The following is a 202,801-nucleotide window of genomic DNA, read 5'->3' on the forward strand; positions in this document are numbered from 1 at the left end:
ACCTGTAACTTGGACCAGTCTGATCCACAGCTGTAAGGAAGTTCTGGCAAAATCCCACCTTCACTTCTCTTCCTTGGATGATGAGAATGCCCATGTCCTTGAATCTAAGTTGAGCATCACGTCCTTCCACTATGCAGAAAGTGAATGAAAGCACAATCTCTTTTATACCGTCTTCACTACGTCCCCAGGAAAGGCAGTATGTGATGCTAGCAGACTGTTATGCAGTTCAGTTCTTGCTCTATTACCTAGAAGGGAACAAAAGAGGAACAAAGTAATTTACACAGCAGTTTATCAGACAAGTTTCAGCAGCTCCTAGGCACTCAGGCAAAATTTTGCTACTGAGCTGCGCTGATTAACTCTCCCATCCAGCTCCTAAAAGAAGGTTATGCAGTCCATCCCTGGAAGGAGTTCAAAGCACTCTGCAAACTGATGGGCCAAGTGGGCAGCAATAATTTCTTAATATGGAAACAGAAACCTCCCCCCTGCAACTTATCCGTCTGCTATAAACAAGATGCAGGATAGCAAGCATGAGTAGAAGGGAGAGGATCCTGCGCTCACTGCAAGGTGCATGGTGTTATGGCATTGCAGCTGTGCCCCTGTTGAGCGCGCTCAGGATTTGGAGAGACTTTGCTAGGCTATGGCAAATGCATGTAACAAGGAAGCAAAACACAAGGACTGCGTAATGCCCATTAAGATTACTATGACCAGCTTCCTGGTCCCCTCAGACTTGAGGAGAAGATATCTCTGCTTTTGGTGTCTGAATCCCATCCCCAGGGGACGGCAGGCAGATGTTGTGACCAAAGAGAAGGCAGATAATTGGAAAAGAAAGAAGCACCCCAGACACAACCCTAAACTCTTAGTGCCTCCCAGGCACAAGCACTGGCACACTACAGCTGCAGTGATAGTAGAACCGAGCAGAAATCACGGCAAATCTGCCCCTCCATGGCTTTTGTACAACCTATCCTTCCCAACTCTGTTTCAAGGCTGTCTACAGCTGATGTTAACCTACTTTTCACTGCAATGAGGCTGTAGAAGCCACCATACATTTGGACATTTATCTTTACAAGGTCTGGGGCAGCTTCAGTATGGAGCGTTAGCTTCGTCTCAGGTGGATTAGAGGAAACAGCTCCAGTGCATTTCCATCACACAGCTGTCACCGTACCATTGAATAAATATGAGCGGTTTGGAGTCTGTTGGTAAAGCAATTCAGAAAACGCTGCTCTAAATTTCTGCAGTAACACTAAAAAAATAGAGACATACATGGTTCTTTTTTCAGTGGCGCTCTTTGGGAGATTATTTGCCTTGGACAAACTTATGATGTTTTCAGGACCTTCTGAAGGAGTTCTATCCCTTTATCAGTTGCTTGGAAATGACAATTAGCATGCATCCCAAATATGCTGAAAGGGGAATAAAAGGTTTTCATCTGTTTTCTTGCCAGTAATATCAGCATAGACAGATATAAGCCCACAATGCTATCCAAAAGTTTCATATGGATGAAACACTGGTTTGCCAGCAGTTATAAAGTCATTATCTCCAATTCTAAGTTGTTGTTTAACCACAGAGAATGTTCCCATTCAGGTATTGTGACAGCCTGGAAGCTGAAAAGAAAAAAAAGGAAGAAGAATAAATATTTTGCAGATAGGAAATGACTGGTGACTTGTCACAGCACATTGATGATGCTTTGCTCCACACCAACTCCTGACATTCAAAGGGACAAGATGGGGCCTTGTGGGAAGCTCTGGGGAGGACCTGCATATTCTGGAAATTTTTCTCTCCTTTCTCTTCATCCTCTAAACATTATTTGGAGGAGTAACAGCAGAGCAAACATCCCTCAGCTAGACTAGATCCAGGGGTGTCCAGCAACTGTGATATACCCTATCAGCTGCATTGCACTCCCAGTGCAGGTGGCAGTGGAAACAGAGACAAGAGGTGTTTTGGACAAGTGAATCCTGCCACCTAGCATCTGAAAAGGGAAGATCTCTCTGAGTTTTAAACCTCTTCTGCCGATCTAGAGGTAGTAGATGAGACAGTGGGAAGAAACCAGAGGCAGTGGCTTGCTTCCTGGGTAAGAAGGGCCAAGCAGAGTTGATGGAAAGTAATTTCATGATTCATTTCTAAAATTTGACTTTCAGGCAGTCTTTCTACAGCTAAGCAGGAGCTGCAGGACCCCTCAGCTTTTTGGAAATAGGACTCCTTTCCTTTCAAATGAACATCTCAGAGGGTGACCTTCTCCCCAGGGAAACTGTCAATGGATTTCCCTCAGCAAGAGGCTGGGGCTGTGCTCCGCATGGGAGTCTCCAAGGCTCAGGGCATCCCCAGCTTCTCCCCTGCAGGAGCCCGCTCCCCTCATATTTGATCCTTGCACGCATAGGCTCTGCTCAGCTAGCAGAGTGCCAGTTCTTTTAACCAAGCAGGAGCTGAGGGTGGGCAAGCCCCACTCTGAGGCAAGTGTTAACCCTCAGTGCCAAGGGCCATCTGCCAGGCCATCTGCCGTCTTCTGTAGGAAATGATACTGGAGTTCTTTCATTCATCATCTTCATCTTAAGCAACACAGACTGAGAAATCCTGCAGAAGCTGAACAGACACAGATGACTGTAAAATAAAACAGTGGTTTTAGACTGAAAGTATGAATACTGTCCCCTGCATGTTATTTTCCTACATCTAATTTTGGGGAAGCCAATGACAGCGATCAGAGCATACAGGGAGAGTAATGGAGAGGATGAGAGTGCTCATGGAGGGGAAAGGAAGAGATCTGAGCATGCATAAAGGGGAACAGAGGAGTGCACGCAGTGGGGACTGGATAGCATCTGGTCATCTATGGAGTGAACAGAGGAGATAAGACCGTGTACAGAGAAGAATGGAGGGGAGTTGTATGTGCATGAAGGGGATCTGTGCTTGCCCCCAGCTTGGACAAGCATCTGAGTGTTCAGTCTTGCAAGTGAGTGCGAAGGGTTCAGTTTAATGACATGACGTGGTTATATTGAGGAAGATGGGTTTGAACTGGGATGGAAAAGAAGAGGAAAATTTAAACTAAGGAAAGCACCCAGAGCCCACGTGCAAACACCAGAGGCAACAACCAGGCAGGGGGTGATGTCTACGTCACGATATGTCCTGGATGCACACCCGAGATACCATTCAGAAAAACCAAGCCTGCCATCTGAGGCAGGTTCAGGACTGTCTGTTATCCCTCATACACACATATGCACATGCAAACACACACATACTCCTGGGGAACAGCTAGAGTAGGACTTTCTGAAAGTAGCCAGAATTCCAGCTGGCACCAGAACTCAGCAAGCACTGCATGCTCATCTATTGCAGAGCCCTTTCAGCGGCCCTGGCCGCTTGTTAAAGGTATTATTTTTGATTGACACTGGGACTCTCCATGCCAATTACTTGCAGGACAGTGTGACACCCAAAGGGTGGCGAAAAGGAGACCGGTAGTGCTCTCATGGCTGTGCAGTCAGCCCAGGGAACACAGGGACTTCTGACAGTGCTCCTTCCAGCTCTGCAATAGTTCAGGAGACTCCAGCAGACACACCACTTACCATCATCCTCTAGGACTAGGAGCAGGATGAGAAAACCAGCAATGACTTTACACAATCAACAGAAGAGTTTTCTAGCTGGTTTGCTTGAAGTCTTTTGTCTTCAGGACACCAAGGGCCGAATCCAAATCTCACAGAAATGAAATCAGAGTGAGCCCAGCCCAGGAAGCAGGACACTGAAAGGGGGACAGAAAGCCAGATTCACTGCCGCTTGTAAGGCTTACAGAGCCAGCCCTGTCGGAAGAGGATTCAGCCACTAAAAGAAAGCTGGTGTGCGGCCATCTGAGATGCTATCTATAGATGGAGGCTTTAAACTCCACTTGGAGCTTAACAAGCTCCTGGTCAGCTTGACTGCCCATCAGGAGTTTGTAGAACGGAAGGGGCACTCCAAAGTCTCTGCAAACTGCTTCTCTGACTTCAGTTGTCACAGGACATGTTCACAAGAACCACAGGATTAGAGTGGGAATTCTACCAGATTCATGGCAGCATTGGCAAACAGTAAGTCAGGTCATCCCTGGGGATTGCAGAAGAGGAGTACACAGGTATCTGTTTTCCTTGAAGAAGTCAATAAGCTGTCATCAGATCTGGCTGGCTGTTAGTGAAGCTTCCATGTTGGCACTACAACTCATGGCTATCCAAAGAGAGAGGATGAGAAAAAGAAGCAGCAATGTAATGGAATGTCAATGAACGAGGCTCTGATATTTGGCCACCTCGGGTAGTACCATCAGGATCATTACCTTTGTCTCCTTAAAGTTTGGGTTTCCTCAGCTTCTGCTCTCACTCACTCCCCAATTTAACCACTAGTCTGCCTAAAATAATGCTAACCTAAAACCAGTCCCTTGCTCCAACCTCTCCCACTTCTAGAGCTCGAGCTCAAGTTACCTGCTCTTCAAAATTGCATGCCTTGAAGTTCCCAAGTTCAGCTGGATCCCAAACTGCTAGCCAGCGATGGGTGTCGCCTTGCCCTGTCTCTTGGGAAGACGGTGATATCTTAGAACCTTTCAAAGCATGTAACTCTAGGGATGGACTGGAAACACACCTCGGGAGGAATCACTCTGCCTTACCTGCACTGGCAACAGGACATGGTTTTGGAGAGGATCAACACTCTCATGTTGTAAATAGGTATCTAAACTGTCTTCTGCCTATGGAGGGCAATGCAATTTCCTGGATGACTGGAATCACAGCAGCTCACTCAGGAGAAGGAGAGACAGGGCTGGCCATTCATTACAAATAATTTGGACAGGCTGCAAGGGGGAGGGAAGGATTCTGCATGGATGCAGCTGTTGGACAGAGCCATTTCTCTCTCCAGACACCACCATCTCCTTCCTGCTGCCTCTCTAGGACTGCCAGAGCACTGGTGCTCTGCAGCCCCACAGGGCAAAGAGAAGTGCGGCAGAGCAAAGAGATATGATGGAGGAAGAGAAGGAAGTCAAAGAAAATGAAGCTGTCACTGAGGTCCCTCTGCTTTGAGGAGCCCTGCCAAGGTGCCAGGCCTGTGGCTGTCAAGGAGTGGCTGAATCCAAGGAAACCTTTGAGGTTTCCATCAGGGCCTGCTCCCAGTCCATCTGCATCTTGCCTATCTCTGTGCATCCCTGTGCTCCCTCAGGGAAATATCCCCGCTACCCAAGCGTACATGTGGGCTGCACTCCCTGCACACAGCCCTGGAGAGTCAGGACCTCTCTGAGCACCGGCCACCCCTCTGCAGGAAGGCCTGAGGCTGCGCTCCCCATCCTTTGTGACACTGCTTGTTGCCCTATGCATGTGGACTCCTCTGTGCCAGATGCTGCAGAGAAACAAGTTATACTGTCACCTTGAACCCCAGGCCATCCCTTGAGCTCTTTGCACTTGGGCAGAGGCCCAGGGATGCATGCAGACTGTCTGTGCTCTGCAGCATCCTGTTGTGTTGCCCATGCTGGTAGCAGTCACCCAAGGAGTGGTGGTCCCATATCAAGCCCATCTGCTTCTTTCTGTACAGCAGAATGCCTCTTTTTTAAGAGCGAGGATGAAAAAGGCTGCTTTTGTTCCTGCCTATGTTACTTAGCCTGGCTCTTGTTTGTTTATTTGCTTGTTTGTTTTTTCCTTATGAGAAATATATCGGGCACAAAGGGATAGAGAGGCTATGTCAGGTGTTTGGGGAAAGAGTAGGGGAAACACAAGCATTTCTGCTTGGACAGAAGGAGGTGGTGGTGGCATTTTTTGAGTCCCAAACAGTGTGCTCCCGGAATGTCGATGAATGATTTGTATGTTTGAAAGAGTTTCTGCAGCAATAGCTGCTTCCTCAGCTCTCCTCACCAGGTATCAAGAGCAGTGGGGGGCTCTGGCTTTCACTCTGACCACTGTTGGCCCCTTTTTCAAGCTTACTTCTGCCCCTCCTTGGGTGAAGGCTTTCTACCATACATTGAACAACACTCTTTAGTACAGGTACGGGAACATAGAGTATAGGTCCCCAGTTAGGTGGAGTTGTGCTTGCAGGACCCCTGACTAAACTGAAAGAAAGAGCAAATGGGGAACAAGAGAGTATCTGTACGGGGGGCGGGGGGGGGGAACAGAAGGATAAAAGGCTTCTGCCACAAACTTTTACACCCTGAAAGGAAGTAAGAGCTGTACCATGGAGAGAGCAGCAGCAGCAGTGACACAGCTGCATCCAGCAGCTGCCTCTCTTAGCTGCAGCTGTGCAGCAAAGAGCTCTTCCTACTGCAGGAGCTGCCTGAAAAGCAGGGAATGAGAAGGGAGGGCAAGCCATTCTTCTGAGAGCTGTTATCAGATTAAATAAACCATGGGTTATATAAACCAAACGGTTCTGCTGTGGCTTCCTCCAGGGTTTACTTCCAAGAGCAAAACAAAGCCAGTGTGATGCTACCGTGTGTGATTCCCATTCTGCTCTTCCTGCAGCACAGCTCCCCAGGAAGGGATGGGAGGGCTGCAGGGTGCAGAGCAAAGTGGCAAATGTAGGCCCACTCCCTTCCATGGCAGCTCCTCAATGGGTAAATGAAGGCAAATTCTAGTTACTGTTCCTTCAGAAGGGCTCTCTGGAAACTGAGATCACTTACTCTTTGCAGCTCCAGCTGATGTCCCAAAAGGTGGCCCCAAACAGCTGGTAGAGCGAAAGAGGTGAAATACCAATTATTCCTCAGCAGCATGGACCTAGGAAAACAAAATGCATATTTTACTATACAAATAGTAACTGAAACAGGAACTCCAGATATTTTTCCTCTATCAACACAAGGGCTCAAATCTCTACTTTCTCCAAACAGAGGAAGGCATGCAGCTCTGCATACTAGATCTGTGTCCCTCAGCTCCAGCAGCCCCAAACCCAAGCCCCAGGAGAGTCTCCGCTTCCCCTCACTGACACCAGAGCTCAGGCTGCCTCCCCACAGCTAACCTGGTACTGTGCAGTTCACACACATACAGACAGGCCTGGCACTTCAGCCATGGCTAGGCTAGTTAAAAGCTCTCCCAGCCTCACTGAAAAGCGCTGAGCAGCAACAGCAAACCTTCAACCACCTCATTCTGGCTGTGGGGCAAGTATAAAGATCTGCTGCTCTTGCCAGCACCTTTAGCAAAGGGGTCTACCATCCTGCAGCCCTTGCACCCTGCCAAGGGAGGCAGCAGCACCCCTAGGTATTACTCTTAAGCAACAATTGGGAAACAAATACTTTAACTCAGTTTTAACTGTGTTCATGCACATTTCACCCTGTCAGTCTTTCCTGTCTGTACAGCATTACCTGGCTGTTTGTCTCCACAGCAGCGTGTCCTGCTCCTATTGCACAGCTCTGAAAATAGACTCCAAGAACCACCTCAATCGTGGGGTCCTTGCAGATGCTCCTGGAATTGCCATGTAGCTGAATGCCCAGGCTCCTGAATTCACCTCAAGGGCTTAGCTTTGGTCCCTTGCTGTTTTGGGGCACTTACCCAACATCTCTTCCTGTTCCCAGATCCTTCTGCATCAGCAAGGCTGTGTTTCTTGCCAGGTGCTTCTGACATGTCACTGCAATGATATGGCATTGCCTGTGCTGAAAAAAATCCCTCATGAGTAAATAAGAGCTGCTAGGCACTTCTCCAATGACAGCTGGGGCTGACTGCAGCCCAGGTTCCAGGGCAGGGCAGCGCGAGTCACCTCAGCTTTGAGGGCCTCCACCAGCCCTATCTTGGAGTGGGCCACAAGGGCTCTTTCCCCCCATTCATTTTTCGTGGCTCAATTCAGGACCTGGGCTGGATGATCCGCTAATGGCTGGCTCCCCTGCCAGAGCACCAAGGAGATAGCCTCAGTGGCTGATCGCAATCCCCAAAGCAGAGCTCCAGGGCCATGAGTGGTGGGAGCGTGGTCTTCATGTACTATATACAGAGAGCTGGGAGATTATTACCACTCAACAGCTAATACCTGGGGGTCAAACAGACCCCTGGGTAGGTGGAAGAGTGGGGGAAAGGCCCTGTATGTGTGAGGGGTTAAGCTCCCTGGTGCTCGCCTCAGAGCATGCAATGGTCTGAGTGGACCCTCAGGGAGCAGTGAGGGCTGGCTGATTTCTGAGGGATGGGAAGTGGGGAGACAAGGATGATAACAAGGCAGAGAAGGGCAGTGGCTTCTTCCAGCTCTTTCTCAGCTCTTTTTGCTGAGAATGGATGTAGTAATTTTTGCAGTAGTCAGATTGCAAGCTACCCAGCTGCGCCATATCAAAGCTGGTATTGAACAACAGCAGCCAAATGCCTAGGAAGAAAGTGGAGGAAGAGGTCACAGAGCTTGCAACGTCTTTTGACAAGGTCCTGACAACAGGCTCTGGAGTATTTATGAGAGGCAACTTGGGGGCAGTTTTCTTTCAGACACTGCTGAATGAAAGAGGCTGTTCTCAGTGGGGAAAACAGACATGAGTTTTTCAGCTGCCTTCTGGAGTGGCATCTAGCCTAATTTCAATGATATTGTTCTAGCTACCCTCTGAAGGGAAAGCGGCTCTCTCGATGTCTTCTTGCCAGTTTTTGCAGAGGACTCTCTGCTTTTGTGCTTTTGCGCCTGTGGAGCTGTATGATGGAGGGCTGGGATCACAGAATCACAGAATCACAGAATGGCCGAGGTTGGAAAGGACTTTTAGAGATCATCTAGACCAACCTGCCTGCTCAAGCAGTGCCTCCTAGAGCACGTTGCCCAAGATTGTGTCCAGGCGGCTTTTGAACATCTCCAAGCATGGAGACTCCACTACCTCTCTGGGCAACCTGTTCCTGTGCTCTGTCACCCTCACAGTAAAGAAGTTTTTCCTCATGTTCAGATGGAACTTCCTGTGTTTCAGCTTGTGCCCATTGCCTCTGTCCTTTCATCCAGGTCATTGATAATTAAGTTGAACAACACTGGACCCAGGACTGACCCCTGGGGGACACCGCTAGCTACAGGCCTCCAACTAGACTCTGTGCCACTGATCACAACCCTCTGAGCTCGGCCATTCAGCCAGTTCTCAATCCACCTCACTGTCCACTCATCCAACCCACACTTCCTGAGCTTCCCTAGGAGGATGTGATGGGAGACAGTGTCAGAAGCCTTGCTGAAGTCCAGGTAGACAGCATCCACTGCTCTGCCCTCATCTCCCCAGCCAGTCATTCCAGCAGAGAAGGCTATCAGACTGGTCAAGCATGATTTCCCTTTGTGAATCCATGCTGACTACTCCTGATCACCTTCTTGTCCTCCACATGCTTAGTGAGGACCTCCAGGAGGAGCTGTTCCATCAGCTTTCCCGGGATGGAGGGGAAGCTGACAGGCCTGGAGTTTCCTGGCTCCTCCTTCTTGCCCTTTTTGAAGACTGGGGTGACACTGGCTTTCTTCCAGTCCTCAGGCACCTCTCCTGTTCTCCAGGACCTGTCAAAGATGATGGAGAGTGGCCTAGCAATAACATCGGCCAACTCCCTCAGCACTCATGGGTGCATCCCATCGAGGCCCATGGATTTGTGGGTGTCAGGTTTGCCTAAATGATCTCTAACTCAATCCCCCTTGACTAAGGGAAAATCTTCTTTTCTCCAGACCTTTTCTCCCCCGGTCTCCAGGGTCAGGGACTCCTGAGGGCTGGCCTTAGCAGTGAAGACTGAAGCAAGGAAGGCATTCAGTATCTCTGCCTTCTCTGTATCCTTTGTCACCAGGGCCCCTGCCCCATTCAATCCCATTCAGTAGTGGGTCCATATTTTCCCTAGCACTTTGTTCTGCTTCATTCTAGGGGATTAGTAGGGAACCCTGGCTGAACACGAGCCAGGGTCCTTGAGCCATGGCATTAGGAACCATGAAGCTGGATTGTCTGTCCGGTGTGATGTATGGCATCTGAGCCTACCAATTTGCAACAGTATAAATGGGGATCTTGCTCCCTCATCAGCAGAACTGGACCTCTCTGGTGAGCCCTCAGGGGACTGCTAGTTTCTTACTTGAACCATTGGTCACCCTTCCCTGCTGCAAACTTGCTTTCAGTGGTGATCAGAGCCCCTGTATAGCCACTTCCTGCTTCCTGGGACTGGTGGGGACAGATACCTTTGGGCAGAGGGTCTGCCCCATGCCATGGCTCTCAGAAAGGAGTAGGAGCCCCTACAGAGTCCCCCAGAAAGTCTATAGAGTCTGGCCAAGCTATTTTTTCTCTCGGGGCTGCAGGCTCATGGGTCACTCTGTCCCTGCAGGGCCAGGCTGCTGGCCATCCCTCATCTCATCCCTGGTGGTCTAGTGGTCAGGATTCAGCACTTTCACTGCCATGGCCTGGGTTCAATTCCCAACCAGGGAAGGGACTTCTCAGCTTCACAGAAGATCCAAGCCTTTTTCTTCGTGGTGGGACTGCCTTGCCCCAGGGACAAGAGCTGCCCTATTGCAGCTCTTGGTCAGCTCAAGTGGCTGGCTCTAGGAGGGGGAAGTGACCCCAGGACTGGATGAGTTGTGTGGCAAAGAGCAACCCATGTGTATTTGTGTGTGTGTTTGCGTGGCAGAGCGGCAGCCCCCTGGGTGCCGTCAAGCTGGACCTCCCCTGGAGAAAACTGCTACAGGTGCAGGGCACAAGATGAGGACAAGCATGGATAAGGATGTCTTAGGACAAGTTTGTGCCAGGCTGCAAACATTTGAGCATCGTATCATACTGCCTGCCTGCCTCAGACCTCCTAAAGGGAAGAGCTCAGCTAGAGGTTGGGCCTAGGGGCAGGAGCAGACTGCTGAATTGCTTTGTGCACACCACCACTGAGTCATTCTTATGAACAGTAATGAGTGGGTGTTCGTCCTCCCAATGGGAGGGCAGGGGCTGCCAGTAAAAGCTCCCGCTGTGAGCAGGATTTGAACCTGCGCAGGGATACCCCACTGGATTTCAAGTCCAACGCCTTCACCGCTCGGCCATCACAGCAGCTTGCATTGGCAGCCTCTTCAGGAGACCATGACAGGGATGGCAAGGGAGGCTGTCTGCCCCTCACCAAGGCCACAATAGGACCTAATCCAACCCTGAACATGGCCTGCACCTGCCATGCTGACCCCATCACACACCCTGCACTGATACAGCTATTATTGCTGTTATCTCTACTGCACCGAGCAAAGGCTGGCACTTAGACTAGATATCGAAATCAGCTGTTCCAGAAAAGGAAACTGGGCACCATTTACAACACCAGTGATGGTGAAAGTCTAGAGGTGCTCTGCTGGACCGCATACTTACAAATAAGGAAGAACTGGTTGGAGATGTGAAGGTTCAGGATCATGCAAGGAGAGGAAAAAAGCGAAAAGCAGGATCACACCCCTGGACTTCAGGAGAGCGGACATTGGCCTGTTCAGGAACCTGCTTGGAAGAATCCTATGGGATATGGCCCTGGAGGAAAAAGAGGTGCTAGACAGCTGGCTGCTATTCAAGGACCACTTCCTCCAAGCGCAAGCATGGTCCATCCCAACAAGCAGGAAATGAAGCAAAGGCAGCAGGAGGCCCACATAGACAAACAAGGAGTTCTCTAAACTCAAACATAAAAAGGAAGTATACAAGACATGGAAGCAGGGACAGGTGACCCAGGAGGCTTATTGGGACACTGTCTGAACACACAAGGATGGGGTTAGGAGAGCTAAAGCTCACCTAGAGCTGAAATTGACAAGGGACATTAAAGGCAAGAAGAAAGACTTCTACAAATATATCAGCAGCAAAAGGAAGGCTATGTGGGCCTGATTCTAGATGAAGCAGGGGTCCTTGTGACAAAGAACACCGAAAAGGCAGGGGTACTGAATGTCTTATTTGCCTCAGTCTTTACTGGTAAGTCCGGCCCTTAGGAGTCCCAAGCTCCTGAAACTAGCAGGGAAGTCTGGAGCAATGAAGACTTACCCTTGGTACAGGAGGATCAGGATAGGGAACACTTAAACAAACTGGACGTACAGAAGTCCCTAGGCCCTGATGGGATGCATCTGCAAGTGCAGAGGGAGCTGGTGATGTCATTGTGAAGACACTCTCAATTATGTTTGAAAAGTCAGGGTGACTGGGAGAGGTTACTCAGGTCTGGAAAAAAGCAAATGTCACTTCTATCTTCAAAAAGGGAAAGAAGAAGGATCTGGAAAACTAGAGGCCAGTCAGCTGCACATTGATCCCCGGGAAGGTGATGGAGCAATTAATCCTGGCTACCATTTCCAGGAATGTGAAGGACAGGAAGGTTATTGGGAGTAGTCAGCATGTATTTATGAAGGAGAAATCATGCTTAACCAACCTGCTAGCCTTCTGCAATGAGATTAGTGGCTTGGTGGGTGAAGAGCAAGGGATTTCTCTGCCAGTGCCCTAGCCACACAAATGCCCTGTCCCTGAATGGGCTTGAAACACAGACTTTATGAACAGCTGACTTACTTCTCCCCTCCTTCAGCAGATCTTCCTGCTGATGAGTCCCAACATCTCTGGTGAAAGCCCCAGGAAAAACAAATTCCTGCTCTGAAACTTCTGCAGGGGACAGAGTGCATCTCTCACCCAAGAAGATGATGGCTAAAAGCCACCTGCTTCTCTTTTGCTGTTCGTGACTGTTCTTGCAGAACTTCAGGTTCCTAATCCTCCTGGAAGCCTTCCCTTCCACCCTCCTGTCTGGAGATAAGCACACAAAAGTCCCTGCATCTGCACATCAGATCCAGAAAAGGCTTCATCTTCTGCACATGGAGGCTTTTTCTTCCAGTAGCTGCATGCTTCTGCTGGGCTGCAGAAGATGGATGTTGCTGGGGTATCCCCAAGCCCCTGCACATGCTGTCCTGCAGAGAACATACTTTCCCCATATTTGCAGCTCTGCATGGACTGCCAGCTCCCGGGAGCCAGGATTCGCTCTGAGACTAAAGAGAGGCTTGGAAGGAGCTGACTGGTGCCTGTGATGCTGTCACTCAGGGCAGTCCGTCATGTGTGCCCAACTGCTCTTCCCCTCTGCGATGAAATCCTTCCTGCATGCTGCTAGCAGTGCCTCTAAGTGCAGGCAGAGGGCTCCTTTAGAGGCCGTTGTGAAAAAATCTCCTCTGCTCAGTCCATCCTGCACTACATCTCCTAATTCCCTGACCAGAGCAAGAGAGATGTGTCCATTCCACTTCACTCCAGCCATTCCCTCTCCTTTCCTCTCAGCCTAGTGACAAGTGTCAGGTACAGTCAGGTCTCAGGCGGCAGGGAGTGCCTGATGGCTCTCTCCTGGGCCTGGGAGGACAGTGGCTTCTCTGAGATGTGACCTCTGGGCGAGGACTGAGTTGCCATGGAAGGAGCTGTGGCAGGAGATGAGCAAACCCACAGCATCATGGAGGACAAACAGGAGATCGACAGGGTCTTCACAGAGACACTTTAGAGGGGAGAGCCTGAGCTGCACAGTGCAAGGAAGGAAGGACAGCTAAAACTGCACTCAGAGTGGTGCATGGATACTCCCAAAGTGGGGGAGGTGAGCAGGCAGTGACTTCTGGCAACTGGAGGGCAACAGATCCTCCTCCATCTGCAGATCTGCCACATCAGAACAGATATAGTGCCCTAGGCAATGGATGAATGCAGGTTCTTTAGGAAAGACAAGTGAGGAAGGCAAGGAGCTGTTTACGTAAAAGAGTGGCTTGAGTAAGCAGGCCATTGCTTTGGGAAAGGTGATGAGCTGGCTAAGAGCTTATGGGTACAGATCAGAAGGGACAGTAAAAACAGTGACATGATGGTAGGCATCTGCCACAGAGTGCTTGATCAAAAAGCAGAAGAGATGAAACTTTTTTCAGACAGCTGGGAGAAGCATCATGATCACAAGCCCTGCTACTCATGTGGGATTAAAACCACCTCAATATCTTCTAGAAGGAAAGCATGTGGAGAAAAAGTGATCCAAGAGATTTCTAGAAAGCATCGACAAAAAAATACAGGTGATCAGGACGCTGACTAACCGAGGCACTCTGCTGGACCTATTACTCGTGAACAAGGAAGAACCGGTCAAAGACAAAGGTCAAGGGCAACCTTGGCTGCAGCAAGCACAAGACTGTGGAGTTTGAAATTCTGAGAGAAATAAGGAAGACAAATAGCAGAATCACATCCCTGGACTTCAGGAGAGCAGATAGCTTGATCAACTTTCTCCTTGGCAGGATCCAATGGGAGGCTGCCCAGGAGGCCAAAGGGTCCCAGGAAACCTAGCTCTTGTTCAAGGACTACCTTCTCAGATCACAGGACCAGTCCGGTGTGATGTGCAAGAAGTGAAGTAGGCATGGTCAGGTAGGCCAGTATGGATGATCAGGGAACTCCTGAATGAGTTCAAGCACAAAAAAGAAGTACACAGAAGGTGGAAGTGGAGATGGGTTCCCAGGGTGAACATAGAGAAATTGAGTGTGCAGGGAGGGATTTAAGAATGCCAAAACTTGATTGGAGCTGTGTAAGTGGTGTTCAGGGCAACAAGGTGATCTTCTTTATGTTCTTTAGCAGCCAAAGGAAGGCTAAGGAAACTCTGGAACCACTGCTCAGTGTGGCAGGGGATTTGGTGACCAAGGACATGGAGAAAGCTAATGCCCTCAATGTCTTTTTTGCCTCAGTCTGTGTTGACAATGTCCGCTCTCAGACATCCCAGGTGCCTAAGCTTAGTGACAGAATCTGGGGGACTGAACCATTACCCATGGGAGAGGGAGATACAGTTAGGGACACTTAAACAAATTAGATATACAGAAGTCAAAAAGGACAGTCTCCTTCGCTGGAGATATCCAAAACCCGTCTGGACATGATCCTGGGAAATATGCTCTAGGTGACCCTGCTTGAGCAGGGGGGTTGGACTAGATGATCTCCAGAGGTCTCTTCCAACCTCAACCATTCTGTGATTCTGTGTGATTCTGTGACAATATGGGATGCATCTAAGGTTGCTGAAGGGGCTGGTTTGTGACATTGTGTGACTGCTATCATTTTTGAAAGGTTATGGCAACTGAGGGAGGTGCCTTTTTTCAGTCACCAGGAAAATGTCATACCCACCTTTGAGAAGGTTCCCAGGAACTACAGGCTGGTCAGCCCAGCCTTGACCCCCCAGAAGATTATGGAGCAAATCCATCAGGAGGATGGATGACCAGGAATATGAAGGACAAAAAGGTGTAGAAACAGCCAGGATGGATTTACCAAGGGCAGATCTTGTCTAACCAACCTGATCGCTGAATATGATGAAATGAAAGGCTCCATGGATGAGGGGAGAGTGGTGGATGCTTTTGACTAGACTGACAGATTCAAAAAGTAGTGGTGACCAGTTTGAAGTCCACACAATAAATGCAGTCAGACTCTGGGACAATTCTAGAGAAACTGTGAAATCTCCATCCTAGAGCATGTTCAATATTCAGCTGGAAAAGACCTCAAGGAACATGCCTCAACTTTGGAACAAGCACTGCTTTGAGCTGCGGGTTGAGCACGAGACCTCCATAGATCTTTTCCAACTTAATCTATTCTTTAAGAAGTCTAGGATTCTGATGACTGAGTCCAAACAAAGCTTTGATAGCATTAGGAGACTGGTCTCCAATTTCAGGGATCTAGGGTTAAATTACTCTCTTCTCTCTAAATAACCATGAGCTTCTGGGCTCTCATTTGGCTATATTACAGAGGACTAATCCTTCATGTCTCAGTAGTAGAGCAGTCTGCCTGTGAAAACACAGGGCTTCAGGTGGGCAGGATGAACAAGCCCATGCAGGGCTCCCTGCAACGGCAGCTCACCAGCTCCTGGCTGAGCTCACTAGGGTTTCTCCCCACTGCCCAGCACTGTGCTGTATAGGCAGAGACAAGGGAGTCAGGGGAGCAGAGGCAGCCCATGGCCATTAGCTCACATGTTTTTAATCTCAGAGAGATAGAAGCTTGCACCATAAGACCTATATGGTACGTTACATCATCGATTCCCCTTGTTTTTCCTGGAGGTCTCCACAGAAACCTATAAGTAGCAGCTTTCTTAGCTCTCGAACAGCTCTGTATTCTTGGCTCACAGTCTGAGGATCACACCATGTGGCCATGCAATCAGATGCATCTGCACCTTAGAAACCAGGTGCTCAAACCAGCTCTATTACTGGACACATGAGATAATGTCTGGCCAGCAAGTAGCTGATAGAACAAGGCTGGCACAAGTGATAGAGCTAAAGAGAGGGACAAGTCAGGAAAACACTCTCTTTGGACAATTATGGAGTTGGGAAAAAAGCTAAGCTTAAATTCTTCCCTTTCAGTTTTTCAAGTTTCCTTCTCCTCTTCTTGGCTCCATGTTCACGTTTAGAGCTGGGAGATGCATCCCCTGGATCTCCTGAAGTGCCAGCTTAGGGTTCAGGTTTGGGTATGGTTCACAGAGTGGAGAGCCTTCAGAGCTGGAAAGCTGCTAGAGTCCTGCTCAGCACACTTCTTAAGGATGAGTCCTATGGTCTGGAGCGAGCTGTTTCTCATTACTCATTTTACAGATGAAGTACTCCCAATTTGGTATCTGAAGATCTCCATTGATACAAGGTTTTGTTTCGTGGTAAGGATTCAAACACCCTTCGGAGCTAGAATCCCAGACGGCAAATAGAGGAGCATGGGGGCACTAGGGCACATGAATCTGCAGGTTACTGGAGCCCAAATGGAAAGGCCTGGTGGGGTTTACAGTGCATATGAAAAGAACCATTAGGCTCCAGACCCAAATAGAGGGACCTGGAGAAGACCAGAGAGGGAACAGAGGGGTCTGGAGAGCACCAGTATCCAAACAGAGGAGCCTGGAGGGGACAGGAGCTTGAGTGAGTGGTCTGGAGGGGAACAGAGGGCAAGAGGTTTGTCTGGAGGGCTCCAGAGCCTGACAAAAGGGTCTAGGAGCAACCAGATTCCCATCTGTTTTTTTCAAGACTGACTGGACTCAGGCTGTTGTTGCACTAGTCATAATTCCTGTAAATGTTCTTAAAGACCTTTTTTATTGACCTTTTTTCTTGTCTAATCTTGCATCACTGGCAATTAATCTTGTAATATTTACAGAAAAGGAATCTTGCCTAATAGAAAGAACAGGATGTGTTTATAGAACAAATGGAGTTCAATAGAACAAGTGACAGCTCTTCTTATGTAATGATAAATATCATTTCTCAATATCATGCAATATAGAAAACCGCATGAAAAGCTATACTCATGAGATAGACTTTTTCTTCAGAGAAGTAGTTCAAACTATGCTTCCACTTACAAGTTTTCACCCTCTTTTATTCCAAGCTTCAAAACAGTGACTACTTTTCTCATGTGCTGACTATGCTGGACTCAGCATGCTGTGGTCACTGTTGCATCACATTACCTGACACAATTTGAACACAACTTGTCCTGATGGTAATGTCCTGATGGACATGTTTAAGTATCTCACTGGTTTTAATATGGCTTATTGAGTTCCAGAGAAGACCTACTACTTGTGCACTGTGAATACTGATGAATCCCTACAAGTTTGGGTCTGGGGTTCACACAAGATATGCCTTCACATGGTTAAGCACTGAATCAAACTCAGAAATTTGTGCTAAATTTCTTCACCTACTTGTGCATTAAGCCTCTGTAGAAATCAAGCCAGGGCATCAAGTCCAGGGAAAAGAGTCCACTGCAGCAAATGACTCCCCAGTCCCCCAACTGGTGTGGCACATCTGAAAACAAGAGTGAGTATCTAAAGCTTCTTGTGCTCCTTTGTTTATATGACTAGCTGGAGCTTTTGAAGCCATGTATTCTCCTTGTGGCTTTCTAGGGGCCTGACAACTGCTCCTTTTTAGTTTACAGCTGTCCCAGATACTGGAACAAGACAGGAAATTGTCTGCAGAGTAAGAAGATAATGTAAACTGGAGAAATCCTTCTCCTATTTGGGTATAAGTGACAGCAGAGGTCTCTTGCTAGACTTGTCAACCTACTACTTTCCAGACTGAGCATAGGGTCACAGTACAAAAGAAAGGTAGAAGGGGATGGAAGGACCTTTTTACTAAAAAATGGAACAGAAAGAAGTTTCATTCATGAGGAGGAGATGAAGATTTTGTTGTCCCAGTGGGTGTGGTGTGCCCTACCATTGTACTAGAAAGGTACAGATGGCCTTCCACGGTTTTTATGTCCTGGGAATTGGGTCCCCTGCTCAGAGCAGAGGTAGGCCTGAATGCTGTACCCGACTCAGTCGCATCACGGCCCCTGCAACCTCTGGGACTGTGGAGAGGGCTGCAGGTGGCAATGGAAGGAAGAATGCTTAGGCTGCCCTGTGGACCTGCCCCTTGTACTCAGCCATCTGATATGGCCATGAGTAATAGCCCTACAGGTGAGTTCTGTAGAAATAGCCACAATGCAGTCTGTTAGTTACTGATGGTATTGCCTGTCTGCTGGTAGGAATGAGGGACTCACCTCTTTCTGCTATGTAGCAGGCATAGGCATTGGGCACTCACCCAGGGTACCTCACCATAGTTATGAAATAGGTTCTGTAGGTGACAGAGGCCATGCAATGAGAAGGCTTCATAGCCCTGGGCACTGTGAGTGGTAAGCCTTCTGAGATGGTCTTCACGAAGGGATAAGGATCTCCTCTGTGGGCCTCACATAGCTGGAGAAGTCCTTCAAAAAAGCACCTCAGTGGTGCTGGAAGGACCTGTGGTGCTGTCTCTTGAGCATCCTTTGCTGTTGCTATCAATCCCACATCAACACTTTGACAGCTCCTGCTGATGGAAGAGTCAGAAGTGGCCAGACCCCAAGGGAGTTGTGCCTTGGACATGAGGCCCTCAGGCACATATGTATACTACAAGATGGTCACCAGCTCCTGCCAGGGAGCACAGGAGGTGTTCTCTTGGCATTTCTCATCAGTTATCATCTCAGAGTGGAGGGTGAGATTCTCCGGGTGTGTGCATTTCCCTCCTCCAGAGCTGCTGGCTGACAGGTGTAGATCAGTCCAAACTATCGACAAAAGGGAAGCGTTCCGGGTGGGAGAACTACAACTCCCTACTGTGATGAAGAGAAGTAAAGGAAAAAATAATTGCTCAGCCCACTGCCTCTTGGCTTTTAATTCACCAGATTTCCACTCTCATTGTTGCTCTGGCGTTATTTCCTTGCATGTGCTCCATGCAAGTGTATCGAGTAGCAAGCCTGTATCCACACCCTGGACGTAGCCTTTTGTCCATAAGAGAGCTATGTCAGGAAACTGGACCATAGGCTGTGCAGAATTGCCAGCTTTCCCCTCTGCATTGTCTTCTAAAATTCCCCTGTTGTCCAGAGGCCATATTTCAGTATGACAATGATGCCCTGGCTTTGACTGGATGGCCTTTTCCATATAGTTAAAGCTTCTTTTTAATGCTGCAGGCTTGCATGTATAAAGCTGGACAAACTGTTTTTGATTAAATGGTACCTCTGAACTGCTGGGAACTTTTCCTCCTTTACTTGCCTCACAATTTCGGTACTGGTAGCCCATCACTTCTCACTTTTTTCTGTTTTATTTTGCTCACTCCATGACTTTACAAACTCTGCATAGTATGACCATCTGTTGGACCAGAATATGTGCTGGACACAGTTTTCCAAAGTGTTGGTCACTGTTCTGTGCCACCGTGCCCCGGGCAAGGTCACTAACAGGTAAATAAAATCATAGTTTAAAATATAGGAAGAATATGTCCTTGGCAGGTGAAGAAGGAGCTTTATGGGTTTGAAACTGTACCCACATAAGCCCTTATGCCTTTTTATCTTGAGAAGTGGTGGCTCAAGCTTCGGTCTTACTGGCGTAGATGTGTCCATGCCATGGAAATGGAGGCTGAAAGAGCTTGCAGGAAAATTAGAGGTGTGTCAAACAGAAAAGAGGAGGATGTTGCTTTTTTCCATTAGAATGGGACATAAGGAATGTAATAATGAGCTTTTTCTTTGTTGTACTGCTTAAGTTTAGTGATGTTTCTGCTACAGCTAATGCTTAGCATTCAGCAACCACATAGCTACAGGTTGCCAGATGCACAGTAGGATTTCCAAGTGAAGATCCACAACCTAAGATATTTCCATTCACCTGAACAGTAATACCAAGAAGCCTGAAAGAAAGGAAATTGGCAGCTCCCAACCACTTAGAACAGAGAAGAGATACAATAGAAGAACCTGCTGCTTGATAGACTGTCTGCATAATTGGCTGCTGAAATCTCTCACATGCTCTACTGAAACGAACAGCAGCCTTGATGGACAACTATCCTGGTTTCTCATGAAACGTGAAAGGTTGCACCAAAGCACCAGATCTCCTATCTGGGGGTGGCATAGTACAGCTTCTGTGTGGACAGCTGAATGCCCTGGGTAGCTCAGATGTGCCTAGGCTTGGAGTAATGGGAAGGGCACATCTAATGTCACACCTGCAATGCAAATGGGCAGTGACTCTGATCTTGGGAGCAGGCAATCAGGCTACCTGCAAATGACAGTGCGTGTCTTTGAACACAAACACTGTTTCTGTCTTTGCAGTTTAAGAGTATCAATAACAACCAGGGAGTCTCAGAGTGTCCCTGAGGCACCAGTGCAATTGCATTAATACATATCAAAAATACAAAAGACATCTAGCAAGGCTACCTTTCAGATACCTGGAATTGCAAGTATTATTCTCCTAATGAGTGAAATTCCAAACCTAACAGTGCTAACAGATATATTTAGGCATCTCATTCCTATTTAAAGACTCACCTCCCTTCATTTCAGCAAGAAGTTAGATATCTAACACCTTTGTGGACTTCTGCTTGTGTATGTTTTGTATGCAGAATGCTAGGTGGACAAGGCAGAGCTTCAGCCAGCGTGATTAGAGTCACTGTGATACTAGTGGCCAATTTTTGATTTTGATTTTGAATTTCCTTTTAAAGGGGAAAAATTTACATTGTATTTTCAGCTCCTGAAAACTTAACTTTCACTAACTTTTTTTTCAAATTTAACATGATAGATATAAATTTGCAGTTTTCTTCCTCATATTTTCTTTTTATTTATTTTGGATTAATTAAAAAAACTATGCAAATATTTAAACAGTAGGAAGGACTGACTACTTAATCTTTGGGGATTTGCATGGCTGACTATCAACAAGAATCTCCTTTTGAATGTCAGTCACTTCTGATCTGCTCACAACAACTTGTATTCAGTTGTGTGGAATGATCATAAAAACCAGTGCTGCAGTAGGGGAGGATTTCTTCTGAAAACAACTCATTTCTGGTCCAGTAAAACAGCATTATTTCTTGGTACATTAGTTTTATGGTAGTTCAGAATTAAAATTGCACTTTAAAAAAATCTGAGTGTCAATTAGTGATGCATTATGCAGTTGGAATCTTTTGCAATTCTGGCATTAAAGTATTGATGTGTCTTTGAATATTTTGAGATTGTTAAATGCACTGGATATCTGTGCAATCAGCACAGGGCAGGGCGTGGGGGACTGTGGTGGCCTTGGAGTGCTAGTGGATTAGGTACAACATTTAGCACACACAGCACCAAGGCACACTGGCCACTGTTCTGTTTTTTAACAGCAGCATCTGGGCACCACCTGTGGGTTTTTGACCGTTGCCACTTCTCACTTCCTTCTAGCACAACTTGCCATGACGTCCATCACACACAGCTCCCACCTCTGCATGAGGAAGTTCAGCGCCCCTACACCTGCCCCCATGCCTCTCCAGCCAGCCTGGTACAAATACCAGCTACTGCAGATACATGTAGCACAGACAGGCATGCACAAAGTGAGGAGCCAATGACCCCCGGTGACAGCCTCTCCCTTGGACCAACATGCATGTGACCTAGCCCTAGTACGGCTCCTTCAACCCTCACCCCCCACCCCAAATGATGTAACTGCAAATCCCAGGTATACAACTCCTGCACTGAACAGCTGAGGGTCTCCATATGTATGCACTGTGTGTTCCCCAGGCGAACGTGTTGTCCCCAGGGTGGGAGGACGTGCCACCACACAGCTGCTAGCCTCGAGTTCAAGGAACACTTACCTCCCCAGTTTCTATTCATAAACATGCAATTTACCCTTGGCCATGGACATTCTGTTTCTGTGCACACCTTACATACACCACACAGTGTAATTAGGAGCACCCTTATCACCTCCCCTCTTCTCATTTGTGTAACTCCAATGGGCAGACAAAGAAGCCGTATCCCCTGTGTAAGGGACCTTGCTGCCACCACCTGCCACAAAGCCTTGCTGCCCTCACACATCATTCAATAAATGCATCAAGGGAAATGAATAAAACACAGGTCCACAATGCGCTGGCTAGGGATAGCTATCAGCCTGTAACATCTGAAGGACAAAATACTGCCTTCCATCAGTCTTCACTTTAAAGGTCAATACAAGTTGGGTGTTTTTCATAATACTGACAAAAACAAGATTCCAGCTTTCAATTTACATAAGTTAGATGTTTTCAGAGATATTGGTCCTGATGTTAAAAGATTTGACAAAACTCTCCTGAAGCCTTTGAGGAAATCTTCATGCTTGTGACGTTTTTCTCTAAGAACGGGTAGAGGAAAGTGAAGGACAAAGAATAGGACAAGTCCAGTTCTGACCTTTAGAAAAAGGAACCAGGAAATTAATTCAATTCTTGGAAAAACTTCTACAAATGCTGACAAAGTGTTTGCTTATTTTTTAACGACTAAGGTAATGAGTCAGTGTCAACATGGGCTTCTCCAGTAATCAAGCCAAATCAATCAGGGCAGCAAATCCAGTGGAGAAAGAAGAAAAGGCATCACGGATCCAGTGAAGCTTTTGGCATAGCTTCAAATTATATTCTTGTAAGCAAACTATGAAAGCCTAGTCTAGAAGAAAACAATACAGAGTGGATGCCAAACTAACTAAATAACCTGTTAGACAAGAATTATCCATGGGTCACTCTTGAATGCTGAAGAGCCAGGAGTCACTGTTCAGGATCCACCATTATCTGGTGGTTTTATTAATAACTTGCTTGATGGAATAGAGAATAGCTATGGTCATAGATGGTACTAACTGGGAGCTGGTACAAGAGCACTCTACAAGTGCATAGGGATTTTAGGCAGGAAGAACCAGATCTACAGATATCAGGCAACTGGATCATTAGCCTTTCTGTGAAAGAAAATCTAGGGCTTACATGGATTACAAGATGGCATCAGTCAAACACTCCCATACTGTCGTGAGAAAGGCAAATGTCATCCTGGGACACATCTACAAAGGTAAAGTAAACCACACACCACAATTGGGTCTAGGGCTATTGTGGATTGGTAAAGCTTTTAATAAAAATGACTGCGCTGGATCAGATAAAATGTCTATCTAGCCTGTCTCTGCCAATAGCCACTAGCACACACCTGGTGAAGAGAATTCAGCTGAGCAAACATGCAGTGCTATTTCTCCTCCGCTTTCTGTCTTTGTGCAATTCATAGTCCTGGATTCCTGAACCATACTGGGAGCTTTGTGTTTAGCACATTTTCGAATGTTATTTCTTCCATGAATTTGTCTGCTTGGGCTCTGGACTCGTTCTGTGCCTAAGGTTTCACAGCTGTGTGCTATGTGAAGAAATCTCTCCTTTTGTCTATTTCTGACCTGCAAGTGACAGTTTCATTAATGTCTTTTTGTTGTAAGACATTTTGGGGCCCTTGAGCATGGCCTATGTCCTGCTGATGAGAAGTATTTACTGCGTCATAACATGCTCACACTCACCCTTCTCACCTTCCTGATCTTGAGCTGAAAATATCAAGACATGAAAGATGAATATTTATTATAGCAATCTCTTCTGAAGACTGTTGATCCTTGTCATTCAATATTTTTGTCTTATTTCTGATTAATATTCCTCTGGATTTAATTTACACCAGTTGCCACTCATTCCACCTTTCTAAGTAGGATCGAGAGTCAATCCACAGAGTGGCAGAAATACTGATTTCAAATTCCCCAATAGCTTTGATAGGATGGATGTGCCTGCTTCTGAGGACTGAAGAAGACAAGACCATGTGTAGGCATCTGGCTTAGAGCTGGAGGGAGGGGAAGGGTAGATATGTGCATTTCATTTTTGCACCAAGATTCATGCAAAGGGCTTCCTTGCTGTTAAGCGATATTAAGGAACATGCATACTGTAACTAAGTTAGTAATTAACCTCCCTTTTGATGAATTAAACAGATGGGCTTCTCTAAGTATGAGTCTGGGCTCAAAGGTTTGGCAACTTAAACGCAATCTAAAGCAGAAAACTCTCCTTTTGTGAATGCAGTTATATCAGGCACAAATGCTTATACCAATAGCCTTTTCAGGGTCAGGAAGTGACTAAAAAGGCACCTTTTGACTCAAAAATAAGAGCTATTACCCTTACAACCATGTCGACAAATATCACAACTGTAACTAATTTATTGCAGTGACTTGCTAGGTGAAGAGGACTCCTTCCCAAGAATCTGGTGGAAATGACTACTGGAGCAGATGCAATGCAAACAAAAGGCATGGCTTCTACTTTTGCTGTGTTGTAAGCTGGCCCTGACCAGACAGGTGTTATTAAATTGTCAGTTTACCTATCAATTTTGGCTACGGGTCATCTTCTGAAATTTACTGAATGCAATGAGGTTTACCAAAGATCAACGTGATCAGCCTCTGCATCTCTTCAGCCATCATCCATGGATTACTCCAGAACATGTTGTCTGGGATCAATTTGCTTCTTAAAGTGTTTATAGACATTATTTTTCAAGTTTTCTTAACAAAGGACAAGAAACTTCGCCCTCATAAGGTAAAAGTACCTTCCCCCTCAAACTGTAGGTCAAACACAGAACAAAAATGCTGAATACTTTTGTATTGTCTGTATCAGAACAGAGCAATAAAGTGAAAGATAAATATCAGTGTTAATAAACGTAAAAGACTGTATACAGGGAAATCCTGACTTTACATATCAGGCTCTGAAGCAACTACTGACACTTCAGAGCAAGATTTTGGACCGTTGGTATCTAGTTCTGTGAAAACACTAGCGCCTTGCTTAGCAGCAATCAAAAACAATTTGAATGTTATGAAAAGTCAGGAGAGATAACAGGGAACATCATCATGCCTTTATACACATTGATGTCTTGTGGTTCTGGTACCACATGCTAGAAAGGAAATAGAGGACACAGGAAGGGTTCAGAGAAAGATGACCCAAGATCTGGAAGGACCACTCAAGACTTTTCCAGTGCAAAGGAAGAGCAGGAGCTGGGGATAAAGTCAATAATATTAGGACTGGCATGGAGATTGATGTGACTCTGCTCATCCTCATGCAGTCTGGGCATGATCTGCAGGTGAGCGCCTGGCTTCAGCTCCTCACCTGGGGCAGATACTCCAACCAGAAAGAGCCTTGCCTCTTCTTTCTCCTCTCTTCCGTGGGAAATACAGCACCCAAGACTGCCCTGAGAGGATGCCCTGGGGGAAAGAGTGGTGGGTGCTTTGGGATTGCATGGAGGACTCATGAATTAAATGTAGCCCCAGTGACATACTCTTCCTAGCTGTCTACGGAGAAACAGGCTGGACCTTCTCCTCCTTTGTCCATAGTTTCTACTGTGTCATAGGTTCTCAGATGTCTAAGAAGGGCTGAAGCTCAGTATAGTTCAGATAAAAAGTTGACAAGGAGGTACTCAAAACCATCACAAGGCAGGATCCATTATCCCTGGCCTTAGACATATTTTGTTTTCTCAGAAATTGCTTCTATTTGCTTCTCTAATGCCACAAGGTTGTGTATGATGTTACTAGTTCATTTATTAATGTTTCTGTTTATCCTTCCAAGCCCTAATGGAATTTTCTTTGACCCCCAAGAAACTCTTGACCATGGGTAATAGTACATTTTATTTGGACTTCCACGTATCTAGTTTGTTAGAGCTTTGTTGCATGACTGATTTATTGCTTCCTTAAAATACAGATTTTATGTCCTCCACTTTTGGTGTTAGTCTTTCCTGACTCTGTCCCTCATATCAACAAGTGCTTCTTTCCTATAGTTTGGCATTGTTACTACATGATGCTCAGTTTCCATACTGAGCATCAGTGTTGGCTTTTAGATAGGAATTACCATGAAATCTGGGTTATTGCACAAGAAAAACTTCCTCATTGCTCAGTGTTTGCCTCCAGCTTCTCTTTGCACATGGGAGACTTTGCTGAAATTCATTCCTGAGGTGCAACACTGAAGAGCCACTAGGCGCCATATTTAGAACCTTTTCCCTCAGCATCGTCCTTTGAAGTCATTCTGACTGATGTTCAAAGAAATAAAGTCTTTACACTACCTTCCTGTTTATACACTGAAGTACAGCCTTTTTTCCCGCTGTTTAGATCTTGGAATTCATGTTGAACTACTTGGTCAAACTAATACCTTTTTGCTTTCCAGATATTTCAGGATGAAATACCTCCTTCAGTACTTCTGGCCTGTTCTTCTTGTTTGAACTGAGGTAACTTCTTGTCTGTCTGTATTAATACACATTTGATTGGACTGGAGACAGCTTTAGTTTGTTTCATACAACTGCCTTGTTCTTTGTCCAGTCTTTGGCATTCACAGTGAGTTAGCAGTGATTTAGCTAACCAATTTTAGTTCAGAGACAACTTTGGTTTTCCTGACAAATTTTGGCAGGTTGCCATGCTCGAATGGCATTTATCCAACTATGTCCTTTTAAAGTCAGGATGAAATTTTCAACTTTTATCCTCTACAAACATCACATCTGTCCAGTCGTGACAAATCTATGAATTTCAGTAGCAATTACCACTTACAGTTTTGTGTTGTGCTCTGACAAACAAATACGGCTTTCTTCTGCACACCTATGGCCTGCAGTTCAAGTCAGATATTCTGAACTTACAGGGCATACACACAGAAATTGGATGCAGTCCATAGATGCCCCATTCCGAACTACCATATTTGAACCTCGGTATGCCCCGCAGAAGACCTATGGGCACATGGCACATTTTCCAAACCAACAGACATGTCAAGTAAAAGGGAAAAAGAAGACAAATTCCACCATTATCTTTTGCCATAATAGCATTAAGATGACCTCTCTTACCTTGCAGAAAAGAAATGTGTACCTTTATTCCTAATGTTTTTTAATTTTTTTACATTTTTTTTTTACTTTATCTTTTTTACTCATTTGTCAGAAAGGAAGTCAACCCTTACCCAGAAGGAATGAAGCGGTGTGCACCTTTGTGCTTAATCTAGGAAAGTAAAACAACAGTTATTTCCTCTTGGCTCAGTCTTGTCCCAAGTTCTCTTTTGGTCACGCCCAGATCAGACCCCAGCTAAATTCTGTCCTGAGCTAAGTGCAGATGCTATAAAAGAGCACCTTATTTCAAATGCCCCACCTGATCTGCAGACATGGCAGGTGAGATCAGTGCTTTTTAATTTTATTTCTGTATGCTTTGATATTTCTGGTGTGGGTATTGGTGTGTTCTTTGGGTAAGCGCAAGAAGATGAGGAGATAAAATGCACCTCTAGGAGCTGGTGTTCCTTCATCCTTCCTTCTTCTCTGGGCATACATGAAATACATTAATTTTAAGAAGTGAGAAAAGAGAGTCTTTCTGTCTCATGTGGTGATACTCTCCGGTAAAAGGTTGCTAGGAATAAGCAGCCTTAAATTCCTGAAAATATGGCTCGAGAATTTCCACAGATTGCAAATAAAAGATAACCTGCCCCACTGTATGAAGTTCTTCCAAAATTTGTCAGTATTTCCTACTGTAACATGAGCCAATTAAAATATTGACTAAATAACTTTAAATATATCTAATTGTAACTTTCCAATTTAATGTCTTCTTTCAGGGAAGGCACTCTGCCTCTGCATATAGAACTATCGAGACCATATGACACACATTTCCAGTGTTAGGGTGAAAAAGATTAGTGACAAATATTAGGGAGTGTGAAGAAGGCTAATGAAGGGGATTAAAGGCTGGAGGACCCATGCTAGTCTTAGAAGCTTGTTTTGCTGACTGTATCAATAAGAAAATAAAGGGGACAAAGGGGACAGGATGACAGTGGACATACTGAGTCTAATCTCCTTTACGCTAGCCACCTGCAATGAATCCTCCTTACCATTCAGTATACCAGGATGCTGCCCTCTTCCATTGCACCTGCCTGACAGTCTTCATTACTGAAGGCTGAACTGTATTTGGCAGCCTCCTCCGTGGCAGTTATTTTATCCAATTTACTGAATGCCTCACGTCACTGGTATGGCCCATGTTCTGCCAACACTTACAGCTACGCCCTTCTTCAGCCAGGCTAAAAACATGATCAGAAGCAATCTCTATTTTCTTCCTAGATCCTGAAAGAAATATTCAAGCCAAATAGGAACAGTCACTCTTTTGATGCTTCAGTGAAATCCTGCCCATTCAGTTACAGCTAACTGAGAAGACTTATGTTGTGTTTCTCTCTAGGAATAAAACCAAGAATTACTCTCTTAGGATCTGTCATCACCTTGTGCTTACTCGGGGCATTGGACTCCTCATTAAATAGTAAGATTCTGTTTCTCCTGCTGTTGCTGCTGTGATTGAAAGGGTATAATATTGTGTGGAGGATTTGAGGCATAATGCAGTCTGAGTTCCTAATTAGATACAATTCAAATCCAAATATGCAATATCCTATAGACTTCCCCAACAAAAAAGAAGTCAATGCCTAAGAAATTTATCTATATTTGGTCTTAAAAGGACATGGTTATCATTTTATGATAATGAGACTGGGCCACAGCTGATGTATTTGGCTTCTTCTAGGCATGTCCCAAGGGAATGTCCCTTCTTTCGGAGAAGAATTGCTTCAAAAAGAAGGGCAAAAAATAATCCCTTGAAAACTTCCCATGCAACTCCCCCCAAAACTTAACCGTGCAAGTCAGATCTGTGAAATGGATAATAAACTACTACCGTATGATCATATTTGGCCCTGTAACTTTCAGTGGATTTCTGGTAGATGCATCAAACAATACAATATTAGGTCAGTGTGAAAATATATAGTGAGTCTCACCCAATGCGGGTGCACTGAACTTACCGTATCACAGGCAAAGTGGCTTCAGGGCATTGTGGACCTATGTGACTATCACCTGGAGCCATGCATTATGCAGATGTGAATGGGGAGACATAGCAATTTTGGTGTTTACCCATGCACTTGTGGGAAGGGGTCACAGTTTCAGTAAATAGATGTATCTAGGATCAGGATGTTCCCACAGGGCTGGCAAATTGATTTCACTGTCATATCACCTTATTATGTTTACTTGTCATCTCCTACATTGTAAATGATTGTCACACAATCCACTGCCCAATTAGAAACCAGAAGCTCTATATTCTGCAGATTTATAACATTGTATTTTCTTATGTATTTTAAAAATGAAGTTTCCACTATTTTTGCACCTGAGAAGCGTCGTGCTTCTCAGTGGGATTTACTTGTACAACAAGCTTCCCTTTTCCGCAAAAGTTTTCTACAGAAATTTCTTTGAAAGCTTCAGTAGAAGTGTGCAGCTCATTTCTGAGAACAAAGTTAATGGGGAGAAGGATGGTTCTTTTGCCACCTTCAAGTCTTTTTTTCCATGTCTCAATTACGTCTGACTCTTCAAAGAAAATGCTAGCATTGGCAAGATTATTTTTTTCTATGCTTTTCATAGGAAGAGGTGAATTGTTTTGTCTGACTGTTAATATTCAACTTGCATGCACATTTTGACCCAAGAACTTAAAATTTAGTAACTTCAAAATCAAATGAAAATGGATAATTCTAAGTGGAAATTTGACACAACTAACTTTACTAGCTTCAGAACGGAGACAATAAAAAAGACATTGTGCAGGTGGCACCTGACATAAAAAGAGACTAAGTTCAAGGAATATCCTTGGTTCCAAATGAACCTCCTCTACTCTGCAGCATGCTCCAGAATAAAGGTAACAACTACAAGTTTTCACTTGAAGTAGGTGGGGCAGGACAGTGCCTGGAAGGGAAGCTAGAGAAAATCAAATTAGAAAGAAAGCAGCAATTTTCACTTGAGATACCCTTTCAAACAGTTCAGGCAGAGAGGCATGCACATGCCATGGTTGTACACTGTGCTCATGTGCAAGGGTTAATTTTCTCAAAGATAGGCTTTCGTGTAATGTATAGCCTTAAAGTGGAAGCAATGGGGTGGGATGTGTATTTATGCTGAAGGCCTGGTCATCACACAGTGAACCAACAGGAGGATGACCAGCAGTTTTGTCTGCTTTGGGAGAACTATAGGGCAGGATGTAGTTCGAATCTAGAGCTTTATTCTGGCAGCAAAAGCTCAATGACCCTCAAAGTCATGCTTGTGGGTTCAGATCATCCCAGACTGGCAATCAAGCCAGGGGCCGTGGTGGGACAAGCTGAGGCAAGAACCTTCGATTCAGCTGCAGGCAGAAGACTGAGCAAGCGAGGGAAACAGCACCTTGTGGGGGAACCCAGTGACCTATGCCTAAGGGCCTCAGGAGGACCATGCAGGATATATTGCAATCCTGAAAGCCAATGAGTGGCTGAATAGAAAGCTAGATCGCACTAAGACACCTGAACATGTGCGAAAAGGGGATGTTACAAAAGCATTTGTCCTCTTCCCAGGCAGATCTGTGTTTTCTCTATAGTAAATTTTGTTGTAATAAGACCTAGCTCTAGAGTTCACAAACCCTGTTGTTATATTCACTTAAAAAACCTATTGCCAAAGTTGCCCAAAAACTCTGACAGACTTGTAGTCTCATTGTGAGCTCTTAGAACTCATTCCTGGGGAGAACAGCCTTTCCTCTAAGCTGTCAGAGCTCAATGTTAGGGCTATATCATGCATGATCAGGCCTTATTAGTTTAGTTTCACCCATGTGAAACAACTGCTCGTTATTTTAAAAATCACAGCTGTAGCAAAATTTGCCTGTCCTTTTGCACAAAGGCATCTATCAGGGAAACAATCACATGAACATTACGGGGACCTGCGAGATAATGCTTGTCTTCTTTTCTCACTCTTTTATCCATTTTCCTCTAGCTAGTTTTCAGCTGTTCTTTTAAGAGCCAGGGCTTATCCAATCACTCGCTGAGCGTATCCCTGTAGCATCTTGTACCCATTAAATTCCCATTAACTTTGTGATCCTGTTGGCCAATTTTTTTTGTGTGTTTTGCAGCTCTCAGGGGTAATTTCAGTTTCGCAAGTTCTCTTGTGTCATATGTTTGCTGAGTTCTTTGTTGTATCTCCTGCTACTGCTGCTGGAGCTCCTTCCCCCTGTCCCCTTCTCCCACTCTCCATTGCCATTCCTTGTGTTACACATTGCTGATTTAATGATAACTGAAGGATATATTTTGCTGCTCCTGCCATGCTAACCTGTCAGCTGCCATCCCAGTAACCTATTTCTGCCTCCCTGTGGTGCCTCTGTCAGTAGGTTGGTGCAGTGGGAGTAAGAGCCGGCTGAGAAGAACCTAGCATGGACAAAGCAGAGTCATTGACTATTGTGAGCTTCAGCACATCTAGCATGAGGTTCATCTTGCCTCCCTTGGGCATCTGCAATGTAGATGCCCTGCTCAACTTAGCCTCCCAGTGAAGAGGGGGAGATGCCTGGTGCTATGATTCCTCTGAGCTATACCTGAGCATAGCAAGGTGGTGCTTGGAGTGCCCAGAAAGCCCAAGGACTAGTAGAGCTACCTGCTTGTAAAGTTAAGTCAGGAAAGTTTCCTGTGGTCTCCAGCTACGGCTTCATACTATACATTTTTGCCTCATCAGGGATCATTTAATGGGATTGCCTCTAACCTGCTTTGCTCAGTGAAGCAGCCACATGCAAGCTTGAAATGGGGAGATAACAAGCTCCAGCAAAGGCACACATAAGCTCAGACATCCCTACATATTAATTTCTCTCCTAAAAGAGGTTTACAAGGATGGATACAAAGATCCTGGTACATGAGCATTATGCAGAAGAAGCAAGGGGAGAGGGACAACTAGGCAGAATTAGCCCTGTGGAAAAGGTGTAAGTCATCAAGATAATGAATCTGAATAGTACCCAGATACACAGCTAAGTTTAATCTTGGTTTTAAGTGCTCCAAAATTTGTCCAAGATATTCAAAGCATGATGTATCAAGAAACATGCTCCTTTAGCTTTCGATGTGCATCACAAAGTGTCCTGATGTTCTGCTCTTTTCTTTTTTGAGTAGGTTATTCAGAGGTGCTATCAGACTCCTCTCTTTTAAGCAGCATTAGTGAAGCCAGGCAGCTGGTAGATGCAGCATACTTACTTGCCCGAGAAAGGTGAGTCCATTTTGCATGAGGGGCTTAACATTACAAGGAAATAAGATAAAATATATTTCTTCTGGTTCTCAATGCGTTTTCATTACGGAGCCACCTTTGATCGGGGGCTCCCCTTGAGGTAGTTGGACAGATCCTTCTGCTCACCCTTCCTGACCTCTAATGTCCTGCCTTAGCCTCAAGACCACCCTTTATCACCCTGCAGCTATCACCCCTCACTTACATGCACCTCTTAGTAGTCCGTAGTCATATGAGTATGCCGAATACATGTTAAATCCTCTCCTGGCTGCTGAAGTTCTGCCTCTCTCCAGAAGGAGCACAGTCATGAGAGAGCTATGCAGATGAATACTCCGTCCAAACAAGCCTTGGTGGAACTCATAAACTAGGTATCCCTCTGTTTATTGCCCCAAAAGGTTGGAGCTAGGCAGCAGGCTGTTTTGGGGAGGAGTGTCTCTCCACCCACACTATGGAAGTTGTTTCATTGTGCAATAAAGATCCACGGGGCCAGAAAGCGAGGCAACACGACCAAGACTGTATCTCTGTTCATGGAATGTATCTTGTGACATACTAAATGTAACAATTTATCCAGTCACTGAATAAGTCAGTCCTTCACGTATTGTCCCAGCTTTGCACATAATTTACCAAGATTTACTGTGATGAGAACATAATGCAAACTTAAAATAAGGGATCACAATGATTTGTTTGCCAAAATTCAGCTAAAAATTGGAAATGTGTAAACTTGATGAGCAGCCAGCTTGTTGTAGGCGAGTAGAGCCTGCCTAGGCCTCTGACAGTGATATTGTGTCTGCGTACATGAACATGACCCAGCCTAGCACAGCAGAATACGTCTGATTTTGGAGATGGTAGGTAATCGGACTCTTTCGTGTTTAGCTCAAAGAGAAAATTAGAGGAAAAGGATGCCACACCAGCAGATTTCCTGAAGCACTTAAAAGAGCCAGTAGGAAGAACCAGATCTGCGGTCCGCGCTGCTGACTATTTGGAAACTACTTTGGAACTGCTGAAAAGGAAGCTCCAGCTGTGTGGGAAAGGAGGATTCAATGTTACAGGTAGTGTGCTTTAGACCAAAATATCTTGCATACAGCTAACAGCGGAAAAGCTATCACAGAAGGAAAGTCAGAGAGCAGCTCTGCTATGATTCAAATAAACGGTAATAAAATCCTTCACAACAAAGGCCCCAGATGATTCCACTTGACTTTAAGGCCCCAGGTGACTAAACTCTGCAAGTGGTGGAAAGATAAAGCATATACAGAGGCAGACCCAAGCTACCTCCTGTTTTAATCATCATCTTTGGCAGTGCCTTTCTGATACCTTTGACTATAAAAACAGTGAGAAGGCTAAAAACAGGGGCACTAACAATAAGTGAGCTAAATCTGGGGCACAATGCATTGAGTGCTGGGAGACTCTGGCCCCTGGGAATAGAAGCCCACCTTTGACTTCTGGCCCTCAGACCCAACTGTCCAGGCTGTATCACTCTGAATGGTCCTGTTTCCAGTGTAGTGTAAAATATTGCTGGTGATAGTGCTCCCCATTATTCTCCTGGAAGGTTGTTTCATGCCACACCAGCTTCACACCTAACATGACTCCAGATGCTCCAGTTCTGCTAGTGCTAATGAACAGAAGAGATTCACAGATTAGAGATTTCTCATCTATTTTGCCTGAATGTTCCTGAGATATCAACAAAATGGGCTCTCCAGGCCATTCCTGTGGTGCTGACAGCACACCTTGTCTTCTTCCTGATAGATCAGTTGTTAGAGTAGTTAAAACAATGGACTCATGACCTCCACGATTAGAACTAAATTCTATCACTTCTCAGGAGTGTGTATCAGCCACCAGAACACACTGGGCTCAACACTTGTCTACTGGAGCACAGCCTGGAATGCAGATTTTCCATATAATAGGCAACAGCAGCGTCCCCTTCTACCAAGCTAACATTGATAATTTGCCAGTGCAAAGCAGTTCCTCTGCAAGGCTTCATTAAAGCTGAGCCCTGTGGCATTGTCCCTCACTCCTAAAACTCAGTGTCTAACTACTCTTTGTTTCTCAAATCTCCACATCACCATCTTTTCTCGGGGACGATTTATCTCAGCTGAAGTTAGCTACATGAGGGCTAGGTTTTAGGTTGAACAGAATTTCAATGGAGAGAAAAAGACACTTGTTGGAGATCTCTCATCCCATATTCCTTAGGATCTGCCTGAGGAGGGGATGAACCACCCGTCGGACTCTCCATAGATTGTGATTGACAAGGGTAGACTTAGGTATTGCAACAGAGTAACTCTGGCTGAGCTAATGGTTTATGGCGTGTAGAAGGACACAGAGACACAAGCTATTCTGGGGAAACCAGTTACTGAATATCAACTGGTGCAGAACGACTTTCTGTGTATATGCTCTTAAATCAATACATGTGGGGTAACAAATATCTGTAACAAAAAGGGACAAGTGGAGACCTGGTTACCCTAAGGTAGATGCCTACATTTGGTCAGATGAATCATGACCTGAACTCTGCCAGTGTAAAAAGCCCTGGGTATTCTCACAGAAGCTGTCAGCTCTAGACACCCAGAGTTAATGCATGAACCATCTCCACTTATGCACCATTATCAGAGAAAAGGCACTGAGCTGTCATTATACATTTTAAATCTCTCCAAAACTAGTATTATCTTACAGGATTTTGTGACTGACTCATTCAGCATAAACCTGCTATGTTTTCCATGCCAAAGTTCTCATGTTACTGAGAGATGGAAAAGAGAAACACTGGTTTGTTTTTTTATTTTTTTGCAGACCTACTAGACATGCAACAGAAGGAAATGATTTCCAAAGAAACCGGCTGTGACTACCAGATTCGTTCCATCAAATGCAAAGAGGATAGCATTTATCGGACCTTTACTGGAGAGTGTAACAACAGGTAGGATTTGTCTGTGGACAAAGAGAGTCTCCAATCTGTGTATTGACTCAGGATAGATGCCTTTGGGTCATCTGCATAAGTTTCTTTCAATGCGGCAACAAGAGGGAATTGCTCACTTCAGTGATGCCCATACAGTTGCTTCATTTCTGCCTATGCCTGGCATGAAAAAGATGTCTTTTCTATGAAACTTTCAAATCTGAGCCCACTGGCCCACTGCTCTCTATGTGCTGCTTAGGCTGAAGTGTGATTCTGTGATCTGAAAAAAAGAGTTCTTCGGTGTTTTGGGCATACCGTCACTCTTGGTTTGAACCTGGGAATACATATTTATTTGCTTATTTGCATTTAGCTTTTTTTTTTTTTGACCATAAGATGGCAAAATTTCTAGCCTGATACCTGGAAATCAAGGCTTGCTCTCCTATTCTTCCACAGATTTGTTGCCTTGTGTGGCATTCTCGACCTCAAGTATGAGCAGGGTTGTATGTGAGGTATAATTGGTATGATGCACATGCGCAGCACAACTCTACATCACAGACATAGGAAGCTCTCATTCACTTTGCATGTGTTTTAGTTAGTCTGTACTTTTGCCCACAGTCCCCAGGACCTTCAGTACCCACAAGGGCAGCAATGTCCATGCTGATATTTAGGCTCAGGTTAGGGCTATTCTCAGCCTTCCTAATTCAGCTAGCTTCCAGAGACAACCTGGCACTCAGAAGGGAAGCAATTCCGTGAAACTTAAACATTTATACAAGGATTTCACTCAGCTTGAGAGGCACACCAAGAGTTAGTGCCTAAATATTTTGTAAAAATCTGGCCGTAAGGACAGTCATAGCAATTAAAACAAGAATCATGGTGTTACTCTGCTCTTAACGTTCAATTGAATTGCTTCAACTAGTGTGCTAATTGTTCTAGGGCATGCTTTTATTTCACAGCACACTGTTATAAATTCTGAGCATGGCCTCCCTTTCTTTTAATACAGGCAGGTATTATCTAGCATTTATTGATTTAAAAGCATACATGTATAAAATTGATATGCACCAGCTGATATTCAGTAACTGTTTTCCCCCCACATAAGTTATTTATCTGCATCCCTCTATATGCCATAGATCATTAGCTCCACCAGCATTACTGTTTTCTGAACAAGTGCTGCTGTGTTAACTGATGGCATCTTTTAGAGTAGTGTAGAAATATATAATAACCTATTGTCTTTCAAACTTGCTTAGTTTACTGAAGTTTACCTTGAGTTTGTTGATGGAGTGATTTCAGAGGATGTTTGGGGAAAATTTCTTACGTTTCATAGTCACCTACCGGGAATCTGCTCTTAGTGCTTTTGCCTCAAGTCTCCAAACCAAGACTAATACTCCTATTACCCAAAGTCGTCTGAAGAAACTTGCCTTCAAAATTGGTAGGCACACAGATGTGTTCATGGGTGCACTCACATTGCAAATGAGCAAATAATGTACTGGGCTACATTAGAATGAACATGACCAACAGTTTGAGGGTCCAATTTTGGATCCCCCACGTTCAAGAGGGATATGGAAAAAGTGGAAAGTGGTCTCAGAAGAGGACTTCCAAGATGCTCTGAGGCCTGGAGCATACGATGTTAAAGGAGGTGTGGAGGGAGCTGGGCTTGTTTAGTTTGACAATGAGGATGCTAAAGGGAGATCTAGTAGCTGCCTTATCTGTTTGAAGGGTATTTACAAAATGATGGAGTCAAAGTCTTTTCAGTAGCAAGAGACTATATACTAAGGGGAAGCAGCCAAAGATTGCAGCTTAAGAGGTTCATGTTGGACATGAGGGAAAATTTCCTAAAGGGGCAGCCTTGTGACAGGTCCCCATGGAGGTGGGTGATCTCTTTCCTTGGGTTTTCCAGACTGCAGCTGAAAAAAGCCATGGCCACCCTGATCACTGGTGATGATCTTGTGGCAAGGCTGGAAAACAGACCCCAGATGTCTCTTCCAACCAGCACTTTGTGAGTCTGTTTAGGGTAGCACTGGAAACAGATAAGATACAAAGATTTAAAATCTAAATAAAATTAGTATAGTCACATGAGGAATATTTTTTAGCCTCAGAAGAGTTGATTTTTATCTACAGTAATAATAATCTTGGTATTACTTTCTCAGTTTTTTCTGGACAAAATGCAGGCATCATCTCTGTTACATAGGAATCAGACATGGTTTAAAGGATTGCAAAACCTCTGCATTTACAAACTTGCTCATTTGTGAAATAATACAGGTGTTTGTCTTTCTTTTTTCAATGTTCCAGAAAGCATTCTCATTTTGGGGCCTCCAACCATGCATTTGCTCACTGGCTCCCTGCAGAATATGAAGATGGAGTGTCTGTTCCCAGAGGAGTAAGTGAAGGAAAGCTTTACAATGGATTTCCGCTCCCTCTGGTAAGAATAATATTTTTTACTCAAATAATAATAGTGAAAACTGCCCTCATTGCATCCATTAGAAATGAAGCAACGGTAGCATCTAGAGTGCAAATTGGCTGATCCTTTTCTCTGATCTCCATTGCTAACATGGAGCTTGTTTTCTGCACTTCGTCTCTGGCTTTGGATGATGTGTTTATTGGATACAGAGCTGCACAAAAATGTGGCAAGTACTTCACTAAGCAAAATAACAGCAATATCATAATGTCTTTTAAAGTGTAACTCCCCAGATTTTATTCAGACCACACCATAGTGTGCTCAGACCCAGCCGTCTTCTTGACTTTCTGGACGTGTACACACATGTGAGTTTCAGGCAAAAAAAAAAAAGGCCTCCCCTGGAACTTGGCTTAGCTGAGTAATTGCCAGGTGTGGAGTCAAGATGGAGCTGCCAAAGGGTTGGAGGCTATGTATCACATCAGTTTTGACAGAGCAGGGGCACAGCATAGGTCTGTTTAATGCCATAGGTGACTCTTATGAGCCTGTCTAGGTTTGTCTTATCCATGGTTTCACAGCTCTTCTATTGAGACATAAATTTATCCTAGCAGAGATAGTCAAGCACATTTTCATTTTGGTTTTCCACAGGTTCGAAAAGTGTCAAATGAGATTGCTCGAACAGCCAACAATAATACTACTCCTGATCAAGAGCTTTCACTTGTCTTCATGCACTGGGGCCAGTGGGTCATCCATGATACAAATTTAGCCCCTTTCAGTAGTGCAGGAATGAACCAGGAGCTTCTCTGTGAGACTGAGTGTGCCTTCAAGCCCCCTTGCTTCCCAATTAAGGTATCACAACTTTCATTCCACTCCACACTACATTAAAACATCTAATAATATCGTAAAACACTTTCAAACTCACTAGAAAATAACAGCTTATCACTTTCTGTCTGGCACTGCTTATGTTTGTTTGCTTTAGTTCCCCCCTGATGACCCACGGATGCAGGGAACAAATTCTTGTATGCCATTCATCCAGTCAGCTTCAGCGTGCAATCCCAAGACATTTATTCGAGAGCAGATCAATGCAGTGAGCTCATTCCTTGATGCCAGCATGGTGTATGGCAGTGAACAGTCTGTGGCAAAGAGCATTCGAAATCAGACAAACCAGCTGGGTTTGATGGCTGTGAACCAGAATTTTACTGATGCAGGGTTGGAGTTATTGCCCTTTGAGAATAAAACAAAAAGTGTTTGTGTGTTCACAAACAAGAGCATGAACATCCCCTGTTTTAAAGCAGGTAAGGCACATCTGTGGTGTGGTTTTCTGATGTGAACAACAAAAATCTTTCTATGGCCTATAAAATCAAAAAATATCATTATGATCAAGTGACTGATAACTCATTATATTTGTATGAGGCATTGGAGGACATTGTGTAAGGTGAGAGAGAGAGAAAATTAAAATAGAACAAGAATTGAACAATAATTGTTTGATTGAATATAAAAATAATTTTTAAAATAATAATAATAAAAATTTAATAATAATTTCCCAAGAAGGTTATAGGAACTCATCCACCCTTTAAAAGTTCTTTTCAAAGGTAGAAGAAATTTTCCATAGAAAAACCACCACTGTTTAAAGCTTCTAATTGATTTTCCCACCTATCTAGAATTCATCATTCATTTTTCAATTCAACTAATACTAACAGTTAATACCTCCTTATCAATGCAGTTAATGTTTGTCCCTAGTATCACATTCTAGATTTTTAGTAGTTGAAAATATTCAAACTACTTCAGAAAATAAGCCTAGAAATTTCAGTTCGAAATTTAAACAACAAATTTACAATTCAGAACAGAAGAGTTTTTTAAAAATGGGAAGTGCTCCAGCATAAGCAAAGCATTGCAAAAGTTATTAGAAATATGAAGCTTGCAAAGTAAATCATTAGAATATAGCATGTATATCCCATTGCACATTATTGTCTTACTCCATGCATGTGAGAAAAACTCCTTCCTGAATGAGTAGATACTCAATGTTTCTTCCATCCTCCTGTGTCAGAGAGACTTCACTGCATGCCATCCATCTTTCTCTCCAGCATCTGTACTAAAAGTATATTCACAGATCTCTCAAAGGCATTTATAACTTGGGTGAACTGAGACAAATTTTCAAAACCAAACCTTTACACTGCTGATACAAAGGAATATTGTTAAAAGCCTTGACATGCATAAGGCAGGCATTAGATTTTCACAAAATGAGAAACTTGCAGCTGACTCATGAAAATGTGCAAGACAGTTTAAATGGGCAAAAGCCTCTTCTCCAAAGCAGCTAAATGGTTTGGAGCGGGAGAACGGCCTGTCTGTGCTGGAAACAAATATCTGGAATTAATGGTTTTGTACAGAGTGTTAAACTAGACCTTGTGATGACCACTAGGCAGCTTAGCCACAAACCTTATTACCAGGCATGCTATCAGGTTGTTACTTGTCTGTTCTAACATAAATATCTGCTATTGAAATACAAAACAGTTTACAAAATTCCTAAGATATTTTCATTTGTAGGTGATATACGGGTAGCTGAAAACCTGGGACTTTCTGCTTTGAACACTGTCTTTCTAAGAGAACACAATCGCCTGGTTACAGAGCTGAAGAAATTAAATCCTCACTGGGATGGAGAAAAGCTTTACCAGGAGACTCGAAAGATCATAGGTGCCATGACCCAGGTAACGGTCCCTGATCATTGTTTGTCATCTGTATGCTTAGCACTATTTTTCCTCTCAGAAAAGGAGGAAAATTGTGCTTTGTAGAACTGTTAGAGTTCTTTTAAGGAGTCAACATCTTCTGAATAAGGACGGTCCAATAGAGATCGCACACTTGCCAAGGGCTTTTGTGAACTCTTTGTGTATTTTGTTCAGCACATATCAGGATGTTCCAGCTCAGCAGTTGTTCTTGTCACCTCCTGTAGTAACTTTCAGGAAACCTTCCTCCTCTTTCTCAGATGCAAATGTCTGCCTTTTAGCATTTTTTATTAACTATTTTACCCTCCACATTTGTGTTCTGCAATTTGACTTTTTATGCCATTTCTGCTATAACTACTGATGACTAGCTTTGCTTTTATGCTCTTTCAGATAATAACATACAGAGACTATCTTCCACTTCTGCTTGCAGAGGAGACTAGCAGGTGGATTCCCCTGTACAGTGGCTACAATGACACTGTGGATCCTACAGTGGCAAATGTTTTTTCCTTGGCTTTCCGGTTTGGTCATACTACAGTACAACCTTTTGTATCCCGTTTAGATGACAGTTTTCAGCCTTTAGGTTCACTCTCTCATGTTCCTCTTCATCTGACTTTTTGCGCTTCCTGGAGAATTATAATGGAAGGTAAGAACATTGCCTGCACACCAATGCACACAGCATGGGGAAAAAGCAGGAAGAATTAGAGATCTGTGTGCGGTCGCAGGACCATGATCTCATTGCAGAGACATGGTGGGATAGTTCACATGACTGGAATGCTGTCGTGGATGGCTATGTGCTTTTTAGGAAAGACAGGCCAGGAAGGCGAGGTGGTGGAGTGGCCCTTTATGTGAGGGAGTAACTAGACTGTATGGAGCTCTGCCTCGGGGTGGATGAAGAGCAAGTCGAGAGCCTGTGGGTAAGGATTAAAGGGTGGGCTAACATGGGTGACACTGTTGTGGGGGTTTACTACAGGCCACCTGATCAGGAAGAAGTAGTTGATGAGGCCTTCTACCGACAGCTGGAAGTAGCCTCACGATCACAGGCTCTGCTTCTCATGGGGGACTTCAACCCCCCGACGTCTGCTGGGAAGAGAGCACAGCTAGACACAAACAGTCCAGGAGGTTCCTGGAGAGCATTGGTGATAACTTTTGACCCAGGTGGTGGAGAAGCCAACGAGGAGAGGTGCGCTGCTAGACCTTGTACTAACAAACAAAGAAGGACTGGTTGGAGATGGGAAGGTTGGGGGCGGCCTTGGCTGCAGTGACCATGAGATGGTGGAGGTCAGGATCGTGCGAGGAGGAAGCAGGGCAATGAGTAGGAGCACAACCCTGGACTTCAGGAGAGCAAACTCTGGCCTCTTCAGGGAACTACCTGGAGGAATCTCACGGGGTAGGGCCCTAGAAGGAAGAGGGGTCCAAGAAAGCTGGTTAATATTCAAGCATCACTTCCTCCAGGCTCGAGACGGGTGCATCCCTCTGAGTAAGAAGTCCAGCAAAGCGGGCAGGAGACCTGCACGGATGAGCAGGGAACGCCTGACAAAAACTCCAACACAAGAAGGGAGTGCACAGAATGTGGAAAAGGGGACAGGCCACTTGGGAGGAATACAGGGACGTTGCCAGAGTGTGCAGGGATGCGACAAGGAAGGCTAAGGCCCAGTTGGAATGAAATCTGGCAAGGGATGCCAAGGACAACAAGAAGGGCTTCTTCAAATACATCACTAGCAAAAGGAAGACTAGGGAAAATGTGGGCCCGCTGCTGAATGGGGTGGGTGCCTGGTAACGAAGGATACAGAGAAGGCAGAGTTGCTGCATGTCTTCTTTGCTTCCGTCTTCACTGCTAAGGCCAGCCCTGGGGAATTCCAGGCCCTGGGGACAAGAGAGGAAGTCTGGAGAAAGGAAGGCTCTCCCTTGGTCGAGGAGGATCAGGTTAGAGATCATTTAGGAAAACTGCACATGCACAAATCCACGGGCCTCGATGGGATGCACCCACGAGTGCTGAGGGAGCTGGCGGATGTCATTACTAGGCCACTCTCCATCATCTTGGAAAGGTCCTGGAGGTCAGGAGAGGTGCCTGAGGACTGGAAGAAAGCCAGTGTCACGCCAGTCTTCCAAAAGGGCGAGAAGGAGGAGCCAGGGATCTGTCAGCCTCCCCTCTATCCCGGGAAAGCTGATGGAACAGCTCCTCCTGAAGGTCCTCACTAAGCATGTGGAGGACAAGAAGGTGATCAGGAGTAGGCAGCACGGATTCACCAAAGGGAAATCATGCTTGACCAATCTGATAGCTACTACTGTATCTGTTGCCCTTCCTGGAAATTTCACTTGAGATCTAATGGTCATTACAGTTATTCTATAGTCAGCCTTCCTGAAGGTCTGAGCTGAAGCTGACTCAGTCCTGTTTGGCTGAACTTGGTGAAATCCACAGTGCCTAAAATAGCAAGGACATATACTGCAGCAGTGCTTCACCTGCACAAAAGGGACCATCAAAGCTAGAATTTGGTACGAAAAGTCTGTGCCTTTTCTTGATTTGCAATAAACACAGGTGGCATTGACCCACTAATACGGGGAATGATGGTTGATCATGCAAAACTGATGAAACAGAATCAACTACTCGTTGAAGAACTCCAGAATCATCTTTTTGAACAGACAGAGATAATGGGTTTGGATCTAGCAGCCCTGAACTTGCAGCGGGGAAGAGACCATGGTCTTCCAGGTAAAGAGATACAAATTCATACTTCCTGTGGACAATCCTCCTTTTTCCTCAGCTATTTAAGGTAGCTCCAAGAATGTGCCAAGCCTTTTTTTAGATCGATGGGAAGAGACAGCACCTTGATTCAGGGGGAAGGATCAGTTAGGCTCTGGGAAGAAGAGCTCTATCTATCATAAAGGTCTTTTTCTGACAGATTTAAGAAGAGGACAAAGGACTTTAAAAGCAAAGATGATAGTCAGTCCAACGTATTAAAGAAGGGGGGAAGCAGTGGTGTATTGGAAAGCGAAAACAGCTGGGGTTTAAGTGATGCATTTGTAAAATGATCTTTGCTGAAGTATTTGAAATAGGTATATCAGACAAGATTGCATTTGTGAAGGGTAATAGCACATATATTAATGAAAATACGGTATTAGGAAGGCCTAGATATGAATTTGACATTCTGGGATGTATCAGAAAAGTTGTAACCTACAGTAAGTGCACAGGAAAACCTGGCAGAATTTAGATTTAACTTACACAAAAGATGCCAGAGCGCTCTGAATTGAAAGGTCAGGCCCAAGAAACCAAGTTCAGCTCTCACACAAGCTAGGCAGAGCAGCTTGACCCATCAAGGCTTGTTTTATGTCTTTACCAACAGGTATGATTGCCTCCAGGTCTTGGAGAGGAAATGGTGCTCTTGGGTTAAGCACAAGCAAATGCTGCTGTTTTGCAGGATTTTGATCCTAGAAATGTAATTCCCCCAAAACCACATGAGCTGGTGCTCTCAATCTCAGCATCAGATAGTTTTAACCTTTACAATGTGCTGAACCCTTAGTCATGTGTAAAATCAAACCAAATTGTTAGTTTAGTGTGTGCATACAAAAAGTACCTTTTGAAACAGCATGTGTTGTGACTGAGTCCACCTAGACAATAATGTCTCCTAGATCCTTTAATGACAAGGGAGTAAGCAGGCGTTGCTCATGGGCCAAGAGGTCTGCTAAGCTTCTGAGTCAAGTTAGACAGTGGGGAGACAAGGGTCCTAATCAGTGCGGTTCTGCTTTTGCAGGTTACAATGCCTGGAGGCGCTTTTGTGGGCTCTCCCAACCTCAAAATGTGGGCGAACTCTCTGAGGTGCTAGGAAATTCCAAGCTGGCCAAAAAGTTCATAGATCTGTATGGGACACCAGACAATATTGACCTCTGGATTGGGGCAATCACAGAGCCTTTTGTTCCACAGGGCAGAGTTGGGCCTCTCCTGGCCTGCATCATTGGCACACAATTCAGGAATCTACGTGATGGAGACAGGTAGGCAGCTCTAAGAGCAAACCTTCTCCATGGCATTTTCTGCGGGAAAAAATGGTCAGAGTTTACGTCACACACTGATCCAGTCCACCTCTAACATGTCAGCGAGTGTTCTCAGCAAGGCTCACAGTTTGGTTTTAGTCCCAGCTGCCAATGGGCTCTATTTGCAGCCCACACTTACAGACCTATACGGTTGGGAAGTGCCAGCTTCAGGCCATGGGTGATCTGCAGTTGTCCTGCCTGAGATGACATTTGCTTTCAGGGTACTAAAGGGGAAAGTGTGGAAAAATCTAGACCTGGTCCAGATCCTCTGGAGACACTTTTTTCAAAAGGGTGCACCTAGTGCTTGATGAATCAAGGCAGGGATTCACCTTGGCTAGACTTCCATCTTGGCAAATAATGAGCATCAAATGCCTTCAAAGTGATTATGAGATGCTTTTGAAACTATCTTTGCAGATTCTGGTGGGAGAAACCAGGAGTGTTCACTCCACAGCAGCTGCATGCCCTGAGAAAAATCTCACTGTCAAAGGTGATCTGTGACAATACTCATATTAAAAAGATACCCAGGGACATGTTCAAGGTCAGCAGTTATCCTGAGAACTTTGTAGACTGCCATGAGATCAGCACACTCAACCTCTCATCCTGGAAAGATGAGCCTGTGAGTGGCGTGAAAGGTATGCAATGGATTTTCCTTGCTTGAGGCCTGTTAAAAATAAGAAATGCCCTATATAGTCTGACTCTTCTGCACTTAGAGAAATAAAAGAATTAAGGCCATTGTAGTGACTCTGCCCACCAAAACACCTTGACTATCCATTCAACTCGATGCTTAGATGGAGGTTGTCCCCTGCTAGTCCCATCTCAGACACCATCAGAGGCAGTCACACACTGCTAGCCTAGTCTCTTTGCAATCTATCACTTTCATGATTCCTTAGTAGCCTGTCTCTTCCTCTAGATGAAAAATTCGAGGCAATCCAATCTGTTTTGGCCCCTGTGAATGTGTGTTCCTCTAAGTGCTTCATTCCAAGTCAATATAATCTGTTCCAAGACAATTAGATCTTTCTTCACAGGAAGAGTATCCATGAAGGAATCAAACCGAATTTGTCTATATCTGTTTCAAAATCATACTCTGCTGGTCCAAGACCGCACTATCCCCTTGCCTTCCCTCAACCTTTAATGCATTTTAAGGTATATTTGGAGTTTTTTTCACACCATATGGCCTGACACCACAATACTGTTACATGCAGTCATTGACTATGATCTGCCACATCCTGAAAGACAGTAAGATAGTGTTTATGTACAAGAGAAGAGGAATGACAACTAGCTTTGTTCTACTGACATATTTTTGGCATGGGCTTTCCCAAATGGAAATGAAGAGAAAACTGAGACAGCCTGAGCAGACTGGATTTGACTGAACTTTTCCATCTAGCAACCTGTATATAGATTATCACAGTGTATTAGGATCACCTATGTCCTTCTGCAGGGCACAGACCGGAAAGCATCTCCATGCAGTTCCTATATTGAGTTTGGTTAACTGCTTTTGAGATAGGGACTGACTTTTAAGCAAGACACGCTCCCACTTGCTGTAAAGACTCTAAAGTTTGGTGATTCCACCCCATTCTTCAAGAATCTCTTCCGGTTGGTGCTCCCCTTCCCTCTAAACAATAGAGACTTCCTGATTAGTTTTATTTACTTAACTTTATGATCACTGAAATTTTCTGAGCCACTGGTTGTGGCCTTTTTTACCATCAAGCTGGAAAGGATCTGAATTATGTTTGCATAACCTAACAACATTGCAGTTCCAGGGTGTTAGACAGTAACTGCTAAAAGTTAAACATTCTTAAGCACCAAGAAATTGCCCCCAAAAGCACAAGTTCAAAAGGCTCTCTGGAACTAAGTCATTGAAGATATCTTTCGACAGGACTAGAAGCACCGCAGTGTCTCAGAGCTAAAAGGATAAGCAGGTAAACCTGGGTATCTGCCTCTGGGTATTGGGTATTCAGGGTAACTGAATACCCATGACCAATGACTGTTTGAAGCTGTGGAGTCAAGTAGAAATGTGAGGAGAAATATTGTGTCCAGGAAAGATTTTCCGCCTTTCAGTAGCCTTTTCTGTTTTATTGACAGTTTCTAATCTTATTCATCGGCCCAACATTGGGAACGCCTAATGATGCTCAGCTGCTCTTGGAGAACTGCTGCCTACATCATGCCTAGTCTGACTGCTGTCAGCTGAACCTCTTGCACATGCTTTTCCTAGAAAGGAGTTCAAGACTGCATCTACTGTTGTATCTTCCATACTGTGATTTTTATTCATTCATTTGCAAAAACTTCCAGCTATGCAACTCTTCAGACAGAAGGGGTAGTGACATTTTGTTGTCTGTTGCCCTAAAAAATGTTCAGAGGTGGTAAGACTTAGTTACGTGCTGTACTGTTTATGAGTCTCCAAAGACACAAACAACCAAGACAGAAGTTTTCTACTTCCAATCCTGAAGGGGTGGCAAATCTGGAAGCTGCAGTGCTTTGATGAAACATGTTTTAAATGTCATCTTTGTTTACAAGCTCTTGATTACAGCCTATTAAACACTAATTTAGCATTCTAAATCAAACTCCTTATCCTTCGTACCTGCTCAGAAATTAACAAGTTCATGTAATCATTATCACAACTTTTCTTATCTCCTTGTTTTGCACAAGAACATAAATTGTTTGGACTGTTTGTAATTAGTACTGAGATTTCAGCATTTGAAGACACCGGAGAATGGCAGCTGCATCTTGAGATCTAGAGGCATCTATTACAGAATCACAGAATCACAGAATGGTTTAGGTCGGAAGGGACCCCTGGAGATCATCTAGTCCAACCTCCCTGCTCAAGCAGGGGCCTCTAGAGCATAGTGCCCAGGATCACATCCAGACGGGTTTTGAATATCTCCAGGGAAGGAGACTCCACTACCTCTCTGGGCAACCTGTTCCAATGCTCTGTCACCCTCCCAGTCAAGAAGTTTTTCCTCAGGTTTAGGTGGAACTTCCTGTGGTTCAGTTTGTGCCTGTTGCCTCATGGTGTCCTGTTGCTGGGCACCATGGAGAAGAGGCTGGCCTCATCCTCTTGACACTCCCCCTTCAGATACTTACACACGTTGATGAGATCGCCTCTCAGTCTTCTATTATTTAAATCCTAAAGTGAACTTCTGTATCTGCGTGTGTTTGGGTGTGCTGGGCATTAGTGAAATACATTGTACACACTCATTTACTTTTAGTATCAGTTCTGGTGTGAATTAAACATCTGCGCAAAAGTTCTTTGACTATGGTTCATAGCTAGACCTTTCAGCTTAAAAGAACAAGCCATAACCTGCCTGGTATGTAATTCACAAATGTTAAGACTAAAAATTAATCAGCTGGCTGGAGTGACAACTCCCAAGACACACACTATTAATTCAATAAATATCAAACATCCACAAGTTCCATTGTTTCCATCTCTCCTTAGCCCAGCTGGGAAGGAGGGCAGGAAATGGGAGCAAAAATAAGTGACAAGCAGTGGCAACCTAAGCTAGACTCATATCTGAAGCTTCTTGGTGGAGTAAGCGCCTCTCTGAGGAGGACTCATTATAGAGGTGCCTTATTCAGTCACATAACATCTTACAGCTACAGAGCCTGCATGCAGGCTTTGCTGTGGGTCTGTGCTGGTGAGCCAATCCCATTTCACCCCAGCGTGCCCTAAGAAGGCTGTGCTGCCCACACATGACACAGGATCGGCTGCACTGCTAAGTCCTGGGGCTCAGCGATGGGGAGTGGGGAATGTGCTGCTTAATGAGCCCGGGCCACAGGCCAAGGCTGCAGCGACCTTCCCCAGGCAGGGAAGGCAAGACTCCAGGAAAGCCAAACAAACAGTAGTTTTACAAGTGGTGGCTGTTTCCAGCTATGTCCCCCAGCACACACCTGGCCCTTCTGCAACTGGTGCCCTGTCGGCTGGGAGGTGCCTGCACTGATCACCACATACCTGCAACATGCTTTTGAAGAGTGGCACAAGATGCTGCGGCACGCTAGCTGTGCAGCCTGGTTTCCCAGACAGCACTAACTGGATCAAGATCTCTTATATTAACACAACCTCACTCACTTCTCAGATGTATCCTTGCAGGACTTCTTGGGTGTCATGGTGAGCTGCTGTCTCTTTCAGGCCATGGCCATGAGGCTGGCCGATATACAAGCACATACCATCATTTTTGGATTTTAATCATAATATAGCTCACAGCAAAAATGAAGCTAAGTGCCTGAATCTCAGGCTTTTTGTTTTGTTTTGTTTTGCAGCGCTGTGTTTTCCCTGGCCTGCCACAGATGTTGTGTTTAAGACATTAGAAAACAGGGCAAAACCAGGCAGTATTCAAAAATCAGTAATCCCAGAATGCATTTGGATTGAAGGTCTTTAGACTGTGTTAAAAATCATGAGATTAACAGGCCATGGCCAGGGTGTTAAGCAATACATTTCTGCTGTTTGCCTCTGGTATCTAAGTCCCTTGGGCACATTCGCCTCACATTTTCAAGCCTAACCACTGAAAATAAAATCTTGCTTTTTTTAAAAGGAAGCCTGAGAAAAACAAAGAAACCACCAATCCCCACAGACACATGTAAGGAACATATTGGTCTTTAATTCCCCTCTCCCAAAGCTGCCTTGCCTCCCCACCCTGTGGTAGAAGTTACACTCAAGTCCATCCCCACTGAGAAGCAGGAGAAAGTGCTTCCTCCTGAATGTGCTTTCAAGTGAACATGGTAGCCTGCTGCCCCAAGATGTACAGCCACTTCCCCAAAGGTGTTGGCTGGGGGCCCTGACATCTGGCGGAATGGCCATGGGCCCACGAATAAATGTCTCCACCTTGTTGGTTTTGAATTAAAAATGGTGATTATAAACATGAAGCAATGATCACACAAAGGGTCCAGCTCTGTCTAAGACTGGCTGGGGTCCAGTAGGATAGAAGTTCCTAGGGCTATGATTAAAAGACACGTCCTGCTCTCCTTGGTGTGTTTAGTGCACAGCTCACGTGTCACGGTTCTTTGGAAGCAACAGGGGAGCAATTTCACCAGCTCCACTTAAAAGTTTTCCTTTGTGGACATTTTGCCCATCACTGCTATATCAAAGCTGCAAATCAGGTTTATCTCTGCTTCCAGATCTTCCTGTGGCTGCCATGCCCTTTCTCTAAACTCCTACACCCTAAACTGGAGCTGAAAGGTAGGATCATTAGTGGGAAGCCCCATTCACCACTCCTGATATCTCCTGATAGGTGGCAAGCATGGAGACACGGACTTGCTCAGTGAACTTGGGAACATCATCTGGGCCCAGGCCAAGGGTCTCCACTTCTGGCAGGATCTGGATGGTGGTTTTTCCTAGAAAAATAAGACAGGAAGGTCAGAGAGGGGGAAGGAAGTAGTATGTGATGGGTATAAGAGAGCCGGAGAAGGTGTAGCATAAGGATCAGTACAAAGACAGAAACAAATGGAAATGCCCTCTTCCACACACCAACCTAGTTATGTCCCAAATATACACAGCAGAAACCCAGACCAGACTTTTCTTGTCTCCAGAGACCAAAAAGTCATAAATATAGAAACATGTGACCCTCTTCCATACACAAACCCCCAAGTACATCCAAAGCAATAATTTACAATGGAATAAGGGGCCATTGGGGGTTACCAGACAGGGAACAGGTAGTAGGACTAAATGGTCAGTTTTCACAGTGGAAAGGGGTAATCCACAACTAGGTAGACCTAGACTTCAGGGTCTTTCCAGATCAGGGCAAAGACGATGAGATGTTGGTAATACAATACATCCAGACTGGCCATACTCTGATCTATGTATACTCAATATAGCAGAGTCATCCCTTCCAGAAATGCACTTTGGGATGAGAGAAATCATGCCAGAACTCTCCATTTGGCTAAGAGACAACAAGTTTAAGCAACAGACTGCTGGAAACATGATGAATGTATTAAAGAGTTATCATTATACTCTTTTGTTCTTCCACTCATTGGCCGTTGTTCTTGCCGGTGGAGACAAGGACACTGCCTGTACATACACCCACCTGAAGACCTGGAGAGTGTCTATTTTACTTTTTAAATTTTTAGCATGTTTTCATGCCTCTACATGCGTGCTGTGAAAGGAGATGCAGAAGAGCTGCTAGCAGAACCATGCAAAGAAGGTGAAACAGAAGCAAAGAGAAGAGTCTTTCATAAAAGATGTTCTCCCTGCCTGCATGCAAGCACACAAAACTCATTCCATCCAAAGCTAAGCATGGTGTCTCAGGAGTCTCCTATACCTCTCCTGGCCTTGCAGAAAAAGCTGAATGATGACAGGGCTATGCTGTAATTGTAGCACTGTCAGGCTATAATAGACTTCTCATAAGCACCAGACTTGTCCCGTGCAGTGTGCACCAGACTTGTCCAGTGTGCACACAGCAGACACAAGACTGGGCTTTCCGGAAGTTCATCAGCATACCCTGAGCCCTTGCTTACACAGAAAGCTCTCACGACCTAAAGGATCAGCCACCCTGACATGCAGAAATCCTGGCACTGTGTAGCACATCTTCAGAATCAATGCTGGCAAAACTTCCAGATGGGAAAAGTGTCTGTGTGTGTTGGGGGCGGGGGGAGAGAGGAAGGGAAGGTTACAAGAAAAGCTCATTGTGTTTCTTTCTCCAGCAGTCAAGGGCCTACTGGTTTAGCAATCAGTAAATGACTGACCCTACAATTTATACTTGGTTGTGCAACCGATCAGGGATATTATGGGTGGAGAGGGGATGGAGCAGGCAAGCAGAGCAGGGCAGACAGCTGAAATCCTTGCTCATGCTAATATCTGACTCCCACGTGGCAGAATGCTTCCAATACCAAAAAGCTCTTGTGTATGGACAACAGTGACAGAACAGATCCAGTAGGGTAAAGGTGAGCAGAAATAGATACTGCAGCATTTAACATTTGCCCTGGCTTTCTTTTCCACGTGTGTGCTGCCAGGGAATGCCACAAAGGATAGAAAGAATGAGAATGTAATCTGCAAATATGCCTCTCAGGAAAGAGCAGGTTTGGCTTGGGAGAAGACAGTGGGAAATGGCAGGAGCCTATTTTGGAGTGGAGGAAGGGGCAGCAGGGAAGACAGTGGGGGAACAAGGCAAGTTATTTTTCTTTATTGATATTTGATTTTTCTTTATTGATTTTTGACAGATTTTTTCTGCATTTTCTGCATGGAGTCCAAGACTTGTATCTTTTTTTCTCCCTGAAATTTTATCAGTGACTAGCAGAGACCTTGTCATCATAAATGGATGAAACATGGAAAGAATGTGGTAACTGAGAGGAGACAGAATTCTGTGTGGCATTTTCTGAGAGCTCTGTGTCCCTTTTGCTCCATGCACCTGCAGATCCACGGACAGTGTCATGGGGCAAGGGGAAGTATCTGCCCCAGGTTTCTGCTGCTTCTCCCAGGTTCCCCGGTACAGGTCTCGAACAAGCTGTGAGAAATTCATGGGGGGAAGCAGAAGTGTTGTCTGAAATCTTGCGCTCCCTCTCCTCACAAGAAGAAAGAAGAAGCATTTGTCTGGCTGCTACCCCCATGTTGCACATAGTCCTCTGCCCACTCACCTCATATCTCCCTCTAAGGACTCGGCTAGTCCAACACCTGGACCATAATGAGAGAGAGATCAGGAGTTGCTCTCTGCCCCAAGTGACCCTTACCTGTTGTAAATCTCTTCTTCTTCTGGCTGTAGAAGTTGTCATATGAAGAGATCACTACAGGAATAATGGGGACCTGGAGGGGAGGCAGTCTACAGTGATTGAGTATACAAATCTCCCTATCCTCCCCCACCCCCCAAAAAAGGGAACTGGTGTTCTCAGGTGAGCTAAGCACATCGCTGATAATTATCCCAGCCAGCTTCTAGTAGAATTTCAGAGGGTTATTTAGATCATTTAAGAATATCTCCCAATATCCTCTCTGCTGCATTTCACCTTTACATCTCTGTAGTGAGGTCAACAATGCATGGATTGCCAAATGAGTATTTAGAGTGGCCTGTTCTGCAGGAGCTGTGGAAAAACTCCCCCATGAACCCAGGGCTCTGGTCAGGGTCACTCCATCATTTTCCCAAGCTGAGTCACAGAGGTTTTCCACCTGTCACAGCCTGTGCCACTCCTAGCTCCTGCTAGGCTCCTGAATATGTGCTCAATCCAAAGGGAAGCCATGGGCCAGAAACCTTGTAGCCCTGGCTTGATGGTGGACCATGGCAGACAAACTGCATCCCAAGGGGTGGGAGGAAGATGGCTCTCACCTGGGCTTGCACAGCCAACTGGAAGGCCCCGCGTTTGAAGGGCAACATGGATCCACCATGATTACAGGGTCCTTCAGGGAAGATCAAGACTCGAAACTGCAGGAGGGAGAAGACATGAAGGAACAACACTCCCAGCATTATCTTAGACCACTGCACACCACCTGGGAATGATCTATCTGCTCCCTATCACACAGATACATCCACTTCCTCCATTACAAACACTTTCAGAACATGCAACACATCTACCTTACCTAAGGTGCTCTTACCCTGCTCTGTTCTGTGCACAGCCCGGATACAAACATCCCCTTTCAGTCACATCAAGGTTCACATTTTCCAGTGGCTCAAACTGCCTCCTGCTCCCCTCCAAACTGTTCTCCCCACTCACATTCTCTTTGTGCATGGAGTGCGCCACCTCTGTCAAGGTATTGGTAGACTCTTCTCACGGTCAATGAAAATGATGCCTGAAAACTAGCATGCCAGGCCAAAAGTACCCATGTATAGGATTTCCTTCTTTGCAACGGGCACACAGTGACTTGGTAGTATCTCCATCATCACTGGAGGGGAAGAACAGAACAAGTTGGCATCTGCCCTGAGGTTCCCTCCAGCCTCTAGGCTATAGCACGCCCCTCCAGGAGATGTCTTGCCTGCAGCTCCTACTACACTACCCAGCATCACAGGATCATAGGCATTTTGGGAAAGGGACCCTGGAGGTCTCCAGAACAACCGCCACTTAGAGTGGGACCATTGCCAACCCTGAATCAGAGCAGCTATGACACAGTTGTAGTCACTCAGCTGGCGCTCTTAGCCTAGTTCTCTTGCAAAGAATGAAGTTGGTTAAGCTGAAAAATTCCTGTTGGGCTGTAATATCCTGGAGAACAGCTCTGGCTTGGGGCTGACTGGGAATGGATTATATCATGGCCAAATACTCCTGCCTTTCTGCCTGTGGTACTTCTGCTTGGGAGAAGCTGCAAGAGTCAAGGCAAGACTTTTGCTCCCTGCCTGCAAGCCCCTCTGGAGTAGTTGGATTTCCTCTCATACTACCCTCTCATACTGCCCAGAGCACTGGGGCCAGGAGCAGGGCAGGCAGGATCTCTACATACCCATAATGTCAAGGGAGGTCTGGTGATTCAACACAAGTAGGAAGGGTTTCTTAGTTCTGAGGTTCTCCTTGCCCTTCACCACTATCTTGATACCAAAGATGTATTTGAGTGGCAGTAACATCATGCAAAGAAACCTGGAAAACGGGGAGCACACATGAACCAGAGAGAAGCTGAAATTGTATAAGGGACCAAACCCCATCCACCTGAACTAGCCCATCTCATAGTCTGCTCCTGCGAAGTAGCCTGTCTCGCTGCTGTGCCAGATTTGATCCATGACTTGTTTATCTTGAAGCACAGCAACTAGTATGGCCCTTCAGCTCTTTATTTCATTATATCAGACAAATACAACTGGTAGGTTTTCTTCAAGCCAGATTAGACCAATGGCTTAGCAACTCCAGCTACAGCAATTCTATGGATCATATAATGCTCAAAGCCATAGTGCACTTATTTGTACTCTACTTCCCTACCCACCTTTCTGAATCATGAATAGAGCCTGCAATAAATGCGCCATGGACACACTGGTATTGCCCAGGCTGTAGGAAGAGATACGTTTTTGGCACTGGATGACCTTAGACTGCAATTTTGGTAGAGAGATGTTAAGATGTTAAAAGGAAGAAAACATAAGTAAGGCATAAAACAGTTCAAGAATTGAAGAAAATTTCTTAAAGCGAAAGGCTGAGGTTCAAGTAAGAGGTACATCTGGGAACTCCCACTGCAGCATACACTACCTTCTGGAGTAATAAATCCTACTTCTGTAGCGCTTCAAGAGGCTACAAGTCCTATCTGCCAGAAGCTACTGCTGTGTAGCAGAGTCAGTAGAAGTGACTGGCTTGGCGTCTAGTCCCCCACTCAACCCACACCTCAAGAGCTTGTCTATTAAAGTAACCTGCTACTAATCACAGCTCACATGAATACATCTAGCTATGCAGTTTCCAGTTAAGTCCTGCAACTTGTTGCAGACAAATAAGATCCGGAAAACCACATTTGTCCTCTGAATTACAGGGCCTGGCAACTCTCCACACCAATATAAAATTCATTCCTCCCCACTGCAGCAGAACTCGCAGGAGCCTCCAAAATAGAGTGCGAGTCAGTTCTATCAATGCTTAGAGCAGAAAGAAGTCACAGTCAACTTACTTCATGTTTTCCACGTTACGTCCACGAGGAACACTGATGATAATAATAAGACAGGATAAGATGAAGATCCACAACTTATAGAAGGACATCTTGCAGAAATATCTGAATGCAGGATTCACATGATAAAAGACTAGAAATGTGATGAGCAGAAAAGTAAAGGGATAGTGAATGGGCAATATCTCCATCCTTTCAGCCCAGGCTTCATCAGAGGAGTGTTACACAGAGCAGTAAAAGGATACTGTGGGGCAGAGCTTGGATTCCCTTGGATTCCCACATGTGGGTGGTGCAAAGCTGGATTCAGGAGAGGTGCTTCATAAAGGCTGTTTGCTGCTTGGAGCTAAGATAACATTCGAAAGCCGGTTTAGCAAGCAAGTTGCAGCAGAACTGCATGTAGGAGCAGGCTGGAGAGCAGACGAAAACATACAATAGCAAGATGGTTTATGTGAAGGGAGAGTGTGTAGTCTGGGTTCGTAGAAAAATGACTGTTTGGAGAGACAACCTCCCTTCACGGACAGGAGCATTGTATCGCAAGCACATCTTTATATCAAGCTCTGTGCAGGGGAACTACGAAAACTGTAAGAAAGTCTTTGATGGGAGGGAGCAGGATTGCATAAACACGTGGCTGTTGTACTGTCCCAGCTATCTCACTCTTCTTTGTGCAAGCATCAAGCTTAGTGTAGAAGTGAACTGACTTCAGGAGATACAGGAAATCAGAAATTAGTATTACGGAGGAGAGAAAGAAAAAGAAAATCAATGATCTTAGCAGCCAGTTCCTGCCCCACACATGTAAGCATTAGAGAGACCAGGCTTAGCAATTGGACATTCCTCAACTAGAGTGGGAAAAGTCACACAACTGCCACGTCTAGACAAAAAGAAAAACACAGCAAGAACAGCTATTCTTGACGTTTTCATAACCAGAGGCAGGCACATGTTTAGACAGCATCTGCATACGTAAGAAATCAATCAGGAAAAAGCAAGTAGAATCTGGGAGTGCCCCATCAGTATTTCAACTCCTAAAACCAAAGCATGAAAAGTATCTTTGCAATAATGCAATGACTAAGCTGAAAAACAATAGCTTAGTGTCTCATCAGCTGCATAACAGGCCTTGCTCAAGCAGCTGTCTCTTAGAAGAGGAGTAACAATATTAAATTCCAAACAGGACCAAAAGTTGCAGATTATCAAAAGGATTCAGAGGAACCATAAAACCACACCAATCATCACCTGCAGCCTGGAGAACAAGATTAAAATCCATGGAATAGTAAAATGAACAAGCCTGAACAATAACTCACAAAGAAGCTGGGGAAAGGCATGACAATAAAGAAAGGCACCAACTGTGCTCCCTGCTCCCATGGTTTAGACACTGGCTTGTCTCTTCCTCCTGCCTTTCATGGGAAAGCTGGAGATAACTGACTTCAGGCCTTGCTGCTCAGCTTTCCTGAGGTCTCCCAGCAACCCCAGGAGAGGCAGCCAAAGCAAAGAAGGTATATCTTCTTTGGTATACAATGGTATATCAAATGGGGGGATGGGCATCCCAGCAAAGTCCTCCCTGATGTGAATAGACACCTACATCTCCCTGCACCAGCACATACAAAAGCTAGGTATCTCATGCACATAGAGAGCTCAGGCACTCTTAACTCTCTGGCCAACAGCCAGTCCTCAGTGCTGGCATCGCAGTGACTAGCTTCCTTTTGGATCTGATTCATAGACACTCAATGACAGCTGCTTTGTGTATACCCAGAAAACAAGTTCCGATCAAGGAAAGAGTTACACTCCTAATGCCTCTTAACCTTTCCAATACCCCATCAGTATCAGTTATGCTCTTTCACATTTGAGTGGAGGTTGTTTTGACAACCAACTCGTTCATTCTGAGCTACCATGAGAGAGGTTCCTAAAAGCTGATCCCAGTGAAATAGACTTTGAATGGTCCTCCCACAAGAAGGCAAGCTGCAGCTTTCAAATCAAGGCTACCATTGTCAGGCACCTAATGAGAGAGGAAAATCTTACACAACTCCGCTCATGAACACTCATCTAGAATGTCTAGGGACAGGAAAGCATGCAGATAGAGAGTCACCACAAACCACTGAAGAGCTTTATTTCTAAGTGACAGACAGCAGTTTTCAAATAATTTCAGCAAAGGTTGTAATGAAATTATACTTCCATAGTATATAAGTGCACTACAAAAGAGGTACGGAGTTGTAGCAAGTTGGTGTCTTACCCAGAGGAACATGGCAACCCCAAGATACAGCTAAACTACAAGAACACAAGATCCTGAACTTGAAGTAAAGACAGAAAAAATGTCTCCAGCTCATGTGTCTGTATGGTCAAAACAAAACATAGAACAAGAGAAGGACCTACATAAACAGATTTACAAGTGTGAAAATTTGTTAGTCCTTCAGCACTCCCAGTCGGCAGCGGAGCAACTCTCCAAGGCATCACGAAGCTGGGGAATAACCAACATAATCTGGGCATCATCAAACTGTTCCATGCAGAACAGGGAACTCAGCACACTCAAAGCACTAAGGACAGATACAGTCTCAAGGACACACCAGATGTTCAAGAGCATGAAGCTAGGTTCAATGCATATGGAGTTTTCAAGAACTGGTAAGTATTTCTGATGAGCATGGGAGAAAGCAAGGACCAAAAGAGGTAATAAAAAAATATGCCTTTCCTAACTCACCACAGAGGGACAGTCAGCTCAGATCCATCAACATGTTTAGCCTCCAAACCCACAGATGCTACAATCCTCAGATATAATTTTCTTCTGTTGCAAGGAGCTGTAGCATCTAGACCCATCATGCTTCTATTGCAAAAGCAGTTAGGTCTTACCTAACCTGCAAGGCGTTTTCAGAAACTGCAGCTCTAATGAAGGTCCTGATTTTCAGCCTACATATACACATGTTCAGTTGACTCCCTTTTGCCCCTAGGTGTTTGTACTCTTTTCAGAGTGCCCAATTTAAATGAATCTTAAGTAGGGGAGGAGGAGCTTGCACATATCATGAGTTTTTATCATGCAACTGTAATGACACTCCTACTAACCACCTCTACTAGACCACACACTGGCCAGGGGAGAGAGGTGGAGGCAGATAAAATGATCTAATCTAATGAGAAAAGACTAACAAAGCTGGCTTGTTCACAGTAAGCAAATGAAGGCTGAAGAGAGAACTGGCTGCTGTCAGTACAGAAAAAATGGAGAAGGAGAAGGGCTGCTTAACTTAAAGATCACAGTTGACTTCTAAACTGGACAGAAATGATTTCAAGATGGAGATAAGAGAAGTGGTTTCTAAAATGGGAGCAATTCCCACTGCTGCTGGTTAAGTAAGTTCCACTGTAATAGACTGGAACAAGCTCCCAAAGGATATCTTTGGGACTGCCCCATGCCAAGAACCATATCATCCATGCTGTCCTTGAAAGGAGAGAAGTACTAAAGGGATCTCATGCACTCCATATAGTTACTAGCCAGGTAAATGGACGTAAAAAAAAACAACCTGCTTGGCAACACTCTGCCTAATGCATCCCAGGAGACCGTTGGCCTTCTTGGCCACAAGAGCGCTTTGCTGGCTCATGCTTAACTTGTTGTCCACCAGGACTCCCAGGCCCTTCTCTGCCGAGCTGCTTTCCAGCAGCTCAACCCCCAGCCTGTACTGGTGCAGGGGGTTGTTCCTCCCTACTCACAGGACCCCCACACTTGCCGTTGTTGAATTTCATGTGGTTCTTCTCCACCCAAGTCTGCAGCCTGTCCAGGTCCCTCTGAATGGCAGCACAGCCCTCCGGTGGGTCAGCCACTCCTCCCAGTTTTGGACCATCAGCAAACTTGCTGAGGGTGCACTCTGTCCTTTCATCCAGGTCATTGATAATTAAGTTGAACAACACTGGACCCAGGACTGACCCCTGGGGGACACCGCTAGCTACAGGCCTCCAACTAGACTCTGTGCCACTGATCACAACCCTCTGAGCTCGGCCATTCAGCCAGTTCTCAAGCCACCTCACTGTCCACTCATCCAACCCACACTTCCTGAGCTTCCCTAGGAGGATGTGATGGGAGACAGTGTCAGAAGCCTTGCTGAAGTCCAGGTAGACAGCATCCACTGCTCTGCCCTCATCTCCCCAGCCAGTCATTCCAGCAGAGAAGGCTATCAGACTGGTCAAGCATGATTTCCCCTTTGTGAATCCATGCTGACTACTCCTGATCACCTTCTTGTCCTCCACATGCTTAGTGAGGACCTTCAAGAGGAGCTGTTCCATCAGCTTTCCCGGGATGGAGGGGAGGCTGACAGATCCCTGGCTCCTCCTTCTTGCCCTTTTTGAAGAGTGGGGTGACACTGGCTTTCTTCCAGGACTCAGGCACCTCTCCTGACCTCCAGGACCTTTCCAAGATGATGGAGAGTGGCCTAGTAATGACATCCGCCAGCTCCCTCAGCACTCGTGGGTGCATCCCATCGAGGCCCGTGGATTTGTGCATGTGCAGTTTTCCTAAATGATCTCTCACCTGATCCTCCTCGACCAAGGGAGAGCCTTCCTTTCTCCAGACTTCCTCTCTTGTCCCCAGGGCCTGGAATTCCCCAGGGCTGGCCTTAGCAGTGAAGACGGAAGCAAAGAAGACATGCAGCAACTCTGCCTTCTCTGTATCCTTCGTTACCAGGCACCCACCCCATTCAGCAGCGGGCCCACATTTTCCCTAGTCTTCCTTTTGCTAGTGATGTATTTGAAGAAGCCCTTCTTGTTGTCCTTGGCATCCCTTGCCAGATTTCATTCCAACTGGGCCTTAGCCTTCCTTGTCGCATCCCTGCACACTCTGGCAACGTCCCTGTATTCCTCCCAAGTGGCCTGTCCCCTTTTCCACATTCTGTGCACTCCCTTCTTGTGTTGGAGTTTTTGTCAGGCGTTCCCTGCTCATCCGTGCAGGTCTCCTGCCCGCTTTGCTGGACTTCTTACTCAGAGGGATGCACCCGTCTCGAGCCTGGAGGAAGTGATGCTTGAATATTAACCAGCTTTCTTGGACCCCTCTTCCTTCTAGGGCCCTACCCCGTGAGATTCCTCCAGGTAGTTCCCTGAAGAGGCCAGAGTTTGCTCTCCTGAAGTCCAGGGTTGTGCTCCTACTCATTGCCCTGCTTCCTCCTCGCACGATCCTGACCTCCACCATCTCATGGTCACTGCAGCCAAGGCCGCCCCCAACCTTCCCATCTCCAACCAGTCCTTCTTTGTTTGTTAGTACAAGGTCTAGCAGCGCACCTCTCCTCGTTGGCTTCTCCACCACCTGGGTCAAAAGTTATCACCAATGCTCTCCAGGAACCTCCTGGACTGTTTGTGTCTAGCTGTGCTCTCTTCCCAGCAGACGTCGGGGGGTTGAAGTCCCCCATGAGAAGCAGGGCCTGTGATCGTGAGGCTACTTCCAGCTGTCGGTAGAAGGCCTCATCAACTACTTCTTCCTGATCAGGTGGCCTGTAGTAAACCCCCACAACAGTGTCACCCATGTTAGCCCACCCTTTAATCCTTACCCACAGGCTCTCGACTTGCTCTTCATCCACCCCGAGGCAGAGCTCCATACAGTCTAGTTACTCCCTCACATAAAGGGCCACTCCACCACCTCGCCCTCCTGGCCTGTCTTTCCTAAAAAGCACATAGCCATCCACGACAGCATTCCAGTCATGTGAACTATCCCACCATGTCTCTGCAATGAGATCATGGCCCTGCGACCGCACACAGATCTCTAACTCTTCCTGCTTTTTCCCCATGCTGCATGCATTGGTGTACAGGCATTTCAGAGAGGCAATCGAGCATATAAGCTTCCCAGGAGGGGTGCAAGAGGATCCTCCATAGCCATGTCCCATGCACACTTCCCCGACTGCACGCACCCACTGGAGGCATCCTGACTTGAGCGGTGTTTTACTGACTCCCCTGCCACTATACCACTCCCCTTCCCCCATCTTTCCTAGGTTAAAGCCCTCCTTACCAGGCTGGCCAATCTGTTGGCAAAGACATGCATGCCCCGCTTGGTGAGGTGGATTCCATCTCTCCACATCAGCTGTTGATCTTCAACCAGGCTCCCATGGTTGTAGAAACCAAAACCCTGTGGCCAACACCAGTGGCGCAGCCAGTTGTTTAACCTGGAAAATCTGTCTATTCCTCCTCCCATCCTTCCCCCTCACAGGCAGGACTGAGGAGAAAATGACCTGGGCTCCCAGACCCTTGACCACCATGCCCAGAGCTCTGAAATCCTGTTTGATGGTTTCCAATTTGCCCTTGGTATCATTAGCGCCCACAGGGAAGAGCAGCAGAGGGTAGTAGTCTGATGCATGGACAAGCCTTGGCAGTCTTCCCATGACATCTCATATTCGATCCTCTGGCAGGCAACAAACTTCTCTAGACAAGGTAGTTATAACGCTGTAGCTGTAACTTCATGATAAATCTATGAATGCCTCAGTTCTACAAGGCACAGATTAACTTTAGCTATCCCCATATGAGTGAAGAAATTGCTGGAAATTTCCGTAATCACAGAAGAAGGAGGGTTTCTGTGAGAATGTATGCATGGGCACATGAAGACTCTTGTGGCATTCAGAGAGCCCTCGAGCAATTCACTGTAGCTGTGATAGAAATGTAATGCAACAGGCTGGAATAGCTTATGCTTTCATCCACACAGGTGTTGTGCAGCACAGCCAGGTGAACTGAGGAATGGAGACTAAATCAGTTTACCATTGCAAATTATAGAATCAAGTAGAAAAATTAAGGTGCAGAAGGACAGTTTGAGGTCTCTATCGAAACATCTACTCAGAGCAGGGATAACTCAAAAAACAGATCAGGTTACTGAGGGCCTTGTTTAGCTAAGTTTGGAGTAACTCCAGGGATGGAGAATCCACCACTTCTCAGGTCCCTGTCTCAGGGTTGCACCACTCTCATGGGGAAGACTTTTTCTTTGGCTAATGGAAATTTCCCTTGTTGCTACTTGTGTCTGTTGACTCTCATCCTTTCACTGTGCAACTCTGAGAGGTATCATCTGCTTTATAGCTACTCATTAAATAGTTGAAGGCAGAAAATGAAATCACCCCCTCTCCACTTTTCTTCTCTAGACCGAACAAATCCAGTTTTCTCAGCCTTCCTTTGAGCATCATGTACTTCAGCCCCCTGAACATCTTGGTAGCTCTCCACTTGAGCAAAATGCATTCACCACTGTGATATGGTCCTGAGCAAGATGGAGCCATGGTGGACAGCCTTTCCTGCAGCTGATGCACCTAGAGTAGGCTGTGGGTGGGAAAGAAGGTGTATGAGAGGCCCCAGACAGAGCGTGGAGAGAGCACTGCATTTCTTAAGTCAGCAGTACAGGCTGAACAAGACAAACAATCCCATCCCTGCTTCAGGCAGGTATCTGTCTCTTGCGGGCTGCATTCCCCAGCTCCATGGCTCTACCAAGCAGGAGAGGCACACTCTGGAGCATCCTACTGCAATAGTCCTGATTCCACTACACACCAGGTCCATCCTGCTTTTCCATGAGCTTAAGCAGTTTGATCAAGCTGATAAACTTGATTAAATTTTCTAAATTTCAGCCTGGTGCTCGTTTGAAGTTGGAAGAATTTGTCCTCTGTGCTTAGCACAGAGAGACACCACGTGTGATTTTGAGTCAGTCATTTTCTCCCTCTTAAGTTAGTTGCTGAAGTCAAAGGTAATGAATGAGACCTCCTCTGTCACCAGTGGACTGAAAAGACATCGACTGTTTGGAAGTGCACCATATAATTAGCAATTAGGTTTTATCTGGAAATTAAGATCTGTACATTTTGAAATAAAACACTGGTGAGCAAAAATAAGCAAGAGAAGTGAAAAATTCATTCCAAAGCCTCAACTGGACCACCTCCTTCCGTGTGGGCTGGTAACTATTTGCCATGTCATGCGAAAGGAGGGTACCAAACATGTTTTTGATGGCAAAGCTTACTGAAATCCAGTACATATGAAATTGCTTAAGGAAGCAGTCTGTTTGATTGGTAGTCAGCCTTTTTGGATATGTCATTTTGTTCTGCTTTGTGATATTGAGTAATTTGCGTGAAACTGGAACTTCTTTTAATAAAGTTCTTTTATCACTGGATTCCATCTCACTGAAAAGGCCTCATGCAAACTAAATTGAGCAAATGACAGCAATCATGCCCAAACATTTCAGGCAGTAAAAGCATAAATGTAGTAAAAAAAAAAAAATATATATATATATACAGATATATATATATATATATATATCTCCATCTGAGTAGCTTCCAAGTCCAGACGTCTAGGGAATCCTCAGCGTTCAGTGTTAAAAGTCTCCAGATGCTTCTTCTACAGGATATAAAAAACAATGTGTTAACAAAAGAGAGAAGGACCTGCTGTTGCTCCCTGTCATCTTATGTGATTTATTTCCACAGGTTAAGCTGGGAGAGTGAGGCAACTAAGCCTGATATTAGCTCTGCTCTGAGGAAGAGGTTGCTCTAGAGATCTCCAGGGATTCCTTCTCTGACTACAGTTTTCTACGGTCCTACAGGTCTCTTACCAGAGCTACCTGTAGGTGATGGCTCGAGGAGGCAGTGTGCTCTCCAGACAGATGGAGCAGAACTACTGGCATATAAACAGTAGCGGGAAGCAGGACCAAAGACCTTCCTCCTCCTCCTCCCCAGGAAAAGCCCTAACATTAAGCCATTTTTTATCTGTCTACACTCTTTTTGGCACCGTGAAGAACACATTCTTGGCTGTACCCTGTCACAGATTTAAGCTGATGAGCCATAGCCCTGCATAGAACATCCCCCCAGGAAGTGGGAGCTGGCTGCAGCTGGAGTTATCTAAGGTCCTAAATGTTGCTTTTAGTTGCAAATACTTGTCCTTTCTCACAGCCTGGCTCTGGCATGATTGTCAGGAAGGGCCTGACTGTAGGAACAAGAGAAATACCATGGATTTTAGGAAAAGGCATGGTCCTAAGGCACCAAAGCAGCCCACCTTTTCTTGGTGAGAGACACTTTTGACTATATCCACATCCCAAGAATTTCACAGAGCGTTTTGGAAGAAAAGTGTTAAAACTCCAGAACTTTACAAATGCTGAAGCCAGATGGGGGAAATATCATAAATATAGGCAAAATTGCTGTGTTCAAAATCTTTCCTTGCAGGAATCACAGAATCACAGAATGGCTGAGGTTGGAAGGAACCTCTGGAGATCATCTAGTGGAGATCATCTAGTCCAACCCCCTGCCCCGGTCTAGAGCATATTGCACAGGATTGTTTCCAAGTGGGTTTTGAATTCATCTCCAAGGAAGGAGACTCCACAACCTCTCTGGGCAACCTCTTCCAGTGCTCTGTCACCCTCACAGTCAAGAAGTTTTTCCTCATGACCAGGATGTGCTGACAGCACTCTTAGAGCTGTGCAAGGTAAGACAGACCAACTGCCTAGATGGAAGGACCATGTAAGCATCACTTCCCATGCAGAAAAGCATTAACATCAATGAAGACCTAAACTGAACACTACCAGAAAAAAATCCCAGAGCAATGCACTTTTAGCTTTGTTTTGTAATGGAAAATCTATTCACAATGGACCTGATGAAACAGAGTATCTAAACACATGTATTCAGACCCATATTAGCTCTGATTTTGAGCCTCAGGGTCAGGTGTAGAGCTATTTGAGTGCCTAAACACGGCAACAGCCACTTCATGGCTTTTTCAACAGTATTTAGGAAAGCTACTTTCCTGTGTAACGCTGATGTGCTGCTTAGAAAATCCTTAACATCTGGACTTAATCTGGTTACCTCGCATGTTTGCAAACGGGAATCGTCTACTGTTTGAACCTTGTACCTCATTTTGTACCTTCTTCAGTCCTCCTTGACTTCCAAGCTCTGAGGTCCAGCTTTGGGATCTGACTACAGCTCACAAAGCCATGAGGATACCTGTTGACCCGGAAGATATTTCTTGATACTTTAGAAATGTGGGTGTTGTCACATATTATTTGTGCTAAGGAGATTTTGGTCAGTGAATAGCGCTGCTGAGGAGTGAAAATATCTTTATTCTCCCACCAAAACCTGCAGAAGACAGAAAAATGACACAATAGATTTTGTCCTCCAAGCTTCTCCACACTCAAGACTTTTGATACTTTATTTCCTGCTAAATGACCAACACAAATAACACGTTTCTTTTGCCAAGAATAAAATTAAATTTATATTATTCAAGTCAAGACCTGCCATAGTGGAACCAGACCTATAATTCCTCTCTTTAAAAAAATGGGTTCCTATATCTTTCAAAATCAATTCCATTTCTAGATGTGCAACGGAAACCACGTTTGCCTTTAAGTTCCCAGTGCCAGGTTGTGAGCCTCTAGTAAGTTTTTCTAGGTATGTAGCTGGCACAAAAGTTTCCCAGACACATAGGTCATGATCCCATTCTCAGGAAATATTGCTAAACCATACAAGGACCCTGCTTCAGAAAGGACTGGGAAATACTGCTTAAAATGGGGCACATAGCTCATCCTGCAACTGATGTCCTGGGCAACTCCGAGAAGGAGGACCTCAGGTCCTCCTGTGATGAAAGAACAACAGTGCTCAAATGATTTTGGCTAGTAAGCAATCCCTGACCCACCATCTCCTTGTGCAAGCTAAGCACAAACTCTGTTACACGTTAGACCACAGGAGTCCAGCTCATAGCTAGAGATGAAAGGAGAAATAGTGAAAAATCATCTCTAAGATCCTTAAGAGGTGTAGAAGACACTGCTAGGGTGCCCCAGCATTTCTCCTGTTATGTAATATTGAGTGACTGTTCTCTGTGAATTCACAGGGGCTACTTGGAGTGCTAATAGGGCTGGTTACACCTCTCTCATTGATTGTGCTCTGGATCCTACTTTTTCCCAGACAACTGCTGGAGATGAAGCGCACCAAAGCAGTGCAAAGTTATGTGTTGCAAACTCAGGAGATGGAAAATGGACCTATGTTTGCTTTTGGCAGGGCCTGGTGCAGCAGCCCAGAGGGAGCAATCTCTCTCTCCCAGCAGGGAGGGGCCAGAGATGAAGCCATTGCCTCCTGGAGGAAGCCTGGGCTGAGCTGAGACTTAGCCAAGACAGAACAATTAATCTCCTTTACACCCTACAAAGCCTCAAAGCGTGTTAGCACTTTGGCAAGATTCTTTGGCCTGCTGGCCCTGGACCTTTGCTTATATATAGTCTCAAAGTCTAGCCCTTAAGCAATTTCCAGTCTGTATAGTTTAGCTATTGGTTAACTACAGAGAATCTATCAGCCTCACTCTCAGCAAAAAAAAATCATCTAGCATGCATCCATACCTCTTAGTTTGTGTCTGATTGAACCAAATCTCCATATAGCGGAATCTACACAGTCTTTATGTTTTGTATAGGCAAATTTTCAAAACTACCCAAGTGGTTAGCCACCACTTCAGCAGATACTGAGCATCTAACAGGACGATCAGTGCAAGCTACTTAGGCTGATTACACCTTCTAGCTTACTTCTAGCTGATGGAGTCAAGTTAGCTAGTGTCTGATTTTCCCATCTTTAGAGCTGTACCTCTGGTACATCTGTTCCTCCTCTGTACCTCTGTTCTGCTTAAGTGTTACTTATGTGTGTCCATTTGCTCAAGTGAGCTGGTGCTTGAACGCACAGTAATGTGGTCCTCCCTGAAATAACTTATCTGAACAAAGGCAAAGAGCTCAAACATTCACACTGTACACCATCAGTGTGGAGGAAGGCGATGCAATTTGCACAGGTAACGACAGGCAGCTGAACAGGCTGAGCCTTGTCTGGGAAGGAGTCTCAGCCTAGGATCCCAACCATGATAGACCTAGCCTGGAAATAAGAACATTGCCAGAAAAGGAAAAGAACATCTGGAGGAGTAATAAAAAACTGGATCCAGTTTCAAACTGTGCATAAACAAATCTGCATAACCCCAGTCTCCTTCTGTTCTCTTGAGACTGCATCCCTAGCTCTTCTATTACCTGTCTCCATCACGTAGGTTCCTGAACTGGGTGCCAATGATACAAGCCATGAGAGGACCAACTCTTCCTCCCTTTACAAAGGGCTCTGCAAGTGACCCAATCCAAATGTCAATATTCTTTGGTGTCCCATACAGCTGTATGAATTTCCTTGCCAGATTATGGTTCTTCAACACCTGAGCAAGTGTCCTCAAATTATGAGGTTTTGAGAGCCTGCAGAATTGTCGCCAGGAGCTATAACCTGCAGAAAGTCAGAAATCAGGGCAGAGAGCAGTCAGTAACTCATTCCTCCTTCCTGGGAAGGACACTTTTCCTCTCTTTCCCAGATCCAGGGCACAAGTAGGTTCCCCAAACGTTTAGAAGCTTTTCCTAAATTCTTCTGTATTTCTGTTAATACCATTGCATTTCCACTCCTCCACTGCCAGTTTGTCTTGCCTGGCATTTCAGTGTTCTTTAGGGAAGGGCCATTTCTTTGCAAGTGGGACTTACTCTATCACTTCCCACTGCTGTTTTGCTTTTGTGCTTGGTGCCAATGCAGATACCTGCACAAAAGCTCTAGAGTCACGAGGGGAGTATTTGAAACAACCTCCTGGCAATGTGATACAGGAACTGCAGGAGAACCACACCCTGCTGAACCTGCAGCATAAAGAGAGACCCCAGGGCATTTCAAATAGCAAAGGAGATTTGTATTCAGGCACCTGATCCACACCTTGAATGTGCTGTGACTGCTCCTAACTCTGTTCTCCGAGCATCCAGATGAAGGCTCTGGGCTTGCCTAATTGCTGCCTAATCTTCACTGCAATCCAAGGAACCTTGGGGTCTGGGAGTTCAGTCAGAAGACAACAGGATAGAGGTCCTCACAAAACTCATGATGTTACCTTCTTTGAAAGCGTATCTAAACAAGATGTTGATATTACCACCTTCTGTACAATAGAATAGTGGGCAAGTATTTCTCCAGAGTTAGATTCATTTATGTTCCTGTTTAGCTACAGGGACAAGCCATCCCACCTCACAGAGAGCTGTGTATAACCTGAGCTACTACAGGTGAGAGAGGGGCACTGGACTTCGCCAGCTAGACTAATTTTTGTGCATAGCAAATACATGAACATTAACTGGAACAGAACTAGTGCGCAATTCTACATCTTGCTAGACAGGCCACTTATCCAGCAAAGGGCGTTCTAGGAATCAGTTCTCTCTCTGTATGTTATCAAACGACTGCTTAAGGAGAAGAAAAGTCTGTGGAACCCTACTGCACCCTCCTTCCTGCCAACTCAGTGAACTGTTAGGTACAGAGAAGAGATGATGCTAGAGCATACATCTCTGCTGTAAACAGGATGTTTAAAAATTGGGTGTAGTTCAGAGAAAAAGATGCAGCATATGATGCCTGGATGACAGCCCTAACAAACAATTCAATGAGACCAACTGTTTGCTTTATCAGAAAAAGAATTAGGATGCTTTTTTGATTGTGCTATTTTATCATCTTTCTAGATAGGTCTAACATAAGGAAACACAGCAGCAATCAGGGTTAGGCTGAAACTCAAAGGCTAGAAGCTGATTTACACTACATATACATATTAATTCCACTGCAGTAAATCAGCAGCTGAAGCTCGAAATTCAAGATTTTGGTTCAGATCACATTTTGTTCTCAGTTGTAGCATGGAAAATCAAATCCCTCTGTTGCAGGAAAGGCAGAGCAATCCTATGACTTGATCATGCATTTGGAGGTATTACAGAGACTCTGCCTGGGCTTAGAACCTCTGAATCTAGCACTACTTCCATCACAGTTTCAAAGTGAGCCCTGTTGCTGCTCCCAGCATGTTATTGACACAGCAACTCCAGGCGCTTTCATCATCCTGATAGCACTGTTATGTAACAGCACACCCAAAACCCAATTGTAAAGGCCTATCATTGCTCTATTTCTCAAGAGTATCTTCCAATGTCATTATACTGTTTTTGCATCTTATAGAGCCCTGTAAATGGTTCTGACATGTTCTGGGTCATGGTCTTTGTAGAGAAAATAGGATGACAGTCACACATCATGATCTGCTCTTCCAAACATATGTGGCTGGGCTAGACTTGGAGACATACACATGCCTGGAAAGAGGCCACAGGGCACTTCTGGCCCCTACTCCACTAATGATTTCTAATTTTGCTATTTAAATAACGTTGCATGTAAGTCAGTTACTGAACACTTGACTTCCGTATGTGCAATGCAAAAGTTTCTTCTGGTTGTGTGCCTCCAGGTGTCTTCTGCAGTTCCAACCAGGCTTCATTACATAACTTCCTATTTACTTCTCTATAGCAGTACAGAAAATACGGAAAAAATTGGGAAAGATCTCCAAGGAGCTTCAGCCAAGACAAGTTATTTCAAAGCATGGCCATGTGAATGGAGGCTGGAGAGCCTTCTTTGTGTTCAACTACAAGAGTGCCTGATTTTCATCTGTTTTTTTTTTTTTTTTTTGGATGCCTTGCTCCCGCAGCCGACTTACCTGGGAGGCCATGATCCCTGCTGCGCTGCATGTTAAGTGCAGGTAAATCCAAACCAATCCTTTCAACCTGCTCAAACATCCGATCCCGGAGCTCATCCACGACCATTTGTTGCTGTGTCATCAGCTTGGCCTGATTAGCCATCAGGCTCCGGAGAAGGGGGTCGATACCACCTGCAACAATTGCACAGTGACTCATGAGCACTGTAGGGTAGAAAGTGTGTGTGAAAGAGGCTCAGAAAAGCTGAACGCAACTTATATTTATATATACTTATTATATATATATCAACATACATAATAATTATGTATTTATATATATTATACTTATTATTATATACTTATAACCTTCTAGTACAGGAAATTTTACACCTTAACTGGGGACATCTTAGCTCCTGGGATTTGCAGCAAGTTTCACTGTACCTCATATCCCTAGTTCCCTTCCAAGAAAATGAGATAAGTGAGCTACATGAGATGTTGACTACAGTAAAGGAAGTGCATTGAAGTGCATTGAAGGAAACAATAGGATAACCTAGGAAAAAGGACAAGCACCATATATCAGAATCAGTTTTCCTGCACTGAAAGCATTAAAAAGAAAACACATTGAATGATGTTTTTAGAGACAACACCAATTAAGTTATCAAACTGTATACTTTGTAATAAGATGGGTCACATTTTGACTGCAGAGAATAGCTCTGTTGGGGAAAGCTTTGGTAGGCAGTAAAGCTCATTTATTGAAAATGGTTTTTAATTTGGCTGAAGCAAGAGCTCATCCAGGGAGGGCAGAAAGGGCTGAATGGAATAAACTTGCACCCAGTGGTGTAAGAAAGACTTTACCTTCTTTCACAATCCTCCATACAGCAAAGAAGGTTTTGCTGAGTTGGATTTTGGGGCCTGCAGGCTTGTAATATTTATTTAAGCGATACACAGAAGGGGGAACTGAAGCATGTGCAAAACGAAAAGCCAGAGTGAAGACATTGGATACTCGAGGATCCACAGAGTCATTGTAGCCCTGGTAGCATGGTATCATTCTCCGGAAACTAGTTCCCAGCAGAAGAGGCAGATAGTCCCTGTATGTTATAATCTAGGGGGAAACATGGAAAGGGTGAATCATTAATTGCTTAAACATCAGTTTCCTTGGGAGCACAGCAATGAGAGAGTTCTCACTCAAGTCTCAAACTAGAGGATTTGTCATACTGAACTGTTTCACAATGATTGCTATAGGAAATTTTGCTAGCACAAGATGAGGAATGGAGAGAGTACCCAGAGCCAACTTATTTTTTACCTCATCAGACCTTAACCCAGCTCCTCTCTCAGTCCAGTAAGGATCCCCTGTGACACTGTTGAGTGACATTTTTATTTCTTCAGCTTTGCAGCATTCGTTCAAAGCTGCTTCTTCACCTGGCCATTGTATCATGTCACCAGTGGTACAGTTCCAGCCACAGACATAGGCACTGCAAGCCACAGCCTGGACTCCTGGTTCCTCCAGCCATGTGTGGTGGAATCTCAGCACTCTCTGGCACTGATAAGGGTATGAAAATGTGTCTTCTGACACATCACACCTGAGCAACCTGATCTGGCTTTGAGGATAGCCCTGTTCCATACCGGAGGCTGGACTACAGATCTCCAGAGGTGCCTTCCTAGCACAGAAATCTTTCTATGACCTCAGAACCTCAAGATGGAAATCTGTGATACAGACATAGACACAGTCCTGAAGGGGGTCTTAGTCCAAAAGCAGTAAGGGCAGAGGACTGTCATAGCCTGTTGCACCTTCCAGCACATGGGGCTTCTTTAGAGGAAGAGACTCACAACCCAGAGGAATTTTAACCCGATCACCAACAATACTTTTATCATGTACAACACTGCTTAGAAAAGCCTTTTCCCTGAATTTTCTCTCTCTGTGTTCCTTGAACAAAAATCTGCAGTTTAAAACACATCAGCAATTTGGAAATTCAACATTAGGGGGACATCAAAGATTCAGGGGACCCCTCTGTGCTTCTTATTTCAGGTGTCTCTGGAGGAGTTTGCTTTTGACTGAAGGGGCATTAGATTGTAAAAGGCATTTGATCATTTGTACCTCAAAATACTGCAGTCTTCAGAAACCCTTCACCAACAAATCCCATCATACAAATTTTGTGAGACTGCAAGACAAGGAGGAAGAGTTGGGACAGACATAGCACATACGACATTGTGGCTGATACCTGGATCATGGCACCTAGGATCTTCCGTGCCTCCTGGAAGATCTTCTCTCCATTCCAGTGGGGATTTAATCTTTTCAGCCCTCTAGCCAGGCGATTGTGCTCCCGCACAAAAAGCGTATGCATGGATGCCAGCTCCAGCATCTCATTTGCTCGAGAATCACCTAGAAGTATCACAAGTGAGCATACTTGTACTGCCAGTGGCCTGTGTGTGCTTGGCTGCTTGACACTGGGAGTGGGCAAACGTCACACTTGGGAACCAATACACAGAGAAATTTTTAGATATATCGATGCCTTCATCTTGAAGCACATTAGTAGAAGGAAAACTGCATCTGGGCCCAGAGGTTTGGAGGGCTCTAGTGGAAAGCCTTATCCCCACTGATGCAGCAAAAGCAGAGACTCCACCACCATTGTGCTCAGCCTCAGGAAGAGACACGACCCAGAAATGTGGAAATGTGTTAAACAGGGGCTGGAAGAGGTGACTTAAGGCGTTCAAGACCAGTAGGCTTCCTCCAGGCTCCCTTACTAGAGACATAGTCTCACAGCTGAAGAGAGCAATGAGAACGGGCAAACTGGGATGACTAAAGGAGCTTTTTAAGGGAGAAGGCATCCTTAAAACCGTCTGAAACTATGACCAAAGCAAGCAGATAGGCTCAAGCGCTGCGGTAGGTAAATGATGAGTCATACACAGTGAGTCAGTCCAACCTTGGAGGAATAAATTACAAAACGTACCACAAAGAAACGTTAAATCTTTCGTCAAACATCTAGAGCAGGAAATCTGAAAGAAATCAGGTGATGAGAATAGAAAGAGGCACTCGGAGAAGATAATGCCATACTCAAAGCAAGGACTTGCTCCTGCATTCAGCCCAGCAGAACTTGTGAGTTTCCCACGCTAGAGTCTTTTCATGAACCTCCAAAGACTCTGTCTCAAAGTGTCTGAAAGAGACTACGGAGCGCATCCACCCAGGACTTCCAAAGGAGCTTGAGTATGAAATCCCTGAACTCTGCTAGGCAACTGCACACTTAAAATTTCGTCAATACTCAGGGACTGGAACAGTCACAAATATGGCACTGAATTTTGAAAACGGTTTGCAGGGAGATACAAAGTGCTGCAGAGTAAGCCTAAAATCTGCATTAGAAATTCACTGATAGCTGTGTAACCAGCAACATGACATAGAAACTGCTCAGGTAGCCCCTGAGCTGCAAAGTACTGGAGGCTGGGAGGCTGTCCTGGGAAGCATCCAGCATGCCTACTTGTTCTTCTGTTCCTCACTAGGCATCCACCTTTGGCAGTGATTCCTGCAGGGTCCTCATTGAAAAAATACCTGTACAAAACTAGGGAAGCAACTGAAGACATGGAGAAATGGATGGGAAAACAGGTATGTCTGAGAGGTAGAAGGATATATAAAACACTAAGAGCTTAAAATGAGGGAACTGGAGGATGGCACCAAGCAGAGCTATCCTGCTGGTCCCAATGCCAGTCCCTGATAGTATCCAGGGACCCAAGGAACGCTGTCCAGAGGAGCTTGGGCCAGACTTCTTGGGCCAGCACCAAGGGAACAGAAATCACCTCCGCAGCTGAGATTTGCCATGCCTTCAAGCTTTCTCCTCAGGTGCCATGAGCAGCCCAGTGTGGCCAGAGCAAGGAGGAGGCTAGCAAGACAGTCCTGGTGACTCAAAAAAAAGACCAAGGAGTGAGACAATAATTCACAAGGTGCATCAGAAACATCCCTCTCTGTGGCCCCAACGGCTTGTGGCAGCATGATGGTCCTTACTAGCAGGGGCCAGGGAGAAGGGAGCAATGTTCAGAGCTTTGGCAATCAGATGATTTTGGCCCCCATGCATTGGCGAGATAAGAAAACAGCAAACAGCAGCAGATGGGAAAGTGGCGGTGGCTGTGCATTATTTTGACTGGAGGGGGAGGCCTGGTTTTGGGAGGCCCTCTGCAGGATAGAAGGAATTAACTTGGAAAGAAAAGGTGGTCAGGAGGATGCCAGAAGTCTGACAGAGGCTAAAGGTGTCCTGGGAGGCTGTGCTGACATATGGAGCAGGAGGCCATCTCAATGTGTTAAAGGCCTGTGCTTGTATCCCAACTGGAGTGCAGAATCAGTGCAGTCCCAGCTCTCTTGGTGAGGGGGGCACATCTTAAAAGGCCACCTTAGTTTCCAGCTTGTTTCGTTCTTGGTCCTGCTAGGACCTGCGATCCTCTCACAGTACAGTAGAAAGAGTAAAGTACAGCAGCACAGGCAAATGCTTCATAGCAGTGACCCAGTCCAGCATGAACCCACCTGTATTGAAGGGAGAGAGAGAGCTGCCAAATGACAAGCACAGACAGGCCGCCACCTTTGGGCTAGTCTGCTATTGCTGCATTCACTCAGCTCCATCCACCAGCCTAATGTGATACTGGCTTCCAGTGCCCCTTTGGCAGCACCATGTGCTTACTGAGTCCTACTCAAGGGCTTCTGAGCACAGCTGGGATGGTTTCACCCCAGACACATGGTCACAAAAGAGAGTCAGAGGAGACGAACTTCCTCATACTAGAGCTTGCCTAGAACAGCCTGTTTAAGTCTTTCATGATGTTTTGCTATGCCCCTTTTTCTACTTAAATAAGAAAAACAAGCAATCAAAGAAATAAATTAAAGCTGGTGGAGTTGCATACTCTAGATTTCAGTGTTAGGGAGCTTCCCAGGATGCCATCACCCAACTTACCTGCAATAAAGCATGGGATTTTAGCTCTCCCACTGACCATAAGACAGGGGTCCTTCTGCATATGGTCAAAGGGCATAAAAGCCATCCCTCTATCAGTGAAATTCTTATTAACAGCCATCAAGCCCAGCTGGTTGGTCCAGTCCCGCAATCTGTTGGCCAAAGGCACTTCACTGCCATATACCATACTAGCATCAAGAAAGGATGTGAGCGCGTTGATCTGATCTCGAATTGCTTTGCCTCTGTCACAAGCAGGAGCTGAGCGGAAGAATGGAATGCAGTCTTTTGTGTTTTTAATTCGTGGGTCATTGGGTGGGATCTGCAAAACATAAGAATAATTCATCATCACTTCAACGATGCATAAATGCTATGCTGATACTATACCCATAAGAAAAGCCAGGTAGGAACCATTTCAGAGATATTTCCCATGGTACAGAGTGTGGAGATCAGTCATAAATCCCAGATATGAAGGGTGACATTCACAGCAGAGATGCTATTTTGGAAACCCAGGTCCCAAATACCTGTGAAAGCCTGGCGATGACTAGGCTTCCATGAAGAAAGTCCTATGGCTACTTTTTCCTCTAGATATGTACATACATGATTGAATTTTGAAAGCTCAAGTGCTCCTTTCCCACACTGGAGTTTAGTGTCCATGTTTACATTGTGGACAGTGGTCTGCAAATTGTGATCCTGGCTGTGTTCTTAAGTGCACATTGAGCACTCAGGTGATGCCCCATCCCTTCACAATTTTCTTTAGAAGGAAATACAGTTTCATGAGGGGACAAGAGCTGCAGTACACGTTCAAAAGTCCTTAGCAGGAGCGCAGAGTTGCAGGGTGGACCATGCATCTGTCCTGCAGTGTAGACAGGGCCCAGAGTTCATAGCATAGCGTTTCCCCCACTGTCTACCAGATGGCGATGGTTTATGAGCGTGTCTAAGCCCACCCAGACATGGGCAGAAGGGGATCTGGTGCCTACCTTCCCCCAGTACATTGGCTCACAAATGGATGATCAAGATTCAGAGCACGTTTGGAGCATAGCTCTCCCACTCCTGGAGAGTACTGGGAGAGTATCCAGTAACTGCTGGATACTTCACAATCTCTGGATTAAGCTCAGTCTTTCCTATTTGTGTAGGTCAACTCTGTGTACACTACTAGGCATTTATTAGGGCGGAGACTGCAATGTGACTGTAATGCTTTCCAGATGAATGCCTTAGCCATTCATGAGAGTGAGTCTACTTCTTCACCCCATGCGCTAGTGGGCATGTAACCACTAAATGAGCATGGATTTGCTGCTAATGGGGCACTGATGCTCATCAGCCCCTGCCTCTGACACACTCACTACAGCCATCACACCATCCACGTTGCCACTGCATATTATATCTTCAGAGAAAAATCATACCATTGAAGGAGATGGGGCTAACGGTTGGAAGTGGGGGAAATACAGGCTGCGACTGTGCCTCATATGCTGAGGCAAACCCTGGAACTCAGCACCGCCACCTCAGAGGCAGGAGTCTGACCCTCCCGGCCAGCTTTGGGAGGCTGTCCTTCTGTGGCCAGGGCTACAGCAGGCAGCTGGGTGCATAGGCTGGAGCCCTGGGGAGCATGCTGTTCTGTGGCATGTGAGGAGGACCTCAGCCAGCACCACCCACTGCCAGGTCATGCCCCTGCCACATTGCGGACAAAGCAGATCCAGCTGGAGAGCTGCTAAATTGGAGACACTGCTATTTAAGAGACTTGACTTGAAGAACAGTGTTCTTGCAAAGGAGCAGTTGAATCTAGTGGATAGAGACATGGCCTGTAGAAAACATATCAGACCAGCTGCTCACAGTAATTTCTTCTCTCTTTTAAATCTAACCCATCTTAGGTACAGGGAGAGTCACTAAAATCTCCTAGCCTGAGGATGGGTACTTCACCCGCTTCCCTGAAAGAAGATGGCTGGCTGTACCTTGATGGGAAAGCAGGGGGGCTGTTTGGCACAACTGGTCTCACAGTCCACCTTGCCACTGAAGGAAACTCTGGCTGGAGTGTGGGGAGCGAAAGACAGGTCGTGGTCAATAAATTGGCCCCACTGCATGAACATGAGTGATCTCTGCTGGTCCAGCTTGAGCTGCTCAGGGGGAAAACGAACAATCTCATTTGACACTTTTCGAACCTGCAAGAGATTAACGCAGAACACGTGTATTAGGAAATGACCATAAGAATGAGTGCATCAGTTCTTGGGGTCATCAACAAAAATCCATGCGATGTGAGTTCCTCTTACTTCACAGAAAAAGCCAAGCCTTCGTCCAAGTTGGAAGGCACTGCTGGGTGCTCCTTTTGATGAGTATTTTACTGTTCCTGGTGCCGGTCAGGTTTCTTAGCCTCTAGCATGGGCCAAGAGCATCCCTTCATGGATATATGGAAGCAGTTAAGCAAGAGCCACTACTGAATAGACCAGGGAATGGGGGCAAAAGAAGATTTTAAAATATTGTTTTGAAATAACAATGTAAAAAAAAAAAAAGTCAGTGGGAATTCCTGAAGATTTTCTCAGTAAATTCCTTCTACTTCCTTCTAGTTAGAATTCTTTCTAGTCTTCCTTCAAGTTATAATTCCTTCTAGTTATAATTCTTCACAGTGCAAATGCCTCTTGGTCAGCTACACTCGTCTCATAGGCAGGGCAGTCTCCCAAGTCCCTTCTCTTTCATCCATCCCCCATCCATTACAATTCTTCCACCAGTTCTTTCTTCAGTTATGACTGCAGAAGAAGCAGTCAAAACTCTGCTCAAGCCCTGGTATTGCACTGTAGAACATAGTTTAAAACTGCAATGAAAGCACGAGCAGAAGGCACCTGACACTGAAAATTTCAGTGCTCCTCATTACAGCTCTCGTTGCACTGAGCTCAAGTGATCAGAAGCCACCTCACCGTGTCTCTTCTGCCCTCCAAGCACTACAGAAGCTGTATGCCTACACCTGCAGACCATGCACAACTATGGATCCCCAAACAGAGTTTCTAGCTAGCTATTCTTTAATTTGTTACAAGTGAAGCCGCTTGTTCTGCTCATCCTGTAGCATGCTGCTTTTCAGGGGACAATTCCCCACCTTCCAAAAGCCAAATTAAAAAAGATGAGTTAAGACAAGATAAGTTGGCTTAAATGCACTTAATTTTAAAAAAAATGCATAATCTGTCTTTGTCCTCTGGTTCCACAGTAATTAGATTAATTTTCCTTTGCAAGCATGGGAAGTTAGAAAGTATTTCTATTAAAACACAGTGTTGATTATCATATGATTAAATGACACCTAAAGATGTAGATTTTTAGCTTCCTGCCTGCTGATTCCCACCATGCTAGTTGGTGGACTTATATTTGAGGCCTGTGGTATATCCAAGCACTGGAAATCTCTAAACATTGTTACTGTATTTTGGGATGAACATTAGAAATATTACCAATGGAAAAGGGAATCCAGAGAATCGCTTTCCTTCTGTCCACCCCTGGGGGAGTGACACACCATCCTCATATTCTGCTGGCAACCATCTGACAAGGGCTCTGTTTGAAGCTCCTAGTGATGGGTTTCTTCTGTACGAGTGAATGAAAGAACAGCAAACTATTAATTTAGGATCATGGCAGCGCCAAGAGCTCATGAGTTGGGACCCAGTAAGTTCCTCCATGTGATACCATTATACTGTACAGATGGAGACCATATAGGGCCTCCCCAGGGGGTGATGAAGCTCATCTTCACCTGATGCTTGGAGGGGGGGTACAGAAGTGCCTTCGAGGCCTAACTCGGCCTAACAAATACGTTTGCATTTCCTAATGCCTAGTCCCTCAAATAAACCAGTGAAACTACAGGGACTGCTAAACCCAAGAGGAAAAACCACAGTCCTGCTGTACCTAACTAGTAAGTGCCTGATCCCTAAATAAGGAAAAAGAAAGCTGAAAACCTTGAACAGGGACAACACAACTATGTATGATAGTAGAGGAGATGCAAGAGCCCTATGGTCCAACCAGTTTGGCGTTGCCAACTTCCAACAATAAGCCTCAGGCTTAATAATAATAATAATACTACACATCAGGCCTCAGTAGCTGCTAGGCCTTGCCTGGGCTTGCCTAGTCTTGAACACATCTGAAGTTGACTTTACCTATAGCTAAAAATTATTTGAGAACCTTTTGCTTTGCTTACAACTTGCTCTAGGATCAGATGACTAATGCCTTGGCTGTAGCAGCAAAATCAGCCAATGGTCAGTGTCTGTTACTTGCCCTCTGATCCGGAGTTTGTTTTAATTACATTATTACTTTACTCATTCTAGTTTTTTAAGTTTTGCCTAGTTATGTGCAAGTGGATGGTTCTCCTTTCAAAAGAAATAATACGTGGAGAAGGGCTAACCTCAGTAAACATGGTAACTAGCCCTGTAGACCAATAGCAGAGGTATACAAAAGACTGCAAGAGTATATCAAATTATATCAAAGAGGATAACATAAGCAGCACTGAAAGATAAAAATAATCCCAAGGGAAACTAAGACCAAGGAGGAAGAAACCCCTTCACCATTGTACTTCTCCTAGACAAGAACTGTGAATTCTGACAACTCACTGAATCGTCCCACCTGAGGAAGAAGGGCCTTCATAATATCAGAGATTTAGGGGGCAGAGACTTGTGCCTATTAATTTTACTGAATTAACAATGATCTTGATAGAAAGTGAGTTGAGGGATTTGCATTGTGAGTGTTACTATGTTGAAACTGGACTAAGATTAAGTAGTGGTTATATATTGATTAGACTTTTAAAGCCTTAGTTAGACTAATAATAAATTTTGATCTTGTGGTACATGTATATAATGTGTTCTCTGATTGCCCATAATGCCCATGGATGTAGCACTGCCCAGGGCCAAGCAGTGGAGGGACACAGCACACCAGGGCTTCACGGTTTGGCTCAGGTCTGACAGACCTATCCCTGTCCCAGAAACCAGATGCCCCCCTCCTAAAGGAAGCCACAGCTTTCTGAAAAGGGAAGGAGGCAGGTAGCTCTCTCTCCACTTCTTAAACAGAAACCTGCAAGCTAAAGCACCCTCTAGGCAGGCAAACCTGTCTGAACTCTTTCCTCTGCCTGAGGTGCTTTATGGTCACATGTCCCGGGAGATGCTCTGCCTCCGTAACTGTGGAGGGATGAGGAATGCTCCTATACCGTCCCTTTGAAACTGCTCCACTGTTTAGCGCAGCTGGGCTAGAGGGTTAGTCACCAACACAGATTTGTTTGCACTTGGTTAAAGAGCTAGTTCATGTACAACCCCAAAAGCTCTTGCAGTGAGACTGGAATTAAAATCTCCACATGCCTAGGAAACAATATAGTGCGTTGTAAAACCCTAAGGAAGGCATCCTATATGGATCATCCTGGTGGATATAGATCTTGCTCTACTGATAGAGGAACCAGTTATCCATCCTCTTGCTGGCACAGCCCCTCACCTGTTGTTGCACTCGCCAGTGATCGTTCGGTAGCGGGAAGCAGATTCACAGTTTATTTTCTTATTTTGCTGGTCACATCCAGTTGCCTTGGAAATCATCCCCAGCTGAGCTGGTGTGAGCATGTCTGTGAGATAACAATAAGTGCACATACTGGTTCTGCTGGGTAGGGGTGTCTCCCAGGCTCAGGAAAAAGAGTTCCCTTCTTGTACCCTTGAATTGGTTTCCTATCATAGTATCATCCTGTGCAGGAAGAATGCCAAGGACTGTCTTTAAGGTCATCCCACTTAGACATGTCTGTGTTGAGGATGTTCTCCAGAGCAGAAGAGCTCTTTCTGGTTTGGAATGGCATCAAAAAACACAACGCTGTGTTCAAATCTTCAGTGTAATTACATGTTAAGAATAGGCAGAAGGGGAATGATGTTCTAGCATTAACAATCCTTTTCTCTTCCTCTCCCCTCCCCTTTATCTCCACCATAAATTGCTAACAGCAACAGTTGTCCCAGTGATCTGTTAAAAGTTTCTTTCCCTATGGAAACAGCCACCAGTATGTACCACTGCTGCTGAGCACACAGTCAAAGAGAGGGCTGTTGTCTGGAGAAGAACCCATCAGAATGCTGGACACCACAAGAGGACAGTGACTTTGCATTTCCACATTGAAGCTTCCCCCAGAAATGGGAGGTAAGTGGCTGACATTAACCAGTGAAGCCTTCTTGACTGTTGCAGCTAACATACTACATCCTGAGTCCTCTGGAGGTTTCCTAGGTGCTACTGCCACCAACAGTTTCATCAACGTTGTTTAAGAAGCAACTACTGCCTCCTATGCAGATGCCCGCTGATTAGAGATCACAGAACTGTGGTTGGGTGAGCTTGTCCAGCATTCTGATGGGTTCTTCTCCAGACAACAGTCCTCTCTTTGAATGTGTGCTCAGCTCTTGCCTGCTCATGCCAGATGGATGTTAGCCCACAACAGGTGCTTGCAGAGCACATGTGGTACCCAAGGGAGGAAGGAGCTTGAGGAGGACAAATGAGTTGTCAGCCTCTCGCAGTAACTGTGAAGTGGCCATCTTTGACTCATGCTCTAGAGGAGGCACAGGAAGGCCTGTTTCCACTCTGGCAGCAGTGCTATCAGAGGAGCAGCGCTCCCCAGGGAAAACCCTGCTTCCCCAAGCCCTGCTTCCCTTTTCCCCTCACACCCTGGATGGAGTGATGCCATGGGCCTTGGGCCTTGGCCTGCCAATGCTTTGTCTTAATGCCAGGGGGATCCCCATGAATTCATTATTGTATGGCAAGAGCCCTCCCTGATCCTCCCTGGACTGTTTCTCTAACTGCCCCTAACTTGCCTTCTGCTCTTAGCAAACAGGTTTTCCTGGTAGGCCAGGACCTCCACCTCACGGAGGAAGTTGTTCCTCAGCACAGCACGAAGATGCTTCACTCTGCAGTTGGATGGGAGGAATTTGGGAAGTGACCCAGCATAACCCTCTTTCCTCCCAGGTCCCACAACGGCCTGTTGACCAAGCTCCACATCTTCATGAAACAGCACTGTTCTGCCTTCCTCCCAGCAAAGTGACATCCCTACCTGTGACATTGAAATCTCCCTTCACAGTCCATCGCAGCTTCTCCTTGAGGAGGGTCAGGGTGGTTTCCAGGTAATCTGCAGCCCGAACTGCAGCCCGCGTCCCTGCCACTGGCTGTTTGAAATAGCCCAGAAGCTCTATCGGGGTCAAAGCATTGTTCCACAAATTCTTCTTTATGCTACAAGGTGCGGGAGAGAGAAAAAAAAAAAGCATCTTCTGCAGGACTGGATCGGGGCAAACTCAAGAGTCCTGCAAGTTACCCACCTGAGCCTTAGGCTTCCCAGTTCACCACCTGGCACGTCGGTCTGAATTGCTAAAAAAGGCAGGGTCAGTCCAATACCCTGCACTTAAACTTGGAGACCAGGGCTGTTCCTGCCACTCTTGGCAGAGGAGCAGGCTGGGCAGCATGAAGGAAATCCTTCATCCTGGGTAGCATGAAGGAAATCACAGAGATCCACCTTCCAGAAGACAAATATCAGAGCTCTTATGTCTTTACATCCTTGAAGCAACCAAACCTCACTCAACTGTTCCCTAACTAATAAACACCAGTGGATGCCTGTCTCCATCCAGAGGTCCACAAGGTCCCAAACATCTCCAAGTCATCCTGTCTTAATGCTGCTGAAGCAGTCGGAGCCCTGAGCCCAGAAAAGCTCTCAAATCTGGGCTTTTCTAAGCCAGCAAGTGACTTCAGAAGACAGCTACTGATGTAGGCTGTGTATGAGCTGGCAGGAAGCTGTACACTCTCAAACCATTGTAGCAAAAGCAGGGTCCCATGTCAGACCTCACAAAATGCCCTCTCTATGACCTACAGCAGTTCACTCCCTCAACAGGTGGTGAAGAACTGGAATGCAGTAGGGGCTCCAGTCCTCCTCAGGACGTCCATGAGGGATGAAACAGAGATAAGTGATACTAAACTGGAAGGGACAGTAGGTATAGAGAAGGCAAGGGTTACAGCTCAAAATAACCCCACAGACTGGAGACATGATATAAAAATAGGGGGAAGCCCATAGGCACCAGGTGCCACTATCAGCTGCATGAATGTGAATAGCAAAGCCCTGCATGTTTACTCACTGGAGCTGTAGGAGGAGCTGTAGAAGAGAGCGGGCAGCAAAGGATGGGTTGGAAAACCAGAAGTCATTTATGAACGAGAGACTGGACACCCACCAGCAGTGAAAACTTGTGGCACCTCCAAAACATGACAGAAGAACTCAGGCCATCAACAGATCTCATAAGCATGAGAAGGCATTATGAAAGTTGCCTGGCCCAAGTGTGTGTCCCACAGGACTGTATCTAGAGTCACCGTGCTTAGCCCCACTCCAGGGGAGTGGCACTAAGTGCAGCTTGCTGTCTTTTTCTAGTTGCTGCCTGAAGTATAATAACACCTTTTGACTTTCCAGCTTGGCAAAATGCTGAATTGCAGCCCATCATGATTATGGAGGACCTTCCACCTTCACATTCTGCAGCTAAAGGACTGCAGTGCACAGTAGCACCCACTCACAGTGAGAACATGTAGCATATTCAAGCAGCTAAGACCAGATCTGACTCTCACCTGTCACGTGTGCGCTTGTAGGCTGAATCCACTAGCTGCTTGGCTTCATTAATACTGCTCAGGAGTGATGCATCTGACAGTTCCTCTAAGAGATCTCATCAAAGGAAAGGAAAGGGCAGAGATGAGAATGCTGCCTTCTACCCTGCTCACTTCAGAGGTCAGAGTTTCCCTGAGCTGAAGCTGCTTATTCTGACAGCCCTCTGTGCTTCCAGCATCCAGGGATAAAGGCACTGCAGTGCTAGAAGCAACTGCCACCACTCTCCTATCAGGCCCTGCTCAATTTCATGAAACCTGAAGGAGATATACGTGTGTGTGTGTGTGTGTGTGTGTGTGTGTGTATACACATGCACATACATATATATATATATATATTTCTCAGAGGATTCAGTGAGAGTCACTCTTTGGCATGAAAATGGTATCTCCATCAGCAGAGGCTTCACATAGCCACCATGAGAGATGCAGGCATGACCTTTCCTGCCTACTCCTGCCTTATACGGGAGTAGTCGATATTTCTTTAAAATGTTTTGTAGCCCCAATCAATGTAATTCTTACTTCTATGACTCCAGCAATAGCTGCCTGCAGAGGGCCTGTGCAAAAACCCAGTTACCTCTGGCTTCCAAGATGTGCAACATAGCAGTGAGCTCTCTTGTCTCCTGGTTTTTCTCATCATCATCTTTGTCCCTACCATTTTTCTCTTAAATCAGTTGTACCCACATGTGATGATACACATATACTGAGTTTGGCTGCTTCCCCTTAGCATCAGCTGGCCAAAGCAGGGGCTCATATATCTCCCTTACACCACAAAGCAGAAGGATTTCCCCACCACTTTCCCCAGTCTGTCTATCTATAAATTTCCTGCAACCTCCTGCCCTTCTGCCACTCTCACTGCTTATCTTCCTACATTGGGAAGCTCCTGAAAATGAATGAGAAGCACAAGGACTGTGTCTCTGTAATCTGATATCTGTGGGTTACAGAACAGGAGAGGACAGCCATCGTTGTGCTGTTCTAAGTGACGGCATTTTCCTGTAGCTTCTAGGGAAGGAGAAAGCTTCAGACATCAACACAAATGGGAAAAAAAATATCCAGATTCTTCCCAGAGTCTTTAAAATATTTTCCTGGATCAACTTTGTTCATGTCTTTGACAATCATGGTGGGAATACTAATTGTCTGAACCAACATTTGAGACAAATGAAAGGCCAGGCATGTGGTTTCCACACGGATTTTAAATGATAAATTAACAATCAGAGTGCTCTGTAGGTTTTAGAGGAGTAATGCAAGGCTGGAAGAGTGCCAGGCAGCTGCCCCATGCCTAAACACCAGAGCCCATGGTAGCTGTGCTTCATCAATTACTATGGCAGCTGAAATGAGTTCCCTTCAAAGAGAGACCATAATTTATTCCATGCTTCAAGAGTGAGAATCAGCTCACCCAAGAACTGAGCAGTTCAAATTCCAGACTCCATAAAAACATAACATGTATGTGATAATAGAACTACCTGCTACCAGCATTGTAGCCCAGGTAGAGTTGAGCCATGCTCTCCCAGGAGGGACTTGCACTGTTTTGCACGGCATGCAGTGTGGGAGGACTGCTGTGCTGCGGGGACAGAGCTGTTCTGAGAAGTAACCTCTCCTTTAATGTGATTTTAAGAAATTAGATAGGAAATCAACTGATAAAAGCCTGGAACAGTCAGGATTGCTGGTGCAACAGATATTAACTGTACCTGACGCTATGTTTCTGATATCTCTTTCGGTTTTAGCTCTTTACAAGAGAGTAATTCAGGTTCTGCTAGACTTAACTTTATTCTTTTTCCTACTCGGAACATAAAAGCCTCTGATTTGTTAAACCTGAGAATGATACAATACCATACGAAGATGATATAGATGCCTGGAAAAAGCTGAGGGTCACCAACAAGCCCAGAAAGAGGATTTCTGCCTTCATCCCTGAAAAGAAATGTAAGAAGTGGAGAAGACCAAAAACCCATGGAAGTCACCATACATTGAAAATGTCAGTCTCCACACTGCTGATGGCATGTCTCAAGGGAGACCACAGCTCCAACCAAGGTGTTCTCTTCGCAGGGCAACACTCCCTGAGAGCAAGCAAGCTGCCAGAGAAGTCCTTGCAGTGATTATGGTGGATAAAGATGAATTATCCACCCCACCGTGAGATATGTGTGGGAGTCTGGAATCTCCCCTCCTAATCCAGCAGCACCACATCCTGAGCCAGTCTGCGCCCAGTCAGAGCTTCAAACCTGGTATTATGGATGCAGGAGACAGAGGACTGGGCAAGAGCTTTTGAATTACATGCTCTCCACAAGATGCAAGCCATGGGTCCCCAGGAGCTCACCTTGTGTCTTAGCTGAACCACAGAGAGGGTTCCTTGCCCAAGGCAGCTGGATAATTCAATGATTGTATTTTTAGAACTCACTCGAATCTTCTGGAGCAGACGGCTGGCAATAAGAAAGGGAGCTGCCTCCTATCTCAGGGGGTTTCTTCACCCAGGGCCCTCAGACACTGTTGAGAATGCACTACTTTGGGGCAGCATCTTCTGTGGGGGTAGCACAAAAAAGGTGAGCTCACCTGTCTGAGAGTCAAGATGCAACAAATGTTGTAGTGCCTGAATCAGGGGCAAGCCAGAGCCATTCACGGGTGTTCACCCTCACTCTTGTGCTGCTTTGCCACGTCCTGCTTCCTGTCTCCAATACAAGCAGTAGCTGCAAGGAAGGAAGGAGAGGGCAGGTACTGGTACCAAGCAGGGACACAGCAAGGGTTTGTGAAATGCAGCAGTGAGTGCAGAGGTTCTCAGGCTTCTGGGAGCAACCGTCACGGCAGGCTCCTTGCTATCCTGGACAGCTTTCTCCCAGTTCTTGCACCTTGGAAATCCTGCCAGTCCCAGCTCTCCTCCCCGTGCCGATGGGCCTCATCTTAGAGACCATCGAGCTCCATGGCATCTTAGAGAAGTCCATTACCCAGACACTCAGTGAATGCTTTTGTTAGGAGGGATGTCCCTGCAGGCAGCCCTCCTGGTCAGCTGAGGGCAGGACATGCTGTCACCACAGCAGGCAGTTGGTTTGCCAGTGAGCCCAGGCAGTTACCCTGCCCATGCAGTGAGAGCTCATGCATGGGTTTAGGAGAGCTGCTACCAGTGATTTGGCTGGATGGGAAGAGTAGTCATCCAGAGCAGCCCTTGAGGTCCTCTACATGCAGATAATCAGGTTGTTTTTGCCTAAATTGGACCTTACTCAGGCCCTACTCATCCATGTCCAGTGTGGAATAAGGCCACTCCAAAGCAAACCTCTATCAGCAACAGCTCCTCTGGCTGTGGACCATGCCAGTAGAGCATCATTTAGCATGCACTGTGGAGCAGCAGGCAAAGGTAACTCAGGATTCTCCCTAAAATGCAGAGCTAAACCCATTCCCTGTGGAGGGGTCCTCAGCAACAACAGCAATGGAGTTCAGCCAGATCCTCACTACGCTCCAGCTGGCCCTTAGTACTAGGGCAGATAGCAGCTCTATTAGCCCTAGAGCAAGGTGGGGGAGGCCATCACACAAGCAATGGGAAGCACAGACCTCAGCCAGACACTCCAGACACAGCCCTGACTCCCTCCACTCACAGTACAGAAGCAAGTGCTCCATGAAAGCAAAAGCAAGCATGAAACAGGCCAGGTTCTCACCCGCAATCTTCTGCTGTCCTCACCACAGCCCCCTAGGTGCCTGCAACTTTATGTGTGGTGGGGCTGACCCACTTGCTTGCTGTGGGAACTCCCCTTTTTGCAAGTGGGTGAGGCCAAGGCAAGGCAGCGCCCACTTCCTGAGCAGAGGAGCTCCAGGATCAGCTGCACTCCTGATGTTCAAGTTATTCTTTCTTTACTTGGGAGGCAGGGCTTTTCAACAGTACCTGACTTAAATCCTTGCCATGTTACAACTGTGTTAATCAGTTAGAGAAATGTGATACTGTTGAATCAAGTAAATGAGATGCTTAAAAAGCTTGAGTCCAGAGGAGCAAGAGAATTCCTCAGCTCGCCTCTAACTGGGACTCCTGCTTATCACAATCGTGTTTTCCCTGTTATAATATAAATTTTTTGAGTTAGCAGCACAAGTAGGCTGAGAGCACTCAGTTCTCTACTGCTGTTCACCAGGGGTAGGTTAAATAAGTCTTTGTTAGTTGAACCCTTCCCTGCATGCTGAATTCTAGGAACTGTGTTGGTTGTACAGCATCTCTGGCAGCAGCTCTGAAAGTGTCTGTGTCCTCAAAGCTCACTTACACATGAAGCCATACCCCTTTAACACAGTGTATTAGTACTTTACTGTTTTAAAGAAACTTTGCATATTCTCACAGGGACAATACCTTCAATGAGTCATGGGTGAGGCTACCTCTGGAGTATGTGTCCTGTTTTCAGCCGCCCAGTCCAAGAGAGATGTCAACAAACTGGAGTGAACCCAGCTAGAGCACATGACATTTAAGAAGGGGCTGAGAAAGCTAGATTTATTCAGACTGGAGAAGAAAGGGTTTGGGGGATCTAATTATTGGCTTCAGCCATCTCATGGAAGGGTTATAGAGCAGACAGAGACAGAGCCTTTTTGGAGGTGCACAGTGAAAGGATGAAAGGCAATGAGCACAAGCTGCTGCAAGGGAAAATCCCATTAAACATAGGGAAAATGCCTGTGACAGTGGTGGAGCCCTGGGACAGGGCCTACGGAGGTGGTGGGATAGCTCTATCCTTGAAGATTTTCAGCACTCACTGAGCAGTTTCACCCAGCGTTGGAGTTAGCCCTGGTCTGGGCAGGGTCTGAACGAGAGGTTGCAGAGGTGCCCTCACCCTGCACCTTTCTGTGATCCTGTGAGCTCAGCTTATTCCTCTCTCTGAGCCATCACCACTACCACCTGCTTGCGCACAGCAAACATAGTACTGTTCTTGTGCAAAGGGGCAGAGCTGGCAGATTTTCAAAGCCATTATCTGTGTACTTCCTCTGCTGTATCATGCAGTTCACCGGTTAGAAAAGGATAAGGATTTTTAAAAAGCTAGTGAGACAGTTAGTGCATATCTGTGCTGATAACTGCATTTCACAATTAAGAACTTACTTAATTCCTCTCAAAACTGCTTCAGGAAACATGAAAGTGATAGGTTTTGAGAGTTGCTCTGTCTCTTGAAAGTTCATTTTCCATGAAGATTGAGGATGGCTCCTCAGACTCACTCCCAGATCTGGTGGAGTTCAAGATCCTGTGAGGAGGGAGCAGGGCAAAAAGCAGGATCGCAACCCTGGATTTCAGGAGAGCAGACTTTAGCCTCTTCAAGGACCTGCTTGGAAGAATCCCATAGGATAGGGTTCTAGAGGGAAGGGGGAGTCGAAGAAAAATGGTTGATATTCAAGTAACACCTCCAAGCTCAAGAATGGTGCATCAAAATGAGCAAGAAGTTACGCAAATGGAGCAGAAGATCTGCATAGATGAACAAGGAGCTCCTGGCAAAACTGAAAAATAAGGAGGAAATATACAGAAGGTGCAAGCAGGGAGAGGTAACCTGAGAGGAATATGAGGATGTTGTCCAAGTATGCAGCAATGGGGCTAGGAAGGCCAAGGCCCATCTGGAGCTTAATCTGGCGAGAAATGTCAAGAACAACAAAAAAAGGTTTCTCTAAGTACATTAGAAGCAAAAGAAAGACTAGGGAAAATGTGGGCCCTCTGCTGAATGGGGCAGGGGCCCTGATAACAAAGGATACAGAAAAGGCAGAGATACTGAATGCCTTCTTCATCTCAGTCTTTACTGGTAAGACTGACCCTCTGGAATCTCAGGCCCTGGAGACCAGAAAGAAAGTCTGGAGAAAAGAAGATTTTCCCTTGGTGGAGGAGGATCAGGTTAGAGACCATTTAGGAAAACTGCACATGCACACAAGTCCATGCATGGGCCCTGATGGGATACACCTATGAGTGCTGAGGGAGTTGGCGGATGTCATTACTAGGCCTCTCTCCATCATCTTGGAAAGGTCCTGGAGATCAGGAGAGGTGCCTGAGTCCTGGAAGAAAGCCAGTGTCACCCCACTCTTCAAAAAGGGCAAGAAGGAGGAGCCAGGAAACTACAGGCCTGTCAGCTTCCCCTCCATCCCGGGAAAGCTGATGGAACAGCTCCTCCTGGACAGCATCTCTAAGCACATGAAGGATAAGAAAATGATCAGGTATAGTCATCATTGCTTCAGAAAGGGAAATCATGCTTGACCAATCTGATAGCCTTCTCTGCTGGAATGACTGGCTGGGGAGATGAGGGCAGAGCAGTGGATGCTGTCTACCTGGACTTCAGCAAGGCTTCTGACACTGTCTCCCATCACATCCTCCTAGGGAAGCTCAGGAAGTGTGGGTTGGATGAGTGGACAGTGAGGTGGCTTGAGAACTGGCTGAATGGCCGAGCTCAGAGGGTTGTGATCAGTGGCACAGAGTCTAGTTGGAGGCCTGTAGCTAGCGGTGTCCCCCAGGGGTCAGTCCTGGGTCCAGTGTTGTTCAACTTAATTATCAATGACCTGGATGATGGGACAGAGTGCACCCTCAGCAAGTTTGCTGATGGTCCAAAACTGGGAGGAGTAGCTGACCCACCGGAGGGCTGTGCTGCCATTCAGAGGGACCTGGACAGGCTGCAGACTTGGGTGGAGAAGAACCACATGAAATTCAACAAAGGTAAGTGTGGGGGTCCTGTGAGTAGGGAGGAACAACCCCCTGCACCAGTACAGGCTGGGGGTTGAGCTGCTGGAAAGCAGCTCGGCAGAGAAGGGCCTGGGAGTCCTGGTGGACAACAAGTTAAGCATGAGCCAGCAAAGCGCTCTTGTGGCCAAGAAGGCCAACGGTCTCCTGGGGTGCTGGAGTTGAGTCTAGTGAAGGTCTATTAAGAAGATGAAGGGACTGGAGCATCTCTAATAGGAGGAAAGCCTGAGAGAGCTGGGCCTATTCAGCCTGGAGAAGAGAAGGGGGATCTTATCAGTATCTGAAAGGAGGGTGTCAAGAGGATGGGGCCAGACTATTTTCTGTGGTGCCTGGTGACAGGACGAGAGGCAACGGGCACAAACTGAAACATAGGAAGTTCCATCTGGATATAAGGAAAAACTTCTTGACTGTGAGAGTGACAGAGCATTGGAACAGGTTGCCCAGAGAGGTTGTGGAGTCTCCATCCTTGGAGATATTCAAACGCTATCTGCACAGGGTCTTGGACCAGCTACTCTAGGTGACCTTGCTTGAGCAGGGGGGTTGGACTAGATGATCTCCGGAGGTCCCTTCTAACCTTAGCTGTTCTGTGATTCTGTGATCTGACTGAACCTTCTGCTGAACATCAGTACATGTGCGAGCCCTTCCTGCCACCTCCTCCAGCAGCAAAGGAGAGACCACAGAGTGCTCCTCTAGAGTAAAGAAGCAAGAATGTGTCAGTTCAAGCAATGCAGCCTCAGAGCAGAGACATTTCCCTAGTGCTTAGCTGCAATGAATCTTACTGGCTTAGTCTGGGCAGAGCCAGCAGGATGCACCTAGGAGGGTCAGAGCTAAGCATCCGGTTGTCTCAGCAACGCTGAGAAACCCCGCTGGTAAGAAATACCATAGTGGTGGTTGTGTTTGGAGGTAATTTGCACTGCTCATGGGGCAGGCTCAGTGGCACTGAGCTTCTCATGCTGCTGGGAAAGAGAAGAACCCTCCTGACTGGGCCTGACTTGAATCATCACAGCTGGTCTTCAAACTGTGCTATGAGGGCAGTTCCATAGAATAATTTTGGTTGGGAGGTCCCTCTGGAGTCTGTAGTTCAACCCCTGACTTGACTGATCAGGATCAGATCCACAGCCAGATCAGGATGCTCTGCCTTTAGGTGTAGCTCAAGGGAACAAGGCCCTTCTCCAACTGCACTTAAGGGCAAATTACTGAGCTCAAATGGTGCAGCTCCATGTTGCGGTGAGCAGGAGAGGATTTGGCTGCCCTTATGGTGGTTCCCTCGAGCTGTGCACTACATGGTTCAGCCCCTCCTAACTGCCAGGCAAACCTTTTCTGTCAGGAAATGGCTTCTTGACAAAATAGGTGCCTTTTTACAAAGCAAATCATGTTTTTCATAAGAAAGCCACTGGAAAATAGCACCCCTCTTCCCAGCCATCAGGAAGAAAGTGTGGCAGATACAAAAACTCATTTTCAATTAAGACTTTCATGGAGAGAATTATTTCCTTAGTAGTGCAGCAGAGACAGTAGCACTGACACTTAACAAGACCACTCTTGATCTCTGGGAAAAGCTTCATACATCTAGTGCATTTTTTTAAGAGAGATGCTTGGACTAAGAGTAGCCATAAGAACAACTAGAAGCCCCAGAATAAGGAAGCACACATCCTGGCCAGCAGCTCTGTGCTCCCACTTTAAACTAGTGATTAGGATGAGACTAAAACCAGGAGCGACTTCGCCATCCCTCAGAAGCCCCGGATGAAAATCCCTCTATTGCTGGGTCTGGTTGTGCTCACGGATGCCAGGAAAAGGAGAGGGATCCCCAGCAGTCCCAGGCTCAGAGCTCTTCCAACTTTGTGGGTGAAGTCCAGTATTCAGACAACTCTCAGCCATACCACAGATCTCTAGGGACTGCAGCACACAGGGCAGTCATAAAAATTTGAAAGGGAGGGGAGAGCAATTGCCCATTAACAGGATCCAACCATGACTGAAAAATGTTGTGCAGAAACTGGGGAATGAACACAGAAGAGGGGTCCCTGCAGTCCATATTGTGCTTGCAAACCCCATTCATCCAAGAGAGAACAGCATCAATGGGCAACCACAACATAGGCAGGAGGGAAGGCTGTGCTGGAGGGTCAGACTGGGATGGTACAAAAGCGATTTGAACCACGTTCCCAGCACACTGTGCAAAAGCTCTACATACGGAGGGAGAGTAGCTGATCTCTTCAGACATGCTCTGAGCAAGTCCTCCAGAGTGGGAGCTGAGGGCTGTATTTGGCTTGTCTGCTATAGCACACACCCAGGAAGAGGTGATCTTCCAGCTCTGGACAACACGCAGCTTTGTACTTGGACTCCATAGGAAGTGGCTTATTGTGATACATGATCAAATTCCACCCTCTGCACCCCTCTATCCTACCCAAAGCCACATGCCACTTTCCTCACTCTCTGAGACCATGGTGGTGATCCCCTAGTTCAGGTCAAGCTCTCCTCAGCTGGTCTCTCCCAGGGCGAGCTCTGACTTACCTGCATCCATCAGGATTGACAGTGTTATCTATAGATCTGACTTTCTTCACTCTCTAATGCCTGCATCCTGCCCATGGCACCAGCCACATGAGGATCATCTGTCTCTATCATTACCCTACTCCAGGTCACTGGTGAATCCAGACTTTGTTGTGAAAGTCCTTCTGCATCCTGCCCATGGCACCAGCCACATGAGGATCATCTGTCTCTATCATTACCCTACTCCAGGTCACTGGTGAATCCAGACTTTGTTGTGAAAGTCCTTCTGGCTCTATCTTCTGGGCACCATTAGCTGCAGACCCACAGCTTCTCCCACTGCACACAGCACTAGAGTAACAGTAGTAAGCGGCTCTGAATATCACACTTGTCTTGCCTACTGACTGATGGGATCACTGGTCTATCTCGATGCTAGAGAAGCACCTGTCTAGGAAAGCAACTGGCTACATGCACTGTATATTTCTAGACTTTTTCAGTTCAGTTTTTAGAGCTCATAATTAAGAGCTATACAGAGGTATCAAAGATTAACTCATGCACTGCTTGTGCTCTGTAAAGAGCCTAAGTCTTGTTCTTCTGGAATAAGTGTTGTGAGCTCAGGAACTTGTCAGAGCTCAGGTACCCCAGTCCACCTTGGGAATTATGGCTAACCACACTGATGTTTTACCCCCAGTATAGGATTGAGAAGACACTGAGGAGACTTATTAGGGAACTTATTTATAAAAATGTAGACAATTCTATCTACTGGCTTTGTCCCCATTCCCACCTTCTTCAGCACTTTAATTTGTAGAGGATATCTGTGAACCAGGAGCTCCTAACCTGATAGATCCTGGAAACGGAAAGAAGAGTCCTGTGCCTGGTCTACCATGTCTGGTAATGAACATGCTCAGAGCTGCCATTGATGATGTATCTATCAGAAACGAGGAACATCTTGGAGCCATCAAGCTAAAGAGAGTGTACATTCAATAAATGCTTATTCAAGGCCTGAGAATGGAAATGCAGCCACCTACATTAGGTAGGGGGAGCAAACCCAAGTATGACAGCTATTCTCTGACTATATGTGAGTGCAAAAACAGGAGCAACTCCCAGGTCAGTAGAGGACATCTACTCCATAGCTGACCATCGGCTGCATTTGCATTTGTATCCAAAGCAAAACCCAAGGTAAGTAGGACCAAGAACATACAATTTGGCAGCGGGGGAAACCAAAAATATCTATCCAGAGCTTTAGAAGTCACCAGGGGTGTCATCAATAGTTTGGTCATAGCACAAGAATTCAAAGCAAAGAATGTAGAACATCTAGACCGTATTTGCATTTTACCTTATTTTGGGGAGGGAGAGGGTGGTTGTAGCCTATTGTTTTTAGCTACCAAAACCTGAAAGTCTTAAACATTTCTCAAGAAGACTTTTCTCAGCTTTGCTGTAAAGCTGGCCTGGTATCAGAGAACAAACTGAATTAGTGTGACTGTGCTAAATGACAGGAGTTTATGTCTATCACAGTAAAATCTGCCCATATCAAGACAGGAAGGCAGCCCAGCATGTTTTTGGGGAAGACAACAACAATGTGCACCTGCTAGTAGCCCAGGCACAGCTGAATGGAGGCAGGAAGGGAGCAGCAGGTGCAAGCAAGCCATCCTGCACCCACAAATTGTAGATAGACAGCCTCTGGCTCTGGGCAGACCCTAACATGTCACAGCCTTGGTTATTCTTCCTAAGGGTTTTGTTCTTCAGTCCATCCTCCTTCATAATATTTCACAGATGTTCAGACTGCCTCTCTGTGGCCATGACAGAATTTTTTGTTTATGTTAACCATGCTCTTTCCCATCTGCATCTCCTACCTACCCACCTGTTTCTCAGTAGCAGTACAGTGCTTCTGTCCCCTGTCTCAATATATATAACCTCTCTATACAAAACCTTCCCAGTCACTGAACGTACTGGATCATCTTTTCATGAAAATTTCTTTTTCTGTCCTACATCAGGAAAAAGCAAGTAGAAGGGAAATTTTCTGTAAGTGCTCTTGCAAAGAAAAGATTAATAAGTGCAACAATAGACAGTTTCTTTCAAAAGACCTTAAACAACTTGCTTAGGAAACTACAGCTGGTAAATTCAGTTAAAACTGCAACCAGCTTCCTCCAAGGCAGGGTAAGCGGAAGATAAATTACGGTGATTACAACGCATGGAAGGCATTTCTAGAGGTGTTTCAGACTAGTTATCAAAAATGTAGCTCTTATATAGCATGGGTCTCACACCCCACAATTAGGGGAAGAAAACCCCTGATGTAGAGGAGAGGGGTCTCACATGCATGCAGAGACTCGAGAGACATCCAGTCAGACTCAATACTGGCTTACTGATGACTTTCATCACTTAAGCCTGCTTCAGAAGTTTTGGAAAATACTTTCAGCATCTGAAGCTACAGCAACTTTATCACTCTGAAACTTTTTAAGCTGTCTTTATCCTGACTTATTGTCCATTATAGGAGACAGTGGTGCACTGTCATATCAAGATCCTTCTGAAACATTTACCTCTAACGAGCAGCAGCTTCCCAGGCAAGTCCCCCCATCAGCGAAATCCTTCTGCAAAATCTCCAGAAATCCCCACAGCCACTTTTGACCCCTAGGTTGGATTCCCAGAGGATTGATACACAGAACTGCCACCTTATGCAATGGATCCAACATTTTCACATTACTGGCCTTCAGAGAGCCCCACCTAACACTGCAATCTCCATTTCAAGTGTCCATATTTCTACAGATGGGAATATGAGGCATCATGATGCAGTGAGTCATTAAGAGCAAGGTACAGAGCCAAGACCTGTGGCCCAACCTCAGAGCTTTTCAGGTTTCCTTATTTTTCATTCTTTTACCCAAAGTATACTAAAGAAATTTATTTTAAAAAATGAACTGTGCCAGCTAGAGTGGAGAGCAAAGCTGCATACAACCTTGTGCTTTTTTGAGAGCAATTTCCAGGAGGAGAGAGTTGAAGTATAATAATCCTAGACAGGTACAGCTTTTCCAAAGAATATCCCATAAGACACTGCTTGGACAAGGGGTCAATAGCTGAGATTTTTTTTTTTTTTTCTACCTCAACCCTCTGTCCTTCAGCCAATCACAGAATGGCCGAGGTTGGAAGGAACCTCTGGAGATCAGAGTCCACCCCCCCTGCTCAAGCAAGGTCATCACAGGATTCCGTCCAGGCGGGTTTTGTATATCTTGAGAAGGGGACTCCACAACCTCTCTGGGCAACCTCTTCCAGTGCTCTGTCACCCTCACAGTCAAGAATTGTTTTTCCTCATGTTCAGACAGAACTTCCTGTGTTTCAGTTTCTGCCCGTTGCCTCTTGTCCTGTCGCTGGGCACCACCAAAAATAGTCTGGTTCCATCCTCTTGACACCCTCCTTTCAGATATTTGTATATACTGGTGAGATCGCCTCTGAATCTTGTCTTCTCCAGGCTGAACAGGCCCAGCAATCTCCGCCTTTCCTCACAGGAGAGATGCTCCAGTCCCCTCATCATCTTTGTAGCCCTCTGCTGCACTCTCTCCGGTAGTGCCATGTCTCTCTTGTCCTGGGGAGCCCAGAATTGGCCTCACCAGGGCTGAGGGGAGGGGGAGGATCACCTCCCTCGACCTGCTTGGCAACACTCTTCCTAATGCACCCCAGGACCTTGGTCCTTGCCTTGCACCTTGGCCTTCTTGGCCACAAGGGCACATTGCTGGCTCAGCCAACCTGACCTTGTGAGGACCTTCATCTCCTGGTGGCACAACAGCACAGTGCACTGGCATCCTCTCGTTTGGCCTCTAATAGTTATTTTTCTTCCTCCCCCTTTCTTGGGATCAAAAATCTTGATCCAAAATGGAAAACGTTAAAGCATCCAAAACTCAAAAAAGAAAAAGAGCTGTGTTTGAGAAAACCCACCATTGCACTTCTCTTCATTCTTGCTCTTAGAACGAAATCAACTAGAATGAAACACTCTTCTGGATTTACCCAGCTCACCTGATACTGCCTTCACTGTTCTGCTACTGCAACACGAGGAAACATGAGTGCATCTGTGTCGTTTGGGTGCTCCTGATAGTTCTCCAGCCTGGCAACCCTCCCTGCCCATATGCAAACCCAGGAGCCAGGATCCCCTGCAGAATGCACTGGTGTCTGGGCAGCCACGTCAGTCCCATGCCCTTCACAACATATCCTCAGGAGGGAAACCAGATGTGCTCCAACAGGAACACCCACATGTGAGAACAGAACTGTGGGGAGAAATCTGGCTGTGCAGATGCCCCCCAGGGCTCGCTGGTGCCACACTGAAGGAGCCCGGTGCCCAGAATCAGGGACTAATGTTGCATGAAGCTTTCCAGACGGTGCAACACACAACCACGCACATACAGCTGAGGTCCAGACACCATATAACTGCATGAAGGCACACTGTAACACTGTGTAACTGCACCTTGGCGCTTCCTCTTCCAGCATTAGGTCTCTGAGACTGGAGAGGTAAAGGGTTTTCACTCCCAGAGAGGGCTACTATCAGGACAATTGCAGGCAATGTGAGGTCCTACGTGAGGTGCTGGGGAGCATCCTCAAGGCACTGGTGATTGGTACCTCCCCATATACAAAAAAGGAAGCAGCAGTGAATCTCACTTTTTTTAAGGAAAAATGTATTTTTGTGAAAATAGACTTTATTATAATAAAATTCAATATTAAATAAAAACATACTGTATCACCAACACTGTGGACACTGTGCTGGCATCATTCACATACCTCACATAACTGTCCTTCTCAAAACAAATACCCTATTGAAACATGCAAAGAAAGAAACACTGAAAAGGATAAAAACCATGTAGTACAAAACTCTCCGTGGCTTAGAAAGGGATGTGTCTTAACTCAAGAAACACATCATATCATATGAAAATAGCTGCAAACTCTCTGTCCCCAGCTCTGCTCTCCAAGTGCTCCAACTCAGGAGCAGCCCACTAAAACAGCCAAATAAAACCATGAAAGAGGCAGACAAAAATAAATAAATAAATAGATAAATAAATACATAAATAAATAAATAAATAAGGCAGAGTCCCCAGCCAGCATGTGGTCAAGGTGAACCAGCCAACAGCAGCTTACAGCAGCCCATGCTATATGTGGAAGTACGGGTATCACTCCTTCCTCCATGAGAACCCTCGCGCTGAACCGTGACTGAGGCAGTGTGGGATGCTCCTAGGCACAGCTGCATATTTACAGGTTTACAGTACAAATAACTCACTCATCAGCCCAGAGACAGCAAAGGGGATTCATGGGAACACAAGAGTGCAAATGTTCTTTGAAGAAAATGAAGGAGTTGAGACAACCTCCTTCGGACCAGTGATACCAGGGTGTGTAGTACAAGGGAGCTCTTCCTAAGGGGCTGGGGCTTCGCTGGGAAAAGCCGTTTAGCTAAAGTTACAGTCAGAATATCATTTTTAAATTAAAATATTTACAGGGAACTGGTGCATTGAGGGCTGCATGGAGCAGGACACACTACTGTGGAGGTAGCTGTATCCTAGAGCTGAGGCCTCATACACCACAGTGCCATGATACTGTGTCCAGAGCCCCTGCCTGTGCTGGGTGGGCTTTCAGCAGAGACCACAGCTTGCAGACCCACTGAAGGATTTTCTCTATTCAATGTATACTTTTTCCCTATGAAAATACTCTAATAAGCTTATTGCTGAGGGCTCCTCCTGAATTTCCAGTGCCTATGTGGGCTACACAGACAATTTACACATAGCAACAAATCCCTTGTTAATTCTTCTTACTGGACCCGAGTTTTTTGAAGAGCTTTTTTCCTTTGAAGAAGAAGCCTCTCTTCTTTTTACTCTGACCAGGTAAATCACTGCATTTGAGAACTGCCAGTGACGCCTGCTCTGGACACTGCTCGCCCATGAGAAGGCAGGAGGGTGGTACAGCAGGAGGAACTGATGAGAAGTCTCTCTGGACAACAGACCCATCTGGATTTAACTAAGCAGGAAAAGAGACAACAAAAGAAAAAAGCATTCTTTAGAGCCAAATAAGGACATTATGCCTACAAAAACCTCAGCCAGAAAGGCTCTGTCTTCTCCCCGCCAGTCTGTGCCTTGCCCTGCCAGGCTCAGCTACCCTATGCAGTTGCAGATTCAGTTAGAAAGCTTGCAAAGGATTTAAAATATTTCCTACCCCCCCATCCAGACCCTGCCTGAGCTCAGACATTCCAAAATTCCCTCCACATTTTGGGCCAAGAACAGTATAGCAGGAAAGCCCCCACTGAGGACTTGTTAAAAGACACTGCTTCGCAGCTTAAGAAACTATAATTTAAGCACCTTCTGAGAACCAGGAGGGGAAGATACCGACAGGATCATCACAAGGGCCCAGCAGACTGTACTCTGGAAACATCCATATATGCCTGCTGACTGCCAGGGAGAGACCAGTGGGGTTCTCAGGACATACTAGGACAGAAGGCAAGCCATTAGGAGGAAACTGAGGCAATAAGAGCAAGGGCTATGTAAGACCTTCACAAGTTCAAAGGAGGAAACTTACTCATAAGCCTAAGTGATCCAAGTATTGCAGAATACTACTTAGGATCCACAGCTCCAAATGGCCCACTGTATCCTGCTCCTTTTGGAGGGGGCTTTTGGAAGTCAGAAAATGCTCTGGTCCTTGCCTCAGCTTCCTCTTCACAACATGCTAGCCACAGGTCAGTTCCCAGCAGCAGCCTTCTGCTTCCTGGGAGCTGCTCTCACTGGACTTAGGTGCAAGGCCAGTGACCATTTCTGGTCTGAGAGTATGTGCTTTCCCAAGAAGTTGCAAAGTTTGCCAGCGGAGATGTTCTGGGCTGCTGAAGCCTAGAAGAACCCTTCTCCCACTGCGTTCTCTTCCACACAGCTTTTACAAGCCAGCCTCAACGTGCCTGACAGAGGAATAATCTTTTCAGCTCCCTGCTGTATATCTTAACTTGTCATCCTCCAAAACACAACATGACAGAGGCTGAAGCTGTGCCAAGGAAGAGCGCTCTGCCTTTGCAGGTGGAAACATTATAGCCCTCCCTGGCTCTGTGCTTGGGTGCCACTAAGGCAGGAAAAAACAAGCTCATGCGACTTAAGGGTCTTAAGCAGCCAACAGCTCTGTCAGGGAAGATGAGTCAGTGATATAGGCAACAGGATGCGCTGTCCAGGGAGGAAGCATTACTGAAGAGCAAAGATATTAACCCTGCCGAGGAACTGTGCCTAGAGTCACAGCAGTAGCTGCTTGTGTAGTTCACTGGCAAGAATGGACATGCTTTGGTCCTGGCTGCATGCACCCTCTGGGAATCAAGTAGATGCAGAGACATGACACTACTGCCATTGCTATAACACAGCCACACTATATTCTCGGTGTGTTCATTTATTTAAAATTTCCTGGAGTTAAAAGCAAATACAGCACTGCTCTATTACCCCATTACCGTTTTAGCACATCCCTTCCTTGTGTGAAGAAGAGCACAAAAAGTAGCTGTGATATCTCTTCACCTCCAAGGCCAAAGTTATGCCTACTGTATTCCAGTTACTTTATTCTTTTGTAGGAAGAAAGTATTTCTGGTACGTGATGAGCAGAAACCTCTTCTCTAGAGAGTCAGAGCTCAAAGCCACAATATGTGCAATAGGTATGAAATCAGTCTTGAGCAGATCAGAGTACAGGACTCTGAAAGAACTCTGGCTGTGTGTGGATGTCTGTCTCCTCTCAACTCCAGATAGTTAAGAGTCACCAAATGTCTTGTAGCAATCACTTTAAACTGTCCAAAGTGACAGTATCACCAGGCTGTTTCTTGCATGAACTAAGGCGTTGGATTACCCAGACACCTTTCTTCTTTACAGTGATCGGTATGGTGGCTGATTTTTCCTGACCATGTCCTCTGTTTCCACCTGGCAGTCCTGTCCCCATGCATTCAGAGGATTTCTATGTCTCTCCAGGTATGCAGTACTCCTATCTTTGTTGAAAAGTCCCATCTGCTAGGGACATGTTGACAGCACAACTTGGCCCTTGTGAGTGCAGCACTCTGTATGCAAGGTCCAATCCTCCAGATGAAGCTGCAGAAGCAGCAATCCTGACATCTCCTTGTCGCATGCATATGCGAGGCACAATACTTGGTGCTGATGGAGGAAGTGCTAGACAAGTCTGGGAATTCCAGAAGTAAATCTGTTAATGCGCCATTTTCAGCTAGTAATGCACGATTTATGGAGGCAGAGAGAAAAAGTAAACCAGATAAGGGCTAACTTGGTAGCTAACTGAGTAGCTGCTTTGCAAAAGGTAAGAAACCCTGGGTGCTGGTCCAGGTGCTATTTATGCATTATGCAACAAAAAGTCCTTGCATAAAATGCACAGAAGCATTAAGCTAACATCAGAAGGGCTTTCACCAACCAGCAGCGAGTGATCTCCCCAGTGAACTCCCTCTGCAGCAACTACGGGCATACGGTCTTTCGCTCAGCAGCCCCAAAGGACGCGTGCGAGGTGTGAAGCCCCCTGCACAGCCAGAGTGGCTGAGGCTCTGTGCCCACACACCACTGGAAACCATTGCTCTGGCAAAGGTAGGACAGTTTTAGGGCAGGTCTGAAGTGGCCCAGCAAAATTTCTACAACTTCTCCTTTAGAGAGGCATGAAAATTGCATGCAAAATGAGAAGCAGGTATCCAGGCCAACTCATAAATGTTACAATTATTTACTGTAATAAGGTTACCACAGTATTAACATCATTATCAAATGTTAAACAGTCAAAAGGAAATGACTAGCAGTTTTCTGTCTTTGCGGTTGCAAGTCCTTCAGATACCAAGCTGTGGTACGTGATGCCCAGGCAGATTTCCACATGCGCAGGCACTCTCACATATAAACATGTACAGATAATCTCAGAGGCCTCTATATGACAGAAAAGCAACAGAACCAGTTCACAGATTCATCTGGTAAGAGACAAATGATATTAAAATTAGAGTTTCTTCCCTAAGGGGAAAAAAAAAAAAAAAAACAGAGGAAAAAATGCTCTGGCAAGATCTTGATAAAAGCTATTAGGGTTTACAAACAGAGGAGTCATGTTAGCTTTTGAGGGGGTTTCAATGCTCTCAGGTATTATTGGTTAGCACAGTTTCAGAAAAACAGAATGCTTGAAGCTAAGAAAAACACAGATCTCCCACCCCTTCCCCCAAAAAGCACGGGTCTCACCCCCCACCCCTTAAAATGTTCTTTTAGGTGCTGGCAGACAGAACAATTATCCACACAGGGTCAGTTTTAGGGACTAAATGTTACTATTTTCTTCCATTGTTGGTGGGCAGGGGTTGTTCGGGACTATACTTCAGAAGGAGTAAAATCAAGACGAGAAAAATATAGGCTGAATATGGGGTGTGGGCAGCCTGAGCAGGATCCTGCAAAGGCTTAAGGAAGCTTTGGCTGCTCATGTGCTTGGATAGTGGTAGAAGGGACAGGCTGAATTATAATGCAGGTCTTTTCTAAACCTAAATATCCAGAATCCCTATACTCCCATCACAGTCCCCAAAACCACCAGATAATTGTTCCAAACAGTTGCACTTCATGTGCTGAACAGATCATGGCTTCTCTTTAATACAGACCCAATTTGGTAGGTGAAGGTCTGCCACCAGATGATTTGAGGCTGGACTTGATAGCAGAGCCCCAAACCAGCCAATTATGCTACAAGCGAGAAAAGGAGTGAATTGCAGGTGCAGGATCCTTTAATATGCTAGGCTAGGCGGGAGTTTGAAGAGATCTTCTCAAACAAACTTACATGGTTGCTCTCTCTCTCTATGTATCATTCATATCTATCACTGGACTCTTCTCTTCCTCATTCTCTGAAGAAAATAACCGCCATGGGTGCATAATATAGGCAGAAATAAATATATGAAATCAATTAGAATCGAAAACTTTCTAAAGGTGCTTTACAATCAGTCTTTGAGAGAAACTGTATATTACCAACGCAAAAATATTCATTCCATAGCCACAGCATTAAAACAACTGCTTTAAGTTCGTGAACATGACTGTCTTAGTGCCCTAGCTTGTGATCATAACTTCTTGGATAGTCCTCTTTGGGCTGCATTATTCATTGTTCAGCCTAATCCCAAAGTGTTGCCAGTTCAAAAGTTAAATCTCTTCACCTTTTTCAGTTTCCAGCATGAATGGAATGACCCACCCTTCCCCTGTTCAATTTGGAAAGCAAACTGTCCTTATTCACAGGTCTTTGACATAGTAGCAGTGGGAAGGAAAACAGTGGGTGGAAAACAGACTGGGTGGAAATTTTAAATCCAAGAAGTTATAAGCGATTTAAAAATCACTAATGATCATGCTGGAGAAGCTTCTGTTAAGACTGGAGCTAGTCTTAATATAGCCCAAAGCTGTCATGATATCATAGTGCATATGCATGCTCCCCTATTTGTTAGGTCTCAGGCTGGGGTAGGTAAATTTGTTGGAAGGCTACTTATCATGCTGTCTTTCAAAAGATTCAAGTAATATTTCTCTAGAGGCTGCCATGCATCTTTTGTTTTTGCTAATGTTTTGCATACCCCACCTGGTTGATGAGTGCCTCCCTCCCCTTCCCATACAGCAGTAGCGAAGGTGAGAACATGAATAATTTGGGAAGAGTAAATCATGTTGAGAGGGAAACTGGAGAAGATGAGTTCCCAGCAAGCCATCCACCCATCTGTCTGTGTTGTGCCTAGATATATATGCCAACAACACCCTTTAATTAGCAGGTTCCTAAACTCTACAGAAGTGAATATGTCCCTGGAGTTTGGAAAGCCCCAGGTGAAGCTGTACTGCTGTCAGAGTTTATCTCAGCTCAGGGCTGGCCCTTAGAATATGCATTTTTTTAACAGAAGGACATATTCCTCCTGCCTTACCCATCAGATGTTCTATTCATATCTTGGGAAGCTGTAACAGAGCCCAGAATATAGAGGGGTCAGGTTCTGTCTCCCCTTGGTAATCACTAAACACTAGTTAAATCTAGTTAACTAATACAGGCTTGGTTACAAGCAGGGTAAGTGCACTGCTGTTAAAAGTGGGGCAAATATGCCCTTCATATTTGGAAGCTGTTTAGATAGACCTGGACTGCAAAGAACAAGCAGGAGGTAGGATTGCACTTTATGTTAAAGAGTGCTAAGCTAGACTCACTCAGGAAAAGTATCCAGGTGTAGCAAGGAGGTAGCAGGACAGGTGAATGTGGGAGCCCTATCACTACACAGAATGGGGCACCAGGACAGGGTGGGGAAAAAAAGAACGTCATGCCTAGACAGTTAACATGGATTCCCACCGAAATAAAATTGGCTTAATCATCAACAATTGAATTTTCCAAGTCCCCAGACTTCACAGACTACAAAGAGTAGCAGCACATGGATCAGCCAAGTCCCAGAGCCACCAAATCTATCCGACCTAAGGCAGCAGCTTCCCACTCTGCAGACCCAAAGTTACGGCCAAGGTGAGGCGAGGCTCTGTGGATCTCCAGCAGTGAGAACAGGAGACAAATGAAAAGGACTGAAGGGCAGGCAAGCCTGAAACACGTTGACTTTATGTAGGTCATTTTATCACATTTGAGAGGAGTTTCTATTAAAAAAATAGAAGGTGTCATGAACCAGAGACAATTTTTATAGCTGTGAACATGCAGGGATATGTGGGTCAAACTGCTGTATCCTGTGAAAGGCAAGTGGAGCAGCAGCAAGCTGTAGAATAAGGAGTAGGAGCAGTTCATGCTCCCTACTCAGCAGCAGATTGGACAGGGCCCTCTTACCCAGAAGGGCCCACGACAGCTCTGGGACATGGCATGGCCAAACTGGTGTCACAGTTTTCTCACCAAGAAACCAGAAGAGAGGGATTTGTTGTGTATGTTACCCTGTTTATCACACTTTTGGGTCTCTCTTTTCTCCCTTTAATAAAATACCACTTGCTAAACCACACGCTTCACATTTGCAAGTGGCAGGACTACCTTGTTGAGCCCTGCAGCTTAGCTGAATTTTCCAAGATTTCCAGGAGGCCTCAGGCTGGTGCTGGAATAGTGACCTCTAACATCTGAAGTGGCCCTTTTTGCTGCCAGTCAGTACTGGAGAGGAGGGTTAGATCTGTAATAAACTACACTATGTATTCAACCTCTTATGACTGTACTGTCACAGGTCTCCTTGGGCACCCTCTATTCTGATAAATAAATAATTTGGGAAGAGTAAATCATGTTGAGAGGGAAACTGGAGAAGAAAACCCACTCTGAAAGCCTATTTCCACCAGGAAGTTAGACTTCTGTAACCTCAGGGCCTTAGATAAACCCTGGTACTAACAGCTCGTTAACTGCTGTGATGCCCCAGCATGAGAGAAAAGGGACTGAGAGCAAAGGTCCTAGATAGGCAAGCACAAGGGACTCAAGACAGCTGTTGAGTTTGGAAGATGATCCAGAAAACTATCCAGAAACTTTTCTTCCAAGTCAGGCCTGTCACCTTCTCTTCATAGGAAGGCACAGAGGCTGTAGCATAGATACTGCACCCACAAAGCTCAAAATGCCTGGAAGGAAGAGATGGGGTTGCCTGAAGGAGATTCCTGAAGGAGATCAGGAAGCACTTAAATACAGAGAGATGGGAGGCAGGTACAGAGAAAAGGAGGGGCTGAGCATGAAAAAGCAGGATGAAGGAAGGGTGCAGAGAGCAGAAAAGCTAGGGTGACAACAGAGGGAAGTTTGACAAAGGAGGATACTTGATTAAAAGACCAGCTCAGAGCTGATCTGGGCCTGCTGTTCAACACTTCTTTGGGTCTGGCACCATTTGACTGTGGCAATAACCTCCCAAGAAAAACTGAAGGTTGGAGGATGAATACCTATGAGCTGGGACCAAGCTGTGCCCTCCCTGCCACCCCTTCTCCAGAAGGACATAGCATGGAGGTCCAGGAGTGACCCTGGAACCACCACACTCTTGACCTCACCCACTGAGAACTGACTGAATCTGGCAGATGACCCAAACCTTAGCCATTTGTTTAAACAGGGAGAGTAGTGTAATGTATTCCTTGGATTTGTGGGTTGCGGTTGCTCTCAAAGCCTTAAGAACCATTTCATAGATCTATTTGGGAAATTCCTCAGCATGCTTTGAGTGTGTCTGAAAATATCTCGGACTGGATTAAGATATATCTAACTTGGAATGGATAGGCGGCTATTGGTGTTTGAGTGTAAACAGCTTCAGAACTCCCTTGCATGGACATGAACGCATCTGAGGAATTGCCCATGTCTGGGGAGCTAGCTGGTCTGCTTTGCATGTAGCAGGATTTCACCAGTGACCCTTGCTTGTATCTAAAGAATTTGTTGGTGGGACCTGGGAAGCTCTTTGATCACCTCCCCATAATGAGACTTGAGGCCCCAGTGCTTTAAGTCTCTTCTTGCACTATAGGCAAGTCTTTAAGAAGAGCTCCTAGCTTTCCTCCCTAAACCTTTGAGCTTTTCCCATGGGAAGCACCCAGCTGCATGCAGTAACTTAAATGATTCTATCAGATGCAGCATGCTGTATAACCCCCTGGTCTCCAGTCTCCAGCCATGTCATGGTTTGGGTGTCTGTACTACGCGGAGTTATGCAATCTTACCTGGTTCTCAGCACTCAGTGGAAAAGCTTCTTTATCTTTTGAACGAAGTTCCTCGACTGTGCCTCCATCCAAAGTTACAGCTTCCAAGAAATTAGATGGGACCAGCCCTCTCTGTTGGTTCAGCTCTCCCTGCAGGATCAACATTCAATTCTTACATCAGGTTTTCTGGCTGACGGAGATACAAATAGAGAAACAGCCCCACGCAGAGAAGGCTAGGCTACGGCCTGAGAGAAGCTAGGGGCCCAGGCACACATTCATGTTGGAAGGATCTTCACCAAATTTCAGGATTTGCATTCTTGCTTAGTCGTAGAACAATTCAGAACACAAAAATATAGAGGAGCAGAGTAAAGTGACAGAAGATGACAGCAGGCAGTGATAAATGTATTACAACAACCAGTCACTCTTAAATTCTTAATTACTAAGCCTATTTGCACTCTACAAAGTCAAAGCATTTCCACTGATATCCTGGAAGCAACTGGAACATGACTATGCCACAGACTTACTAAGGGCCTTTGCTTGTTTCTTTTTCTTTTTTTCTTTCTTTTTTTTTGTTTAAACAATGAGGTATTACTGGTACAATTGTCCTATAGCGTTGTCTCTATGCACACTGACATCTAGGGCTGCAAACCAACCTTGTGTTTCTTTCTAAAAAACTGTTTCCAATTCATCAACAGGTGATTGGATGAGACAAAATAACCCCAGTAACGTTGTTTGACTTCTTTCATAGCGCTGGTCAAACAAGACATTCACAGTGATCCCTCTAGACTTTACCCAGAAGTGAACCTCAACCCTGATGTGTGAAGATACACTGCTTTCTGTCCAGGAAAAGATGGATGATCCAAGGACTAAGAATCTTGTCCAACAGACAGCTCTCTGGCAGGCACAGACCCCGGATATCCATAGTAAATTAAACTGTTATCAGTGTTTGCTGAAGTTGATATGCTGACGTGTAGCAGGATAGGGGTTGGCGCATATTTTTTTTCTTATGTTATTCCTGCCGTGGATAATACCCATGTGTCAAGAGTCCTTGGTAACAAATCAACTTGTAGCAGATGCTGATGCAGCTGATGCATGTGTAGCAAGATGTATCCTAGGCTTCAGGAAACTTGCAGTGGAGTTATGCAAAGAAAGAAACTTAAAACCATTTGGATGTTGGGTTTAAAAGAGGAGAACGGACTGCAACATCCCACCCTGCAATATGCAGCAATGGGTTCATTTGTTCCACAAGCACAATATTTCATCCTCTAATTTCTGCCCTCCTGCTACTAGATGGACTCCAACTATTCCAGATATAACCATTGGATTTTCCCAACACTGGTACTCACATAGTAGAATCCATCATCGTCCATGGACCCAAACACAGTGATAACGTCCCCTGCACTAAAAGTCAGTTCAGCCTGCAAAAAGCAAGAGAACAAGTTACAGGAGGAGCACTGCCTGGACTTTCTCATCAGAAACACAAGGTCACCCGGGGCTGCTTGCAAGATCTCACCACAAGCAAGAGAAGCCACTGTGTTAGGACCTGCAGGACCAAGATGCAGAACAGAATTCTGAGCAGAATTCTAAGTATTATGAAATGCAATGCAAAGGAAGCATTTCATAAATTAAGCCTGTCTATTAAAACAGTTTCTATAAAGCTCTAAAATGGTACCTACCACCTGTTCAGGCAAGGCATGTTGAAGACAGCCTGAATAAGCACCAGAAATACCTTATATTTCTTTAAATACAAATACATAATGCCCTTCCCTTCATATGAGCCTATTCTGTGTGCTATGCTCAGGGATTAGTGACTAGCAGGAACGCACACAAACTGATAGACTTGACCCGAGAACAGAACGTTGTTGCACAAGACACAACCCTTCCCCATCAGATCCATCCATCCTTTCAGCCACCCCATTCTGCACTCCATGGAACACGAGAACCAGGCCAAAGCAGTCTCTCCTAATGAAAGAGCCCCCCCAGGAACAGCAAAACAGCTTCTTGAGGATTAAAAAGGGTGAGTCTGCAAACAGGCTGTGTAATGGACAAGTCCCACTCCAGACAGACTGGCCTTATATGCACTTCACAGAATCACAAAAGCGTTGGCTGGAATAGACCTCTAGAGATCCCTAGGCAGGTTTTATATTTAGTCTGCAGTCTTTAGTCTATCTCCTGAGGCCTCAGGTTCCTACAGCTGGCCGTGAATTACTTTGTTCTAGGAGAAAGACGCTTCTAGGGAATTTCATTCACAGACACAAGGAACTGCACAGAACCAGCTTGGGGCAAGTTCACAAACAGCAGCTGCAGTCTTCTAGCAAACCAGGTGACCAAATTTTCTGGCAGTGTGAACAGGGAGCATTTCCACTAATGCAACAGAACTGCACCAGTTTGTCTCATTTTTGAGCTCCCTTCACAGGGAAGGTTCTGGGAAGGTCCAATCACTGCTAAAAACAACAATCTTTTTCTTGTGACAAGGGCTCAGAAGTGTTCTTTGGCCAGATGTGTGAATATCTGCATCGATGCAGGTTGACACATGCTCTCATTACACCTCTCCCAAGACAATCTATCACCTCTAAAACACTTTCTCCTCAGAAGCAGGCTCTGTCACATTCACAAGACATTCAGAGACAGTTGGGGAGGCAAACATCTGTATTGTGCTTGTGGAAAGAATCTGAATCCAGATCCCCTGTTTAGACTTGCTCAGAGGAGACTAATCCTGCTAGGGAGGAACAGAGAATCAGCATGTTTTTACTTAAGTTGGTTGAAGAATAAGTGGGTTGAAGAATAAAGGATTCTGGATGAGAGCCTAGGCTTCTACCAGAGCTACTGAAAAAAATTACAGCTAGGAAAATACTACCTATGCACTAGAGAACCCTAGGAGGCCAAATGATGCTTGTGTGGTTTCACTGAGACACATATACAGAAAATAATTAGGGGTATATTGTTTCATGTTCTTCACAGATAACTCAACACAGTTATTAGATAATACATGAAAGAACACACCAGCAAACTCTGTGTTTTATAACTTTAGCCAATCACTTCTATCAGCTATATTTTTGAGCTGTAACTCTCTGGGTTTTGACCAAAGTACTAAGTGTTACAGGATAAAATAGGAGGGAAAAAAAAAAAAGAGAGGAAAAAGAAACCTATAAGAGGAGTGAGCAGCTGCTGGTTACCTCTATATCTGCATTTGGAGAGCTCTCCTTGGGGTTATAGTCAAACACAGCCACCATACTTCGAGCAGGGAGCAGTTCAGCTTCCAAGTCCTGACGCTTATGTTCTGTAGGACAAAAATAAAACAGAATATCCTGAGCTTGAAATTCTAGGACAAAATCCCAAATCACAGCAGCTTCTTCACTCTTCTTGGAGTGGATACAAAAAGAGTCCAAGGGGAAAACTGAATGAGGGAAACATCTCACAGGCCCCAGAGATATCCGGTAAAGCAGTTTTCTGATCTCTTGTATCTCCTTCCAAGCACAGAACTGGAGATATCTCTCTGCTCCAGCATCCTGGTGTCCTGCCTATGTTCAGGAATCACCCAGCCAGCAACAGTTTCCTGACAACCCTCAGTGTTGACAGGCCTCAGAGGGACATTTCTCCTCCTTCCATGCACTGCTATGCTATTGAGCTACAAAATTTATCCTCCAAGTGCCAGGGGAGCAGCAAAAGCACAAGACAGCATCAACAAACAGCCCAGCCACAGGAGCACTGAGCTCAGCACAGACAAACGGAAGGCAGGCCTTGCAGCCTGGAGAAAGCTCTGTGTTATCACAACTACCTGCCTGCTTGGCTTCGTTACACACAGCCTACAAAGGCAAAGTTTGGCGCTACAGAAAATACAAATTGCCCAGTCCTTCATCTCATGGACTTTAATCCCTGCTTCAGGTCAACACCGGATGGGCTAACAAGGGGTTTGCAGGCTTGGTGTCTCCTAACCCCAACAGATGACTGTACGCCTAAGCAGAGAGAACATAAAGAAACCCCCCTTCCCTCTCACCCTGCAAGAGACCTTGGATTTTAAGGACTGTGGCATTAGATCAGTAAGACATCTCCAAAGCAAAACCTCCATCTTCAAATACTCCCTGTTTAGCCACAAGTCATTGCACCCACTGCTAAATCGCATGAACTAAAACTCTTCTTTCCTGAGAATAATCGTTTTCTTACAATGCTTCAAAGGACTACAGGGTCTTGCATTGGCCCTTTACTACAGTCCATGACCACAAAGCACTTGTCTGTACTATGATCATGTCAATGTAACATGCCTCTTCTCTAATAGGAAGGAGCAGTTCTCACCTGGATGAGACTGGTACTTCTCCTGTTTATTCAGTTCTGTTAGGGAAAGAAAACATCCTGTCAGTGGGTATTCATCTTTCAACAACGAACACACCAGACAAGTGACAAACAACAATAAAAAGAACAAAGACCAAAGTAGCAAACAACAAAAGCAAATCATTCATGCAACTTAAAGTCTACGCCAGCTACCATGACTCAGGGACCTAATAGGAAGTAGAGGTCAAGCTCCAAAACTATAAAAGACATCATTATCCTTAAAAACTTCTAACATCGGAGCCAGGTTGGTAGCATGGAGCAATGCTGCTTGACCAAGAAGGATGGGCTCTCTTTCCACTTCCTAGCTGTTGTACAGAGACAAACATCTGAGGGTCCTGGATGCAAGTAGTAAAAATTCAATGCAGTCTGCAATCCTACTGCAAAAATCAAAGAGGAAGCAGCGGGTGACACAGACCTTTCTTGGAGCGTCTGGGTTTTGGAGGAGGGACGGTTTGGCGGCGTGGAGGTGGAGAAAATGTGCCATTTCCTTAATAAAATCCAAAAAAGCAAATAAATAGACAAGAGAAACAGACAGTGAATGGAAAGCGAAAAGCTTCTTGAAGAGTGAACAGGCAACAGAGTAGCATGACATGCTTCCCCTGGGAAGCAGACACTGTGATTTCTCCAGGCCAAGGCCAAATCTCCATTTATTGTATGGGGACTCAGATGCGGCATGATCCACATCCCAAACATACACACAAATCCACCTTATGTTTATGCCCATCAGTAATACCACAGCACACATGAGACAAATTTATCTACTTCCCTGCATTTTATCTTTCAGAAGCAGCATCATAAGGGTAAAATAAAACCTTACACCATCAACACCTGAAAAATGCCAGGTGAAGTGTGCCCCATCTAAACACTCAGGTAGGAGGCTTGGGAGGTCTCTAAGTCAAGATTCTGTACAGAGCACAGTCAATACTGAATTCAGACCAGGTTGCTCAGCGGTTTGTCCAGTTGGGTCTTGAAAACCTCCAAGGACAGAAATTCCCCCACCTCTTTGGTCCCTATTCTAATGCTTAACTATCCTCATAGAAAGACATCTGCTCCAGTCAAAACCTCTCTGTTTCAATTCATTAAACATTGAATTAATTGAATTTCAATTCAATTCTCTTTTTCTTCTGCTATGCAGCACCGTAAAGTGCCAGGCTCAAAACCCATTGCTCTTGCATACTGCAGTGCTCTACAGACAGATGTTTGAAAGCGCCCCTGAAGTTCATGAAGAATGAGAAGAGAGGATCTCCAGAGGAGTCTGGACATACATCTCAAAAAGAGTTTCCAGTTGAGCCTATGGAAGAGAGTTCCCAAACCAAGACCTCTATGGCATTTCCTGGTTACGAGACTGTAATACAGGTCTATGGCAGCAGGAAAGTAACAAAGACAAATACACTGCCTGGCTGCCCAGAGAGACAAGGGTTTACACTGTGCATTCCTGCGCATGTATGTCTTTTTCACCATCACCACCCATCTGATAACTTTCAGATCCACTATGTTTCATGCAGTCTCAGAGCTATTAAGTTCCTTTATGTTTCTGAGAACATGCAGTGGGGCAGGGGACAGGAAGCCTTTTATGTTCCCCCAGGGCAAGGGCCACCACAGGCACCTAGCCATCAGTGGGCAACAGTGAATATATACAGGAGAAACATTAGGTATGTCCTAACTGTGGCAAAAGCCTCATTCAAAACTCTCCTCTTCCTAGACACTAGAGCAGCCAAAGGACACAAGTCTACCAGAAATCACACAGCCACAAAGTGAAAGCATATAGCTTGACAGCATGGCTGAACTTTCCCCATTTCAGGGAAGAAATGTGCTGGCAAGAGCATAGCACGCATGTAAAGGAGATACAGTACCTACACTCTCCATCGGTGTGTCAGCAGGAATGAACCCTTGCTTTAAGAGCTGCTTCTTGACTTCGTTATTCTCCACCTGGACTTCAGATACCATGTTACAGGGAATGTATCCTTCCCTTCCTGCACATTCACCTCTGTAAAACCCATCAGCATCCTTATCTCCACAGACCTGCAAGGGGAAAGAAAGGCCAGAGACCAGTTTATGCTACAGGGACCAAGACACACAGAAAAAAAGAGAACAAGGAAGTTAAGGAAACTCCCAAAATAAAGGAGTTTTGCCTCCCAAAGTTTCAGCTGTCCCTGGAACATGGGATGGCTCCATACAGAGATGATGTTCACTAAGGTATGCTCTTACCTTCAGGATCTGCCCCTCCTTAAACGGGAGTTCCTCTTCTGCCGCATCAGGGTTAGGAGACATAGAAATGGGATCGTAGTCAAAGAGGGCCACAAATATCCTAATGGCATCATCTTTAACAGCAGTTTCTGAAGCTGTGCTCCTTGAAGGACCTGTGAACAGACAGGGGTACACCAGAGAGAATGTCAGCACCATGTCCCAGAGATCCCCTGCCATAGACCTTCAGGTCTCTCAAACACAGCCTACTAGCCTCTCCCACGAAATTTCCAATAGCCTCCCTCTCTCCTGCTGCCTGACTCTCTCCCCTTTGCCCACTCACCTGGAGTAGAGAGCAAAGGTTTCTGTATTTGGCTTCTTCTTACACTCTTGTTCCCTCTTCTGCTGGGAGCCTGCCAGGCGGCTGAGCCAGGCAGCTCCTGGCCCCTAGGATCTTTATTACCAGAAGCCTGCAACAGGAACCACCAGAGAGTTAGTAGCAGCCTCTGCCTTCTGATTTATGTGAACACCGCTCAGCCCATATGCACTCCACAAAAGAGCAGTGCATCCAAATGCAACATTCCTCTTCGGGGACACTCTAGAGCTGAAAATACCATGGGAGTTGGAAAACAAAACCAAACAAATACAAGCAGGCACCCTGCCAGAAACAAGCGATGATCCCTTTGGTAAGCATGAGGAAGCAGGAAAGGGCATTTCGAGGGGAGGCAATGACATTATAGTCATTGTCCACATGGAGCTTTCACAAATCAGTTCATTTCACTAGGGATTTTCATTTCTGTCTCACAGTCTCCTGTCACAGGGAAGAAGACCCAATGCGAAAAGGAATACTGCATCAGTGACACTCTGCCTTTTAGCAGGAAAAGCAGAAGCAGCTCATACAAGAAAAGCCACAGAGCAGCACAGAACTATGGAATCTCCCAGATACTCTTCTGGACAATCCTAGAGGAGGGTCCTTTCTCTGTATAGCACTAAACAAAGCAAGATACAGGCAGGCCGGGGAAGCAGAAGGAAAGCTAATGCCACTACAAGCTGCTTCAAAGCCAGAATAGGAAAAGTCACCCAACCCTTTTGTGCAAGGAGGTGCTACGTATCCCCTTCCAAGGATGTTCGAGCCTCCTTCTCCAGCCAGGTGACTTACAGTCCAACTCCCAGCCCTGCTCCTCAGAGCTGCTCTCACACCTCAGCACTTCCTTCTCCCGGCAGAGGAATTGCAGGCGACTGCTCGGAGACCCAGCCCACTCCATACGCTGTTCTTCAATCATCTCCCGCCTGGTCGGGTCCCTTCTGCCACCAATGTGGGCAACCTCAGATTGACTGGAACAATCACTCCACTCCCCCTGGCAGCTCTGGGCCCCTTCTGCTCTGCTGTCTGGCCACAGCCTGGTCTCAGGCGGGGATGAGCAGGTCGAATCTTGATCGTCTTCTGAGTCATATTCAATGTCTATTTCCAGGCTCCTGGGGCTGGAGCAGTGTGTTGCCACCACAGGAGCTTCTGCAAGACCCGAAACTGCTGCTTTCCTGTGGTTTTTTCGTGAGATGCTTTGTCTGGCACGACGGTACACATCAAACCCCTCCTTACCACCAGCACTGCTCGCAACATTCAGCTCTTCCCTGAGGCTAGGAGCTCTGTATAACCCACTTCCCATCTGGCTGCAGTTGCCCAGCAGACGACTGCAGTGCTCTGTGAAATCATTCTGTCTCTTCCTACCCGTCTCAGTCCGACTCCGGATCCTCTCTCTATAATTATTTCCCTTCTTCTTACTCCAAGGGGGACTCGCCCCAGCCACAGACTTCAGATCGCTCTCCTGGTAGCCCCAGGTCCAGTTTGCCCTTTTCTGATTCCAGGTCAGCTGTCCACAGGCAGGATTCTCTTGCTCAGCATCCCCTCCACTCTTCTTAACATCATGCTCCTCCTGCAGAGTCTGGACAGACAGATCTGGGGAGCTATCACTACCATCTGGCTTTAGAAATGACTCCTGGATGTCAAGCAGCTTCTCTGTCCTTCCTGCATGGCAGGTAAGTCTTTCCATGGATTCTTGAGGCTCTGCCTTTTCCTCTAGAACACACTTCTCGTCCTCATCTTCTTCCTCATCCTCAGTCACTTCTGGGATGCTAAACAATTTTTTGCTGTGGTTCTTCTGAAGGGGGAGTTCTAGTATCCTCTCCAGAATCTCCTCATCGCTGTCAGTATCACAAAGATCCATCTGTACCCAGGCCCCGAGAAAAGCCACAGCCAGGACAAGCAAAGGAAAAAAGAGAGGAAATAAACATTAAAAAGAGAGACAACTTTACAGTCGATTCCCTCCCAGCACAGCAGGATGGAGCGGAGACTGTGGTCTGCAGCGAAGCAAGGGTAGGAAGCAAAAGATAGCAATGGTTCTTCTGGCAAAAAAGCAATCAGATGAGCTAGCAATGCAGCAGAAAGCGAGAAAGGCCAATGTATGGAACAGCTCTCTCCCAACCTCTCCCTCTACGCACACAACTTTCTCCAGCACCTTTCATCCCATCCACTTCATTCCCCACAGCTTCAGCATCCTGGGTCTGGGATGATGGGGGCAGGACAAGCACAGTTCCTCTGCAGCTGTTCACCGTATATTAGAGATGATCAGGTTCCTCCCTCCACAAGGACCAATGTATTGACACCACACAGCTTGCGCTCACACAAGGACTCCCCGTCCTCCCTAATCTTTCTGTGCACTGCAATGAACAGAAGGAAGCAGCCCTGTGCAGCAGTACATCCACTGGAGATGTTGCTGCTGTGGGAGGACCTTCCCTAGTCTCTTCCACTGGTCTGCCAAGGTCCAGCTCTATGGTAGTTTGTTGTCTGTAAATCCAGGAGAACACAGAGTTGCCATGAATAAACACAAAAACCATTTACCTCAAAGGGCTCACACAAACTTGTAGTTCACTTGCAGCTGGGTAAGAACCTACCAGGTTACATAAAACTTTCCAGAAAACACTATTCAACTTTAAAGCTTCCCTTGTACCAAAAATGTAATTTATGTTTTACCTCTTATTATATTAATAATAAAATAAAAAGGTATAACACTAGAAGCATAGCATAATTTAGGTTGGATGAGAACTCTGAAGGTGCCCGATCCAACCTCCCTGACAATTTATATCATGACGCGGTTTAGAAACATTTATAAATAGCTTACAAAGCACATGTAGTTACTGACGTTATAAGCTACAGCCATGAACAGTCTTGTTTAAATTACCTCTGAAAACTGAACCACAGTGGGAGAAAAAAGCAGTTGTTAAGCGAGCTATTGGACACTACACCTCTATAACTTTTTTTCAAACAGAAGTGGTCTTGAATTACATTTAGAATTATAATTAGTTGGAAGGGGCCTCCAAAGGTCTCTAGTCCAACCTCCTACTTGCAGCAGGACTGCCGCCAATACTAGATCAGTGACTTTGTTTAGCTGAGGCTTGAAAACACCAAAAAATGGAGATTCCCTCACCTCTCCAGAGACCTGTCCCAGGGCCACATCACCCTCCTGGGAAAGAAGTTTTTCCTCATGTCCAACGTGAGCCTCCCAAGCAGCAACTTGTGGCTGCTGCCCCTTTTCACATCATCTGACACTAACAAGACGACTTTGGCTCTCTCATCTTTGTAACCATCCTTCAAATAGTCTTAGGCAGCTACTATACCTCCCTTTAGCCTCCTTTTTGCCAAGCTAACCAAGTTCAGCTTCCTCAAACTCTCTCCACAGGACATGCGCTCTAGGCCCCGACTATCTTGTTAGCCCTCCGCTACTAAATAGTAACACGTAGAATTTATTAATGCCACCATAAAACACATCCAGTAAGACTTATTTTCACTACCTACAAAGCTATGCCCTTTGCTTTTGTATTTTTATATAATAATTGCTTTCTAGCAAGTTAAGACTGCTTTTGGGCAAGTTTGGCTTCTATACTGAGAAGACAAAACGAATCCAAGGATTCAGAAAAGACAAATCTTGAAGAAAAAACACTGCTATGTATTTGGAAACGAGTAGAATAGCGAAATTCTATAACGTGAGGGGGCTATGGGATGCTGTTGCCCATTAGTAATCAAGGATAAAGTTATTAACAACATATTTGAGGTTAAACATTCTAAAATCAGCACTCCTCCATACTTTCATCCTACAGTTTCTGAAAGAGTTAGCTGAGGAGACCTGAAATAACCCAAAATGTTACCAGACATGCAGAGGCCTACAAAAAAGGCCTGTGAGGCCTGGCCCTCTCCAGTTATCATCTTCCCTCACTCTACAAAAGCAGAGTAGGGAGCTCAGTATTCTAAAGCTTCCTGCCCTTGGATGCCCTTCTCCCTATTCAGCATCTGTTGTCATACTGCACTCGTCACTCCCTCAAGTCTTCACAGCCAGAATAGAAAACAAGCACTTTATCAGGTAAAGAAGCACCAGTGTGCTCAAGTCATCCCCAGAAAAAATAATCAAGCCACTAAAATATCCAGGAAAAAGTGACATAAATTGGCATTCCTGACTGTTCTCGTTGTCCCTTTCTTCCTTCCAGGAAAACTAGGCTTCTTTCCTATTTTTCCAGCACAATCCCAACAGCTAGAAGCCCCTTCTGGTATGTCCTTCCAGGGCAGACCCAGCATCTCCAGTTGGAGGAGGAGGCCTCTCCTCGAGCTTCCAACACACTGCACTGCAAAATCCAGCCTCCCCACTAGGGAAGTAGAACCCCCTTCAGAAGGGGAAAAAGAGAGGCAGCAAATTTACTCCAGATTCATCATGCTATCTGCTGCTGACCTATTAATGCTCAACAGATCCATCCCATCTGTGCTGCAGGCTAGCAGCCACATAGATCAGCATCAATGAATTACAGCTGCTCTTTGAGCACATGAAAGGAATTAGTTTGGCCTCTTACAATACAAGCATATCACATTTCCTGCAGATCTTTCTAATTTCTCAAACATCCAACTGCAATACTTTCCCTTATGCACACTCATCCCAAATGCCGTAATTTGTATGATCACATACCACTTTCCAGTCATGCAGTTTTAAGCAAACTTCCTGTTGCAGATGCATTATAATACACTAGCTTTAACTATTTGAACTTCTAACATGAATGAACACGATCACTCGTAGTTCAGCTTAATCAGTATTTCCTCACTCACCACATCTGAACTTTGCAACAGCCACAGCACCACTCCTGCAAGCCATCCATCTCTACAGAGAGCGCTAAGGGCTAAGCAAAATAATTTGCACCGTTATTCATATTCGGCAGGACTATTACGTGCTTGTTTTACTTTAGGAGGGAGGGTGGGTTGATACAGGATCTTACAGACGGGTGAACTTCAGAGATTCCTATATGATCGTTGTTTGTATCTATATTAAGAATTAGATCAATGGGATTGATTTTTCACTCTGGGTTCTAAAGTTCACATTACATTTTGTATTTTTCCAGCTAATTAAACCCTGGATACATTTATTACATATAAACACCTTCCCCTCTCACAAGGAACTTGCATTTTTACTAGCTTAAGACAACACTGGGAGGTAAAGCAGAGCAGGGAGGAATTTAGCCAAGCACTGCACTGAGAGGGCTGGGCTCAGACAGGCCCCTTCTCCTGTAAGCTGATGATATGGAATGGTCGCACTGGTGCTCCCCACAAGCATTACTCTGCTAGCAGTTACCTTTTCTCCATTCTCCCGGTAACAGGGCTCTCTTGCATCCCATTTCTTCTCTTCCAGCACTTCTGAAGACAGTTCCTCTTCTTCTTCCTCTTCCAAAATATCTGAAAGGTCAGAACTACGGTTGTGCTCAGCAAAAAAGGCCAGCTGCCGTCTTCCCATTTCAGACATTTTCTCTTCTTGCTATTGAAAAGCAAAACAGATTTCCATTGATGCAGAACTCGGACCTCTAGGCTGTCTCTCTGTTTCAGCAGTAAAACAGCATTAATTCCACCTTCTTTCTCTAGTACACGTATAGCTAAAGTGTGGCAAGAAATAGAACAGCACCCAGCGCAGGGCCTTACATGCCTGAGCACGCGCGTGCACACACACACACCTGTCAGGCACGTTTTATAGCCTGCAGGAGAAGAACAGTATGCCTAAGATCATAAAACCTATCTGCAGCTCAAATTTTTCAAATACAATCCACGTCCCTCCGCGGACAGCAATTCAACAAAGGTAAAACAAACCTCTCTCTTCACTCTAGACACTACTCCAGAGTCCCCTCTGGACATTTCTTTCATCACCTCCTTGCCAGGGGACAATCTCAGGAATTCTTGGCAGCTGCTACCGCTCGTGCTTGAGTCTTGGGAAGTGCTCTCTGCTACTACAGTCTGGCTGGGGAAGGGCAGATGCTCTGGACTGAAGTGTTTCTCCTTTGCCTCTCTTTCTACATTGGGTTCTTTTGGTGACTCCTCCACAGAGCATGCAAGGCAGGTCTCCACACGTATCTTCAGACTGCTGTTGGACTGGCTTTCCAGCTCTGGTGCTCTAGTTACAGAGAGCTCCATCTGTGAAAGAAACCAAAAGAGTTCATCATCAGGAAAACAATGGTATCTGCTGCAGGACCTTGCCTGTGCCCTCCACTGCATGCTCTATTTCTGCTCCTCTGTGAAGGACCTGTCAATGACAGTTTGAGAAGTTTGAGCACGCTCTTCTTGCCAGCACCTCTTAAGCCAATCACGCCAGTGTGCACTGGGACTTTGCTGTATCTCCCTCCTAGTCCCTTCTTGACGTGGAACAACGAAACCTGGGGGAGACAGTGTGAATGAAAAGGTCCTTTACCCCTCCACCTCCCAGCTCTCTGATGTAAACACCACATGTTCTGTGTCTCCTGGCATATGAAGATTTTTGCATTCAATTTGTAGCCAGGAAAGCTGGCCAGCCCTGGAATGAATTCTTCCCTGCCATTAGCTGCAAGGGGACGCACAGCCTTTTCACTATAGCTTTGTGGTATGCACCACGCTGTGGAACATGCTGCCACATGGGCCTCACCTAAGCCACAGAAGCATATTGGCAATAACTAGCAGGAACAAGACGAGCCCAACCTACATGACGAGGCCAGTTCCTGCCCTCAGTCCCAGAGTCCTAAGCACCAGCTTACGGGTTAGCTTGAGCTGGAGGTGAGGACACAACCCCAGTACTCATTGAAGCTGCTGAGTGCTGTGAAGAAAATGAGAATGAATGAAGATTGTACAGAGAGAATACAACTGCATAGACTAGTGGCTTGGTCACTTAGTTGGATTAAGGAAACTTTAAATTCTGATCTCTTTCCAAGAAGTGTTTCTGTCTTTTATGATCAGTCAGCTCAGTCTGGTGTTTAGAGAAATCTGTGGGAGATGGAGGAGTGGAACCCCAAGGACTGAAGAGGGAAAGGCAGGTGGGACTTCACCCTCTTTCTTAAAAAAGGGTGGTCGCCTCTACTGCATTTTGCAATGGAGCATAACTTTGTGCTTATTTACTAGATGCAGTGAAAATACTTACAGGATGAGATTTAGACACTGCAGTCTAAATCCCCCTGGGCTTAGGTGAAAGATAGGCAGGTCTAGATCCCAAGTATAATCTGATGGTTAGACTCCTTCTGCCAGTTTCCCTTTGTTGACTTAAAATGGAGACAGGCATCTCACCAAAGAAGGTGATTTGCATCCTGGGAGCATCGCTTTTTCTCCACTGACTACAAAGGAGGCAAAGTGACCCATCCACACGTAGTCATCTACCCTAGCCATCTAAATGTGGGCAAATGAATCACAATAGACCTGAGGTGCCATAGGCAGCAAATGAGCAGGAGATGAAGAATCAGGATCACAATTTTGGACTCAACATCTCCATTCTACTGTGTAGTTATCTGGCCTTTGGTCTTGGGCCCACACAACTGCTGATGCTCCAGCAGTTACCAGAAGTCTTCGCATTCTTTACTCTAACCCTATGTCTTTATAAACTCACACTGCCACGATTAATAAAGTCACACTGAATATGATGGTTTGAAGCACTCCTCTGAGCCCCCTGCCACTGCAAGGTCAACACAGGAGCCTCTGTTTAACACAGCCTGATTCCACCTTTGATTGGAAACCAACATTCCCTCATGGGGGGTCTGCAGTGAATTCTTTCTCCCTTGCTGACAAGACTGTTAAGCTGGAAGGGGCTTTGTGACATACTTGGGACTACCTGCTGTTGTTTCAATGCAAAATGTAATAGCTAAGCCAGAAACAGTCTGCTATTAAGTCAGACTGTTTCCAGTTGATGGCGGAAAGAAACTAAGCTCAGTGTTGGGACAAAGAATTCAACTGGCACCTGTAAGGAATGCTGTGATCCTATCTTTATGTATGGAAGCCTGCAGAAAAATCTCTCTTAATTCCAATACCCTGCCTAATGTCAAATGTTAGAATGGAAAAAAGATCCTCCTTCCTGATATAATATATCACACACCTATGGGATGCACCCTTCCCTCTTGTCACAGCCTGAACACCTTATAGATGATCATCCACCTCTTTTCTTATGGATCTCCCAGATGCTATGACAACTGTCCTACAAAGCTCAGAAACCACCCATCCTCCCTATGGACGTGAAAATACCAAGTGCCGTGACAGCTTCCCAGTTCTTCTCCAGACATGGCTACCTCACTGTGCAGTCCAAGTGCCCATGTTTCAGGGCTGCCTACTCTGCCTTGCAGAAGTCCACTAGACTGGAGAGGTCTCCTCCAAGTCAGAGTACTGGGCAATGATGGACTAACCTTGACATCATCAGCAGGGGAAACATCCTTTTCACCTTCTAGCTCTGCAGAATTCTTGCTTTTCTGATCCTATTCTTGCTCGGCTTGCACACATGCAATCAAGCAGGGAGGTTCATCTGCTCCACCCTGCTCTAGCTACACAAGAGCAGCCAATACTCCCTGCTAGTTTGCCAGCCACTGGAAGACAGCCCCAAGGGGACAGTGTGTCACAACAGGAAAGAGACAATCAATAGTATGTCATTCCATTTCCCAAAATGATCCATTCTTCTTCCCAGCACACATGGTTCGGGGCGGGCGATGTAAGCACTTACCTGTGCTTCCACTCCTTCATCCGGGTCTTTCAACTCTGCTTCCCTTGGAGAGAGAGGCTCTGTGCTCTCACTTGGGAGCACCGTGCTGCCAGCTCGCTGAGGAAGGACAGCCAGGCTTTTCTTGTCTTGTGCAGTGTCCGATCCCTGTGAGGAAGTGCCTGAAACCTGCACCAAGGAAGCACTGGAAGAGGAGAGGTGTGGCTGTGAAGAGGCTTTCTCTAGCGGAGATCGTGCTGAACCATCACAGCTAGAGGCAAGATCAGTCAATTTGGCACCTGAACCATCAGTGGGAACTTGTTGAAGAAAGAGTGGAGCTGTCTGGTGTGTGGGAGGGTTGCGTGCAGGCAGAGAACCCCTGGCTTCTCCACAGGGCAGCCTCGAGGTAAAACTGGTATGAATAGCAGAATCTGAAGGTGAAGAATGACGAGAGGCTCTCAGCAAGACCGAGGAAATCCGGGCTGGAACCGAATCCACTGACTCCCCATACAGAGACATTGTTCTCACAGAAACCTCCCGGCACACCTGGAACATCTGAAGCTGAGACAAGTCTACCAGGATGCTCCCAGCTGTTGGAGAGGTAACTTCTATCGCCTGCAAGCAAAGACCCAGGAAAGAACTATTCATTGTGCACAGCTCATGCCCGCTAGAAATGGCACTAATTCCAGAGTTTACAACCGTCCCCAAAGCTCTTTACAACAGCAATGCAAGATTTCAACCCTTCTGCACAATATCAGGCAAGCAAGAATAATAAAGAGAATTTATTATCATAACCACTTGAGAAACATGGATATTCTATAAAAAGACTATATTCCCTCCTACTCCAGTTTCTAACTGTTCTTGTTCCCTGTACTTAAAAGGCCATCCCATCTCTTTTGTCAAGGCAAAAACTTTGTAGATTCCTTCTTTCTGACCTGGGTAGGGGAAAGAGATTTCCATGATAAACAGCAAACATCCAGCACAGCATCACGGTGTTTTGCACCGTTTTGCTCCCTTAAATCGCTGTGGCTTGCCTCTCCCACAGCCAATGGCACAATGTCACATGTACAGAAGCCTGCAGGCCAGTTTCAATACAGAAAATCCTTGGAAGTGCTTTATCAGTATTAGTATTGGACACTGGGTTGTTCATACATCTCCCCATTTACCTGTTCCTGATTTAGGAATGGGCCGGAGAACCACACCTCACTCTCCAGTCCAGGGAAAATCCTCAAGTGGCAGCAAGGCTCTGTACTTCTCGCTACCCATGCCCTGTGTCCACAAAAGTGGCAACCTGCTAAGATAACCAGCAGGGTATTCCCTGGGGATTCAGGATTCATGCTGCTCTTGTTCTGAAACAACCATAAGATGTTGTGCTGGAAGGGTGTCCCCAAAGCTTATTGCTGCCTGGAGGATCAAGCTATAACAAGGCTAGGGTGAAAGAGAGGAGGCTGACACTCTAACTGTCCTGTTCTGCTGGTGAAGGGTCCTGCCAAAGAAACTGTTCTAGTTCAGTTATATCAAGAGCATATTCCAAATCTGGACAGATATCTTTTTTAGTGTGCTTCACTCAAAACAAACAGCCCAAGTAGGGGCAGCATTGTCTCTTCTCTGATATTCCTTTGAAGGCCAAGTACTGTTACTGCCTCCTCCTGGCATGCTTACTGGATCACAAATCAATTCTGAAGCTTTATGGAGCCTCTTCTGTCACTATCCTTTTCCCATGTGGAGAGCAGGACTTGGCGCACTGCTCAGTAACATCCATGCCAAAAGCAAAACTGAAAACAACCTCCACTACTTACTATCCCCAGTCTGTACAGTCAAGGACAAGACTGGTCACAAAGCCAGATCGTCATTTTTGGAGAACACAGTCAGGTGGCCAGCAAAGACTCCTAACACCTCCAAGTCCTTTTCACAAAACTTCCTTTCACAACCACAGGTTCCTCCTGTTGAGTACCAGTAATGACTTTTTTCCTAAACAATGACCTTGTTTTCCCTTTTGAGTCATCTGAAAGACCTAACTAAGCTAATGGAAGAGAGCTGAGCTCCTCAGTCCTGTACCTTCCTCTCCCACTTACTCTCCCCAGAAGGACCTAAAACACTCTGTTCATGTTTGAGATTCTCCTTGAGCCCCAGGAGAGCCAGTGGCACTTCCACATGGGAGCTCATTCATCTCTCCTATGGATGCCAGCCTGAAACAGTTCTGCCATCACAATTACATTCACCAGTTAATGTGCCTCCCACACTGGACCCCACAAGTCTGGATCAGCCCTACATTGCCAACTTGCAGCACTGGCTTCCATGCAGCATGCTAATGACATATTTATTAGAAAAGTCCTCTCACGGTAAAAATCCATGTCCTTGCTTTCTAGAGCATGACCTTGCTTTCCTTTTTCTTTATACCTCACTAATACACGCAGTACCTCTCAGTCCTGGCTAGGTCACAGGAGCACCTCAGTAACTAATATTCATCATATGTCTTGGCTAAACTCATACAGTCACCAGTTGCTTGCCAGGTCCTGAGGCTCTGTGTCTGCTTGCTACCCCCAGCACCAGCCTCCAGCCAACCACATGCACAAACATCAGCCTTGCACAGTGTCAGCACAATACCTTCTGTCCATCCGCATACACAGCATAACCGGTGACTCGAACTCCATTTGAAGATCCTTCTGCATCGATAGTGACAGGTAACCAGCTGATAACTAGGATACCTGGGGAAGGACCAGCTTCCACTTGGACATCCAGAGGAGCATCAGGTGTACCTGCAACAGATCAGAGTTTCATTTTGTTTGCCTCACCACAGCCTAATGCCAAACTAAACCCTGGTCAATAGCAAAGAGTAAACTCTCATGCTGGACTTGCCACTGCAGAATTGCACTGGAATAGTTACGCTAGTCTTAGAAAACAATAGACAAAAACCAGAGCAAATAAGGTGGTCTTGTTCTGTGAAAAGTTTTAATGCACAGAAAAGACAACTTTGCAAAAGTAGCTGAAGCCAAGATGCAGCAACCCTTAGAGCAGGACATGGCAAACCATATACTCCATTGCCCAAGAGGCATGCTGCTCAAATTAGCATGGGAGATGTTCTCCCAGAGCAAATGAAAACAAAAAAGGTAATAACTTTTTGAAATAAAAAAAGAAAAATATTAAGACAAAACAGTACAGCATCTCACTCTTTGGAACCTAATAAACCTTGCTTCCCTTTGCCCCAAGGCCTCAGAGCAAAATGACGACAGAGCTCACTGCCCCAAGCACTCCATGCACAGTGGCAATGGGCATGACTGCTCTGATACCTGCAAGAGGGGTAGTGAAGTGTATCACAGCTGAGCTCTGCTCTTGCCCCTCTGGGAGCTCTTCCCAAGATGTTTTCAAGGGCCGGGCCTCCAGCTTGGCAACATATTGAGTGCTGGGCTGCAGGTTGCGGAAGGTGTACCAGTACACCCCAGGTTTTGTTATGTCACATTCCTCCCCATTGAGATACACTGCATGATTGTAATTGCTGTTGCAGGGAAGCCACATGATCTCTGCAGATGTGGCTGTGACGCTTCTGACTTTTAGCATAGTTGGTGCCACGCAAAAATCTTGCCCCACAAAGAAAGTGCAGCGCAGTCTATCAGAACTGCCTTGCTCTGTCACGCTCTCCACAGACACACGGTAAGCCTTTGTCTTTAAATCCAGCTTTTCAATCACTGCTTTGGTCTGAAAGCCACTCTTCACATTTTGACGTAGCTCTTCATCCACATAGATGTTGTAGCTTTGTATGTCTGGGCAGCCAGCTGGTAAAAGTGGTGGTTCCCAGCCTACAACTATGCTTCTGGCAAGCTGCTTGATCAGAGTCAATTTTCTTGGATAAGGCACTGCTGTATGACTAACAGGCTCCTCCTGGTCTCCTTCTGCTCTACTGGTCAATGGGCTGATGCTACTCTCTTCAATGGAGTAATCACTCTTATCTCCACTGCTGGTGCTTGCACTGACAAAACTTTTCTCCTGGTATGAACTATGGGTGAGATCATTCAGCTCCGAAGGCAGAAATGTCATGAGGTCATCATCTGAAACTCGCTCAACAAAATTGGACGGGACCAACCCTCGCCGGCCATCCATCAGCTCCCCTAAACAAAAAACAGGAAACCTGTTACCACTGAAACTACCTTTCAACCTTCCAAACCATCTATGACAAAAACGTGGCATCATCTCTGCCAGGTTGTAACTGCACTGCAGTCAAGAACGAAAGCAGCTCCAGGAGGCTATCCCTGGCCAAGGTTGCTCCATTTCCTACGGCTATCCTAGCACTAGATCTCAATGCCCACAGTGAGAAAACTCACTGCTTCTCCATATGTTCCAGAGTCAACTAACCAGACAGTGTTCTGAGTAATCAGCTTAAGGGTTTTTCCTTCTTCATTATCCCATTGTTCCTGATCGCAGCTCTTTTACTAACCTAAAGGTCTTTTTCTAGCCTTCCCAAACTATGCAGACTCTCAGCATGTCTCTTCTCCCAGCCACACAGATTTGTTTTTTGTAGTATTTCCTCACGAAATTCCACCTTTCCAACCCTGTATTCCTCTTTGGCCTTCTTTTTAGCTCCCTCCATTGCTATGCTAGCTTCTGTAATAAGGATGTCTAGAAAGGAACCATGAGAATGACTGATACTACAGAACTCTTGGTATGCACAAGAACCATCAAATCAGAATCAAATGCGCAGTGGGGTAAGGACTGCGCATACTTCCTCCTTTCAAATCCTACCTACAGCAAATCAATTGAAAGCAAGGAAAGCAGAAAATGTTAATAAAGAATAACCTTTTTTATTCTTCAACAACAAATCAATAAATAAATGAGAAGCTTCAAAGTAGAAAGAAAGAGCCAGAGCAGTCAAAGAGCAAGCAGAGCAACATGGCATGCATTTGCCTCAGCTCTTGCAAAGCACCTGAGTAAGCGATGAGCTTAGATCCCATAAAGTAAGCCAGCTCCACAAAGAAACTTCATTACAAATTTGCAGTCCACAATTCTTAGTTTCAACTACATCTGCCTACTAACCAAGCAGGACCATGTTTTCAAAGGTGTCAAAAGAGAAACATACTGTAGGACACCAAACAGGATAAAGGCTGTATTTTGGGCTGCTTAGCTTATGCCCTGCTATGGCCAAAAGAGCAAGAGGCAATTGAGACAATCAACTGCCTACAGGCTCTGGCTCACTACGCAGCCAATGAAAAAAAGGGAACGCAGAAGGTGCCTAAGGACTGAATGCTGCTTCTCCCCGTGGCTAGGGAGAGGCCACATGTGCATGAAACCTGGAGCTCTGCTGAAAGCAGTGGCAAAATTCCCACTGAATTCACTAGACCAAGATTCCATTTTTTAGATTTAATTAACCACGACATAAATAAACCCTTTTCCAACAGAATCTGCACTCTCCTCCAACAAACTAACTTTGGACAGAAAACCTTTATCTTGCAGTTTTAAGATTTACTAAATTCCTCTCTCGTTCTTTTTAAGGAGATCAGATCTCTACAGCAGTTCAGTCACACTTCATTCTGCTAAAGCACACCTTCAAAGAAGCCATCCTCATCCATGTCTCCATAGATGTAAATATACTCTCCAGCAATCAGTGGAAGCTCTGCCTCTGGATTTTCATTAGGTCCATCGAAGGGATTGTAGCTGAAATAGTTGCAACAAGAAAGCTTAGTTTGCATAGCAACTTTTATAGCAACACTTTCAAGCTGTGATTTTAGATAAGCTTACAGTCTACTGGAACAGCATCTACTTTTTGCAAGCAGCTAATTCCACAGAGAAAGGTCAAGACCCTAGATTATGGTTTTATATATAACTAGTAACATCTTGCTCCATGTTCAAATAACATCTAGGATGACTTTTCTGAGTAGCAGAGCAGATGCCTCATGATGTTCGAAGGAAACAGATGAGAGAGATTCAAGAAAGGGTGTTTTAAAAAATGGTTATTTGAACTACGTGTGTGACTGCTGGTTTTCTGGATGTTACCATATTTAGTACGTAAGTTGTAGGACTCGGCATTTCTAAAACTGACATCCTTAAAATCACTCACATTCTCAACTGTTTTATGTAGATAACTTTCAACATTTCATGCACATCATAGTTCTGGAAAAACAGTGAAAATGCCCAAAGCACTCAAGATGTATTTTATCAGATATACAGCCGTCATGGACAAGCACAGCACTGAATCTCAAAATTCTCATGTTTAAAACCTGAATGACTTTTTTGGATTTGTGCAAGAAGAAAGTTACAGAAGAGCAAAGAAAAGGTTTTCAGCTCTCATTTTTCATCATAACTATCCACTCTTCAGGATCCAAGCTACATATCTCCCAGTGCTGTAACTCCGTATTTTAAAAGGCAGTACAAAAGCTGCACTAGCAAGAAAATTTTAAATAAATACATTGGTGACAGGATTTGTGCTCCAGGTAGTTCTAATCTACCTCTCCACGGATCCTCAAGCTAATCAGAGGGCCTATCACAGAAAAATGACTAAAGAAAAATCTTGTCTTTGCAAGCACCTACTGCTAATTGCTGCTCTTTTGTCTTTAAAAGGGATTCCAGCACGCCAAAGCAATGTTATCCTCTCTATGAGCTTGGCAAGATCTTATAGGCCCAAGACTCCAAACTGAGGACACGGATCATATTTGACCTGCTCCTTACAAGTACAGAATCGTCCAAGTTTTCCTGCTCCTACTCTACAGTCTAAAAGGTGAATGATACATCAATATTCTTTGTACTGTGAATAGGGTTTTGGGTTTGACCATAACAACTCAGTGGATAGGAACAGTTATCAAAAAATCTGGCCTTATTCAATGCTAGCCTTTCTTACCCCTCTTTTTTTCTTTTTCTTTTTCCTTTTTTTTTTTTAATTTCAATAAGACAGACTTTGGCCAAAAATTTAAATTTAGGAATTGAATTTAGGTATAAAAGTATAAGATTTTCTTGGAGAAGACTAGACTCTTCTGTAGAAATCACATATTTCATGAAATGTGTCAATTCAAAACTTGATTTTCCATTCAAAACTATTTTCAAAAGAAAAGTTTCAACTCGTTCTGCTTATTGAGTAACTAATGAGTTTGACATGTTTTTGTTAAGCTAAGTGCATTGGATTTGCTTGTGCAGGTAATACAGATCACAACAATTCCCATGAAGGAATCAGATACACATATACATAGACACACTAATACCCATCCCTAACAATGGCTAATGCTGGGGACCAGGGTAAAGGAGGCAACTGTGAGATAACCTGTCTAACCTCAAAGACCACAACAGATGACACCATACCTGTATCGAGCTAAGAAGACTTGCAGTTTTGCAGGGCCTTGGCTGCCTGGCTCTGGAATTAGAGAGATACTGTCAACGTCCAGTTCCTCCATTTCACTTGCAGTGTCCACCTAAAAAAACCATTAAAGATGGAGGATAAGATATGGCCCAACCAGAATAAAGGAACACTCAAACGATTTCAAGAGCAGCGAACAAGTCCTCTAAGCTGGTATATATGCTGTCAGTCAGCCCACTGGGCCAAGGAATGTCTAGAAGATTTAGTATCGGGGTGCAGAATTAGTGCTAACAGGTAACGGCTCCAAGCTGCAGCTTCAAGGGTTCAGGGGGAATATTAGGAAAAACTCCTTCCCCAGGAGGGTGATGCAGCCTTGGTATAGGTTGCTACACAGGTGGGGGATCTCCACCCTCGAAGGGCTTCAAGCCTCAGCTAGACAAAGCCATGGCCACCCTGATCTAGCATTGGTGACAGTGCCACTGTGAGCAGAAGATTGGACTAGACACTCTGGAGGCCCCTTCCACCCTACATTTCTCTAGTTCAGTATATTCACTTCCTCCTGCCTCCAAACGGTAGTTGTTCCTATGTGAAATATAAAAGCCAGCATGCAAGCCTTGCTGGTAATCCGAACAAAGGGGACCTTACAGTTGTATTACACCGCTTTGTTCAGTTTTCTTTTTTATACTAAGCTCATTTAATTCAGGCAGGAGGTGACAGCCTTAAAAATAAGTTAAAATCATTTTGATTTGTCCTTCAGAACATACCCTGCAATAATACACAGTTATTCTGCATACAAACAGTTCTCAGGCATATTTGTCTCACATCAGCAGGTTGGTAACAAAAAAACCAAAAATAAACAGTAGCTCCACCAAAGGTCTCAAGCTTCAAAACTGGAGTTGTCTTTCGATACAAGGAATTTCAACCTTTAATTAAAGTTTTTACCTCCAATTCCCCTGTAGTACCTATAAATACCTCAATACAATGTTTATGTCCTTTCAGAACATTAGAAGGCCATACCGGTTCAGACCAAAATGCTACCCAACCCAAAAAGCTGGCTCTGTTAACAGCTAGTAGAGTTGAAGAAAGAAGGCAAACACGAAATCCTGTCTTCCAAGTATAGCCTCTCAGTTTCTAGCAATCAGCTACTTAGGGACTTCCTAAGCTGAAGGCTGCATCCTAAATGCATTTGGCGGCTACTGGCAGAGGCATTTTCCAGAAATTTGCCTCAATCTTTTTGAAGCCCACTGATAATTTTGAACTTTCACATATACTGGCAATAAGTTACATAATGCAGTCATACTTTGTAAGACAATGTACTTCCCTTGAGTTTGTTTGAAATAGTGCCAAGGAGGCAAATCAAGGTGCCTTTTTAAAGAGCACTTTAAGGCAAATATATTTTTGATGAAGACCCACTGCAGACAACAGTACACACAGTAGATATTGTTCTAGTATATGAACTGCCAAAGTTAATCTATGAAAGGAGTCCAAGCACCTTTTCAAGACGGCCTATTCAAAGGACTTGTTTTAATTTAATCAATGTGAGACTACGCTCCTTCCATGCAATTTTCAAGTTTTAATCTAGGCCTAATGACATTCTAGCACAACATAACTGCTTTCACCTATTTAAAATGGAAGCTCAAGTATCTAATAGATATTGTTTTCTTTTGGGTGAAGGTCTGCTCAGAGGCAGCACAGATCTCTCCAACTGCACTGAGTGCATTCATGTCCCAGTTTTTGCAATAGCATCTTTAAACAAGAGAATTGTGAAGAACAACTTGTTTCAGCCTTTCCAAAAAAAAACCGTACTTCTTGTGATTTACTGTAAACACCATCTTGCACCATGTCGCAGGATAACAAACATCTGCACCCTGTAACACTCACAGGTACGCAAATGGAGTAGCTTTCAGTAGCCTGGCTAAAACTCTGGAGGATGCCCATAACCATGTGCTGCTGAAGTCCAATGCTCTACACACCAGATCTTTTCCATAGACCATAGTCTGATTTTTCTAGGCACTACTAGCCTCATCTCTCCATGAAGTCTTAGTGGCTTCCAAGTCTTCAGTACGCTAAGGCAGCGAACAGACGCAGCAGTTCACACAGCAGTTTGCGCAGAAGGGCGCCAGAAGGCAAAGAAGGCACCTTCATTTTCCATAGTGGTGTGTCCTTCCCTGGGGCATGGTCATGACAAGCCGCAGAGCACGTTCCCCAGTTCAAGTTGCTGCATCAGTTGTGTCTGAGGCTTCAACCCAGACAGACCCTCAGACAGCCGATGCAGCTCTGCAGGTGTCAGGCTGCAGGGAGTGCCTGGGGCCTCTCCGTGAGGCCTGGGCTGACAGTCAGCTCTCCTGCATGAGGTGTGCTGTGGTTGACCAGTTGCATCACCAGATAAAGGAGTTACGGGAGGAAGTCAGTAGGCTACATAGCATCCGAGAGGATGAGCAGGAAATTGACAGGGTATTCTCGGAGACTGTGCAGCTCCAGCAGTCCCCACCCCCCACTGCAGCGGAGTTGTCGGAGGGCTGTGTACCGTGTGTAAAGGGGCATCATAACGCTGTTGAAGAGGGCTGGAAGCTGGTGACCTCTCGTAGAAGGAGAAAGGCTCTTGCTCCCCCTCAAGATTTGCCTTTGACGAACAAGTTCAGCGCCCTCCAAGCTGAGGAGGAGCTGGGGCATGGCTCCAAGAGAGGCAACTGGCCTGGCAGACCCTGTGCCGTGCAGGAACTCCCGGAAGAAACGGCGAGTGATTGTTGTGGGTGACTCCCTGCTGCAGGGGACAGAGGCACCTATCTGCCGACCTGACCTCTTGTCCAGAGAGGTTTGCTGCCTGCCAGGGGCTCAAAGAAGAGATGTCATGGAAAGACTGCCAAGGCTTGTCCATGCATCAGACTACTACCCTCTGCTGCTCTTCCCTGTGGGCACTAATGATACCAAGGGCAAATTGGAAACCATCAAACGGGACTTCAGAGCTCTGGGCATGGTGGTCAAGGGTCTGGGAGCCCAGGTCGTTTTCTCCTCAGTCCTGCCTGTGAGGGGAAAGGATGGGAGGAGGAATAGACAGATTTTCCAAGTTAAACAACTGGCTGCGCCACTGGTGTTGGCAACAGGGTTTTGGTTTCTACAACCATGGGAGCCTGGTTGAAGATCAACAGCTGATGTGGAGAGATGGAATCCACCTCACCAAGCGGGGCATGCATGTCTTTGCCAACAGATTGGCCAGCCTGGTAAGGAGGGCGTTAACCTAGGAAAGATGGGGGAAGGGGACAGTTAGAGAGAGAGAGTAGTCAGCAAAACACCACTCAAGTCAGGATGCTCCAGTGGGTGCGTGCAGTCGGGGAAGTGTGCATGGGACATGGCTATGGAGGATCCTCTTGCACCCCTCCTGGGAAGCTTATATGCTCGATTGCCTCTCTGAAATGCCTGTACACCAATGCACGCAGCATGGGGAATAAACAGGAAGAGTTAGAGATCTGTGTGCGGTCACAGGGCCATGATCTCATTGCAGAGACATGGTGGGATAGTTCACATGACTGGAATGCTGTCATGGATGGCTATGTGCTTTTTAGGAAAGACAGGCCAGGAGGGCGAAGTGGTGGAGTGGCCCTTTATGTGAGGGAGTAACTAGACTGTATGGAGCTCTGCCTCGGGGTGGATGAAGAGCAAGTCGAGAGCCTGTGGGTAAGGATTAAAGGGTGGGCTAACATGGGTGACACTGTTGTGGGGGTTTACTACAGGCCACCTGATCAGGAAGAAGTAGTTGATGAGGCCTTCTACCGACAGCTGGAAGTAGCCTCACGATCACAGGCCCTGCTTCTCATGGGGGACTTCAACCCCCCGACGTCTGCTGGGAAGAGAGCACAGCTAGACACAAACAGTCCAGGAGGTTCCTGGAGAGCATTGGTGATAACTTTTGACCCAGGTGGTGGAGAAGCCAACGAGGAGAGGTGCGCTGCTAGACCTTGTACTAACAAACAAAGAAGGACTGGTTGGAGATGGGAAGGTTGGGGGCGGCCTTGGCTGCAGTGACCATGAGATGGTGGAGGTCAGGATCGTGCGAGGAGGAAGCAGGGCAATGAGTAGGATCACAACCCTGGACTTCAGGAGAGCAAACTCTGGCCTCTTCAGGGAACTACTTGGGGGAATCTCACGGGGTAGGGCCCTAGAAGGAAGAGGGGTCCAAGAAAGCTGGTTAATATTCAAGCATCACTTCCTCCAGGCTCGAGACGGGTGCATCCCTCTGAGGAAGAAGTCCAGCAAAGCGGGCAGGAGACCTGCACGGATGAGCAGGGAACGCCTGACAAAAACTCCAACACAAGAAGGGAGTGCACAGAATGTGGAAAAGGGGACAGGCCACTTGGGAGGAATACAGGGACGTTGCCAGAGTGTGCAGGGATGCGACAAGGAAGGCTAAGGCCCAGTTGGAATGAAATCTGGCAAGGGATGCCAAGGACAACAAGAAGGGCTTCTTCAAATACATCACTAGCAAAAGGAAGACTAGGGAAAATGTGGGCCCGCTGCTGAATGGGGTGGGTGCCTGGTAACGAAGGATACAGAGAAGGCAGAGTTGCTGCATGTCTTCTTTGCTTCCGTCTTCACTGCTAAGGCCAGCCCTGGGGAATTCCAGGCCCTGGGGACAAGAGAGGAAGTCTGGAGAAAGGAAGGCTCTCCCTTGGTCGAGGAGGATCAGGTTAGAGATCATTTAGGAAAACCGCACATGCACAAATCCACGGGCCTCGATGGGATGCACCCACGAGTGCTGAGGGAGTTGGCGGATGTCATTACTAGGCCACTCTCCATCATCTTGGAAAGGTCCTGGAGGTCAGGAGAGGTGCCTGAGGACTGGAAGAAAGCCAGTGTCACCCCACTCTTCAAAAAGGGCAAGAAGGAGGAGCCAGGGATCTGTCAGCCTCCCCTCCATCCCGGGAAAGCTGATGGAGCAGCTCCTCCTGGAGGTCCTCACTAAGCATCTGGAGGACAAGAAGGTGATCAGGAGTAGGCAGCACGGATTCACCAAAGGGAAATCATGCTTGACCAGTCTGATAGCCTTCTCTGCTGGAATGACTGGCTGGGGAGATGAGGGCAGAGCAGTGGATGCTGTCTACCTGGACTTCAGCAAGGCTTCTGACACTGTCTCCCATCACATCCTCCTAGGGAAGCTCAGGAAGTGTGGGTTGGATGAGTGGACAGTGAGGTGGCTTGAGAACTGGCTGAATGGCCGAGCTCAGAGGGTTGTGATCAGTGGCACAGAGTCTAGTTGGAGGCCTGTAGCTAGCGGTGTCCCCCAGGGGTCAGTCCTGGGTCCAGTGTTGTTCAACTTAATTATCAATGACCTGGATGATGGGACAGAGTGCACCCTCAGCAAGTTTGCTGATGGTCCAAAACTGGGAGGAGTAGCTGACCCACCGGAGGGCTGTGCTGCCATTCAGAGGGACCTGGACAGGCTGCAGACTTGGGTGGAGAAGAACCACATGAAATTCAACAACGGCAAGTGTGGGGGTCCTGTGAGTAGGGAGGAACAACCCCCTGCACCAGTACAGGCTGGGGGTTGAGCTGCTGGAAAGCAGCTCGGCAGAGAAGGGCCTGGGAGTCCTGGTGGACAACAAGTTAAGCATGAGCCAGCAAAGCGCTCTTGTGTCCAAGAAGGCCAACGGTCTCCTGGGATGCATTAGGCAGAGTGTTGCCAAGCAGGTCGAGGGAGGTGATCCTGCCCCTCCCCTCAGCCCTGGTGAGGCCACATCTGGAGTGCTGTGTCCACTTCTGGGCTCCCCAGTACAAGAGAGACATGGCACTACCGGAGAGAGTGCAGCAGAGGGCTACAAAGATGATGAGGGGACTGGAGCATCTCTCCTATGAGGAAAGGCGGAGATTGCTGGGCCTGTTCAGCCTGGAGAAGAGAAGATTCAGAGGCGATCTCATCAATGTGTACAAGTATCTGAAAGGAGGGTGTCAAGAGGATGAGGCCAGACTCTTCTCCGTGGTGCCCAGCGACAGGACAAGAGGCAACGGGCACAAACTGAACCACAGGAAGTTCCATCTAAACCTGAGGAAAAACTTCTTGACTGGGAGGGTGACAGAGCACTGGAAGAGGTTGCCCAGAGAGGTAGTGGAGTCTCCTTCACTGGAGATATTCAAAACCTGCCTGGGCAATATGCTCTAGAGGATCCTGCTTGAGGAGGGAGGTTGGACTAGATGATCTCCAGAGGTCCCTTCCAACCTCAACGATTCTGTGATTCTTTTTCCTGGGTTCTGCAAGCAACTGTCATTTCTCCCACTACATAATTTATAGTTAGGTATTTCTTCCTTTCCAGGTGTGGCCTTCACTTTGTCACTGAACATGACAGGTTCCCCTTATCTCCTAACAACCACAGAGCTCTTCCACAGTGGTGGGCACTGCCTGCTATGACTGTATCTCTCCATTAGTGCTCTGGCCTCACTAGCACAAGACCTTACCACCCTCGAGGTGTACAGCGAGGCACTCTGCATGGCCTCAGCCACATTAGCACTCAGAAATCAGTGGACCAAGACAGCAAAAGCTGCAGCCCCTGCCATCACACCTATCCTCGCTCACAGCACTGTCTTCCCTTAAATTATCATATCAAGTAATAGGTAGCAGTGAGTATGAAAGACTGCTTAAATGAACTGCACAATACTACATGTATGACCTCCTGTGGAGAAGTAACAATCTCCGTGATATCTGGGTGAGAAAGACAACCAAAGCCTATTAACTTCATCCCTCTGCTCGTGCAAACTCAGCATCCTTTCCTGATTTCTTACACCACGTAAGACTTCTACACTTAAGAGCATCAAAAACCTTACCCATAGCTTGGGGCCAAAAATAGTCTGGGTAGGCCTTCACAATGCTAAAATTAACAGTTTGTAGCATTTATGTGGTCAACTGAGGCTGAGATGTCACAAGGAACCTTAGCCAGAGCTTTCCCAAACTACCATCAACCGACTCCCCACTTTTCCCACCTCCATGGTCACTACAGTATGTTTTATAGCACGCTGTATAGCCAGCTGCTTTCTTCGTGGAGCACAGCAATTTGTACTAATTAGAATTATGGACATAGGCATCCAAAGCCTTTTCAATTTTTCATGCAGATTTTTTCATGTTTCACAAGTGTTTCTTTAAGGCAGCCAGGAGCGAAGGAATGTAATACCCAGGAAATACAGTTCTCTCAGCAGTGCATTTATTCTCACTTGGCTAGGAAGGAGAGACCCCAGAGAGGTCTCCCATACTGACCTCCGGAGTCGGGCAGGATTTTTGACTGCTCTGCATGGATTCTGATTTTGAAGAGTTTGACTGAGATTCCATCTTCTTGGCTTGTTTCTGAGAGCTAGCAGCAGCAACTGGGGAGCCAACAGTGGCATCAGGCATCCGCTGTAATATTTCCAGCTCACCGTCTTCATTGTGAATCTTCTTTGTGTCCTGGTGAGCCAGCAACGCAGGGACAACAGTGGAATCTGCAATAAAATAATCTGTTGCTTTTAGGTACAGGGAGAATACAAGACCAGCAGCGAGTACCAAAGTGCCTTTAAAGCAGCTCAAGTCTCTAAAAATGTGATTCATTTAACAGTGCAACAGACTATATACCCTGGGCTCCCTTTGGTCAGAGAAGTGCTGAGTTCTCTTTGATGACTACAAAACAAAGAAAAGGTATTTATGAGAGAGACAGAGAAAGCCAGAGAGAGATCCCAAAAGCTAAATAAACATTTCCATTATTTTCTTTATACCTTTCCATTTACACCAATAACGACATGCTTGTCAAAACACCTGCAGGTAAGACTAGCAATTACCCTTCTCCCAGCGGGGCTGTGGGGTAGAGCTGCACAGAGTGAGAGGAGGCTCAGAAGTCACCAGCGTAGAGGTAAGGAGGTCAATTTTTCCTGTTTGAAGCCGAAACTGTTTGAGTTCCTCGGACAGGAGGCTGAACTGCTCTGTTTGACTGCGGCACTGGTCTTCCAGGTCCTTCACCCGAGCCTGAAGGGAAAGACGCAAGGTGAAGTACAAGCACATATCTAAACCACCAACAGGCCTCCAAACAGCATTTGTCTTTGCTGCCTCTTTTTAGAAACTGAGTGACACTTAGACTCCAGGGACCTAAATGTGTCCCCAGTCCAGGAACAGTGAATTGGAGCTGCCAGCTCCACGCCTATACAATCTCTGAATACTCCAGACTCATCGCCTCTTAGGAGACCAACTATAAACTCAATTAGGAAACCCTGAATCAGGAATATCCCTGAAATGCTGGGTTTGAATATAAACGTCCTATCCAAGCCCTGCACAAGACAGGGTGAGACGTGTCAAAGACAAACAAGCCTTGAAAACAGGAAGATTGAGAAGGCTTTGGGCATTTCTTGAGGCATTGATATAACGTCTCCAAAAGGAATTGCCCTCCCAATGTTCTATCTGCCCTACCATCCAGAGGTTCCAGTAAGCTCCTACAACATCACCCTGGCTTCCCCACAAATGCTTCTGGGCAGGATTCCCTATTCTCCCTTTGGGCCTCAGCTCCTCCAGGCACAAGGAAGGGCAGAGAGCTTCAGTGCCCTGGACCGTGCCACAAAACATGCGTGTGATGCAAGCAGCCTGAACACTTTGCAGCCAGGTCCTACAGGAGTGAACTGCTGCAGGAAAGCACATAGTGAGTACAAGAAAGCTACTTCTCAGCAAAGAGATGTAGAGGAGTCTTGGGGACATCCGGTAGAGAAGGAAATACTCATTCCTACTAGAAGGGAAAAAACGTTTGTTTCAATTTCTTTGTATTCTTCTTCTACCATCTCTAGACCTTCCCCTTCTAAAATATTGCCAAGTCCTGGCGACCCTTTCTGCCATCCCTATACACTGCCATATATTTCGTAGCTGTGGCACGTCCATCCCCAGGAGAAAACTGCTGCTGCTTTTCATCTTCTCAACTCTTGCCACCATACAACAGCTCACTCTTAACTTCCAAGGCAGATTTGCTGTGTAGGACCTGCTCATGCACTTCAGGTAATAATCGAACAAAAACCACTAGTGCTGGACAGGAATTTCTCATCTGATCAGTAGTTCTTCAACAGAGTTCATGCAGAAAATCTAACTCATTTAATTCGGCGTTAGTGCGTCTGGCTGAGGTGCAGCTCTGCCTTGCAGGAGGTGACATTTAAGCACTTCCTGTTCCCTTTTTTCTCTTTGGGTTGAGATCATATCGGGCTTTCTACTCACTCATTTAATCATTTTGTGTAGGTAAGACACATCAAAATAGATTACTCTGAACCGTGCTCTTCAAAATCTTCCATTCTATAAAATGTTTTTGAAATGTCTACTCCTCCTTCTGCCTCAAAAATTAAATCATGTCTTGAAGTATTTTGTGAGACAAAGTCTGTTTCTTAAGCACCTCTAAAACACATCTGACCTGGAGGAAGCTTTCTTTCTTGTCTCAGAGGAACGCAAAATCTTTCTGGCTCACTTCCTACCAACTTCTGAATGTGCATGTGATTTTACTTTATCATATTGCACGTGTTTAAAACATGTCAGTTTATCACTTGTTTCCTACCAACTGACTAGGAGCGCTCCATCTTTAAGGGAAAACTACTGTTTAGGTTATTCACCAATATGAAGTTTGGCAAGAAGAAACAGTCTCTATACTGAAAGAGATTATCAGATGCCAATAACAGCTTCCAGAAATGTCTGCATTCTCCACTTCCTCAGAGCCAGTTCCTTCCATTAGCCACATCACACCGGAAACGGAGAGAAAAAGCACAATCATTCCTTTACCCTCCAGATAGCTGGATCTATCACGCTAGCACTGTGATTTAATACATGTAAAAAACATAACATGAATCTTTGTGCTCTGACAGCATTATCCGTTCCAGAGTGCAAAGAAACCATGAGACCCACTTTTAATTTAGATTTTTTTTGTAACCAATGGCAACAGGTGATATTCTTTTATTTGCCTTTTGTTTTTTAGGATTTCCTCCTCACTGAAGTCATGTTATATAGGATTTCCCTGCAATTATGAGGGCTTAAATTCACTTCAATTAAGATTTTTAACATAAATGCTCCTCCCTAAACATTTTGTCTTAATAAAAAAAAAAAAGAAACCACAGACTATTAGAACATCTGTACTGGATCAAACAGGGCTTCCTCTAGACCAGCACCTCGTCCCTGATCACACCTTGGGACAGAGCCTTTGACAAGGGACAGGTATAGAATGACTGAGGGACCATAGAGGGTTCTCCTATCTTGTGATCTGGAGACCAGAGCCAGCAGATGCATCTGGATGTTGTGTTTAATAGCATCAGAAACCTCCATCCTGTACATTTGTTAATAACAGTTTAAATCCATTTATAGTGGTGGCCAAGCCAATATCCTGGATAATCCAGAGTTTAATTCTGAGATACCTAATTAAATGGTCAGGTGTCTTTTACATCTTGTGTTATTCAAAACAATGCACAAGCATCTCCTAATTGTTTCTGGCACATCACAAACTATATATAGTTCTAGCAGACTACTCTCAGAGATTCACACACAACTAGGCAAGCAGCAAGTTTCCAGGGCAGTGCTAGGAAGCAGGAGGACCAGGAAGGGGAACCTGAGGACATAGTCAGAAACTGCAAGGAACCAGCAAGAACCAAATTTGCAGACATGAGAAAGAAGGGAGACTGCTGAGTCCATGCCTTACCCGCAATGGGGAGAAAGAGGAGTCGCACACCAACTGCAATTGAGTAGCATAGGCTGCTAAGGCCTAAATAGGCTAAAATAGGCTAAAATAGGCTGCAAGAGCAGGGAGCAGAGCATGGTGGTGTGAATTTAACCTTCAATTCAGGAACTTGCTCTTATTTTCCCACCAAGCTAGACCCAATCAACACCAGCACGTTCCTGTCCTCCCAGACACCGTCCTTCTTGGCTGCTCTACCATGTTTCTCCTCACATAGAAGATATTCTCCATCCAGATCTCCCCTGTTACCTTTCTCCGTATCTTCTGCTATACATTTTTGAGATCAGAGAATCATTAGTTTAGAAGGGGAGGCTCTGGAGGTCTGCAGTCCAACCTCCTGCTCAAAGCATGTCTAACTCCAAAATTCAATCAGGTTGGAAAGAACATCCAGAACCGCACATAGATGTGGGTTCTACTTCTATAAGATATGAGCATATCCTAATAATGACCTTGGGCTGTGGCCAATTCCTTTTTTGAGAGTTCTGAGTGCTACATTTACCTTTTTGATCAGGCCTGTGGCTTCTCCTCCACGTGCAAGCCTTTCCACTTTCTGATAGTCAGTGATATCTGTCATTTAATCTCCCAGTTACTCAAAAGATCTTCCCACTGCTCTTTGCAGTCAGATTTGAGGCTGACTGTCAAAAACAATTTTCCATCAGGTGCAAATCCCATAACTTTGACATAAAACCTTACTCCAAATCTTTTGTGAATATCTTGACTAGCACAGCTCCCAGAGTATAACACCTTTATTATTTCATTAGTATTTCAGTGCTTCTGTGAGAACAGTTACTCATAATCTCTGCTTCCTGCCTTCCAGCCAATTACAAAGCCAGCAGGACCTGTCTTTTTCTCCATCACAGTTTCATTTGAAACAATGTTATCATTGCTTTTGGTTTTTGAAAGAAATACTTCAATCTTGGGTTGAAAGTATTTCCCAAAAGACCTTCAAATGTACGTAACATCAGGAGAAGGTGCAGAGTTTGATAAAACCGAAAATCTGGAAAAGCCCAATAAAAGCTCCAAATTTTAATTGACTGAGAATGCAAAGCTTTTAAACAGAAAAGCAGCTGCTCCATCAAACTTGTAGTGGTAGCTTCTTTTATTACATTTATTTTTTGGGATGACACTCTTGCAATCTTTTGCAGAGTACAGTTAAAACAGATACATCAAGCAACTGTCAACTGTTAGGGCAGAGGAGAAACACGTCCTACTTGATAGGATTATATCAGTACCTGCATGCAATCCAAAGTATTCTGTCAGCAAGGAAAAGAGCAAAAAGAGATATAAAACCACATCAGCAGTCACATTAGTGAAAAATCAGCCATCTGCCAAAGATAACATACCCCTCAGTATGAGCAAGATTGTTTTCTCACTGACTTACAGTGTCTACCTTGTTTCATACTGAGATTACCACCCCAAGTCAAGCATCTGCCGGCTAAATCCCACAAATCATATGCATGTACAAGCATGCACCTTTTGAGGGCTTCCAAATTTCAATAAGCTTTCAGCAAATAAGTTTAAGTGCTAAATTTCAAGCCTTCTTTTCCCAGCATATTGCAACCACTCTTAAATACCACAGAACTGACTCTTTCTGCCCAGACCTTGGTCTGAGACCAAGGAGCACTGGGAAGCAAGACACAGCTCAAAAATCGACCTGTGACATGATTTCAAGCAGCTAACAGCCTGCTCAGTCATGCACCCTGCTCCCAGGTCAGGAAAGACAAGCGAAGCTAAGCTGAGCTCTATTTACCATTTTTCCCAACAAAATTCTAAACCGGATCCTTGAAAGTAGGCTGTTGCCTTTTTCATCTGTGACGTATGAAAGGCAGTTTAGACTCTTGTGTCCTCATTTACTTCGGAACCACTACTAAATTCCTTCATCCCAACGTCCACAACTCTCAAGGTCTTCTTTCTAAGCTGGGTCAGTCAGTCTATATATGGCATTTCTTCACAGAGAAGCCACCCATACCTTTACTCACCCCCTGACATCCTAACTATAGGATCACAGAATAATGGATGCTGGAAAGCATCTCTAGAGATGTCTAGCCCAACCACTCTGCTCAAAACAGGGCCAGCTAGAGCAGGTTTGCTCAGAGCTTTGCCCAGCTGGGCTTTGAATATCTCCAAGGATGGAGACTACACTTACAACAATCATGTGGCTGAACTCTTCCAACAGGGAAATGCATCACACCCCATTCATCCTTGAGATGATATCAAAAAAGCAATGCAAACGCATTTAAAATGAGAACACTTAGTGTAGACGTCCCAAAATTCCTAGGTCTAGCCTACACTGATGCCCTGGAATGGTTACAATTACACTTAAGTCTTTTAAATGACTGGCACCCCACATTAAACTAGTTTTTAATGACAACTTTTCTTTCCTCTGTTCTCCTCGTGTCATTGACTCATAAAGCATCTCGGTCCCAGCAACACGGAAACAAGAACATTTAACTGAGGAGGCCCTCATGGAACAGCACAACCAGCCTCTCAAGCATAGAAGTACTGTCCTCTTCTTCTTCTACACTGGTAGCTGTCTAGTTGAAACCAAGGAGGCTGCTCCAATCCTGCAATGAATTCAGGAAACACTTGCCAAGTATCAAACCTCCCTTCCCTTAAACGTTACTAAGAAGCCAGCTAAATGACAACTGACATTAGAAAAGCAGTCATACCAGCCCAGCTCCTGTCTTTGCAGCCAAAAGCAGCTGCCCAGGAAAGAACTTGGGAACAGACAATACATAATGTCACTGCCCCAGGATATTCTCCCAGCCTGCAACAGTTTCAATCCCACCTAGTAGGAGCCTGGCACCCTGGGGATCTCAGTCCAGATAGATACAGGTCAGGCCCACTCAAAGCAGATGCTGTTTGCAGCCACGGAGTAATCTCCTCAATCAAGGACACTTACCATCTTGCTCTAGTGTTGTTGCAGAGTCTCCTGGGCTCCTAACAACCACAGAGCTCTTGAAAAGTGGTGGACACAGGCAATTCAGTCTGCCATCCGTGACTGTATGTCACTGTTACGTACAGCGCCTTGGCCTCATTTACATGTGATCTCATTGTCCTCCAAACGTACAACGAGTCACCCTGCTTAGCCTACAGTGTTTTTGCACTCAGGAAAAACCTCATCAGTGGGCTGAGAGAGCAGAAGGTGCCCCCTGTGCTGTTACCCCTAAGCCCACCCATAGCACTGGCTTCCCCTTATCATATCAAGTTCCAGGGCTTGGTGCTTTCCTTCTACAGCTCCAGGAATTCACAGTCAAGGTTTTCTCCAAAGCCATCTTGATATACACTGAGAGAGTGCAAATCAAAAGTAAGATGGTGCTCATCATGTCTCCCAGCCTGCATTGTTAGGTTGTCTGCCGCCATGGCAAAGCCCATTCTTTACAGATGTGAGAGAACGCATGCAGCTGGTCCCAGACTAGCAAATAGCACAAAAGAGCTGCCTCAGACCTCTTTACTTGTTATGTTGAAGCAAAGGCCACATTTCTCCTTTCTTCATTAATAAATAGCATAGAGCACATATACAGAAAAGAAACATCAAATCACATGGACACAAGTATTCTTCCTCCCTGCAGATGATCCTGGAAAAGGCAGCAGGCATATCAGAGGTTAGTTACTTATATGCATCCTTGAAAGAGGTATTGGGCACAGCCTAAAGTACCCTAATTCAAGGACTGAACAGGCTGGAGTTGAACCTCTGAAAACTTTAACCCCAGTGACTACTCTGCCAGCACAACAGATACTTGTGCACAGCAGCACTATCTTGTGACAGACCTTACACTTTACAGCATCCTGAGCAAGAATCAATAAAATCCAGGGCATCAACAAAACTGACATTAAGAACAGAGGATATCAAATCTGCAGCCCCTTATCTGTCTTGTTTTCTTTTGTCTTACCTCTAGAAGCTGTACTGCTCCTTCATGTTCCCTTTTTGCCTCTGCCTGGGCCTAAGAAGAAATAAGGAACAGAGTAAATAAGAAAGCAGCCTGTCTAAGCTCACTTCTACTACTACTATCATCACTTTGACAGACCCCATTATAGATTTAAAATGCTGGACAGACTGAAGGCATCTCTGATCTATGGACAAAGAGCAGTGAGAGATCAGAATTGTCATCACGAGAAAAGCCCCTCACTTTGCCCAGGTAACAGAGTTCCCCTAGACAAAGACATGCCTCCCTGGGTTACTTTATCCAGTAAACTCACACATACCTCCTCCCTACACCGCCCCTCCAAGGAGACATGGTGCAGGAGTCCCATCTCTTTCCAGGGATTCAGAGAGTAAAATGTCCATTTCTCACACGCTGCATACCTGCTGCAACCGCCTGACTTCCTCTTGTTTCTCCTTCAGGACTAGCAGCGCTTCCTTGTGCTCAACTTCCAGCTGCTGCCTTCGCTCAGCCACATCTCTCATGTGCTGCAGAACAATTCACAGACAGTTTAAGGGCAACGTTACTGAAACGTTGTCCTGTGCTCTCTCGCAGGCCACAGAATCAAAACATGGCCTGTACTTCACATCACCATTAAACAGAGGAGAAAGTAAGAAATTCCAACCACAAACCACAGCAACACAGTCAAATAGAATGCTTCAGTCAGTGATGGCCACCTTATTACCCCTCCCACCCAAACCCCTGCAGCGGCCTTTCTCCAGCATGTCTGCCCACCTTGGAAGGCCATGTCCCAGGGTCCCAGCACAAAAGAATCCCCAAGGGAAGCACAGATGCAAAAATTGGACAAGAAGAGCAAAGAGACAATCCTGTGCCATCCAAAACAGCACTAAGTGTCAAAACAGTCCTTCCAACCATAGGGGTCCTACTGACCTTCAGCACCTGCTCTAGATTCTCCAGCTTGATTTGGAGTCCTTGATTCGTCTGAATCACAGAATCCCGTTCCTTCGTAACCAAAACAACCTGCAACTTCAGGTCAGCATTCTCAGATTCAACCTGGAAAGAAAGGCTTGCCAATTAGCACAAGTAGCCATAGTCGTTATATAAATAATACAGGACCATTTATTTTCACGTCTCAATAGGCTGTTTTGCAGATCTGATTCCTAGTTGTGATGATACCAAAAACACCAATCTCCTCTCCCTTTGGCTTTCATTCAAAACAAATGTTCATGTATTTGTATCTGTCCTTAATGTGATGAATACTTATTTGCACGTACAGAACAGTGCAAGTATCCTTTGTCCCAAGACCTGAAGCCTTTGGGTTTTCCACCTGGCAAGGGCAGTTCTGAACTGCACTTGAGTGGTTTTCTTCCCTGCCCTCTCAGCTCTGCCCCGTCATTAGCCAACACCCCCCTTTTGGGGGATTACAGTAAAATGCCAGAAGTGACTATGAGCACTTTCAAAACGTGTCACTTGCTCCATGACAGGTCCTGTTCTACCAGTGCCTCGACCAGTGTGCGTTGCTCCCCACCCACTGTCTGTCTTTGGTTAGGAACTCATTAACAAGTTATTTTAGGTAGGCAAACCAAGTATGAACTCAAGTAAGGGCAAAACAACTCACGCGAGTCTATGGAAATGCTATAATAAACACAGAGCAGTTCATTGTTCTGCTCGCAGATATCAGTTGGTAGCCAGGACACACAAGTACACAGATAGGCACCCAACAGTTACTAAACTGGCAGCCTAGAAACCTAGTATGCTAGTAAGTTCTTTTCAGCCAAGTTTTACAGAAACTAATGCTCCATCTGACAAACACAAATACTGCTTTTTACCTGTCCTGCCCATCCAGCCTTCTCATTTAGCTGTGAGTTCTCTTCAACCAGTCGTGCATTTTCACTTTGTATCTCCTGCAGCTGGATCTCCTGTCCAGAAAAACCAGGTGTTACTCCACCAAGGTGCTTGATTAACCCCCCTACCACCTTCTCCTGTCGATTGTCAAACAGGCAGCTCCACTGCTCCTGCTGCCTGATGATGCACGACGCTGATGCGATGCTGCTTGAGGGGTGGAAGGCATAAGCATGCAGCACTGCTCAAACAGATACCAGTCCTGTACCATGTGATCTCTTAAGTTTCTTTTTCCATTTATGTAGCCCTAAAGCCCAGAATGAAAAAGATATTTCCTTGTCTAACTCACAGCTCTACTGCCACATCATTTAAATGCTGCTGTCTGGAACTATCCCCCATCTCCACCTACAATTTGCCAAGTTTCACTGTTGATTCAAGATCAGAGTCTTCTTGGCAAATTTCAGTTAAGGAAGAAAAATTATTTGGAATAGTAAAGCTAAAAAGAGTTCTAGACTGCAAATTCAATAATAAGAGTTTTAAATGGCTGGGTCTAATTCAAAAAATCAGGATTTAGTCTGGAGCCAATAAGGCAATGTGAGCTAGCTACATCATGCTACCTTAGATAATACTGTCTCTGAGCAGGCAGGAGACTATGGACATATGGAGAGACTTTGCCAGGTCTAGTCCATCTGTAGAGGGTTTGTACAGCATGCTTTGCAGACCATTACAGAAATTTAAGTTTCACAATCACAAACAACGCCAAATAGACACACACACACACACACTCTCCCCCACCCCAACATTTTACACATATCAAATATTTCCTGGATATCCCAAGAACTAATTCCCTATGCCGGCAGAGTCTCGCTCCTAGTAGTTTAAGGTGAGTTCGTCCCTTCTTGATCTTGAAAAGCTACTGTCCAACAACTCTACATCCAATGACATATTTATTCCTTAAGGACCCGAAAACAATCCAGACCTATAACAGTGCCTCTATAGCCCAGAGTCCTACTCCTGACAGTGGCCAACAGAGGATGCCTAGTCAGGAGTGAAAGAGGAAGCCAAGAAGGCAATGATACTTCCCCAGCGTTCAACACTGTAGCTCAGGGACTTCCAGCTCATGGGAAACCCCCAAGAAGCTCAGTGAGTTCCAAGGAGTTTTTTATGCTAAAATAGAGAAGGGCACTCAGATTTGACCCTACCCATGTAAATCAGCTTCTAGCAAAGACATTATTCCAAATAGACTCAACAAAGAAGAGGTCCTGTACACTGTATTCCTAACAGGATACTTTTCTTCCTATTCCTGTAACATATTTCATTAGGAGTGCAGGCAGGAAGCACAACGCACTTCAGCTTCACTCTTAATATGATCCAGGTCTGGCAGACTACTGTGACAGACAAGGCGCATCCTATCCAGCTGCTTAATATGTGCACTCTCTTTCCCTACAATCAGAAGGTGAGCAATCAGTCAGCTCTACTGAAACGCGTCATCAAGGAAACCTACCACAAGAATGCAGATGCCTTGTGCAGACCATAAAGGCACAACTAAGCCTTGGAGATGGCTACTCTGAGAAGTGGCCTGCAGCTCACATAGGACAGCACAGATCTCTCCTCAGCATTACAAACATTATAAAAATGAACAGAATAACTTCTCCCAAAGCATATTCTTAGAAGACAAACATAAAAATGATGTCTTTTTCTGGTAGCTGACCTGTTCCGCCTCCTAAGGTGATCATGAGAGCAACAGCTTTCTGATACAAGTGAACCAGATCAAATGCTAACATACAAGACCCTGGACTGAAACCACGCACATGAACCACAGAATCGTTTAGGTTGGAAGGGACCTCTGGAGATCATCTCGTCCAGCCTCCCTGCTCAAGCAGGGTCACCTAGAGCATTGTTGCCCAGGATCACATCCAGACGGGTTTTGAATATCTCCAGGGAAGGAGACTCCACTACCTCTCTGGGCAACCTCTTCCAATGCTCTGTCACCCTCCCAGTCAAGAAGTTTTTCCTCAGGTTTAGATGGAACTTCCTGTGGTTCAGTTTGTGCCCGTTGCCTCTTGTCCTGTCGCTGGGCACCACGGAGAATAACGAACACTTCCATTAGAAAGAAAAAGCCTGACTGCAAGCTGCTGCAGCAACCAAACATCTAACCAAGGTACTGATCACAGAAGCAAAGATTTTTCCAAGTGGCTTGGATTCAGTGGCAACAAATGTGACTGTGCAACCCATGGTCAAAAAAAAAAAAAAAAAAATCATCATACAAGTAGCACTGGAGAAGAGCCCACTAGTTTTGGCAGCCAGACTGCAGGTCCCTTCTCTCAGTTTTTCACCATGACACAGCAAAAAATCCCTGGAAGAGAGAGCCATAATCTGACCTGGATCACGGTATACAGGTGCACATAAGCATCTGACTGAAATCTCTATAGCAAGGAAACTAGCCAAAGGGTCAGAGAAATAAATAGTTTTAGACTGCTCCTGAAGAGTAAGACAAAGCAAGGGCACTCCTCTGGCATCTTGAAACCGTGGCAAATGCTATGAATTGCAAATTGACAGTGTAGAGAGACACTAGCAAGTTGAGACACAAAGGTCCAAGAATAAACAATTAGATTGTGTTCCACCTTCTCCAATGCAATACGGATAACGTAATTAGTGGGCAAGGACAGACTGCTTGGCTCTGACGGCTGTGGACTTCTCAACCCCAGGACTACATTAACTCTTAGGCAGATTCTAGATTGGAAAAAAAAATTAATTCAAGCTCTTTCCAACACATAATATCATGTGAAAGGCAGCATTGTACCAAAAGTAGAGGAAGAATCAGCACAGTATCAAAGGATAAAACTGCTTTTGCAAAAATATGGGAATTGAAAGAAGCAGGTAAGGTGTACAGGAAGCACTGCTGGGAGTGCAGAGAGTGGCCTAAAGCCAAAGCAGGATGACTGTTGGAAATGAAACATTCATCAGTATGAACCATATCAGACACTAGGCAATGAGGCTCAGCTATGCCTTATGGGTATTTAGACCTGACCTGACCTCAGCTTTGAGCAAAATGTAAAACATCTAATCAAAGAGTAAGCACCCTTGGGTGAAACCATACTTTGTGACAGTCACTAATACTTTCATGTTCCTTTTGGACAATACTCTTAGCAAAATACAAACACAACGGAAAAATCCAAGTCCCATGATATGCCCTGCAAAACCTTCACGAAATTAAAGGGAGGCAGGATTTCATCCAACAAATAAGAAGCAAAAGGAAATGGTTCTCATGGGAGACTTCAACCACCCTGACATCTGTTGGCAAGACAGCACAGCTAGGCACAGTCAAAGATTTTCCTGCAGAGGATTGATGACAATTTCTTGACCCAGGTGGTGGAGAAGCCAACGAGGAGAGGTGCGCTGCTAGACCTTGTACTAACAAACAAAGAAGGACTGGTTGGAGATGGGAAGGTTGGGGGCGGCCTTGGCTGCAGTGACCATGAGATGGTGGAGGTCAGGATCGTGCGAGGAGGAAGCAGGGCAATGAGTAGGATCACAACCCTGGACTTCAGGAGAGCAAACTCTGGCCTCTTCAGGGACCTACCTGGAGGAATCTCATGGGGTAGGGCCCTAGAAGGAAGAGGGGTCCAAGAAAGCTGGTTAATATTCAAGCATCACTTCCTCCAGGCTCGAGACGGGTGCATCCCTCTGAGTAAGAAGTCCAGCAAAGCGGGCAGGAGACCTGCACGGATGAGCAGGGAACGCCTGACAAAAACTCCAACACAAGAAGGGAGTGCACAGAATGTGGAAAAGGGGACAGGCCACTTGGGAGGAATACAGGGACGTTGCCAGAGTGTGCAGGGATGCGACAAGGAAGGCTAAGGCCCAGTTGGAATGAAATCTGGCAAGGGATGCCAAGGACAACAAGAAGGCCTTCTTCAAATACATCACTAGCAAAAGGAAGACTAGGGAAAATGTGGGCCCGCTGCTGAATGGGGTGGGTGCCTGGTAACGAAGGATACAGAGAAGGCAGAGTTGCTGCATGTCTTCTTTGCTTCCGTCTTCACTGCTAAGGCCAGCCCTGGGGAATTCCAGGCCCTGGGGACAAGAGAGGAAGTCTGGAGAAAGGAAGGCTCTCCCTTGGTCGAGGAGGATCAGGTTAGAGATCATTTAGGAAAACCGCACATGCACAAATCCACGGGCCTCGATGGGATGCACCCACGAGTGCTGAGGGAGCTGGCGGATGTCATTACTAGGCCACTCTCCATCATCTTGGAAAGGTCCTGGAGGTCAGGAGAGGTGCCTGAGGACTGGAAGAAAGCCAGTGTCACGCCAGTCTTCCAAAAGGGCAAGAAGGAGGAGCCAGGGATCTGTCAGCCTCCCCTCCATCCCGGGAAAGCTGATGGAACAGCTCCTCCTGGAGGTCCTCACTAAGCATCTGGAGGACAAGAAGGTGATCAGGAGTAGGCAGCACGGATTCACCAAAGGGAAATCATGCTTGACCAGTCTGATAGCCTTCTCTGCTGGAATGACTGGCTGGGGAGATGAGGGCAGAGCAGTGGATGCTGTCTACCTGGACTTCAGCAAGGCTTCTGACACTGTCTCCCATCACATCCTCCTAGGGAAGCTCAGGAAGTGTGGGTTGGATGAGTGGACAGTGAGGTGGATTGAGAACTGGCTGGATGGCCGAGCTCAGAGGGTTGTGATCAGTGGCACAGAGTCTAGTTGGAGGCCTGTAGCTAGCGGTGTCCCCCAGGGGTCAGTCCTGGGTCCAGTGTTGTTCAACTTAATTATCAATGACCTGGATGAAAGGACAGAGTGCACCCTCAGCAAGTTTGCTGATGGTCCAAAACTGGGAGGAGTGGCTGACCCACCGGAGGGCTGTGCTGCCATTCAGAGGGACCTGGACAGGCTGCAGACTTGGGTGGAGAAGAACCACATGAAATTCAACAACGGCAAGTGTGGGGGTCCTGTGAGTAGGGAGGAACAACCCCCTGCACCAGTACAGGCTGGGGGTTGAGCTGCTGGAAAGCAGCTCGGCAGAGAAGGGCCTGGGAGTCCTGGTGGACAACAAGTTAAGCATGAGCCAGCAAAGCGCTCTTGTGGCCAAGAAGGCCAACGGTCTCCTGGGATGCATTAGGCAGAGTGTTGCCAGCAGGTCGAGGGAGGTGATCCTGCCCCTCTATTCAGCCCTGGTGAGGCCACATCTGGAGTGCTGTGTCCACTTCTGGGCTCCCCAGTACAAGAGAGACATGGCACTACTGGAGAGAGTCCAGCGGAGGGCTACAAAGATGATGAGGGGACTGGAGCACCTCTCCTAGGAAGAAAGACTGCAAGAGCTGGGCCTGTTCAGCCTGGAGAAGAGAAGACTGAGAGGCGATCTCATCAATGTGTACAAGTATCTGAAGGGGGAGTGTCAAGAGGATGGGGCCAGCCTCTTCTCCGTGGTGCCCAGTGACAGGACAAGAGGCAACGGGCACAAACTGAAACACAGGAAGTTCCATCTAAACCTGAGGAAAAACTTCTTGACTGGGAGGGTGACAGAGCACTGGAAGAGGTTGCCCAGAGAGGTAGTGGAGTCTCCTTCCCTGGAGATATTCAAAACCCGTCTGGATGTGATCCTGGGCAACATGCTCTAGGTGACCCTGCTTGAGCAGGGAGGTTGGACTAGATGATCTCCAGAGGTCCCTTCCAACCTAAACGATTCTGTGATTCTGTGACCATAGGTGTCTGTAACTACCATCTCAAGATGTAGAAATCCTAAAATACTTCTCTGGAGTGCATGTGAAAATGGTAAATACCTCTCCAAACTAGTAAAAGCCATGGAGTTTCATTCAGTGATGAAACTCGCAGCCAGCTGAAAGACTAAATGAACAATTCCAGCTTCCAAGGCTGGAGCCGAAAATTTGTGACACTGCTGAAACGAAGAGAAAGACAAGTGATCACTGAGATAAACAGAAGGATATCCAAGAGGAGAATGCAACCGTCTAACTTTTCTACCATTATGCTCAGAGCAGAAGGGAACAAGAGAACTTACCAGTTCCTTGCATCTTTTATGCTTTTTCCTCACTTCATGCTCAAGGTTTTCACATTTTTTGCGCTTTTTCTTGAGTTCAAATTCCTGCACAAAAGAAGTACATATATATCAGCAAGCCCACGTTCTTACAACACGTGAGATTTCTAAAAAGGCAGTAAAACCAAAAACCTTTCAAGTCAAACGGCTATTTTTATGGCCCTTTCCTCTCTCCTTCAACCCTTTCAATGTTTGGAAATAGTTCTGTTTCCTATTTGCACAGATTGTTCCTATTTGCATCATGGATGAAGGACAGGATGTGGGGGGAAAAAAGACAGAGCTGTGCAAAATATTCAGCTTGAAACATTAGCTGCGCTAGATCAAGTCTTATTCTAATCCACTAACTGACTGCAGACATCCTCTGGTTATGTACCTTTATCTACATGTACTTGCTACTGTTCTTGGCTCCTCACATAGATATGAACTGCTGAACCTCAGTATGAATTGTTCTCATTTACCAGAATAATTCATAAGGGACATATTCCTCACAAAACATCTGTCCCCGATTAGTCATATCTAATCCACGTTCATATAAGACTAAATCCAACACAGCACAGAGTCTACCGGTATGTTTCCCTCTCATTTTGTTCTGAAGTATTCCACTGTCAGGGCATGCAAGATTCAGCAAAATACATGGAATATCCTCCACGCACAGCATGCTCCACAGCAATATCTCCCATGCAGAGAAGGCCCGTGCTTTGCCCTCTAATTTTCCAAGTTGTGCCTAGTCCGGTGTTCCCACTTCCACAGAACACTCACCCCTAGAAATACTTCAGTCCCCAAAACCGCTGCTTGGATTCCACAGGTTAAAAACGCAAGAAGAAGTATTGCGCTCCTTCATCTGAAAACAGACTAGTTTCATTCCGAAAGGAAAAGGCCTATACTGACAGTCCCCTCTTGAACCCACAGATAGGGCCACAACTCACCAGCTGCTCTATCTGTTGGCTACTCTCTTGGTCTGTTATTGCATTTTTGGGAGGGAAATTTTCATGTTCTTCAGAGGTAGGTCCCAAAGGTAGCACACCTGGCTCCACCTGAAAAGGAAGAGAGATCCCAGTGAGCTCAGAGACAACCACAACAACAGGACATGCTGCGCATGCCAAGGGAGAAGAGGCTTTATTGACAGCACAGCCTGGGTGAGCAAAATTCCACATGAAAACCCCGATCTTCTCTGAACAGCACCATTACACATGGAAAAAGGTGGATGACATGCCAGGGACTACCCAACCAGCTGAAGAGAGACCTGCGCTGGGCATCTCCAGGTATCCAGAGCCAATTGATCCAGCCTGACTGAACCCATAGTGCAATAGTTGACTCTAGGAAGCTCTCAAGCCTTAGCTCCCATTCATGCCTCATCTAAGGTTTGAATGAAAGGCACCAGCAACACCTTTCGTGGCCCTCTCCAAAGCAATAAAAACAATGTGAAAAACATCAGAAGAGAGAGCAGGACCCTCACAAACAGCAGAAAGTGGCAGAGAGGTTTTCAGTGAAGATATCAGAATCGAAAGGCAGGGAAAAGCAGACAAGAAATACCAAGAAATGGAGAATCTCATCTCAGCAGCTTGTGTAGAACTGAAATGAACAGTGTACATGCTGTGTCTCTTATGTGTGCCATCACTAAATTAGTTGAAGGGAGAAACTAGGCAAATCCTTTATGGAAACTTACCCCTCTCACACCTCTCTCCACTGTCACAATGTACATTCAGACTCACTCATAAAAAAGAATAGCCAATTACAAAAGTACTCAAGAACCACTTCAGAAGTGGAGATCTACTTTAAAAATTGAGGAAAAACATCTCTTTTTTTTATTCAGGTACATGGCCTGGTGACATAAAGTTTCACATGAGATTATTTAAAACAATTCATGAATTTCTATACAATCCTCTCCTATTCGTTACACAAGTATTTAACAAAAAGGCCTTTTAATTTGGGCTACAAACAAAATACACCCTTAATCATCTGAATTTTCATTGTCAATTGATATATTTGAAATGGCATTCTCTGCCTAGATAACTCCTTAACAGCAGGGTAAGGGCCTGAAGTGAATGGAAGAAAGAGGGCTTTGATGTTTTATTTTAAATGTTAGTTTTAAAGTTATTTTTGATAAATAGATCTTAGGGTCAGGAGATCTTTAGTATCATCAAAGCCAACTTGTAGAATGAACAAGCTCGAGGAGCTTATGACCCTATCTAATGCTATGACCTTTAGTTGATCTCTCATTAGAGGTGGAATCTCTCATTTCACTTTGAACCTCTACAGTACTGAGATATCCACGCTAGTCAATCTGAACTCCCTTTGCAGTCAGTCATTGGGACAATATCTAATCTACATCGAAGCTAGTCTACATCTGAATTCATGACTCCACTGCAGAAAGCCAAAAAAACAAAAGAGATTACAGCCAAGCCCAGGTAGACCAGGTTATCAAGGTTTTCAGATTCTCTGCTAAAGAGCTGGTGCTTGAAATGTGAAAATCTTGAAACCACCATCCTGCAGTGAGCTTCAGTGATGTTAAACCACCCATGAAACCAGGTCAGCATGGGACTCTGGCAATCCAAGAACCAAGCAGGGGCTGGAAATTTTAAGATTCTCCACCCAAGCCACACACTCGCTGAGCCCTAGCCCTTGCAAGCTCTCAGACAAAGGGAAAACGAGATTTTTGCCAGTGGAACTAGCCCATGGGACTAAGGCATCTAACAAGAACCTTGGTCTCACTTGGTGCCAGAAAGGTTTCAGGCGGAATATTTAACTCTGGAAAACCCATACGTAAATGTTTCTGAGATGATCTCTTTTTTTTTTTTTTCCCTAAACCATCTGGCACATAGTAAGTTTCATATCTGTATCTCTCTCAAACTGAAAATGTTGCATTTTAGTCAGCTGTAACAAAACAAGGTCCCAAGGAACGCTACTTGATGCCAGTTAGACTTAGATACACCCTCTGCGCCAGTAACTATGCTTAACAATTCAAAGTCATGCTCTCCTGCAAACAGCTATGCAAATCTGCGTGTTTGTGTTCACTTCCCAGTAAAAAGCTAAACAAAATTATTAAATACGTAATTACAGACAACTTTATGATTGCACAGTGAAAAAACTGCAAAATTAAATTAGCCCACATGGACTTAATTTTCCTTCAAGAAGAGAGGCATAGCCCCCAGCCACATGCTCATGTATTGTTACTTTTCTGCAGAACCCAGGCTCATCACTTCAACAGACAAATGGTAAATGAGGCTGGCACACATCATGAATAGAGCTGTGATCTGGAGCTGTGCCACCTCTCTCACAGCAGGGACTGGAAGATGCTCAGTGAATGCGCCAGGTGCAAGGAATGTGTTCAACAATACAGTTGAAAATGACTGTACAACAGCTGCTTCCTACCCCGAGCACTATCCACGGCGTGGACTATCATGGCAAAGACCCTGCAGAGAGATCAGGATGGGACTGTACAATTGAGGACCATGTCCAGGTTGTACCAGCTAAGGTCAAACATATAACAGACATGTAAGTACCTGTGTTCTGACAAATATGTGGAAAGTTTAAAGCATGTAACAAAATAAATTAAAAATGTTATAGGCTTTCTAAAAAGCTCTGTCTTTGGCACCCAGGAAGCACTCATCTCAATCCTGACCCAAGAGGAAGCAAGTAGAGCATGCCTCCTTGCCCCTCACTCTTTCAAAAAACTTGGAAGGCAGCTGAGGAGGTGGCAGGGAGGAAAACACACGCTGTCAAAGGGCCAGACTCATGAGGAAGACGCTTAACTGGGAATACGCATCCCCAGTTGTGCCAGAGGCTTCTGGAAAAATCAATGCACAGCCTGGTGCCTTCATGTTCTGGCTGTTAAAGAGATGGTGATCCCAGCCCTACATACTTTTGAGAGCATACATTTGTTAACATGCTGAACCAGCTCACCGCATTTTTGTCAATGGCAGAATCTCCTCGAGCATTTTCCACCTAACCGTGGCCCATTCCTTCAGCCGTGTCAGGGCAACTCTGTGTAACCTCATGAGGAACAGGCAGTGGGGACTGCCTGTTGTTTAAGCCAGCACTGCCACCGAAAGAAAACCCTGCTAAACTATGATTTGTAGCCACAGAAACAACCATCATCCAAGAACCCCTAAAAAAAAAAGGAGGAAAATCAGAGGAGGAACACAGAACAGAGATTTTCCAAGGAGACTGAGAGGAAAAGCTTATTCTTTAAACTCCGAGGGAGAGAGACTACTTCTTTGAAAGGGGATCTACTACCCTGACACACCAAGCTGGGGATGGAGAAAAATCTTTTTTTTTTTTTTTTTTTTAAAACGTGTAGTAACTGTGTGGTTATTGCCCCAAGAGCTAACTTCATCCTCAGCGTGACACCATGTGCACCCAGACAAACACAGTCCATGTAGACTGGGGCGTTCTGTGTCACAGGGTTCAGCTAAGAGACTGGCGACAGCCTCCTTGCTCCCCATTCACTACTGCTATCAGACTTAGTTTTGTTGATGTTTTCCAGCCAGAAAATTTTTGACAATGAGGACAGACTCTCCTGTCTGGAGCAGGAGAAATACCACAGTGCATGTTCTTGTCTGACAGAATCTGCAGAGCCAGTTGAAAATCTAGGTATAAAAGGGCCATTCAACAATGATGAGGACAGTGTAGAAAAACTAGAAGAAGTCTGTGCATCTCTCTTCATTACAGAGGAATTTGGGGAGTGCGGGGTCACAGCAGAAGTCTTAAACTATGAAGAATACAGCTGAGGCTCTGTCTCAGAAGGATATATCTGTAGAAGCACTGTGGAAGCCAACAAAATAAACAGTAACAAATGACCAAGATTAGACAATGTTCACCCAAGAGCTTAAAAACCCTTCTGGCATGAACTAACTTCAATATAACTGAATCATAACCTGCAGTGTGTAACTTCTTACTTAACACTGCCTTAATACAAAATGACTGGAAGGTGGCAAATGACAAAACTGACTTCACCCCCAGTGAAGATCTGGGGAAACACAGACCTGTACATGTGACACCTGTTCTGCGCAAATCGATAGAAATTTTAACACAGATTAACCAGACACTTAAAAGAAAAATATATATATTTGGAAAAAAAAATACAGACTTCGAAATCTATTGGAGAGTTTCTAAAGTGTCAACAGGTAAACGGGTGAGGAAGATCAAATAGGTACAGTTGGCTTGGGTGCTCTAAAGGCATTCAGCTATGGCCCTCTGAAAAGCCATTAGAGGCCCTAAACTACCATGAATAAGAAAGAAGAATCTCTCATGGACACGTATCTAGTAAAAATGAGAAGACTAGAGAAGAGGCAGCAGGTCCTATGCTCTCCAAGCGCTGATGTAGAAAAGAGACAAAGGGTGAGGAAGACCTCATGACACTCAGCGATAACAAAATGCTATTAGACATATGATGTTTCAATAGAACTCAATGCTTAGACAAAAGGCAAAGAGATCTATTAGGAAAGGAAAAGAAAACTGCACTATGCCACTACATAAATCAATGACACACCAGCATCTGAGATACTGAGTGCAGTGCTGCCTCCCTCAACTCAAAAACGACAGAGAAACTGTACAAAGGAGACAAAGGTCATGAAAGCACAGACTGACTGCCACCCACAGAATAATGAAAGAGGCTAAAACTCTACAGTATAGAAAAAGAAAAAAAGGCTGAAGGACAGGACAGAGATCTGTCAAATCGTGAGTGGCCTTGGAAAGGTGAACAAGGAATGAATATTGATTGTATCATCCACAAGAACCAGGGAGCAGTAAATGAAAGGAGATGGTCGGAATTTAGAGCAAAGGAAAGCAGGCACTTCTCACACAGGCTAAAGATGCGAAATTTTGCAACAGGATATTGCGGGTACTGAAAACTTGTAGGGGATTGGAAAGAAACTGGGTAAACCCACAGGAGAAATATCCATCGAGAGAGAGCCTGCCGACCCCGTGGCACCACCCCGGCTCAGGAAGCCGCAGGCCCAGGGACACCCAGCGCCGGGGGCTGCGGGGGCCTGGCCCCCCTTCAGCCTCACCGGCAGCCGCCCAGGCCCACAGCACCCACCGCGCCCAAGCTGCTCCCCCGGGGCCGCACTCGACCGCGCACATGGCGGCCCCCAGCCCCGCTCGCAGCCCCCACCGCACCCCGGCTCCCCGCCCGCTGCCCGGGGGGATTCGCTCCCTTTGCCGGCCCCCATCCCTCTCCCCGCCGGCCTCGACTTCTTTCACAGCCAGTTTCGCGCCGAGGAAGAGCCCCGTCGCCGCAACCCCAGGGCCCGAGAGCAGCGCGGCCCCGCGGCTGAGGCCCCGGCAGGGCAGGCCGGGCCGGGCCGGGCCGGGCCCCTCGGCGGTGCCGCGGCGGCCCAGGAGGGCTCGGCAGGCCCCGCCGCGGGGCAGGCGCTCGCCGGCGGCGCCTCGGGCCCGCCCGCCCCGGCGGAGGCCGCCCCGGCCGCGGCCCCGAAGGCGGCGGCGGGGCGCCCCAGGAGGGCCCGGCCTTACCTGCCGGCTGCGCCCGCCAGCGGAGGGCGGGAGGCGGCGCCCTGCGGCCGCCCCGGCAGCCGCGGCGCGGATTTGCCGGGCCGTACCACTGCGGCCGGGAGGAGGGGGGGGAGCGGCCGAGGCCGCGGCCGGGCCCCGGGCAGGGCCCGTGGGGACAGAGCGGCGGGAGCCTCCGCGCCGCGGGGCTCCTGGGCCCCGGCCCGGCCCGGCTGGCCGCGGTCAGGCCGCGGCGGCGGCCGGTGCCGTTTCGGGGCGGTAGGGCCGAAGGAGGGCGGGTGGGGCCGCGCACGGGCGCCGCAGGCTGGGCCCGGGATGGGGCCTGTCTGAAAGGCGGCCGGGCGGCAGTGAATTACGGACCAGAGAGCCTCGCTGCCGTCCCCGGGCGAGCGCAGGAGCGAGCGGCCAGACTTTCACAAGGGTTGAGACCGGAGAGGCGGAAAGAGGCGCTGCCTAGTTTCCTAGGCTCGCAAATGCGACACGGGAGAGCTGTCCTGCAGACGCCCAGCAGGACTAGGGGCCTGCTGCACGCCGCTGCGTCCTGCCCTGCCAGTGCGGCTCCCCGTCACCACGGGCGCGCTGGGCAGCCAGGAGCTGCTGTGTCACCCCGCGCTAGATGATCCCTGACACTTTTAATAGGTCATTTTAAAAACCAGCACAGCACCTGCTCACAGCGGTTGGGAACTGCAGCGCTCACACACTGCAAGAAGTTTCCTAAGAACAGTAATTAATTGACTAATTAAACGGCAACGTTTTTTGAGCGCTGACCCACTTGTCTCACCTTCCTGTGCGCTTCCACTCCTAGTGCCGGGTCTCCCGAGTGGGCCTCCTTTGATAAAGGTGAATCTTTTATGCAGGTATTTAGCATCGGTATGGATGGTCCCACGCGCGTGGCAGCACTTGGCAAAGAGCCTCCTGAACTAATTTTAGAGGAGTGTAGACACTCCTTGAAATTCTTTTGGGCAATCTGTCGCTGTAGCCGTAATACTTCTCTCTGAGATTCCCGCAACAGGCGATCAAACTCGATGACGTTCAGGCAACGAGGGTCATCCTACAGCAAAAGCAAACACAACGTTACAGTGTTCCCGACCTCTGAAAGATAGAACAGATCGGGGGTAGTGACTTAACACACAGACTCCAAAAGCGTAATTGAAGAGACGGTAGCAAAAAACAGGCCCAGTTGTAACGTGGCCCACAAAGACTTTTTGTTTCTTGGGTCTCCAAGGCCTCAAAAACAGTCACTGTGCATCCCTTATGTGACTATATGATGATTGCTCCCACAGCTAAAAGCTAGCCTATAATGCTTCTGCAACTGTCTCAGAGCAAATGCATACTAAACAGGGCTTTTCTAAGTGTGCCTATGGTACCTGCCAGCAGGGAGCGTGTCAGGATAATATTATCGCATTTCCTGGCAAAACAAGAGTCTTAGCTGCTTAACTTCCTTGGTAGGGATGCTGGCATTCTCTGGAGCCCTATGTATCCACAGTGGTTAGGATTTTAGATGCTAGAAAGAATGAAGACTCTCTTGAGACTTGTTCAGTTCTGACTCAGGATTTTATTTTATTTTAGTTTATTCTTGATTTCTAACTTCTTCAAAGAAGGGAGTATGCGTAGACTCCCATCTTTTGTACAATTCATTATTACTGTCTGCTCTGGACTCAAAAGCCAGTAGCTTTTGAAAGAAACCAGTGTAATTTTACTCTCACAAAAATAGTGAGGCCTGTCACCAGTTTTTTTTAATTCTGCAAAGGTTTTCCTGCTTTAGGAGGCTGAAAAAAAACCACGTACCTACATGTCCGTAAAAGCTGGTTATGAAAACCTGTCTTTACAAATATGCTGCTGGAGGAGACATTGCTCATTCCCCTGGAAAGCTCATAAGCCAGTGAGTTCAACACATAATTGGTATGCAGGACAAATTTAATCTGCTTCCCTGTTCACTTCTGATTTGCCCTAAAAATAGTATGTGCTTTATAAATATGATAGAATGAGCGCAGAAGAACATATTCTTATGCTACACGGGGGAAACTGAGGTACCATTAATGGGAACTGGTTAAAGACTCAAGAACTTAGAGCTGAGCTCTCTTCTGTGCCAGACCCATGTCTGGGGTATCAGGGTAATAGTTCTTTATAAAAACTGACTGTGGCTCTGTACGAAATCTCCCTTCCCCCACCAAAAAAGGGCAGCTATTCCCAACAGGCAGCCTCCAAAGCAGGCTTGTTCCAGGGGGAACAAGGGAACAGAAAAAAGCTTCGTTTTCTCCTCACAGTTCCTATTATACATGTCCTTTGCAGCTGCCTTGCTGTTCCCTGCATTGTCCCCCTTCTGAGCACTGCCAGCTGGAGAAGCTGTAACACAGGCTGCCTGTCCAGTGCCATGTCTGGCCTCTGCTGCCTCCATGACTTCTGTGATGTGGAGGGCAGCCACCAAAAGGGCTGCAGGTACATCTTTTTCACAGGCAAGCTCCAGGCCATATTCAGCCCTCTTCTAGGTTGCACCCCAACAGTGTCTTCATTAGCTCCTGTCCCATCAGCCACAAAAGGTGTTAGAACTAATTCTTGGCAAGAAATTGCAGCCTGGTTTTAGCTGTAGCTGGGGCTTGGTTGGAAGCCCGTCACTGGAGCATGAGTCTCAGGAAATCATTTTATCCTGTCCTCAGAGCCCTGACTTTGCAAAACAAGGCTAATAATTTTGCAGTCGGATGTGCAGGGTGTCCTGCCACTGGAAAGGGGCTCGATAGGTCCATTTCATAACCATTAAAATATTTGTGCTGATTTAACTATACTAGATTAAAAGTGATTTGGTTACAAAATCTGAACATGTGCATAATATCTTTGCATAGAAGCCGCTTTACTGACATAATGTATTTAGCATGTTGCAGACAGATTAAATGAGTTTTGAATTTTAACTAGCTGAAAATTAAAATTTTATGAACACCTTGCTTTATAGAGAAATGAGAAAAACAAGAACAGCTAGAATGTTTTCTTCTCTAACATTCTTTGCAGATTCCCTGCTCATGTATAAATGCCCCTGTTATTGGTGCCTTGGCAGGTTATACAAATCGATGATATGCCCCACCCTCTCAGCTAGAGGGGGTCACCCCTGCCCTAGCAAGGCAGCAGCTGAGTTCATCAACCCTGAAGACTGTACCATGTGTATTTCTTCGGATGGTAACAAATCTTGCTCACCTGCCTTCGTCACATTTCTCTACAATTTGTGACCGTCCTATCCCTGGCAGATTCAGGTTGCCCAGCATGCTCTGGTATGAAGATCAGACCATTTTGGAAGGGGTCTAGTTCCCCTTCTGTGGGGTCTGTGGTGAGCAATCAAGGGAACGGGAAAGAAATTTCTTCCTAATGACACTATAAAGCACATGCAGACCTGGATAACTTTCTCCTATGTCTTAATGCCAGAAGGGATCCCCAGGGCCCCTCTGTACAAACAGAGAACAACACCCAATTACTCTTGTACTGACTAGATCTACATTAGGGAAGGAGGGAGAATCTACCTTCAAACCCATAGTTAAAATGAACACATGGTAAGTTCAGCCACAGAAATAAAGCCACTTTCAGCAAGGAAGTTTGATACCTAAATATTCATGTAAGTGTGGTAAGTAGAAATATAAGTATGCGTTCAGCCCAGCTGGGAACAGGAACATAGTGTTGCACGTGACCACATCTGTATTAGTGGAAAAGGAGGAATCCAGTGTGAGTCCTAGAGCTTCTGAGCTTGTCATGAGTTTCTTAGCTAACCTAACCTTAAAATGTCCAGCTCATGAACAAAGACATATCTGACGTGCCCAGGACAGGTTGTTTTAGTCGCTTGAATGGGAATCATTTCACCTAACTTCAGATGTTTGCAAAGGCTCCCTTTCAAGACACTGCAGAGAAAAAAAGTGCTTTGAGAGAGTAACATGTCTGACCAATTTTAGACCTCTTTCTCAGGATGAGATGAATTATCCCTTTTATCCCACTATTTACATGGCAAGATCTGTGCTGGTGCTGGTAATGAAGGGAACGTAGGGTCACAAGCCCAGATGTAGACATCAGCATTGCAGATGTTTTCATGAACACCCATCCTTATCTTATGATAAGTTAATAGTAGCAAAACTTTATGCATGTAGTTATTGTCAGCCTTGCAAAGGCTGAGAGCACTCACTAAGCTGCAGCTCAAAACACGGGATTTAGACTGGTTCTTGTAAAGGTGCTCAGCTGATTTAACTTTTAAAGAAAAACTTATAAGGAAGGCCCTGCTTCTACATCTTATGTGAAGCCCAGCACTATGAAAGGTCAACCCATGGCTTCTCAGTGGTTTCCGCAGGAAGAATTTTAGTTGCTGCTGAAAATGGCAGCTTGGACCTATGAATCTGCAGGGTGGGAGCTGGGGTATCCTCCCACATGCTATTCTGGAGGGATTAAGGCACTGTCTCCACCACACGCTCCCCCAGCTTCCCCTGTCCCAACTCACACTCTGCTTTCAGTCTCTCCTTGGGACTGATTAGCTTCATCCCACTTTCTGGAGCCTGATTCCCAGCCTTGTCCCTAGCTAGTGAGTGAGGTCTGAGAAAGTTTCTCACCTTTCCTGCAATGAGTTTAGCCTGCAGCTCCCGACACTCCTGCTGCAGAGCTTCAATCTGTTTGTCTTTCGCCAGGAGAGCACTGGCTTGCTCTGTCAGGTCCTTGGCACGCTGGCGAGCAAATGCTTTTTTACACAGCTCAAGATTGGAACCCTTCAGAGGCACTGGAGCAGTTACCTACAGCAGAGAGAGAGCAGCGAGGGAGAAAAACACATATGTTGATGTTTTATTAACCATCACCTCATTAGTGACCAGGCAGAGACCACCATCCAGAACTGCAGCCTAGCCACAAAGGGCAGACAAGGAGACAGAGGAGCACAACATACATATAGAAAAGTGGGAGGAAGGAGGAAGGGCTGCTTAGAGAAGTGGATCAGAAAACAGATGGGAAAGGGAAGGTGCTCAGCAGATGGAGTCATGGGGTCCCGTCAGCATGGGACACTGCAGGAAGAGCAAAAGCGGGTGGGAAGCAGGATGAGAGCAGAAGGACTGGAGAAGACAGCAAAGAGAAGGGGACAACAGCTGGAGAGACCAGCATGGGAACAAGGTTGGAGGTGGCCAAAACAAGAAGAGACATGGAAATTTTTAGAGGGTGCTAGGTAGGCACTGGTGGGTGGAAGATACCATCAAAGGGGGAGGCAAGAGAGAGCCCAGTGCCTGGGCAGGCACCAGCACACTATGGGGAAGACTAGGAGATCTTCAGCAGAAGGAGCAGTTCAACTTCACATGCTCTCGGCAAGGGAGGGGAGACCAAGGGTGGAGAGCTCAGGAGTGCTGCGAGGGGAGGAGGAGATGGGGCTGGGCAGCATCCTCTGGACAGAGGCCCTGGGCTGTAGCTGAGGCTATCCTGGGGAACATCTGATCTCACATCTGGCCACAGTCTCCCCAAGGATCAGCACAAGTGGTTGTTCCTAGGGCAAACCGTCCCACTGAGTACCAGCAATGTGGAGCCAGGCAAGCAGGCAGCAAGCAAATGCTCTTCTCTACTCATCTCAGCCATCTGTACAGCTGCACAGCAGGACCACATCTTGTCCCCAGGTTTATCAAACTCTCCCTCTCCCCATGCAGCTATTTTTCTCTGCACAAAGTCTGATTATTTGGTGAGGAGGAAGCTCTCTCCCTTCCCTGATAAGGAAAAGGGCATCCTTTCTGCAAACTCTTCCTCCCCAGGTCTTCCCGAGCACCTTGTCCACGTGCAGAAGCTATGCACAGGGCCCTGGCTCTGAAGGACACGGGTACCAGGCACTGAAACCAGCTGCTGCCAAACTAACCCCAGCTCCTCAGGATCCCTTCACCGAACATGCAGCTGCCTTCCCCTGCATCCAGCCCACCCCTCTTTGAGCCTCCACCACTAAGGCATTTTCTGCTGCGAGGAGATGTGGGCCAGCCCATGGGTTTCTCTGAGGTGAGTAACCCAGGGGGGGTCAATTCTCCCAGTGCTCACACAGCTATTAAACAGCAACCACCCCCAAGGTTTTGTTCAAGGGAAAAAAAACAAAAAACAACAACAAAAAAAAACCCCAGTATTTGTGCAGTTGTTGGAGGGGCTTCACTGCTACTGGATGTATACCAAATGATTTCTCTTAACATGGTATCTGACAAATCCATCTGGCAGCAACTGCTCTCCTGCAAGTACCAAAACCCAGTGACAGATGGGCAGCTCAGTGCCCAGGGGTAGAGAGACGAGGCAATGCCAGGAAAATTCCTCTCACCTTCTCTTTGGCAAAGTTTTCACTTCCTCCTTCCTAATCCTAAAGGGTTAGCATTTCCCACCACTATCCCTGGTCTTCCTCCAACAGAAAAAAAGGTTTTCCGTTTCCGTGCTACAAGCCACCTTTAGGAAGCTCGTTCAAATTCTTATTTGCAAGATCCCACATCTGACAGCCCTCTCCCAGGGCTCCTGTGCTGTGTCAAAAGCTACAGAGTTCATAACAAGCTGCTGTTTGGTTGGAGAAAGAAATAACATGTGGCTGGCGCACAAATGCAAGCGAGGTATGCATGGGGCATAGGAAAGTATTGCACCCCTTCCTGTTTTGCTTTACTGCACTCTTTTTCTTATACAAATACTTCCTGTTTCATTTTGCTGAAGTCAGATGAATTATTTTCATGACCAGCCCAGGGAGAGCAAAGCTAATTACCTTAATTAATACCTTAGGGTAGGTGGGCACATTTACAGCAAGAAACCAGGCAGGAGGAAATTGCTCAAAACGAGCTCTCCAAGCATGAGAGGAAGCAGCTAGTAATTTCTCTTCCTGATAGGCTTGTTGGGTTTTATGATCCTTTTATTGCTGCTGATATACAAAGTATTTTTGTTGTGTGGCCTTACCTGATTTAAGGAAAGGGGAAAGAAAAGGCCTTTCTAGCTCAGTAGAACAATTCTGCATAAAAACAAGCCTGATTGATAGCTGCAGGGCTGCTGTAGCTGCAGCAACGGGATCACAGGACAATAGGATGTACTGGTGAATATGTTCCTTCTCACAATCTCAGCGACTCTAGCCTTTCCACTTCTGGAAGGGGGTTTACGTCCCAAAGGCAAGGGACATAAGGCGAGGGAGCTCCCAGGTATAGTAGCAACTGAGAAGTCAGCTTTCAGTGCCACAGCATCAGTTGAGCAGCGGCAAGCCCCCGTGCCACAAAGGGTGAAACACTTACGACTTTGAGGTTTGCCTCCTGGAGTTTCCGGGCTCTCTCCTCCAGGCGTTTGGCGATCACGGCCAGCTCTGCGTTCTTCCTCTTTAGGTGCTTAACCTTCTCCTCAGTTTCAGGGAAGCAGCTCCTGCGCTAGAAAACAGATGAAAAGGTTCAAGATGAAGCCGCTTCTCACTCTGCCCTCAAACCCTTGCGCTAGTGAAGCACGGGGGGTGTTAGAGATAAGCAAGGTCCCCACACCTCCAAGACCCACTCTGTGTCCACAGGACCGGTGGAGGGCTTTTCCCAGTCCTTCCATATTGGACTTTGCCTGTTCTTACATAACTGACCCAACCATTAAACCCCTACCTTCTCTCATCTCCTCTTCAGTCGCTGAAACCTCTGTTTTTCCTGATACATCTTATTGTTAATGTGACTATGTAGTCTCCTAAAGATGCCCCTCATCCCTGATCTAGCTTGTCATATATGATCGCTCTCCTTCTGCAGCATGTAGTCCTCTCCGCTTTTGGCAGGCTCTGACTTTGCCAGCTGGGCTGACTTGGCCAGGAGGGCAGGCCGTGTGTGTCTCTGGGTTGGCTGTGTCCATTGAATCTTGGGGCTTTCTCTTTCAGTCTTTCTAGTTTATTTTCCTGGTGTTCTGATGCTCAACACATTGCCCAGATCTGTGCTGCACTGCCATGGTATACTGTGAGCTTTGCTATTGTCTTTTCCCTCTTGACATTGAGACAAGAGTTGGAGGGGAATGGGGAAAAAGCAGCAAAGGACTTTTTCATATTTGCAAACCAAATTTGCTTCTCTTTCTATTTATGCTGTGTGCTCTTAATCCCCTTGTATTTGTCCATTTTGATAAGCTGCGGCTTGCCAATGGCTTGCTCTCAAAGTCACATCCAGATTTGTTGGGCTGTCTTTTCACATCAGCAAAAATGTCAGGTCAATTGATCCTTCCAGTTATTTTCTTTCCTGCCCCTGTGAGATCCCTCGACCGACACTTGCTGTTTTCACTGCTCTATTTGCTTCTTTTCAGTCATAAGGCCAAGGCTGATTTTTAAGAGTACGATTTGATGAGAGCTGATATGATAGATGCTTTGCTAAAATTCAGATGACTAGTGAAGGGTAAATGCCCCAGAGTTCAGGTCATACTGGATTTATTCTTTTAGAGTAAGGAAATTATCTAAAACATGTTTTGAATTTGATGACATAAATGTTGAATGGAGCAAATAAAATGACCAAATTTTCAAGGGCATTTTGAAGGGAAAAATCAACCTGCGTTGCTATTTTCTCAGACTCTTTCCCACCTTCTTCTGATCCTTTTTAAACCTCAGTAACAGCACAGGAGATATGAAAGTACTATGAGGTTTATGTTGGGAAATGAGAAAAAAAAATTCCCTTGGAAGGTGGTGCAGCTGAAGGGGCTAACCTGCTTCCAAAGGTGTGTAGAGGGAGCGCAACGTGGGCAATGCCAGCACAAGTGAGGTCCTTGCCCTTGCACTGTGCAAAGCCATTCAGCAGCAGGGTTGCTGGTAAGCCCCATTTCTCAGCAGGATTGAGGTGGCTCTGCCTGGAGCAGATCCCACTACCGGTGTCTCAGGACCAGCGTCTGTCATACCACACAGAGAGCCCTGAGTCTATCTGTTCCTCAGAGCTGGTCCTTCCATCCAAGGCCTGAAGACTGGAGCATGTCAAGCACTGGATGGTAGCAGGATGGCGGCCAGATGGCAGCAGCGAAAGGAGCTGAACTTTTGGGACCCTGCATTGCTCTGGCTGAGCTAGGGTGACCCCAGCCCGACTGCAGCATTGGGCTCCGGCTGGCCCAGGGGCTGAGCCTCCACAGCATATTTCCACTCTCCTGAGCTGAGCCTGAGCTGGCAAACCCCGAGCTTGAGGCTGATGTGAGCAAGGGTCTTGCTGCAAGTCAGGGTCCTGTATAGGGAACTGAATACCTGTGCCCCCCCACCAAAGCTCATGGGGTCAGACCAACACAGCCCAGCCAACACCATGGATGACTTGGTCCTAGATGCATGGCCAGGGTGGGGGCATCCCCATGTGGAAGGGCTTCCAAAGGTCTGATGCCTCTTGGGCTTCAGTGAGGAAACAAGAAGGGAAACACCTCCTCTCCTTATCTCCCCAGGTTCCCAATCGGCCGTCATGAACCTGGAGCAGCCCAAGAGCACTTGAGGATGTGGGAGCAGGATGAAATGGGCAGTGAGTGCTGGGCCACCTGGCCTTGCCTTGGGTGCCCTATGGAGTGGCTGGATGCCGTGCTCCCGTGAGAGCAGGGGGCGGTGCTGCACTGCTCACCCAAAGCCGAGGCAGCAAGTGAATCAGTGTTTCTGCTTTTCCACTTAAAGAGGAAACAAGAGCAACTTCCCTCTCCCCGCCATCGGCTCGCCTTTGGCTTGCTTTCTGCCAGCTTTCACAGGCGACTGCGGAAAAGTCTCTCACGGTTTCCAGCAGGCAAGTAGTGTCGGACAAAGATGGCAGGAAGGGTGGCAAAGGGTCCTGTCTTTGCTTGGCATGATGAGGAAGGGGGCCAATTCAGGCCAATGGCTGTGCAGTGCAGTGTGAAGGCATCAAAGGCGCCCAAGGGCCCCAAAGCACTCAGGCTCCCCTTCCCTCCTGACCGTCCCCAGGTCCCATGTCTTGGCACCTCTCTGAGCCGAGCACAAGCTCACGTAGGGCCAGTGCTCCCTCCCCACAGAGCAATCCAAACCCTGTACACGCATGCCCAGACCCAGCTCAGTGTCTGGCCAAGGGGCCACATCCTCCGCTCACCAGCAGGCTGTTCTCCTCGGTGAGGCTGGTGCAGCGGTGCTGCAGGTCCTCCAGTGCGCTCAGGAGCTTTGTGTTCTGTCTCACGAGGAAGCCGTAGTCAGCCCCGCTCTGCAAAACAGCACGGGAAAGGCAAGGCAGTCCTTTGCCTCCCTGCGGTGAGCAGGAGAGGAGGCTGCAGCTGCACATCCTCCTTGGTCCTCCTGCCAAGCCTAGCCTGGTTCCCTACAGGGAGGCTGGCAGGGTTGGGGCGCAGGCAGCTTAAGGGTCAGGGTGAGATGTGGAGGCGGCTAGTTTCAGGAGGAGGTGAGGAGCTCCTTTGGGGGATGGAGGGATCAATGGCCATAGCTGAGATGCTCCCAGCCCTGCCTGCATTGTGAGCAGATGCTCCCTGACATTATAGGAGATGTACATACCGCTAGTGCTGCTGGAAGTCACGGAAATCACTACTGAGGATACACCAGTGCTGTCCCCAGTGCCCACAACCCCAGCACGTGGGCTGCTCAGCTCCCTTTCCTGCTGCATACCTGCTCCAGCGCCTCTGTGTGAGCCAACAGGATCAGGATCCCGGGGCTCCAGCAAGGGCCGCGGGCACAGGACGCACTGGAGGGCTTGAGGGGAGAGAAGAGGAGGAGGATGGACACATGGAGTCAGGGCTTGGGCAGGGACGGAGTGGCCTTTGGGGTCAGGCTGCATCTTCCATGGGTGAGAGGGACATGGGAGCCAGGCTAGCCAGGGCAACACAGGGGCCACAGCAAGTGGCGAGCGGGGGACTCAGCTCAGCAGAGCTACCCTGCTTGAGAGCCCTTCCCTGTCTATGAAACAGCCACCCTCAGTGACTTCAAGGTAACAATTACCATCTCCAAGACGGTTTTAAAGAGGATTTCAGCTGGGGAAGAGGCCCAGACCCCACATGTTGTGCTGTGCTGCACGTTTGATCTGGTGCCATCTAAAACAGATCTCTAAACAGGTGGGCAGAGCATTAGCCCTTGGCACCTCGGGCGGCTTTGCCACTGTGACGTGCCAGACACGTGTGCTGCTCCCCACGGCTCAGGCACCCGGCGGCCTCCAGCGTCGTGCGGCTTGGGAGGTAATGGCAGGTCCTCCCCTGCTTCCCCCATCCCAGCTCCCTGTCAGTTTGGTTCAGGAGACTGCCCTGGAGCCAGGCTCTGCCCTCTCTGTATCAGCCACCGGAAGAAGGTGACTCGTAGGATTTCTTTGCAAAATACCACTTTTATTTTGTCACATCAAAAGCAGCAGCAGCTCTGTCGGGAGCTGTATATATAACTTGTGGTTACTGCTTCCTGCTCTGAGCTGCTAGCCGCAGGCTCGCTACAGAAGCAGGGTCCCAGAAAGTATTTTTGAGCATTAGCAAAGCTCTTAGCCAAACTATTGCTTCACAGCAGCCATATGGCAGCAGCAAGCCACACATCTCGGGAAAACCTGGCCAGATGTTTTCCCAGCAGTCAGGCAGATTTTGCATGACCCGCTTTATGTGACTGGGAAGTTTGTGCTGGTGCCGCTAAATGCCCTGGGCCATCCTGTTACGTAGCTCTGCATCTGCAGTTCATAAGCCAAGGTTACAAAGGAAATGTCCCTCAGCTGCCGAAGAACTGCTGCTTGCCGAACTTTCTTGGTAGCAAGCACCAGTTAGGCATCTCACAGCACTCAGAGAGTCCCAGGGACTCCAGAGAATCTGAGACTGGCTGAAACTCATTGCACTTTTGAACAATATCATATTCTGGCTTCTCTGTTGCTTCCGTTGGAGAAAAAGTACTGGACACTTTCTGCCAGTGCCATAAAGGCCACCCCATCAACTCCTTTTGTATGGCTACCTTGCCCACACTACCCACCATTGCCCAGATCGACACAGCAGCCAACTTCTCCAAATCAGCTTGGTGCCAGCATTTCTCTGTCAAAGCTCTTGCACCCATATGGAAATGCCTTGGCAAAGCAGGAAGGAAAAACACAAGTGAAGGAGACAGCAAACCTAAAGACGCCTCTCAAAAGGTAGCACCCAGCCCTCCTCCCTGGCCCCCCGTGTGCCCCAAGGTTTGACCAGCCCTCTGAGCTACCACGAGGGGATTTTACGTGCCAAGTTTACAGCGCCTCAGCAGAGCAGTTTGCAAACATCCACCTTGAAGAAATCCTCGTGCTTGAAAAAGGGTCTCCTGCATTTTGGGATGAAAAATGTGAAATAAGAAAAAAAAAAAAATTCCATGGGAAGAGATTCTACCTCTTTACATCTGTAGGAAAGCAAAAATATGTATATTTTCTCTACGAATATTTTCAGAGACCCAGGTCCAGGTCCTGCAGCATCAGTCACATCCTTGCTGCTTTACTAATCCTTGTAATGACAGCAAGGCACCCCCAGGGAATATCCCTTCCCCCCACCCCCGCCAGCTTCACGTACAGCAAAGCACTTCCTAGGGCTGAGCACCCAGGCAGGGGATGCTGTGGGCGCTGCCAGAGGGGCTCAGAGCCAGGATGGGAGCGTGGGGGGGATCCTACCAGCATTTCCCATGCGGTGCATGGCAGTGCAGGCTCATACGCTGCTGCCTCCTCCAGGGTGAAATAACCAGCCCTCCAGGATCTCTGTGCCACTGCTGAGAGGCCTTGAACTTCTTGTCTTTGCTGGCTCATACCAAGACAGGCCAAGCAAGCTCAGCCAGCGACCTCTTCACTTGAAATAACAACTGGACAGTTTTTGCAGAGGAGCTGATGTGTTCATGCCTATCAGGGAGACATTCCCCCATCAGGGAGACAGGGCGTCTGACATTTTCAACATCAGATTTCTGCAGGTGCTAATTAGCACTTCCAGCCTGGCAGGGGAAAGTTTTAGGGGACCTTCATCCAAATAGGATCATTTCTATATTTGAAACCTCTCTTCTGTGTGCTATAAAACACAAGGTCTTCACTAGGCCAGGATGCAAAGACTCCCAGCCACTCACCCCCCCCCCCCCCCCCCCGTCCTTGCAGACAGTTATCAGGGTGTCTCCCGTTCAGCCAGGGTTTCTTCTTCACAACTCCAGAGCCAATGACCTGGTAAAGGCTGGGATGTAGTTTCCTGGGAGTTGCTGGCATCTCTGGGCCTTGCAGGGCTCCTAGGTGGGGTGCTGCAGGGCAGGAGACTGTGGCTGCATACGCAGCAGGAGCCCTCACCAGCACCTTCATGCTACTGTGGCTGCAGCTTCCCAGGGCTTCGCCAGGAGAGGCTCAAGGTCCAGCTGCAGAAATGCTGGCAGATGAAGATGTGGGCATGGGAGATCTTTGCCATGCCACCTCCGCACTGCAGCCAGAACACCAGTCTTGTGCAGCCCCTGCTTGAGCCCGAGCAGGGACATTGCTCCTCAGGAAAGCTCTGCCGAACCTTTCCCCCTGTGCAGCAAACTGGGACAGGTGCAGAGAGGGGCCGGGACTGTGCTGGCTATGTCGGCTGAACTCTCTCCTCTAAGACAGCATACTGCTGGGAGCTGAAGGACTGTCTAGACGTCGTCCCACACTCATTAAACATTCATTCTCTATAATGAAATAGCTTTTAATTTATTAACCGCTCCACTGTTCTTCATCGCTCCACTGCTCCTCAGTGCAGCCTCACTCCAGGCCAAGCTTGTATTCCCCTGCGTACAGGGCTTTTTGAAGGAAGTCGAGGAAGTCATTAGAGAGAAGAGGCACAGAAGCCCCCCAAGAAGTGACTTGTCTTAATAAAGACATGAAAAAGTTCCTGCAGGAGCCAGGAGCAGAAATCCAAATGCTTCTCTTAGTCGTGGATTTTTTCAGGGAACTGAAGTCAAGCAGGAGCAGAGTTGTGGCTGAAACTGAGGCGAGGCAGGAAAGGTTTCTTAAGGAACCCCAGGGCAGTTGTCTTCTGCAGCCCAGGAGCTCTGCCTTCCTCAGCCACTAAAAATTCAACTGCAGTGACATGCTCTTTGGCTATGAGGGAAAATTTTAAAAACCAGAGCAATTTAAGGAAAGAACAGTGCAGAGGCAGACAGAGGAGAGCAGACCACATAACCCCCTATGTAGCAGGCATGCAGCTTCGAAGCCTTTCATTACAGGGAAAATGGGATTAGCTGTCACCGCTTTTGGCAGATAGATCCAAAAATGCAGTTTCTTCAGGATACATCGAGAACAGGCAAACAAAGAAAAGGTCTCAGCTGGATAGCTGCGAGAAAGCTTTCTCTTTTTCACCAGAAAACTTCAAAAGGCCCCTGAGACTTGTGGTAGCTTTTACAGGAAGAGGTTCCCGGCCAGAATGCTAAATGGGTCACGCAGTCAAAACCCCCCAGGAACACCAAGACTGCAGCGCGCTCTTAAAGTCCCGCAGAAAACTTGTAAGAAGCCATGTAGGGGAGAATAAATCAAAACGTGGCAAGCACAGCAGACGTGGCTCTGCCTGCAGTGGCTGCTCTGCAATGCGGCTCAGGCGGCAGAGCCCTGCTGCCAGGTGCCTCGTGGCACAGCCCTGCACAGGCACAGCCTGGCACAGCCGGCCCAAGAGGACTTCCCTCGCGCCAGCCAAGGAGAACGTGCCAAAGCCGAAAGCAGCCCCATTATAAATCACCCTGCTGAAAGCTAGTGAGGGAGGAGGAATTTACCAGGTGGGCCCACGAGTGAAAAGTCTCAGGTGGCTTCTGGAAACATGCCAACTGGAAACAATCTGCATTCTCATGACTGATTTAAAAAAAAAAAAAAAAAAGATATATTATTTTTAAATGTCCCTGTGGTTGGGACTGTCCCTACTGTCTTGGATATATTAAATCCACCACCTCTCTCTCATTTAAAATCATCACCTGTCATTTAATAAATTCCAAGCCTCCACCATGTTCAAGCCCTTTAGCTGTTCTGGCTGATTTCAGTAATTTCCTTAACTTCTCAGTCCTTGCCACTTGGAAATGAAAATTGTCATTGCAAATCCATTTTGTACTCTTCCATTGAGTTTTAAAGGAATCATCACACTCTCAGAACAAAGTTATTTTCCAGGCGCTGCTATTCTGCAGTGCCCTCATTGCATGTGAAAAGCAAGTCTAAAATAACATCACTGTTCGGTCAGTGACTGAGCGAGAAATTCATCAGCTGTCATTGCAGAAGCAGCCCTGTACTGGAGCATACATTATGCAGGTGAAGGTAAAAGTGATATTTTTGCTAAAGGTTTGACAGAAATAAGAGTGATGCCTGGGATGCAGTCACAGTTATTCTATCACTCCTTTAATCTCTAGTCTGTGTCCCACAGCAGTTGTTCTAGTTCCTTCATTTTATGCCAAGTTCCTGGTTTTAGACACAAACATCTCCTTTCTTTGACTTCATCACACTTCCTCCCCAGCTTCTCACTCCTTATATTGCCTACCAATTCCTGTTTTCGTGATTCAGCATTTTCTCCTACTGCTCATCCTGCTTCCAACCTACTGTTTGCCTTTATTCCAATCTCCTCATTTGTCTGATTTTTATCATCCTGTGTACCAAATTCACGGAAGAAATAATCCATCCAAGGCTATTAATTTCAAAGATGCTCCCTCCAGGAAGGGGAGTGTTGGAGCCACAAATTGCAAGCTATTGAGTGAATATCCAGGGAAACAGTCACTAAATATTTGCTCTGATCTTACACCTTCCCTAGACACCCTCTGTTGCACACCCTCTGACCACTACCACTCTTCCTGTATTCCTCACAGCTTGTTTAAAATGAGGTACACAGGTAAAACTAGAGTGTCCCAAATTTCTGCTATAGTCCCCATAAGCTTCATATGAACAGCACCATTGTCAGGCTGAGGAAAAGAAACCCAGGTACTCCAGAAGCAGAAAAATCAGTTCAATAGCTGTGATCACCCTGGTTAGACCATCCTTTGATGAGCTCAGCTTCTCCAGTCTCCACAATCAAGGAGAAACTAATGTTCCTGTAAAACTGAGCCAAGAAGGAATGCAAGCGGAAAATAAAATCCCTGGGCAGAGGCAGAACGTCAGTGCTCTGGAATCCAAGATTGCAGCTGCTTCCAGTGTGCAATATGGCATGATTTCTCACCTTTAACAGCAAATCCAAAAGAAAAGAGGTTTTGCAAGCAGACAAGAGAAAATGACACCGAAATACCACAAAGCTGCTGAAAAGTCAGTTGTGAACAACTCCTGATACTCCCTGACATACTGCTCATGCACTTCATCTCTCACCATCAGACACAAAACAGACCAGTCAGATGAAAAGGATGGAGGATTTGGAGAAACCCTTTTCTTTCTCCACAAGGACACTCTGTCCCCCTGTGCGCTATTAAGAGGAAGAAGAGTCTACTCCATGCCTTAGATCCCCATGGAGACCTGCAGCAAGCAGTCTCCTCTCCCAAGGGAGGGAGCCCAGTGGGGACTGGGCAAAGGTCCTGCTCAGAGTGCAGGCACAGCAGGTGCTCATCCAGCTGAACAACTTCTGATATCTAGATTTGCCCCTGTGTGGTGCAAAGACCTTTAGCCAGTGCTTCTTCCAGCAGAGAGTGACCTGCCTAACGCAGAAGTGGGATGGATTGTGGTTGGCCCTGTACAGGCTTTCCAGAGCTGTGACCTAACCCCTCTCCACGACAGACAGGACATTGGATGTCCGGGATATTAAAAATCTTTTTGCAGCTCCACAATTTATGCAGCAAGATAAGATGGTGATTGCTGGGATATGATCCATTCCTGCTTGGTTGCCAGATGATTACCTACAGCAAGAGGTTGTGCAAAATAAGCTCCTACAGTAGAACCAGATCACCTTCCTGCCCTTGGGCTGCTCTGTGGCACACTCTGCGTCCCCTGTAGTGCCTTCTCCCACCTATATGCCTTGTGAGGCAGATCTCTGCATTTCATAGGGGATGAAACACATGCAAGGCCTCTTCTGCAGCCTACCATTTTAATGTTGAAAAGCAAACTTCTCCTTTTCTCTTACCAGCTCTCAGAAAGATCTAGCCTAGCCACGCTTTGGTAAAGCTGGATCATGCTCTGTTGCCACATTGTTCAGGGGATGGCATCTCTATTTCATTGTGCAGCATGCAAATGCATGGAAGTCAGGCTATACGGTGTAGAAGCTAGTTTAGTTGTAAAATTCAGGTGACTGACTGGGAGCCGAGACAGCCAAGCTACCCTCTCCCCCATTGCAGATTTGTCTAGGTGCTACTGAGCAAGTCACTTGAATGTAAGGAGAAGCAGTAGGCACAATGAGCAATATTTAGGCTAGAGAAAAGTAAAACCTGGAGCTAATGTGAAGTAAATGTGTTAACAACTTCCGTGCAAATACAGAAGACAGGTGACTTCACAACTCCTGCCTCTTGCTTACTCATCTGCATTGTCCACCTCTTGAGCTAAACGTGTGGGTATTGGCTTTCTGTAGAAGGTGTTTGGACTTTTTGTTCTTCCAGTCCGAACAAAGGTATGCCTCCAGCTCCCAGCATGGCAGCCCCAGGCCCAGGCAGCCCAGAGATCTTTGTGGAGCATCTGGGCTTTCTTTTTGGATGCCTTACGTAAGATAAAAAAGATATTAAAAAAAAGTCTGGGTAAAATTGATACAATTTTGCTCTTTTCTCTTCAAGTTCGGTATTTTGATAGCTTGAGCAGGGACAGATATCTCATCTTTCCTGTAACAAAAAACTCTAACCCAAAGAAACACTCCCTAGAAAGGCAATGAGACTTTCTGGTACTGATAAAGGCACTTGGGAACAAAGTGCCTGTTCACAGCTGGGCTCAGCGAGCAGTCCAGCGCTGTTTCAGGGTTTTATCCTGAAGGGCCGTGAAACTGCGTCTCATTAAATTCCCTCCCCATACAGAACTACCACTGCCCTGTTACAGATCATCACTTAAAAGTTCATATGTCAGGTCTCCTTCCTGTTTCAGAGCCTCATCAGCAGTATTCATGGTTTCAGAAATTTGCTTTTATTGAATGATAAACTAGGTTTCCTAACATGCTCTCTCAATACTCTGAGGAGTATTGAAACAGATATGCTCCTCCATTTTAGAAGATACATTGCAGAGCTGGAGAGACAGATTTTGTACTCTCACTTCAGTTGCTTAGCCCAGATATCTGCTTCACAGCTTTCCCACCATGTGCACCTGTCCGGCAAATTACTTGCAGTTTCCCAGGGCCCAGGAGCGTCTTCTGTGCTTAGGTCACATTTGCTTAAAAACTATTCTAATTCCCCATGCTCTGGCATGTCAGCAATGGCATTCCTTGTGCACAGCAGTAAAGCAAGAACTCATTGGCCAAAATGTGATTTTAGGATTTTGTCCTGGACTGAGATGCCCCAAAACTTTGTTTTTTAACAAATAGTTAAGAGATGGAAGAGAGAAAGAAATCCTTCCCTTGCACTACTCACACAAGCCAGGCATGCTATTCATGATCCATACGGAAATGTGAATAGCAAGAGCAGTGGAAGAGTTACAAATTTATGTACAAAATGATATCTCCCATGTACTACTAAACATGCAGAGATTTGTAAGAGAGGTATTAAGACTGGTCTGAATGATGTATAAATGGGAACATACATGTGGAAAATCACCAGCAGGGACCCTATAGCTAAGATTAAGAGAATGGCCTGCATCAAGATAATATCCAGCAATCAGCCGTTTACACCCAGACCCCCATGCAGATGGCTCAGCTGCAGAAAGCTTGCACTCTTGTAGCAGGAGTACTGCAGCAAGGCTGCAAGCATTGCATGTGCCATTTTTCTTCTTGTTATTCCAGCAGGAAGAGAGATTGCAGGTACAGGACACCCAAAATGAGGAAACAAGACAGTGGTGAGCCACCTTGCCTGAAATACAGAGGATGAAATGAGACAGATGCCAAGGCAAACGATCACACCACAATCATGGCCAACTCCTGCTCTCCAAGGTCGATCCAAAAACCAGTTTGTCATCACCAGTCCAGAGGAGCCAAGGCACACAGTGTCAATGGCTGGTATGCCTCATCCTCCATGTCCCACACAAGCAAGCCTGGCCAGACCATCTGGACACATCTTTGTGCTGAGTGTTAGCCATGTGGAGTCAGCTTACTTAGTTAAACAAGTGAAAAAAAAAATTACCCTCCCCTTCTGTATAGTCTTACCTTGAGTTTTCCTCTATTTGTTCCTGCAAATAAAGTCTCACTGGATTTTCATGGCAGGTGGCTCTCTCAGGTTGGTCGTACATTCGTAATGCTTGCAGAAAACAGCACTCAAAGTCATATGCGTGAGGGTGTGTATTGCCAAGACAAGAAGAAGTAATTTGCTTAGATTTTGAGCAAGATGGAGCTGGATTTTTTTATGAATATGAATGTGGGAAGTGGTGTCTGCATCAGGAAGAAAGGGCCTTCATACCCAGGAAGGACTTATAATCCTACTACTGTCTTTTCTCCTGCTGACCTCTCCTTTTTAGTCAGGGGTACAACTCTATTCCTCCTCAGGCATTAAATAAACAGCTTTCTGTTTTTAACTCTGGAACATACAAAACTCTTAAGATGCTGGAAATTCCTGCAAAAGTCATTGAGCTCATTGTTAAAACCAACTTGGCCCAAAGACTTGATGCTTAGGATCTTTACAAGTATTATGTAATTCTAATTGTATCTGCACTTGTGTACAACCCGCTGAGAGCAACTGCTTCTTTCATGGATATTTAAATTCCTACTAATCTGAAGCTCCTTGTCTTAAGCATCTTCATTTGGGTTTTACAGGGTTACTGAAGTTCCTCAACATCTCCTGCCCCCAGACTCGGGGAAAGCTGTATGCTTAGCATTTAAGAAATTCAGATCCAGAGTGGCCTCTTGAGATTCAGAAGTACTCATGATAGCCAACCCTGAGCATCCATGCTGTGCTCCTTGCTTTTGTGGCTAATAGGATGTCAGAACAGGGATGTGGTCAGCTGCTGAGATTATCCCATCTATAAGTGCAGCTGTGGAGATTGGTGGGAGGAGGGGTGAGTATTTCTGGAAGTGAAGGGCATGGGGAACATTTAGAATGTAAAGGACCTTGCTCCTCTCCCCTCTACCAATTTAGGGCATCAAGAGAGTTTTCACTTCAGCAACCTATTCCCAAACCATCTCCTGTTTCCAGGATCAAAGCAGCTCCCAGTTGAGCTGCATTCCATAAGATATGCAGGCTACCGATCTGTAGGAAGTCCTGTAGATCAGTCTGACTGACAGCATTATGGGAACTTTCCAGTTTCCAGCAAGACTATCTGTGCCACTTTAACCACCGTCTTCCTATACAAACAGCATTTTATTTCTTCTCTGATATTCATTGTTCTGATTGGGAACCTAAATATTCAGTGCCTGGAGATTCTCATCATGAGAGCCATTTCTTAGCTCCTGTATCCGCTCCAGATAGGTGTTGGACTGGAGGCTCCAGGCATCCCCCCCGACCCACTTCTGATTCCAGAGGTGCCTTGCCAGCTCCCAAATGGGAGAATAGTGAACAGCTCTCCACTCTCCATACTCAGGAGAGATCTGAGCAATAAACCTAAGACTAACTTGACCTACAGACAATCTGCCCTAAGGGAACAACAGAGCAAGAGCAGACAGAACTGGTACACACAGCAAGAACTTCACCCTAAAATCATCTTTAATCAACTCTGTGAGCCAGGAATGAACCCTCAGGAGGCTTTTCATAGCACTAGGAAATTATTCCCTGGAGGCAGATGTCCTCTTTGCATACTGCAGCATTGACATCCCAAGGACAGATGTCCTGTGCTCTCAAAGGAAGCCCAGTTCTGACAGCAGCACGCACAGCATCTGTAGCTAATGTCCCCGTCTAGTAACGAAGAACCATCCTTTGGAGATGTGCTGTATAAGATGCGCTGTGCCATTGTCTCCAACCCTGATATGGCACCTTCTTCCCTTAGCAATGGATTTGAGGATGTGATTTCAACAGCCCACCTGCATCAGTGCTTGCTCTGCCACAGTCAGCAGTGTTGAGCTCCTGCCTGGGTCTGAACCACAGCCCTGTCTAGCCATAAGCCTTTCCCATCACTGAAGCCACTTGACTTCATAAGGAGGTGCTGATTTTTTTTCCCCAGAGAGAGACAAGGCAACTTTTCTGGGAATCAAAACCAATGCTGGAAATCAACCATGGTACTGCCACAGTACTGCCATGGCACTACCACGGTTCACAGAGTACCCCCATGACACTGCCACAGTACTTCCAAGCACCACCATTGTTCTGATACCACCATGGTACTTTCCATGTACCACCAATGCAATCTTGTGGCAGTCTTGTACTCTGATGATACTGATGGTAATTCCATGGTGCTGCCACAAAACTACGCTATGGGAGAAGGGCAGGGAAGGGAAAGATTAGTGAGCCACCAAACTAGGAGCATCCAGGATCATGGGCAGCCAATCAAAGGGCTGAGGGAAGCTGGACAGCGGATGCTCGCCCCTTCACCACTACATGCATGCACAGCTGGCACATGGGACCTGCAGCAAAGGACAGCCAGAGCTGGTGCATGGCCGAGCCCCATGGGGTGCTGTTCAGCTGCTGGAGCACCCACAAACACTCTTTGCACCACCTGCCTGCCACTTTGCCACCCACCCTGGCTTCAGGCCGGGGTCAGGCAGTCCTGGATCGGTTTCTTGCTCCCTGCAGGGAAAATACAAATACAAAGCAGAGCCACACAGCAGGGAGCACCAGCACTGGAGTAGGCAGCAGCCTCTCTCCCAGATCTTACACCCAGGCTCCCTCACCAAGACATGCCTATTATCCCCCTCCCCCCCCCCACCCCACCGGCTCTCCTAAAGGGAGAGAAGGCAGTAAGTTTGGCACAAGTTGCTGATTCTCGAGGATGGAGAAAAAAGGGACCAGAAGCAGAAATGCTTCCCATTCTGCTATCCCATTTTTTGGCTAGAGGTCTTCTGGAGTGTCCAGGAGCTGTGAACAGGGGCAGACTCAAGGACTGGATAGTTAAATGTGCCTTTTCCCTGAACATCACAATAAATAGCTGCTCAAAAATGACATGCAAGAAATTGTGTGGTGCTTGAGTGAAACCATTTTCTCTCCCTGTGGGTTTCCAGCACCACTGTTTCCTGTGGGTCTGTCCTGTCTGGTCTCTAACCATGCACAGGGGTTCCAAGGAGCACAGCACTGGAATAGCTCAAAAACCTCATGCTAACCCCCCAGTCAGTTCTGCTCAGCTCTTCTCCCTCATCTTCAGGAAGAACAGTCTGAGACTTTATTTTCCAGCTGCTTTTAAAGCTCTGTGGAGCTACCCCAGACTCCCAGGAGATCCGAGAAAGGCAATTGATTTTACCCAAGGGACAGGGGGTGAGTTGTCCTAAGAAGGATGGAGCGAATGAACTTTTGTGGCCCGGTTTGAGGAGGTGAGGCTCTGAGGAAGCCTTCTGGGCTGCTTTCAGACAGATGTCGCCAGGGGCCAGGCATTGTACTGGCTAGAGGAGCCCCATCTCTCCTTACTGGGAGAAATTCCCACCACAGTGCAGGTGCCCTAGGGTACCCCAAGTGGAGAAGAGACGCTCTGGAGGAGGGTGCCAGTGAATTGTGTCCCCTCTCCAACCCACAAAGCCTTTGGCGCTGCAAGAATGGAGAGACGCTGCAGTGACAGAGGAGCCAGCTCAGCCTCCCAGGTTCATGCAGGGACTATCTGCACCGGACAGCCTGTGCAGAGAGGGCCCCAGCAAGCCCTTGAACCACCTCCCAACCCTGGCCAGAGGAGAGCCAGCTGGAGCCCTGCAAAAGGGCAGCAAGAAAAGTGGATCCCTCCTCTTCCACTCCAGCGCACTGCAGCAGCAGAGGCTTTGGGCAGCTCCCTGCCCTACATCAGTTTTACCGGTGGCTCAGCCATGGCCGAGCACAGCTATTGCCCCTGCCTGTCACGTATCAAGGTCACAAGTCCCCCAGCCTAAGTCTCTCTCACCGAAATGTGCACCACAACCTCCCACCTGGAAGCGAACACATAACGACAGCTACCTTACCTGTGGGGATCTGTCTGTCTGGTCATATTTGAGCCCATCCATTGCACGTAGGGGCCTAACGAGCGCTGGTGCTTGCAATGGCAGATCCCGCTGGGGGTCCACGGGAGGTCCACAGAGGGTCCATGGGGAATCTTCCTGGGACTGGATTGCTCTGCTCTCCTCCAGCCCCGACTCTGGCACTCCTGGGGATAAGTGATGGCTTACCTTGTCACCATCATCTCCCCCAGGGGCTCCACTTTCATGCGTGTCTGTCACCACAGTCCTGTCCAGGCAGGTAGAGGCCACGGGGATGGTGTTACCCAGCGCCGGAGCGTAGTTCTGCTGCGCTGCCATCTGTGGTAGGTCCGCACGAGATGCCCTCCCCTCCTGCTCCTCCATGGCTTAGGCTGGGGCACAGTGCTTCTCCTGAGCGATGGGCTCACCCTGACACAGCGGGGACTACACGTAGCTCCAGAAGCCAGGATAAAAACCCTGAAGGCAGCACAGTTCCGGTCGCAGGAGCAGCCAGCGCTGCGTTTCCTCACGGCAGGGTCGGAAGCAACAGAAGCATCTCTCTGCTGGAGGAGGCACCATCCTCGTCTGATCTGTCAGGCTTGGCAGGCTGGAGATTCACAGCATGCTCCCCCTCCTCCTCCCCATCATACAAAGGCTGTATGACGAACGGTGCTGTACTGGGGCTCGCTCCTGCTCTCAGCCGCAGCTTCGCAGCACGCAGCCCCCAGTGCTGCTCAGCAGAGCCCCCAGCCCCATGCCCGGAGCAAGCGGCATCTGGCGAGCTAGCTCCTTCCTTCAGGGTCCGTTGCTCTCGTGCAGCTCTAGCCTACAGAGGCCTGGTCTGGTCGGGTGCTTGCCTCATACTCGCACAGACCAAGGGATGACGTAGGTGGAGGGGCTGGTGAAGTTGTCAGCCTTTCGCAGCGCTCCAAGGAATCCGTCTGTGCTGCTTGCTGGATTTTTCCAGTGCCTGCTAGGGAATCACCAAAGCCACCAGCACAAATACTGCCAAGTCATCAATATTAAAATGGGTCTTACACCTCAGCAGGGCCGCGCGGCTCCTGGGAGCCCTCCAATAGCAGCGGGCCCTGCCAGTTTCCATGGAAATCATGCGGGAATGGTGTTTGCTGCCTATTGATTAGGTGTCGGGGTACTGCAATATGGAGCTGTCAGATGAGGAACGTGCGTGCCTAATCTGTCACCCCCCTCCCCAGGGAGCTCAGCTGGCCGCGGGACTCCAACAACCCCCCGCTGCACTCTGAGTCAGATGCTGCTGGGTCGCCGTCGCCCTGCTGCCACCCCCCTCCCACCCCGCAGCGATCCCGTGCCTTCAGCGCTCCGCTCAGAGCCGCTCTGTGCTTGACAGCTCCCTGGGCTGGAGGAGCTGTGGTCCCTCAGAGCCCTGCTGGCCACCTGGGTCACCCATGCCAGCTACCGGCCCAAGGGCTTCAAGAGGGATGCCTTGGCTGCAGCATCCTGCTGGGAAAATACAGCACATTTCCCGATTCTTTCTCGGTCGGATGATCACTAGCTACAAGAAGTGGCAGTGCGGCTTTGCCCTCCAGGCTCCCATCCTGGAGGGAAGCTTGGCACAGCTTTTGTCTCCCTCTGGGCAAGCAAAAACTTGGCTCCCCCACTAGTGCGGCCCAGGAAATGCCATCCTGGAAACGCTGTCCCAAAGGACTGACCCTTGGGCTGGCAGCTCATGCAGCTGCCAAAAACAAAGGCTGCCCCCCCCCCCCCGTGTGATGTGCCCAAGCTAGGGGCTCCACGGGTGAGAGGTGGAAGGCAACGTGCGCGGGGAGGAAGCTATTGGGGTTTGATATGATTCAAGGAGACAAGAGTTAGCAGCATAACACTACAGCAAAGCAAGGCATTGCCTTTTCTGCGTGCACGCACACACGCACACACGCACACAGGCAGAGCAGGTAAGCGAGTGTGCTGTCTCGCTGTCCGTGCCTTGCCTTGGCACATCTTTGATGGAAGTCTTTTCTAGTCACTAAGCTGTACAGCGTTAGTAGCTCTCGAGGGAAAGGCACTGGGTCGCTATCTTGGATAGCCACTCTGAGGAGGGCATGTTTGTCATCATTACTCAGCCCAGCCACTGCAGAGTGAAATCTTGGTCATGTCTTCTCTGCACTCAGGAGCTGGTGTAGACCATTGGAGGGGGGAGCTCATATCCCTGCTGGTCAGTTTGGGATGGGTACCTCCTGCTTCCCTGTTACTTTATACATTGCAGCAACTCAAGGTCCCACTGCTGGTGCCTCTCCTTTGCGGGATGAGGAGAGAGTTTTGCATTTTGCAGTACATTACTCTGTTTTTCAACCACGGCTCCTGCACAGGGGAAAAGCCTGCCTTGGACCTCCACTCACTCCAGTGAGGTACTTTACGGGAAGCTCTTCAGTGGTCACTGTGCCCATTTCAGATACTGTTTTGTGAGCTAATCCAGCCAAATCCAGATGCATACAGTACAGATGCGTACATCTGAGCTAGCTGTTCAAACAGGCTCCATTGGATATGTCATCTCTCCTTGAGGTTGGCATCTAAGACAGTACAGGCAAATCACTACTCATTCTCCTCCCTCACACTGACTGTAAAGGATCTAGATGACCCAATTAGATGAAGACCCTTACCATGGGGAGTTAATACCATGTCTAACAGTCTCACATCTAACAGCATGTTAGGAGTCTGCCATACCATCTGAATACTGAACCCCCATTTTAGGAGAAAAAAAAATCACTAAGCTGACCATGATCAATGAACACAGCCAACAGATCGGAAAGATTTCAAACAGTTGACCGTACCCACCTGAATTTTCTGGTGCCTGCATGTCTTCAAAACACCAGCTTAAGTGACCTCCCCCTTCCAGGGCAGCTTGGCATGAATTAGGCTCCACCACATCCCACTGCCAGAAGATCTGGATCCCAGCTGTTCCCTGCATATGACTGTTTCTCCCCAGGACAGTCCCAGGCAGGATCTCTGGGCACTACAAAAGTGTGGAATAAGGCCCAAGCCCTGCTCAGCTCACTGACAAGACAGAGCAAGTGGGTATAATTAGCAGGAGGCGAGAGCCAGCAGTGGGAAGGGAAATGTAGCACTGATAAGATCATGTGGTTGCAAGCAGCGCACACACCACTTGCACAGCAGAGCCTCCTTGGAAACCCTGCTATGACACATTTTGTCTTGAACTTTGACTACCATATGCTGTTCACAGTCTCCGCTCATCTCAGGGACCTACTGCCATCGCTTCCTCTTGGACAGCTCTCAGTATCTCCTACTCAGCAGTGGTGGACCCACATGGCTCCAGAACCCTTCCTGGCAGTAATTACCCTGGGTACCCTGGATGAGGAGAGGCTGGGGATAAGTCCTTGGGCTGACTGAGGCACAATTTTTGGCCTTCCACAGCCCTCCAGCAAGCCCCAGTCAGGTGAGGTGGATGCCATGGATAGGCTGCCCAGGACACACTCCTCCCCACAGCCGTGAACCGCCTGTTTCTTGGCCCACAGCAAGGGGATATCTCCTGGGGTCTTGAGCTTGGGGAGATGGAGACTGTCTTTCCCTCCTGTGCCAGCTTCGGCAGCTGGATAGACCAAAGTTACGCCTGAGGTTTCCGCTGTAGGGATATGGACCATCCTTAGAAAGTGAGGTGCATCTGACATCAGCTGAAGAAGTAGACGGTGATCATTTATATTGGTTCAAGCCCAAGTCCAGAGAATTCACAGAAGAAAAATCCATCTGGGTTATTAAATGAGACAGGCTGGCTCAGGAGCTCCCTGAGCTGCAAGTCAGTGATGCCTTCACAAGAAATCTAGTGTCGGGTACTACAGACGTCTCTGGTCCTCCTAGTTACCAGGGCATCTGCTGTGGGGCTGTTCTCCCAGTAGGTGACATGGGCCAAAACACATTCTAGAGAGATTCTTGAAGCTCTCCCAGGACAGGGAAGACCACAGGATCAGAAAAAAAACAAATGACTACATATACCAGCAAGTGAAAATCAGGCCACAGCAGGGGGTCAAAGGTCAACAGATCACATTTGAGGAGCTGGAAAAAGGACCCCAGCAGAATCCTCCAGCAGCACCCACCACTCTCCAAAGGCCTCTAAGGAACCAGGAGCTGGGCCTAGTGGTCCAGGGATAAGGGTAGCAAGTATGGTCCCCAAAGCCTCCTGTCTCATTGTCAGGGAGCAACGAGAGCAGGGCTACCCTGAGCGCTTACTGATCAAGGCAAGGACTGAAGGCCCAGGGCTGAGCTTAAATGGTGCTCCTGGACCACATGCAGCAGATGCCTGGAGGGAGTGGGGACCCCAGATGGGGCTACTCAGGGCAATTAGGACCAATTAGTACCCTCAGGGCCCTGTCCAGCATTTCCTTTGGTTCTGGGAATGGCGTCTGTGGAAGCCAGGAAGGGTTTGTGTGAGCTACTGTGGCTTGCTGAGGTCTCAGCTGGGCAAGGAGGCATGAGGATGAGCAACCCAGGCCATGCCAGCCACTGCGTCTGGGTGTGGGACAGCAGGCATATGTCAGCACTCACAGGCACCTTCAGACCAAGGCAACTGGCCAGGTGCTGACCCATTTCCATCTTCCCTTCATGCAGACCTCTGGGGACAGCCTCTTCTGCTCCTTCACGGAAGCAAATTGCATCAGGCCCATACTGTACACCACAGAGACGAACAGGTCATCTGCTCTCTCAGCTGAGGCCTTCATCTCCCAGCTTTCTGATCTCCATGCATCCACCCTGGTGCCTCGAGGGCAAACATGGGGCCAAGAAGGTACTTTGGGGGACAGGTGCCCTGCGTGGTGAGGGGTGGCCAGTGCCCTGGCCGCAGAGCTGTGTGCTGGTGAGGGAGCTGCCGCAGGGGAAATCTAGATTTCCAGGACACAGCATCCCTACACTGCACAGGTCTGCAGTCCTTGTGGTGCAAAGCCACATAGCGCATGCTGTGTCCTCATGTGACAAATGTGTGTCGCATGCATGTAGCAACTCCAGCATGTGGGCACACAGCCACGAGGGGCCAGCACAGCATCTCTGCTGCTGTGCACCTACGTCTCCTCTCTACAGGTCGGAGCTCGCAAGTGTTTCTGGGCATCTGCAGAGCAGCTGCCATGTGCAGCAGTAGCATAAGCGTACGTGCCCCCATTCAGTGCACTTTGAAGACAGTCTTGCACGTGTGTATATGTGTGTGTGTGTGTGTGTGTGTGTGTATCCAGGCGTGCACAAACAGCCAGATTCGGCATTAATTGCCTGTGCTGGGAGTGGTCCAGGCTCCCAACCTCTTCTTCCCACCACCTGCAGCAGCACACAGCTATCCCAGCCGGGCTCACGCAGCTGGGCTCACGCAGCTGTGGGGCTGCGCTGGGGAGCAGCGCAGGGACCAAACCCTGGTTAAATATAACCCTGCAAAAAAGGGGATGTGAGAGGCCAGCTCAGATTGGTGTCAATGCCACAGTGCAGCCCTAGACAGACACGGTGACCCTGCAGGGCTGCTGCTCCACAGCATGAGAACATGCTCATGTGCATGCACACTTACACACCCACCCACACTCACACCCACCCACACCCACCCACCAAGTGCCTACACTGCTTGGGGCATTTCTCCAGACTCTGGAAAGCAACCAGGCAAGGGAGCCTCCAGCTGCCCTTATTGCTAGAAAGCAACATGGAAGAGGCTGAGGAAGGAGCTGTGTCAGTGTGGCTGGGGCCGGGGACTGCACAGCCTTCCTGTGTCTGAGACATGAAACAAGGGCAGGAATAAATGAGTCAAAGTACTTCTGAGATCAAGAGTTCACCCCAATAAGGAAAGAACACGTTTCCTTGCAGGAGCCTGCCAAAATGCGTTCAATACACAGAGGGGGCACTAAAAAAAGGAATTGGTTTAAAAAAAAAAGTAGCAGTTTCAGTTGTGCTGCTTTCAGCAAGAACCGCGTTTCTAAACCTTTCTTAAAACAGTGAATATTGAATGGTTATAATACTCATAATATGCCTCAGTCATGAGCATTCAGAATACTGAATATGTAATTCCTAATAATTCAATATTTGATATTGATTATTATAAGTTTGAACTTTCAAAACATTTGTACTTTGAAACTGTTGAAACTTGGGGTTTATTTCCCTTTACAGCATACTAACAAAATGAAAGCTGCTCTGGGCTGACTGTGTTGGCTGCTTGCAGGGGGGCGGGTTAGCCCTGTCTCATTCTTACTGCTTAGAAGCTTGCCTCCTGTGGCCATGAGGACAGCTTTGATTTGACTTTTTCCTCCTGTATCCTTTCCAAATGTTTACAAAGTTAGAGAACTTTGGAAAGCTGGAACAGCAAAATGAAGGCAAAACACCCCAGTCTTTTCTGGCTATTGGGGAGGAAAAAAGGATCAAAGTGAAAGAAAAATATCCAGACTTCAATAGACACAGCTACAAATGCTCCAAAGGCAGTACACAAAGTTTTCCAAAAAGTGGAAGCTGTTCCATTAAAATTTGGGTTCAATAAAATGAAAAAAGGTGTATTTACATTGACAATATATTTTTTCCTACTGTTTCTAGGTGTTTCCTTCAAAGGCCAGGAGATTTGTAGGTAAAGCCATGTGTAGGAATGTTCAGGAACTGACGTTTTGTGTAATGGGGACTCTCCTCCTCTGTCCCTGGAAGGAGGATGATTTCTGACTCAAAGCAAGCAAGGGACAAGTCCACAGGGATAAATGGGTGGATGGACAGTGCCACAGGAGCATCACTTTTCTTCTTAATGTGGCCTTGCAAACACTATCAGATCTCCAGCAAGACAAGGCAACTCCATCAGTGAGCCTTTTCTGCAGGGTAGGCAGGATCAAAGCTCAGAGCCCCATGTCAGTGTGCTGAGATTTGCTGGCACCTCTTAAGCCATTTCTAAAGCCTCTTCCCAGCCCCCAAGAGCTCCAACAATCTTCAAACATGGGATCCAGCACCATGCAAACTCCCCACTGGGGGAAAGCCCTGCTGGGCACGGCCCCTGGGGCTTTGCAAGCATCATCTTCCAGCTTTTGTGCTTCCCAGGAATATAATAAAAAAAAAATCCACAAGTAGATGCTGAAAGAGTTTTATTTATCAGCCCCTCACCCCAGTGCACTCAGCAATCATACAGCAACGTAAAGCCATTCAAGAGCCATCAACTGCCCCCCTCCACCTTGGAAACCTTTGGCTCCCATACCTCCCGGCTGTCTCCATGTGGCCACCACCATACATGGCTGACCCAGCTCTTTGCAGGGATTCGTCACGCAGCAACAAAAAGATGGGGAAAAAATGGGAATTGGAGGCTTTGCTACCTACCTGTCCTCCCTGGGAGCTTCGTTGCAAGCACTGTGCTTGCTCCAACACCGACTAGCCCCTCCGTGGCTTTGCAGGAGGCTGGTGCCATGCAGGAGGGCCACGTGGGCAGGGCCACGTGGAGGTGCGTGAGCCCCTCTTCCCAGAGTGGCCAGTCCTGGGCATCCTAGGCTGTGGGTGCCAGAGGGTCAGCACCTCTGAGGGCCAACAGAGTCTCCTCAGCCCCTTTGGGACACCCGCTTCCCTCCCTAGCGCTCGTGGACTCCCTGGGGACACTGCTGCTTCGGTGGCCGCGGGACGCGTGGCGGTTCACGTGCTTCGCCGAGCGGTGCAGCCTGCAGAGACAGAGCGGCTGAGCATGGACGCCTGGGCACCCTCTAGTAACCCGGGCCCAGGCTGTCCTCCGCTCGCAGACTGTGCACAACTTGTGACAGGCACGCAGGTCACAGGCGGTTGCTCTGGCAGGGGACAGGCAGGCGAGCGGCTCACAGTCGGCAGTGCTCTCTTCTCCGTAGCCCACAGTACACTCATCCATAAAGTAGGAAACACTACACCCTGCAGTGCTGTTTAGTAGTGCTTTCTACTTTATGGGTGACTGCACTGTCTCTCAGTCGGTGTCTGGCTCTCCTCTCCTCCAGCGCAGGAATGCTCTTCGGCCAAGCTGGCTCACATTGGGGTCGGGGCACACCTCCCGCATGCTCGCGCAAGCTGGCCACGTGGCCACCCTGCCCCCCCCTCCCTGATGGGGACAGGGGTTGCCGATGGCCTCAGCCAGGCCAGCAGGCGCGAACCGTAGGGCTGGCATCGCCCATAGAGATTCAGAGCCCCCTCCAGGATCCGACTCATGCCTCAGGGGAGACTGCCCCGCAAGCCAGCCTGGTCACTGGGGTCCCCCTCACCTTGTCCTGTCATGGAAGACACCACCTCAATACCCCATGCTGGGCACAGGGGACCCCCCTCATCTTGTGCCCATGGTGGGGCCTACTGCAAACTCCATGCCAGGCACTGGGGACCCTTGCTCCCTGTTTCCATTGGAGCGCGCCCCACCTCAAACCCCATCAGTGCTGCTCAAACTCCGTCCTCGTCATGGGGGTCACCTCACCTTGTCCCCATGAGGGGATTCAGCTAAATGCCATCCTTGTCACAGAGGACCCCTCCCTTCCAGTCTTGTCCCCACCAGGTGCAACCCATGTCAAACATCATCTCCATCACAGGGGACCCCCTTACCCTGCCCCTGCCATGGGGGACCACACTTTATACCCCTTCCCCATCACAGAGGACCCCCTTACCCTGTCCCTGCCACAGGGGACCACACTTTGTACCCCTTCCCCATCACAGAGGACCCTCTTACCCTGTCCCTTCCATGGGGGACCACACTTTGTACCCCTTCCCCAACACAGGGGACCCCCTTTGCCCTGTCCCTGCCATGAGGGATCCCACTTTGTACGCCTTCCCCACTTCTGGGGACCCCCTTTGCCCTTTCCCTGCTGGGGGAGGACCCCACTTCAATGCCATCCTGGTCACTATGGACCCCTTTGACTTGTCTCTAGCAGATGGGGACCCCCATCTAAATGTCTTCCAGGTCACCAGGGACCCCCTCACCTTATCCCTGCTGAGGCTGACCCCCTCAAACCCCATTGTCACCCCTCAAACCCCATCTCAGTCACAAGGGACCCCCCCCTTGCCTTATCCCCATGGCAGGGAGACCCCACCTAGACACCGTCCCTGTCATAGGGGACCCCTCACCCTGTCCCCACTGGGGGACCCCACACCCCCTGCAGGACCTCCCGCCCCACACCCTGTCTTTGAGTCCACAGGAGCTCTGTGGGCCAGGGGCCCTCCCCTCAGGCCCCCCTCCCCCCCGGTGCCGACCCTGCGGAGGTGCTGTCAATGCCCCATGGCAGCAGGGAAGTCTCCGAGGCCCTGCACACCAAAGCCAAGCAAATCCTGCTGGCAGACCTCGCCCCACTGCCTCCGCAGCGACGGTGTTGGTTTGGTGCCATGCCGTGCTGGCTTGGAGCAGGGCAGAGACTGGACCTCCCTGGTGCCCCACATGGGGCCAGGCTGGGGAGGTGTGCATTTCCCGTGCTGGCACTCACCTGCCCCCCACATCCCACGCAGAGACCCGGGCCCCACCAGCGTCTGCCTCTGCTAAGTGTCGTCCACGGAGGCAATGCAAAAACCCCCATGGCACTTCTGCTTTTGGCTCTTCCCACCCTTCTCTCTGTTTGCCGGCACGCCTGGTGGGGCATGTCCTTCCTCTTCTACTGCCTAGCTCTGGCGGTGGCAAGGACCCGCAGCCCGTCCGTCCCCAGCACCTTCCCCACGTCCTGGCAAAGGAGGGCCCGCGCCTTACCTGTGCAGATGTGCTGGCGCACAGCTGGACCTCGGCACCCATCTCCCCCTTGCAGCGGGAGCCGGGGTTGTGAACAGATGGGCAGCGGCACGAGGCGCCATGGCTGCTGCACTGTAACATTGCACCCCCTGCTCCCTGGCACCCAGTGCCATGCGCACCCCCTTCCCCGCATGCGCCGGGCGGCCAGCACGCACCCTTGCCGGGGCGGCTCACCCACGGGTCGGCCTGAGCTCAGGACGGCCCCGCTCTCACGAAGCCGCGGCGCTGCTCCCAGGCGAGCGTGTCCTCGGCCGGGTCCTCTGGTGAGCGAGAAATACGTTACCGGGTTCAGGCTGGCGCCTGGCGAGCTGCGCTGGGTGAAGCCGGCCCACGCGGCCGTGGCTCGGTCGCGGTGCTGGCCCGGGCGCTGCTGTGGGTGCAGCATGTGGGGCTCGTGGTAGCCGGGGAAGAATGGACCCCCTCCGGAGAGCGGGCTGGCTTTTAACCCCATCCTGCCCACGTGGCCTCAACCACAGGAAGAGCCGTAGCTGTTCAGGAGATAAACTGTGTAGCTGTCCCACCCAGTGACACCCCAGCAGTCTGACCGCAGCGTGTTCAAAACCGACAACACAGAGATGCTGCTGCCGCTGCAGAAAGGCTCACAGGAAGCAAGAAACGCTGTTGCAGAACAAGCCAGTTACGCTCTTCTGAGCTTTACTATTCAGAGCAACAAACATGTTTGTGCAAAAAGTCTGTTTTCACCCGGTGCAGTAACCAAATTTCCCCCGATTGTGGGCTTTCATCAGAACAGAGGCTGGGGCTGCGTGGCCTGGAGATCACCGTGTGTCGCGTGGCGTGGCGGCACAGCTCGACCATGCCTTTCAGCTCTCCTCCTTTCTGCCTGCAGGGGTGAGGCTTTTCCCAAATGAAGAGGGCAGCAATAAACCCCTAGAGAGATTGTGGAGGGCAGCAGCAGCCCTTGGCGGAGATGGCTTAGCAATTGCTGGGTTTACAGGATTCAGCCTTGCGGCAAGAGTGAAGCAGGGGGTGCAGGACAGACCCAGGTTTCGGCGGGGTCCTAGGAGCTGACAAAAGCAGAGGGTGCAAGGCCTAAACCTGCTCTTTAGGAAACATGTTGCCCAAGAAACATCCCTCTCTCTCCCTGTGTTTTTCACCCACACAATACTTTGAAACATCAGACTTCCTCTGACCCCGAGGAAGCCATAACGGCCAACAGGAACATGAAGCCCCCAAAAAGAAAATGAAAGATGGGTTTGCAGAGTGCAGGGGGGAGAGCACGCCTTGCATGGCTGGTAGCAAGCTGAAGCCACTCGGTGCCAGGCATTACTGACTGTCAGCACTGAGACCTAGGAGCTAAAGTGAAATAGGTGGCAAAATGAGTTTTCTAGCTGGTTCCATATCACAAGAGCCAGCTCCAAACCATCTGCAATTTTTGCATCCTTGCTGACATTTGCAGTAAAGAGCAAATCCAGTCTCCCATCCAGCTCTGTTCTTCTACTGCTGCTGAGAAGTGCTACGCAGGGGAAGCCTGCACTGTGCTGTGCAGTAAGTAGGTGCCTTGCACCAGTGACTGAGCTGAGGGAGGTCACTGAATGCTGAATGAAACGATCCATTAAACTGGATTAAAAACTACCAGATAGATCTCAAAAAGTGACTGTAAATGAGAAATCATCAGTCCATGGAGTGATCTTCATGCAGCCCCGCAGAGGGCTGCTTTTAGGCCAATTTATTTGGCCTACATTGATAATATGGAAGAAAATACAAAAGGATTGTAGGTGAAGTTTGCAGAAGGCAAAGGAGAGTCAAAAACAATAGGGCAACGGCACAGTCCAAAGAGATTTAACATTGTGAGCTTGCTTGAACAGCAAGCGTTTTGATTAGAATAGGTAGAATGGGTTTTGGCAGATAGGGAATTTGTCATGAAATGATTGCCAAACTGAGGTAAAAACTACTCAAAAGAGTTTAACTAGACACAGGACGCATTCACAAACTGCTGGAGCAATCACATCCATTGGCCTGGGAATCTCTGTGTCTCGCTGCTAGAGAGCTCTCAGAGGAGAAACCAGCCCTGTGCCTCCAGCACTCTGAAGTGACACTTGCCAGGAGAAAGCCCAGCTAAAGGACTTCCTTACCGAAAGAAAGTCTCTTTCTGAGCCGAAGAATGGCAGGCACGCTCCTCTCCTGGGTTGCAGGGAGGACTCTCACTGGCTCCTGTTGGAGTTGTCACGCTTTGCATATGTAACTCGGCAATCATTGGAGCTGGGCTGGGACCCCGGTGTCCTGCCCCCCACGGCAGCTGAACCACCATCTAATGAGTCACCCTCACATGCTCACTGCAGGACTCCTGAGTGCTTTAAAGCATGGCAGTCCTCTGCCCTAGAGCCTCCGCTCCTCACCTGATTTAGACGTGCGGGTCAAATCCGTACTATGAAAAGCTCTGGCGTGTTGCCTGCCCACAATGGCCAAGTGCCAGGCTCTGTCCTGTTCTGCAATGGTCCCTCAGCCTCAGAGTGGCTCCAGGGCTGGGGTACGCCTTGCTACTGCACCACTCGCAGAGCCCAGGTAACTCTGTCTCTCCTTTGCTCTATCTCCAGTGACCCATCAGCATTTTTAATAGGGAAATCTGGGTGGATGTTTGTGATGGCCTCACAGCCTGCAGGGTCTGTTTGGCAGCAGATACCAATTATACCTGTGACAACATCGTTCTTCCTCACCACAGCCATGTGGTGAGCATCTCCTTGCTAGCGGTAGAAGCCACCCATGTGCATAGCTGACCCTGTTTTGCACGAGGCTGGACTAGATACCTCCTGAGGTCCTTTCCAGCCTGAATTACCTATGATCCTACTGGCACCTTAACTCCTGGGGACACCTGAAATGCTTGAAACAATATTTTGGGTGTGGAGTGAAGTGTGAGCAGGTTGTTACCCCTACCCATAGACCAGCCCTGCAGCCCCCAGAAATGGTGAGCCATTTCTCTGGGCAGCTGGGGGAAGTTTTGATCACAGAGGTGCTGCTAAGAGACCTTCCACCCTACATAGCTCAAGAGTCAACACCACGTTTCTTTGCAGCATACCTTGCTCTAACTACAAGTCTGCCTCTGATAAATACACAGGCCTGGGCTAGGAGGCAGGTAATGAAGAAAGAGTGCTTAGGCCTCTTTGAGAAGCCTGGCCTTAGCGATAAAAGGTCCATTCAACTATAACCATGTTGCAAGGCTCTGGGGAGATGCCTTCAGGTCAGTTAATGCATGTTGTGGACTGAGGCCATTTATGAGGGAGCTCAGGAATAGGAAACTAGATGAGCCTTTGGCTTTAAAACAAGAATTACACAGAGAAACACTTCCAGCTAACACAGCCACGAAGAAATCTGCTTCTTTGCAGCAAGGGCTCCCCCACACCCTGGCAGCCAGAGCTGTTCATTGGAGCTTTCTTCTGCATTAGGCCAGAAGAAATCAGGTAGCAGTGCCAGCTCAGCTTGCCAGAAGAAGATGGAGATGTGCTTCCTTAGAAGAGGCAGCTAGGAGTGAACGCGCTGGTGCTGGTGGAGAGCAAATTGTTGTGAGGAGAGCAAAGAGTATGGCCAGGAGAGGGTGTGGTGCTGGTGTTCACACATAAGGATGCTGCAGAAAAGCCTGGCCACAGACAGACCGAGGGATTGCAACCAGGGGAGGGCAGCTGGTGAGTGAGACAGCACTGAAGGCTTGGACCATCCCTAGAAGCAGGGCAGAGATCTGGCCAGTACCCACACCACATCCGAGCTGCCTCACAGCTCACTCACAGGGCAGCACCATGTTGGAGGGCAGCTCCATGAGATGCCAAATAGCAGCAGCTCAAGTAAGGAGTCATGCCGCCCCCCGCCCAACCCCAACATCCTAGATGGTGCTCACCAGCTCGGGTGCTAATCACAGCCAGCCCATGCCGGCGCCTGCTCCCCAGCCAAATTCAGTGCCTCAGTTGCATTGGGATGGGCACTGCCGACCAAGGGGATGGAGACCCATGCCCAGGAGGGGCCAGCCAGCGCTCGCAGTGAAGCCTGACTTCCCGGCAGGGCTGGGGCACTGGAGGAAGTGGGGGAGGAGATATGCTTCCTCTTTCCCTGCTCTCGCGGGCAGAGTGAAGCGAGGGGGGGATATGACTTTTTTGGTGTCCTGAGCGAGTTTCCTTCTGCCATGCAGCTGCCTCCTTCTCTGTTTCTCAAAAAGAAGGAAATTAGCAGATCTGGTTTCTTAGGCTGAAACGGGGAGGTCTGAAAGTCTCCAACTGATGATGAGCTTACCACATCCCCTGGCCATTGGTTAATTATACCACCCCGTAAATGAGGCTACAGAGGAGTTTCTAACCTAGTCTTTGTCCCCAGATCACTGTTCCCTCTCCTCTCAGCACGCATGGCCAAAATAGCTCCTTAATGGCTGAGATCACAGTGACTTTTTGGGGCTGGGAGGAGGGGAGGCTAAAACGCTTGAGTTTCCTCCCTATGCAACCTCGTGAGAGTGTCCAGCCCCCAACTGTCTCATGGCCCCTCTGCGAGCCTTGCCGAACGACTCGGCATCTCCTTGGGTGTTTGGGGACTCACAGGCTGCCTCTAGAGCTCAGGGTGCTGGGTGCAGGTGCTTGCTGCGCCCAGGGCGCAGCTCCTCGGCCCCTAACTGCCCTGACCCGCTGCACCTCGCTCAAGCTCCAACAAAAACAGCTGAGCCCGGCACCGCTTCCCCCGGCTCTGCCCTCCCTCGTCTCGGTGCCCACAGGTCCCAGCTGACGTTGCTTCGGGTGGATCAGACACACGCGGCTTCTCCACGTGCTAGAGCAGCTCCCGGCTTTCACTCCTTACTGAAAACCATGCTCCCCACTGCCCTTCCAGGGCCACGGGCTGGTGCTTTTCCAGTAACTCTCCCTGTATCTGAGAGCGCAGGGGAACGCGAGTCAGAGGAGGCGAGAGGCACCAGCGCCCGCCGGCCCTGGGCCCCAAGCACAGAGGGGGAAGGGAGCTTGTCGGGCTGCGCAGCCAGGGCGCTGCGAAAGCGCTGATATTTCTTATCGCGCCTTGCAGCAACTTCCCCTCCTCGCCTGCGGTCGCGGGGCTCGCTGCACGGCAGGGGAAGTGGCAGTCCCAGGCCAGCTGTCTTCCCCCACTCGCCGTGTTTAAAGGAGCAGAGCTCCCGCCGGGGGATCCGACCTGTGGCCCCTGCCCCGGCCAAGCCTGCGCAGCCCCCCGTGAGCGACGGCCACCGGAGCCCAGCCCTGACCCATGCCGGCCTGCCCTTCTGCCCCACAGTTTCTCCAGCGCTGCAGGGCACCCGCCGCCTGTGCTGGCCATCCCCACCACTGCCTAGGGCAGTCCAGGGTCCAGCGGCAGAGCAGGCCAGGAGTCTGGAGAGGGGCTGGACCAGGCTGGTAGACCAGGACACCCTAGGGGCTCAAGAGTCACGTCAGAGGAGAAGAGGGTGATCTCACCCAAGCCTCTCTGAGCTGTCCTCTGAAGTCCTGGGGCCACTGGGAAACTGGGTCTCTCAGCTCCACAGTCCCAGCTTCAACAGCACAGATACACTTCTGGTCACACCTGGGATCATCTCCTGGACATTGTTCAGCAATAGCAATGTCTGCCAGACCCGGATGGAGCCACACTCATGCCATTGTTAACACTGAAGCCTAATGACTGTGTTCCCAACATGAACTACCACCTCGCCTCTCAGAATAAGGGGAATGGGGAGCAAAGGCTCAAAGATAAGCACAGTTAACTGTGTCCCCCCTCCCCCATCTCCCTAATTAGCTTTGCCAGGGGCCAACTTGAAAAAAACAGCTGGGAAGGAGGGCACGTGCAGGGACTGACAGGGCAATGCTCCTGGAGAGCCCAGCAAGGGTTGCTGTACGGGAGGCAAGGCTAGGTCCGGGGAGATTTTGGGATGAGCAGAGCCTCAGGCTGCTTTCCGAAGGGCGGGTTATTCAATTGCTTCCCTCCAGGCCTGGGGGCAGCTGTCACTCTGACAGGGCTGGCTCCTGACGGCGCTGGGAAGGCGGCACGAGGAAGAACTGCGGCACCTGCCAAGCGGCACAGCCCCCCCGCCTGGAGCACCCACCTCTGCGCCCAAACCCTCAGGCCCGCACAGCTGGGAGCGGGGCGGGAGAGCAATGCAGAGCTCAGCGCCGTGAAGGGGAAACTCCTGGCGACGGGAGGACCGCTCGGCTGCAGGGCTAGTCCCACGCGCACGAGCAGATACCCCTCTGCTTCGTTCTCGGTGCTGGCTGCAGGCTTACGAAGGGAGACTGGAGCCCCAGGGAGGCGGTGGGATCTCCATCCTTGGAGATGTGTAAAACAGGACTGGGGAAGGGTCTGAGCAACCTGAGCTGGAGGCAGCCCTGCTCTGAGCAGGGCAGGTACCAGAGGCTCCAGAGGCGCCTCCCAGCCCAAATCCCTGCGTGTCTGTGCAGCAGCGGCCCTCTTGGCTTCGGCCGGCTGCCAGGCCCGGTCACGCCGGGAGGCCCAGCCTCCCCCCCGGGGCTCGAGCCGGGTTTCCTGCAGGGCACGGCGACGCCGGTGGGCAGGTCGGGCCCTCCGCCGAGCCGCGGGGCAGGATCTGCCTCCAGCGCGCGTGGGGCCGGGACGCGGGGCGCGCAGCCAGGCTGCGGGGCCGGGGCGAGCTCGCGGGGCGCCGCCAGGCCGGCGACCCCGGCCCGACCCCAGCTGCCGCCAGCGAGGGCGCGAGTGGCTCGGCGCGAGCTGCCCTCGCTCCGCTAGGCCCCAACGGAAACGCCGCTTCCCGTCCGCCGCAGGCGGCCGGGATTAGAACGAGGCCGTTAAAAAGTGAGTCAACTAGAAACTGCCAAGTGAAACAGGCCGAGGCCGGGAGGCAAATGAGAGTGCGAAGGAAAACCTCAAAAAGCCGAAGTGACGAGCCGGGGCGGGTGCGCAGGGGACACAAGGGTTAACGCAGCGCCTCGCTTTGCCCATATATAGACAAATCGCGGCCTGTCTGCGCCAATGACGGGCGCGGGACCGTTGCGCTGTCGCCCCGGCAGGGCACAAAGTGCCCCGTCATTTTCCATGTCACCTGCTGCAACCGGCCCGCGCAGGTGGGGGAAGGGAAGGTGGCGGCGCCAGGGCGCCCCCGGCTCTCTGCTGCAGCACCCCCGCGGGGCCCGCGCTTTCGGGAGGCGATCCGCACCCCTTGCTCGGCCCCGAGCGCCGCGCTGCCTCGGCTCCGTCCCAGCCCGTGCCCCCCCACCCCACGCTTTCTGCCTTAACCCCAAGGACGTGCTGCTCCCGGGGCGCCCAGCGCAGGCTGGGGTGGCAGGGGCCGCTCGGCCCACCCCAGCCATCACGCTGGTGGATCCCCGTCGCTCCAGCCCGGAGCACGGCAGCGAGTCAAGGCAGGACTGATAAGGGGAACGAGAGATATGTGCCGCCCTGGCGGGCTACGGACCGCTGAGGCTGCCCGGCACCATGCGCCAAGAGGCAGGAAGAGATCCCTGGGAGGACTCCCAGCCCTTCCGCGGGCGTCCCGAGGAGGAGGAAGCAGCGTGGGATCCGCGAGGGCTGAGCGCTGCCGCTCTGCCGTGTCAGCCTCTCCTTCCCCGCCGGCCCCTGGGCTCCTCCCAGACAAGGCATGGGAAGAGCTGGGCATCTGTGAGCAGCTCTGAGGGCCAGCGTGCTGCCTAGAGACCCCCAAGGAGGGGGAGGTACAGGCCCTCAGGGCTGCCACAAAGCATCTCCTCCCCTTGGCCTTGACAGCCATGAATGACACCTTTCCAAAGTAGGCTGGGTCAGGTTGCTGCTGGGACAGCAGTAGCAGAGCTCCCAGTCTGTCTGAGGGACCTGATCCTGCTGCCACTGGAGCATCCTGCCACCCTGCTCGGCACCACACACAGCACAGAGGTAGCAGCTCTCAGGCCCTTCCGCTGCTTAGTGACCTGCTGGAGGAGGAAGAGAAGCACATGTGATGTCCTTGCCCAGTGTGTGCCCTAAGGCCCAGGGTCCGGCTTTGCCTGTTGACTCCACAGCCCTTTGGCAGTTCCCATGAAGGAGGACAATTTTCACAGGAGGGACAGAAAGTCCCTTTCAGTCCAGCTAACATTTCATGCACATCCTGGGTGGTGCAAGTCCAGTCAAGAAGAGGAAGGAAGCAAGCCTAGGTATCACATCCTTGGGTGGGGAAAGAGGGCAATGAGAGAACCTGGGGACAGGAGGCAAAGGGAAGTTGGAGGATGAGTACCAAAGAGGCCCTATAAGTCTGGCTGATAGCAAAACATGGAGTCGTAACCAGAGACATAAAATGCCAAATAGCTCAGCGAACATGCAGGTGTGCACATACCAGCTGAGCCAAGATACGTTCAGGATCGGGGTAGGAAAGCTGCAAGGATGCAGCAGAAGGTCCAGGAAAGTTGAGGACTAGTAGTGCCATGCTCTCAAATGCCTCCTCTGATTTCAGCTATCCTGTGGGAGCCAAGTGTGGGAAGTGGTAGCATTAGAGCTCTTGCTTTACCGTTTGCCCTAAGGAAACAGCTCCCTGCAGCACTCCTAGAAACCTCCACCACTGGAGGGTAAGACCCCACTCTGCTCCACCATCTTTTGGTGTATCTCCTTCTCACAATGCAGAGCTTAAAAAATAAACTGCGAAGGTGAAAGGTCTCCTGCTCAGAAGATGTTTGAGACCCTCCACCTGCTCCTCTCATCCCTCTGGCCACCAAAACCACAGCTCTTGAGACAGACCAGTTGGGTTTAATGTCCACCATGAAGCAGCTGAAAGCCTCTTCGCAGACAGCACTGGGCGTAGAAATGCTGGCAGCACACGGGGTGGCAAACACTTCGTCGTATGCCCTTTTCAGGCCTTCTTTCAGGCCCCTAGACTGATGGCCCACCAGTCTAACTCTCTGCTGAAGAGCTATTTCCCAAAGCAGAACCCCACCTTCCCTCTGAAATTCGTGAGGGGCAAACATCCAGAGGACTTAATACAGATAGACTGATTGGAGCCCCCCATTCTCCCTGTACACAACCCCTGCGACAGATCAGAGCTCCTCATTCTCCCTGCAGACACTCTCTGCTACAGTGAGAAACAAGTCTCAACCGTTTGTGACCCTGCTCCATCACTGGCACGCTGGGAACCATTTTGAACTGAGCACATGGAGGTTCTGCCTCATTTCTGCCACTCTTTGAAAGCTTTCATATCTGCCCTCACCTATGAAACCTTCACCCCATCCACTTGTGTCAGTTACTGTAACCTCCTTCCCAGTTCTGAAAATGCAAATCCCCTTTCCTCTGCAGCCCGTTCAAACTGCTGCCATGAAAAGCCGCTAGCAAGTGCCCTCCTCTCTCCACCACATCAGACACAAGCTTCTTGCTGGCTGCTACAAACCTGCCCTGACTCAGAGATGACGGGTAGAACAGGCCCACGCTTTTCAACCTCAGGCCTTCTCTTAACAGCTCGTACATTTTTTTTCCATCCTCATTCCCATACCTGTATCATACTTGCCCCAGGCAAGCAACAAGCATACCAGGAGGCTAACTCTGGCTGCCTTCCCCTGCTTGCTTGAGCCACCTTATGTGTGGTCACTTGCCAAAGAAAATAGTTTTAATTTTTTTCTTTTTTTTTTTTCTTTCCCTTTACAGCACACCTACCATTGAGCCCCACCGGCACACTCTGCAGTGAACAGAAGGCTGTGTTAGTGTATCTGCTGCCAGCAAGCAGCCTCAAAGGACCTCCAAGCCACAGGGATGCCTGAGAGAAAGGCACCCCAGAAAGTTTGTGAACTGGAAGTCAGTGAACAAACGGCAAGCAAAGATGGGTTTGGGGCAATGTAGCATTTGAGCTTGCTGCAGCTGGCTCCAAGCAGCGCCTCTCTCTCCTGGCCACCCAGCCTTAGCACAAGCACAGAGGTCACAACTGGCAACTGGAGAGGCTGCTACAGCGTATACAGAGCATCTATGGGAGCAAAATTGGAGAGCAGAGGGTGGGGGCTCTCAGCCTTATATTGCCCAAAGCCTCCTTAGCCTTAGTCCTGCAGATGTGTTCAGCTGAGCACATCTCGCTCCAATGCACACTCCCATGTCCCCTTTTCATCTGAAGTTACTAGCCTAGGCCCAACTTCAGTATACACCATGAGTCTCCCGACAAAGACCAAAGCGAGCTGCTCTTTGTTCACAGGACCTCCCACATTAGCAACGAGGAGCAGCGTGCGTGGGCAGGTAGTCAGCCCTGGGGCGGCACGTGAAGCGGGGAGAGGGCCCCTCGCAGGTTGGAACTGCTTGGCTGGGCATTTCCCAGAGCAGTCGGCAGCTGCTTCACGTAGAAACATTGTGCGCGCTGCGGTTTTGGAAAGTCACTTTTCTCGTCTGGAGGGAGAGCTGGGTATCAGTTCTCAAAACCCGCACGAAAAAAATCAACTCACTCATACTTCCTGCCTGAACAGCCTGGGGGCTCCCAGGCAGCCTCTGCAGCCCACCAGCCCAGCCTGGGCTGCCTTTCCCAGCCCCCCACGGCACACTCTGCTAATAGGAGGTGCCCAAGAGCAGCCAGGCTGCTTCAGATGCCAAACCTGCAGATTTCAGGCCTGGCTGAAATATTTTAGCGTCATTTGCTGCAGGGGGAGGAGCTGTCTTAAACTGACTCAGATCTAAAGCTCCCTACCCGGTTCATGCTTTCTCTTCTAATGACAGCCCAGGCTGGTGCTGCTGCACATTTTTCCTCTGCTTTCTTCAACGTGAAATCTCCATGCCCTACTTTTCTCTGCAAATAAAGTTCTGCATCCATTTGCCTTTGCCACAAAACCCCAGCAGCTCTAGGGTTGGAATCTAACTGAAATGCTCATCTCAGGTTCTTCGCAGGGGTCCAATTCTCAGCTCAGCCAGCCTGGGAGCAATGAATCACTTGGGCGGCGTGGGCTGGGAGTTGTGGTGCATGCGTGGGCGAGCAAACAAGCTAGCAGGGAAGAGGCTCACCAAATCAGCCCAATTAGAAGCATCAGATTCTTGGAAACACTGTAACCTGCTGCAGGCAGAAAAGGTAAAAACACTCTCTGAAAGACCACTGGTGTTCAGACAGTTTGCCTCCGCTTTTCAGCTCTATTCCTCTGTACTGTATCCCCCACCTCTACGTAATCCAGAGCAGCTGCGCTCCCTAGCAAGAGGTGAGATCCCTGTGGGGTCTGCAACCTCCCTCACTTTCCTGAAGGGCACAAGGACAATGCACACTGTTCCTTGGGAACCATTTCCTAAATTAAGCTCCCAGTCTTAGACAGTGACTGAGTTACTGCCAGGCTGCAGCTTCCCAAAGAGGGAGACATGGCACCATGCCTGCAGACCCACACTTAGATCCCCGTTGAACAAGCACACGCAATCAGCCCTTGCTGTCGACATCCTGCAGTCCTGCTGCCCGGGGCCCTGTGCAAAGCCTTTCCATCAGCTCCACTCTACTCCATGGGGCAGGAAGACAAGGCAGCCTAGATCTGGGGAAGGGGGCTCATTCTGCCTCCCTCCTGTGCAGCAGCTCCAGCAGGGCCATCCCCAACCCTGGAGCCAGGAAAAGGAGATGCCACCTACACTACAGCACTGAGAAAGCTGGAAGCAAGTGACACGCACTATGAGATATACTGGAAAAGTGAGATCTGCCTCAGGTCTTTGTTGCTCAACTCCTGTCTAGCATGCTTCCTCTCCCCATTCCAAGTCACCAGGCCAGACTCAGCCCAACTCCACAAAGCCATGCTGCCACCCCGTGGCATTTGAATAGCAAGGCTTCAAGGGCTAGAGACAGCCAAGATGGTTATCCTCCACCTGCCTCCAAGCTAGCCCATGTACAACAGTCCTACCAAACTGGCTGGAGTCAAAAATCTCTTTCCCCACACCTGCCTCCCTCCAGCTAGAGGAAAACCCATCCATTATCCAGCACATCATTCTAAACCTTGCCAGCTCCCATTAGCATCATACCACAGTTAACACAGCATTGACTACATCTTTCCTGAACAATTCTGCACAAGACAAACTCACCCCAGAGGACATGAAAGGATCCTAACTGACCCTGTCCCTCTTACTGCACAGATGGTCTGAAATCACCCTCCAGGGGCTCAGACATCCAAGCACAAAATCTCGGAATCTTAATACACAGTAAAGTCATGCCTCAGTCCTGCCGGGATATTCACACTGTGCTTTCCTTCACCTCTCACCAAATGACCTGACCTACCAGGCATTTCTGAGGCACATCTCTTGACCAGTCTCTGTAAGAAAGCAAGCCTGCAGGACAGTTATCAGATAACTTAGTGATTTGGACATTCACCAAGGATGTGTGAAAGCCAGACTCGATAACCTCCTTTGCCTGAGGAACTGAACCTGCTGCTCCATCTTCACAAGATAACACTCTAACCACCAGGCCACAGGCTATTCTGTGACAAAGGGCTCTCAGCTCTTCCTACAAAAGGTGTTCCTCGCTTGGAAGTATTTGCTGGAGCCACAGGCAGGTGAGCAACTCATACTGCAAGCTCTGGTTCCAGTCTGTGCCTAGCAAATACTCTGACTTCAGGGTCAAGTGTGCAAGTCCCTGAGAGAAGTGTGGTTTTAAAACACCTTTCTCTGCAGTGTTTCTTCTTGACCAATTCAGCCCCCACTGCACAGTCTCCCTTCACTCTCAAAAGCAATTCTCCAGCTGCTTCTCTACTCAGAAACTACATGGGAAGATAGATGTGCCTTGGTTGACCCACAGTGCTTGGGCCTGTAATAGTAGGAGTTTTTCTTTGGGCCAGCTCTACAAATTAGAGCAGGCCAAAAAGCACTAACAGTACCTCAGAGCTTCAGACAAAGTCACTCTCCAACAGTGATTCATTCTCTTCACTGCAGACACTTGGTCCTACATCAAATAAAATAATCCTTCAGATTCTATCAGTTTTCCAGGAGCTGCCTACAGAAGACAAAAATTGGGCTTTTCAACTACAAGATTATTTCAGAAAAAGCTTATTTCACAAAGCTACTGGTATAGGACTCTGACAGCACAGCCCTTCGAAAAGCCACCTTTTTTGGTCACTAGCTTCTGCTGAACTAGAACTGGAATAAACTAAGCAAGAATAATCAGTAAAGGAGACCAAACCTCTCAGGACCCAATGCAACATGGTAGGGAGACACTAGCCAACTGGACACACACAGTGCCAGCTAAAATGTCATGAACGCAAGGCAAGACGTGTTTCCACCCATTTGTTGGAGCAACAACACATCCCTCCCCCTTGCAGGGCCCAGTGCTGCCTGCCAACAGCACCAGATGCAGGTTCCTCTACCTGCCGCTGCACGCCATCAATGGCAGATTCAGGGTCCTTCAAGTCTGCTTCACAAAGTAACACTCTAAATCTTGTACAACACAAAGCAGGGCTCAGGGTACTGTGACCTCTAGATAACTACCTCCACATAAATTATTTAACGTTGTCTTA

At 47.2% G+C, this 202,801-nt stretch overlaps 3 protein-coding genes, 2 non-coding genes and 1 pseudogene across 17 annotated transcripts; 2 read left to right on the top strand and 4 right to left on the bottom strand.

Moving 5' to 3' along the window:
* The first annotated feature begins 10,210 nt into the window (after positions 1-10,210).
* Positions 10,211-10,282, top strand: TRNAE-UUC (transfer RNA glutamic acid (anticodon UUC)). Its single transcript has one exon. It is a non-coding gene; the product is annotated as a tRNA-Glu (tRNA).
* A 521-nt stretch (positions 10,283-10,803) lies between these two features.
* Positions 10,804-10,885, bottom strand: TRNAS-UGA (transfer RNA serine (anticodon UGA)). The gene has a single exon. It is a non-coding gene; the product is annotated as a tRNA-Ser (tRNA).
* Positions 10,886-27,142: 16,257 nt separating this feature from the next.
* Positions 27,143-46,554, top strand: LOC104146262 (myeloperoxidase). Of its 2 annotated transcripts, XM_068909706.1 has the most exons (14): positions 27,143-27,181; positions 28,227-28,304; positions 31,957-32,050; positions 32,939-33,114; positions 34,844-34,967; positions 37,230-37,359; positions 37,981-38,181; positions 38,312-38,627; positions 39,877-40,037; positions 40,443-40,695; positions 42,589-42,759; positions 43,799-44,036; positions 44,490-44,707; positions 46,158-46,554. In XM_068909706.1, the coding sequence occupies exons 1-14, from the start codon at positions 27,175-27,177 to the stop codon at positions 46,196-46,198; spliced, it is 2,208 nt and encodes a 735-aa protein (XP_068765807.1). In that variant the 5' UTR covers positions 27,143-27,174; the 3' UTR covers positions 46,199-46,554. The 2 variants fall into 2 exon arrangements, with proteins under 2 accessions (XP_068765807.1, XP_068765806.1); XM_068909705.1 differs by lacking the exon at positions 27,143-27,181 and having other exon boundaries at positions 28,208-28,304.
* Positions 46,555-49,251: 2,697 nt separating this feature from the next.
* On the bottom strand, positions 49,252-54,774 carry LOC104146233 (1-acyl-sn-glycerol-3-phosphate acyltransferase alpha-like; annotated as a pseudogene).
* A 6,729-nt stretch (positions 54,775-61,503) lies between these two features.
* On the bottom strand, positions 61,504-86,186 carry MPO (myeloperoxidase). Of its 3 annotated transcripts, none has more exons than XM_068909382.1 (15): positions 86,087-86,186; positions 84,993-85,126; positions 84,279-84,356; positions 82,419-82,512; positions 80,872-81,047; positions 79,296-79,419; positions 77,285-77,414; positions 75,809-76,015; positions 73,866-74,181; positions 71,160-71,320; positions 69,796-70,042; positions 68,965-69,135; positions 66,479-66,716; positions 64,354-64,565; positions 61,504-62,844 (listed from the first exon to the last, which is right to left on the bottom strand). In XM_068909382.1, exons 3-15 carry the CDS (start codon positions 84,352-84,354, stop codon positions 62,822-62,824), a joined length of 2,175 nt encoding a protein of 724 aa, XP_068765483.1. In that variant the 5' UTR covers positions 84,355-84,356; positions 84,993-85,126; positions 86,087-86,186; the 3' UTR covers positions 61,504-62,821. The 3 variants fall into 3 exon arrangements, with proteins under 3 accessions (XP_068765483.1, XP_009676477.2, XP_068765484.1); XM_009678182.2 differs by having other exon boundaries at positions 64,342-64,565; XM_068909383.1 differs by having other exon boundaries at positions 86,027-86,098.
* A 10,051-nt stretch (positions 86,187-96,237) lies between these two features.
* Positions 96,238-180,923, bottom strand: TSPOAP1 (TSPO associated protein 1). 10 transcript variants are annotated; one of them, XM_068909375.1, is made up of 31 exons: positions 179,765-180,917; positions 166,861-166,968; positions 164,092-164,220; positions 161,440-161,616; positions 157,647-157,916; positions 151,321-151,428; positions 150,359-150,442; positions 144,330-144,419; positions 143,431-143,553; positions 142,923-143,027; positions 142,510-142,560; positions 135,714-135,897; positions 135,160-135,380; positions 127,925-128,034; positions 126,180-126,289; positions 123,934-124,749; positions 123,251-123,402; positions 120,668-121,258; positions 117,817-118,137; positions 117,311-117,490; positions 112,730-113,869; positions 111,988-112,114; positions 111,669-111,820; positions 111,314-111,482; positions 109,876-109,947; positions 109,425-109,460; positions 108,308-108,411; positions 106,478-106,549; positions 105,153-105,281; positions 101,341-101,404; positions 100,254-100,504 (listed from the first exon to the last, which is right to left on the bottom strand). In XM_068909375.1, the coding sequence occupies exons 1-30, from the start codon at positions 180,140-180,142 to the stop codon at positions 101,378-101,380; spliced, it is 6,336 nt and encodes a 2,111-aa protein (XP_068765476.1). In that variant the 5' UTR covers positions 180,143-180,917; the 3' UTR covers positions 100,254-100,504; positions 101,341-101,377. The 10 variants fall into 10 exon arrangements, 9 of the variants coding, with proteins under 9 accessions (XP_068765474.1, XP_068765475.1, XP_068765477.1 ...); XM_068909373.1 differs by lacking the exons at positions 100,254-100,504; positions 101,341-101,404 and adding an exon at positions 96,238-97,563; XM_068909377.1 differs by lacking the exon at positions 112,730-113,869 and having other exon boundaries at positions 179,765-180,909.
* Positions 180,924-202,801: the final 21,878 nt, after the last annotated feature.

This window comes from Struthio camelus, chromosome 16 (genome assembly GCF_040807025.1).
Source record: "Struthio camelus isolate bStrCam1 chromosome 16, bStrCam1.hap1, whole genome shotgun sequence".
NCBI lineage: Eukaryota > Metazoa > Chordata > Aves > Struthioniformes > Struthionidae > Struthio > Struthio camelus.

Excerpts from the sequence above, each read along its gene's own strand:
- LOC104146262 (XM_068909705.1), top strand. The coding sequence starts at position 28,208 with ATGTTGTGTTTCTCTCTAGGAATAAAACCAAGAATTACTCTCTTAGGA. Across the intron at positions 33,115-34,843 it reads AGGAGGATTCAATGTTACAG|ACCTACTAGACATGCAACAG; the intron begins GTAGTGTGCTTT and ends ATTTTTTTGCAG. Across the intron at positions 34,968-37,229 it reads ACTGGAGAGTGTAACAACAG|AAAGCATTCTCATTTTGGGG; the intron begins GTAGGATTTGTC and ends TCAATGTTCCAG.
- MPO (XM_068909382.1), bottom strand. The coding sequence starts at position 84,354 with ATGAAGGCAGAAATCCTCTTTCTGGGCTTGTTGGTGACCCTCAGCTTT. Across the intron at positions 71,321-73,865 it reads AATCCCATGCTTTATTGCAG|GTGATTCTCGAGCAAATGAG; the intron begins GTAAGTTGGGTG and ends TGATACTTCTAG. Across the intron at positions 66,717-68,964 it reads CAGGGATCATGGCCTCCCAG|GTTATAGCTCCTGGCGACAA; the intron begins GTAAGTCGGCTG and ends GACTTTCTGCAG.
- TSPOAP1 (XM_068909373.1), bottom strand. The coding sequence starts at position 180,142 with ATGGAGGAGCAGGAGGGGAGGGCATCTCGTGCGGACCTACCACAGATG. Across the intron at positions 113,870-117,310 it reads ACCGGGAGAATGGAGAAAAG|ATGGATCTTTGTGATACTGA; the intron begins GTAACTGCTAGC and ends GCCTGGGTACAG. Across the intron at positions 97,564-105,152 it reads CACTGAGTGCTGAGAACCAG|TTAAATCCAGATGGGTCTGT; the intron begins GTAAGATTGCAT and ends TTTCCTGCTTAG.